The 280155-nt window shown below is 33.7% G+C and overlaps 17 protein-coding genes, 1 long non-coding RNA gene and 1 pseudogene across 32 annotated transcripts; 10 read left to right on the forward strand and 9 right to left on the reverse strand.

Annotated features, from left to right (window-relative positions):
• Positions 1-3507: 3507 nt before the first annotated feature.
• Positions 3508-6486, reverse strand: LOC148605710 (uncharacterized). Of its 2 annotated transcripts, none has more exons than XM_088550208.1 (2): positions 6385-6486; positions 3508-6031 (listed from the first exon to the last, which is right to left on the reverse strand). In XM_088550208.1, exon 2 carries the CDS (start codon positions 6026-6028, stop codon positions 3992-3994), a length of 2037 nt encoding a protein of 678 aa, XP_088406334.1. In that variant the 5' UTR covers positions 6029-6031; positions 6385-6486; the 3' UTR covers positions 3508-3991. The 2 variants fall into 2 exon arrangements, with proteins under 2 accessions (XP_088406334.1, XP_088406335.1); XM_088550209.1 differs by lacking the exon at positions 6385-6486 and adding an exon at positions 6311-6370.
• Positions 6487-10933: 4447 nt separating this feature from the next.
• LOC148605711 (uncharacterized) lies at positions 10934-15527 on the reverse strand. The gene is made up of 2 exons (XM_088549469.1): positions 15389-15527; positions 10934-14296 (listed from the first exon to the last, which is right to left on the reverse strand). Exon 2 carries the CDS (start codon positions 14291-14293, stop codon positions 12257-12259), a length of 2037 nt encoding a protein of 678 aa, XP_088405595.1. The 5' UTR covers positions 14294-14296; positions 15389-15527; the 3' UTR covers positions 10934-12256.
• A 4713-nt stretch (positions 15528-20240) lies between these two features.
• Positions 20241-32028, forward strand: LOC148605712 (nocturnin-like). 4 transcript variants are annotated; one of them, XM_088548108.1, is made up of 3 exons: positions 20241-20307; positions 25778-25954; positions 27273-32028. In XM_088548108.1, the coding sequence occupies exons 2-3, from the start codon at positions 25801-25803 to the stop codon at positions 28094-28096; spliced, it is 978 nt and encodes a 325-aa protein (XP_088404234.1). In that variant the 5' UTR covers positions 20241-20307; positions 25778-25800; the 3' UTR covers positions 28097-32028. The 4 variants fall into 4 exon arrangements, with proteins under 4 accessions (XP_088404234.1, XP_088404236.1, XP_088404235.1 ...); XM_088548110.1 differs by having other exon boundaries at positions 20247-20357; XM_088548109.1 differs by lacking the exon at positions 20241-20307 and adding an exon at positions 25003-25073.
• Positions 32029-33439: 1411 nt separating this feature from the next.
• Positions 33440-64377, reverse strand: LOC148605713 (chromosome-associated kinesin KIF4A-like). The gene is made up of 28 exons (XM_088548107.1): positions 64245-64377; positions 62671-62909; positions 62182-62366; positions 61657-61746; positions 61120-61286; positions 60396-60610; positions 59787-59962; positions 57248-57357; positions 56699-56759; positions 56043-56179; positions 55003-55114; positions 54283-54321; positions 53295-53486; positions 52426-52529; positions 51668-51812; positions 50625-50735; positions 48801-48884; positions 48055-48171; positions 46805-46951; positions 45900-46000; positions 45408-45457; positions 45114-45193; positions 43887-44057; positions 42643-42720; positions 41307-41516; positions 39852-40001; positions 38166-38360; positions 33440-37192 (listed from the first exon to the last, which is right to left on the reverse strand). The coding sequence occupies exons 2-28, from the start codon at positions 62900-62902 to the stop codon at positions 36959-36961; spliced, it is 3693 nt and encodes a 1230-aa protein (XP_088404233.1). The 5' UTR covers positions 62903-62909; positions 64245-64377; the 3' UTR covers positions 33440-36958.
• Positions 64378-68401: 4024 nt separating this feature from the next.
• LOC148605714 (magnesium transporter NIPA2-like) lies at positions 68402-91247 on the reverse strand. 5 transcript variants are annotated; one of them, XM_088551176.1, is made up of 7 exons: positions 91209-91247; positions 85814-85924; positions 76887-77070; positions 74540-74596; positions 72434-72524; positions 71720-71880; positions 68402-70714 (listed from the first exon to the last, which is right to left on the reverse strand). In XM_088551176.1, the coding sequence occupies exons 1-7, from the start codon at positions 91230-91232 to the stop codon at positions 70104-70106; spliced, it is 1239 nt and encodes a 412-aa protein (XP_088407302.1). In that variant the 5' UTR covers positions 91233-91247; the 3' UTR covers positions 68402-70103. The 5 variants fall into 5 exon arrangements, with proteins under 5 accessions (XP_088407302.1, XP_088407301.1, XP_088407300.1 ...); XM_088551175.1 differs by lacking the exon at positions 91209-91247 and adding an exon at positions 88430-88580; XM_088551174.1 differs by lacking the exon at positions 91209-91247 and adding an exon at positions 88065-88209.
• Positions 91248-93224: 1977 nt separating this feature from the next.
• On the reverse strand, positions 93225-108777 carry LOC148605715 (magnesium transporter NIPA2-like). 2 transcript variants are annotated; one of them, XM_088551179.1, is made up of 7 exons: positions 108638-108777; positions 102862-102920; positions 100984-101194; positions 100623-100679; positions 99419-99509; positions 98911-99071; positions 93225-97684 (listed from the first exon to the last, which is right to left on the reverse strand). In XM_088551179.1, the coding sequence occupies exons 2-7, from the start codon at positions 102892-102894 to the stop codon at positions 97026-97028; spliced, it is 1212 nt and encodes a 403-aa protein (XP_088407305.1). In that variant the 5' UTR covers positions 102895-102920; positions 108638-108777; the 3' UTR covers positions 93225-97025. The 2 variants fall into 2 exon arrangements, with proteins under 2 accessions (XP_088407305.1, XP_088407306.1); XM_088551180.1 differs by lacking the exon at positions 108638-108777 and adding an exon at positions 105058-105097.
• A 1358-nt stretch (positions 108778-110135) lies between these two features.
• Positions 110136-125337, forward strand: LOC148605716 (transcription initiation factor TFIID subunit 7-like). The gene is made up of 8 exons (XM_088549759.1): positions 110136-110294; positions 112016-112228; positions 113603-113699; positions 116319-116377; positions 117053-117236; positions 121087-121361; positions 121971-122030; positions 124249-125337. Exons 1-8 carry the CDS (start codon positions 110217-110219, stop codon positions 124276-124278), a joined length of 996 nt encoding a protein of 331 aa, XP_088405885.1. The 5' UTR covers positions 110136-110216; the 3' UTR covers positions 124279-125337.
• A 2846-nt stretch (positions 125338-128183) lies between these two features.
• On the forward strand, positions 128184-130603 carry LOC148605717 (iduronate 2-sulfatase pseudogene; annotated as a pseudogene).
• A 1928-nt stretch (positions 130604-132531) lies between these two features.
• On the forward strand, positions 132532-134223 carry LOC148605718 (iduronate 2-sulfatase-like). Its single transcript, XM_088549951.1, has one exon. The coding sequence runs from the start codon at positions 132603-132605 to the stop codon at positions 134172-134174; it is 1572 nt and encodes a 523-aa protein (XP_088406077.1). The 5' UTR covers positions 132532-132602; the 3' UTR covers positions 134175-134223.
• A 1845-nt stretch (positions 134224-136068) lies between these two features.
• LOC148605719 (iduronate 2-sulfatase-like) lies at positions 136069-138840 on the forward strand. The gene is made up of 2 exons (XM_088549596.1): positions 136069-136190; positions 136581-138840. Exon 2 carries the CDS (start codon positions 136634-136636, stop codon positions 138155-138157), a length of 1524 nt encoding a protein of 507 aa, XP_088405722.1. The 5' UTR covers positions 136069-136190; positions 136581-136633; the 3' UTR covers positions 138158-138840.
• Positions 138841-141373: 2533 nt separating this feature from the next.
• On the reverse strand, positions 141374-161534 carry LOC148605720 (heat shock 70 kDa protein 12B-like). 2 transcript variants are annotated; one of them, XM_088549075.1, is made up of 6 exons: positions 161353-161534; positions 150527-150609; positions 149499-149835; positions 148671-148907; positions 147654-147804; positions 141374-144249 (listed from the first exon to the last, which is right to left on the reverse strand). In XM_088549075.1, the coding sequence occupies exons 2-6, from the start codon at positions 150580-150582 to the stop codon at positions 143186-143188; spliced, it is 1845 nt and encodes a 614-aa protein (XP_088405201.1). In that variant the 5' UTR covers positions 150583-150609; positions 161353-161534; the 3' UTR covers positions 141374-143185. The 2 variants fall into 2 exon arrangements, with proteins under 2 accessions (XP_088405201.1, XP_088405202.1); XM_088549076.1 differs by lacking the exon at positions 161353-161534 and adding an exon at positions 156597-156710.
• Positions 161535-165149: 3615 nt separating this feature from the next.
• Positions 165150-183680, forward strand: LOC148605721 (uncharacterized). Its single transcript, XM_088547611.1, has 21 exons — positions 165150-165207; positions 165978-166109; positions 166939-167067; positions 167822-167875; positions 169481-169609; positions 170472-170559; positions 171047-171303; positions 171704-171748; positions 173010-173269; positions 173390-173393; positions 173481-173546; positions 174516-174650; positions 175211-175264; positions 176990-177118; positions 177471-177536; positions 178740-178865; positions 179820-180443; positions 180941-181075; positions 181327-181539; positions 182362-182521; positions 183546-183680. The coding sequence occupies exons 1-20, from the start codon at positions 165150-165152 to the stop codon at positions 182493-182495; spliced, it is 2838 nt and encodes a 945-aa protein (XP_088403737.1). The 3' UTR covers positions 182496-182521; positions 183546-183680.
• Positions 183681-184406: 726 nt separating this feature from the next.
• Positions 184407-192360, forward strand: LOC148605722 (heat shock 70 kDa protein 12A-like). Of its 2 annotated transcripts, none has more exons than XM_088548172.1 (5): positions 184407-184498; positions 187420-187780; positions 188364-188582; positions 188999-189134; positions 190011-192360. In XM_088548172.1, exons 2-5 carry the CDS (start codon positions 187460-187462, stop codon positions 191051-191053), a joined length of 1719 nt encoding a protein of 572 aa, XP_088404298.1. In that variant the 5' UTR covers positions 184407-184498; positions 187420-187459; the 3' UTR covers positions 191054-192360. The 2 variants fall into 2 exon arrangements, with proteins under 2 accessions (XP_088404298.1, XP_088404297.1); XM_088548171.1 differs by having other exon boundaries at positions 184409-184542.
• A 407-nt stretch (positions 192361-192767) lies between these two features.
• LOC148605723 (uncharacterized) lies at positions 192768-205779 on the reverse strand. Its single transcript, XM_088548173.1, has 6 exons — positions 205380-205779; positions 204057-204119; positions 202440-202469; positions 195339-195537; positions 193900-193988; positions 192768-193536 (listed from the first exon to the last, which is right to left on the reverse strand). Exons 1-5 carry the CDS (start codon positions 205637-205639, stop codon positions 193935-193937), a joined length of 606 nt encoding a protein of 201 aa, XP_088404299.1. The 5' UTR covers positions 205640-205779; the 3' UTR covers positions 192768-193536; positions 193900-193934.
• LOC148605724 (uncharacterized) lies at positions 199653-202028 on the forward strand. The gene is made up of 2 exons (XR_015915822.1): positions 199653-200634; positions 201748-202028. It is a non-coding gene; the product is annotated as an uncharacterized LOC148605724 (long non-coding RNA).
• Positions 205780-211408: 5629 nt separating the features above from the next.
• On the reverse strand, positions 211409-231008 carry LOC148605725 (uncharacterized). 2 transcript variants are annotated; one of them, XM_088549080.1, is made up of 12 exons: positions 230741-231001; positions 229182-229374; positions 226472-226536; positions 224712-224783; positions 224165-224233; positions 220947-220997; positions 219908-219958; positions 218777-218821; positions 217744-217942; positions 216606-216692; positions 215475-215549; positions 211409-214921 (listed from the first exon to the last, which is right to left on the reverse strand). In XM_088549080.1, the coding sequence occupies exons 1-12, from the start codon at positions 230836-230838 to the stop codon at positions 214610-214612; spliced, it is 1317 nt and encodes a 438-aa protein (XP_088405206.1). In that variant the 5' UTR covers positions 230839-231001; the 3' UTR covers positions 211409-214609. The 2 variants fall into 2 exon arrangements, with proteins under 2 accessions (XP_088405206.1, XP_088405209.1); XM_088549083.1 differs by lacking the exon at positions 219908-219958 and having other exon boundaries at positions 230741-231008.
• Positions 231009-234670: 3662 nt separating this feature from the next.
• LOC148605726 (heat shock 70 kDa protein 12A-like) lies at positions 234671-243239 on the forward strand. Of its 2 annotated transcripts, XM_088549078.1 has the most exons (6): positions 234761-234812; positions 234909-234996; positions 237146-237514; positions 237921-238142; positions 238685-238841; positions 241937-243239. In XM_088549078.1, the coding sequence occupies exons 3-6, from the start codon at positions 237146-237148 to the stop codon at positions 243007-243009; spliced, it is 1821 nt and encodes a 606-aa protein (XP_088405204.1). In that variant the 5' UTR covers positions 234761-234812; positions 234909-234996; the 3' UTR covers positions 243010-243239. The 2 variants fall into 2 exon arrangements, with proteins under 2 accessions (XP_088405203.1, XP_088405204.1); XM_088549077.1 differs by lacking the exon at positions 234909-234996 and having other exon boundaries at positions 234671-234812.
• A 727-nt stretch (positions 243240-243966) lies between these two features.
• LOC148605727 (uncharacterized) lies at positions 243967-253902 on the forward strand. 2 transcript variants are annotated; one of them, XM_088549074.1, is made up of 4 exons: positions 244067-244084; positions 246666-246905; positions 250478-250619; positions 251598-253902. In XM_088549074.1, exon 4 carries the CDS (start codon positions 251602-251604, stop codon positions 253555-253557), a length of 1956 nt encoding a protein of 651 aa, XP_088405200.1. In that variant the 5' UTR covers positions 244067-244084; positions 246666-246905; positions 250478-250619; positions 251598-251601; the 3' UTR covers positions 253558-253902. The 2 variants fall into 2 exon arrangements, with proteins under 2 accessions (XP_088405199.1, XP_088405200.1); XM_088549073.1 differs by lacking the exon at positions 246666-246905 and having other exon boundaries at positions 243967-244084.
• Positions 253903-255555: 1653 nt separating this feature from the next.
• LOC148605728 (heat shock 70 kDa protein 12A-like) lies at positions 255556-264953 on the reverse strand. Its single transcript, XM_088549079.1, has 5 exons — positions 264818-264953; positions 262304-262637; positions 261183-261404; positions 260373-260526; positions 255556-256733 (listed from the first exon to the last, which is right to left on the reverse strand). Exons 2-5 carry the CDS (start codon positions 262601-262603, stop codon positions 255679-255681), a joined length of 1731 nt encoding a protein of 576 aa, XP_088405205.1. The 5' UTR covers positions 262604-262637; positions 264818-264953; the 3' UTR covers positions 255556-255678.
• Between the last annotated feature and the right edge of the window lie 15202 nt (positions 264954-280155).

The following is a 280155-nucleotide window of genomic DNA, read 5'->3' on the forward strand; positions in this document are numbered from 1 at the left end:
GTCTATTGTGAATTGTTTGAAATATATACCCCGCTCTGAAAAGCTAAACTTTCAATAAATCCAAAATAAGACAAGATATCTCAAATCTGAACACAGTATGATAATATACAGAACATATGCAGCAAAATTACAAAATAATTTTGGCAATTGCAGAGCCCATTTTGAGCACAATGATTAATGAAATATGATGCAATAACAAACTCCAGAAACGGAGGTCGTAGAGACATGAAACTATCACCACACATCTTAAGAGTACTTGACCTTGAAAAAACTTACAAGGTCAAGGTCATACAATTATGTCAAGTTCACATACCGGACTTTGCAAAACATTTAAATTGTTATAACATTTGAATAGACGGTCTGACAGATGTAAACATGGTCTCAAAATGTAGGGCTTATCGAGAGAGTCATTTTACTTTTATACTTTTATCTCTTATCGTTTTCTTAATTTGAAGGCCTGTAGTTTGCAATGAGAAGGCTTTCTAGCACTCTATGATCTTTGACCGAGAATGCAAATGAAAGGTCACATAGGACAAAGATCATTGATGAAGGTCCTATTTCTCTCCAACTTCCGCTTCTCGAAGTGTAAATTTTTATTTTTAAAATTATGTATGATATTTCAAGGAATATAACTCATGTATGCTTTGATAACAAAATACATGTTCATGTTTATTTATTAGGTCTTCTGCTTATGTACATGAAACCGTTTTCAGATTGATTCTATCGATTATGGTTATCAAGATATGAATGATTAAAAGAAATTGTTTTAAGGGCACATAACTCTTTAAAATGATAATGAAATCCTTAACAGGGTCATTCCTAACAGAACATGATGACATCTACATATTCACCAAGTGTGATTATGAGATCCTAAAAATGAGTTCGGGGATCATGTTGAAAAAACGCCAATAAAGGGGAGATAACTTCTAGAATGGATGATGAAATTTTTCTCAGCTAGTGTCATCCTGTAAAAGGTGTATAGATGGTTTAATTTGATAATGATATCGTGAAAGATGAAACGGGGGTCATGTCAAAGTAAGTTTTGAAATGTCGGGGGAAAACATTAGAAAAAACAATAAAATACATTACTGTATTCGTGTATAGACAGTTTTCTAAATCATTTACTCAACATTTTGTGCTAGTATAAAAATGTTGAAAACAATACAAGGAATGAAGTCTCAGTGTTTCAGGAACAAATGTATTTTTGTGATACAGAGAATTTTGATAAATAAAATATGATAGGATTCGGGGTCAAATGATGAAACGCCTTGCGTCCTCAAATACGCCACAGCTCTTATCTACAAGATCACTAGGTTTGTCACGTGGGTCTTTCAATTTCCGAAAATGCCCAGAGACATTTAAATAAATAGCACTCTGAATGATCCACAGGGTGATAAAATTCGTGTCTACCGTTATGAGAACTTCGTGCTCTACTATTACAAAGGAAGTGTTGTACGTCGTGTTTCACGAATGCGGGCATATCAGAGTCGCCACAGTGGCGGATCCAGCCCCCCTCCCCCTTAGAAATAAAATTGTGTGTTAAATCATGATCATCGCCGGTGATCCTGTCAAGCAATGTTTTGCCACCCTATCCCCGTTACCTAAAACTTTGGATTCGCCTCTGCGCCAGCATTGTAAAGAAGAAACTATAGAAATATTATTTTTGAAAATCGATGAAACCCTGAAGTCAAGGTAATTCAGTCAAGCCCTTGTCACTTTTGTGTATTAATTTCGAGTCAACAGTTGTATTAGACCACAAGATATATGTAAAGATTTACCTTGAAAAATGACAAAAAAGTTTTTTAGGCCCTTAGGTTTAAATGCCTAACATTTAAACTAGCTCAAATATCTCTTGTCATGAAATGTCTAATGGTCAGTTTCTAATAAGGGTTTGTAAGTCTCGATGGAGTTTAATTTCCCTAACTGAAATTGCCGATGTACAATGTATTGAAATTCGAAGACCGATCTGCACTATAATTATTTACTTCCGGGATCTCGGAACGCTGCATTACGACAAAAAATCTTCTGTGTTATGCTTTTCTTAACATTTCATCATGTAGAATTTGTAATTTCAATTTGAATGCATTTGAATGAGTCACGAGACGAGATCCCACTGCTGACGTTTCGGTGTTTGTTTTTGTCGATAGAAGTATCATTAAAAATGTATTACTTCAATTTTAGGGTGGGGTTCTGCAGTATATTTCATTGTAGGGCAGAGTTATACTTCTATCTTGAACAGAGTTATACTTTTATCTTGAACAGAGTTATACTTCTATTTTAAATCACATTTTCTTCTATTTTTTGGGCAGAGTTATACTTCTATCTTGAACAGAATTATACTTCTATTTTAAATCACATTTTCTTCTATTTTTGGGCAGAGTTATACTTCTATTTTAAGGCGGAATTATACTTCTATTTTAAATCACATTTTCTTCTATTTTTGGGCAGTTATACTTCTATTTTAAGGCGGAATTATACTTCTCTCACGAAAGGTTGAGTTGGTTGTGATATTTATAATGACCAAACATTTTCCGACGCAGTCATATAGTTTTGCTTTTTACCTTTTGACCTTAACGACGCTATTCTAAGGAAACGCGAGTCACCTGATTGCAATTCTGGTTCCCGTTTGGCCAAATACAGATAACTTAGTGGAGTGCGAAAAAAAAAAATGAAACGAAAATTGAAATGTAGACAATGTTAAGTAAAAAGAACAACATTTTACTGCGTCGACTATTTTTTTTTTAAAGATAGTACTTGTTGATTTTGTTTTTGTTTTTGTTTTTACTTAATACAAACTATTTACTTTTTTATAGAAAGAAAAACAACATTCGTATAAAATTGTGAATTGGATAATCTTAAAGAACCTCCGTCACTGAAACTTCATTAACTGTCCCGGCTAGATTCTTGGGACTATCCAAAACGATCCTAAAACAATGCTCTAAAAAAAGATAAGAAATATGAGTTTAAACATAAAATGCAAAATTCTTTAAATCTACATCTTTTGCCATCATTAGGAAAAAGAGTTAAAAAACTTGTTAATGTGATATAAATTTCCAAGGATGCTAAACGTATTATTGATACTTAAATATAAGGTTTTTTTGTCAATTTGATATTTTAAAATCCTTTATATAACCGGGTATATATAATTGAAAGCGGAACAATTATGTGAATATTTGTTTTAAATTGATGCATTTGTAGTACAATATCTTTTTTTCTAAATGATTATTTTCTATAAGTATTTGCAATATCCTCAGAGTGGTGGAGCTCCACATTGAAGGATTTTCAAGAAATCCCACATGTAATGATTTCAAAAGACACTGAGATTGCCGCCATCTTGTTTCATGTTTTTATAAGGATAAGTACTACGGATTTGTATTTTTAACACAGAAAAAAGTATTTGACAACTTCCATATCTGAGATAGTAAGTGGAAACGCTCACAATTTGAAAAAAATATCTTTAAAGCAAAATAACAAAATACTAAAAAAAAAAAAAAACAAACAAACAAACAAAAAAAGATTTTTTTTAATATTACAATATATAACTATATATTTTGTTTACGTAAAGGAAAATAGATGTTAGTCTCATAAGTCAGTTTGTAGAACACGTTTTGTTGTCATGACAACATACAGCTTAAATTATATATCAATGTGACATTCTACGTCAAACTCATCGAGTTGGCCAACACCATCTAACACATAAACATTAAAGCATTGCCCTACACATAATACAGAATTACATGCTTTAAATTGTCCAAATGTAGTGAAAATATAATTTTAGATTTCTGAAATCCAATACATATCATTACCTTCCCGTCCCGAAAATCAAATAGTGTTTGTCTACCACAAAAAACAACTCTTTAGGTTGTTAACCTCCTCTCCCCCCCAAAAAAAAAAGTCATAATATCTATTAATAGAACCAAGGTGGTTCAATATGACTACATAATGAAGATTTACGTTAAAATTTACACCGAAATACGAGGTAACAATAAATTTATGGATTACTATAGGTTCCGACTTCATAAACACCAGTGTGGCCGTCCCAACATTTGTACTTCCCATCGCAGCGGAATATAACATATGGATTCTTTCGTTTCGGTTTATAAAACAGTTTTAACAAATGTGAATGTGAATGGTCTTCGGACGATAGGACATTTATAGGCCGTCCTTTTTCTAAAACTTCTCGATCTTCCGGAGTCAATATAACACGATGAACATGAGGACCGGAAATTCCGTGAGTGGCAGGTGACATCTGAAGAATAACTCCGGTCTTTTTTCTCGATGATTTTGTTTGCACATTAAGAGGTGGTTCCCTGAACATTTTCAGAAAATTTACCTGTTCCATAACAATGTCTTTTAAAGCATCAACTTCCTTTTGAACGGCATTTCCGTCGTTGTGTAAAGGCATGATTGGATAACGCAGACGCACTATTCCTACACCGGGTATTGTCGGTAAAAGAGTTCTAGGACCGGAAGCTGCTACTGTTCGGACGTTTCCCTCTCTATCTAGAACACCGATTGAACCTTTCCCCTTGTATACTCCGATGTTTCTACCTTCATATAAAATAGCTGGTGTGCGGTAAAAATATTTACTGTTCGTTCCATTATGTGCAGTTTCGGGAGTTATCCCCCCTGTTCTCTTGCCATTCGCTTTAACGGACCTAGCACTCAAATCTTTATCTGCGTCACCCCAGTAAACAATATCATATGGATTCCATTTAAAGAGTGGACTTAGATATTGAATTTCAAGAGGAATTGCAAATGACCATCGTTGACTAAACGAATTACAGACTTCAGAAATTCCTTCTCCTTCGCAATATTCCAAAGACTTGCCAACTACTGGCTTCTGAGTGGTCATAGCCATAAATAGATTTCCATCAGCATAGCCTCTTTTTCGCAAGGCCTTTTTAGAAGTACCCGGTTTGTCTTCTCCCATCCATCGATGATAATAAGCAGTGTTCAATTTCTTCTTTTTATTTTCTGGTAGAAGATCGTAAACGTTTTCATTGAACGAATCATCGGTAAGATTACCGCCATAATTATCGAGTCCCGGAATTTCTCCCATTAAATCATCGATCAATTCCCAATTTGTTACAAGTTTATCTATCCACTCCGGAACGTCCCGTGAATTTAATTGAAATCTCGCTTCTCGGGAGTTTTCGTATTGATCCATCGTCTGCAGATACATCATTCGGGCACTGAGATCATCCACAACCTTTATCCTATTGGTGGGTAAATCTCTTTTCAAGGGATGACAAAGTATTCGGTAAATCCACTGCGCATATTTTGGAGTTGTTCCATTAATTACATCCATAATAGTTGTTGGAAGCCATGCAAAGTTTTCAAAATAGCTTTTCTTCCCACCATATGAAGTATACATGATTTTATCCTGAAGTTCTTCAAAGCTTTTAGCGTCTAGAAAATGTCTATCACTAATAAAGGGTTCTAATATCGTGGTATAATCTTTATCGATCCAAGTACCTTCTAGATAGCACAAAATAGGCGGGAAATACTTCCTATAGTCTCTTACACTGTAATCTTGTTCATGGAAGGCTTTTATCCATTCTCTCATTTCAAATATTTGTTCCTCGACTGTCTCCTTTGATGTTACCTCTGGTGGAACATCTGGAAATGGAATTTCCTCGGACTCCAAAAAGTTTCTTGATTTTGTACTTGGCATGTGCAGTAGGAAATCATTGTGTCGAGTTCGGAATTCTACACCATTTAAGACTGCAACAAATTCGCCAATACCTACTGTTCTTATATGTTTTGAATGGTCATGGAGTCCCGCAATAGCAATCTTAGACCTTGTAGATGGCAGATGATACGTTTTCGATCCCTCGTTAAATATCCGACATTGTTTAATTCCGGAATCGCCGTCCGCTCTAATTTTCTCTTCAAGGTAAACCTGTTGTAACATAACCTGTCGTGCTAGATCTCCAACTGTTTTCTTCAGAGACTGTACATCTTCATCGGAGGATATAACATTTGCCGATAAAATCCATGTCAGAAATTGTACTGTAACATGCATTATCTGAAAAAAAAACATTGAATTCGGATAAAAAATTGTTCCGCACAATTTCTATTTATATTTCAGCAGCAACCGAAATCAGTTTTTGTTTTTAAATAATGCCTTTTTAAATAATGAGAAAAATATAAAATCATTTTAAATGTTTTTCCAATTGATGCATAAAAATTGTTCTCTTGCCAAAATTTTCAACATTTTTTTAAAAAGGTCCCAGGTAACCCTCAATAATGAAATGGTCAGTGCCTTACAAAACCCCGAAAAAAGAAAAAAGGTATGTTTCCTTACCTTAAACCGCAAACGCTCGCGGCTATATTTAACACATGAAAGAATGAAATAAGTACAAAATAGTGCACACTTACCGAATAAATGCAGATTTATGGCGAATATTTAATAACGTCCAAATTTATGCAAAGTAAAGCGGAGAATAACTGCTGCATTCGGCCATCCAATTAACATTTCTGAGTATATTTACGTTGATAAGTACTGTTGAACTTGAAGCAAACCCTTTTGATCTGTCAGTGATTAGTTTTCTGCACAGCTGATTCTAATATTGTGGCAAAAAGTGATTATTAATATCTGATGGTGAATTTTTGAAATGTGGTATATTTTACTCTTTTGATGATTTACCTTGATGCACCTTTAAAACTGATTTTTTTTTCAAATGTCATAGTCATTTTCTATTTATGAGCAACTCGGCTGGTATTTCTAGAAAAGCAAAGGATGCTTACCCTACCGGTGCACAGGGTCCATACTCCCAGATTTTAGTGGAGTCCAAGTTGCTCATTTACTTTTGTTACTTTGTATTATTATTTTGAATATTTTATGTTCTTAGTTGTGTATGTCTGTTTTGATGTCAGCTAGGTCTTTGTCCCTTGATTATATTCTTTGATTGTCGGTAGAATTTTGGTTCCCATGATTACTCTTACAACTATCAATTAAAGCAAGAAGGAATCGTTTCTATTATTACACACAGCAAAACATCTTAATCAGTGATGGATTTGGCTTTTTGGTTTTGAAAACTTTTTGTTTACCATTAATTTTAGGATTAAGATCTTCCTTATGTTCCTTTGTATATGATTCTAATGCTGCTGATCTGATGAGGTTACTCCTCGAAACACGTGTACAGCATATTGAAATTTGCAACACTTAAATGATTGGTATTTTTGTATTTGAATGAAAATTTTATCGTAGAAATTAATTTCGAATCAAAGATATCAAAGCGTCTTATATTTGATTGGTCTGTAATATTTTTCGCATTCCATTTTGGCATTCAGGAATATTTACACAACATCAAATAGAATGGCGGGGAAATTATTTTTATGACGTTAAGGATGATGTGCACGTAATATAACCATTGTGTGTGTGTGTGCAGAATATATGTATCTTGAGAACACAATATCTATTTAGTGCGCACAGAAATAATATTTTTCCCTATATGTCTCTTTCAGGGCTCCGTAAATTTTAATCGTTTTATGTATTTAATTTATTGAAATGTGTCAATCAATGGCTAACTTAATTGTCGTCATATTTGAAATCTATAAAATAAATAAAATATCTATGAAATTAAGAAATCTATTTGATAAATAAGATCTGAATCGTTTACCTGAGTGTTTAGGATACCGAAATAATGTGCTTTTATTTATATGTAGTGCTCTTCCCGAATCTAGTGAATAATTATTTGTCAGCGCTATATAAACATTTTGTGCGCACAATATCTATTTAATGTGTGCAAAATAATAGCATGTTCATATCAAGAACTAAAAGAGGCCCAACATCCAGACCACCTGGATTTGCCAATGCATTTTCAAAACCGAAATGCCATTTACTCAGTAAGTAACAACATAGAGAAAAAAAGCAATACACGGTCAAACAAGACTGTGATTGGTGAACATGCTTTTTGGTAGATTGTACAGGCGTTGATCCAGAAATTTTGAAAGGAAATTATTTATCTTCTTATCTACGAAATGATGTACAAAACTCATCAAATACAACAAAAGGGGATTCGAAACAAACCGGTTTCTTAAATACTACACGTAACAAACATTTGCTCAAAAGAGTGGGGGATGTTATCTTTCCTCATTTTTGTACGGAGCTGTACTAATGAACTCAGAGTGTTCTAATTATAGTAAATGATCAAGGTCATCAGTGCTTCTTCCTTCACGATTAGACACAGCTATTTCTTTATGAATAACATTGGAATCTCTGGAATAACACATAGAACATTGACATATAGATAATTAAATTTGTTTTCATGAATCACTTAAAAAATTAGCATGTAAGTTATAATTTCATATAATATATCACGATCTTACTTACCGTTTTTAAAACTTTTATTAACGGCTTTATTTTGTATTTAACTGCACTTACAGAGGCGTAGCTTGAACCAAATTAATGTGAAAGCCTTTCGTAGCACTTAAAAAGGGGGGTTTATTTAAGTTGGTTTCTGTTTCCAGCATGTTGACGCGCTGGCCTTGAAATACCTTGTAGCTGCGCCACTTACTTAGAAAGAGTTGTATTTCCGCAGTATAATTGCAAATGTGGCAATTGGTAAGGCTTTTCATAAACATTTTCATAAAGTGGAATACTTACCCCGTTACCCACATATTATTATGTTTGTTTAAATATCAAACAAGAGGTGATCTCATGCATGTCAAAAACCCACAAAATTCACGTCTATTTTAATCCATGATCTGGGAAGGTTCGCTGTTCACCCAACCCCCCCCCACCCCCCCCAACCCCCAATCTACTTCAAATCAATTTGTTGCCAAAGAAAATTCTCGGATTCTTTTTCAGTATAAGCCTAATAGTATATTTGTACCCCACTGGGACAAAAAAGCCAAGATTTTAGTGACTCAACTGTTCAAGCATCTAAGTCATCAGGGACAGCATGTGTAACTAAATACATATAGGTATCATCTTGTAGTGCAATGGTTCGGCTTTGCAATGGTACCAAGAAAATTGCGGTAACACTTATGTTTTGGAGTAAAATGGAAAAAAAAATGTATCCCTACCCCACCGAAAATTAAAATCGCTTGAATTAACTTGTTTTCAATGTCAAAACCCCTAGAGTATTTATGCTTCAGTAAAAAATGTCTCATTTTGGTATTTTCTGTTTAGTATTATCACAATTTATACTTCTGTTGTTTATTTCTTTTTTATGACTTTTGGAGATTTTCCTAGTCAGAATTTATCAAAAAATGCAAAAATGGGATTTTCCCGAGAAAACTGGTATCAGTATCAAACAGAATTCTCATTCAAACCATATCGACATTGTAAAACTTATCTTTTAGGCATTTATAATTAAAATAATGATGTACCCAACATATCTTTTCAATTCAGAGGCTTAGATTTTTTTGGAGGGATGGGGTTAGAATTACTATAATCATAAAAGGGAATTATCAGAAAATCGGAATTTCTTCTATATCACCCGTTATTGTCATTTTTTTTCTTCTTAAAAATACCGTAATTTTAACAAGCTTTTTTGTGGTACAGTACATTTATATAGTGCCTTAGCTTTCAAATGAGCCCAGATAGTAAATATAAGAAAGCTACAAGGATAGCTGTATAATATCGAAATCAAAATTTGAGATAATCTTGAACTTTGTAAACAAAAAACTAGAAACATAAACAAACGTGTAAAATAATTAACTAGAACTCATAGGTGTCACAGTAGTACGAGTTCGAGTTCCGTGGAGGGAACGACCAAACATTTGCTTTGTAAATTTGACAGGTCTAACATCGTTGGGAATTTTTCAGACTCTTCTATACTTACATTATCTTCCCTGTATCCAATGGAGCAATGTGACGAATAGAGTCGTCACATTCTGTAAAAATAATATTATGCACTTATTGACTGGGTTTGAAGGTAAGAGCAATTTTATTATCCCCGTGGTACTAACTATTGTCCAAGGCAACGCCGAGGACAATAGTTAGTACAGAGGGGTCAGTAAAACAGCTATTACTCTCACATCCTATTAATAAGTGTTTTATCAATAAACGTATTAAAACATTTTTTTTCATTGGTTATCATAATCACGTCATTCAAAGGATACTCAACATACCTAAAGCCTTGTTTCTATTTTTAAATATATTGACGATATGTTTCCATTTATATGTATATTGACGCTATTCTTTTAAATATAGATCCGGTTAAAAACCTTTCCGCTCCGTAATTACTCGATTAATCATGGCGGAAGCGCCGCAGATGAGGCAGACAAAACGAAAATACATAATCTATATATCTAATATATAAATTAATGAATTTCACTCAGTCAGTAGTTATATATGGACCTGTTGAGTTATATTGACCAAGGACTTCGTCCTTGGTTAATATAATCTGAATAATAACGCCAAAATATAGCATGTTTAAGAGTAATCAAGGGAACCAAGGTTATAGAGGTAATCAAAAGAGTGTAATCCAGGGACAAAGACCAGACATGGAAAACAGACATACACAACAAAGAACATAGAGTAACTAAAATCATACATACAAAGTAACAGAAGTAAATGAGGAAACCGAGGAAAAACTCATCGCTTGTTCGATCTTGAATCATCTCTATAACATTGGCAATGTCTCGGTCTTACGGCCTGCATAGTACTTTATTAAACATACAGATAACAGGGGGGGAGGATCAATGATTTTAGATTTTTAAAATTTCGCCGAGCGGAGGGAGGCGAAAAATGGTTAAATTTTTGAAATATTCTTCTAGATTGGTTGCAATGTAGATATCTTTTGTGGTAAAAATTAGCGAGAAATTAAAGTTTCAAGCTAAAACCGCCTAAATCTACCCCTGACAACCCATGCTTTGCAAATTTTAGGAGGCGCACGCCCGCCACGCCCCGCCTGAATCCGCCCTGTGATAAACCTGTTTGTCCTATAAACATACAAAGACGAACAAACATAGCAAATTAAGTACATGTCAACACTTTGAATTTATTCTCATTACATTTCTTTATACATGTCATGAATGGGCATTACAAAACGGAACACATTAGTGTAAGGGGCACAACTCTCAGTATTATCATATTTAATGCGTACCAAGCTTTCATTTGAAACAGAATGAAATCAGTCAAAGTTACTTTGATGTTTATATGACATTGATGTAAAATGCTGAATACAAACATTCCAATGATTTGTAAGAGTTGTGTCCCTTACCCTAGGTCTACCTCCTTAAATCTGCATTCTCAGTATTACCTTTCCCCATAGAACTTGTAAGTTTTGCCATCACGAGAAATGAAATAATACAAACCTCACTGACCTAAAGAAAAATCAATAAATCGACAAACATAAAATAACCAAAATACTAAAAGCAGCTACGTTTTCGGTAAACAAAGAAGCTCCGATGTGGTCTCAGTATTGCATTAATATTCCCATAGACTTCGACAGTGAATTGCATATTTTTAGGATTAAAAAAATATATGTAAATTGATTCAATAAAAATTTCACTTGTGTAGCATTTCTAAGGACATGTGAAAAAATTATAATTTCCCGCAAAAAAAAATAGTGAGTCCACGAAGATCGGACAGAAAAGTAGTCTTGAAGCATGAATAGCCATTTCTTTACTTTCACTTCCGTTTTGCACTCTTCAAACCAACCTTTTCAGTGGAACATTTTATGCTATAAAGTTAAATTTTCTTAACAAAAAGTTTCTTATCCTGTGCTCTATGTCAAATCTTTTGACAAAACATTGTAAAAAGGAAAAAAGAAACGTACTATATTTTATACCCTCCTTGACCTGGTACACCCGCTCAGGGATATGCAATGCAATACTGGTACCAGGTGTTCCTAGTGTAAAGCGTGGATCTACACAATAATTTTACATCTATTTTCACAGGGCCGGGTTCAGACATTATAAAAAGGGGGTTCCACAAAAAACGGGGATCAATACTTTTACTTTTCTCAGTTTTGCACACATTTTGCACAAAGTAATTGAAATTTTCAAAAAGGGGGCTTGAACCCCCGCCCCTCGATCCTACTTTTACATTACAATAATCCATTGATAGTAATAAAATAGAATATTTATGAATACAAACTACAAACTCGGTATATTTTAAATCATGTCTAGCTGCTAAAGTTTTATAAATGAAGTGGTTATGAAATTTTTAATTTACTCATATTGTTTTTTACCACTTTTAAACATTTTTTACCCAGCATGCATATCAATGCATCGACTTGTTTCTATTCTGAATTTATTTGTTCCTACAACTGATATCGGCAAAATGTGATCGAATTCATGGAACATTGTAGGTTCCGACTTCATAAACAGCGGAATGTCCGTCCCAACATTTGAGCTTCCCGTCACACCGGAACAAAATATATGGATTTTTTCGTGAAGGGTTGTAATAAAGTTTTAACAAATGAGAATGCGAATGGTCTTCGGATGTTAGTACATTAACAGGTCGATCCTTATATAAAACTTCCAAGTCGTCTGGCGACAAAAGAATTCGATGGATATGAGGTCCAGATACCCCCTTCATAGCAGGTGACATTTGAAGTATCCTTCCAGTTTTATTTTTTGGGATTTCAGTTTTTATATTAGGTGGTGGTTCCCTGAACATTTTCAAGAACTGTGCCTGTTCCATAACAATGTCTTTTAAAGCATCAACTTCTTTTTGAACGGCATTTCCGTCATTGTGTAAAGGCATTATTGGATAGCGCAGCCGCACTATTCCTACACCGGGAATTGTGGGTAGGAGAGTTCTGGGACCTGAAGATGCTACTGTTCTAACGTTGCCTTTTCTATCTAGAACACCGATCGAACCTTTCCCCTTGTAAACACCCACGTTTCTTCCCTCAAACAGAGTTGCTGGGGTCTGGTAAAAATATTTACTGTTGGTTCCGTTATGAGCAGTTTCGGGAGATATTCCTCCTGTTCTCTTGCCATTCGCTTTAACGTACCTAGCACTCAAATCTTTATCTGCGTCACCCCAGTATACAATATCATAAGGATTCCATTTAAAAAGTGGGCTTAGATATTGAATTTCAAGAGGAATAGCAAATGACCACCGCTGACTAAACGAATTGCAGACTTCTGACTTTCCTATTCCTTCGCAATATTCCAAAGATTTGCCAACTACTGGCTTCTGAGTGGTCATAGCCATAAATAGATTTCCATCGGCATAGCCTCTTTTTCGCAAGGCCTTTTTAGAAGTACCCGGTTTGTCTTCTCCCATCCACCGATGATAATAAGCAGTGTTCAATTTCTTCTTTTTATTTTCTGGTAGAAGATCGTAAACGTTTTCATTGAACGAATCATCGGTGAGATTACCGCCATAATTATCGAGTCCCGGAATTTCTCCCATTAAATCATCGATCAATTCCCAATTTGTTACAAGTTTTTCTATCCACTCCGGAACGTCCCGCGAATTTAATTGAAATCTCGCTTCTCGGGAGTTTTCGTATTGATCCATCGTCTGCAGATACATCATTCGGGCACTGAGATCATCCACAACCTTTATCCTATTGGTGGGTAAATCTCTTTTCAAGGGATGACAAAGTATTCGGTAAATCCACTGCGCATACTTTGGAGTTGTTCCATTAATTACATCCATAATAGTTGTTGGAAGCCATGCAAAGTTTTCAAAATAGCTTTTCTTCCCACCATATGAAGTATACATGATTTTATCCTGAAGTTCTTCAAAGCTTTTAGCGTCTAGAAAATGTCTATCACTGATGAACGGTTCTACTATTTTGGCATATTCTTTTTCGATCCAAGTACCTTCGAGATAGCACAAAATAGGCGGGAAATACTTCCTATAGTCTCTTACACTGTAATCTTGTTCATGAAAGGCTTTTATCCATTCTTTCATTTCAAATATTTGTTCCTCGACTGTCTCCTTTGATGTTACCTCTGGTGGAACATCTGGAAATGGAATTTCCTCGGTCTCCAAAAAGTTTCTTGATTTTGTACTTGGCATGTGCAGTGGGAAATCATTGTGTCGAGTTCGGAATTCTACACCATTTAAGACTGCAACAAATTCACCAATACCTACTGTTCTTATATGTTTTGAATGGTCATGGAGTCCCGCAATAGCAATCTTGGACCTTGTAGATGGCAAATGATACGTTTTCGATCCCTCGTTAAATATCCGACATTGTTTAATTCCGGAATCGCCGTCCGCTCTTATTTTCTCTTCAAGGTAAACCTGTTGTAACATAACCTGTCGTGCTAGATCTCCAACTGTTTTCTTCAGAGACTCTACATCTTCAGTAGCTAGAATAACTACTGCACACCAAAACAAAGTCAAAGTTTGCAGTCCTAGTTGCATTTCCTAAAACAAAATACTCAGTTATAAGAAGCGTTTTGAAAAATTGTCCCGGTATTGTTTTGTTTCACCAGAAAGGGAATTATGCGTATGTCAACAGATTAAACAAAACAATTTCGTTTTCCCCTATTAATCAGGTCATGCATTTTAACTGAAAATTTGAAACTACGGACAAACTGTTTTAAGCTAACTTATTTCTGCGCGAATCATTGTTCATATACTAAATTTCGCTACTATTATTTTTTTTGTGTCTAGCAGATTGTTAAACCTGGACATCGTTTTACAAATCCTATGTAAGACTTATGAGCACGTAAGTCTCATTGGTTTGTTAAGGATTTACGTGTACGTAAGACTTACGAGTCCATACGAACATGCTTACGGCGATTTATTTCAGCGATTTTTTCTTGCTCACGATAGAAAAAAAAGTTAATCCCTTCATTTTTTAAAAAAAATTCTTAGTAATGATAACATTAATCATACAATAATCGACAGTGCACCTCTTAGGCGCCACAATAAAAAAAATTGCGCACCCAGATTGTTTTATCTTAGAAACTTTTGATTGTGTCTTCCCTGTGTAAAGTCTTCGATTCAGATCGCTAGAACCTTGGTTCGCTTGATGACTCTCTCATCCACCCCTAAATTTGAACACTTAACATTCTTATTTATCAAATAAAAAAGTGTAAAGATATATGTTTCAGATATTCTGAAAAAAGAATGCATTAACAATGCCACCATTTACTCATTCGAAGTTTAATAAATCGAAAATTTCGAAGAGAATTAATAAGTGTGCGTAGCGGCAATGAGTAGAAACACAAGATTACCTTAAAGAGATGAAACAAAGTTAAATGATCCAGTGGGAGGTTTCTATGGATTTGACTCTCCTATTAGGAAAATATAATCAACTTTATGCCCATTGTTTTTTTGAAAAGAGCAATGATAAGTTGACTCCTTCACTTATTTCTAGACCGAAACCCCTGTTTTGAAAATTTCTGAATCCGCCCCTGTATCCAAAAAGTTCTTTTAACTCTATTTGGAAAGTTGACATTTATTTCCCTTTGTAAAATATTTATTGCCTATTGTAAATGAAAACAAACTTACTGCTTTCAATGTGGGATGCTGTACTACTCCGGTATTTATAAAATAAATTTTCGAAACATTAATTTAAAGAGCATACACCAATTTAGCACAAAAGGGTAATGAACGCATTACCCAGATGAAGTCAGTTTTATGTTGTGATTTCATTACGTTATAATATATGCAAAAACTATCCGGAAAACAATCGTGACTGCCACTTCATTCAAGTGTCTATGCCGATTACGTATCTCGTCTTGACCGACGTAAGCATCTGCATCCGCTTTAAATCAGGCAAAAAAGGCTCATGCCCTTGTTGAAAATACAACGCGTGAAATGGCTGAAGTCGTGCAATTCTCTCTGAAAAAATAAAATCAAAGATAAACATCAAGTTGATTAAAACACCATTCGCAACTCAATTTGACCTCAATACCACGGAAAAGGGACCCTGAATCCACTGAAATTTGGAAGTATTAACCGAGTACGAATTGGAATTACTCGGCAAGTTTCCGCTACACTGATAGGCTGAGTAGTTTTGATTTGACCAAGTGCACCAGTAGGGTATGCGTCCGCCGAAAAGAGAAAAGTATGACATTGTTAACCACAACTCAGTGGCAGATCAAAGGCCATGAATGGGGTTGGCACCCCTCTTATTTATTGGAAAATTTGTCATTTCCATGTGTACAATTGGCTAAAAAAAGTAAATAATGTCATAGCACCCCCATTTTCTGAGGAACCCGGCTGGCACGTACCTCTCCTTTCAAAAGACTTTTAAAAGTGTCTGGATCCGCTCCTGCAACTCATTCTCATATGCAGAGGACTTGTAAATGATTAATACGTATAGGTATCTCCCACCCTATATTTTATGGTAATATTCTAGGAAAGCTCAATACTCACCCATTACGTCAACAAAACTGTTGAATAAGCTAATTCGTAAGGGAATTAGTTATGATATAGTTGTCAATTCGTTGAAGATAGCATTGTTTGGTATTAACATTGATTCGCTCATGGGATTTAAAAGCAGTTTTGGCATGACACGAGTTGTGTCCTTATTGTATGACTTATGATGTACCGTACAGGGGCGGATTCATGTGAGGGCGTGGCGGGCCCCTAAAATTTGCAAAGCATGGGTTGTCATGGGTAGATTTTGGCGGTTTTAGGCTGAAACTTTATCACAAAAGATATCTACATTGCACCCACTCTGGAGAATATTTCAAAAATTTAACCTAAAAACATTTTAACTGTGCGCTCCCCTCATCTAAAATCCTGGGTCCGCCCCTGCCGTGGTTCTCAATACCGAATGGAAAGAATTAGGATCGATATTACATACGGTGAGGGCATAACCTTTTGTGGTTTCAAGGTACATGTATGTCAGTCAACAGTCCTTTGTTTGTAACTTTGTGTAACGTATAACCAGTTTCTTTATTTCTGTTTTAACAAGGGACTCAGACTCTTTTGAATAGATTTCAGGTGTTTTTAATTATGCAATATGTTTTTAACAGTGATTTTGTGAGGGTTGTTAATACGCCAAAGTACTTTAACACTGCCGCATTTTTGCGCCTGTCCCAAGTCAGGCATTTTTTTTATCTCTGTATGTATTGTTTCGTTTTCACTTTCAGTTTACTTTTATGTCGCTGTCTTCAGAATATGATGGCAACTATTTCGCTGTACCTGTGTATAATTTGGGTGAGCTGCAGCCTGCCTTGTAGTGTGAAGGTTTCCTCGCCATTCATTGAAGACCAGTGGGTGACCTTGGGCTGACATTTTTCTTCAGGAAAAGGATAGGGGTTGTTATCTCTTTGACATATTCACCATATCCATGATATAATAATTCTCGTTATATTTCTCGGTGGAGAAGTTAACTCCTTTACGATCAATCCATCCATGTGGTGTTTTGTGCACGACATAATTTTAATTTTGACCTTGATGACAAGGAGAAGTTTGAGTAAATTATGTTGTTTGAAAAATTGCAATATTGACATTTTGCTCCATGTTATCTATGACAAAAGCTTCCCCATATCAAGGAAAAATGGTAGCAGTGAACAACAATGGAGAATTTAAAGTTTTTGTTCATTTCTCCCTCTAGATTAGGCCCTGATTGTGCTAACGTTTAAAAAGTGAAACCATTAAAGAAGTAGGGTTTAGATTATACTAGCATGTTCGTTGTTAACTTTGCGAGAAGGGAAGTGGTAAAAAAAATCTATTCACGCTCAAAAGTTTCATTACACATCATTAAGATTTCTTAAACTTTACTTTATTTCATATAAATAAACCGTAATTATCGCCTTTGGCACATTATAAGGTAACATTTCGCGTGGAAGACAAGTGGTTTGCTTATAGGTGGATCTAGATATTTATAAAATTGACAGATCCTACCCAAAAGGTTATATAAAGGGATTCCTGGCTAACATATGCGTCCCATCATTTTTGCCCAATTTTGCACAACAATTAGATGCGAGGGTGGGGGAGGTAAGAGGCTTCCAACCTCCGGAAATATTCCTGGATCCGCCAGTGGATAGTTTGTTTTAAAACAGCAAATAAACATTCAAACGTTTTCAGTATTTGGCCTAGAGTGAAACGACTGCATTTTAAGTGTCACATGCAGATGTGATCCATCCAAGGTTATTATTTCTAAAAAAAAACTGATAAAACTTAATCGGATTCATCATTGCATAGCACGAACAATGACATTATCGTTAAATTTGTCAATGAATCATAAAAAATACAACAGATGAGTACTTTATAGGCGATAATTTTCAAAGCACGAATTGAGCAATTATGAAAATAATAGTACTTTTCCATGTATAAGGTTTAGTGTGGGACTAATTCATTGATGATATCAGTACATTAAGCCAACCTATAGCCGACTTTATTTGTGTCATTTTTTATTAAAGCGTAGACATGATTATACATGTCATCTGTTGGTTCTCTGACTTCCTCTCATTTGAAAACCTCGATATTTTTATAGGTATCTATCTGCACGGACCATTTTGATATTTTTTTAAATAGAACCATGGTGAAGTTTGTGTTTATGTGAGTATACATTTTCACCAATGGATGGGCGTATGACACGCATGGAATAGTTGATAAATATGACAAGGAGGCCTAACGGAGAGGACAAAAAGAACCCCAACTTCATGTAACCTGTCAGAAATAAGTTCAGTATTTTTTAAATGTTTGTAGTAGTAAACACATTAGTATATATTTTGCCACTTGGACAATAACCTAACATCTTTGTAAGGATCACTTAAAATTAAGTAGCATTCCAGCTAAGAATCATGCAAAATGTGATACATGGTTGGGAGGCTTACATATTTTTACTTTTTTATATTTTGTTTAAAATGCTTAAGTAAACAGAAATTAACACGTGGATTTTCATAGAACCTGTGTTCATAAGAGATGCAAATTATACGGAATGTATTGTAACATTCAAAATTAAGGGAGATAATTCTGTAAATGACACTAAAATACAGTAGAAACCAATGGGTTTTCACTGTACTTTTCTCATAAGAGCAGACATATTGTAATGAGTAATAAAACATTTCATCGTATAGACCTATTAATGCAACTTAATAACAAAAATACAAATCTGTAGTCCTTTTTGGGGTGTATCACCTGTTACAGAAATGGCATGATTCTTACAAAGATTAATACTTAAATTCTAAGTGTTTTTACTTTGTAATGTTAGTATATGTGTCTATAAAGGCGGTTTGGAAATCCTGGGACGGTCGGATATAGGTAATGGAATAGACATAAGATGGGTCAAGAGGATAAATCGTCACCTTCAATTTGTAAGTGATGTCAACGATATGGAAAACCCATACTAAAATGGAAACTGTGCTGTATTTCAGACTGGATTTCTTGTAGTACAATTGTTTATTAATTGTGAGATAAATCATACTTAATCTTTTAGTTCCTTCAATTTTAAGATATCTACTTTGTGTAATTTATTCTAAGATGAACACAACTTTGGTATAATCTTCTGTATATTAAAGGAATTTGCTGTCAGGCGCTGATACAGTCGTGTTGCCGTGTTGCCTGTTTAATAGTTGGAGCAAGTCCCTGTGAAAAAAAACTTTGCCTGTCAAGAAGGCATAGTTATTTGGACTCATAATCTGTAATCCCATACAAAAACAGTAGATGTGGTATGATTGCCAATGAGACACACATCCACCAAAAGTCTAGCGACGACCAATGAAACTTCTACAAATTACCACACGGTCTTCAATAATGGGAAGAATAGCAAGGTGTTACATGCTCAAAAACAAATGAAATAAACTGAACAATTCATATAAATACAAAAAAATCGACCTATTATATAGAAAAAAAACATAGAACGAATAGCAATAACATATTATCATGAAACAACGGCAACCACTGAACTTCAGGTTTCTGGCTTGGGAGAGATGCATAAAGTATATTGCGTTGTTAAACATGTTTGCGAGCCCAGTATTATCTAATTAATCTCAGATGAAAACTTTGGTAAAGTCATCTGCGTATTAAAGGCAGTTACTGTCAGGCGCTGATCCCTGGAGTCGTGCTACATATTTTATTGTTGGAGCACTGGGGCTTGCTCCCACTATCAAAAAAATGCAGCCTCACTAGTATATACCACAGGCGCTTGCTCCCACTATCAAATGTGCGGCCCCACTAGTGTATATCCATAGGTTAAATATTTAGTGGGGCTACATTTTTGATAGAGGAAGCAAGCCCCTGTAGTTGGAGCAAGTTTCTTAAAAACAGTTAGACTGCCAAGACAGCACAGTCATTTTGACTCATAATCTATAATCCCCGTTTTTTTTTATAACGTGACTTACCTTTATTCGCAAGTCCGGATAAAAATCATGTGTTCACCGTCTAGATTTTAGCAACTTAGTAATGCATTGTAAACATCCGGTCAAGTGTCAGGACGACAGTGCTTTACACAAAAAGGGAAAACTTGCTTTGTATGTCATAAAATTTTATGAATGCAACTTTTGAATAACCTTGGATCAAAGTAAATAAAAAAAACTATGCTAAGTAGATTCGATGAAGAAAAGCAAAAACTTCTCTATGAGAAGTAGATGGTCTTTGAGGAAGGCAAAGGCACTGAAGCATTATATTCCCATTTAGTAAATTAGACTTCATGCCATTAATCATTTTGCTGAGTTTGTTTAGGATTTTTTCATCAGAAATTTGTGGGAGACAGCATATTTGTAAAATTGCCTGAAAAATAGCTTTGGGTTTGGCTTAGATTGCAGGGTTTCACTATGTCGGGTTGGGGTCAGAATGATGTGCCATACAAAAAGTTGGAGATTCAGCGGTACCACGGAGTACCACCCTTTAACTGCTTGTAACGACTTTCAAGTTAAAATTGTGCATGTCATACCTACCTAGTCATTTCCGGAATCATTTTTCTGTATGCTGATACCAAATATGTTACAAAAATTTCATAGAGCACAGAGAGCAGGCGTTGCTTGTTATTTTTGGAATGGAACGGAGCAGAAACTAGCGTTATTTCATGTTGAAAATCAATTTTGCTGGTACTATCCTTCATGTTTTTCTGTACACCATGAAAATAGCGAAAATTAGTACACCACAAAAATGAATATGTTTACAGTATCTTAAAAATGTTAGGTTGAGCCAAATTCTGACACAGTTAAAATGTTTAGTATGATTAGGTCTATAGGAGAGGTCGCCAGTCTCATTAGTGATGTCATATTCACTAATTTGCATATCATTAAGTGTCAAATTGGTTGGCAAATAAACAACTAAATAAACAATTCACAATTTCAAGATTAGAATCCGAATTTTCAAAACTTTATAAATTTGTTATTAAATATCCAATTTTGGTTCTGTAAAATGTTTCATTTAGATTAAATAATTCATATTATGTATGTGGATTTTTATCTCTTTTACTTGAAAAATAAATTTGTAGTGATATTTATATGTAAACCTCTATTTTTGTATACAATTATAATTAAAATCTTATGTGTATATAGTCTGAATATTTATTTAAAAATTCCATGGATAAAAAGAAGTTTATTTGCAATGTTGGGAACCAAAAGAATTTTTCAATTATCTTTAAAAATGAAAAATTTATGATGATTTAAAGTTGATGCCCCATGCCACTCAAAGGATTTTTTGCCAACCAAATCCAAATCACAGGTAAGTGATGACATCATGAAGAACTCTCCTATATGTAGTAAAATTTTCATTTTAATCTGATAAGCCATGTTGGAGTTATTGCCCTTTTCTACACTTTTTGCTATTTTTAATGTTATTTCTTCTGTGACATTACTTGACCAGTTTGAACAAAATTTAGAATTCTGCATAGATCTGCTGTGGGAATTTTTGAAGAACATGGCTGCTTTTACTTTAAATAGAACAAAGGGGTCAATCAGAAGTTTTCCTCATACATCTCCTAAACTGTAAGTCAAAGCAAAATTCTTTCAATTGCCAAAATGATCCTTATTTTAGGTATCAGTCTTGTATTACATATTCCTGAGCGGGTGTATGTCAAAACATGGAGGCTAAAAAATATAGTGTGCTTTCTTTTTGCCTTATCTTGTTTTTGTTTCTCGGCAAATGACTATCATTTTTCATCAGAAGTGCAAGGTAAATATCAAGATATGACACAAATAACTTGTTTTTGAGGAAAAACAGTATTTTCATGAAAAATAATGGTTCAGAAAAGGGGTCTATTTTATGAACTCAAAATGAAAGTGAAAGTTAGAAAAAGTCTATTTTTACATGTAGTGGTCCTGGTGTACCAAAGTTTGTGCCTTTTTTTCTAAAATGGACCTAAAAATCATTTTTGACATTTCCTTAATGGAAAAACATGGTCTAAAGTTAGATTGAAACTCTTTGTCTATTTTTATTTAAAATCATGATAATTTAAGGTATACTATAGAAGGCTATGGGGCAACGAATACAAGACTGAGACCTTTAAGGCCTACAATTTTCAGACAACTTCTTGTTTAGAGGTATCGCCCTTGAAAGGTAAAATATGACATTTTTTTTTACAGTTTTCAATCAATATTGTGAAAACTGTGATAGAAAGAAACTTTCTACAAAAGTTTGCATTGTATTAAAGTTGTCTGACGACTCCTTGTCAGAGTTATTGCCTTTGAAAGGTGAAAAATTATGTTTTTAGCAGTTTTCAGTCAACATCATTATCTTGAAAAATATAATAGATAGAAAGAAAGTTTAAATAATTGAAATGCTCCTTATGATAAGTCCTATCAGTCTTCTTGAGTCAAAATTGTTGTACATCTCCTTGTTAGAGTTATTGCCCTTGAAAGACAAGCATTTAAACAGGTGAGGGATTCAGGCTCCTGGGAGCCTCTTGTTCATATATATATATATATATCATCTTGAAACAAAATGTTTCTTCCATGAAGACAATAATGCAACCAAAGTGTCATTACAAAACATGGACAGACAGATAGTTGTATACCATAACATGTATGTCAGAGACCATATGTTACTAGCAGTAGATTAACATTGGAAATAGGGTCTTGTAAGTCTCATTCTAGTTTCATTTTCCTTTCTAGAATTGCTGATCTAGAACATATTGAAATCAAAAGAATGGCCTGTATTTTATTGTTTACTTCTGGGATCTTGAAATGCTGTATTACAATGGAAAATCTTCTATTTTACGCTTTTTCTTAATACTTTTATTGTGTTGATATTGATATTTGTCAATTTTATTTGTATTTTTACACAAAAATATGTTTTGCTTTTATATACTGAACCCAACACTCTGAAAATGACAAATCTCAATAGATTTGAATTAGGGACTAGGACCCATTCTCGTGAAACCATGGACTCACATGACAAGACTTACAAACCGTATTGGCAAAATCTGAAGTAAATATATAAATAAAAAGCTTGGGTTCAAATTTATATTCAAGAGTGATAGGCCCTGGATTTTTGTTCATCCTTGAATATTTGTAAACATAAATATGCCAGGTCTAGGGCCTAGGTGAAAGATATCATGACGATAGTCCTGCATCAGAAATCGTGGGCACCAGACCTCAGACCAGTGCTAATTTGAACTCCTGAATGAAGTAATTATAATTGTGTAATCCAGACTTGAAAAAGCAGTAGAAAATTGGGTCTACAGTGCAGTCATATAAAAGTTAACATACATACAATTTTTATTTACAATATATATAGATTAGTTACTGACTTAGTTTTTAAAATAGCTACATGTAGTAGCTATACTTGTATCAATCATATGGTAATTTCATAATGGATTATCCAGGGGTTACCATGGTTACCCAGAATTGCTATTGAATAATAATTTCTTTGTAAGGATCTCAATTTTCACATGATTTGGTAGAGTGTACCAAACTATTACCATAAATTGCTGGCATTTGACTTATGAAATATTTGGATTGGGTTTTGAAATGTAATTTAGAAAAAGTAATCAAGGGAAACAAGATTCTAGCAGAAATCGAAAGAATGTAGTCCAGGGACAAAGACCAGACATGGAAAACAGACATACATAACAAAGAAAATAAAATAACCAAAATGATACATACAAAGCAAAAAAAGTAAATGAGCAACTTGAAACTCCACTAAAAACTGGGAGCATGGACCAGGTGCACAGGTAGAGTTAGCTTTTCTAGAAACACCTGCGGAGTTGCTAATATAAAATGTCAAATCCAGGGAGGATGAAAGAGGATAGAGCATTTACTGATAGCTATTTTTTTTTATAATCAGTCTAATTATCTCCCTTTTTGCTATTCAGTCCTCTTCAAAGTGCAACTTTAAAAAAAAACACTGATGATCATTAGGTACAGGCTCACCATAAATTCAGGCAAATAAAGATACAAACATTGAGATCATTTTTTTTCCATTTAGTTTTTTGTTTTTGTTTTTCTTTTCTGATCAACTTGAATGTTTTCTGAAAGTTACAAAACTAGAGTTAAAATAATAAAATATCTATAAGAGTTGTAACAAATATATAAACACAGCCAAATGTGTTACATATGATAATCTGGTAATCATGTGATGATTTACATATGTTAGTCATATGATTCTCATATGTTAATTTGAGCTTGAAATCATATGGTAATCATATGTTTTTTTTTTGAAAAACATGATTTTCATATGATATGATAATCATATGTTGCAAACCATATGATTCTTATGTGTGGCACATTTGGCTGTGTAGTTCATGCCAGTTTTTTCACAACAAATGACTATACAAGTAGTCATTTATTTTTTTTCACTTTCCAACCTTCTTTTTTACTCTTATTGGTTGTCAAATTACTAATGGGACATACTGGGTGCTTTTATACAATTTAAAAAGGTTGACTAAAGAAATGGACTTCCCATCATGATCTATTGATTCAAGTTGAAGCTGTGTTTAATAAAATATACTATAAAAATTATGTTCAGGAATTAGGTCTTATTTGCATGTACATGTAATTTTCATGACCACTGTCCTGCTCCTTTACAGAAAATATTACTCTGCAGATATTGTATTAAATATGTTTTTAGGATATAACTTATCATATTACTTTATTAAAAAGACAAGGACATTTTTTGATGATTTTCTGATGTGTGTCACTATTGTATGTCATAACATCTTTTAAAAATTATGAGTTAAAATGGCCTGAGTAGTCAGGAAGGATTTGAATGATTAATTTATTTCCTGTGTAAATGTACCAGTTTATGAATGTTTTAATTTGGATGTTATGTGTACATGTGATACATGTTAGTAAGTAGTAGATCCATTTGCAATATTTTTACAATTATAAGGTTTTTTTTGTAGATTCCACTAGAATTTTGGTTCTTTGTTCAATTCAGTTTTATTACACTGTACTAGTAAATTAACCCTTTTTGAGACTACAATTATTAACTTTTAAAAAAATAATAAGGAAATTTTTATTTTCGACATTTCTCTTTGTATATTTGTATCAGATTTTGTTGTGGGGTTTCAAGAATATCTCGAGTTACATGTACATATACATGTAGATATACATTATATAGGAATGCAGTGGCAGATCCAGAGGGGGTTCAGGGGTTTGGCACCTCCCTTTTTATTGGAAAGTGTAATTTTCATATGTAAAACTGACAAAAATGGCAAATAATGTCCTAGCACCCCCATTTTTTCTGAGGAACCTCACTTTCAAAGTGTTGGGATCTGCCCCTGGGATAACATATATGTATGAAATTGTATTTGATGACATTTTGATTTTCCTGGTATCATTAAATGCAGCCAGAAAAATTGTGAAAATTAAATGGATTGGAAAGATAACAAAACTTGGAAAAATACATCAAACATCAATGCTCAGGAAAGGATTGGCTGCTGACAAGATATGTTTTGAAGATACATGTAATACCATTAAATTTCTTCGTTTTTGCATCCAATACAATGTATATAAGTATTCAAACATAACTTGTTCTTTTTTAAAAAAATAGGTGCTGTTTAATCAAGTACTAAGATGGCTACTAGTGATTTATACCATGAAATAATGGGAAAAGTTGAGGAGAAAAAATTACCTCCAAAGTTGAAGAGGGAATTTATTAAATGTGATACAAATGACCAAAATGCAGGACCTGTTGTGAGAGTCATGCAGTGGAACATGTTGGCGCAAGGTAATAAATAATCTGTTGTTCTATACATAAAACAAACAGGGACAAAACCAAGGAAAGGTTGTGGTGGGGGGGGGTAAATAATTCAATAAGGGAAATTCAAGGTATGCTTAAGAGAGATAGTTGTTTGGTTTTTTTTTTTTTTACCAAAATGAAGTTTTTTTAAAGTGTTGTATGGAAACTCCAGATTTATGGAAAATTTATCATAAAAGCTGTATATCCCATATGAAACAGTATCAAATTAAAGTTTATCAAAGTTTTCTTTGAAGAAAGTTTTAAATGATATGTAGGGATAACAATGATTGATACTAATTAGAAAAACTTGTCTTTTAAGACCAACAAAATGACTGAAACTTACTGGCAAAATTTCCAGAGCCTTGGAAGAGACAAACTGCTTGATTTTATAGTCATAACAATTTTTTTTGGTGAAAAAAGCAATTTTGTTATACATTGCTCTCTCCATCTCATTTTTCTTCAGTTTGAGGTCACAGTTATCTATGAAGAAAGTATTTAGAATGTTTTAAAATTAGAACTGAAAAAGACTTTGTATAAATTGGGGAGGACTATACTGTAAACGTATGATGGTTCATGGGGTACCAACTTTCATGAGTTTTGTTGGGTTGGTAAACCACGAAATTTTGTTCCCCACGAAAAAGAAATTTCCTATCTGATTGTATGATAGAAATTGTCAAATTCATAAATTCAAAAATCTATGAACTGATCATTTTTCTTTAAACGACGAAAATTGGTACCCACAAATTAAAGTACATTTACAGTATATAAAATTTGAAGTACAAGGCAGGATTCATAATGAGAAAAAATGCCCTTGACAAATATTGGTGCATTAATAAAAGGCTTATATTTGGATCAAATCAATATTACAGTATAAGGTATTTTGGTAGAAATTTATATCTTTCTCCTCAAAACATGAAATGGTTTTTTTCTTACTTCTTTTCTTGGAGACCTATTTTTGTGTTTCAAGATATTGTAACGGGAGAGCATGATTTGACTCACAAAATTATACCTATGTCACCAAGGAAAGAACCTATGACAGCTTGGTAACAAGCCAACGGCAAACCAATTTAGCTAGAGAATTAATCTTGTAGTCAACTCAATTAACTGCCTGTTTAAATATCACTAATACAACGCACAACAACGTAGGTAGGCTGTCCTGCCACAACATTAATTCAATTTCGCTGCACTTTATTTTCACGACTTAGACTTTTCAAACATCTTTCTATAATTTAGGGACATTTTTGCAGTGATTTATTTTTGCAATCGATCTTGCATGCATTATCAGCAAATATGAATTTCTTTACAGCCCTGTGTTATGGGAGTGACAACTTCGTGCTGTGTCCGCTGGAGGCATTGGACTGGGAATATAGGCAGCTGAGAGTGTTAGAGGAACTTGTACAGTACAGTCCACATATCATTTGTCTACAAGAAGTTGACAAGTTCCAGTTTGTACAGGAAAACTTAGGTAGATTGGGCTACAAGGGAATGTTTTTTCCAAAACCTGACTCTCCATGTTTAGATTTTGAATATAACACAGGACCAGACGGCTGTGCAATGTTTTATCTGGAAGAAAAACTACAGTTACTTTCGCAAGACTCTGTTGTTCTTCAACAAAATGGACATCCAACTAACCAAGTTTCTATAATCTGTTCCTTTTCACACCGAGATGCTAACTACAGTTCTCCAAACTTCACAGTAGCCGTGACTCATTTGAAGGCAAAATCTGCCTATCATGAGCTAAGGTTAAGACAAGGGTCATATTTACTTAACTATCTGGAAAACAAGATTGGTTCAACTCCTATAATTGTATGTGGCGATTTCAATGCTGACCCAAAGGAACCCATTTATTCTGCTTTCAAGGCTTCACCACTCCAGCTTACTAGCTGCTACACTAATTTGTCAGAGAGTAAATTAGAGCCAAAGTATACAACTTGGAAAATTAGGGGAAGTCCAACTGGGAATGTAGAAAATTGCAAGACGATTGACTACATATGGCACTCAAAACATTTTAGAGTAAAAGCAGTTTTAGATATTCCAAAAGATGAAGATCTTGGAGAAAACAAGCTTCCTTCTTGGTCTTTTCCATCAGACCACTTATCATTGGTTTGTGATTTACAACTTTCATGTTAGAAACTAAGTGCAGAATCTGATTTAGGCACAGACCATTTTCGGCTTGAGGTGGCCTAGGATTTTAATTTGATTAAAAAGTATTTTTGTGCAAGCACGAAAATAATTAATAATTTTCAGCAGCAGCCGGCTTACAATTTTATTTGAAAATCTACATTGTTAAGTAATGGTGGGAATTTTGAATCATAATATTTTTTTCTGTCCTTGGCTGAGTAAAAAAGATTTTTTGCTGTAATTGGAATAACTAAATTTTTTTCTAAAAAATCCCATTCCTTCCATCCCCAGTATAAACATGGCCTGTGCCTTAGTTTCCCGACTAAAAAAATATAACAAAGGGCTGTAAAGTTCCATACAATTTGAATGATATTTAGGGACAACCATCTGGTTCTGAGAGGCTGGCAGTTTTTGTAAATAAATAGCTAGGCCTGGTAAATTCAGAAAGAAATCTGGCCTCTTTGTTCTACTGTACAGTAAAATATAGCTGAATAGCATTTGAAAATAAATTTTCTAATTTATAAATATTTGAAAATAATATTTTGTCCTAAACTACCAGCCCCCCCCCCCATCAAATGGTAGTCCCCTTACACTGTTGTAAGCATCTTTCTTACTGATGCATATTAGTAAGGCTAAATAACATGGAATGAAATAATCTTTAATCTTCTGAATGTTTCCTGGAAATTTTTTTTTTCAAATTCTCATACATTTTTATTGTTTAGAGCTTAACACCCATTGCTTTTGTACCCCAGCATTGCTAGAGATTGGTTAGCAAGCAATATTTTATTTTGTGATGGAACAGAATTCCAACGTGTTAAATGGTACGAGTACCGGTATAGTGTCTTCTGATATTCTTAGATGAAGGGCATGAGACATGGTTTTTCTTTTCGTTTATGGCAATGGCATGATATCTTTGTCTGATAGCAGAAGTAAAATCGCTTACAGAAATTCCTATAACCTTTTCGGAGATTATTGCCTCTTTTTTCACCAACACTCCTATTGCTTCTGTAGTTATGTTGTAGTGTGTGACAAAACATTAGTATATCATCTTACAATGCAATCTTTTTGTTTTTCATTTTTATGGGGGAAAAGAGGGGTGGCAGACCTGGAACTCAGGGTGAAAAAATCTGATTGTGCAGTTGGTTCTTTGGCCAAAGGCTTAAAATGAAGGAATAAATTTGTATACATAAGATTGATAAGCATCAAGAATATTTGATCCTGTGCCCCCTTTAAAAATCAAATGGCATTTCCCTAATCACATTTTTTTATTATTTTCAGTAAGGTCATATTTTATTCAAAATCAGGGGCTGTTGGCAAATTTTATTATTTTATTTCTTTTATCAATTTTAGTGAAAAATACTTCTAAATTGTGCAAGAAGTTGAAAATACAAATTTTTCGGGAAGGTTTGATTGGAGCATCCATCTTGCAGTAAACAATGTGAGAGATGATGTTTTATTGAAGTTTATTTTTCTGACACTACATTTCTTATTTTGCAAATGTGTACCATTTCAGGCCAATGTTGGTAGCATTATAAGAATTCTTTTCAATGGATAACTTCTTTCCCAAAACATATTGTTTAATTTAAAGATAAAGATGATGCAAAATGCTGAAAATTGATGTTAGTGAAAATTTGCTAGAACATAGAATTCAAAACGCCTAAAACACATTCCTTGTATTAAATATAGGGCTACAATGATAGAATTTATTTGTGCTGGATTTGGCTTCCTATTTCAATATTTTTTGGATTTGAGTACTTCTTGTATATAATTTATTTTGGAACCATGCGCATCCTACATATATAGTTCTAATTATGCTGCTGATGAGAGGTTAATCTTTGAATCCTTAGAAGTATAGAAAAATGTGTACAAATTTCAGCAGAAATTTTCTAGTATATATACAGTACTATTTCATAGTAAAATATAGCTGTAAACATGTGCTAACATTCACTAACATTTTTTAAAGTGTTTTGTAAATTGCATATAATAGGCATTAAGTGTAAGTATTTGTAAGAATCAGGCCAAATGGGAAAAATCAGAAACATGCATGTCAAAACCCCACCAATCTGACAATGTAAGATCAATTAAGGATACTTTCTCTATTTGAAAAGACCATTATTTGATCTCTGAATCACTGGCTTTGTGCAGAAATTTTTCAATAGAATCTTAGAAAAATTAGGTATCTGCCTTTGAAATGTTCATTTTCAGTGCATTTCAATGAAATTGTAACTCAAAAGTCCAGCATATGGAAAATCTTGGTTGTTTTTCTTGATTCTGATGGTGCAAATAGTCAAATTACACTATCAAAATGATGGGTTTTTCATACCATGTTTCACTTACTGCCTGATTCTTACAGGGACCGACACTTAAGGGTTTCTAGCAAAAATATTTTAGTACAAAAATATGCATGTATTGCCTAATGTCTACTCCTGTGTAATCTAGTCCTTAATTCACATTTCAGCATTAATTGGTAAAAGTGTATATCAATGTGATGATCTAACAAATAATGCCTGAGCACTTGTCACAACTTTTGACAGAGTCTACCCTCCTCAACTTTGAGGGTCGAGGAATAGTAGCGATTTAATTCGAAGTTGAATGTCTGTGGCCAGGTCATTATATACTTAGAAATGATTGTCCAGATTATATATATTTTGTTGTTGAATATTTTTGTTAATATTTAATTTTCATTTTTATACCTGAAGGTATTAGAGACCCAAGTGTAGTTGTACTACCAATAATATGCTGCCATTCCAATTTTTTTTATAACCTCTTCCCCAACTCCTATTACAATTATCTTGGCTCCCAATGAAAGGACTATTAAAATTTGGCTTTATATAGATGGGGTTTACATTGAAGGAAATTTTCAGTGCTCTCTGATTTTCAACTTCTGTTTCTGTGTAATGTTCCTATTTTCCCTTTATGGAATGACAGAGAAAATTTTATTTAAAAAAAAATGTTTTCAATTCAATAACTTGATATGCCACATTTATAATCATAGATGTACTATTATGTATCAAATGCCAACAAAGGTTTAATGACATAAAAAAAAACTCTAAAAGTCTTTTGGAGTTTCTATTCTTCTCCCCTAATTTTGTGTCTGCAAAAATGAAAAGGAAAACTAGTTACAATGTAATAGTAATTTATCAGCAAGCATAGAACTTTTCAATGATATTTATTCAAATGTGTTCATTTGCGAAAATATAAGTAGTTAAATTTCTCTTTGTTAGAGATAAACAAAACTTAGTTCTCAAACTTTTCAAAGGAGAAAGATCGGTAAGGACCCCTTTTGACCTCATAGTTTAAGCTTTTTAGAAAATTTGATTAAAATGGATTTCCAGATAGTAGTAGAACAGTAAAATGGTCACCAACACTGAATATAAGATGTTTCTGACAATATTTATGACGTTATTCTAGAAATAACAGTTTGCATTTTTGTAATTTTTACAAAAACCTTAAACTTAACATTTCTGCAATTTTTAAGATGTTTTTTGTGTGGAATGGAAGTGGTCACACATCTGTTGACTCAAGATATTTTTACACAAGTTGTAACTGACAATTATACACAAAATATATGAAGCATGAGAGTCAACACACGTGGCCATTGTTAAAAGAGTGAAAAACTGCACTAAATTTGGTGTTTTCCAGCTTTTTTTTAACCGATTTTTCCAATCTCCGCCAAGCTGGATAGGGAATATATGTTCAAATTATTACCATAAATCAATCAAATGAACTATGAAACACATTAAAGAGCTGGAGAAACAACATAAAATTTTCTTCATGTAGATTTTGTTCTTGTGGCCAAATTTTACCCTTACTGAACCAACTTCTTTAATTTTTGTGTATTTTTACTCAGGTTTTTAGTTGTATTATTATGTTTATAATTTCCTATTTAGTTTTTTTAACCAAAGCTGTAGCTATTTATTAAAATAAATCTAAGAACAGTATGCTGTTTTTCGAAACTGCCTTACCGGACTGCACAGTCAATTTGATAAACTCCATGAATAATATGAAGATTGAGGTTGAAGTATATACTATGATGTCCCAGAGATATGTCTGGCCTGTTGGACATGGATACTTTCATCAAAACTTAATTGATGGTGACATTGTTACTAATTTTATATAGCATGAACAATTTCAACCACTTGACACTATCCCATCAAAGTGGAGAGATTTCTTAGGTATAATTTATATTGCATACTGTGAAAGCACTACTGTTCCTGGGGTACCAATTTTTTTGGTTTTTGTGGGTAAGCTAAACCATGAAATTTGGTTCCCAAAGAAAAGGAGGACCTCATTGGTGTTTACTGAAAACCTTAAAACCACGAATTCAAGAATCTACGAACTTGTGTTTCTTTTCTTATCAATGAAAATTAGTATCCATGAATTGAAGTACTTTCACAGTATATGGAACTGTGATAAGTGATGTTTCAGTAACATGAAATTACAAAGTCAATAGACCATGACTGCAAGGACATACATAAAAAACAGATACAGAATTGTGAAATAAAATGCTAATGCAGCTGTACACCAAATATGTTAGACCTAGCACAGGTGGTTTATATTAAACTGACCAAATCAGAAAAGTTAACATAGACTCCAATACCTTAGTCTTGCCCTCTGTGACATTTATTGCAGGCTAGACAAAATGCAATGTCTAAAATTTACCTAATACATGTAGTCCTTTTTCCAGTTATTGGTTCATGGACATTTCATGCCAAAGGGAATAACAGTGCTTGCCTTTAGCCACCAGCCCGAAGCCTGGGGCTAGTAAACATTAATTCGGGCTAGTGAAATATGTACATTTCTTGTTTTGGGCTAGTTAAATCTTATCAGTCCTCTATTATTTGGGCTAGTTGTTGAGAATTTTGAAGGAAAGGACTGGAATAACTCGCACACTAGACAAACTGGTTTACTGTCTCATGTGGAAAAGGAAGACCAACTAAAATTATGAGATCTAACAAAAAGAAAACCTCTGCTTCAATTAGATTTTAAGTTAAACCGGTAAGTTAAATAATCTCCCCTTGAAGTGACCTGAGACAGAGTATATTCCCTTGTGCACATCAATAAATGATATATAACATATTAAAATCCATCAGAGGTGAAACAGTCAATTTTTTTATGTAAACTTTAATTTTGAGTTATCTCCCTTAGCATGAACTTGAACAAATGATGCCCAGTCATTCTAAAATGTTACTTCAAATCCATTTTATAGATTAAAGAGGAGTTTCCCTTGTCAAGAGGTTCTTATGTTTAGTTTTCCTTTTTTTTTTGGGTACATAAAAAGGCATCTACAGTGATTAACGGCAATCCTGTAGAATTTACCCTTACAGATGTAAAAAAATAAAAAGATATAGATGTGCTGTAAATTTGTTTTAATACCAGAAGATGGTTCATGATAAAAATTTGATTGAAACATATAGTAATAAATGGGTATCAAACAGCCCTTTATTGGAAAATGAATAATTTATTTAATTACCATGCAACTAAAATCCAGGGTTAAGCCCTTTTATTTGCCTTACTGTAATACACAGCCAAATGTGCCACATATGATAATCATATGGTGTTCGATTCATATGGTAATCATATGATATTAAACATATGATAGTCACATGATTATCATATGATAATATGGGCTTGAAATCATATGATAACCATGAGATTATCATATATTGAAAGAACATATGATGTAAACCATATGATTTTCATGTGTGGCACAATTGCCTTACTACATGCATTTGCAATAATGAACAGGTTTCATGTTTCTCAAGTTTGGATTTTTTTTTATACAAGAAAGTGGTTTTTCTCAGAAAGAAGCCCTTAACACTGGCCTATTCTCTAAACTTTCACTTGCACACAATAGTACATTCTCACATAATAATAACACAAAATAATGCAAAAAACTCAGATATTCATAATATTTAAACATTACAAAAAAATTTTTAAATATAGATTTCTTTACAACAGAAAGCGGGGTGATACCGACCATTCTCAGTTAATTTGCATTCATATTAGCACAGTAAAGATAAAAAAGTCAACAAGAAAATTTAAAAAAGCCCAAGTTTCCTTAGTAAATGATGCAGAACAACAATAATTTTAAAAGACACAATACATTACAGAAATACATGTATAAGAAGAAAAGACAGAAAAAATCAGAACAAATTAAAAACATCTACTCATGTTTACTAAAATTACATCAAATTGCAAAGTTGTAATCTATTAACATAATAGATATAATAAAGAAAATCATACACATGCACAATATGTTCATCTCAAACAACTCGTCATGCTGCGACTGGAAATGTCATTTTATGCTTTTTGGGTTATTTTTAGTTTAGGAAAGCACAGGAAGTTGCTGTTGCTCATGCCTGAAATGAAATCCCACAATAGTGCACACAAAAAAACATAATGCTTGATTCAAAATACTAAGTGACTAGGACATATAGTTACAAGGAAAATGATATGACAAGTGTGACTGAAAGATAGGTGGACAAGGGTAAAATTGTATACCCTTTCGGAGTGGGGTGGGATAAAATTGGGTGAAACTAAGCCTTACTGGAAGGGCTAGTTATGTGTTGTAATAAGTAAATTTGTCTTGGACTTTGTTATAAACCAACTTAACTTCTAAGCCAAGACAACATGACTAATGTCTGTTCCATTAAAAAGATATGAAGTACCTGGGGAAAACATTTTTTCAACAGCGAAGTCACCCATAGAAGTTCAATTGATGTTTTGTATTAAATTTTATATTTTAAGAGGCGACCTGAACATCCATCCATATACAAAGAATATAAGTGCCTTCAGCACCCCACCCCGTCCCCAATATGTTTTACTAGAACAATAAAAAAAATTTCAATACATGTACATTGTACTTCTTATTTCTAAATACAAAAATAATTCAAAATTTTCATTAATATCTTGACTGTTTAAAAAAATATGCTGACATGACACATGACGAAAAGACAGAGAAAGTTGTTTGGGTGGGCACTGATGCATAAGTTGTAAGTAATGACAAAATATTGGGTGGGCACTGATGCATAAGTTGTAAGTAATGACAAATATTACATTTACAATTTAATCCAAAATCAACTACTCTTAAAATCATATAATAGTACACAATAAAATTTAAATATTCAACATAAAATTCTTCTCACAGCCACATTTCCTATCAAAACCATTGACAAAAGGCTTAATCCACATATAAATAAAATACACTCAAAATATGAAATAGCCCTCTAGTAGAGCATCCAGTTAAAGAAGTCACAAAGGTACTTCATATTCAAGAGAGCTTAAATTGTTTGTTAGAAAATTTATGGGGGGAAATTTAAATGTACAAATACAGAATTTAAAACCTAAGAACCTGTAAAACAACTTATTTTTGTCAGCAAGAAAAAGACAACGAGAAATATATATCAATGCTTATATTTGTGATAGATTACATCATAGATGGTGTTAAAAGCAAAACTAGAAATACAATGAGCAAGGTCACAGAGAGAACATCATCCGCTTCATATGGACTTAAAGGTTTGTTGGGGTTTAACGTCCAAGCAGCAATATTTCAGCTCTATTCAGACGATAAATATAGAAGTGGAGATGCCAGGGATCGAACCCGGGGCCTTTCACAAGCAAAGTGCACGGACTTAAATGTAAAACACTTGTTGAATTATCTCCTTTTGGTATCATTCAACAGTAATTATATTTCTTCAAGCATATCTACCTCTGATTTCCAATTTTCCTATAAAATTTCATCAAAATCCTTTGACCAGTTTTGGAGATTTTGTGCTTAAACCCTTGATTTAAATTATCTCCCTTAGGAGTCCTTCAATAGTAATTATATTCCTTCAGGTACATCTACATATGATACACAACCTTCCTATTAAATTTCATTAAAATCCCTTGAGTGATTTGAATAGGAGGAGATGCCCTTACAAGAAATGTGGACTGAAGGATGGACAGACAGACAGACAGATGGGGTGATTCAAATATACCCCCTTCCAAACTTCGTTTGTGTGGGGGGTTATAATAAATAACTTCAAAATTAAATTGGCATCCAACATGTTAATTGTGAAAATTAATATTGCCGAAATTAAATTGAACACAATACATTGTCACCACAACCTCTATATCAAAGATCTGTCCCATAAAGAACATCACAACAAGGCATACTTACATATACAATATTAATAGTGTTTGGAGTTAAAACATAAATGTATCCATAAAGGCAGGAAATAATTTTCAAAAGAATTCAAAAAAAACAATTGAACAGGTTTTTTCCCCAACTTAAAGATACTTTTACCGGTAATTTTCTTTTATACATGTAAATGAAATTTTCTGAAAGACATTAATAGGTTGGTTTTTAATGGACAAAATCAAACTTACATTATTTCCTTATATTCATGATTCTAAGCGAAACCTGCACTTAAGAAATACATTTACATACACATTTTGTACCATGAAATTACTTTAAATGTGATTATTGATATTCGTAGTTTGTCAAACATTTATTCAGTTCAAGGATTTTTGAATTCCTGGATTTGATTGGTACAGCAATATCTTCAATGGATTTTCTACATTTTGTTTGGAATTTATCTTTGTAGATTAAGAAAACTGTGAATATGCAATAGCTCTCTACACCAAAAAAGATCACCATAACATATACAATTCTCTAAAAATGTGAAAAAATTGGTTTGTAACAGTAACTGGCCATCATAATGTGTCTATGGACAAATTAAATAGTATCCATTTTACAAAACAAACATATCATACAGATAATAAAATATTGAAAGCCTCTACAATTGCAATGAGAATAAAAAACACACAAAATAGCTCCTGTTTCTAACTCAAATATGTAAATAAACTAATATAAATATAATGTAACTATGACAACGGCTTGAAGAAGCTTCCACTGCTACTTAACAACTTCCTCTTCTTGAATGCTTTCTCCTCAGTTGACGAACTGATGTCCTCACTCTTAGCTTTCCGTGACCGTCGTTTAGGAACCGCTGGCTCCACGAAATCATTTGCACTATTGTTCTGCATTGAAATGTTCTCCTTCTCGTCCAAGTTGTATGTACTATTCAATGTTGTTGTAGAATCAATGGTTGACGATGCCTACAAATGATATAAAAAACTATGAGAAATGCTCAAAAACTTGATACACCACTCCCCCTTGTGATAATATGTATCCTTTGACCTAAAAAAATGTTTGGATCAAAATCTAAAATATAAGGAGCACAATGGGAATATGTAATAAAGATTCTGTGAAAGTTTCATTAAATTCCATTCAGAGGTGTACAAGGAGAAATGGGGCTCTCTCTGAGTAACACAGAGATGAGGTCAACAAAGTGGAAATTAGCATAATTGGAAGTAAATATACAGTGGAAAAAGAATCGTAACTGTAAAAATTCGGATTTGAAATAGCGGAATTCCACTAAAAAGCAGAAAAAAATCAAAAAAAGGAAGGACAACCACCCCTATCACTATACATCCCCACTTTGTTTATGGGGGAAATAATAAGAATACTGTTCCATGTCACCTGGGCAAAATATGAAATTTCCAAGATAATATCCCTAAAAAATTAGGCAGCCATTGTTGATTTTTTAAACACATTTCTATGTCAAGAAATTATAATCACAACCCTAAAAAAAATCTATTGAGCAGAACTCCTGAAAGCCTGACTGGCTTCACAAAGGCTGAAAAACATGCAGATTACCTCCCCTAATTTGACCCCCCAAAAAAATTACCAAGCAGCATCTACCCATGATTTGTGAAGTCAGACCTTTGTTTAAATCTCTTGATTTACAAGAAATGTTCTCATCATGCCAATTTGGAATTAAAACTGTACTCTTAGATTATAGAATTATTGATTAATTGAATGTGGTTTTACGTCCTGAGGCGGATATTTCATGCATTTCAGATCATGCTTTGTAATAGTCAAATTTTTTTAGCTCACAGAAACAACAGCCCTCAAGTAGGCATGTAAGCTGATTCAGATACATTTTTACTGAATTTTTCACTTTAAATACATGATGAAATATTATAACTTTTGAATGCGAGGGTTAAATAAATTTTATCATGGTCTTACCACTAACAAAGACATGCTGTCATCCTCGTCATTATTATTCGTGGTAGAACAAGGTTTTTCCATATTCTTACACTGATCAGAACATCTACACAGATCTGAACAGGCAACACCCTGTTTCCTACACCCGCAAATCTTCTTAAGACAATTTGTTTTACAATTACATTTGGTAATTGAGGCCCTATGAGAACCCTTTCTCTGAAACAGACAAAACAGTATAAAACAAGTACTGTAAATACAGAGACAGACTCTGTACAACTCCTACCCTGATTTCCTGATTTTTTTTTAAAAGTGTTGCTGTTGGAGAGATATGCGGTAGAAAACCTAAATTGCAAAAAAATTTCTGAATTCAAAGTAATACTGTGATTGAATAGCCTGATTCACTTCAAGACTGTAACAACAAAAAATCTTTATTTTTTTTTTTGCCTCCCTTAAATCTTTTGAACATTTACACATAATGTCTATATTTATGGCTGGTTTCTTCACAGTTTGTTAGGATTCAAAGCTTATGCTACTGGGCAATTTAGGCAATACAGTCGCCCTGGGGTCCCTTGCTTTGCCCTCAGACTACTCCAAAAGTGAAGTGAAGTTGCCCTCTCATTTTCTGACATCACCTAATATCAGTACTGTACTCCATTTTTTAGTGATATTTTGACCTTAGTTATCTCTCTCCAAATAACAAATTCAAAAAAATCTTGGAAATCTACCGTATATTAGGTTCCAAGCAAGTATTTCAATCAAGTTTTTGTAACAATAGAAAAAAAGAACAGACATGGTGAAACACGACAAATGCACCATTGTATAGCCTTAATAAAGTAGTCAATAATTACAGAAATCACCAATAGGTCCTCAATAAGTGAAAACACACCTTAAAGTAAGCTATGAAAGGCCGCTATAAATTTGGAAAGGGGAAGCGGTATAGATGTACAATTTTTTGTATATGTATAACACAGTCGATCATTCAGTCAGCAGGCTGATTTCATATATTTCAAAATATTTAGTTATGTACAAACATGTATGTATGTCCAAAAAAAAAAACCAAAATTTATCTCAAAAACATAGACCCTAATATTAATGTTGGTCATTAATTTGTCTTTATGTCATTATTTGACTTTTTAGTTTATTCTACAGGAGTGCCATCATTCTGTTACCATGGATTTTATCAATTTTGTTGTCAGGGTCTTCTCTCTGTTTTTCATTAATCCCTTGAGCCCTGGGGTTGCTGTCACTTTGACACATTCCCTGTTTTTACTTATTTCTCTTAGTCATGCTAAAATTGGTAAAATTTTTGAAAGACATTGTGGATTTCAAAGCTAACTGTTCAAGTAGCAGTCCTTTTAAAAATCAGACAGGAGTTGATCTCGTGTATGTCAAAACTCACTTCTGTTTTTTATTCAAGAAAAGTTAGTCTACATAACCTGTCTTAGTCTCTCATTCAGTTGTTGCACTTTTGAGATAAAAACTATATAGATATAGTTATTGTTCTTGATTCGGTTGATTTAAGTCAAAAGATGAATGTATATTTATCTTAAAAATACATATCAGAATACAGAAAAAGACTATTGTTATGTAAAAATATAGGATTGCAGATAAACAAAGAATTGTTTGGTGGGTTTTCCTTCACCATGAATCACCTCTACCATACATAGGCCGTGTCTGATTTTTATAAGGACTGGTACTTATGGATACCTTGGCTCTAACTATTGGCGTCATTTTCCAATCTTCGTCAGCACTATCATCAGGACATTCCTCTTCTGAATCAGAAAAATTTGCAAAATATTCTCCTTCACTCATAATACTACTTTCATGTTGGTCTGCAACCCTTTTTTTCTTCATATCCTATAAGACAACAAAAATATTGTTCAAGTTTGGCATTTTTTCACACGAAAAATATTTAAGAAGAGCTCAAGAAAAGAATCATGCAAAATGCGATTCATGGTAGGAAAGCCTACATATTCTTATTTTTGATTTTTGTTAACAGTGTTATAGTAAACAGAAATTAACATGCGGCTTTTCATATAACCCTTGTTCTTAGGAGATAAAAATTATACAGAATGTACTGTAGAATTCAAAATTAAGGGAGATAATTGTAAATAACACTAGAATACAACAGAAACTGTTGGATTTTCAATGTGGATTATCTCCTAAGAGCAAACAGATTGCAATAAATAATTATACATTTCATCTTGTAGACCTATAAAGCAACTTAATAACAAAAATTAAAATTGTCGCCTTTTTTGGAGTGTATCACATCATACAGAATTTGCATGATTATTATAAAGGCAACTACTTAATCTGACATTCACCTGAATTTAAAACAGAGTTAATACAAAATTCATGCTAATTCCATCTTGATTATATGAGTTTCACAAGAACTACTTTTGCCCGTGTTTTACAACAAGAAGCAAAACTGATCAAGTACATTGAATAGAATTTTATTCTGGCTATGAAAAAATATGTGGTTGCACGAGTTGCTGCACTATGCATACCCCAACTAGTCTAGCAACTTGATATCATAGAGCAACCAAAATGGCTTGAAAGTTATACCGAATCTATATGAAGTAACATGCCATATTTGAAATCAATACATCCAGACAAAATTCAGTAAGATGGACAAGGTCAAGGATCTGGATGGGCTCTACATGTCACAATTAGCGATTTTTTATTTGATCTGGCAACAAAAATAACTAGATGGTGATTTTCTTAGTGCCTCAGCCTTGTTTATTATAACTGACATGAAGCTGTCAGCTACGAAATTGTTTGGGTCAAAATAAACACAATTGCGTGATTGAAGGGGATGAAATCAAGCCTTTGTGTTCATTTTGACCCAAACAATTTTGTATCTGGTATTTTTGGCTTACAGCATAGTGCATCATAAATTGCACTGACAAGAAACGTGGACAAATAGATGGACAGACAGACAGACAGACGGGGTTATTCCTATATACCCCCCAAACTATTTTTGCCAGGTGTATAATGATGTACTTTGAAGACTTTTTTTTAGGTCTTTTTTCACTCAGCACTGTAAACTCCCATACACTAAATGTAAAAAAAAAACATGTAAAATAAAAAATTACCTACTTAACCTATTTTTTTCACAAGTGTAAAAGGCAACACATAAACTATATTTTTTTGCCGTATTACCTTAGGCTTATGTTTTGGTTTTGTCTCTGCCTTAAGTTTAGGAGTCAGGAATGGTGACGATACTTCATGGTCATCATCAATACTGGGCATTAGGGCAAAACTCTTTCCCTGGTACATTGCCTTTGTAAGGTGTTTCTTCAGTGATTCACATTCTTCATTTTTCTTTTCTAAATCTTCATGGAGTCGGCTAAGTTTCTCAATTTCTTCTTCCTGTGTATAGAAAGACCACTGGGATTTTAAAGATGTGTCAATTAATTTTATACACCTTAAAGATAAAAATTGTGACACACACCCGCAGACAATTGCACACCACAACTATCAAATTCACTTTGTGACTGAAAACAAAATGAATAAATGACCATATTCATCGTGAATATTTTTCCATGGAGTTTTGTTGTAAATAACAAGAATAACCCATTAGTCAATTTGTGGTTATTATTCAGAAAGGGGTATAACCCTAGAGTGGGACAAACTGGTTCCCTTGACCTCATTTTTATGACATGAGTCTCACTTTGTTTTTCGATTACCCAAAAAATTAAGAATTGAGATTTAAAAAAAAAAGTCATCCAGTCTGTTCATTTCAACTATTCACTTTAGCACTTGCGAAAAAGGTTTAATTAGTTTCGGCACATTAGTGCAGGGGAAAATAAACCTACTTCAATACAAAAGTGGTTTACCTTGGATAATTTTCCAACTTCAGAAATTGTTAATTTACTATAAACATGAAAAATTTATTGATTGATTGCAGTTTAACATCCTATTGCAAATATTTCATGCATCTTAGGACAAGAACGATTGATCAATCGAACAGATCCTGCTTTGCAGTAGGCCAACATGCTGTGTCCGATCTTTATTGTGCTGGCTCATAAAAGTAACAGATTGCAGGCCCCATGTCACCCCACTCAATCACATTATTATAACTCCGAGCAAATCAGTTGTCACTTTATCCCCTAATACTGTGTGGTTAGTGAAGAAGCAATCACTACCAACTTTAAAGTCTTTGTTGTGACTCAGCTGGGAACTGAACCCACGACCTACCACACTTAAGGCAAGCACATTACCCTGAGACTACCACACCGTTACACAAAGGGATGATTTTACCATGTCAACAAACAGAGCGGAAATTGCCAAAATTAGAAGTTAATAAACAATAACAGAAGAAACGTAACGGTAAAATCCGGATTTGAAATAGCGGTAATCCGCTACAAACGGAAGAAAATCATCCCTGTACACATGACAGAAAAATCAAGGATTAGATACACAGAGCTATAAGGCTACCATGTATTAGAATTATTACAACCACCAGCATACATGTTTGTTATCAAGAATCGAATACCTGGAATTTTATTCTCTGGTCAACATCAGCCTTTCCAGCTGTACCACAACCTTTCATCTGTCGTAGAAGAAACAATACCTGTAAATACACATTTTTAAACATATATTTCATTAGAATATATAAGTTCTGAGTATTTAACTTAATGCCTTGAACACCGACTATTCCAATCAGACAAAGCTCTTACACAACGAAATTAACTGTGTCTAACACATTTAAGGATGTCAGCTGGTCTCATTTTGGAATTTTTTTCAGATTTTCGGGATCATCTGCTTTTACTCAACTAAATTCCATTAAGTTTTTTGTCTGTTGACCCAATGTTTTCTTTTTCTCATATCAGTATATACATCATTATGATCCATGTGACATATTTCCTTATAATATTTTTAATAGTTTAAAGAAGGTTTAAAAATGCTAAGACAAAGTCAAGGAAAGCATAAAATCAATAAACTGGAACAAAATCTGAACTTGATCTGTTAACCGTCATAGTAAAGCATGTACCATATATCAAAGGATATATACAAGTATTATGAAAAATGTGAAAAAACTGATTTGCCAAACTGCAATACTGAAGTCGCCTTAAGGAGGTAGACCTAGGGTAAGGGACATAACTCATTGAAATCAGTGATATGTTTGTATCATATTCAATTTCACCTTTAGCCTCTAAAGCTTTCATTTGAAGCAGAATAAAATGAATCCAAGTTAATTAGATGCTTACATAAGATCGATGTAAATGCTGAATACAAACGTTCCAATAATTTTTAAGAGTTATGTCCCTTACCCTAGGTCTACCTCCTTAAGCAAAAGTCACTCGGAAGGCAGGGGTAAAATTAGGAAATACAAGCTGGTAGCCCAGACCATATTTTTCTTTAATATTTTCTATATTTTCAACTAAATTTTACCCAAAAGTTTGGTAGCCCAGCTAAAAATCTAGTAGTCATAAGCTACTAGGTGACTGCTAATTTTAATCCCTGTAGGGAACTAATGAACATTGAAATCTTACTGCAACCAGTCCCTTTGTTGATTTTTTTCAAAACTATTCCATCCACTTTGCATTGGAAAAACTGTCATAAACAATTCATCAGTTTAATATTGAACAGGAACACAATATCCATCACTAAGATTACCTATCAGGAAATAATTTTAATTAGAGATAATTTTTTTTCCATTATGAGGACAGACTGAGATACTTTCGATTTTCAAAGATTACTTTTAGGTCAACAATATTACTGATGCCTCATACAAACCTTATCCTCGTGCTGTTTTTGCATTTTAGTCACATGATCTTCATGATCATGTTTTATGTTTTCAATTTCTTTTTCTAATCTATTTATTTCTTCATTGATATCTTTATGATTAATTTTTGAGTCCTGAAGTTCTCCCTGAGCTTTACTTGTATCTGCTCTGGATGACACAGCCTGAAATAAGAGGGTACAGTGTATGTTAGAAGACAAGAAATCAACACTTGTAATGCAGTCGAACTTCACTCGCTGAAACTCGGATGGCTCGAACACCCAGGATTTCTCGAACACAATTCAAAGTACCAAAATTTCCCCCTATATAATCAATATAAATAACCTTGGATTTCTTGAACTTCGATTTCTTGAAAACTTGAACTGACTTGTTGGTCTGGTAATAAATCTTAGAGAATAACCCTCACTAACTCGGACTAGTCAACCATTTTGCTAGCGTGGGTAATAAAAGGTTTGAAAAACTGAAACCCTATCATTAATCAGTGTCATTTAAGTTAATTACAGGTAAAATTTAAGTCATCACTAATTAGGTAGCTTTGATCTTAACATAGTACTGATTGAAGTTCGTAAATGTTCTGAAGTTGGCATGATGAAAGCATCAAAGAAAATCAGATGAAAACAAGTTATTGACTAAGGATCTCAAACTATGAACGTTTTTAAAAGCAAACACGGCATTTTTAATGACCACAAGTCAACATAATCTTCCGAAAATGAATGAAAAAGATCCACGAACTAACAAAACTTGTAGGAAGTAAGTAACTTCTAATGATTAAGTCGAACCCGGACCGGCAAGAAAAAAAAATCCTAAATTCTACGAACTTCAATTTCTCATACTTCCGATATCTCGAACACTTTTCAGTGGTCCCCTGGAGTTCAAGCTACCAAGGTTTGACTGTACATTGTTTTTCCAGAATATTCTACAGTAGTAAGTTTTTAAAAATTTGATCTAACTTAAAAAGTTTTTAAGTTCTAATCTACAGCTTTATGTCCCAAATAAACACAGAATAAAGTCTAATAAAATCTAATTTGCAGATACCTCAAGTAACAGTGAAAAGGGGAGATAACCCTGTACAGACACAAATATTGACAAAATGTGATACAAAATTATAATGGCCTCCTTGTTGAATGATGGCATACAACATATCTTAATCAATCATTATTTTGATGTGATGTGAAAACAACTATATACAATTATTGTTGAGTTGGAATATAGACAATTACCTGTTCTAATAGCCACTTCAAGGCACACTTAGCCTCCACCATAGTATGGAGACTCTCCCAAATAGACTTTCCTTTACATTCTGGAATAAAAACGGTCCAGTGTAAATGTCAGTGGAAAAATAAATGTTTCAGGCACCTACACTTCTTTAAATAAAATCACTAAGCAAGTCTTTGGCTCTATTGGTAAACAACAAGGTTCATATTACAGTTAAATAAGAAAAAAATATTTCAGCTAATTTAAAACACAACCTAATAGCAAAAAAAAAAAATAAATATTACTTTCTCCCTACATACCTTGGTCTGCATCAACTATCTTCTGTTGTAAATCTGTTATCTGGGCATTCCTGAAAAATATTGTGATCCTAGTTAAGACTCACATGTATGTTTCCTGATTCTTAAAAGCACATGTAATCTTAGATGTTGCTCACTTTTCATATCATACTTTTGAGAAATAGTAAGTTTATGATGTTGGATTTAAATTTTTTATTATTATGATTTAAAGTCTATCTCTTTTTTTTTTACATTTTTTTAAAGAGGTAGACCTATGGTAAGGGACAGAACTCTTATAAATCATTGGAATGATTGCATTAAGCATTTTACATCATCCTCATCCAAGCAACAAAGTAACTTGGATAATTTCATTCTGTTTCAAATGAAAGCTTGAAAGGATTTGGTGAAATTGAATATGATACCAACATTTCCATGATTTTATGAGTTATGTCCCTTACCCTAGGTCTACCTCCTTAAATCACAATCATTTTTTAACTGTATTTCAGTTTATGTTACCTTTGATCTACTTGAAGCTGTAATTCAGCAATTTCTTTTTTCACATTCTCAATCTCAAAACTAGAAGAATCAAGTTTCCCTTCCTTTATCCAAGCTAATTTCTGAAAGAAAAGTCAACAATCACAACCTGAAGTACATCTATGTACAATTTTGACTTTTTAGACTTGAGCCATTGGCAAATCTTAATCAGAAAATGAAATTATAGCTTGAAATATCTGAATTTATTTGATAAAAAAAATTTTAAAAAATAATACAAAATTGATCATACAGAGAGAAAAAAAGTTTAACAAAAACACATGTATTCAATATTTACAATCACAACATGTGTTAAAGGCATAGCCTTATTTACCAGTTTCAATAAAGAAAATGGCAACAGATACAAAAAGAAAACAAAGGGTCATAATAAAGTTGGATACACACTTCACAAATAAATTCAATAGAAACAAATTACAATGTTGCATTTTTGAAACATGTTCATTGTACAGTAGATTAAGAAACTATTCTGTGAATTAATCATCACAATTTTGTCATTTTAGTTGTAAATGTCATCATAATTTTTACTTCAGTAGTGTCAGATAAATAAAAACCACTATTTGAGTTTTTATTTTTTATAGTTTTTTTTTTTTCTGAATAAAAACATCACATTAGTTTCTGAATTTACAAGCGTTGATCATGAATCACAATTCAAGTTTTTTTTTTTTCAACTACAATGTATAAAGCTTGTCTCTCCATGTTCAAAAAGTGAACAATTCACCAAAGTTTTATTAAAGTTGGTGAAAGCGTTTTTAAGTTATTGTCCAAAGTGTGGACGACAGACAACGATATACCATAATATGTCCCCTCTTAGATGGGTGTATAAAAGAACAACATGTCTCCCCATCAAAGTGGGGGTATAATATTCTTACCTTTGCAGGGGGAGCATCCTCATCTATCCTATCTTTCAAGTCTTTCAGTCTGATAACCATGTCCTTCCTATCATTAAGGAGTTGATCCAGGTGATATTTGGCCTCTCGTATACTCACTCTTACCTCTAACTCATGACTCAACCATGACTACAACACATTCATACAACAAGATTAATGAAACAGAACCAGGAAAACAATACACATTCATATAGGGTTTCTTAGTTGCTTATGTCAAATGAATATTCACAGTTTATATTTAGATTTTTTTTGGTAATGGCTTAAATAGGGTTTGTAAGTCTCGTCATGTGACTCTGTGTTTTCACGAGAAAGGGTCCAAATCTACCATTCAAATGCATAGAGATTAGTCATTTTCAAAGCAAAAGGTTCAGTATGTGAAAGAAAAACATATTTTCAAGTAAAAATACCAATAACAATGACAAATATCTATTTCTACATGATAAATGTGTTAAGAAAAAGAGGAATTTAAAGATTTTGCATTGTAATACAGCGTTTCAAGATCCCGGAAGTATACAATAAAATGCAGACTGGTCTTTGGATTTCAATACATTTTACATCAGCAATTCCGGTAAGGAAAATGAAACTAGAATGAGACTTGAACACCCTATTCCAATAGGATGAGAAAAGATTTTTGAGGGGATACGCCTTGTTGATTTTTGTACACGTATATTTAGTAAAACCTGTCTAAACCAAACTCAGTTCTGACTGAAGGATTTGAAGTTAGATGTTCAATTTTCACAGATTAAAATGCATTCCAAATGATACATGTATGAAGGTGTCCAGTTAATGTGAGATTTAATTAAGAATGTTTTGCAGGGGTCAAGATTAACATTTTTGATGCCAGTAGCCACGTGGGCTACTAAACTATAAAATTAATTAGCCCAGACTTTTTTAACCATTTTTACGAAATACTGGATGCGGAAATTAATAAGCAATTCTAAATAAGAAATCAACATCCGTTATGAATGATTTCTGTATCATTAGAACTGGTTACCGATAAAATTTAACTAGGGACGCTACATTTCTGATTGAATGGTAACCAATCGACAGCAACTTTTGTTTCCAATATTTTTTTTTGCAATTCGACAGCTGTGCTATTAAAAGAGAACAAATGGTTGCCCAGGCACATTTCTGGTGGCCATCGAAAATGGGTGACCGTTTATCTTTTCTCCTGTTTTTGTTCATTATAGATGTATTTTTACTTGTAACTGACAACAATATGTTATACATACCCTAACCCTATTACCAATACTAGTTGTATCATATTTCTCAAACTTCTGATTTCTCTCCTGTTGGACTTGTTTTTGTTTAGCTATAGCCTCCTTCAGTCTTCTATTGGCAGCTGCTGCCTAGAACAGAAAACAACAATGCATGTTTTTATAAGGCATACCTTAACATAACTGTTCAATTCATTTTTAGGTAGATAATGTGTATCATGCATTTCAAGTCATTGACATTTTGCACACATCATTTTATATGCCAAAAAATGCGCAAAAACACATCAAAGTAATATGTAGTTTTCACAAATATATCAAATTATGCCTCTACTAAAATTTCAACCAATTAACTAACTCAGAATATGAATTTGATGAAAAACTTGCAGACTATAATGCAATTATTTAACTAACAAAGGACAAACATCTAGATTGTAATACAAATTTCTCATGACTTGACTACGACCTAAACAACAACCTCTTCACCTTACCATTTATGACTCGGACACCGACCTCTTCACCTTTCCATTTATGACTTAGATCCTGACCTCTTAACCTTTCTGTTTCTGACTTAGATACTGACCTCTTCACCTTACAATTTATGACTTGGATACCAACCTCTTCGCCTATCATTTTATGACTTAGATACTGACCTCTTCACCTATCCTTTTATGACTTAGATACTGACCTCCTCACCTTTCATTCTATGACTTACATGTAGATACTGACATTTTCACCTTTCCATTTGTGACTTAAAAACTGACCTCTTCACCTTTCCGTTTCAGTATAGTCTGTTGTTTCTGATTTTCCCTTTGTAACTTTGCTATCTCACAGTCTCGTTTTCTTCCCTAGAAACAATTTATCATATAAATACAGTGTACAGTAGAGTTCTTTATATCAAATCTCAGGGGACTGTCTTACTTACTTCGTTAACTATATCAGAAACTTTTTTTTTTTTTTTACGTGGTATTTTCGCTTAAGATGTAAAAATATTGATGCATTCTTTCAAGCAGTAAATTAAATAATTGTTTTGTAATGTGTATTTATTATAAATGATGAATAAAATAGAAAACAATTGTTTTTGTTGCTGTTGTAGTTGTTCTTATAAACTTGCATACTTTCTCTCTTTTCAGTGTACTAATCTCGTGCACATAAATCGTCTAAGCAAGACACATAAGAACAGTCAAAGATGATAAAAACCCCCTTAGAAGTGGCATCCTGTTTGAGACCCCTGAACTAAGATAAGCATCACGTGGAAAAAGTATAACATAGTACCGAGATCAGTTGCCTTTCTATTTATACTGAAATTTCAATTTTGTGATGAATTTTATCATCAAACCTTTTAGAGTCTGCAGTACCTTACACAGCACATTCGACCTCTTGAAGCATGAAAATCTATCACTTTGATGAAACTACCAACTGACCTTATCATTAATTCATAAGTGCTAAAAGTTCACAATCTGGGATGTTTTTGGGCTAAATTTTTCAATGGCTTGGGTGCCATTATTTGATTGATATTTTAATGAGTAATAAAACAAAAATACAGGTAAGATTAGCTGATCTTCTGTGTGGTCATCAACCGTGAAATTGTTGATTACTCAGTTACCGCAAGTAGCAGACAATTGATGTCTAATGTTTACTAAACAATTAAATTGACCCTTCGTTTTATCCAGGAAAACTTCAGCAATAAATCTGTCACCGGGCCATAGAAAATACTTCGTTATATCCCTGATTTCGCTATAACGAATTCATTACATCAAAGACGAAATGCATTAGTTTCAAAACACTGGGACTGGGAAATATGTTCTAATTCATTATAAACCTGTACATTATAGAACACTACTGTAATTAGTTTTGAAGACTTGAAAGTATTAACTTAATGGATTTAGATTATATGCATGTTGCGTTTTACCAAATCCATTCTTTTTTTTCATCAAACGTTTGTTAGTTTTCCCAATTATGAAGTAAAGATATGGGAGACGACAAGGCAGTCCTAAGCACCCATGTTTTCCACCTGGCTTTTTTGCTTCAATATATTTAGTAGCCTATTGGCCTGTCCCATTTTTCATTTGAAAGGTCTCTGGGATAATGGAATTTTTTGTTTTTGTAAGTCCTGATCTTGATAACTCTGTGTAAAAATGGTCCATTCACCCAATTTTTAGTGGCATCTGGGTTGCTAGTAATCAGTAGTTTCTGTGTATGCTGTGTGCAATCTTTTACTTAAGTGTCATTCTCTGTAAGTATCAGACAGTGGTTGAAACATGGTATGGAAAAAACAACCATTCTGAAAGTCTGACTGTTTGCACCATCAGAATAAAGGAAAAAAAGACAAGATTTTCCATACCACTTTGGTAAATTGAGTTTCAATTTCATTGAAATGCACTTAAAATATACTTGAAGGGCAGATAATTCTGTCAAAAGCCTCATTTATCTAACATTCTATTGAAAAAATTTCTGACCAAAACCAGTGATGCATAGATCAAATAAAGGTCTTCTCAAAAAGAGAAAGCATCCTTTATATTATAAAATTTTGCATGTGCCACCCACTGCCTGGGTATAGACACCATATTTATGTAACCTTGATATACCTTCTGCTGCAGCTGCATAACTTCTTTCTCTTTCTTCATCTTCCAGCGTCTGAATTCATCAGCATCTTCCTTCATCTGTTTCATCAACTTTACACGCTGTTGTTTCATACCCTGAATGAATTAAAAAACAAGTACTATCTTTTAACAAAAAAGATAGACGACGCAGTAAAATTTTATAATTTTCTATATTTCATTCAGGAAATAACATATGGCACGCAATTCCGATACATTTTTTTCAAACACCACTAAGTTATCAGTATTAGGCCAATGGGGAAACAGAATTGCGATCAGGTGACTTACGTTTCCATGGAAGAGCGTCTTTAAGAGTAATCAAGGGAACCAAGGTTATAGCGGTAATCAAAAGAATGTAATCCAGGGACAAAGACCAAACATGGAAAGGGTATAAAGCGAAACTATACCGACTGTGTCAGAAAAATATAAGTTTTATTGAAATAAAAACAGATACATGTTTGCGTATCCCTTTGTATTATCATACATGTACAATTTTTGTCTTGAAATTGAAATTATCTTGTAAAATACATATTTTTTAACCTTTAAAGATAAAGAGTCATGGTCACAATCACTATATGAAACAGCAGACATAATTATGATAGCAAAGCAAAAGTACAGGAAATATTGCTGCTTAAATGTTTACACTATTTAACACTAATTAAGTCAAAACTTATCCCATTGTATGCAGCATTTATTGCAAATATTATTAAAGGTTCACATGTATTAAATGCATCTAGACCATTCCATTCTGCATGATTTATTGACATAACAAGTTTTACAGCCAATGTAAAAATAGAGCATTACCTGTATTTTATGGTATTGAATAACTATGCAAAATTTAAAAAAAATATTCATTGATCTGTTCTCAAGTTAACATCTATTAACCCTTGGAATGAACAGACGTGTTTGACAACCAATTTTTTGTAGGTTAACATAATACCTTGCCACTTCGTGTGGCATGTACATAATGAGTACTCAACATACTAAAATGAACACCAAGCCACTCCACCTGTATTAATGATTGCTCATACCTGGATATCAACATTGAGTTTGGTAACCTGCTTTTCAGACTGTTCTTTCATCTTCAGTAGTTTTGTCTGGTCATTTACTTTCCTCTTCAACTGTGACAATTGTTGTTCCAACTCCTTCAATCTCTGTCTCCTCTGTTCTGCAACTCTAAATTGAAAATTATGAATTCACATTTTGACTAAAGACTCGAGTAATATTTAATATTTCATACCTTCAATACATATAACACAAAAGGAGTATTTTAATATATATACTCATTTACATTGTAAACATGTTGAACAAGAAATTCCCCCATATGGCATACCTACAGAAAGAATGTGTCAAAATTTCAAGCCGCTCTAATGAGTTGTTGCTGAGAAAACTGTGACCGAAAAAAAATGTTACAGAAACATGGCAGAGAGAAACACAGACACACGGACAAAGGTAAAACAGATTACCCCCGCTCCTTCTAAGCAGGGGTATAATAATGAAAGAAATTAGTGAAATTTACATCACTGTTAGAAGTTATCGATAAAACCACATTACACAGTAAAACCTCAATAAACAAATGACCTCCCTAAATAAACAAATGACCTCAACCAAAATCTTAGAAAATCCTTTTACATGAATTTAGATAACAGATAAATGTACAAATCTTTCAGACGAACAAGGGTTCAGTTAAGAAAGATTCTCTGTAAAAAAAATTCATAGTATTAATCACTAAATTTTGTTTATGAGTTTTTATTAACATTTAACATTCACTTTCATACAATGTCCTTACTTGCTGGTAGCAGTGTTGGCTTTAGCACTCTCCAGAGCTTGGGCTAGCTCCTCTTTCTCTTTCTGCAGGTTTCCAATTTCAGAATTCATCTCATTTATGGCAATCTAAAATAAGGGAAAAACACTCTTGTAATATATTACTCAGAAATTATTTCTAATCTTTTTTTTTCAAGCCAGAAGTACATGTAAAAAAGTAAAAAATAGTGTTTAAAAAATGAAAGGTCTAACTATTAAAACATGATTTGAAGAGACTAGCAATCAAAGCAGAAATTGGCAAAATCAGAGGTAAATATGAAGTTAGAATGAGGAAACATAAGACCCAACATAATAATATGTTTGTTACATGTTGGGAATCTCCATAATTAATTAATTTTAAATCATAGGAGTCACTTGTCTGATGCGATTTTCGATTAAATTGGACTTGCTGCTGGAAGATTTAGGTCCTTCATGAACCTACAAATCCAAAATTCACTTGCCATTCCTTCACTTCTTTTGTTAAGAAAGGTGTTAATTTAGAGACTTGTGTAACTAGCTGTATGGCGAAAATATAATTATCTGACAGATTTCTCACTTTGTTACACTGTGAAAGTTCTTTTTATATGTGAGTTTAAATTTTCCTGGTTTAGGAAAAAAATTATCAGTCAAAGATTCTTAAATTCGTGGATTTGACAACTTCATCATACAAATGAATGGTTAATTTCCTTTTCATTGGAAACTAGATTTCATGGTTTATCAAACCCACATAAATTGGTATCCCATGAACAATAATACTTTCACAGTATATTTTGATATTTTGCCCCAAATTTAACGGCACAGCCAGCTTTTAACAGAAGTTGAAAAATCACTGCTTGTAAGAAATGTTGATCATACCTCATACTGTCCCTTCATCTCCTTCATCTGTGTATCATTCTGCGTCATCTGTCTTGCCAGTAATTCCTTCTTCTCTAGCAGTTTGTTAAGTTCCTGGAGCTCATTTGTCATCTTGGCTTGTCTGAAGGCGTACTCCTTAGACATGGCACGGCTGTCTGGGGTCTCCGGAAGGGTTCCTACTTCTTCTGAATCCTAAAAGTATTCCATTCATAAATTAGCCAGAATTTTTACCCTCAACATCTAAATTTTTGTTGCCTACTTTACCAACTTCTGCATTATAAGTGCATTTTCGATATCTTGAGGAAGCCCCCTATTTTGGGATTTATTAGTGGTAACAGGAAACTTTTAAAATCCTTGTAGGGATTACCACAGATTAAAATTCATGGGGGTGGGACAAATCAACCTATGTTCCATTTTCATAGTCTCTGAAATATCTTATCGAAGTTTGTCATCATTTTAAAGGTCTGTTAATCTGACTTTATAGTCTTAGCTTACATTTTGCTTAAATAAAAAAAAACAAACTGTAATTTTCTACTTAACATTTACATGTTCTTAGTTATAAATACGCTTTTTTTAAAAACATTTTTCTAAAATTTAAGGGTGGAGCTCAAAATTCAAAGGTAGGGCTAACAAATTTAAGGGTGGGGAGGCCCCATCACTGAATAGCCTGTGGTGAACCCTGCCAAGGTAGTAATACCAACATTTGCAGTTTAATAATGTCCATCAACATTTTGACAAAATACTGAACAAACGGACATGATTTAATGACAGCATCACAAAAGTAGAACTAGAACTAAACACATGAATACTGCCATTTTAACAAGCTAATTTCAATTTGACTTCAACTCTCATCAAAGAGCAATGAAAAGATAAGAACATGCCCCCTCCTTCATTGATTTTTCCTTAAATCGTCTGAGAACCATGAAATTAGCTTTGAATAGTCTGAGAATCAAAGATTTAATAACATAAAATTTTTTATCATAATAACCTCTTCTGGAATATCTTGGAGATTCTCTTCACTGTCAGCCTGTAAAAAGAATAAATACTGAAGCTGTGAATTTCCTGGCAGTTTTTACATTTCGTAGTATATTTTCGTAGTATGATCTCTGATGCAAAAATCAAACTGTCGTGAATATTTTCTTCAAAGAACAATATAATACAATTTGAGAAACAAAAGTGAATTTAAAACTGCATGAAAGAAGATTGATCACAGAAACTACAAAAAAAAAACCAGGAAATTTTCTGGTTAACAGTATGAAAAAACATGATTCAGAAAACCTGCCTAAAGTGTTTCCATTTCCCAACATAAACAAACATTTCTTAGCAGAATAAAATTTTCAGCAATGAAACCTCAAGATTTGCATAATATTCCTTTGATTTGTTTATTGAAAAAAAAAAAAAAATTCAAAATCCCAAAATGTCCAGGCCATATTTCAGAGTTAGAAATAGTAACCTGCCCGCCAGCCCACGACTGGCTATTTTTTGGCAGGGCTGGCTAAATTTAGCAAAAAATTCTATAGCCATATAGTAAATATATTGAAAAATTGTATCCAGGACTGGCTAGAATTTGAGTGATTTTCCTACCCTGCATATTTAATTTCTGTAATACATGTACTTGCAACATGACCTTTTCCTATTTGTACAAAAATATGATGGTTCAACAAGTCTTAATTTCTCCCTTTTATAATGTTTTCCAAGAGTAGTCTACCTTGTCATGATCATTCATTTTATCAGCCAGCATTCTCAGTCTGTCCATCTGTTCTTTTAGTTCTGGGTGGGAATTCACATCCAAACTGCTACTCAACACATTGAAGTCAACACTATAAAATAAGAGAGACATCAAATTATTAGTGAGGCAATGTTTTCAAAGTCATTTTTTTTTTCAACTTATAAATGACATGTTTAAAGTAACTAGAAAACAGAAAAAGAAAATTACTCAGCAAGAAGTTGATTCATGCATTTCTACAACTGAAACAATTGAACCTTTAAATTATGAGGCTAGGCTAAGAAGATTTGATACATGTACAAGTATATCATTAACATTTCAGATCACTGAGTACATGTGCTCATAGTTCTGTAGTATGACTACACTAATTCATAAGTTTCATAATGAGTGGCATTTGCATAATGTAAAATATTGCATTATCTAATTTTTACACCATAACAAATATGTCCGAGGCGTGTTTGTTATGATATTGAAATTAATCAAAATGAGTTGATATTTTGCAATACAGTGAAGGTACTAAAATTTGTGGATACCAATTTTCATGGTTTGACCTACCCACGAAAACCACGATACTTAATACCTTATGAACAATAGTACTTTCACAGTACTCTATGATGGACATCCCTATCACTATATAACTATAGTGGAGATGGGGGTATAATAACCCTTTTTTTGCACATACATGTACACAAACAGTAGAATGTCTGTTTGAACCCGCAAAGCCACATGCTGTATAAAGACTGGTAGAACAACCAAGACACAACCAGCAGTGGGTGAAACAGTTCATGGGTTATAATGTTTGACAGTCTAAAACTATTACTATCACTTCTCAGATAGAACAGGGAACACTGTCAATTGTTTGAACTTAGTCATAGTGTCGGTAAATCTCATCAAACCTTTTTACTCCATAAAATATTTTGTTTAGAATAATCCCCAAAATATTGTGTCTAAAATTAATTCAGAATAAGCCTCAAAAGATTGTGTCTAAAATTTATAACTATCAAAATATGCCTTCTGTATACCCTGTGTCTTTCTTTAAATCTTCCAGCCTTCCTTTAAGTCTTTCACATTTGAGGTCTAACTTGATAACTTTCTCACAAAGGTTTGCACTATTGTCCACCGCCCGCTGTAGTTCATTGGAGAGTTTCTCATTCTCCTCCTTATAAAAAAAAAAAAAAAAAAAAAGAACCATAAAGGCATTGCAAAAATTTGTCCTCTAAGAATACCATCATTAATTTTAATTTTTTTTTAACTGGATGTTAATAAAAAACAATTAACTATAATACAAAACGAGTGTTATATATACGAATAATATTTACAAGGTCTTAGATGATTTTAATATTAGAGAAACATGACCTAGTTTATGACCTACATGTAGGAAAATTTCCAAATGTCTATCCTGACCAAAATTAAAATCTATTCTCTACAACAAACAATGATATGGCCCAAACAAGAAAAGGAAAATACATGTAAGCTGACTACACTAACAAAAGCAATCTAAAATTACTAATACCTTCATTTTAATCTACAGGGAAAAACAAAATAGATCCTATTCTCTATGGATACATACATGTATCAAAAATGTTTGTAATACACTACTTCAGTTTATGGTAATGTCTTAATAATAATGCTCAGAATGACAGACAGAAAACCTACAATTAACATCCCTCAGAAATACCTCTAACTGTCTATTCTTCTCCGTAAGTTCTTTAACTGTATCCATTACAGAATCTTGGTCTCTAAATAAACAGAAAACATTTTCAATACATCAAAATACTGCAAAAAGATTTTCCAACTAAATGTCTCATGGAGTTTTAATGCATTTGATTATATAATGCATGTGTATATGTAATAGTCAATTAGTCAGTCAGCAGGTTGATTTTATTTTGACTAAAATTTTTTAGCAACATACAAATTTAGCAAAAGAAAAAGCAATCATCTAAATAAAAGAAAACTGACATCTAAAGAAATGCTTGCTTATTGTGTACATATATGTAATATTACATATCAAAAATAATTAAAAAATATTTTTTTTTTTTTAAAAATTGTTAGTGAATGAAGTGGATTCCCGTTACTAACTTTTCTTCACATCCCCATTGTATCTCTCTGAAAGAGACATTGCTTCTCCCTATTTTTATTAAGTAGCTTGAGCCCTGACCTGTTTATAAAGACCACCGGTCTTATGTGACCACGATGAAGGTCACATGACAAGTTTTATTATACTTACATGTAAGAAGTAGAAGTAGAAATTGAAGTGACAGAAGAAAATGTAGAAGCTGATGCTGTACATTGAACAGTTATCCCACCAGCTTGTAATCTGGATTCTAATTCAATCACCTGTAAAATACAGAAAGTACAAAGGTCAAAGTACAAATTTTATTTCTGAACTAAAAAAATGTGCCAATATAACACAGGTATGAAAAATAAAGAAATATTTATTTTCAGATGCTCATACAAATATAAGATAACCTACCTATGATCAGTATTCTAGGACTCCATTTTCAAGTCATCCATGGTGAGTGAAATTTTGGTGTGGGAATGTTTTCATTTTCCACATTCCCTTTTGCAAGTAAAAAACTGGAATTTTTGAAAGATTGGTATAATTCAGAAAGCCCACTTTAATTATGAGAAATTTAACCATCATTTAGAGTCTCCCCCCACTGAAACTTAAAAACAGGGTCTAGGACATAAGCCCCATCTTATAATAAGCTTAATGTTAATGTAAAAACATATATTTATTTTTTGTTTTTTTTTTTAACAAAAATAATTATCAAAAGACAAGTCAAAATTGACTTCTATTGAAATGAAAACAAATTAAATGGTTTCAATTAAATATTTCTTGATTGACTTCAATTTCAAACTTATTGAAAGTTGTTATCATAGTTAAATAAGCAATTATGAACATCATGAAAAGATCGAAGATCAAAATGGGTCTAGGACGTCCACATTAGGACGAAAGCCCCCCATCGTATAATACATTGAATGTTAATGTAAAAATATATATTTATTTTTGTTTTTTATATTTGTTTAGTTGTTTTATTTTTGTGTATTTATTTTTATTTTGTTGTGACTGTTCCTTTTATATTGGTATTGCATTTTATTTGTGTTTGTCTTTTTTGTGTAATTTTTAATTCTGTTTAGTGTATTTAGGAAGTTTTTGTTTGTATTAAAATGGTTCAATTTCTGTGTATTTTTTTCAAGGGATTACTTATATTATATTTGATGTTCTATTCCTTATTACTAGAATCATTTGAAATTTCATCAATGAAATAAGAAAAGGTGCCAGTAATACACTTTTTAAAAAGAAAACAAAATGGCTGTTTTTAGATGATTTTCTTTTTAAAGACAACTGTTATCATTTTGTTGATAAAAAAAAATTTCATCAAAGAAATAAGAAAAGCTGCCAGTAATACACTTTTTAAAAAGAAAACAAAATGACTGTTTTTAGATGTATTTCTTTTTAAAGAGTGCATATTTGAAAACTGTTATCATTTTATTGATAAAAAAATTGTCTTAAAAAGAAACAAAAAGTTAACAATTGAGAAATTAACTTTCAAATTTTACACTTTCAGTACTAATAGAAATATTATTCATAATTGTTAAAATAATTTCTCATGTGGGGGGGGGGGGGGCTTTTGTCCTGCTCCCAATCAAAATACAACATAACTAATCGATTATACCATTCATCCAAACATTAAAACTTAGACTAAAATCAAATTTCAAAACAAAATAAATACAATTCCAGTATTTATACATTTTTATATCAGTCCACTTAGTATAAGTTCCAAAGAATTTAAATTTCAAATTTTACACTTTCACTATTTTAGAAATATCATAATACCTCATGGAGGGCTTTTGTCCTGATCCCTATTTGTCTGCATATAAATATCTTAAATATACATGCATGTAAATTTACACTAATTAACTTGAAAAAAAAAAACAACAAAAAAAAACCTAGCAAGTGGGTTACAAATGTTCTGAAGTAATGTACTAATTATAGCATATACTGAAAAAAAAGAAAGAAAAATATCAAATATTCTCTAAAATAAAAGTTGAACATCTTCAATATCATATATGTATACAAGCACTGTGTAAAGTTGGAATGAAATTGGTTCAACACTTTTTCTATTATGGATTACACAAAATTGCCCCCCCCCCCTCTAGACTGATGGATAGAGTTCAATGGTTGTTCACATCACAACTCATACGTTATGCCAGAGCTTGCCAAAACTACGCAGACTTTTTGTATCACACTAGAACTCTAACAAATAGGCTTCTGGAACAGGGTTATGTTGCTACAAGATTGAAATCATTACTACAGAAGTTTCATGGTCGTCATCATGAACTCGTGGATCGTTATGGTGTATCCATCTGCACCATGAAAACTGATTTATTTAACGGATCATAGTTTTCCTTTCCTCGTTTGTCTACCCTGGACTTGACATTTTATGAGCAACTCCGTGGGTGTTTCTAGAAAAGCAGAGGACGCTTACCCTACCGGTGCACCTGGTCCATGCTCCCAGTTTTTAGTGGAGTCTGAGTTGCTCATTTGCTTTTGTTACATTGTATGTATGATTTTAGTTACTTTATGTTCTTTGTTGTGTATGTCTGTTTTCCATGTCTGGTCTTTGTCCCTGGATTACATTCTTTTGATTACCGCTATAACCTTGGTTCCCTTGATTATGCTTACTAGACCTGTTTCCATGGTTGGAATGTAGGTAAAGAGAAAGGGATCATGCCCAAAAATTATTCCTTTATTGCTTTACCATTTGTTTTAATCTGATAATCTCTGCAGCCTGAGGATCCCTGTTGACAATAGGTTTGTTCTTGATCTTCCTAGCTCGGTCTGCGTAGCGAAGAGTATTTAATGTTTCTTCCATATTTGTGTCCGCAGGACTTACACAAGCTATCATCAGAGTATAAGAATTTCCTCCCAATGAATCTACAAATAGATATATCATCAGTGTCTTACATTGAGAATAACTGAACACAAAATGACTGCATTTCTATTCCTAATAGATTCCTTTTCATTTAAATCAATTTAAAAATAAAAATACATGAAAAAGGTTTTTTATACATATTATTTTCTTAACTATTTAGTTCATTTTACTGAGAATGGAGCAGTCCAATTATTAAGTTCATTAAAAAAAACTTTGCAAAAGATTATAAAGAAGTGATTTATCAATGAATACTAATCAATTAAAATACTATTTCCTCCAATTTTTGTTGATAATAACTGAGATCTTTTCATTTTGACAAATGTGTTTTTTTTTCTACTCAAAGACTGCCTTCCAAGCAAATTAATGTAGTCAGTGAATCATGCAGTAAATGTTTATTGATATTCAACTTTTGTAGCATATTAACTGTATATCTACCCTGTAGAAGTCGAGTTAATTTTGAGTCACGGTAGGGGATGTACGACCTCTTGTCTTTCTCATCGCCTAAAGCACTAATGACGTTGCCTAAACATAACAATCCACGGTTAATGTTAACTCCCTCCTTGAATCTCTCTCCTTCTGCTTGGGTCTTTTTAGCACGTTCTGATCCTGCTAAATCTACAAGGTGAAACTTGGAGCTGCATGTATCATTCCTGAAATTATCCAAAAAGTTACTAATGAGACCCTATCATACATGTACTTAGTGTAGTCACAGAGGCAATATTTGTTAGGTAATATATCAAAAACTGGACACTTATAAAAATGCATTACAATTCAACAAGAGAAGATTTGACTTTTTTTCTCCATATAACCAATGGCACAATTGAATGCTATCTAAATTTTTAATTTGATGATCAAATGGAGAACAAGCCATGACCAATGTTCTTGATGATAGTGCTCCCATAACTCATCAATAAGGTTAGAGCATCAGCAACATCCTATATATATACATAGTCTAAATATGAATGGCTCAAAATCTTTTTAAGAGGAAATGATGTATGTAGTTTGGAAGTAATCGTTTGAATTTTTGATACAGACCCAACATACATATCAAAGGAAGTCTTTTACATTCTCATTGGTCGAGATATCACCCATAAATATACAAATAGCTCAATACTTCATAGGCAAAGCTAAAAATAATTTTAAAATCACACAAACATACTCATCATCTTTTTTCTTCATTTCTACATGCACTGTAAATATGGCATGACTTCTGCTTGAGGTGGTGTTCATGGCAGTGGCTCCTGTTGTGCGTCCTTGGCTTCCCATGGACAAACAATTTAATGTCTCCTCATATGATCCTACAGTCTTCTCCCTCAAACCTGGTAACTATTCATCAGTGTACACATTAAAATACCAATTGTTAACCAACGCTACATGTACTATGAAAACAATCATCAAATCAATTTAATCATGAAATAAAAGAAATTATTTCAGAATACAAATTTAGTTTGCTTATTTCATGTTTCAACTCAACCACTTCTAAAGCACAACTTAGTCTGCTTTTTACTTCTAACATGTGTTAAAGCAAAGCATTACTCCCACCAAATTTTGGGATAAAACTTTCCTGGTAATACACTAAATTACATATGGTGTCTTTGTTACCTTCAAAGTTTCATGAAATTAGGTTGAGTATTTTGATAATTTTGTCATCCCCATCCATAATACATTATCAAATCCCTTGAAGTATTTTAAATACCTTGATTTCTCCTGATGTATCCTCCCTGATTGCAAGTGGCTCCCTCTTAGATGCAGGGCACAGGAGGTCATTTATATCTTCATTATAAATCTGGAAAACATTAAGAATTTAAAACAAACATGGTCATAGCCTTTACCTTCCATGGGAGGTTATACTATTTTAAAAGAGGAACTTCATTGTAAAATTGAATATGTTGTTTCAATAGAATAATGAGATTGTTAGCTTTTTTCATAATATATTCAAATCTAAATTTAAGGAGGTAGACCTAGGGTAAGGGACATAACTCTTGAAATCAGTGATATGTTTGTATCATATTCAATTTCACCACAGCCTTTCAAGTTTTCCTTTGAAAAAGAATGAAATCAGTCCAAGTTACTTTGATGCTTCAATGAGATTGATGTAAAATGACAAATACAAACATTCTATGACTTGTAAGAGTTGTGTCCCTTACCCTAAGTCTACTAGCTTAATAGGAACTGTCAATATTTTCTATAAAAATCTTTTCAATATGACGTCTACATGTACCTCTAAATATGACACTTTCACACAAAAAGAATAATCGGGTCGTTCAGCCATGCCAATAAACAATTCCTGTACAACACGAGGTATAACTCCTTGGTTTGTATTGGAATCCAGGTCATAACATCCTCCCATGGTGTAAGTTTTGCCACTTCCTGTCTGTCCATAAGCAAGAACGGTTGCATTGTATCCTGAAAAAAAAGAGTAACAGCTAGTGATAGGAACCAGTAAGGTTTTAAGGATTTGTCACCAGGAATTTAACATGAACTGATAGGCAAAAAAAAAAAAAGATTTTTTTTGTAAAGCACTAGTAAATTTATGATGACTGAGGATTTTATATCAAAAATTTTTAAAAAGTTTATTATTCAAGGTGTCATACAAGGCAAACACACACACAAAATCGGAAAAGGGATAAAAAGGTATTGCAACTTATTGGTGGGACCATTAAACATTGTGCTTTTGAACTGAGTATATTTTCTATTTTATTTTATCTACCTTTGAATATATGTTGAACCAGCTGCTTTACTGCTAAGTCATAAACTTCTTCCTGGCAGTGGTCGGGACTAAACACATAATCATATGTAAATGCTCTGTTAGATCCGAGTAAAATCTGTGGTTCTCCAGGGGTAAAACGCACACATTTTTGACAACCCTCATTTGTCTCCTTGGTAATCAATGGACGACATCGTATCGCGACTCTAACAGGTATTACTCTATCTTCTGGCATGGTGGCCCTAGAAAATGATACACTACAGTTAAGGAGTTTCAATATTTAGCTATTTATATGAGAACTTGAAACACATCATGAATTTTTTACTCCAAGGACTTTTTTTGGAGGGGAAGGGGGATGGGCCAATATATTTTCCCCAGGAGTTAAAAATACATATTGCCCAAGACGAAGGCGGTAAGACCAAAAATTTGATCCTCACTTTCTTTTTATTTGCATTTAGTTCCGTTTTAGTTTTAAATGTGGCTATTGTTCACATATTTATTGTTCCTAAACAAACAATTGACAATTTCATGATTATAATCCCATGATAATTTTTTACTTGAAAAATAAATTTATAATGATATTAATGTAAACCTCTATTTTTTGCTTAAAATTGAAATTTTAATGCTCATGTAGTATAATAAGATTATCTATTTAAAATCTCCAAGGATAAAAAGAGTTTCATTTGCAATTGACTTTGGGAAAATAAGTTTTTTTTCAAGAAAATGTTACAATGATTTAAAGTTGATGCTTTATGCCATATCATGGATTTTTTGTCAACCAAAAACAAATCACAGGTAAGTGATGATATCACAAAGAACTTGCCATAATTATATTGCAGAAGACTTTTAAAATAGGGCACATACACAATGCAGCAAATCTCCCTCTTTGAAAATTTTAAGAGGGACACCTTTTAAGCTTCCAATGGTAAACACCTACTGGTCAGAGAGTAGATCTTGCCATTTTCAAGACAGATGCAATTCTTCCTGCCAATCTGCTCACCCAAATTTTATTCCTTATTGTCAATAATGAAAACTGTTGTATGATATTGTGACATGTATGATGTACATGTAACTCTTTTTTGTGAGTTAGTTATCTGCTAAGAAAACCTTTGGGCATGAACTTGTTAAACAGGAGAGGACGAAAAACCAGCAAGCAAGATTTATTTGTTGGGGAGAACTTCTCCTTGACCAGTATGCATGTATGAAATTTTCTGATCAAGACGGCAAGAGGCAAGTCTCAAGGAGTCAAGGCCAAGGTACAATTCCCCACACAGGAGGTTGTAACATTACCAAAATATGCTGTAAAATTTCACACATTATTTAATGATAAAATTTCAAGAAAAAAAAGGCTCTTTCAAACAGTAAAAACGTTTTCCGGAGCTTCATACTCAATCATAGCATTTAATGATAATATTTTAAGGTCAGGACTCAGGACTGTCATGACCATGGCCATGGGAATTTTCGACACCAAACGGCATGGAAGATCGTTTTAGCATGAATTTGTTGTTTAGTTGAATCAAAACGCACAGTATTGAGAAATCATTCTATTTTTCATATTTCATTTAATTTTTGTTTACCTTCCCGCTCGCCTTTGAATCCTAGGTGGCGCACTGTCAATGGAAATTCTAATAACAAAACTCGTAAACGGTGCCTACAAATCCGGAAAAATCGGTGAGTCGGTTTCACCCCAGCAGGCACAAAAAAAAAAACAACGTTGACTCCTTATATATTTACTTGTGGTTATATCTATCTTATCGATATAGTCTATCACTTTCCATAATCTCATTAACTATTGTAAATTCAACTATAGACAACATAAGAATGACCAATCCATTTTTCATGTTCCTTTAACTTGAAAAATAAATTTGTTTTTTTTAATGTGTAAAATTCGATTTTTTTCTAAATATTTATCTAAATGGTGCTTTCAGTAGATTTTTTTGTAGATTCACATTAAATAACATGAAAATAAATTTGTTGATAATTTTCAGATGTTTAAAGTCATTTTTTTTTTAAATTTAACCTCATATGTGGCATTATCACTGAAAAATGTATTTTAGAATAATCTTAGAAATGAAAAAGTGTTCATATTTAGTTGATACCATGTGCCACTGTTTATATTGTTGGCCCCCCCCCCCCCCCGCAAAAAAAAAAGAAAAAAAGATCATGTAAGTTAAACTGATGACATCATGAAGAACCCTCCTACATTGAATAATTAATATATCATTAATATATCATTCTATCATTCTAGGTTGATTCAAATGAAATCTTAACTCTTCAGTGCTTGTCATTTTGTCAAACCTATTTGGATGATGTTTAGACATACAAGTCAGTTGTATGATTTATAAAACATCTGTATTTGATTCCCAAGAAGTTGACTACTAATCAGCACTTTATTTCTTTACATGTGGAGTTGACGGACTTGTATAAATTTAAAATATTATATTTGGAAGATGACCTCATTTATATCACACTCTTTTTAATTGAGAAGTGGGTTTATTTAGAGCACACCATATGATTTTAAAGTTGACTGATAGGTGAAACATCAATTTTTTTGTTTGGCAATTGACATGATTTACATCAGTTGTTTGTTTTTGAAGTTGATTGATTTAAAATACATAAATTATTTGTTTTCAGAGTTGACTGATTTACAACACATCAGTTTTTTTAGAAGTAGACTGATGGTGACTGATTTATAAAACATCAGTTGTTAGTTTTAAAAGTTTATTGATTTATAAAACATCAGTTTGTTTGTTTTTGAAGGTGACTGATTTAACTGATTTACATCACACCAGTTGATTGATTTATAAGTTCATGGATTCAAAAGCATCATTTTTTGATAGTGAAGCTGTCTGATATACTGTAAATCACATTTACTCTTTTATTAGAATGTTGAAAGATTAAACCTCTCAAGTTGATTGATTAGGAAGTTTCTGATGTAAAACTCAGCCCTCAGCCATTGAAAGATTTGAAGAGACAAAAACTGGATTAATCTTTCATTTGTTTTCATCTCTTGCGAGTTTTTTTTACTTGTCTCAATTTCCCAATACACGACATATACAGTAGATTCCTGTCTGAAAAAAAATATGCAATTAACAGGAATAAGCAAAGAGAAATTGTCATTTCAAGGGAAAATACCTGATGTTTTCAATGTTTAAGTAGGGTATATTCTTTTCCTCATGTATAAAAAGATTTCTTCTTTAGTGTTTAGTCAAAAGAAAAAGAAAATGTAAAAAGAGGAATTTCTCATTTTTGGCCTTATGTAATGCAAATACGAGGATTTTGTCTATGGATAAGATGAAAAATGTTTTTGTTCTTTGAATTTTTATACAATTAAAAGGAATATGCGATAAACAAGTATGCAATTAAATAAAATCTACTGTATCTAGATTTTGTATGTAATTATTTTTATAATCTTTCAGTAAATTTGCCCTTGCCCTTCAAAGCAAACTCTTCTGCATAAGTGAATTCTAGAAACTATTTTTACCATGTCTTCATGTTTAGATTTTGATGGGTATTGTCTCATTGTAATTCATTTCATATTCTTTTTTTCCTATTATAAAAAAATGTACATGTTAGAGGAATTTGTTTTGCTGCACCATCTCCGAGTCATAGATTTACTTCAAACACAAAACAAGATTATTATAAAAATATTTTTAATTTTTCAAAATAACCATAAAACAATATATCAACCAATCAACATAGACACTTGAAACAAGGCAAATTGTTTACCCTCCCCCTACTTATTGCCATTAAAAAGATTTTTGGTAGCTTCATACCTATTAACCTTGGGACAGTTCTTTGAGGAATTCTCCCCCATTGTCAAAGTCTCATGTGAGAGATCTCCCCCATTGTCACAGTCTCATGTGAGAGATTCTCCTCATTGTCAAAGTCTCATGTGAGGAATTCTCCCCCACTGTCAAAGTCTCATGTGAGAGATTCTCCCCCATTGTCATTCTCATGTGAGAGATTCTCCTCATTGTCATAGTCTCATGTGAGAGATTCTCCTCATTATCACAGTCTCATGTGGGAGATTTTTTACTTAAAGCAAATTTTCTGTGTAAAAATTCAATCATCTTGTACTTTTTATAGAGAAAATATAGCAACTCTAACAAAAAAAAAACCACAAACCTAACATTTCTATCTGGGAGATTCTTTTCTTTGTTGATTTTGTGAAGATCTTCCCCCTAATGTGGGAGGGTTAACAGGTATGAACTTTCCTGGCAAAAACATGACTCACAACACAGAAGAAATTTCCATGACATTTTTTTGATTTGTGAGATCAATCTAAATTCACGCAATTATAAATTTGAGATAATCTGATTATTTCATAAGGCATATTATATTGTTATTCAAAGAAAATATTCGTGACAATTTAATTCTTGTGCAACCACAAAAAATCAAAATTAAAATATGCAAAATTTTAACAGTTTACAGTAAGAAGAAAATCTGATCAAAGTACTTAATTTTCCTGCCTCAAACATTTGTACACATCAACAATACCTGGCAATGACAAGTGATCCCAAATTGTAACAAAAGTGCTTTATCTAAAATGTAATAAAAATAAATCTTAAATGTTCCTTCAACTTCAATGTTCATCCCCCCCCAGATGGTTTAACAAAGTCCCATTGGAGGTCACATTAAGGGTCATCATGAATACATTACAAACTGACTAATCATGAGATAATCATTAAAATCCAGGACATTCCAAGTTTGAGGTAAAGTTGGAGTGACAATGAAACATGAATGAACACCTTTGACTCCACATCCAAATGAATTTTGTTAAATCTGAATTCTGATCAAAACTGACATTTAAGGGGAGTGACATTGAAGATTCATGCTATTTAATATTGGCTATATATGTATGTTTATACATGTGTGTATTTAAAAATTACAGAGCATTCAGGAAATATTGCATGCTCCTAGAGCTATCATTTTCAATATTTTATATTTGCTTGTAATCATGGTAACAGACAGCCCCCACATGGAGTTTATTTTAATAGCACTATCTGTTTTTTAGAGGTAGATAGGATTTTTTGAGAGGCAAATCAATTTTTGTAATTTAAAATTCAAAAATTTGAGATTAAATTTTTGCAGTATTTACATTAATTTCTGAATTAACAGTAAATAAAAAAAATCTGTTTATAGTCACATGGTGCGATCTGTACCATCTACACTAGACCTTGTGTGAGAAAACTATATTCTACTAACCCACAATTAAGGAGGTAGACCTAGGGGTAGGGCACACAACTCTTACAAATCATTGCATTCAGCATTTTACATCAATCTAAAGTAACTTAGACTGATTTCATTCTGTTTCAAATGAAAGCTTAATAGGCTTTCGTGAAATTGAATATGATACAAACATATCACTGATTTCAAGAATTATATTCCTTACCCTAGGTCTACCTCCTTTAACCTGACTTTTATTCAACTTCTTTGTCAAGTCAAAGATTTATCACTCAACACACAAAAATATCTTTAACTGCACTGCATAAGTATATTTTTGTAACACAACTGAAAAACAATCAAAAAGATTTCAGATGTAATAGTACAAACATGTAGTACTAAAAAATGACATGTTTTCAACATTTCATATGCAAAATATATTATATGTTGTACATACAAATACAAGAGTGAATAATAATTATACATTTTATTATATTATAATTAAATTTCAGAAGTAACATGCTTTCTGATTGGATAAAAAAGTTTGTCAATCATCTCATAGACCAAATTTTGTAATATGACCATGACTACATCAACAGTTTTTAATGATTTCTCATGGAATTTTCATACTCTAATTAAATTATAAGGAATGACTTGTATTTTTTTTGGTCTATTTGAAATAACCTCAATGCCATTGGTGCACACTTGAAAATAATCTGGTATGTAGGTTATTCAGTCTGCACCATATGACTGAGGTTAATTCTTTATAGATTGAAAAAATATGTAACCAGTAAAGTATTGATAAATGTTGAACAAGAAGTAAAGCATAATTAAGATTTTATCAGAAAACAGTTATTACAAAGAAAATAAATATAAGTTGTGCAAATATATGCAAAATGTGCAAACCACTGATAAGATTAGTTTGTATTCTATGATAAACGAAGCATTCTATGGTCACAGGTATATATTTTGGTAACAGTTTAAAAGAAACATTAAGCCGTCCTTAAAATTCTCTTGGTTTGTGGTATAATGTCACACAAAATAATCTACCTAACAGTACTTAAAAAAATTTCTTTGATTTTCATGAAATTTTTATTTCTATTTTTGAAACATTTCATTTAAAGTAAGATCCTTTTTGACCTTTCAAAAAAAAAAAACAACAAAAAAATCTTCCTTCACTTGCAGAGATGCCAGTAGTATTTTAAGTAGCAGGTAGACTGATAAAAATTTTGCAAGAGTTCATCCAATTTTGAAAATAGAGTAGCCGTCAAAAGTCGAGCAAATAGCTGTCCAATTTTGCTGGTTGATGGCTTCTATGGACATCTCTGATTTAAGGCAAACCCAGATTAGTCTCTAGTTGCTTGTGTGAAAATACAAGTGCCGTAAAAGGGAAGTCATAATCATGACAGAGAAGACATCTGACAATCCAGAACATCAATTTAAAATCAATTTTTTCCAGAAAAATTGTTCATTGTAAGTCACTGTAAACTATTTCATATTAAATGCTTTTCAATACATGATGGCAAATAGTTTGTGTGACTAGCTGGAATACTTTTTAAAGCTTAAAGTTGTACATGTATAAAGTATTTTTTAACATCCTTTATCAACAAGTGGTAATGAAGAATCTTCAAAAGCGATAGTACTTATACAAACACACTATTTTAATATATATTGATTGTTAAAAAAACTTCACAAGACACTTTGAAAACCCACTGTAGTACAAACTATAGAAAGACAAGCTCTGAAAAACATCACATCTGCAATTAAAATATAAACAAATGGAATAAAATCAACCAAGTGAAAGACTCATTGGACTCCACAACACAACAGATCTAAATGGTTTCACAGAAAACAGAATTACCTCCCTTTGACTACAAATTGATGTTAAGGTAATTTCACCTCTGACTGTCCTTTTTATGTTTTTTTTTTGCAACAACACAAAACTTTCTCAAATTAATGTGCTTTTTTGTAATTAAACACAAACATATTTTTTAGTATAACACTTATTTAAATAATAATCATAAAAAATATTTTACAGTCTTATTTCATTTTAAGAAAATATCAAATGGCCATTTGAAAGCTTTTCGTTATTAAACATAAAATACAATTTCAGATTAACAAACGATTGAAAATATGATTTCTGGCACAAAAATCATGTAAAAATGTTTACAAAAATGCTCCCTATTGGCAATGAGTAGCACCAAAATATCAATAAAACTTTTTTTCTTTACTATAACTGGAACACACATTGGCACAGAGTTTAGACAGAGTTAAGAATCAGGGTCGTCATGATATGTATGGGTATTGAGCTGTTTAGGTTCCAATAATCTTTCCTTATCGTTAAATTCTGATAGCGATATGCCTCCATTTATAGCCTCCAATTCATCTTTGTGAGACTTCGGTAAATTTTTCAATGAAATCTTCACATCCCTGAATGCATTGAGTTGAAATATCCCAGCACATATTGTCAAAAATCCACATATAAATCCAAATATATCCTTTGTTGACATATTAAAAAATTCCTTGTATAACACAAGAGAAGCCACAATGACACATGTCGTGAAGAAAACGTAATAAATAGGTGTCACTACAGCAGTGTTATATATATCTAAAGCTCGATTTAAAAAGTTCATTTGGACGAGAATACATATAACAACAACGGAGAGAAAGACATAGGTCAACCAGTTCGTAAACTGGTTCTGTCCATGGAGAGTCTGTTGTATGGCCACACCCACTCCTTTACATCCCATGACAGTGAAAGATCCAAGCGTAGAACAAATGGTGATGTAGACAAGTACAGTTTGTGATCCATACTTTGGTGCAAAAAATATCATGAAAATTATGGCAGTTCCTACCATTAAAATGGCATATATGATAAACACTGAAATGATAAAAGAAAATATTTAAACCATACATGAAAGATCTTAAAATACTTGAATAAAGTTATAATCTTATCTGTCCATTTAAATTCAGATGGACAGACATAGACTGCAGTATACAATCATACATTGGTCAAAGACAAAGGTATAAAAATAAGACATGTTTCAATAAAAAATATCAACTTTATTGGCACTTCTGTGCACGGAACAAAATCAAAATGGCATTTTTTCTTCAATGGCAAGAAATTCTAACTAGTTAATTGATACAAATCATGTCAATTTCACTTGATTAATCTATTTAGGGGAAGGCATAAGACAAGAAATCAATACAAAAGGCTCCCAGGTGCCTGTATTGCTCACATTGTTAGAGTTTGTCTTTCAAGAGCAATAAATTTAACAACGAGTTGTCCAACAATTTTAACTGAAGAAGACTTTGGTAGGACTTATCATAAGGATCATTTCAGCAATTGAGTTTGGCTAAACCTAACGGTTTTGGAGATATATGTGATTAACAGTGTCTGACCCCTATATTCTATTTTAAGTAATGGTGGCCATGTTTTTTCAACATTTCAAAAACGCCCACATCATTTCTATGCAGGATACCCCAAGCAACATTCATGCCAAGTTTGGTTCCAATTGGTCAAATAGTGTCAGAGGAGAAAATGTTTGACAGAAATAACATTAAAAATAGCAAAAAATGTCGAAAAAGGGCAATAACTCCAACATGGCTTAACAGATTAAATGAAACTTTGACCTCAGGCAGATCTCATCATGCTGAACACTTTTACCCAATGTCAGAATTTGGTTAAACCTAACGATTTTGGAGATATATGCAAAAAACTATTGTCAGAGGAGAAGAGTTTTGAAAAATTAGTAACGACAACGACAGACAATGAAGGACGCCAAGTGATGGCAATAGCTAACATGACCTTCAGTCAGGTGAGCTCAAACTGGATGACTGTTTCATCATTTGCTTTTATGAACTCAATGGATGCCCAGTAACTTACTTGGTTCTTGGATTTTTTCTTTGAGAATGTCCATACTGGACACTTCCTGTTCCTGTGGTGAGTGTAAAACCATGACTGTGGACCCGATCACACATAAAGCACAACCCATTTTACCAAGAATGTTGAGTTTTTCCCTCAAAAAGATTGAGGACAGAACTGAGCTGTAACAGAATAATATTTGAAAGTCAAACTGAGCTAAGCAAGCTGTAATATACATGTATTATATACTTCAGTTTTGGTAAAGCTCTCTTATTTTCTGTTTGATTTACTTAATTAAAAATGACAATGCTTGCTTAAGTAAACAATCTACAAAACTTATAAAAAACAGTCAATTTTTTTTGCTTCTTGTTCTTATTTATTTCCATTTTGGTTGGTCAACTGTAAAACAAATACATGTAATATTCTTAGTGTTTTGACTTCCAGTTTTTGCACTGAATAGAAAAAAAAACCTTTCGAAGTATAATGTGACACATAAGATTTTTCTATGAAAAAACTATTAATTTTTGCTAATTCTCGTTGAAGATTCAAATCTAAATTGAATTTTTATGACTGTAGAAATACAATTATATACTGCTTGCAAAGACAGAATTTGTGTTTCTAATTCTTAAATAGGTATGGACTATTTTTAAGCCAAAGCCCTTGATTATCTGCAATAACATACAAAATATTTAGAATATCCAAAGAATTAAAGATAAGACTGCTTCAATATCCTACCTGACAATCACACTGAGGGCACCAAGGGGAGTAACTAAGGTGGCAGGTGCAAAAGCATAGGCAGCAAAGTTAGCAAATTCTCCCAAGATCACTAAATAGAAAAAAATACTAAATTTGCAAATTCTCGAAAGATCACTTAATAGAAAAAAATACTAAAAAAAATGCTGAAGTTAGCAAATTCTTCCAGGATAACTAAAATGATAAATAAATACTCAAGTAAGCAAATTCTCAACAGATACACTTGTAACTTTACTAAAATGATAAATACTCAAGTTAGCAAATTCTCTAAAGACGACTAAAAATTATACAAGTACACAAATTCTCCAAAGACCACCAGCACTTAATAATGAATAAACACTAACATGAAAGATCCCTGAAAGAATTGATTCAGATTGGGGGAGGCTGGCAGCTGGCAATAATCAGGGCAGAATGTTTTTCTTCAAGAAGCTTTTGAAAATCTATTTTCAAAATTTGATATTCAAATATTATAAGGCTAGATTATTCATTTTCATTATTCTGTACAGTAGAATATGGGGGCCAGAATTCTTTTTTTTTTTTATTTTCAAGGTAATAGAGGCCAGAATATATATTTCAAAACTTTTCCAGGCCAAGATATTTTTTTTTCAAAAACTACTGTGACATATAAAATCAAATGGTTGTCCCATAACTATCTAAAATTGTACAAGAAAAAATGTGAATTATGTTATCTATGAACAATTTTGAAACATAAATTGAATTTGGAAAATAATTCATGAGTGTAAATTTAAGCTCAAACTTTCAGCAAACAAATTCACCAATATACTGAAACTTATGGGGCTAAATAAGATCTGAAATATTTCACATAAAGTCTTTTAGGAAGGTTAACTGAGTCATAAAAAAAAATTATTGACTCATTTGATCAGATTGGCTGACTATGGTAACTTTAAGCATAATGCATCACACAATGCAGCTAGATACAAATGCATTCATTGTCAAACTTTGATAGGTATACCTAGATACAAATGTGTAGTTCTTGGTAGAGATTCCTCATACTTCTTAAGAAATAATTCCAAATCATCTTCCAAATAAACAGACGAAGATGCTTACAAAATGTATCCTAATTTTGAGGATTTGATACATCGCATCTACCCCAAAGACCTTGAGATAAAGGATACTACAGACACTATGAAGTCAGCCTCATATCTTGACCTACACTTAGAAATCGACGGTAAAGGAAACTATTGACCAAACATTATGACAAACGTGATGACTTTTCATTCAGAATTGTCAACTCTCCTTTCATCTGTGGCAACATCCCTTCAGCACCTGCATATGGAATGTTCATATCACAACTCATACATTATGCCAGAGCTTGCCGGAACTACGCAGACTTTTTATATCACACTAGAACTCTAACAAATAGGCTTCTGGAACAGGGTTATGTTGCTACAAGATTGAAGTCATCACTACAGAAATTTAATGGTCGTCATCATGAACTCATGGATTGTTATGGTGTATCCATATGTGCCATGAAAACTGATTTATTCAACGGGTCATAGTTTTCCTTTCCTCCTTTGTCTACCCTGGACTTGACCTTTTACGAGCAATTCGGCGGGTGTTTCTAGAAAATCAGAGAACGCTTACCCTAACCATGCACCTGGTCCATGCTCCCAGTTTTTAGTGGAGTCCAATTTGCTAGGTATGATTTTAGTTACTCTATGTTCTTTGTTGTGTATGTATGTTTTCCATGTCTGGTCTTTGTCCCTGGATTGCATTCTTTTGATTATTTGATTACCACTATAACCTTGGTTCCCTTGATTACTCTTTGAACAGTAGGGGTGAGTATTGGAGCATAAAAGTTAGTAAAGTCAAGACCATTTCAGGTATCCTAACACAATGAGTGTAGGGCTGTTTGAGAAGACAATGAACAAGGTACTATAGAGTCAATACTAATCTAGACATAGAGTCTGCCAGCATATCAAAGTCTGTGGTCCGTTGTTACCTGATATACATTACTCTATAGCACCACTTTAATTGTGTCTTCCCAAACAGCCCCACATTTGTTGTTTGGATACAACTGTGAAGAGGAAATCTGAAAGATCCCCCTTTTCCCATATCAAAACTTACTTAATATCATTCCAGCCCACCACAACCACTCCTTGAGATAGCCATAGCCTCCCTGATCTGAAAAAAAAAAAGAAACAAAACTTTATATACCAGTAATGCTAGGTGTGTAATATTGCATGTATTTTCAACATTAGATTTTAAATGGTTTTTTTTGGTTTTTTATGAGTCGGACCATTTTCTGACTGTCAAACTGTTAATCCAAAAGTTTACCAGGCAAAATTGTTAAGAGAAAAAAAGTTGTCATAGCAATTTTAGTACAAGTCTACATAAGAGACAGGCAGGCAGTGATACACCTAAAAATGTTTGCACGAACTTTTATTGCAGAAATGCACTCAACATATCCAGAAAAAACATTCTAATCAGAAACAATGTTCAGAGAAAGCAAGGTGAAGGAAGATGATTTTTTACTAGTGGTATGAGAAATTTTGATGCAACATTCTTAATGCAATGTGGATTTTTCCTTAATAACCCTGAAAATTTCAGTGTAGATTCCACATTTGACAGAACTTAAGGAGGTAAACCTAGGGTAAGGGACATAACCCTTGAAATTCGTGATATGTTTGTATCATATTCAATTTCACCAAAGCCTATCAAGCTTTCATTTGAGATAGAATGAAATCAGTCCAAGTTACTTTGATGCTTACATGAGATTGATGTAAAATACTAAATACAAACGTTCCAATGATTTGTAAGAGTTGTGTCCCTTACCCAAGGCCTACCTAGCTGATGTAATACATGCTATAATACAGAAAACCTGACTGCTAACCATAGCGGTGCACTGTGTTGGGAAAGATTCCACGTTCCTCACACGTTAAAGAACCCTGCTGTGAATATTCCCTAAGGAGTAGGAACCTTTGCGCTCTGCCACATGAGGCTAAATTGCCTGACCCAACCTATACCTCCCTTTTACTAGTGGCAATCAAAATTTGGCTATCCTATTATCCTTGTGGCCCATCCCTTTTTCCATTTCATCACCATTTCATGTTCATTTTATCATCTATTTCATGTTCATCACCTGAATATAGCTGAAATATTGCTGCTTGGGCATTAAACCCCAATAATCAATCAATCTAATTCTTTTATAAATTCAAAACAACTGAACAGAAACAAAGCAACAATACTGTATTTCATGTATTTCTCAACAGTTTAAATCATTAAACCAACTTTAAACATTGATTACTCTTTTTAACAGATATATGACTGATAAACTCAAGTATTTTTCTCAGTAAAGGTACTGATAAAATTTGACGGGTTTTGTCTAATGTTAACAGTGCAAAAAGATAACATCAAGTCACACAAGAGATGGTTTTCAAATTATAAAACTATAGTGATTTAACTACATTTGTGGTATTTAATCAGTTCTGAAGTTGTCCAAATATACAAATATGTATGTGAAATACACAGCTTGAAAATAATCTTGCACTTCCAAACACATTACAGCTGAAGTACTATGATTTATGTACTTGCAAGGCTTTCATTATCTTGTCAGGCTTAATAGAGAAAATAAACCGTCTACACCTTCAAAATGTATCAAAGGGGGAATGGGGCCCATTGTGATTTTGAACTGTCTACATTTTGACAGTAGCCGGTTCTTAATTAAACCTCTGTATTTGTGTGCATGAATGTATAATATGGCTATGAAACTAGTGATATTTTTTTATCTAGTCTTCAAAATTACCTTTCATCAATATTTTTCTTTTTTTGTGCACATTTTAAAACTTAAACTCCAAAGAGGAAGGGCTAAACAGTTCTATCCCTTTACCCTCAAAAATAATGTTTTCATAATTTTTTTTCTGAATAAGTACAAATAAGAATTCCTTGTTATTGGCAATGAGTATTCACGTACTAGTGCTAATTGAATTCAAGCTAATATGACTCTTCTTCTTCCGAAGACAACAAGTCTACCAATAATTCGGAGAAGTAGGGGTATGTCAGAACAGATGATCACATACTAGTATACATGTATATGTATATACAGTCCTTGAACCGATCCGTGCAACGATTTGACAGATTGATGACTGTTGACTGACTGATCGCTGACAGATCGATGATCTGATCGCAGTTTTGTTATGTAAAATGACATAAGATCTGTTTTAAATAAAAGAAATGTAAAATAATAGTATAAATTGATGTTTTAATCAGTTACATTATGTAAATATGTGTAAAATTGACAAAGAAAACAACAAAAACCGTAAAATACATTGACTGCTCTGTGGTCATGTGATGCGATCACCAGTTAAATGGATCAGTTTGAAAGATCAATGACTGACCGGAAACTCATTGGTGATTGATGACCAATCACAATTCTTATTGCACGGATTGGTACATGTATATATCTAGTTCTTACCTGCTCTTGTTCCTTGGTTTGCTAGTTTCCTTAGTCCTAACTTTTTAAAGATGAAACTAGTCCCTATAAATATGGTGGAGCTGAAGGCTAGCCCAAACCCTATCCAGAAACTGGTGATATCTTCTGGTGTCAGGCTGTCTGTATTCAATGGATCAGTGTGGTTTGGTGCCCCCATTTTGTCCACCTGTAATCAAACACGGCTGATTAACTGTAGTTCAACTTCCAATTATTAACTTTCATATCATAGTTATAGATTCAAAATGAATTCATACTTAGTTAACTTTGGTCCTGTTTTTTTTTCACAGTTACAGATACAATACAACTGTTTACATGTTATTTTCCTTATGAACAAAGCTTAGACATTTAAAATCTTTTGAAATCAATGAACACAGTATATGCATTGATAAATACTTCCTAAAAAGTGTAGTAATACCAAACCACTTGCATATTGACAATTGCCACGTTTCACAAGAGAAACACATTACATAATAAAAATTCATAAATTTATCTATCAAATGGAAATATAAATTTTGAGAATACATGTATGACCCAGGTACATGTAGTATTTAATTGTTTGCATGTTTGCCATTATTTAATTATTAAGTAGCAGTCTTTCTAAAAATCAGACAGAAGGTGATTCATGCAAGTAAAAAACCCAAAATTCAGTTTTATTTCTTGTTCATAAACAGTAACTGATCTTGTAACTAGTCTTAGTTTTTCATTTGGTTGTTGTGCTTTTGAGATAAAAATTATATAGATTGTACATGACATTTGCACTTTGCAAGAGTTATCACTCTTGATTTGGCTTCATTTGGTTGCTTTTAGTGGGAGATAAATGTATGATTTTCTCAAAAGTGCAAATCTGAATACAAAAAAGGTTGTTGTTATGTGAAAGTATAGCATATGTAGACTAAAAAAGCATCGTTTGTTAGGTGGGTTTTTCTTGACGATGAATCACTTTACCATTGGTAGTGCCTGAATTTTATGTAGACTGGTACTTAAAATGGTAGTATGATTATCTATAGCATTACTGGATTTGATATTCTAACAACCAGTCTGACAAAGCTTGAACTCTTTGTAAAAATAGTACTTGTTTTAAACATGCATGCATACATGAATATCTAAGTAATACATGTATTTAAGACCTTAGTTAGAAAATTTGATCTTCAATAATTTATAATTTTTCCTGAGGAGTTAAAAAAAATTGATCTGTAATAATTCATTCTTTTCCTGAGGAAGTGATCTCCCTTTTAGGTAGCTTAAGTAGATAAAATGTAGAAAAATAAAAAAAAACCAAAAAACTTTGAAGTTTCATACTGTATTAAACAATCACACTATAACAGTTCATCTACATAATAAGACGTTCAGAAACTTATTTTCGTTTTAATCCACTTTATCAATTCTATAACATGCATAATGTAGATTAAGTTCATACATCAATGAAAAAGTAGTCCCTTAAAACATCAGCACTATGAATAGGCAAGAAAAAATAATTGGCTTGTTTCCTGCTACCAGCAAGAAAAAAAGGGTAGGTACATAGAAAAATTATTTAATTTTTCAAGGAGTAATCAAGGGAACAAAGACTCTAGTGGAAATCAAAAGAATGTAACCCAGGGACAAAGACCAGACATAGAAAACAGACAAACACAACAAAGAACATAGAACAACTATACATACAAAGTAACAAAAGTAAATGAGTCAAATACATTTTATATTGACTCAATAGGAATTCAATCTAGACTTTAAAAGTGCTTGAGCCAAAATGGTAATAAAATGTTTAGGGTAGGCACAAAAAATTAGTAGGTAAAGTAGCAGGAAACAGACGTATTATTTCTTTTGGCCTCACTTCATTCAATTTTTCTTACCTTCCAAATAATAAACAATGAATCTTTCTGTGTTAAATTTTTCCAGTAAATACAACTGATTAGAAAGTACTTCAATGATCCATTTAAATCTTTGAAAATTGTGTCAAAATTATATTCCTTAACAATAAGATTTACAGTTTGGCCCTGTGGTGAAAGAACAGACAAATTAGGTTGAGTAAATCTCCAATGACTGGAAGACAATTTGTACAGACAAGTGAAATACATGATTAGATCAGAAACAAGTTTCCTTTTGTACCAAATGAGTGTGTGTGACATACATACAAATTATTTTATTTGAAAACTTAAACATGAACCAAATCAGCCTCGAGTAAAGGTATTAATGCTTAGTCAGACTTGCTAATATCCAGACCCATGCAATGAACTAGAAATATTGTATCCCATCTCAGTATAGAATACTCCCACTTCCATTCAATAAGGCATGAAGAGTCAATTCTGAAATTGCTTTATATTCCCTAACTAGAATTACACAATAATATTATTCCTCTAACACATCCATATTACAAAGTTTCATCAAATCCAATGAGTGACCTGAAGGAGCTAACCATAAAGTGTGTTAAGGACTGATTCCATATGATGGAGTGATAAACAGACAAGACAGTTTTATACTCCTCAACCCACCCCATAATCCAGCACCATAAAAATCGTGCATGGTTTTTAAAACAATGTATATATGAAACAATATCACTAGGACAGTGAAAGAGCTATGAATATAAATTCAAAAACAAATTGTAACCAGCTAATATATTCAAATAAATATTCATGACACCCTTCATTTTGGATGAATTTGACAAACCTAGGTTTAGCTTCCTTTTACATACATTTAATACATAAATGTATAGTACCTGTATGAAAGTATGTATAATTTCCATTGCAGTGAAAAGATTGACACTTGAATGTAGATCGAATGTTACAAACTTTGGCTCCATATAATTTTCAATATGGTCTATTAAATTCAAAGTAGTAGATTTTCAAAGAATAAACTTCATTCTTAGAATTCAATAATGGTAATAAATATCTGAAAAGGTAATTAATCATCCCATTCACAAAACAAAGACTAGCCAATAAATTGACAAAAAGGCTTGAAAATAACATTCAATAGTACTTCATCAAATTACTGAAATAGTAATAAAAAAAAAAGATGTTGGCCAAAAACTGGAGGAAGTAGAGCACTATGATGGTCACTCTTTATTCTACATGGGACAAAGTGGTTTAAACTGAAAGTTGCTGAAATAAAGACAACATACCTTCAAATCAACAGTAAAATTAATTCAATGTCCAATTATTAGCCTGGTTTTGATTATTCATATAAATTCTCAATAATTCACAGAAATTCGTAATAATTCCCATTACAAAAGATATCCTGGTTTAGAAATAGACCTGAAACTACACATATGGTCCATTCAGGTGTAACATCTCACGAAATAACCTAAATAATAAACTATTCACGTATAAAGTCGATCATATGTTATATTATCTATCTAAATTTGGCGGAAAATCAAAAGACCGAATTTAAACATCAATTTCTTTTTTTTCCAGCCACGTAGTAATGTGATGTGATATAAGATTGTCTTGACACACATTTCCTGTCTTTGTTATTGTTGACAGTAGTCTTGAACTTTAACCTTTAAATATGACAAAGTAGTATCTGACTGTCAAAACACTTAACCAAAGCTTAACAGGAAAGAAAATAAAATCCTAATCCTATTTTAGTATTTTCTAGTCAATCAATGGATGAATGGGTGACAATCAATGAAACTTAATGGCTGTGAACATATTTAATAACAATTCACAACTTTTTTGTAACAGTAAAATAGACAAGAGTTTTCTTATGATCCTTTTAAATAGGCTTAAGAGTGATAACTATTAAGTACAAGCATTTATATAAATTCACTGTTTTTAATGTGTGTAGACTAGGTTACACAGGCAAGATTTTCCCTAAGAAGTGACTGGAGGCCAAATTGCATGGTTCTAGCACACTTTTGGCCTGTTCAGTTTTTTTCTTTACAACTGTATGCAACATTATTAAGTTTTGACCTGTTCATAGCTGTTTTTGGCTGGTTCCAGCAAACATTAGGGAAAATCCTGCACCGGGTATGATATAAAAGGTTGTTCTAATGCCTGGGACAAGTAAAAGTTCAATAATGGTACCTCCCAAAGGGCAACTAAATTTCTCTAAATTTAAATTTCAACATGGATTATAAGCAGAGGACAACCTAACTTACTTTGGGCAAGCAAAATTTTCTTCAACCTGCCCCATGTGGCAAGGCTCTCAAAAAGTTAATTTAAGTTTCAATAGTCTATTGACCACTGTTTAACTGTCTGTTAACTTGTATAGATTTCAACCAAATTAAAATTAGACTATTTAGTATTAAAAGGAGAAGGGGCACTAAAGGTTCTTCTTGCCCTAAGATACAAATAAAAATTAATCATCAAGTGTTGACAGTGTTAATTGTGAATTTGGAGACTTGAATTCATAACAACTAAGAAATAAAAAGGCTTTGCCGAGCCTAGCATGATAAGACTGCAGCCAGCTGAACTATGTTTATTTCAAGTGTGGACACAATATTAGTTTTTGAGACACTAAAAACAGGGACTATTTGACTTTCAGTTCATTATGGACACACCAACTCATTTGGACACAATATCGTGCAATATTCAGAAATTCAATCCAAGTATAAAGGTCAGCTTCAGGACGCTTTCACTTTGTACCACATTATCTCAACAACAGTAAATCATAGGGTTAATCTGGTTAGCATACTTCTTAATGGTCTTATATTAAGGCTGGAATTTTTACATGAAATCCAATTTTAAAAAAAAATCAAAATTACACATACCACAAAAAATGAAAAAAAACATTTATGAGGGAATAGCCCCCTTTGGCCTTAATGTCTCAAAAACCATAAGAGATATCTGAAATCTGATTAAAAAATGCAGGCAGGGATTTTCATAAGGAATCTTAAATAACACGTTTTTTCAAAATCACACCAAAAATAAAATCACAGACTGAAGTCTTCAAATACAAAAAATACCAGTTTTATATATTATAAATTTAAATATACTGTACATGTGTTACAAGGAGTAACCTCTCATCAGCAGCATTAAAATCAAATATGTAGGAAGATCATAATCAAAATATTAGTTGTATACAAGAAGTACTCATAACCAAATCTATCATCATCATCCAAAGTTGCTAATTGTCAAATATTCTCTGTCACTGATTTTGGCTTACTTTCAACATCCAAAATGGCACGAATGTGATATGATCTAAAATCGAGTGACTTCCGCTAAAACCTCGGATCCCTTGATATGATTGCGTACTCTTTCATAACTGTGATGAATCTAATGTTTTCAATCACTCAGAACCAGATTAAACAACTGGCCATGGCTATATATAGATATCTGGGTCCTGATAATATATATTACCTATATATAGTCAGCTGTAACGAACACCTGTGTTTGAATCGGAAACTGGGTAAAAATACATAAATTCAATGCTAACCGATCATTCTATCTTTTAATGTAAACTTTCTGTTCTCATACAAGCAAAAAAAAAAAAACATGCACGGACATGAGTATGATATGTTTTAAAAGAGGTACATTGTAGTGATCTTTGGGATGCTTATGATATTGACCAGGAGACCAGATTAGGAACCAGATTAAGCAACTGGCAATGAATATTCATTAATATCAGGGCTATGCTAATGTATAATGACCTGTACAGTCTTGTAATGAGGTCCTGTGCCTGAATCGGAAACTGAGTAATGTTCAGTGCTAACTGATCATTTCGTGTATATTTCCCGTTCTCATACATGCAAGAAACACACGTAGAACACACGTATGATACTTAAGAGGTACATTTTTATCTCGTATGAAACTATGACACTATGGCAGTAAACACGGAGAAGATCTGCAGCATTACGTCACATGGTGTATGATTATAAATTTATGCAAATCTGAATACTGAAATTACTAGTGCAAAAAGTCACTAACAATATTGGCAACTTAAAAAGAAGATTTTTTTTTGTTCTGACCCCCTTTGACCCCTTATAATTCCAAAACTGTAGAAGATATCTGAAATCTGATTGAAAAATGCAGGCAAAGATTTGCGTGAGGTATATAATAAAAATATTCAAAATCAGACCAGAAATAAACAAGCCATTGTCAAAAAATCAGAAAAAATACTCGTTTATTTATAATAACAATGCATATTTCTGGTTCTCTTTTAAGCCCTAATTTCTTAAAAGTTCAAGTCTTTACCCCAAAAATCAATCCAAGTCTGACCAATCAGGCATAGAATATTGTGGAACAATTTCATAGACATTCCTATGTTTTTATTTGAGTTACATAGTTTAATTCCATGAAATGCTTGTTTCAGGCCCCCTTTTGGACCCTAATTCTAGAGGTTAATGGGACATAACCCTCAAATCAATACCAACCTTCTTTTTCATGTTTTGAACCTTGATACAAAATTTCATAAAGATCAACCAACTAATACTCAAGTTATCGCATGAAAACCGAGTGTCTATGGATGACGACACAGTCGACAACAGCGCAATAGGCATACCAAGATACTGATTAAATTTTCTGCAGGTCTAACAAGTATCTTCTACATCAGAACACAGAAAGCTACATACATAGAAGTTCCATAAAACATTTCAATCTTACAAGTAACTTGTTAATGTTTACCCAAAACTAACTTTAAACAATAGTCTGTAAATATTCCTTTTGAAGTCCTTTAACCCAAACACAACCATTACCGGTATAAATTAATTGTTTACTGAATACACATGCATGTAATGATGTATACATGTATATTAAGACCAAAAGAACACAGGTGCTAGTTTTCCCAAAGAACCATATTGATTGAGCAATGTACAAATATAGTAGGATCTGATTTATCAGAAACCACTTTGAACTGAAAGGTTACAGCAATAGTTTTGTTACATAGATCAGCTGTTTGGATTCTGTGACAGCAGGTTAAAATACAGGTTGGGAATGACCATCTGTTTCTGAGTGTGGCCTGGCTGTTTTGTAAATAAGTACATGTATCTTGGCCTGTAAAAATTTTGTAAAAAATATTCTGTCCTCCACTACCTAGTAAAGTAATCAAAGTTATTTTCCAGCCTCCAGATTCTAGTGTAGTACAGTATAACATTTGAAAACATGAATTTTCTGATTCGCAAATTTTTAAAGAAAAATATTATGACTTATGTCCCAAAGCTGCCAGCCCCACCTAGAAACAAATGGTTGTCCCTTGGTAATGTATATTAGGCAAGCATACAGCTGGTTAATGTAAAATTCTAGTTCGTCTACAGTATTGAACCAGACGGTGATTAGTGATCGGCCATTGTAGAAACCAGTCAGATCTGATATGGGCGACAGAGAGTAAATTTTATTTCAGTAATTATTTGGTTAAACTCACTGCTATGTAAGAGAGACCAGATTTTTTTCTGCATCAAAAGTGGATGACTCAGAACATCTGATCAAAGTTCCGTAACTTATCAACTAAATCATGAACAGATCAGAGAGTTAAATCCCTTTATTTTGAAGGTTTTAGTTATTGCTATATACATAATTTCATTTTTACCATATCAGTTAATTACAAACAAGATTCAGTTTAAAGAAAGCATGAGTTTTTTTGTTTTTTTGTTGTTTTTTTTAAATCTCAAATGGATCAAATTTACTTGGAAACCCACTACCTGGGTCTTCCATGGACACCCAATTAATACTGTTAAGCGTGAAATTTTCACAAGGTTCTAATTTTATTTTTTGTAATCATGATGTTTGGGGAATCACAAAAATAAAAGCTTGCCAAATTCAACTCCAGATGTTTTACACATAATTTTCATTCAATAAAACTTGAAGATGAGAAAACTACCCACTATACAGGATGTTGGATCAAGACAGGTTCCAATAGGCAAAAGCGGTAAGAAAGCTATGTTGAAATTCCATGTGCTGGCATGGGTTTATCTATGATCACATAGTCTCCAGTAAATGGAGGCAATCCCAATGAGAATACCATCCCCTGACCCACTTTTTGTCCAATTGTTGCCAGTAAAATTCCAAAAGTCATCGCCAACCTAAATGCCATCCTGAATTTAGCTAGCTTGGCTCAAAATATTTTTGAAAATAAATCGTGAACATACATGTAAATCTTTTATTTGACAATAAGGTTGACACAGGATATGGACTTGTGGAACTCTTCAAAATTAAGTCAAGAAAAGTACATGACCTTTACCTTTTCCATATTTGGCTGAACTTATAAAACCAAGTCTAAATTCGAGATATTATCAATTTCAATTTTTCCCAATTATAATAAAATATCAATTAAAAATTCCCATAATTGTCCTAGAGACTAGACTTCTTTTACCCAGAAGGTCTAAATAAATCCTTGCTGATACATGGACATAAGACCACTTCCTAGAAAAAAAAACATGTCAAAATGTACAGGAAGTACCATGTATGATTTTCTAAATAAAACAAAGTGTTACTATCCCCAAGATTCTCCCCCTCTGCAAATACATGTATTAACATCTGCCTCTCAAATATAAAAATGTTTTTTTTTTTTTTTTCAGGGATTACTTACATGATGTTATTCTTTTCTTTCCCATGGCTTTAATCAATATTGACTTCACTAGTATAAAATTCATTCACAATGATAATAAAGACAGTTAAACACAATCAAACTGTGTTTGAGTTGAAGCAACTCATAGCCATATGTCCCCAGCTACCAACAAAAAAAGTTGAAGCCCAAAAGTCCCATAACTTCTGTAAAATTTGTTGAATCATAATGGCAAAGCAATATGATCAACTACAAATTGAGACTAACAGTCTTACAAAAATACTTTCAGTGGTTTCTGAGAAGTTGCATCCACAAGTGTGACCGGAAGGAAGGATGAACATTTGCACGGACATACACTGATATTTCTATGTCCCAGTCCGTGTAGGGCGGGGGACAACTAAATGTCTATAAATTTTAGCCAAGTCAGATAGAATAATCAAGATACAAGTTCATTTATAAGTCTGAAGCTAGGAACTTACTGGTGTAGAGCCTGTCACATCTGTGGAGGATGAATTCATAGTGATCCACCAGAGGCCAATACAGAGAACGGAGGCAAGGGCTATGATCCCGTACAATACATTGCTGTATTTCTGAAAAAAAAAAACAAACAAAAAAATTGAATTAATTAAATGCATTTTTCCAACAAAGAAGCCAAAAACTTTTCCAGCTAATTGCCAAAATACCAGTTAAAACATTTACTCTCAGGCATTTCAGAAATTTTTCCACTTGCTAAATTAAGCAAGTCCTGAAAGTTTACACTTGCTAAACTGAAGTTTTTTGGGTTATTTCTGGACTTTACCTATATTACATATATAGAATTCCGCTAGCAAATTTTAGTAATGGAAATAATTCCTACTAGCAAAATTGAATTTCGTCTGGCATTAGCAAGTATTCATCACTGACCTTATATAACTAACAATCACTTTTTCACAGTTAAGCAGTAGTCCAAGGCCTAAGGCTTGTCAAAATGGAGGTGGACCTATAGAATTAATTACTACAGGCCAACAGACACTATATAAAAATTTCTGAAAAATGTATTCCGGGCCTGTGAAGTGGAAAGTTAGTTGTGAAGACCGAACAACATTGGAATGATATTCTACCAGCCTAAGAAGCAACTTTTCAGACTCATCACAGACTTAGATACTAATCATAATACCACAGTATTGCCACATTTTTTGCAGTCGTATAAAGAGAACTAATTCAACCTAGTTCTAGACAACAAATGGATCTAAACACTAAAAAATTAAAAACATGTGTTATATGCCCCAACTTTTAGTCAGTTAGTCTTATTTTTTTTTATTTCTGCAGTGAAATCTATATAAAACTAATGGTCATATACATGCACCTTTGAATAATGCCCATTGTGCTTTCCTTCACATGAGTTGGTTTATAATTACATGTACCTTATGTTCTGGCTACATGTACAATTAAGTGACTAGAACTGCAGACCACCTTGCCAGTGTTCTTGAGACAAATCATACTGGACTTTTGGAATACATACATTGATTGTACATTGTACATGTCCATCATGTTCTGGGCAAACTCAAGTTAATAGCTGGAAAATGCAGGCTACATATGCACATATTAGGAAGACAAAATCTTTAGGTCATTTGCTTCGGCTTCAGTGAATAAGCTCAGCTTTTCATCTACTGACCTTAAAATCAATACATGTACATTTTGCACACGTTAATATCATATAAGTGTCTTCCTATGTGCCATTGTAAATAAAACTTCCGTACATATCTACATGTAATATCTATTTTGTACTATATAATGGTAGACGTCTTTATTTTCATAAAAGCTCCATATGTACTGTAGAAAGGATCATTTAAATAATATATTTCTGGGCAAAATCAAGTTATTATTTGGAAAACGCAGTCTTCACACAGTCCTTTCCTTCAAAATTCTAAATGACTACCCCAAATAATAGAAGATTTAGCCCAAAACAAATAAAGTACACATCATTTCACTAGTCCGAATCAATTTGTACTAGCTCCAGGCTCCGGGCTAGTGGCTTAAGGTGAGAACTGCACACATGCACATAATGGAAAGGCAAATTCTTAAGGTCCTTGATTTTGCAAAAGGTGGGTAACAATCATATACAAACACACATCAAATGCAAAACAGGCAAAGATCGGTCCACCAACTAAAATACATGTAACAATTATAGAAATAATAATTACATGAATATGTTGACATTTTGCTTTTGTAAATCCCCCTTGCTTTGCCCCTGCTGTTTTCGTTCCCAATTGGTTTATTTCTTCCCAAATCTAACAAGATGGGACACTTTTGAAAAAGACTAAAATTTTTCTGAAGATAGTACATACATGTGTGTTAAATGTATAACTGGAAATAGAATATTAAAATCTATGCAAAATTGCAGAAGTACTTTAAATTTTAAATTTGTTTACAAAAATCACTCATTTTCACAACAACACTAACATGCTCCAAGCCTTTCATCAGGCTTGCAATACATACACTTTTATTAATTTCTTTTCTGTTTAGGGGGGTGGCTTAATATTGTAACTTTTAACCCTTATCATTTTATGTTCATTTGAATGTGATGTGCTATCAAAAATAAAACCTAATAAACTGTGAAAAACATTTACAGATGCATACAAGTTATTAAAACAAGAAAAGAAACAAACCAAATGAAAGAAACATTCATTATTTGACCAGTGAAACTGAACAATTTTGATAATTAAAATAAAAATATCAGAATCAACTTACTTTGCAAGGCAAGGACAAAAGTTGTTGACAATTGTAATCAAACAATTTGTTAACACAATTACACATAACATAGGTCACCTTATCCAGTTATGTACCTGTCCACTTATCAAAATGCTATTAATAGATACAATAACATTGGTCACGTGAAAGTAGATAAAAATTACTCATTCACTTATGTGAATTGATCAGAAAACTGATGATACTCTGTTAAGTATTAATTTTAGTTTCGTGAACGTTTCATCTCATTCAAACAAGATGTGTATTTTGGATCTTCATGCATGTCTTGTACTTTAAAATTATTGACTCGTCAGAAAAATCCACGTGTACATATATGATGGGACTCCCTGTTATATGCCTTATCTTACCATGATGGAGCATTCTGCTGCGTTCATAGCATGGACTTTATAGGATCAAGGGTGAAAAGAGAGCATAGAGAAAAAACTGCAATTTTCAAAACAAAAATAACAAAAATCAATCACATATTGGAAAGTAAAACACGAAATCGGTTTCGGTTCTGAAATGAATTAGAGTTACCTTTCTTAGACCAGGCCACAGCGCCACAAAACTTGGGAATCAAAGTTCTAGTGATAATCAAAAGAATGTAATCCAGGAACAAAGACCAGACATGGAAAAAAGACATACACAACAAAAAACATAAAGTAACTAAAATAATACCTACAAAGAGTTACAAAAGCAAATGAGCAACTCGGACTCCACTAAAAACTGAGAGCATGGACCAGGTGCACCGGTAGGGTAAGCGTCCTCTGCTTTTTCTAGAAATACCAGCCGAGTTGCTCATAAAAGTCAAGTCCGGGGTGGACGAAAGAGGAAAGGAAACTATGACACGTTGAGCGAATCAGTTTTCATGGCGCAGATGGATACACCATGACGATCCACGAGTTCATGATGACGACAATAAAACTTCTGTAGTGATGACTTCAATCTTATAGCAACATAAACCTGTTCTAGAAACCTATTTGTTAGAAGTCTAGCGCGATACAAAACGTCTGCGTAGTTTCGTCAAGCTCTGGTATAACGTATGAGTTGTGATATGAACACTCCATACTGAGTATTGGGAATAGAAGTATACAGTGTTGAAAAATCATAGGTTTTAATGCCATTATATTCTGAAAATAGTCTTGAACTGATGGTCTCCACAATATCTTTCGAATTTTTCAGGATCCACATTGAATTAATACCACTACGGGAGTAACAAGTTTTGTGGTAGCTGTGAGTATAGTTAAAAGTTTGAAAGAGGTTTGGTGGTACATTTTGCAGATCCAGCCATGTAACGTTGTTTGTATGGATTCTTGTGGAATCCAGTACATAGACGGTAAATCACAATCATCGTCTTTGGTAGAATGACCAAAAGAGGATAGCACAGATTTATGGTTTAATACAATCTCTTCTTTGCGTGGTAGCAGTATAGGTCTTATCACTACAATTATTTTCTACGTCTACCTCTGATAATAAACATTGGCTTAAAACGTTTTGCAGACAAAAAAAATGTTGTTTTGGACTTTGTCTGCTGGAACGACAACATATTTGGTATGTATAGTAGACAATATTTTTGCTACATCGGGGAAAATATACTTAAGTCTGAGAAAATTCTTAACTGTTTGTGAAATCATAAATTTCAAAGACTTTGATTGATGTTACCATGGAAGTTAAGAATATTTTCAGACTTAAGTATTTATTATCTTTTGTGGCATCTGGGCCAGTACACAAAAATGTATTCGACCGGTAATATAACAATAACGACAAAAAAGTCCAAATAAGAATACCGTCTCGGTAAGTTTGCTTAAAATATACTTTGTTTAGCTGTTGTCCGAATTTGCATGGGGGCAGTTTTTTGTTTGATTTTCACCTGCAGGCACATAATATATAGGGTTTTTTTCTTCAATAGGCCAGTCTGATGGATGCAACCCAACCTAATTATTTTGTTATTTTTTGTTTGTTTTTATATCTTGATTATGCTAACTTTTTTGCTTTATCATAAAACACAGGAAGGATACTCCAAATGCTCATTTTCATAGATATATATATTCTGAACAGGGATTACCGGGAAGCGTCCTTTTTGCGATAATTACATACTCTTTAGGGGGCATCATTTGCACCATAAACCTTTTTTTTCTAATTACTTGAATTCGGCTAGAATTGGAAACTCATTTCTCTACCTGTATGTTCGTTTGCTGTTTCAGTTCATTTTTGACATTACATTAAAGGGGGGTGTTGAGGCTGAATATAAAACTAGTCTAACCCCACCGCAGATATCATGCACCAGTCTCCACAGTCAGGAGATGTCGGTCATTAATGTGTCTTCGTGTTGTTGTATTACTCTTTAGTTTGATTTGCCATCGTTCAGTTACCATGGATTTAATTACTTTGTTGTCGGGACCTAAATATGGAGTAGATTTGGTACTTTATTTATGCCAAGAAAATCCAAGTCGACCAACTGAGCAAATATGTCAAATATGATTAAGTAGCTGTCTTTATAAGAATCATGCAAAATCTGAAAAATGTGCTGCACCCCCCAAAAAAGGCTTCATATTTTTATTTTTGTTATTGAGTGGTTTTACAGGTCTATATGATGACATGTATAATTATTCATTCCAATTTGTCTGTTCTTAGAAGATAATCCACATTGAAAATCCAACAGTTTCTATTGTATTTTAGTGCCATTTACAGAGTTATCTCCCTTAATTTTGAATTCTACAGTGCATTCTATAGAGTTTTTATCTCCTAAGAATACAAATTATATGAAAAACTGTAAATGTTAATTTCTGTTTACTGTGGCCATTCAAACAAAATGTCAAAAATAAAAATATGTAGGCTTTTCACCCATGAATCACATTTTGCATGATTCTTAGCTGGAGTGCTACTTAATTATCTATCGTACCTACAAGTAAGTATATTATACAACAAACTTATCTTGCTTGTTTAAACATGTATGTGTGTATGCTATTTTTTATGCAAATGTCAGTTACAATTGTTTATAAATGTTCATACTCCTTGAGGACCAATAATTGAATTATAAAAAAATCTTCATAATAATTTGATAATTTATGCAATGAGATGCACTTTTAGAAAATTTCTTTTTTTCACAAATTTTCTAGATTTTCAATGAAGTTTCAAATGACTTACCAATCTATAGTCCACTCGGTCCATACTCCCAGTTTATAGAAATCTATCTTATTTATGCATGGTGTTTGCATTCAGGTGGTATTGTTGTGTTGTAACTTGGTGTTCTCTCACAACAGTTTAATTCCCTTCTTATGCAGTCAGCTGAAACTGTGGTCACGTTTTATTCTGATTTCAAAAGTCAAAGTGTGTTTCTTGTAATTTAGTTTTTTTTTCTGTTGTTACGTACAATTTAAAAGAAATGTTTAAAAATTGTTATGAGTTCTCAGTGAATACACACTATAGATTGACATGCACATTTGTAGCTACATATATATATATATATATATATATATATATATATATATATATATATATATATATATATATATATATATATATATATATATATATACAAACTACAACAAGTAACAGGAAATTATGATAATTCATCTTTAATCCACCTTACCTCACTGTGACTGAGAGTTGTAGCGGATATTGACTTAACACTGCTCAAGGCGGATCCAGGGATTTTGAAAGGGCGGTTTCGGCAAATAAGGGTTTCAGGCTACTATTTGCCAATTTTTGCCACAGTTTAGCACAAAATTATCAGTACTCCCCCTCCCCCGAAACCTCTTTTAAGTGATACCATTTTACAATGATGTGGTAGGAATAACTGTTCATTGAAATTTAGTTTGCAATGTTATAAATCATCTTTTTTTTCGGTCCAGCTCAAAGAAAATATTTTTTTAATAAAGTCAAGCACTTACAAATACTGTTATTAACTAGTGATGTTATGATAATCGGTAAAAGTCTCAAATCGGTTGGTTTACTTTCTAGATGTTATAAATCGGTTGAGATTTTCTGTAACCGATCACCTGTTCACATTTTATCTTTTGCCCAGCGGGCATTCCACGTGGATATTGAACTTTGATATGGTGAGGTTGTAGTAACGTTGAAGTAGTGTCTAATTTCAACGTCAATTTGTCCACGGTTAATAAAAAAGTTGTATATAATAAAAAAAAGTTCCATTTTCCAAATTATGTATGTATGATAAGTTACCATTGTTAAGTGGTGTTACTTTGATGCTGAACACTAATGCTAAAATGAAATACAACTCACTTCTTTCACAATTTTGAAATTTATTTACTATTGTTTACATTTAATCGACACGTGTTTTCGAATAATGTTCCAATTTCTAGATAAAACTGCATCTTCTGCGCCTGCCCCATGTTAGGAACCTTTACTTTAATTATCTTTAGTTTCTTTTTTGTTTAAGACATTATCGATGTAGTTCCAATTTGTCTGAACAGGTATATGTATGGTTTCAGGGTATATGTATCATTTCAGGGGACAGTCGAGGGCACACTTCGTTGGTGTGAAAATTCTCATCGGTCATTGAAGGACCAAAGACTACCTTTGGATTTTTTCACAGTTTGATAGAGTGTTGACCTGTAGTGTTTTATTATATTGGTCATTAATGTGTCCTTGTGTCTTTATTTGACTTTAGTTTATTTTGAAGAAGTGGCATCGTTTTGTTACCGTGGATTTTATATCTTTGGTTGTTGGAGCCTTTTAGAGCTTACTTGAAGGTGTGCTTACACTTATGGAAGACCTCTTGGTGATCTCTGTATTTACTATTTTTATAAAGGTTATACGGTGGTGCATTTGTTGTGTTTCACCATACCTATTACTTTTTCTATTGTTTTCATTTTCTTCTCGATTTGTTGAACTGCCTATTAGCACAAAACAATTTTGTGGGCTTGATTTTTGAGTAGTTTTCTTCGCTACAATATTTAGCTACTGTTTTCTGATAAATAATCTTTAGATCGTCTTAGTACCTGATTCGATAATTCTGCAATTAGGAAAAAAGAATGTGCTTTCGTCTAACATAATTATATGTACAATGCATTGTATTTCCATTGTCTAAGGAGAACTACGTGTTGATTCAAGAATGTCAAAAGGGTGTGACGGACAGACAGACGGACCAGCGGAAGAATAACTCGCCTCGCAACTTCGGGATAATATAAAAAGTAACAATTTTATAAGAAACATATTTATTCTAGTATCACAGATAAACCAGGGTCGATGATCAGAATGAATTTCAAAGTAAATTGTAGCACTTGGTTTTCAGTGATCAAGTGATATGAATAAAAAATTGACACAATACTACAGGATTTTCTATGTATGGTATGATTACAAACAAAAATAAGCATCAAATATATTTTTTCAAGTGTCATTTTACTCGATAAAAACCATATTGCAATGATGTTACATGAACTGAAAATTATTGCGATAATTTTTATTGCGAATATTGCAAAAAGAAATCAACCCAAAAACAACTTTAATTTTTTAACTGCGGTTTGAAAAGAACGACAAGGAGCGTGAGTATTCGCAATCACAAAACTGCAAATTCGCAAAAATTAATAGGCACACGATTGTGTCCTTTCCTACGAATATTTGAAATTCAAATATCAGAAAAAAAATGTTTTCTAGTCTTCTCTAACTGATGGTTTTACCCAAATTGAATTTCACATAAATCAAAATATTATTTTTAATATCGATGGTTTTAGAGACACAAAAATGGAAGTGGTATCGAACATAAAAAAAAAAAATGTAAACGTGCTAAAAAATAAAATTCAAAACAATAGGCATGCAATGACTTATGATAACTACTGTAAGACTGGTGATCTAAAACGGGGTGTTCAAGATGAACAAATTCGTTAAACTGAGAACAAAGGGACTTAAAATAAAATGTGTATTGTAAATTTGTGTAAAAAACAGTTTACAAAGAATAGAACGACTGCAGAATTAAAACATTATATAAATACATCAATGGAAAATATACATAATGAAAATACACGTATGAAAGGACATTAAATAAGTCTACACCCTATTGTAAACTATACTATAGACTAGTCCAAAAGATAAAATCAAAGTTTTGATAGATTATATTTAGTAAGTAGTTCATTATCCCTGATATGTAATGTTCGTTGTTCATGAGAGCTAAAAAATGTAGAACTTGTCAGAGTTTGATTGTACTGAAAAGGTTTCCAGCGAAAAAAAAAAAAGAAAAACAACACGGTCATAAATCCTTTTTTTTTTCGATCGAAAATGCATATCATAATATAGCATATATTTACACAATGCTTGGCCCGTACAAACTTTTCATAAAAGTTGTATCTTTTAACCTTTAACGCCAAGCTCTTGTCCATAAACATCTCTTTACAATTGAAAGGAATCAAAATTAGAAAGTAAGATAAAAAATGCTTCTTTTAAAATAGTATTTGTTTGGTTGTAAATGAAAGTTAAAATGTATATGATCCAGATCGATAATACTACACAAAACTGTCAATATGTCTCGTAGACATAGAAAATGTCGATAAATATTTTAAAAGGAATTGATTCTTTTGGAAAAACGTTTATAGAACATGGTACATATTCAACAACGAACAAAGACAACAACATACGAACGAAATCTATATGCTTCCTGGTGAACAAAGTGTACATAAATGGCTAAAAGGGTACATTCAATGAATGAAATACTTAACAATAAATATGATTGGTTATATGAAAAATATACACGAATTTATAATATATTATGCATCTAGGATTTTTGTCTATATTTACCCCTGAACTAAACGAGTATACAATCTTGGTTTTACAATCAATTTAGCGTAAAGTACAGTTAAACCCATCTTAACCGAATCCCCGTGGGAATGATTACTTTGATCGGTTTAGGCGGCTTTTCGGTTTGCACAGGTTCAAAATAAATTGGAACTAATATGAATGGTTACTGACTTATCCGGCATTCGATTTAAACAGTTTACTGGTTTATTCGTGGTTCGGTTTAGACAGGTTGCACTGTATAACATATTTTCCAAGCTCCACGCAGCGGCAGACGTTCGAATTCATTTCCTCTCTTACAATCGCAACTTCTCGGCCAATTTCGGGACCGTTGATTCCGTGCATAACAGGGATTGGCCAAGGATGTACCGATTGCCTCTCTTAGTAACCGCTGCAGAATGGCCTTTCGAAATTCTCGGGTGTTATTAAAATCATACCTCGTTTGACAATCGGATAACGTCGCACAAAATCATTCACTTTTTCCCCGACTTGACAAGATTCTTGCATTTTTCTGAGAGGGCTGGCTGCAGCGTCTAGGGTGAATTTCGAACACTAGACGCTGTTCGGAGCTTGTAGATTTTCATGATAAATGTCCAAACTAGGATATTTGGTGAATAATTTTAATTGCAACTTGCGATAGTCAAATGGTAGAAAAAATAAAACTCATACTTTGATTTTTTCCAGCAGAGATTAAATCCGAAAATGAGCAACACGCATTTTCATGGATAATATCAATGAAGTCCGCTTCTCTTATTTCCAGAAAGGGACACCAATGCTGTTCTATAATTATAAATAAGTTTTCCAGAAAGCAACGGAAATTTTTAAACGCAATTATAGAGCTACTTATGTTATTAAGATTGTCATTCTAATATTTTCCTGAATAATATGCCCTGAATTACTAGTACTTCCGGAAGTGAATCTGACATACTATTCCCATTTATTAAATAGTTAAAAAAGCCTATTAGCAATAGGGTTTCCGAAAGCACTAAAAGGCTTCTGAAATCTCTGGTTCAACTAACACATTTAAATGTTAGTTCCAGCGTAATATATTTCCTTATTTCACTACAGATTGTAGACTCACTACACACATTACACGAGTAAAATTTAATATTGTTTATATGATTTGTTTTATTTTATAGAACATTTTAATCAGAAATAAGCGATAATTACGCGGGAAAAAAAAATACCCTATTGTGTACCCACATCCTCAGTGGCAAGTGGATTAAACAAAGACCTCCCGCGGTTTGTTGTAAATATACTCAATCAAAAAGAAGAACAATTTAAAAATACCTTATAACATGTGTAAAATAGGACGCCGACACGTGATACACTAACTAAATTTGAATACTTTGTACAGAATTGTATGAACGCAGTTTCTCGCGTGTACCATTCGTCCCATATATATGAAATGTCATATAAACGCCTACTATTAAGTACCTGTGAACAAATTATGAGGAAGAAGTCATGGGAAACCACATACTAAACTTGTGTGTTAAGACTTTCTTCTTGCGACGATAAAATCTGGAATTCTCGAATACATTTACTGTCATAAAAGTGGCGTGATAGATGCCGAACTAATGTATTAGTATATAGATTCAAGTGAGAATGTTCGGGCGACCGCACGAAGCAATGTTACCAGCCATGTCCGTCGGTCCGACGTAGTTTGGCTGGGACTGTTGATACAATAGCTATTAAAACTGGCAGAGACGGATCAAAGGAAAGTTCTGGGGTTGGACCCCATTTTAAGGTAGAGAGACTTGTTAATGTTGTGAACAAGGGCAAAATTCAGCAAACTCTATTTTTTTTTTACATATCTAGATCCGCCCTGCCTCATGTGAAGAAGTCTTTCCAGCATGAAAAACTGCTGATTGTAATTACAGAAAATACTCTAGTGAAACTATCCTTTAAATATTGAAACCTATATAGCAAATATAGGTGTTAATTTTTTAATACTGAAATTGATATTTTGTTAATTTGTTGACTGCACACTGAAATGTCTATAAAACCATTCCATACAACGATCCAGAGAAAACTTTATAGTTACAAAAAATATATCTCCACCATACAGACTGAAAATCTGTCTCTCACATACACACACAGACATTAATGACACTTTACCACAACTTACTATAGGTACAAATGGATTTCATTGGATGAAAATGTAAAAGTTAATGGTTCCATGAGACTCACGTGATGAGACTATGAAAACTATAGTTAAGAGATAACTCTCTCGTCTCTAGAGCTAATTTCTAGTTCTATATTGTCCATAGTTGCCAAACTTTGACTGTTAGGTAGTCTTTTGTATTCGATATCCTCTTCCTCGTTAATGACGTCACCATTTAGCGAAATATTAGCATTTTCGTCACGCTCCGTCTCTTTCTTGTGAGCTTTAGGTAAATTCTTCAAAGATATGTCCATATTTTTAAATGAATTGAGTAAAAATATGCCAGCTATAATAACTAAAAATCCTATGAAAAATGTCACAATATCCTTCCAATGCATGTAGAAAAAGTCTTTGTATAAAACGGATGATAACGAAACTGCAGTTGTCGTAAATAGTACGTAATATATAGGGGTGACCACTGCTGTATTGTAAATATCTAGAGCTCGGTTCAAAAAGTTCAACTCTATCAAAATACAGACAAGGAGGACGGCTATATTGACATATGTGAACCAGTTTGTAAATTGTTGATCCCCATCTGCAGTTTGTGTGAGGGCGACACCGATTCCCTTGCATGCCATGACTGTGAAGGCGCCAAAGCAAGAACAAATTGTGACGTAGATCATCACCGTTTTGCTTCCATATTTTGGCGCCAGAAATATAATGAAGCAGACGCCGATGATAAGATATGCCAAACAAATAACAATAAAACCTGAAAAAGATAATAATAGAATGTAAATTTGACGAAATTTTAGCTATGATATAAAGTTTCATTTATTTTAAATTTTGATTTAAAATTGTAAGCAGCATGGTGGACAATTGCAGGACACTATAGTATGGACAACTGCAGGACACTAGTATGTCAAGCAGTTGAGTCGTGCTAAAATCATGTTTTTGAAAAACAAAGAAGTATTATAATAGTCTGTACAACGATATCGAAAAAGATGTTACAAAAATGTAAGTACTGAAAAAAATTGCAAGGGTAAGTAAAACATTACTTTCTCCAATGTCCTTCAAACTTTACCATACTAAAATCTTTAGATACTATATAGCAGACGCCAATGATTATATGAAATGTTACAACTTCAACAGAGTTCTAACCAATATCCTTTGAATTGTGAGTTGTTAACGACATACTAACTGTGGTTATGACAAATGGGCCATGCAGGAATGATACAAGTTGCATATTACATGCAAAATAAAGTTCTGAATATAAGTATATGAAGTATTCTAATATGACGCCTTCATATCATCAAACAGTATACGTCGGTACAACCCCACCTTCAGCACATGCGCACTCTTTCTTTTCTTTCACTGTCGCTTCGAGACAAAACACTAATTCAAAAACGTTTACGCGATGATTTAACGGCTGAGAGGTTATCTAATTGAAATCAATTATATAAATACCCACATTTAACACATACGATGACATAAATATACAAATTTATGACAGAAATGGGCATCATCGGCGTTTTTCTGGCGGCTGTTCTCATTCCCTCCTACTGAAATTTGCGGCAATATAAACACGCATTGTTTTTGTGACAGGACCAATAAGGCTGTAAATAAATGTTTTTAATTCCCAATTTCGATAATTTATACAATAATTCTATAGATGGTTTACTTGAATATGTGGTTATTTCTTAATTAATCAAACCTCCATACGGGGGAGGTTAAACGGAACAGCCGTTATGTTGGCTACGCCTTGGGAAATTTTTATCACATAAAATTACCGTATTTGTCATATTAGAAAAGACTTAACTCGTGGAGGGGGTTGATTTGTACTCATTTAACATGGGTTTGGCATTTATATACTAATTTAACACCTCGCTGTCGCTCGGTGTTAAATAATCGATTGTAAATGCCTTACTCATGATAAAATGGGTGCGAATCTACCCTCTCCACAAATTATTTCTTAAATAAAATGAGAAAGATCGGTACCTGGCTCCTGAACTTTGTCTAAAAGTTCATCCATTGTTTTGATTTCCGTCTCCTGTGGAGAGTGCATGACCATGATGGTTGATCCGATCACACACAGAAAACAACTGACTTTACCAATCAGATTCAATCTCTCTTTCAAGAATATAGAGGACATCACAGCTCTGAATAAAAAAAATAGATAATAAAATGAAAGGTTAAATACTTTAACTTCGTTTGCATTATTGTTGAGATTGCGTTCTCAATATTATATCTACACGAAGAAATGATGTGTTGTTTGAATTTGCTTCTAGAAAAATGCCTCACTGATTAATAAACCTTTAATCTACAGAATTTCCTCTCAAGACAGCATTTGTCCATGTGCGTAAAATGTGAACCATGTAATTGAATTCTCTTTGTATTTTCCTTGGTATTGATAGCCGGTATTTGTTGAACACGCAATTTTAAAATGTTAAAGAAATATACGACTATGTTTTACGTTATAATAATGCTAAATAGATTGTATACTTACGCGACAATTACACTGAATGCTCCTAAAGGAGTTACTAGTGAGGCTGGGGCAAAGAGGTAAGCGGCGAAATTCAAAACCTCTCCAAAAATCACTGAAACCGAAATAAAACAAATATAAGGTCTCATGGATCTTCGTTCCCTTGAATTCGCAGAGTCCATGACGGAACAGTAATTTAAGTAGCATGGAAATACTTCCTTAATTTATTTAAGAGGACGTTCATGTAAATACTAGGCAGTAGGTGGCACATGACAAATTTTGTTTTAAAATACTTTTTCATACATTTCATGTCGCAAATGCATCCATTGACAAAGTTGAAAGTTGCTTTTTGAATAACTTCAATGGTTAAAGAGAAATAAATTACACAAAAGACATTGAAATTAAATGAAAGAGGGAAATACTGCTTTCATTTGTGCATAATTTGGTTACTTCCTTAGGGAACTTTAAAATCATTTCCTAAGCCATCTATTCTCGATTAAAAAAATCTTCATACTATTTGATATGCAAATAATATAAACATTACATTGGAACAAAAACTTCTGTGGGATATTACTTACTATGTGCCACCATTATCATAGGATCTGCCTGATTCTTACATGGGCTGCCTCTTAATATGAAGCTTACACAAGTCATATATATAACTATCCTTGTGATAAATATCTTTTAAGGGGGTAGACCTAGGGTAAGGGACATAACTAATGAAGTCAGTGGTATGTTTGTATCATATTCAATTTCACCATAGTCTGTCAAGCTTTCATTTGAAACCGAATGAAATCAGTCCAGGTTACTTTGATGCTTACATGATATTGATGTAACATGCTGAATACAAACGTTCCAATGATTTTTATGAGTTGTGTCCCATACCCTAGGTCTACCTCCTTAAGTAACACTGCTACATATATATCAAAGTCAATTCAGGCAAGGTATATGGTAAATGGTTATAAGGGATATATCAAGAACATCATACATTTAATTATATACTATGAAATTATCTCCGTTGAAGATTTTAAAGGAAAAAGGGATTTGAAAAGAATGCATTTGTGCCATTTGAAAAAAAAAACCAGCTGTAGACGCAAATTCGTATTTTTCTCTTTCTCTCTTGAGCACTGTACCTTGCCCATAACTTATTTGTTTTTGTGAGACTCTTGAAAATATTCACTGATATTAACAGTCGACTTATAATATTTGTAATGTAAATGTAACTTACTTATGATCATGCCAAGCCACCATAGCCATTCTTTAAGATATCCATAGCCTCCAGAATCTGAAAGTCAACGAAACAAACGTCGAAAAACGATTTGAAACCAACTTGGTATTCAAGTTGTACAAGTAAGCAATGACTACACGGACATTCCATACAAAAACGTTTTATCATATCATCTTTAAACAATAAATTATTGCCACTTACGGTGGTATTGGCGTTTTAAAGTTAAATATGCAGTTCAAAACACAAAATCCATACTAAAATAAGTATCGATAGTTTAATCGCTAAAAAATCATTGAATTCAGAAACGCCCTTAATATCGCAACTTTATATTTCAATTCTTTAAAAGAATAAAAAGACATACCTGCCCGAGTCCCTTGTTTCTTGGCAATTTTGATCAGACCTCTTTTCTTAAAGATGAAACTGCTTCCTGTAAATGCGTTGGATATGACAGCCAATGAAAATCCTATCCAGAATTTACCGATGTCTTCTGGTGAAACTACGTGTTCTGTTGTGTCTGAGATGTTTGTTGCTGTTGTTGTTGATAGTGGATGGAGTGTTGTGTTAATTCCACCCTAAAAGAGTTTAAAAAGAAAACTTAAAATATGTCGACAGAACGTCGGTTAAATGAAAGTGGAGATTGGCGTAGATTAAGTGACTGAATTCTCCTGTCTAACATACTGTTCAAGTCCATACAAAATTTAAAATCATTCCAAAAAAACGATTTTAAGTCAAGGCTGACGAAAATAATGGAATATTGGAGCGTACATGTATATACGGACAACAGTCAAATTCAATGTCTAAGTCAGGAACAAAGTTAAGAGGAGTGCGCCAAAATGTCGTATATGTAGTATATGACATGTGTACAAGTCTTGAAATTTTCGATATTGAAGAAAAATGTTCTGAGACGACGTGCTAATACACACTGTTGTCTAAATATTAAGTAGTACGCGCAAACATCTGTATGGGCCAACATCGGGTGTGCTAGAAGAGAGATCGGGTGTGCTAGAAGAGAGATCGGGTGATCGGGTGTGCTAGAAGAGAGATCGGGTGTGCTAGAAGAGAGATTATCTTTTTGGGAAGTCGTACCACAAACATAAACATACACATACTAGTAAAAGAGATAAGTTGTAAGCACTTAACGCTTACCCTACCGGTGCACCTGGTCCATGCGCCCAGTTTTTAGTGGAGTTCGAGTCGCTCATTTACTTTTGTTACTTTGTATGTATTATTTTAGTTACTTTATGTTCGTTGTTGTGTTTGTCTGTTTTCCATGTCTGGTCCCTTTGTCCCTGGATTATACTCATTTGATTTCGGCTAGAATCTTGGTTCCCTTGATTACTCTTTCACTAGTCGCCAAAACAAAGATGTGATAACAGGATAATCCAGCAATGATCGAAGTTTGCTTAAAATATTTCTGATTTGGGATAATACTAATTATACTAACAATGAAATTCCAGCCTCCTACTCGGGAGGTGTATAGCAGTAAGTAGCTGTGGAGTACAAATTCGTGCTTCCATATAGTTTATAGACTCAGATCACAGATGAAAGCTCAAGTGTTTTGACATTCCAATAAATAGCCTTTATGCAGAGATGAATATAATTCTGAACTAAAATACCTTTAAACCCAATGAATCAATGTAACTAAGATTCCATGGTGACTCATCATTGTTTTTTTTTTAATTTTAAATATAATTACAGCACAGAAGTACATTAGACCCTTTGAACAATCATTACAATGTTTCCTTTTACCCACCGTAAAATTAGAAGTTATAAAGCTACTCTAACAAATAAATCAATGACCCAATCAATTATACAGGTGAAAGGTCAATTGGGTATACATTATTAATTTTAAATAAGAATGTTAATTTGTGTACAAAATGGCAATTTCAGTTGAAACGGGTTTTAATCTTATCATATGTTATACGGATAATGATTGATTGATTGTTGTTGTTTAAAGCCGTTTCGGCGACCAGGGCGGTATCACGGCAAGAACATTTAATCAAGGATATACGGATAAAACCCCTAACCTCTTTTCCAGCATAATTTCCAGGGACGTATCCAGAAATTAGAAAAAGTGGGTTCCATGCTAACATTTGCTTATTTTGGGCTAAATTAGACACTTAACGATACTTTCCAACAAAACCGGCAGTAGGTCCAACTCCGGATACCTAGATCCATCACTGATTTTGATATTGAAAGATACTCAATTTTGAATATACTCAAACATAGTTTACTGTACCTGAGGTGAATCCGATGTTGAAAAATTTGACATGTTCGTTGCTCACTTTTACTTTCAGTCTGTAAATAAAAGAGCACATTCATTAGATAAAATTTAAACTGAGTTCTGAGACTAGACACATACCGCTTATTGGATACGGTAAATAACATTATAAATACGTCATACCAACAAAATACAAACATACTATAATTGGACGGACGAGATTCTGATTATTGACCTACGATCCAAAATCACAAACTGGTCATGATTTAAATTCTATCAAATTTTATAGATTGATCATGATTATCAGAGGTTAAAAAAAACGCTGGTCCAGGGCGGTACCTCCACTTCTGACGCAGGACCATTTAAACGTTATTTTCCTTGTTCCTGGGCCTACCATATATTTATATTCAATCTAACTGAGGATTTTTCACTCTTCTGCTGGACATTTCATTGATTTATGATACAAAAAAAATCATTTTATTATTAGGAAATTTGAACCCCTGGTTATTATTACTGTTCTACATTTTATCATAATTATTATTATAATTTTTATTATTACTATTTTTATCAAAAATAATAACATAACAAATAGAAGCACGCTTCCAAGATACCTCGCGTACTTAGTACAGTCATGTATGCGTCACTTTCGTTACAGCCGCGCCCCAGTCCCGAGAATTTAAAAAAGTTAAAATAAAGTGTTACGAATTTTATTATAAAGCAAGGAAGAGTGCATTGCTGGCTGAAGTTAATGAGTGTTCCCATCTAGTGTTTTTTTTACTTCCAAGTGAGGTAGAAATATTCCAGAACTATTTGTTGAATAAAATTTGAAATGAGAAATTAAAGTATTACTCTTAATACAAATGTTTGCATTTGGCATTTGCAAAACATGTTTAATCTCGTGCATCTGCTGATTGGAAAAAACAACCCTTGCCAAAATAGGTTTAAAATCGATGAACATTAGTTTGTAGTGCCATTAAACTGCCATAATTTACCATGCAGATAAACTATCCCAGAACATCGATCTGCTTTAAATCGCAGATGTGACCCTTCTAAATTAAATGTGCACATTTGCATGTACACGTTCTTTGCAAATGTGCACTTGCAAGTTTGTTTCTACAATGATGAACAATTCGCTTTATTATATGTATATATACATGTATACTTTTATCAGGCTCATCGCGATATGGACTATGAGAAATATAATCCATTTAGATTCCATGCAAACGAATATATTATTATTAATGGAGTTATATATATACATACGCCATAACAAACAAAACAAATTATTTAAACAGAAATTTCATTACAGATCGGGATTTGGCGAAGAACAAAAGAAAACCTAGACTTATGTGCCTTGACACAAGTAACGAAAGACCATAGTGCCAAAACATTTAAATCGACACAAGACCTATTCATGAATTCCGTTTCAAAATTCGTGACGTAACAACCCATTTCTGAAATAATGGAACCAGTTAAATATTAGGTTTCTCATATGACTTCAGTATACAAGAAAATTCTTTTCATATGTAAGTTACGAGAACATCCAGTCAACTTGGTGCAAATAAGGCTACAAAATATTATTTTTTTTTGGTTTACCCAATTATTTGATTTTGGCGGTAAAATGGATTGCTTAAATGATTTATAAACTTTGATGTGCTCTGATTTAGTTCATATTCAATTACTAATTCAAATCTAAAGGCGAAAGACAGAAAAAAGTAAAAAAAAAGGCAGAGATAATGCTGCAACGGAGGGTGAACAAAGAAACCTCAATCAGGAGTAACTCTAATTTCTCTAAAACTGAGAGCATGGACCACGTGGGTCGGTAGGGTGAGCGATCCCTACAATATTCAAAACAGTCCATATAACGTTGTTAAATGACAGTTCATTTTTTTTTTTCAGAAAAAAGACCAATACACTGTAACACTATATAACGAGAATGGAAATGGTAACTAGGTCCAAGACAAAGAAACGGTGAATATGTCAGAGAAACAATTCCACCGGGATGAAAATGTCAGCTCAAGGTCACCAACGGATTATCAATGAAAGACGAGGAAACCCTCACACCACCCATAAATACACTATGTTTTTGAAGCGCTCCCAGTAATATGTCAGCTGTAAGACACAATACTCAGCTGTTACACAACATCTTGTACCGAATAAACACAATCAAATATAGTTAAAATTTAAAAAAAAAATGAACACAAAAAATCCTACCTTACTTAGAAGACACTCATTTTGAAACCGCAAATTTCCGATGATATCAGATATCTGAACATGCAAGTACTTTAATGTAGTGTTTAATTAAATCATAAACTACACATTTTTGTGTTTATATGTATATACAGATTCATAATTTTATACTCTGTACACAAAACATTGACTTAGAAATGTAAAATGTACTCGTTGTTCTGGGGATTAAAATGGATTTATCTAAATCGGGTTTACTTTTGTTGGTTTAATCATTAAAACGGAAAATCGATAAATGCTTGATTTTTTGTGGTCTCCAGGCAAGTTATTCCATTTCCATATCTCGTGAAAACTTGGTTTCAATATGGGAAAATAGTGAAGAATAAACTGGAAAGGTTATTCGATGGCAGCTGGGCGGTTCACGTCCCTGAAACCACACGCGACCAGTGGCGGATCCAGAGAATTAGCAATGGCGGGGGGAAGGGGGGCGCAAATAATCCTAGATAAACACATTTTAATGTTTTAATGCATTTACACGCAATACACTATTTTCATAAATTTTACAAATTGATAAAGGGGCCGGGCCCCCGCCATCCCCTGGATCCGCAGAGGGGTTGATAAAGTACAAGATTAAGGAGATAGACCTAGGGTAAGGAACACAGCTCTTTAAAATCATTGACACGTTTGTATCAGCATTTTACATCAATCTCATGTAAGCATCAAAGTAACTTGGATTGATTTCAATCTGTTTCAAATGAAAGCTTAATAGGCTTTTGTGAAATTGAATATGATACAAACATATCACTGATTTCAAGAGTTATGTTCCTTGCCCTAGGTCTATAATTCGTGGCATTCTACAGAAATTCTACAATTAACTTTAAGAAGAATTAAAACATCCACAGTCATCAGTCCAAACGACATATTTTCAATTTGACAGAATTGTTAAAATTCTTACAAAACCGACAGAACAACACCATATTCATATTTGTATGACAAAATTGGCCGTGTTCGTTCGATCGAGGGCCATAACAAATACCTAGCACATTCTTGGCGAACATGTAGTCAATGAAATCGTTTAGGGAATGGATGAAGCAAGGGATACATATTGAAGAGGTGCACAAAAAGAACGGGATTGGTAGAGGGTGTAACTTTAGAAAATCATGATTTTATGCCAAAACTATTTCCTTTGTTGTTGAAGGGTATATACGTCGGGTCTGCTCCTTCGAATCCGCGTCTTCTCGTGACTGAGTGATTTTTCGTTTATCATCGAAACAAAATTTCATATTGATGTACCAAAGAAACATTCGTTGCCAAAAAGAAACATGACAGATTGCTATTGATTATCAATCAAATCACGTTTAGCAGAAGACCTGTCCATACATAGTCATATACGAAATGTTTGGTTTGCACTTAAAAGGTCAAATATGAAAAAAGACACGACTGAGTGAGTCTGAATAGTTCTTTTAACTATGTTTGCCATCTCAGTGTACACATCTCACAGACTTCAATGGAAATGTGTTTTCTTTAAGTCTAAAATTGGAATTTAAAAAGATAAGTAAGGCCATAAACATCTAAAAACTTTATATATTTCCCAATCCTCAGTGCTTTCAAAACTTAAATGTCAAAAGATAGATTTGATACGATCAACGGATTTTAAAATATCGACACTCCAACAAACAATTCACAAACCAAACATATATAAAACAATAGTGTACGTACATGTGCCATACAAAACACAAAACTCTACACAGCTGATTAGGGAAAGGTCATAGTCAACATAGTCTGGTTAGAATTGCAAATGTTCAAAAATATATCCCCTTTTTAAATGCTGCCAATAAATGGCATCATATTTGACACTGTTGCTGACAGAGAAATTGATTTGAAGGCTACTTTCATTAGACTTTTCCAGGAAGATTATCAATATTAATACGGTCTATTTATTGACAAGGCGGATTATCGATCGCATCACCATTTCTGAATTAACAAGATCAATGATCATTCGAAGTATTTCTTCCATGAGGGTCAAGGAACGCCACTAGACACTTCGTTATCAACGCGACAGAGACCAAGTCTATCGAAGCAAATGGGAAAAAAAACACAGACAAAAAACAACAACGATGGCAAAACACAAAATGAAAACCGGATTTCTTTAGAGCAACTCGAACGACCCAGGATCAATGTACTAAAAACTTCAAGCATTGACAACGTGTAGCAGGATATATTAATTCAAGCATGATGCATCTGCTTTTCTTTGAAGCAAACACATGCATACTTAGGTATGACATTGAAGGTTGTCCTATTGCCCGGGAAAAATAAAACTATAAACTTTTTCATCCATTTCATATCGCAAATGTATCCCATCTCAAAGCTGAATGTTAGTTTTTGATTAATTGCAATGGTTTAAGAGAAATAAATTACATAGAAGTTATTGAAATTCATTGAAAAAAAGGGAGATAACTCTTTCATTATGTGCTTATATATGGTTGCTTTCTTGGAGAATTTTAAAATCCTTTTCTGAGCTATCAATTGTCGATTTATAAAACAAATCTTTGTGCTATTTGATATACACATTCAGCTTTGATATACTTGTTATATCGGAACAAAAATTCAGTGGGATAAAATTTTCCGTGTGCCGCCCATATCATAGGAAATGCCTCGTTTCTACATGGACTGTTACACTCTATGTGACAGAGACGGTGAATTTAAAGTCGTCATCTTCGTCCACTGAGTATAATTATATACAAAGACGTAATTTCATTCCATATGACAATATATTTGCAATTAAGGTTTAAAGTACATATACATTTTCAGAAATTTAGTATAAAATATTAGACAATAATATAATACTTGTATATATAGACAGTGTACATGTACATGAAATATTTTGATCGTATATGCATGACATATTATATCTATTCAAGTCATCTGATACCAATTAGATTTTTATTTGATAATGTTTCAAGTATCTTTTTTTTCGAGCTATTCTCGATCAATATATTTTTATATTTCATTTTCGGTTTTACATGCGTCTTACATTAATCTCCCATTTAAAAATATCCATTTATATATTGAGATAAAGGGTTTATAGTTATAGATAATTATAAGTGTAAAATTTTCAAGGTGTTAATTCTTAAAAAAGTTATACGGATAAATAATGTGAGTTACAATGTATTACATAATTAAAATTAGAGTGTTTAAAATTAACAAAGAAATTACGTAACAATAATACAATCTAACTACATTCTATCCATAATAAAAGACCCATTATCACAAAAAATGCGACAGATTCCGTAAATTTCATTTTACCTGTACTGGTAAATATAAATAGATAAATATTACAAATAGGACATCAAACGAAGTATATTTAATGTAATAAATATAGCCATTAGCTGTAAATCGGAAAATTTAAACATGCTGATAAATTAATATACATAATTTATACAAGCACAGATCGACATTCCTTCCATACATATCTCCGAATTTGAGTGCCGGTTATATTTAAATACCTCATGGTTTGAAATTTAAAACTTCAAAAGAGAAACCCTAAATTGTTAAATTGTGTGTAAATCTCGAATCTACTTTTTAGTGAAATTTATACTAAACTTACCTTAAAAATAAACGTTATTTTCAGATTTTTTAACTCCAGAATTACATTCTCGTTCAATACTTTAACAATTAAAAACAAAACAGAACTGGACAACGATCCCGTATTGATTATTGTCCTTAGTATCTATATGACGTCACCACGATCAATTTTACAGGTAGAAACAACAATCAGCCAGGTGTGACACACCACGCCACCTATTGGTGATTCATGACCGATGAGTTACCAGTTATTTTTAAAAACCCAATCCCCGTGGAGAATGAAGGTGGTCAGATATGAGAGGTCAACGTATTAACGGGTTGACCTCTAGATCAAATCATATATTCGGGATGAAATTTTTAAAAATTGTGTAGTATGTTTAATTAAAAGTAATTAAAAATTAACAATAAACCATGCAGAGATTTTTTAGAAAAAGGGGAGTACTAGGCGGCTATTTCAACGGGGATTCGGTTTAATTTGTTCATTGCTCACTTTTGCCCAAAATTTTCCATGCATTGAAAAAAATCTCCGGTCAATAACAATTTATGTATTCCGGAAAACAATTTTATTTCCTATCAGGTGGTATAAACAGTTACTATATTTTACAAAATTATTTGAAAACAACACAATCTTGACCAATGTGTGCATAGTCACAGTATGATGTCGGCATTCTTTTTCCCCCGTTTTCTCATTTTTTTTTTACAAATGTTAAAAACAATGATATATTCTGTAAGACGTCTGTAAGGCAACTTCCGGTCAATATCCAGATTGTGGTATTCATCAATACCTCTGGAAAATGAAACTTGTATCATTTGATAGGATATTAAATTGTCTTATAGAATATATTAATGAATATTGACCGGCGTTTATGAATTTTTACGAATTTAACATCGAATACAAAATTATGTTCACTGTCCGAGCGAATTTAAAATATTTCCGGTCAATTTTTTTGCACTAAAATGATATGTTTTCTAATAATTTTGACAAATCAAAGTAGAAAGATATTATTAATTTCTTTCAGAATCTGTTTAGATTTTGATTCTAGGTATAGTGCTTTTTACGATATTACATTTGATAACCTCAAATACCATTCCGTTTTGGATCCCTCCAAAATTTCGATAAAATTAAGATTTCCTTATAAAGCAGGGAGGGGTGAAGGTCGTTCTTTTAAAATAGTGCGTTTTTTTGTGTTACCACAGTCGCTTCTATATGGTAAAAAAAATCATTATACATGTATTTCTTCAACCTAAAGTAAAAAGGTCGACCATCAGAGTTATATGTTCACGGCAAGGTCAGAACCCTAAAGTCAACCGAAGTTCTGTGGATTCCAAATCTCCCTTCATGTTGGAAAGCTTTTAATTTTGTAATTTTTGGTGTAATACAAAAATATGAGCTTGCAAGCCTCCTACTTTGTGGATCCGCCACAGAAAACTTAAAGTAAAACTGACAGAAGAAGACGCTGCCCGCTGTCTAATTACATATTTTCGGATTTTATTCATGTGTATTCCGGAACGGATCGACGTTTTAGGGTGGCCTGCACACTTCCGTTAATTTTCCTAAAAAATTGAGAATTCTTTTATTCCCCTGGTTCTTCATAGTGAAAATGAATACAAAGAAGAGAGAAGGAGGAGGAGAGCCCATACATGACCTGGAGCAACAATTTATCCTCCGCCTTCCAGCTGTAATATCCTTACACAATGTTTAACCAGTTTGGGCACAAACATGAAAAATTATGATGCCTGTTTTTAAATGTTTTCATGTTCTTAATTCACAAAATCAGTGCTAGTCATGATCATGTACTCTTTTCTAACATTAAAACAATGAAACTTCAATATTCAGCTCATCTAATAAACTCTAAAGAAAGAAATTCATTTTTATGCAAGTTTTTTCTTGTATTGCATATAATTCAATTAATCTTCAAAACAAATTTGAAAAATAAACTAACTAATAGCCTTTTAGATTTTTAGATAGTCACTAAAAGCAGACCCATGTTGCAACAAGATTGACAAAGTCTCATAAGCCATACAGATACTTCTGATGGTACATGTATGCTAGCATTTTGTATTTGATCATTCAGGCCAAACATTCGAGAAGTAATGCATTTATGCTGTTATTTTAATCTTGCACAAAGGAACCAAAATATTTCCTTTTTTTCTGCTCATCCAATATAAACTTATTTGTTTTTGAAGTAAAATCACACTACAATGTAAAATCATAAAATTCTAAATGATTTGCACAACAGTCCAATCTTTGTTTCAGGAAGTACATTTGAATGTTTAGGGTACAAAAAAGAGCTACAATGCACTAAGAACAAGGAGAAATACAATGTATACTTTTCCTATAACAAGTTTGAGTAGTTGTGTGTCATTTTCCATGTAATATTTTGATATGTAGAGTAGATGTCTTTAGAGGCAGGGGTTGGGAAGGCAAGGGTTCATGTGCCATTTGCTTTTCTGGCTGGAAATGACTACTTCATCAAGAAGAAATCTGTATAGTTTCTTAACAAATGGACCCTTCAGATTGAAGATATCTTTGAAAAATCCTGAAAATGGCCCCTTAACAAAATTTCCTTCCCAACCACTGGGAGGCATCATGAACTCTTATAAGTTAGAATGCAACCTATATTGATTGAAACTTCCTATACATGTACATGTATTTGGTTCTCATTCCACTGATTAGAGGTTACTCCCTGAAAAAAAAACATGTATAGCATACCAACATTTTTAATATTTGTAAATGAAATTGGAATTTTTGTATTATCAAGCACTTTAAAGGCTTAAGAGAGAGACAACTTCAATAAAATATATTAAAACATATTGAGTGATTAATTACATGTATTTCTAGGGAAAAAAAATGCATGTACATACATGTATAGAAAGACTGGGAAAAGCTACATTGTATCATTGGATACAGCCCTTAACAAAACATTTTACTTGTCTTTTTTGGCAATTTATGTCAAATTATGCACTAAAAAGATATATTTTTTGCATATTTTTATGAACCGAATGGATTTTTCTGGTCTTGATTACTCTTTCCGATAATACACAAAGAATGTAGTGAGTTTTGAAGACAAAAACAATGTTGTTTTGGGGCTTAGTCAGTTTGATGGACAACATGTTTATCATGTTTTGACATGAGTAAGTGAATGGATCTTGTGACAATACCAATTGATAGGCCAATTTCTGAAAAAAGAACAATGAGTTTATTAGATATTTATGATTTAAATGACACAGAGAGTGACGGACGAAAAAAAAATTAAATAAAAGCCAAATTATGCACTAAAAAGATATATTTTTATATTATTTTTATGATCCGAACAGCTTTTTCTGGTCTTGGGCCAGCGGTTTAGTGCTTATTTTATGGTCTGTCCTATTTACATTTAGATTTATTTTATTTTTCTAGGGACCTGCATTAGCACTTAGAAGAGAGGTACAGTCAGGAGCTATGACATTAAAAGACAGACTGAGTATTGAATTAAACCAGGACCAGAAACACGGAGCTGTTAGATATGGAACAGATATTTTTCATGCCAAGTTAATGGATCTACCATGTGTCATAGAATCATATAAGACTATAGACAACAAAACTGCTTATAAAACAGCTGATATTTCTCAGGTAAGGCAAAGAAAAAATACCTGTTTAACAAAGGTAATCCTACTTACCCTAGCACATTTAACTGGTACTTCTTGCACATTTAATTGGAATTTCTTATGAAATGCCATTAAACTATAACTTTTTAGTGAAGCACTATTAAAGTCAAGAAGTCCTCCCATAAGTGTCTATACAAAAATGATTTTACCTAACTACATACCCTACATGTATCTTTTCTTCAAATGTAACCTTAAGCAGGCATATTTTGTTCTTGCCCAAACTTTACTTTTAACCTTACAGGTAGTTGAGATATTATGAGTATAGGTCTAACGGCCCACAAACCTGTAAAATTTTGTTAGATTGTATATTCAGTCAGAATACAAATACAATGTAACATTATTAATTTAGTCTTGAGGTTGATTTCTTTGACTGGTGTGACAGTGAATCTTTATTTTAATGCATATTTGGTGATTTTTTAAAATTTTGTACCGGGACAATATAAAATACTCTTTTATCGATAATCACTTCAGGAATACTGTATTCATTAATGTAAGAATTGTTATTTTATTGATATACTTAAGGAGGTAGACCTAGGGTAAGAGACACAACTCTTACAAATCATTGGAACGTTTGTATTCAAATTCTCACATCAATCTCATGTAAGCATCAAAGTAACATGGACTGATTTCATGCTGATTCAAAGGAAAGCTTGAAAGTCTTTATTGAAATTGAATATGATACAAACAGCACTGGTTTCAAGAGTAATGTCCCTTACCCTAGGTCTACCTCCTTAAATTTCTAAATGATCATTAAACCCTCAGCAACAAAAGTTTGTGTGGTATGTAGGAATCACCCTGTGTCCATCCGTCTGTCTATATTTTTTGTAAGCGCTAAAAGGATTTTGATGTGATTTTTTAGGAAGGTTGGTTTGTAGATGTGCATGAAATAATATAATTACTGTCAGAGGACTTCAAAGGGAGATAAACCAAATTTAGGGATTTACATGTTAAAATCTTGTAAGTGCAACTCTCCCTAAACCGCGTAAGGGATTTTGATGAGATTTCATAGGTAGGTTGGATTTCATATTTAGATGTGCATGAAGGAATATAATTACTGTTGGATGATGCCAAAAGGAGATGATCCAAATCAAGGGTTTAACATGTAAGTCCATTTGAAGTGGCGTATTCTCTTGGTGAGCTTGCTCTCAGTATTTCTAGATATAACAAATACATGTGTATCAAATTTATATCTTTAAAAGAAATACATGTAGTCTAGTCTAAATTAGCTACAACAGTATTATAATGCAGGATGAATATTTCACCAACAAAAACATAACCCTTGCTGGATCACTGTCAGCATATCTATACTGTAATAATCATAATTGTATAATTAATTTAGCTGCTGCTGTGTAAAAATGACGATGATCCGCAGTCCGATGAAAATGACAGCCCTAAGAAGAAGGACAAGGATAAGAAATACCAATATATACATGGAAGTAAGTACTGTAATACTATATATATACATGGAAGTAAGTACTGTAATACTATATATATACATGGAAGTAAGTACAGTAAATACAATATATACATGGAAGTAAGTACAGTAAATACAATATATACATGGAAGTAAGTACAGTAAATACTATGTATACATGGAAGTAAGTACTGTAAATACAATATATACATGGAAGTAAGTACTGTAAATAAAATGTATACATGGAAGTAAGTACAGTAAATACTATATACATGGAAGTAAGTACAGTAAATACTATATACACATGGAAGTAAGTACAGTAAATACAATATATACATGGAAGTAAGTACAGTAAATACAAATATATACATAGAAGTAAGTACAGTAAATACAATATATACATAGAAGTAAGTACTGTAAATAAAATGTATACATGGAAGTAAGTACAGTAAATAAAATATATACATAGAAGTAAGTACTGTAAATAAAATGTATACATGGAAGTAAGTACAGTAAATACAATATATACATGGAAGTAAGTACAGTAAATACAAATATATACATAGAAGTAAGTACAGTAAATACAATATATACATAGAAGTAAGTACTGTAAATAAAATGTATACATGGAAGTAAGTACAGTAAATAAAATATATACATAGAAGTAAGTACTGTAAATAAAATGTATACATGGAAGTAAGTACAGTAAATACAATATATACATGGAAGTAAGTACAGTAAATACAAATATATACATAGAAGTAAGTACAGTAAATACAATATATACATAGAAGTAAGTACTGTAAATAAAATGTATACATGGAAGTAAGTACAGTAAATACAATATATACATAGAAGTAAGTACTGTAAATAAAATGTATACATGGAAGTAAGTACAGTAAATACTATATACATGGAAGTAAGTACAGTAAATACTATATACACATGGAAGTAAGTACAGTAAATACTAATATACACATGGAAGTAAGTACAGTAAATAAAATGCATACATGGAAGTAAGTACAGTAAATACTATATATATGTGGAAGTAAGTACAGTAAATACAAATATATACATAGAAGTAAGTACAGTAAATACAATATATACATGGAAGTAAGTACTGTAAATAAAATGTATACATGGAAGTAAGTATAGTAAATACAATATATACATGGAAGTAAGTACAGTAAATACAATACATACATGGAAGTAAGTACTGTAAATAAAATGTATACATGGAAGTAAGTACAGTAAAACCTGTCAAACCTCTTTTGGAATGAAGGTTGTGTTCAAGATAGACAGGTGTATGCAGTGTTCTAGGATTCCTATTTCCCATTACCCGGGGCAAGTGAAATTTGGGTCAGGGAAAGTTAGGTACTTAGTTACACTTTCCCGTGGCAAGTTGAAAACGTCATATGCTGTAATGATTTGTTTTGTTATGAAAGCAGTTGTTGACTGTGGAAAAGTTGATTTAATACAGATTTTTCCCGAGGAAACCTCAATTTCTGAAAAATCCTAGAAAACTGTGTATGATTAACATAAGATCAAAATGTATTAAATCTCGTCCTGGCGCCACAACCTAAAAAAAATACTTGAGTATGAGAACATTTTAACTTCCATGGTAACTCCAGTCAGAGTCTTCAGAAATCATGACATCACAAACAGTTGGAAATGGTCTAAGACTTAAGTACATTTTCAAGTTTCGTGGTGAATGGGCCTGACATAAAGGAACTGCTATTGCTTGATTTATGGTGGATTCTGAAGGTTTGAACCCTCTTCTTTTGTTGGAAATTTTTTTGCAAATTTTGGACATATACAAGCAAATGGTAACCTAGAACCCCAGGCTACCAGGCCTCTTTTTTAGATTTCTTGATCCTCCCCTGGTACCACCTATAGACTTATCCTTCTCCAACAACTTAAAAGGTTGGAATTCTGTTTGGGATGGCATCGAGTCAGAAAATAGCTTGCCTGACTGTTCTAGCTTTGCTGGAGTACAGAAAATCCCTGCTTATTCTTTTTATCCCCTTCTCATTAGAGAGGACTATACTGCAATCAACTTGTTATTCTGTCTGTTGTACTTTCTGTAACAGATTTCTCTGCTTCTATTTGATGAAATGGTTAAGATAATAGCATGATGATTTGTGCCATGTCTCTCCTTTCCAAGTTTGACACATATGGTTGAGTTGGGGTATTCTTAGCAGGACATGGCATACAACATCTTATTTTTGTACAAGACTCAGTATTTAGTATAGGCTAAAAACCACTAATTCCACTTCCCATAGGCTTCTATGCTAATTTCACAATATTCAATGGCTTCTCTGGACTTTACCTTAACTTTAACCTGCAGAGGACTATATATCAGCATTATTCTACATATGTCAGCTCACAATCCTCAGAATGGCATGTGGGGTTAGCAGACTTGCAGTGCAGTACTGGTCACCGGAAGTGAAGGGTCTATAAATAGCATGGGAAATCCCAGTGTTTTCACAAGATAGGGGTATATTAAGAAATCATTATGGAGATTAGGGGTAATTTCTGCGTAGGACTATTTTTGCGTACGTTCTAAATGCTCATTGGTTGAATTTGTGGTCTGTAACCTATATGATTTATTCTATTAGATGTTACCTATGCTTTATTTCAGTTACACCCCCTCTGAAGAATGTGAAGAAAAGAAGATTTAGAAAGACTCTGAAAAAGAAAGTTAGTGTCCTGAAGATTTTCTCTGATGTGATAAATTGTATTGACTTAATTATTATCAACCAGATTTATCTTACAGAGATAATTTATAATTTTTCACTTATCACTCCTGGCAGGTTACTTTTGAATGGTATCTACTGACTGATAACTTGTAGCTGATAACTCATGACTGATACTTCCTATAAACTGAAAACACATGACTAATAACTCATTGATGATAACTCTTGACTGAAAAAACAAAGAAAACAAAGTCCCAATACAATATAAAACCATAAATCCTCTCAGAAAAAAGGAGCATAAATCTTATAAAACAATTTGAAGTAATACATGTCATGCAATAAAGTGAGGATCAAAATTATTTTGTGACTGAAGTATTTCAAGATTGAAAATGAAAGCGATAAAATTAAGTATGATGAGTTGACTACCGTAAGACCATATTTTATAGTCCCACTCAATGAGTTGGTGGTGTATTGGAATCACCTTGCCATTTTTTGTTCTTAGAAATTATCTCAACTCTCAATGCATGGATTGATTTCAGATTTGGTTTTATATTTATGTCCATGTAGTTGGGACATACATTGTGAGCAATTTTTGTTGCTGTCCAATATCAGCTCCCTGTACAGGTGGGGTATACCTATCACAACTAAATGTGCAACTTCTTGTTTTTTTGCATTACAGTACATGGAACAGCCAGATATTGAAAAGGAAGTAAAAAGGTTGTTCCGTCAAGATGCCGAGGCCATCGATGTAAAATTTGAACTGATCACCGAGGAAGATAAACCATCAACCAGTCACACGGTGAAGTCCAGTACAGACAAACCCCCAATACATAGATCTGATACTACAACTAGCTTAGATTATGGTAGGTTTAAAGTGGGAGGATACTAGGTTATGATAAGTTTAAAGTGGCAGGATAGTTCCTCATTCAAAAAAATTGAATTAAATTTGACATGCTGCTTCATATACTTAGGGCATACATTGTACACATTGTTAGGTGCTGTCCAATTTCAACTTATTGTTTTGTGAGAATTTGCCATTTTTCACTATATGAAATGATAGAAAATTTTGGTCACACAAATCTTGGCTCCCAATAAATGATTTGATTTCAAATTTGGCTTCATACATCGTAAGTGATTTTGGTTGCTCTCCAATATTAACTTCCTGTACACAGGCAAATGTACCACACATGAGAATCATATGGTTTGCAACATATGATTATTATGTAAATCGAGCACCATATGATAATCATATGATTCGGTTTACATATGATAATCGCATAATTATCATATGATAATTATATGTTTTTCACAAACATATGATTGTCATATGTTTTCAAGCCAAAATTAACATATGAGAATCATATGATAGTCATACGACTAATATATGTTAAATGTCGTATGATTGTCATATGAATATCATGTGGCACATTTGGCTGTGGACATGTGGTGGTATACCTAGCATGACAATGAGTGCAACTACATGTTTTCAACAATTTTTACAAATTTTAGACCTATTCAGTATTGTATAAATACTGATAATCGCACATGTGAGTTTAATCATTGCTTTTTGGAAATTAAGAGAAAGGAACAGTTGGCATTTTATTGTAACTCAGTTATTTCTAAAGCTTGTGGAGGAAAATAACAATTATTTTAATTAATTATTTTAGTTAGTAAAGTCTGATAAACCATTAGTTACAGTGTAAGAAGCTACATGCATCATGCAGGGGTTCAAATAAGTGTGGGTTGGAGGTTGTGGACCCTTACTTTTCAATCAAGGACTTCAAAACTTTATATTTAGCTGTGGTTGGGAAGATCCATTTTCAGGATTTTTTAAAGATACTTACAATCTGAAGGGGCCATTTGTTAAGAGACCATATAGTTTTCTTTTAGATGAAGGGGCCATTTCCAGCCAGAAAGGGCAAATGGCCTCTTGGAATTGTATTGGTCCTTTGAAAATTATTAAGGAAAATATATTACATTGTACATGTACATGTATTAACACATGGTATAATTCTAAAAGTCTGTAGCAACTACAGTCTACTGTAAACCAGTGATATTATTGGCATTATTCTTAACTACTCCATTCTTTATTAGGAAATATGTATCATTTTTATTAAAATTCAAAAATAACGGTACAAAACCATTAAATCTTATTTGAAATTTTGCATAGAATTATACTGTGTGTTAAGTACCAGTCTTTGTAAGAATCATGCAAAATCTGAAAAATGTGATACACCCCAAAAAAAGCTACATATTTTTATTTTTGTAATTAAGTTGTCTTATGGGTCTATTGTGAAATGTGTAATTATTTATTCTAATCAGCCTGCTCTTAAGAGATAATCAACATTGAAAAACCAATAGATTCTATTGTATTTGAGTGTCATTTACAGAGTTATCTCCCTTAATTTTGAAATCTACAGTGCATTCTATGTAATTTTTATCTCCTATGAACATGGGCTGTATGAAAAACCGCATGTTACTATTTACTATGACATTTTAAACAAAATATCAAAAATAAAAAGATGTAGGCTTTCCAACCATGAATACATTTTGCATGATTCTTATGTGGAGTGCTACTTAATACATGTACAATGTAATAGATTTTCCTTAATCATTTTCAAAGGACCAATACATACAATTCCATAACAATATGGAAATCTGTCTGATTTCAATTATAAGTTCACCTTTTAAGGAGGTAGACCTAGGGTAAGTGACATAACTCTTACAAATCATTAGGTCTCTAACCACTTCCGTATCAAATGGCCATCCCCCTATGTAGTACCAAAAACACACTGAACCTGGACTTATGCATTGTAAGTGCATTATTTGTGTGTATTACGATTAAAAGTAGTCAAAATAAAGCTGAGAATGTGTACTTTATAATCATATTTTTAATTAACTACAAAGTATATGAATATTGTTTACATGTGCGAGTAATTTGCCTCCATGCTGTCAGTTAGCATAAAATGTAAAAATGTGGATTTCCAGTATAATTTATTCAGGTAAATTTTGTGAAGTTTTTCTACAATCATTGTACCATCAGCGTAATGATTTTCGAAGCCTTATTTTCCAAGCTTCGCAATGGTATGCAACTTTAAGATGTCATTTATCCTGGGAATTCACAGTGAAACTTTGAAAATTACTTTTTTAACATGTAAAGTAATGGAAACGTTAGATGTGGTTAAAGAGACCATAAGCTAAATTATGGCATATTTCAGAGAAATGCATAATTTGAGGAAAATTGCCTTTCCTGGTCATTATATCCATTTTCCCATAAAATCAGTATAGTGATACTGGTAATCTGGCTATATTTTAAGAGGTGAATTGTGCAAGGTATTTTAAAAAACAACATAGCAACAAGATTTTTATCAGTAAAAGTAACTCATAACTTGACGTCATCCTTGAAATACCTAAGGTCACTGCATAGGATATTCAAAGTTCATGTACTCAAATGGTCATACAGCACTGACGTAGAATCACACAGTGATGACATAGGTATGATATAAATTGTTGAAATCTGTCCTTTTTTCATAATGATAAATGATATTTACTATTACAACTTCTTGAATTATCATAGGTATCAATTTGATGTGACAAGTTAGTTAAAATTGTCATTTTTTAGTAATGAAGGGAAAATATCACTGAGGTGTGTGATATAAAAATGACCATTTCTTTGTAGTCCTATGTCTGACTTTGATAGTTTTGGTCTAATTAGACTCACAATACCACAAGCTTTCATCAAATGTAAAAAAAGAAAAACATAAAAACTCATAAAATGCTTTTAAAGTCTCACTAACCACTTCTGGGTCAAATGGCCACCCCATATGTAGTACCAAAAACACACTGAACCTAGACATATGCATTGTAAGTGCATTATTTGTGTGTATTATGATTAAAAGTAGTCAAAATAAAGCTGAGAATGTGTACTTTATAATCATATATGTAATGAATTACAAAAGTATATGAATATTGTTTACATGTGTGAGTAATTTGCCTCCATGCTGTCAGCAGAAAAGGTAAAAATTTTTCAATATTATTTATTCATGTAAATTTTGTGAAGTTTTTCTACAATTATTGTACCATGAGCATAATGATTTTGGAAGCCTTATTTTCCAAGCTTCGCAATGGTATGCAACTTTAAGATGTCATTTATCCTGGGAATTCACAGTGAAACTTTAAAAATTACTTTTTTAACATGTAACACAATGGAAACGTTAGAAGTGGTTAGTGAGACCTTAGTGTGAAGCATTTTACATCAGTCTCTTCTAAGCATTAAAATAACATGGATTGATTTCAATTCATTTCAAATGAAAGCTTGATAGGCTTTGGTGAAATTGAATATGATGCAAACATATCCCTGATGTCAAGAGTTATGTCCCTTACCCCAGGTCTACCTCCTTAAATCAGTATTAAAATTAACCCTACCTTCCAGGAACATGATCTCATCCAAAGAATTAAAAAATTGCCACAAATGAGAATGATATGATTATCATATAAATTGAGCATAATATGATTAAAATATGTTCCAGTTCATTAGATTACCACATAACAATAATATTTTTTTTTCACAAACATAAAGATATTGATATGATTATCATATGGGACACGTGTGTTCTAATAGATAACGGAAATTGTAATTTGTATGTTTTCAGATTATCATATGTAGCTCTCAGTTCTAACAGATAATAGTAATTGTTATTGGTATGTTTTCAGCTATATTTGGTGAGTTGAGTAGCTCTGATGAAGATGAAAAAGATGTGAATGTTATGGATAGTGGGGAAGATGATATGTCAAGAAATTTCTACATGCCTCGTCAATCCTCATATGCTAGTCTGGATGCAGCAGAAAGTCAGGATGCTACAAATGATGCTGAGTCCGCTGAACTAGCTGGTAAGCTGACAGAACTGAAGAGACAAGTGGAGGAAATAAGGAAAAGACGACAATCACAAGAAGATAGAGTTGCTACCCTTGAAAATCCAATGTTGAAGGTGAGAAGATAGTTCATAGGTCAATGTGTTTTGAAGAAATTCATATAATTCCTTTAAATGATAAAAAAAAAATTAAAATAACTCCTGAGAGATATTGAGAACATTACAAGAAACAGGCTCTCAATTATTAGTTCTTTATTAAGATACCCCCTTCCCCCATTTTGATAGGGGGTATATTGTAATAAGGCTGTCCGTTCATACTTCCTTCTTTTCACTACACAGAGTGATACCATTTCATATCCATATCCTAAACTACTTAATGGAATGTAATGAAACTTTCACAGAATCTTTATTACATACTTGCATTGTGCACCTTCTTTTATAAATTTTGATCCAAATCAATCAGAAAATCAAAAGGTGCATATTATCAAATGGGGGAGTGGAGATATCAGGACAGGACTGTTGTTACCTAAAATAAAGCATATGTAGAATGAAAGTCTATCATTGCTAATTGGGTTTTTCACTATAGGCAGGGTCTGAATTTTATTTGGATTGGTACGTAAAACCTCGTCAAGTCTTGTATTAAAAAGGAATGTTTATTAGAATGCAGAAAAATTCAAAAAACTTTTTATATTTAATCTAATCATTAACATTTTTCGATTTTTTCAGCAAACAATGCAGGAGATGCTGAATAAAACCATTAAAGAAGAAGATGAAAAAGGAAAAGAGGTTTGTAAAATGTAAACTCAATCTACATGAGGAATTATCAATGTTTCCATTTGGTCATGGTTGGGTCAATTTAAGGCCATGCCAAGAAAATATTGGTTTACTTTTTATTTACTTAGATGTAAGTAGATAGGTAGGTGATTTTTTTAGTTCTGAATAACGCCAAAAAGTGGAGTCAATGTGATAGAAACAGAATTAAAAAAAATGTCATGGAAAGGGTAAAAAAAAAACAAAATTGAGTAGGTGGGTTTTTAATGAATGAGTTGTTAAACAGCAAACCAACAATTTTTTAAGTGTCAGTGCTAGGACTTAAATTATGCTTATACATGTATCAAGATATTCTACTTGCATGTGCATATGTCAGTATTTATTAGGGGTGTAGCAATTCCACTCTGCCACAATCTGATACATATCACGATTCTTGGCTGACAATCAAATTCATATTGTGATTTTTGCAGACATGTCTTTTGAAAATCACAAAAGCAAACAATGTTTCATAGCTGGATCTGCAAAATGTACCACCAAACCTCTTTCAAAATTTTTATACTCACAACTGTCAAAGAGGGTCTGCAGTCCTACCACAACACTTGTTACTCCCGTGGTGGTATTAATTCAATGTGGATCCTGAAAAATTCGAAAGATCTTTTGGAGACAAATAGTTCAAGACTATTATCTGAATATAATAGCATTAAAACCTATGATTTTTCAACACTGTATACTTCTATTCCCCATACTCAGTTAAAATCTCAATTTAAAAACATTATACATCATTGTTTTTCCAAAAAAGATGGTATACCTAGATACAAATATATGGTCCTTGGTAGAGATTCCTCATACTTTGTAAGAAATAATTCCAAATCATCTTCCAAATATTCAGAGGAAGATGTCTACAAAATGCTGGAATTTTTAATCGACAACATATTTGTCCAGTGTGGTGGACGTGTTTTTCAACAAACGGTCCGCATTCCAATGGGAACAAATTGTGCTCCTTTACTTGCTGACCTATTCCTTCACTCTTATGAGGCTGACTTTATAGCTGATCTGATCAGAAAGAAAGAGTATCGTTTGGCTAGATCCTTCAATCTTAGTTTCCACTATATAGATGACGTATTATCTTTAAACAATCCTAATTTTGGGGATTTGATACATCGCATTTACCCAAAAGAACTTGAAATAAAGGATACTACAGACACTGTGAGGTCAGCCTCATATCTTGACCTACACTTAGAAATTGATGGTAAAGGAAAACTATTGACCAAACTTGACGACAAACGTGATGACTTTTCATTCAGAATTGTCAACTTTCCTTTCATCTGTGGCAACATCCCTTCACCTGCATATGGAGTGTTCATATCACAACTCATACATTATGCCAGAGCTTGCCGAAACTACGCACACTTTTTGTTTCGCACTAGAACTCTAACAAATAGGCTTCTGGAACAGGGTTATGTTGCTACAATATTGAAGTCATCACTACAGAAGTTTTATGGTCGTCATCATGAACTCGTGGATCGTTATGGTGTATCCATCTACACCATGAAAACTGATTTGTTCAACGGGTCATAGTTTTCCTTTCCTCGTTTGTCTACCCCAGACTTGACCTTTTCTGAGCAACTTGGCGGGTGTTTCTAGAAAAGCAGAGGACACTTACCCTACCGATGCACCTGGTCCATGCTCCCAGTTCTTAGTGGAGTCGGTATGATTTTAGTTACTTTATGTTCTTTGTTGTGTATGTCTGTTTTCCATGTCTGGTCTTTGTCCCTGGATTACATTCTTTTGATTACCGCTATAACCTTGGTTCCCTTGATTACTCTTTTACATTTCAACAAATTACGAAAATAAGGAAACACATAACCACATCCACAGATATTGACTAGCCTTTATCCATTATATTTTAAGCAAATAAGTGTTTAAAACAGCAGGTTATTCAGTTTGTGATTGAGAAAGTTTTTAGCAGTCATATCTTCAATGTGATTTCTGATAAGCTAAATATGGAATGGATCAGTATCATAAAAAGGGCCCCGGTATCGATTTCCAGATCATAATTAAAAAGAAAAAAAATATGTTAAAAGAGCTAGGCACAAAATGAATGGCCAGTGGGGGTCTTTGTTGTAAAAAAATCACAATTTATTTTAAAAAATCTGATTTTCCATGTACACTTTGCACAACCTGAAAATGTCCTTGATTCGCTACTTAAAATTTATTTATTTTAACATTTCAGATGGAAATTTTATCATCCATGTTAGGATAGAAACTATGATGGTTGAACTGAAAGCAAGGTAGAAAAAATCCTGTTACAAAAACACGGATAGCCACATAGTTGTCATGTCCATTGACGACAATCGTGGCAATACAATGTAGAATACTTTCAGCCCATGGTTATTCATTTGGCAAATGCCCATGTTGAACCAAGCTGTATGAGGTCGCAATAGTTACGTACTCATGGCTGTTACTGGTGAAAAACAATCCCAAGTCTATTACTAATATTTGATGTAAACATGGTGTGTTATAGGAGAGAAGAGGTTGACTAGAAATTAGAAGATAAATCTAATGCATTTGCCAATATGGAGGCATCGATTTTAAAATTGAGTTTACTGGTAACACATAGGAGCCAATTGTTATAGTTTGCCTCTACTTGAATTCATAAACATGCACTGTCACTTGGAAAGGAGTCCAATCTTTTATTTGAATAAAATTATCTTATATAGAAATCAGGCCATTCCGAAATGAGACCAGTGTCCTTATTAAACCTGAAGTAGGCAAATAATGCATTTGGTCTTTTCGATTTCAACTTGTCTTTCATATCTGTATTTGAGTCAGTAATGACCACTTTCATAACATCGGTAGTAGAATTATTCATTTAAAACTGAAATCCTCACTCCAGTATCATAAACAGATAGTTCTACCGGGCCTTATATTACAACCTGTCAAGATTCAAATAAGACCATGGCCACAGAACCATCCAAAGATCAAATATAAGATACATCACAAAAAGTAAACAACCCGATCGAATGCCAGGAATAACTACGTTGTACATTTGGTTCCATCATCTTGAGGTACGATGTCTGTTTTCAGTCTGTGCAGCTGACTTCACCAAACAACGCAACAGTCATACTGAATTTTTACTGGTGTATTTATTGTTCTGTGGATCGTACGTAGATACTTATATACTGATAAAGCCTTGGTTATCATGGTTAACGACACGCGCACGCTAAAACACAAATGTGAAATAGTCGGTGATATCTTGTATTTTCAATTTTTCATGTTAATTATTCGATTGCCATTTGTTATAAATACATTTAAGACTTGATTTTGTTAATGATTTTATAAATAAATATTATTAATAGTGCATTATTATTTATATCAGTGGCCGTTCATGTCAAAATAGGGATATTTCTATCGGCTTACTTTTAACAAGTACCGGCTTACCTTTCAAAAGTATCGGCTTACTTGTCAAAAGTAAACCGATACAAAAACTTCATGCATAGTGAAAAAAGTATCGGCTTACTTTTCAAAAATAACGGCTTACATTTTGTTTTAGATATTAACCAATCCAATGTTCCGTTTCATCTGAGCATTTTCTCACCTAAACCACGCGATAGCTTGAACGCCAGGGATCTGCCTATAAACTATGTCTGTCTCAACAGGAGGTCATTAATGATGCTTAGTGAAGACTTTAAAATTAGTAGCGTTTCCTTTTATTAAATAAACAATCTCTCTATATATTGTACATAAAATCACTTGCCCACTTTGGGCATGTGACAGTTAAAAATTCAGCTATAAATAATTAAAAAGATCAAATTAAAGAAGCAATAGCAAACAATAAACAATTAATTGTATAATTATGAATCAAGTAAGGCTGACATGTAATAATTAACTCATTTTATTAGTAGCAATAAGGGCTATAATAATTGGTGCCTACATGTATGATGTATTGCATTAATTCAATTAACCATAATGGTATAAAATGTTGTCTCCTTTATTTAATCTATTATCCTGTTTGTATCCTTATCCAAAAGTCACCGCAAATTTCTTCTTTCTCTGAAAACCAAATGATCTATGTGAGGCTTTCGTTCAAATTCAAGTAGCAGAGATGACGACGATAGGAGTTTAAAGACCTGTATATACCCCAGTGACTCTGTATGGTCGACCCTTTATCCCGCTTTAATATTGTAATTTATAGTTTAAATATATTATATAATTTAGAAGATTGAAATTGATAACCCAACAAAATAAAGAAAGAAAAAAATATGTATACTAATTTAACTATAACGAACTAAGTGATAATACAAAATATACAAAAATCATAAAAAAGTTAAAGAAAAATAAATGTTTAACGTACGAGGAAAAGAAGAAATCTTTCCCTTTCCGATCTAGGTCCAACGTCCGCCATGAGGTTTGTTTAATCTTAACTCTCGCATAGAAGAAAGCGCGCGTTTAATTATGGGTTCACACCTTTGATACGATCGATTTGATTAGCTACACATCTCTGTAAACTCTGTCAAAAGTATCGGCATACTTTTGAAAAGTATGCCGTTACTTTTTTTCACTATGCATGAAGTTTTTGTATCGGCTTACTTTTGAAAAGTATGCCGATACTTTTGATAAGTATGCCGATACTTTTGATAAGTATGCCGATACTTTTAACAAGTAAGCCGATACTTTTGAAAAGTAAGCCGGTACTTGTTAAAAGTAAGCCGATAGAAATATGTAAGCCGATAGAAATATCCCTATTTTGACATGAACGGCCACTGATATATTTAGATAGCAGTGATTTACCGAATGTTCCCAGTGTAAAAAAATCGATTATTCACACTGTAAAAAAAATCAGTAATTTCACTCTCGCTCTTTCTCCCGCCAAAACTTCACATCACTAATATTAACCCACCGTTCACAAAATATAAAATTCATATTGAAAATATCAATGAATAATGTAGGTAATCTATATAATAAAAAGGATAATCAATTGGTTATCGTGAGTAACGAAAATATGATCACTCGTGCCAAGAACGCATTAAGATTTAATCGTGCGCGGAACAAGTTCCGCACACTCCTTAAATCTAGCCATTCTTCGGCACTCGTGATCATATTTTGGTTATTCACTCTTTCCAATTAATTGTCCTATCATTATTGTCAAATTGAATCTTCATCAACACCTCTGTAAATATACGACATTCCTTTTGTGAAACTATTGCGTGAATTTGTGCGGTAAGTACATACTTACCTTCTTAAACATGAAAAAAAAAAATCCTTTGGATAGTGTATATTATATAGCATGTTGCAGCGTTGTCATGGTCACCAAAGGCTGTGTCGTGTTGGTTCAAAAAGATAAGTTATAGTTAATGAATCTGGAGTCGTATCATGCGAAACATTTCATCACTGTGAAGTTTAGAAGCATTAAATTACATCATATCTAACCATATCAGCAGCATAGCACTAGGAGCCAAGTTTCAATTCAATTTTAACAATATATATATTTAACTCCATAACAAGGGACTTTGAAAATAAACCTCCCGTAAATGTCTATCTTCTGGTGGAGATGGTCAGTGGCGGATCCAGGCGGTGGTCCCACGTCACACCGATCCACCCCTTGTCGAATATCATTTTTTTTTCAAGGTGTATTTTTTTTCAAAGTACAATGGTAATTAATCAATTAGCCTTTCATAGTAATAATTGTCAAGTTGATTGGATTGCAATATAATGAGGTGTCAAAATGGTAGTGTAGTGATCAATATGGATAACCTGGTATTTAACTGTCAAAACAACATGTAGACAATTACTTTTAGGGCATCAAGGTTCCAGAAGTATTTCGTGATAGTATTTCAGCCAAAAAAAAGTCGCTATTTTCGATTTTAGCCGAAGTCAGGAACGCTCATCTGTCCAAAGCGTTACTTTTAAAAAATATTTAACCTTAGTAATGAACAAAGTAAATTTTCCTTGCATGCATACATGTTATAGTAGTCTGAAATGTAGTACTAGTGCTACTATCGAGGGGGTTCAGGAGGTTGGCATTTTCATGTGATTCAATCGACCAAAAAAAAAAAATGCAAATAATGTCCTAGCACTCCTTTTTTTGAGGAACCTCGGCTGGCACCCCTCCTTTTAAAAATGTCTGGACCCGGCCCTATCATGCTATTATTGTAGGTGCTACTAAATTTGCTTTTTATATAACACAGCCTAGATTACATTTGTAATAATTTCCAGTTCACTCATATATCCATTCGTGTCATGTTAGGAAATACGCGTTGTACATATATTTTGACCCGAACTTAATTACCCCATTACGTGTTCAGATAAAATGGTCTCTCTAATAACTAAATAGATTTTATATAAATGTTCTTATCATCGTTAAAATCACCTTCTGTTGAATTGAACATCTGGCAATACGAACATTATATTTTCTTGTACCATTACCATTTAGTGGTGCATTGTGTAGGTCAGAACAATGACGAAAGCATTGATGGTTATTTTATCGTTTGCCTTTCACGTTTGTCAGTGCAGAAAGAACGTTTTATTTTTAATAGTCGATGACCTTCGACCTCAGCTCGGAGCTTACAATGGGAGTTATTTCCCATCATCACCGCATGCACCGATGATAACACCGAACATAGATTCACTGGCATCAAAAAGTTTTCTCAAGCGGGCTTATGTCCAACAAGCAATTTGTTCACCTAGCAGGACCTCGTTTTTAACCGGAAGACGACCAGACACTTCGCATGTTTATGACCTTGAATCGTATTTCCGGACCGTTGGTGGTGATTTCACAACGATTCCGCAATACTTCAAAATGAATGGATATGAAACTGCGGGAATGGGAAAAATATTTCACCCGGGAAAAGCGTCTCATAATAATGACGCCGTTTCATGGACGCTTCCATACTACGCTAGTGGCCAACATAACTGGGAAGATAGCACAAATAAACTACATAGTTGGAAGGCTATCCCTAACGCTTGGTTAAAGGATAAGCCTCTAGTTGATCAACAAAAAGCCGACCAGGCCATTGCTACTCTACAGAAACTTGCACCAGCTGCAAAGACGCCAATTAAGTCATTTTTCTTGGCCGTTGGATTCTACAAACCTCATCTGCCACTGCTGTTCCCGCAATCCTTCATTCATAATTACCCATGGACATCCATGAAAGTACCTGACAACCAATACGCACCATTACATATACCTTCTACGGCTTGGTTTACTTCAGGAGAATTACGTCGGTTCAAAGATGTCGAAGCATTTAACTTTTCCGGTGATTTAAACGCAACATTACCTCATGCAGAAGTTATCAAACTTAGACGTGCATATTACGCACGTATTTCATACGTCGACTCTCTAATAGGAAAAGTACTTAGTGAACTTAAAAGACTCGGTTTAGAAAATGATACCATTGTTTCATTTATAGGTGACCATGGCTTCAAACTCGGCGAGCACGGATCATGGGGAAAACATACTAACTTTGATCTTGATACGCATGCTCCAATGATGATCCATATTCCTGGTTTGACCGACAACGGTGTTGTCAGTGAACAGCTTACGGAATTCGTAGATATCTTCCCTACGATAACAGAAGCAGCTGGTATTCAAAAGGTCCCACAATGTCCTGAGAATTCTTCGAATGTTGTTACATGCCATGAAGGTACAAGCCTAATGCCACTAATTTCACGCCCAGATACGCCACTCAATACCCTAGACATCATTAGCATCAACAAGTAATGGGATATAGTGTAACAACCAAACGATATAGATATACCGAGTGGGTAAAATTCCTGAGGAAACCAGTATATAAACCTGATTGGAACACGCTTATTGGTACCGAACTTTACGATCAATGGTTGACCCGGAAGAAAGTATAAACAAGGCTAACTACCGGTCAATGATTAATATCAAGACACAACTGCAGAACTTATTGCACTCCGGTTGGAGAAATGCTGCTGTTGGTCAGCAAAGTCATGTGCCAAATATTTTTGGATAAAAACTTTGTTACCTTTCATAGGACCATTATTAAAGGATCGTTTATGAAAAAAAAAAAACAAAAACAAAAACAAATACAAAACAGTTTTATTATTTAGCTTATTAGTTTGTCAAAATGGATGGAAATGAATTACATTTTACTGATGTTTAAAATGTATTTCCAAATTCAGTAAGCATGCTCAGTAGGTTAGAATAACGTGAGTGAAGATTTAAGATCGAATTGTCTTTAACGAGTTTGATAAATTCAAGTCTTTTTCATGAGTGGAGCGGAGCGAAACTAGTGAATAACCAAGACTTTTTTTACGAGTGAAAGATAACGCTATCTTTGATCTTCAAAGAGTGTAAGTACCTGTTTCTTCCGTGAAAACTTTTACTGCTTCTTCTAGGGAGCGGCGCCATTATTGAAAACATAGCATACGGTGACGTCGAATTTGATCTTGCCCTTGTTTTGAAGTTGTTTATGACGCTACTACTTCTAAGACGTTTCATTGTTTAAGGGCTATGTCCAGAAGAAACAAAATATTACTTGCACCATTGGGAAACATGATCGTTTGGATCTTGTTGTTGTCGTAAACATACTAAAATCTATTTCTTTTCTGATGAAAACATCCGTAAGTATGACATCAAGGATAACTTATAACATCTTGGTAAAAAAAAACTTAACCAAACCCGTACAACTCAGAAATGTTCAAATATATACATGTATTAAAGTCACTCAGGCTAGGTCGTTCTTTTAAAAAATGAACAAATAAAAAGCCCCCAATTATTTTGAAGACAATAAGAATTATACCAGAAATTTTTGATACGATGTGATAGAAGTCGTTATTTAACAGATATAGGTTATTCCTGCAAGGTAAAAACAAAAGAAAATCAATTAATCACATTTTTACCTGATTTTGAGTTTTAAAGTAGCCGTCTTAAGAATCATGCAAAATCTGAAAAAATGTGATACACCACAAAAAGGCTACATATTTTTATTTTTGTAATTAAGTTGTTTTATGGGTCTATATTATGAAATGTGTAATTGTTCGTTCAAATCTGCCTGCTCTTAGGAGATAATCAACATTGAAAATCCGATAGATTCTATTGTATTGGAGTGTCATTTACAGAGTTATCTCCCTTACTTTCGAATTCTACAGTGCATTCTATACAATTTGTCTCCTATGAGCACGGGTTATATATGAAAAACAAATGTCAATTTTTGTTTACTAAAGCATTTTAAACAAAATATCAAAAATAAAAATATGTTGGCTTTCCGACCATGTATCACATTTTGCATGATTCATAGCTGGAGAGCTACTTAACTTATACAGATTTGTAAATTGCATTGAAATAATAATGTCTGCTTACAGTTATGTAGATGTCGCCCTAGTGTGGGTCAAGTTTGACACGAGTTGTGGAGATGCATTATTGTTGTTAGATTATCACTTGATTATACTCACTTGCAATATGACGGGTTCCGCTGGCGGAGCAGGACATGCATAGCCTTCCGAAGCACCTGATATCAATCCCGATTTTTTTGTTGGAGCTTTTGTGTATAACGTATTGTCTTCTTATCTGACAGGAAAAACAGACACGCACAACAAAGTACATAAAATATCGAAAATAATACGTGTAAAGAAACAAAAGTAAACGAGCAACTCAGTCTCCACTAAAAACTGGAGCATGGACAAGGTGCAGCGATAGGGTAAGCGTCCTCTTTTTTCTAGAAACACCCACCGAGTTGCTCACAAAAAGGCACGTCCATGGTAAACGAAAGAAGGAAGGAAAATATGACACGTTGAAAATAAATCAGACTGAGTTTTCATGGCGCAGATGGATACACCACAAGGATCCACGAGTTCATGATTACGACCATAAAAATTCTGAAGTGATGACTCAATCTTGTGTCAACATAACCATGTTCCAGAGTCCTAATTGTAAGAAGTCTAGCGCGGTACAAAAAAGTCTGCGTAGTTACGGCACGCTCCACCATAACGAATGAGGTGTGATGACAACCCTATACGCAGATGCTGAAGGGATGTTGCCACTTATGGAAGGAAAGTTGACAGTACGGAATGAAAAGTCATTGCGTTTGTCGTACATTTTGGTCAATATATTACCTTTTCCATCGACCTCTAAGCGTACATCAAGACATGAGTCAGACTTCACAGTGTCTGTAGTATCCTTATCTTCACCACACTGGATAATATGTTCTCGATAAAAAACCTAGCATTTTGAAAACATCTTCATCAGTATTTTTGGAAGATGATTCGGAATAGTTTTTTATTTAATATATGAAGAATCTCTATCAAGTACTATGTATCTGTATTGAAGTGTACTGTCTTTTCTGGAATAGCAACGATGTATAACAAGTTCATTATGTGAACCCCTGAACTTACATAGATTGACGTTCGGTATGTTCAACATATAGGTGAAACCTCTATACTTACATTCTAACACTTACATCGGGTTCACATTTTCATATACATGATCTTAAAAGTAGTTCAAGACTGATATAATTTCGATTTTTGCTTCACGCACTTATATATCCTTATCAACTTATTGTGTCACTTTAAGGAAAAGTGTCAGTGTCAGGAAATATGGTATAGATTTATCAGAGTTCGTTTATGTTTAAAACTTTTGGAATTTATAAGACAATGAGACCGATGTTGATTTTTATTTTACTCTTTTCCTTTCAAGTGTGTTGGTGTAGAAAGAATGTTTTGTTTATAATTGCGGATGACCTCCGACCTCAGCTTGGAGCCTACAATGGGAGTTATTTCCCATCATCACCGCATGCACCGATGATAACACCGAACATAGATTCACTAGCTTCGAAAAGTCTTCTTCTCAAGCGGGCTTATGTCCAACAGGCACTCTGCTCACCTAGCAGGGCCTCGTTTTTAACCGGAAGACGACCAGACACTACGCATGTGTATGACCTTGAATCATACTTTCGTACCGTTGGTGGTGATTTCACAACAATTCCACAATACTTTAAAATGAAAGGATACGAAACGGCGGGAATTGGTAAGATATTCCACCCGGGAAAAGCATCCAATAATAACGATCATATCTCATGGACACTTCCGTATTACACTGGGGATCACAACTGGGAAAACCACACCGAAAAACTTTACAGTTGGAAGGGTATTCCTAATGCTTGGTTAAAGGATAAGCCTTTAATTGATCAACAAATGGCTGACCAGGCTATTGCTACTTTGCAAAAACTTGCACCAGCTGCAAAGACGTCAAGTAAACCATTTTTCTTGGCTCTCGGTTTCTACAAACCTCATCTGCCACTGGTGTACCCGCAATCCTTCATTCATAACTATCCATGGACAGCCATTCAAACTCCGGACAATCAATACGCGCCATTACACATGCCCCCAACTGCTTGGTTCAAATCAGCAGAATTACGACAGTTCACTGATATCAAATCGTTCAATTTTTCTGGAGAAATGAACGTAACATTACCTCACGCAGAGGTTATCAAACTCAGACGTGCGTATTATACCTGCATTACGTACATTGATTCTTTAATTGGAAACGTGCTAAATGAACTGAGAAGGCTCGGTCTAGAAAATGATACAATTATTTCTTTTGTTGGTGATCATGGCTTCAAATTAGGTGAGCATGGTTTATGGGGAAAACATACAAACTTTGACCTTGACACGCATGCACCAATGATGATCCGTATACCTGGCAAGACAGACAACGGAATCGTCAGTGAACAGCTTACTGAGTTCGTCGATCTTTTTCCTACTATTGTAGAGGCGGCTGGTGTACAAAAGGTTCCACAATGCCCCGAAGTATCTACAAAAGTCTCCACGTGTCATGAAGGTACAAGTCTGTTGCCTCTTGTTTCACACCCAAATTCACCACTTAAGGTAGCGTCCTTCTCGCAATATCCACGACAACGTCAGCATCAGCCAGTGATGGGATACACCGTTACAACACAACGATATAGGTACACTGAATGGGTCAAATTCCAAGGCAAACCCGTATATAAACCTGACTGGAGCACTTTGTTTAATTCAGAACTTTACGATCATTTAATTGATCCCGAAGAAAATATAAATAGAGCCAGCTACCGGTCATTGTCAAATATTAAGGCTCAACTTCGTAATTTGTTGCATTCCGGTTGGCGAAACGCTGCTGCTAGTCATCAAACACATGTTTCAAATATTTTTGGATAGAATATGTCCGTCTGAAAATGCCCTAGAATAAAATTGAATTCCAGCATTGCTTATTTTCTCTGTTAATTAAGTTGACAAGATGCACGGTTCTAAACCGTAGGTGACGGGCCACGTTTACTTAAACCTGTTCTTAGCTGTTAAAGGAGATTTGTATGGATGGTGTCTGAGACGTTTTGATGTGTTAGCATCGTACAAACTATATTCTTTGTCATGTTTTTGTTTGTTTATTTGTTGATTGTTTTTGTTTGTTTGTTTGTTTGTTGTTTGTTTGTTTGTGTGTGTGTGTTTCTTTGTTTGTTTTTTTTTTTTTAAAGTTTTATAGCTTAAGTGGTATACCAATCCATCTAAAGAAAAAAAAAACGTTTCTAATATGGTGCGTGACCTCCATTTGTCAAATACGGGTATCAACAAAATTACCGAACACTTATCCGATCCATAATCAAGTCAAGCCCAAAATCAATCTGACAAAATAGATATTACATCGGCGGATTAGCTAGTACCGCAATTGTCCTAACTTGGCACAGGGATTTACACGAAGGCATCATTCTGAATTCACCGGACTTTACCTTCAACGAACAGCCCGACCGATGTCTTGCGCGCCCTTCAGGAGTTCAATTGGGGTTCTTGCTGTTCATTCTCTATATGTATTTTTAATGAAACTTTGCGTTGTACGGTTTATTCTATGTGCGTTATCTTTTTAGCCTTTTTTAGTCTTTTTAACGTCTTGTACTCGTTTGCACTTTCGGTTTTGCTACTTTTTGTGGAATCTGAATAATTGTAATGAGTCATTTGTAGTAAGAAGATCATTCGTATTGGCGATATAATGTGTCTTGATGAAAACAGTGAACCACGGAAAGCAGATCAAGGACAAATGAATAGACCCACTCCGATTGTGCTAATTTTCTTGACAAGCACAATTGGTTCTTTCGTGAGGTATGAGCAACTTGCCCATAAACGTGGTTTAAAACCGTTATAGTTTAATTGGAAAGTAGAATTTACCGAATGGAAGTGCCAATTGAGCCTGCTCTGAAAAGTAGCACGAAAAGGAATATTGTATAAAATAGTTATTTATATAAAGACATATGGTCAATATGATTACATGAAAATGGTACCAAAGACAAAGTTGTTATCCTTGGTTGAAATGTTACGTTTTGTCCCTTAGGTATTTGCAGTTTTCATTCAAACTTTTGATTTATTACTAATTTACCCCAAAAAGTAATCAAAACCTCAAATATTTTGACAGATTTTTACACAAATGTGCAAATTTTAAACAGTTTTACGGTGTTTACCCTACCGATGCATCTGATTCATGGTTTTAGTCGGTCCTATTATTCATAAGCTTCTGTATGTTGTTTCTATTTAGTTGATTTATAACCTTGCTGTCTTCTGGGTCTAGTCGTTGTCCCCATATCATAAATAGCCTACTCCAGTTCCCAATAATGATGTCTTTATTATTTACTTTATGAATCTTGGGAACTATCGAGCTAGACCTTTGACTTAGAAATTTGAGCAGTTGTCCACGAGAAGCTTCTACAACGGGCTAAATTGAAAGCGTATTTAAAAGTTGTCAATATAAGACACACATAACATAAACCTAGAGCACAGGTTATAACTCTAACTAAGTCACGCCCACCATTGAAAATATATAAGAAACAAATCTGAAACTTTGCAGTATGATTCAACAGATGACATTTATATTTCTAGTTTTTTTTTTATTTTGTGAAATAAGTTTGAGACGTTGCAAATGTGGTGTCCATTTCGTTGAAGTCTGATTGAAAAAAAATTATGTAGGAATCAACGTTTTAAAATAAGAACATTTTTTTTAAAGATACCAAAATCTTTTAACGAATTGTAACATGTTAACATTTTTATCAAGATAACGCAAACAAATAATATTTTATTGTAGTGTCACCACCATTTACATTACATATTACTCATAAAAAAAGGACATTGATATCGTATAAGATGCCAGCCGACAACGGCTTGTGAGACTACGAATAAAACAAACCACAGAAAGTAAGATAAAAATATTATATACTTTAACGCTTAAACCATTATACTAAATGAATGTATGTTTTCGTCCATAAAACTTTTTATGAACACAACTGGCTAAAATTGGAACCATTTCTATATTTGACAATAGAAATTCAAGTTTGTTAGCATATTTAAATCAGTGATTAGTGGAATGGTTTGTTGTGTATTTGGGATCTTTTGTAAATGGTATAATGTTTGTCACAGGTGTGCAGCATATCGAAATTTGCAGTATATATGATTGATATTTTGTATTCACTAAAAGAACAGGAAGTAAAGAGAACCTAGAAGTAGACATGTATGGTTCAATAACTGAGTACACACTTCGAACATGTGATGTAATATATCTATCTTTTTCATTCACATCTGTTTTAGGAGGAGAGATATCTATCAAGTACAACTGATAAACAAGACAGACTTCTGGTACGATGGAGAAAATGTGGTTCGTTTTCTTGATTTTGTACATCATCAAATGTGAAGGTAGTAAGAATGTACTTTTCTTGGTCTCTGATGATATGCGACCGCAAATTGGGGCGTACAATGGTCCGGACTTCCCATCTCCTATTCACCCGCCTATGTTCACTCCTAATTTGGATGCTTTAGCGGCTAGAAGTCTACTTTTAAAGAGAGCATACGTACAGCAAGCTTTATGTTCACCGAGCAGAACATCACTCTTGACCGGTCGCCGACCCGATACTACACATGTTTACGATTTGACTCACTACTTCCGAAAAGTTGGCGGGAATTACACAACCATTCCCGAATACTTTAAAATGAATGGATACGAAACTGTTGGTATGGGAAAAATATTTCACCCAGGAATGCAGGCATCGGGAGGTGATGATCCAATATCTTGGACAATGCCTTATTTTCATGGCGTTGCAAATTGGGAAAGCCTTGAGCATAGTTGGTTAGCTGTTCCTGATGAAAAGCTAGAAAATAAGCCTCTGAGAGACAAACAAATCGCGGATCATGCTAGATTCACTTTACAAAAATTGGCACCAGCGGCTTTATCCGGAGAAAAGCCATTTTTCATTGCTGTAGGATTCCATAAACCACATTTGCCATTTGTATTTCCGGAATCGATTTTACAACATTATCCAGTAGATAAAATGCGCCTACCAGACAATCCATATGCTCCTGTTGATATGCCATCAGTTGCCTGGTCAAATTATTACACTCATTTAGGTCGATATAAGGATTTAAGACAATTTAACACAACAGGGTATATCAATACAACATTGCCAGCTAATGTGGTTTTACAGCTTCGCAGGGCTTATTATAGTGCTTTAAGTTGGACAGATTCATTGGTTGGTGAGGTGATCGGCGAACTAAAGAATCTCGGACTAGAGAATGACACTATTATCTCCTTCTGGGGAGATCACGGATGGCAACTTGGTGAACACGGTGAATGGTGTAAGCAGACAAATTTTGAACTTGCCACACATGCGCCAATGATGATCAATATTCCCGGCATGACAAATCATGGTATCGTTGCTGGCGAACTGGTAGAATTCGTTGACCTCTTCCCAACTTTGGTAGAAGCAGCCGGTTTGAAACAGTTACCGCTTTGCCCTGAGGACTCCACAAATGTGTCATTGTGTCGCGAAGGTATGAGTCTATTTCCACTGATTACTCGTCAAAAAGGATCGTGGAAGAATGCAACTTTTTCTCAATACCCAAGAATGGTCAATGGCACAAGTGTAATGGGATATACAATGAGAACTGATCAGTATCGATATACTGAATGGGTGAAATTTAACGGACCTCCGATGTACGGACCTAAATGGAGCCAAAACTTTGGCACTGAACTGTATGATCATGCGAAGGACCCAGAGGAAAATGTAAACAGGGCTCGAGATTCGGGCTATTCTGTTATTGCCGCACGATTAAGTTACCTACTACATGCTGGATGGAGAACAGCATTGCCTTCTATTGAAAAGAAGTTGTGACTAGACGGCTCCGGCGATTTGTTACATGATTTTAAAGGAGTTTTTTCTACTTTATTTGCAGGCATAAAAAAAATGTCTTCCCGAATTATGTACAAGTTAGGGTTTTGGATAATATTGTAAATTGTAATCGTACTTTATGCTGAATTACTATTAGACGTTTCCTGTTTATCTATTTTGCAGCATCAACATGATTTTCTTTGCATGCGGAATCATATCAGTTTCTCATATTATTTTATCAAGCTTGGTGTTCACTCGCGATATTGGTACTTCTGAATTAGTGGTCTTACATTATTTTAAATAGTGTAATAGTCATTTTTCTTATTCCTGATTTTGACTCCGTTTTTTTTTTAAATTTTAAGCAAATTGAAGTAACTTTCAAACCCGACTAACTAGTTTACTGTTCCATTGGAACAATAGCTAACAGTAGACTTCAAATTCAGATATTTGATTTGTTGGAGCTTCAGTAAGTACTCGAATACTTTTAATAGCTGTCTTTGTAAGAATCATGCAAAATCTGAAAAATGTGATACACCCCAAAAAAGACTACACATTTTTATTTTTGTAATTAAGTTTTTTATAAGTCGATCTATACTACGAAATGAGGAAATATTCGTTCAAACCTGCCTGCTCTTAGGAGATAATCAACATTGAAAATCAAACAGATTATATTGTATTTGGTGTCATTTACAGAGTTATCTCCCTTAATTTTGAAATCTACACTGCATTCTATATAACTTGTATCTCCTAAGAACACAGGTTATATGAAAAAAACTGAATGTTAATTTCTATATACTATGGCAATTCAAACAAAATATCATAAATAAATTATGTAGGCTTTTTATCCATGAATTACATTTTGCATGAGTCTGCTGGAGTGCTACTTAAATACACTATTTAAAACTAATACGGTACTTACCGGTAGGGTAAGCGTCCTCTGCTTTTCTTGAAACATCCGCCGAGTTGCTCATAAAAAGTCCGGGGTAGTGGAAAATGTAAGGGACAATTATGACACGTTGAACAGGTAAGTTTTCACGGTTGAGATGGATACACCATAATGATCCACGAGTTCATGATGACGACCATACATTAAAAACAGTTAACATTCCACAAAAAAAAACAAGACCTTTAAACCGTCCAGACAAGTGGTATGATAAAATAGTGTTCGCATCGAGTGCGAAAGATTACTGATTCTATTGATTATCTATACAAACTATAGGAACCAAAATATCTGGCAAATATTCATTAGACTACCATCATTGTAGTCCTAAACATTTAAGAAAAATCAACAGCGCTCCTGGCATCGAAACTGATTCAGACTCGCACAAAAGAATGAGCACTTATCAAATCATATTAAAAGGTTAAAAAGTTGTACAAAGCCATACATCATTAAACTTTACATAGGATCAAGCCCATTTTCGATTTTATCATAATTTTCTTTAGTCGTTTTTTTTTATCGGAGCAGAGTTGTCTTTCTTCTTATTTATTATGCATTTCTCAGTTATAAAAAATCAAACGTCAGTACTTACGATTGATATGCGCAATAAAAAAGGAACGATAAGAGTTTCTGACACAAAACAAGACGGTTAATTTTTGTTTTCGTAAAACTACCGAAAACCGAAAATCTTGGTAACATCACGGCCGATTTGACGATTTAAGAATTGTGATCTGGAGTTAAAATGTCATCGGATTTGAACAAATCACATTTCACGGAGAAGTCGTTTTGTGATATATTGATCAAGTTATATAACACATTTTAAGAATTGGTAGGTGTAAACAAAACCGTAGACCCAATTTTTATTTCAAATATGAACAATTTGTTATATATGTGACGCTGAATTTTTATAATCAAGGCGTAATAAAATGAAGAATGAACATTCAAGAATAAAATGGACGAAAGGGACAAAAAACCGGTATTGACCGCTATTAACTGATAATTCAATAATTCTTTATGACAAGAGCTATGATGATTTTTGTATATTTCTGAGAAATGTGACATGTATTTCGTAATAAAAAGACAAGGTCATCCACGGTTGAGATAACACTCGTCACGTTTGTGAGGTCGCAATAAAATTTCTGCAAGCAATGCGTTCTGATTTGCGTTTTTATAACATCGTCAAATTGAAAAGTGAGGAAAAAAACACCGCCAGAAAATACAAAACTATGAAATCCCAGACACCCAAGAATAAGATTTGGAGTTCTCAAAAGAAGCTCTGTCGAGTTATGGAACAACGAAATCTTACCCTTGGAAGTATTTATCTCCAGGTTGCCCTGCCTTGCATTCTCGGTGGTGTTAAATGTGTTAAAATTTTCTCGCCGAGGTTAAAAGAATATTCCTTATTTTAACCATTAGGGTTTTCGAGATAAACTTTGCAACGTTTGTGACTTCACAATAAAAGAGAAATTTCGGGAAGCAGTGCTTAGAATCTTACCTTTGAATGTCCGAGATTTCTCTCTCTTGCATATTCTTTACTACCAGTGGGCAGTTCATCTTCTTGGATTGAATTTTGAATGTATTATATTTGTCATTTACACCATGTAGATTTTCCCATCTCCCTACCGATTTTCCTCTTATATATAGAAAAATTCCCATTCTCCATAAAACACCGTTACATTGTATTTCTCAATTACCAAACTTATGTATTTCTAATTTATGCTCTTCAACATTTATAATTTTGTTTTCATTTAGACTCAATATCATTTAAAAAAATATACTTTTATGTTTCCACATTTTCCCCCATTCAACATTCCAATACCCCTTTACAAAATCTCTATTCTTCACTCCGAATTTCCCACGGAATGGGGAGTTTACCCTGTACTGTAGAACGTTAAAGAACCCGTTTAGTGTATCATATTAGTAAGCAGTGTAAAATTATATTAGGTCTGTCATAAAAAGCATGAAATATCACTTAATGAAGATGATCATGATGATCCTGATGATTTGGTGTTTTACGGACCTCGCACGACCGCCCCTCAAGGGGATTATGATAGTCGATGTTCTTTTCTGTAGAAAACCAATATTTGTAAGTAGGTTGGATCCCTTACCACAAAAATAGAGCATGTCGTACTAGCGATAAAGGTCAAGTTTCAACGTTCTGACCCCACATTGGTCTAGGACCGATTTCCTTCTCAAACGGCATTGGAAGTACGCCAATAAATATTTTAATAAATCTCAGAAACCATTCAATCAACATAGACCAAGGCTTTGGAAATGGAAGAATAAATATATATATTTTATTAGTAGAGAAAAAATGTAACAAATAGAAACAATTGTAAAATATCTTACACCAGTAACATAAACAATATCACAAATAGCAGGAATAATGTTTTGGTTATACAAATACATGTAAAAAGGGAAAAAAACACGTATGAAGTATATGTTGCTCTAGAAAACAATCCGAAAATATACAGACATGCAAGTGGCTGGTCATTTGAGCATTTTTCTTCTAAAATGCTTTACATATAAACCACTAATTGAACTTACATAAGATACATCATACCTAAAACTTTGAGAAAACTTTCTGCATACGCCTCCGGTGTGTCTTAACTACAACGACACACAGTACACAAAATCTACATGACTGAACTGATTTGTACTAAATGATCGAACGATCCGTTTGTTTTGTTTTGTTTTTTTTGTCCAAATATTAGATGAAATGATGTTCTTCTAGTTAATTATGAGAATATTTAATTGATGAGACAACGGTTTCTTCTCATAATCAAATTTTAAAGTAGGTATACAATTTCATGACTGTATTGTTCCATTCGGGTATTATTGGGACTTATTTTCAACAATCGTTCAATAGTTCAGTCACAATACATTTATATGTTGTAAACAAACACCGTTAATATAATGACCATGTGCATTTCAAGACTCCACCTTCGGGTCTTCTCGTTACCTCGGAAATAACCTTCTCAGCGAACGTATAAGCGCTCTCTGACTTACTACATAATACTTCCACAGCCTGGTATATCAGGATGTGAGGATTGCTTATTACAAACCTTAATAACTGTTTATGGTGTACTTTGCTAATTTGCATAATAGGAGTTTAAGTACTAAGGATGGGGAAGGTGTAAAAGCTTTGAAATAGCGAAATATATACCGTCTGAAAAGGAGATTGCGAAAAACATTCAAGCAAGGTAGACGCCATTGGTTGATATTTTACATTAGATTGTCCCGGACATCATTTACCACTCAAGACAAAAAGTAGCACAGATAAAAGCAATTTGAAATGCAACGATTTTGACAGTAACTAAACAGTATATAAGTGTGACATAAGTTTGACAATGATGGGACATTGAGGAAAGAGGGCAAACAAATCATGTTGGAATATAGTGAGTGAATTACTTTTTTTACAGAAGTTTTTCTTTTTAAACAATGAAAGGCATATGCTCGTTTTATCTGTCCTGCAAATGAGTTGATAAAACATAAATCTCGGATATTTCAGCCCGATGGTGGGTCCGGAACTATATGTGAGGGGAAGGTTCCGATCTAAAAGTTTTTTTTTTAAAAGGGGGATTCCAGTAATTTGCTGAGTTTTTTTTTGCCCAACAAAAAATGGGAGTTCTACAAACTTTTCCCAGCTTCCACCACAACGTCCCTGAAGTATTTTAAATGGACAGGAATGTTTTTGTTTCCTTGACATCTATTCAACCATATAAATGCAGTACAGCACATCTTCAGCCTTGACCATCATAAATATTGGGTAAAACCGTCTCCTTGATAACAGGATGATGTTGTATATATATATTTCAATTAAAAGTAAAAACACAAAATATTCCAAATATCCTTTTGTACAATGAACCAAAAAGTATAGGTCCCAACAATGATATATTTTTGAATGAATGAAAATGAAGCACGTTGTGTATGTACACAGTTTTTTCGTAGGAAAATAAATATTTTCCATTTTCTGTCAAAACTATACCAAGCAAGATCAGGAATAATCATTATCTAAATGTTATCTTAGAGATTAACATTACACTCCCCCTTCGAGTTCAACCAAATTAACAGATGAAAATTTCCTCGCTAAATCATTCAACAGGAGAATCTAAAAATACATCTCGAACAGTTCGGCCACTCCCCTCGTCCGTCACTTCAACAACTAGCTCTGTGTAAGTTAATGCCATTTTTACAGTGATAGGAGCGTCATGTTTCCGACTAGAGACGAGTGTTATCCGTATTTTGCCGAGAAAATGACATGTATTATCGGAAATGTACAAAGGGGAAGCTACCGTAGATAAATAGACTGGAACACTTAGATACCTCTGGTCTTCTCTGTTAATGTAAATTTGCCCTGTTCTGATGAATTCTCCAATTCTGATTTCTTCCCCTAGTTCTATGTATCTATGGAACAGATCTGCACACAGATGAATGCCGTCAGCGGAGAACTTCTTGTCGTCATTATGTTCATGCACATTATACGGCATTGAAATTGCCACTCCGTAAGAAAATTTTGCCTTCATGTATAAAATAGGTGTCGACTCAAAACCGTACAAGACAGCCCCTTTCATCACTGCCAATTCTGGATCAGTAGGCATCAGGATGGTTATATCTGGAAACTTTTTTCGAATAAGGTTCTGTATTAGAGTCGAGTTGGCGAATCCACCGACTAACACAAGTGTTTTCATGTCTTTCATTGCTCCTGAATACAATATTTTCACTAAATGAGAGGATATTTGCTCAGAAACAATGCTGTAAAAGCTCTCCATAATTTCAACGTCAATATGCAAATTGTCACCAACAAGTTTCACCAACTCCCCGTATTCCGAATTTTCAACTTTTAACTGCAGTTGCTGCTTGTAGTTTACCTCGTAAATTTTCCGTATCATGGGTGGAAGTTTGACGACGACATTTTGACCATTTGCCGGCATAAATGTTCTTTTTTTAATCTCAAAATCCTTTTGAAGTTGTAGAAGTTCATGTTTGCATGTTTGGAAGAATTTGTCCATGACGTCGAACCCTAAAAGTTTCATGAGGAATTCAACGAAGGCACCATCAACGCGTATTCCTCCGAATACTGCACCACATGTCCTTTGTTTTTGTTTAAGATCGTTGTCTGTATTTAGTTCCATCACAGTTGAGTCGACTGTTCCTCCTGCAGTAAAGAAATTAGTAATCGTCATTGATATTTTATCATTTTCTTCTAGGGATTTTTTATTAATCTTCCGAAAGGAATGATCAAGAAAAGATGTTCGGTCGTACCCTCTAAAAGTTTAATATATTCAAATATTATTGAGGATTTAAACAGCTTTTTGGTACAAACTCAAGCTGAAGACCTATTTGTGAGTGCATGAAGTTCTAATATGACTTAATTTACTGAAGAACATCAAATTTATTTAATCGGGTGTTTCTAGAAAAGCAGAGGACGCTTACCCTACCGGTGCACCTGGTCCATGCTCCCAGTTTTTAGTGGAGTCCGAGTTGCTCATTTACTTTTGTTACTTTGTATGTATGATTTTAGTTACTTTATGTTCTTTGTTGTGTATGTCTGTTTTCCATGTCTGGTCTTTGTCCCTGGATTACATTCTTTTGATTACCGCTATAACCTTGGTTCCCTTGATTACTATTTCACTATCTATGACAGATATTACAACATTGATATTACATGAATCGGAATGACTTTTGCACGAAAGCCGAAGTATAAATCGAATGAAATATATCCAAGACATTGTCGTGTCGAGATCAAATATGCAAAAAGTAGATGGTAGTTTATGTCTTTTCCAAATTCATAAGGTTTTGAGGATTTCATTTCTCTTTTAAAATCACGGTGAAATTGTAGTTTCTAGTCGATTTTTCTATACGATCATTTAAATCTGTTAAACAGGGATCAAAAACGAAAACAAAATGAAATTATTATCGTATTGAATGTTATGCGGGAGAATATGCCCAAAAAGGGAGAGGCTTCATTAATAATTTTGTTAGTTAATTATATGATTTATATGGGTAATGAATATTAAATACAATAAGTATGTAACTTTTTAAGGACATTTCATGCATATCCTATCATGTTTTGTGAACGACAAACTCTATGACTATTCATTCCGTATTGTCAACTTTCCTTTCAAATGTGGCAACATCCCTTCAGCACTTACGGTTGGAGATTTCATTTCGCAACTTATACGTCATGACACCAGAGCTTGTCGAAACTAGGCAGTCTTTTTTTACCGCGCTTGACTTCATTATGAACTCGTGAACCGTTACAGTGTTTCAACATGTCATAGTTCTCCTTTCCTCTTTCGCCTACCCTTTACTTGACTTTTTATGAGCAACTCGACGGATGTTTCTAGACAAGCACAGGACCCTTACCCTACTGGTGCACCAGGTCCATGCTCCCGAATTCTTAATGGAGTCCGAGTAAACTTGAATCCCTTTGATTATTCTTTAAATAAAAGTCAAATGGAGTGTTGTTAGATTGTGACAATACTACATCATAATCTTCGTGTTTTGAATAATGCCTTAAACATACTGAATGCTATTTTCTGATTGGCTGGTCTGAAACGTTATTTGAATAAAAGGTAGAATGGAGTGTCGTTAGATCGCAACAACACTACTGCGATTCTTCTGTCTGTTCAAGTGACCTTACCGCAATCATAGGGCTTTTACCTTTAAATATTGCCTTTAAAATTTTTGAAAACGAAATTTTATTACATGATTAGAAGCAACGTCTGAACAGAAAGAAAAATAAAGTGTTTATGGATCTTACACGTAGTGACTGAATGGAACAATAGTTTTGTCTCATTTCAATAAAGTTGGATGGGTTTTGTTTATGTTTTACTTTGGTGTGAAAATAGCAAAGTAGATATTTCAAAAAAATAGTTCTGCAAATTATTTTAACATATGGTAACTAAAACATAGTCATTTTTGTCTAAACTTGGGGATAGTCAATGAGCATGCGTCATATACATTTCCGCAGTAACAGTAACAGGCTTGATGTAAATAATTTCTCTGGAAGTATATATTAGGCTTGTATCAAGAATTTCTCGCAGCGAATTGTAAGATTGGGAAAACAAACAAACAAAAATAAATAAATACATTCAGATCAGATAATTACCGGAAACAGAAAAAATGTGATGAACCAGGGAAGATTTTAACAATATACTGCAGTGAAACGCTGAAAAAAAATCCGAAAACATGCCTAATACAGACACTCTATCTCAGTTTAAATGTATTTTGAAGCTTAGAAAACTACACAAATGCCGTAACTGAAAGTCCAAATGGGTTTTACACAAGTTTCACTGTAGTAGACTTTTAAATCCTAGATGTTTATCAAATCTTTTTGAATGCTTGCTCGGATCGTTCGGTACAGACAAATAAAGAAATTCTTAATGAACCTTGATCGATTGTATTTAGTTATCAAAGCGTCAATATTACTCAGACTGGCATGATTATATAAATTCCAATTAGCAAAGGTTTAATAATTCCTATCCTAAAGGTGGAAAATTCCATAAAGAATCGATTTTTATACCGCTTTAAACTATTTATCTAAGAAACAGTAAAATGGTTTTACAAATGATGATTTTACCATCTGTTTTTATCCAGTTTCTATTCGTTACAGAATTAATGAGGGAAAGGTAACCTGGTCGCAGATGTTCTTTTCCATTTATCACTTCTGAATAGGGCTTGTAAGTTTCGTCAAGTGACCCTATGCATTCACGAGGATTGGTACTTAACTCCCAGCAACTGGTTGTGTACACGTTTTTTACACTTTGTCAACGAAAACCCCTTATGCGGAAATATAACGGTACAAATATCAAGATAAACAATTTTATCACAAAATAAGTTAAGTAATATCAAAAACAAGAAATGTATAATAACTTTGTACCATACTAATGTACCCGGTAGTAGCTACGTGTATATAAATTAGTCTTCGGTATTAAATGAATTCCCGGCCATAAATATATCAAGAATGAGATTTCAAAGTCCTGTCGTAAATGCAATACATAGCACTATCGAACTTGATCTCTTATCTATTTGTTTATAGTACGATCACCTCTGTAAAATTGTAAATATGTAAATTTAAACAGACCTGGGTTGCATTGAGCGATTCTTTAACTTTCAGAGAGCAATCTTACGTGCCCGTCACAAAACGACGGACAAGCAAACGGACGAACGGACCGGAATGGAATCGAGAGTCTCTATATATCTGATACGTTTAGTCAAATTATTTTTATTAAATATATTCATTATTTAAATACATTGACAGTTTTATCCGAAATTTTAGGTTTATGAAGAATTATAATTTATTTATCAAATGATTCTTATAAAAATAGTACGTCTGGGTCAAGACTCCAATTTCAAATTACTAAACGACATATGTTATCCTTTTAGTCCTGGATAAGCCTATTACATCAAATGAAAACGTCCAGGTGCTGATCAGTATTCTCCATTTACAGTTCTGTAAATCTACGTGATTTACACATCCATATCACGTGCGTTTAAACTGATATTGGGAAACCAAATAAACCACAGTGTTATAATGTTGTTTATACATATACTAACCACCTAAATCTAACAACAGATAGTGCATCCCTGTGCGTTGCAAACATATGATCTCGCCGTTTCTCGTGTTAATTCTGTGCAGTGGCGTGACTTGACAATAAAATGTCGCTGCCACAGGTTCTGGAACCAACACTATGTCAGATATCCCTGCCTACAAAAAAATAACAAAACATTAATATTTGTTGCTAGACGGATCATTTACGCATAAAATAAGTATAATAATCAACAAAGGCTAATTGAATTTGATATAAATTAAAAAGCTCACCGCGTTGCGCCTATTATTTCTTGATTAAATGGGTAGTCCTCATAAAGCATTTGTAAGTTAAGGTAGATCATACCTAATACACGATGCATAATTTTCTGTCATCTTACAAAATCATACAGATATAAATATTTTCTATTCACTAATAGTGTTTGAAATATTGTTAAGATAATAAACTAAAATTAGTTCAATCATCTTTTACATATAATTAGGATCGTAAAATTAAATACTTTATTCGAAAAAAGTCTTTTTCAAGGAGAAAACTGGCGGCAAAATAATCTTTGTGAAATGTATAGGGAATTTTAGATTTTTTTTATATTGCCCCAATTTTTGTTTGGAAATATGAAGGAATGTCAGTTAAATGTGCTTCCTTCTATAGTTATCAAGAAATTTTATTAAACAGTTTTTTTAGAAGTATTCAAAATATTATAAATTCCCGAAGAATCCGTGTAAAATGAAGCAAAATATTGGCTTTAATAAGGCCTCATTATCTCAAATACCAGTTCGGTGACTTAGATTTTTTACATTAAAATTCCATTCAGAATTTAGAAATATAAGGTATGATCTACCATATAAAGAGAATACGAAAAAGCCACTCCCACAAATGCCGCAACATGTACAGAACATTCTGGGAAATACTAAACAAAATCCCTATATTTCGGTCAAAGGAAAACGCTGAGAAATATTTTTAAAACGATATAAACTTTACACTTACTGTTTCGGATTTTGTAAAATCAAGATCTTAAATAACTTACCTGTTTCGCAGCCACTTTAAGAAAGTGCTGACCATTATCTGTCCACGTTGCAGGGTGCGTCAAAACCCATCGGATGTAAAATTTTTCAACAATCCAGTCAGAATTAGAAATTTTCAAAATTCCCGCGAGGGCGTCAATCAAATGTGACCTCAGGTATTTAAGTACTCCAGAAAATACTGCAGCCGCTCTCAAGGGTTTTCCAGTGTCATCCTTAATGTTTGTCGCTGTGCTTAGGGTCTGAAATAAATTCGCATGTTACATTGTCACGGAAAAGATACATGCATGTATCGTATTGTTAAATTTATCATAATATTATATGACAGAGTCTTCAATACACCGACCGTCTTTCCTAAGGTGAAAGAAGTTACGATTTTATGTTGGATAAAAAATTATTTTCGCGCAGGCTTAAAATATTTGTTTATATTTCAGCAGCAAACGAAATCAATGCGTATTTGAAAATCTGCCGTAATAGAGAAAATATAAAATCATTATTTTTATTTTTCGAATGATTGAATAAAAAAAAATTCCAAAAATCTGGAACATTTATATTTTTGATTTAAAAAATCCTAGGCTCCTCCGCTTCCGCTGATAAAATAATCTGTGCCTAAAAAATAAATTTGAAAGACAAAATGACCATCTTTCTGAGGGTGGTTTTGATAAATCATTGGGGCATTACATAAGTCTGAAATTCTAGGGAAAACATTTCATTCAAGATGTTATCGTTATCATTAACTGCTACAGACCTACAGAGTGAAGTTTCTGCATCTATATCATGAGTTAGAAGAAAATTTATTAAATCCCAGAAAAAAAAAAAACTTAGATAGTCACCTCATCCTCTAAGACTGGTATTTTGAACCGCCGGAAGTAGAACCATGATGTGTGTACTTTGTCTAAAGCTAGTTGTCCATATTTATACTCCGCTTCGTATCCAAAGGAATGCAGTCGCTTCTCAGGTGTAAACAAAACACAGCTTGGGGCTTTTAGTGTTATCAGTTTCGCGTTTCCTGAAATCCATTCTTTGTTTATATGTATACTATGGCGATCTTCCTCTAAGTCTTTTGTAATGGCAAACGCATATCCGGAGTACGTTGATCCAATATCAATTGATGCTATGATATCCGGAACTCCAGTATTATCAGGGTCCGAAGGTGGTGAGTGTTTCGCCCTATAAAATGAAACAAAAAAACTTAATAAAACTTAAATGACACATTAAAGTTTGTTTGTTTGTTCGGGTTTAACGTCCGAGCAGCAATATTTCAGCTATATTCAGACAAAACACATTAAAGTAAAATATGGTGCAGCTGCTTTTATAGACATTTCTACACAACAGTTATCAAGATAATAACATATTTTTTTATGTTATAGGTCAATTACATTAGCGGATCCAGGGGGCGGTCAGTTTTCCTGAATTCGAACCACTCAAAGTTTTGTTAGTTCTGTGGAAAATCTAGGCACACGTCTTTTTATCAAATGATAGTCTGAAAACTTCCATTTACAAAATGTTGTATCAGAAACCCCATATCCTCTTCAATAAATTATGGATCAATCCCTGAATGAAACCAATAACTAAAATCTAAGAATAAACAGACGCAATCACTTTGAATCTTCTAATACTGATTATTCTCTTTCTTTTTACGATTGTGACGATGATAATGACGGATTGGAACATTAAACAACCCGGAGTAAGTGCAAGAGTAATCAAGGGAACCAAGGTTATAGCGGTAATCAAAAGAATGTAAACCATGGACAAAGGCCAAACATGGAAAACAGACACACGCAACAAAGAACATAAAGTAACTAACATTATAAATGCAAAGTAACAAAAGCAAAGTTGACAAACTAGCTAAATGACTTACCGGACTGTGTCGTGTAGAGATATTCGAGAGACTCTTTCTGATCTCATTTCTCGCATGCTGGTTTAATTGTAACCATCCGGCACCTATATATTAAAAAAAAACGCTTTACTAAGGATAACTTTTTGGCATCCCACCTATCATCATCCTGCCAATTGAAAAGCTATAAACAAAGTATACTTTTGATGTCCTTCAATAAAAGAGAGTCAAAACATATGTGGTGCATGCAAGACTCTAACAGTTCGTGAAACTAAAACTCGAACTAAATTCGTTAAATAATGGTCCGGTTTAAAAAAAAAATGTCTGTATCTGGGTCCGGAAAAACGCGTACTTACAAAAGAGGACTTGATGATCGATAAACTATGTAAAAAAATCTTCTCATTTAATGAACATTTTATCGACAAATCACTTCATATGTAAATTGAAAACTTACATACTATCTTTTTCAGTAGCAAAAAAAATTTTGAAATGAAATACTTATTATTCATCATTGTTTTTAAAAGCTGAAGTGATCGATGTAGTTCCGAAAACAATAGACCCATTCGGAAATATTGGCAGTCTTTGAAAGCACTTGGGCAATATCAATCGATATCAGCAGTCCTGGTACCATGTTGACTTTTTCCAATAATTTACCCGGCTAGCGAATTAAAGGATTTGCAATGCTAACATGAAACATTAACATCCATTTAAAAACTTACGACCTCAACAGATTATTTACAATGATATCAGCTATAATAAACATTTCTTAAGGTCTTTGACAGAGGTGCGGCTTACAATCAGTTCGTTTAAAGTAGTGACTTGCAATGCAACGCAAAAATCTTCTTGAAATTAAGAAAAATAAAACCATGCAGAGGCAAAAAGGCGATTTCTGGTATAGAGTGTATTTTGTCTTTTGTATAGCTTTTACACTGTCACAAATCAGTAGAGGACCGGGGCTGTAAATTATGTCCATTTAGTGCAAATTAGGACAAATATGCACAATAATAGTCCGGTACGCCCCTGTTCAAACTTTTAAGAGGCTTTTCGGACACATAGTTCTAAAACCCAGTACTCGTGCCACGTGCATTTTTCACGTCCTATATAATAAAGAGTAATCAAGGGAATCAAGGTTATAGCAGTTATAGCCAAATTGTTTATCAAAAACATGTCTTCAACGTGCAACTTCAAACCTCCATTTTCTTGGTTTTACTCTTTGTTACAAATCGTTTGTTTTGTGATAATACAAAAATGTTAATATGAATTAGCATAAATAAGAGCCGAACAATTATTCAATTCTTATGAAATCTGTATAAAACAAACCCAGAATAAACCGAAAACCTGTCAATACCAGGTAATTCCTTATAATCCTTCGTGCCAGTTTAACTGTATTATACGGAATACTTGTCAAACTCGAACAAATTCTGCAGTCAATAAGGGAGTTCGGTTTAGACAGGTTTGAATGTATATATCTGCCTAAACTGACCATTTCCGGTTATATCTTACAAGGATTAGACAATTTAAGAATCATCACATTTTTTTTTCTGAAGTTGAGTTTTAAAAATATATTAAAATATTCCACGATAAATATAGAGTGTTTAACAGATAAATTCGTTAGCCTGTGAAAAGTTCAAGTAGGTCAATTTTATATTTTATTTGATGACAGTGGAATTGGGTCATATAATTTTAAGAGTTTGTTTATTTCAAATTTTGACAGCTTTCGGAAATATTCGCAATATATCAAGAGCGTTTAATAACCATATTTACCAATATATTGACATTTCTGTGGCATTTGTCTTGTTTAACGATATAAATTTCAAATTTAACATTTATAACCGCAAGTTCACGCCTAAGAGTTTACTGAAAAGTAGCATTCCCAAAATTCATGGCTCTTTGCAATTACATTGAATCACGCGAGTTTTACATTTTTGAATGGAATTTGTGTCATTCAATTATTTTATGGGTAACAAATTCTACAACAATACGTAACAAATATCTACTTCAAAAGAGGGCTTTATGATCGAATAACTAGGTACAAATATTTTCAATTAATGAACATTTTATTGACAAATCACTTCAAATGTAAATTGAAAACTTACCATCTTTTTCAGAACCAAACAGAATTTTGAAGTGTAATATTATTCATCATTATTTTTTATAGCTGAAGTGATCGACATAGTTTCGAAAACAATAGACCCATTCGGAAATATTGACACTCATAGAAAGCACTTGGGTAATATCAATCGATATCAGCAGTCAGTTATCTTTTTGACTTGTTTCCAATAATTTCTCCGGTTGGCGAATTAAAGAATTTATATCGCGCTAGAACTCTTAACAAATAGGCTACTGGAACAGGGTTATGTTGCTACAGCATTGAAGTCATCACTACAGAAGTTTTATGGTCGTTATCATGAACTCGTGGATCGTTATGGTGTATCCATCAGCACCATGAAAACTGATTTATTCAATGGGTCATAGATTCCGTCCCTCGTTTGTCTACCCGGGACTTGACTTTTTTATGAGAAACTCGGCGGGTGTTTCTAGAAAAGCAGAGGATGCTTACCCTACCGGTGCACCTAGTTCATACTCCCAGTTTTTAGTCAGAGTTGCTCATTTACTTTTGAGCACTTTGTATGTATGATTTTAGTTACTCTATGTTCTTTGTTGTGTATGTCTGTTTTCCATGTCTGGTCTTTGTCCCTGGATTACATTCTTTTGATTACCCTATAACCTTAGTTCCCTTGATTACTCTTTGCAATGCTAACATGAAACCTTAACATGTATTTAAAAACATACGTCCTCAACAGATTATTTACAATTATATATGTTATGACAAACATCACTTAAGATCATTTGACAGAGGAGCGGCTTACAATCAGTTCGCTCTAAGTAGTGACCTGCAATGCAACGCAAAAATCCTCTTGAAATAGAAAAAAAAAGATAAAGCAAATGTCATTCACAAAGGGGTAAAGAAAGGCAATTATTTGCGTAGAGTGTATGATGCCTTTTACATAGCTTTAGCACCATTGGGGCTACAAATTGTGTTCATTTAGCGCAAATTAGGATAAAAATGCGCAAATAATAGTTTGGAACGACCTTGTTGAAAATCCCTAGATGCATCCCTGATATATCAGTTCTAAACCCAAATATACATGCCTTGAGCATTTTTCGCACTCTATATAGTAGAGTCTCCTGATGAGTTAGCAGAGGATATGTTGTAATTCAGGGAGAGGTCAAAGGTCGGCGGAGATTAAATAAAAGTTACGATACAGCAAGAATCAAAATATTCGGCGTATTTTACATTTGTGAAGTTTTGAATTTGGTTCATGTGCGATATCTGTTCTCCGTACTGTGTAACAACAGACAACACTGAACACTTACAAACTGTAATGGATTTTTCGAGGGAAAAATATTTCAATATATTCATCTTGTAAATGGTATGGCAGTTTTGTTGCCATGAAACAAAGCTCTTACTTCAGCGTTTAGTGTTTGTCATGAGATTTTTAAAAATCTTTATTTGGTTACATAATATGCAAGAGACTCGAAATTATTTATCAAAACATGTCATTAATCAACGTGAAATTAATTTCAGAGCTACATATATTTTTTTGTTTTTTCTCTGGTAGAAATTGTTGATTTTGTCATAAATCAGCAAAGTTAATAAGAAAAAAAAGCATAATTAAGAGCCAAACGATTATCAAATCTAAACCAGACAATTTTTTATTCTTTGCGTCAGTTAAAATGTAATTTGATACTGACTATATCAAACACTCGTCTAATCCGAACAAATTCATCAGTCCATACGGGAGTTCGGTTTACTATAGACAGGTTTCACCTTATTGTCATAATCAGCCTATAGTAATAATTACGATTTTGCTAGTTTTTTATATGCTTGATATTCAAATTACGTCAGATATGAATATTTGTTTGAACCGAATCTCGCAGGGATAAGACATAACCTAAAACAATCAAGACATTTCTTCCATGTATAAAGCCAAATTAATGCTCTGTTGACCTCGCCTGACAAAAGAATCTTGCATCTGTAAGTATTGTTTCGTTTTGACTTTCAGTTTATTTTCATGTTCTTGGAAAATATGGGACCAACTATTTCGCTGTATCTCTTTATGGTGTTATTTGGGGGCCTGTTGCAGTCTGTCCTGTGGCTTGAGGGTTTTCTTGTAATTCAATGAAGATCCATGTGTAGCCTTGATCTGTCATTTTCATCCCAATGGGGTTGTTTTCTCTTTGACATGATCACCACATCCATTCTCGTTATATTCTGTTGTATACATTTATAAACTCTAAACTATCAACGAATTTATATTTCAAACAACCAAAATTTAATTAAGAACCAACTAATTCCTCAGTTGTTTTGTAGAATTTGTCCATTAATTTCCGAATAAAAGTTTTGGTATTGGCTAAGGTCCAGAAATACAAATTACATGTAAAAGATCTTACGTTGAATTAAATATTAAAAATTTCCAAGATAAATATCGAACGTTTATGAGATAAATTCGTAAACCCGAGTACAAATCACGCAGATCTATTTTATATTATATTTGATGATCACGGAGTAATATGATTTTAAAGAGTTCGATTATTTTAGATTTTGACAGCTTCAGGAAATATTCGCAATATTTCGAGGTTGTTTAGTAACCGTATTTACCAATATATTGACATTTCCGAGGCGATTTCCTTATCTAACGATATTACCTGGTGACGACCATAAAACTTCTGTAGTGATTACTTCATTCTTGTAGCAACATAATCCTGTTCCAGAAGCCAAATGTAGAACTTACGTAGTTCAATTTTGATATAGGCAAAATTCTGGAAAATACGCAAAAAGATATCTTCTTCAAAGGAAAACTTGATGGTCGATTAACTAGGTAATAATTTTTTTCTTTTAATGAACATTTTATTTACAAATCACTTCATATGTGAGTTGAAAACTTACATATTATCTTTTTCAGTGTCAGGCCAAAATTGAAAATGAAATATTCATTATTCATCATTACGTTTTCAAAGCTAAATTGATCGATAGTTCCGAAAACAATAGACCCATTCGGAAATGTTTGTAGTCATTGAAAACACTCGGGCAATATCAATCGATATCAGCGGTACCATGTTGACTTTTTCCAATATTTTCCCCGCAAGCAAATTAAATGATTTACAATGCTAACATGAAACATTAACATCCATTTAAAAACGTACGTCCTCAACAGATTATTTACAATTATATATGCTATGACAAACATTTCCAAAGGTCATTTGACAAAGGTGCGGATTACAATCAGTTCGCTTAAAGTCATGACTTTCAATGCTACACAGAATGATTCTTGAAATAGAAAAAAGATAAATCATGTAGGGGCAAAGAAAAGCCATCGCTTGTGCTTGGTGTATAATGCCTTTTTGCCTTTTTAAATGTTTAAAACCTCTGCCACACATCAGTAGAGGATCGGGGGCTGAAAAGTTTGTTAATTACACGGCTACATTTTGTTGTTGTTGTCTTTTTCTCCCTGTAAGTAACTGTTGATTGTATTCCACTCTGTCAATTTATATGAATTAGCATAAAAAAGCGCTCGACAATTATTTAATTAATGTAAAACCTGAATAAACCCCAAACCTGCCTAAACCAGACAATTTTTAATCGTTCGTGTCAGTTTAAATGTATTTTGAACCGGAATTTACCGAACACTTGTCTCAAGCGAACAAATTGTGTAGTCAAAAAGGGGGTTCTTTTTAGACAGTTTTCATTCTTTTGTAATGTTCAGCTGATACATCAGTGTTCAAGGGTTTTTCAAAGATTTAGGTTTTAATGGGAAAACTTAAAATGAAGATTCACGTACCTTCTTATTAAATTTGCTTTCCAAACTTAAATTCTATAGAAAATTCAGCTTTTCTACTTGCCAATGGGAAAGTAGAGCATAATAAACAACTTTCTGACACCAAAATTGTACTTGCCTCGGGTGATTGGAATCATAGAACACTGTTCATGTATCAATAATTTCGATTTCGCTTGTTTTTGTATGCTTGATTTCCAAATAACTTCGGATATGAATACTTCTTCCGGTTACATCTCGCAGGGATTAGACATTACCTAAAAATGCATGGTATTTATTCCGTCATCCATTTGCTGTCAGGTAAAATGCTCTGTGGACTTCTTTTGTGAACTATCACAACTCTTTACTTATCAAATAATTTTAACAATTTCAACACCTTTAAAATTCAATTAAGAACCAATCAACCATTCAGTTGTCTTCTTGAATTGGTCCGTTAGTTTCCAATTAAAAGTTTCTGTATTGGCTAAATTCCAGAAGAATATATTACATGCTAGTGATCTCACGTATGATTAAAATATATTAAAGATTTCCAATATAAATATCGAATAGAGTTCTGATCAGATAAATTCGTAAGTCCGTGTAAAGTTCAAGCAGGTCAATTTTACATTATATTAGAAGATCATGGAATTGGGTTATATGTTTTTAAGAGTTTGATTATTTCAAATTTTGACAGCTTCCGGAAATACTCGCAATATTCCGGTAGTGTTTTATAACCACATATACCAAAATATTGACATTGCCGGTGGCAATTTCCTCATATAACGATATCACTTGGAAATTTAACATTTTGCATCTCAAGTGCATTGAAAGCTTCATGGTTTTCCACAATCACGTGGACATCACATGATTTTCACATTGCTAATGGAACTTGTATGAATGGGCAACAAACTCTGGAATAATTTACTCTTGTTCATTTGCGGTTCATGAAGCGTAAACGGTCCAAAAGTAGTCAACATCACATAAATTGGTCAAAATTAAATACAGTCAAAGATTATCGTGACCTGTTAAATGAATACTATACGTTTTAAATAATTAAAAATCTCATGAATAATTATTGCTGTGTAGGTAATCACCTGTAGTTACAAAACTATTGTAATAAAACAAAGTAGAATGTCAACCCATTTATCGACCAGCTTCGACCAAGTACATGAAAACTCAGTTCACTTTCTTGAACGATATCTAATGGTATTAAAAGTTTTTCTCTATTTTAAAAATATAGCGATGTAGACAATTAAGACTGCTCAATGCGTACGACACCATGTACCATAAAAGGGCATAGTATTGCATGGCCCGAGCTGTCAATCTTTTGAACCGTTCATGTGGGTGATTTTTGTACGTAAAACAAATATGCAAAAATTCGATTATTAAGTATTTTTCAGAGAAAATATACTAATCATAATCAAAAACCTTCCACACATTTTACAAATCTAACTTATTCATTAATGTTGTGGGAGTTCCACTCCCAAATGTAGCAAGGTAAACAGGCATGACATAACTATTTCTGTAAAATCATAGATTTTCCCACTCAGACTCTAAAACTAGAATTTTATTATAGAATAGAATAGAGAATAAAATAGAATTTGAATAATTATTCCAATCAAAGGACCCTTCCCAGAGCATATATGACATTTACATACAATTATAATTATCAGACAAATACAATTATTATAAAAAAGTGTATTTATACTGACATTGTCTATGATACTGGTAAGTGGTAAGCTTCAATACAATATAAATGATTATAATAAAAAGATGAATTATTTAAATCTTTTTTTTATATTCTAAGGTGACTTCTGAATATTTATAATTTCTAATATGTTCATAATGAGGACTTACTGTAACAAAATTAATCCAACCCAATTCTTATTTAATATACAGTACAGAAATTTTATATTAAGTGTATTTGTATATACGCTTTTGAATATTTGTCTGTCTCCTTAATTAATGAGCACTTAGTCCAATTTTACAAATAGATTGTCTTAAATTAAATTATTTGAAATCTAAATATTTCAAAACCAAAAGTGTTTTAAGAGAGCAACAAGTTAAAAGTTTACCACCTTCAGTTTTTGAAGATATTCTAGTATTTTATAGATTTTTGTGAAAGTTATCCTTTACCACTTTAATAAAAGAAACAAATCTATATTTCAGACTACATGTACTTTGTTGTCTTTTTAGGATCCATGCTAAACTAAAGTACCATGAATTCACTTTGCTCTGATGAAGTTTTTTTTGCAACATACAAATGTATCATACATTTGATGTGTTTTCATATTTGTTTTGGAGTGTATTTTATGGAGGTAGAGCTCGGGTAAGGGAAATTACTCTTGAAATCAGTGATATGTTTGTATCATATTCAATTGTACCAAAGCCCATCAAGCTTTTATTTGAAATGAAACAGAATGAAATCAGTCCATGTTACTTTGATGCTTACATGGGATTGATCTTAAATGCTGAATACAAACGTTCCAATAATTTGTAATAGTTGTGTCCCTTACCCTAAGACTACCTCCTTAAACGTGAAAAAAGTAAAATCTAATATCTTACAGACATTTGACAATTAATATCGAATCTGTTGTTGATAATTTTGCTACAGAAAACAATTTTATGTTGCATTTTTTTTTAAATGATTGACTTGGATGGTATACAAGTAGGAAGATGATTTTGATCTTGTACCGAAATATACAGCCATACAATATAATCATTTGTAATCAAAACGCCAAACGAATATGATTGTGTCAGAAATGTATACCATAACAAAGTACGGAATTTAATAATACCACATACCATTTGTAATAATACAATGACGTGATAAAATTATGACATGTTTTTAAATTAAACAAAAATATTAAAATAACTATAAACAAAACAAAACGAAATTCAGCAAAAAACAAAAACAATATAGCGACTACATCATTTTTTTTCTTTCGCATCACTGTCAAAAATAATGAATTTTACTATAATAGGTGAGAGTAATTGATATTTTTTTTTACTGAGGAGCAGGCTGTATTTTTTTCAATTTAAGTAGAAATATTTAAAAGCTGTTAAATATATACTTGTAACAGCTGCCTGACATGTATTTATGAGGAAAGAATGGGTAAAGATGGATAACGACCGCATTACTTTTTTTTTGTTTTTCACAGACTGACACAAAGCAATTTTCGCATCACTGCAAAAGAAAGTGAATTTTACTAAAACAGGTGAGAGTTGATGATGAACGTTTTATTGAGGAGCAGCCGTATTTTTTTATTTAAGTAAAAAAGTTAAAGGCTTGTTTAAAGAAAATTTTGGGCAATCACATCTTATAAGCAAGTCTATAATATGGCTTGAAAGGCTCATAACAAAACCCTGTCAATTCACAGGAATGAGTCCATTCCAATTTTAGAGGTTAAAGGGAAACCCAGGGAAACAAGATTTGAGCAGAAATCAAACGAATATATTTAAACGATAAAGACTAAATAAGGAAAACAGACACACACACAAAGAACATGAAATAACAAAAATAACAGGTACATAAAATTTCGCCAAATTTTGCATGGAAGAGTAATGTTCTTTTTGAGATAATTTTAGGCAAAGAAATATTCAATGCAAAAATGAAAGTGTTGGTAAATGGTCAAATTTCTAAAAGTGTTCAGTAATCAAATTATATTATTAATGTTAGAACTTATTAACATAATATTCTTTTCCGATTAATATTTCCTAAAAAAATGTACATACTTTCAGCAATTCTGAAAAAGTCTAGCGAAATGTCAGATGTCCATATTTTCCGGGTTTGTTGAGAAAATTTCATGCTCCAACGCGATTTTACAATCATTTGGCAATTTCTTCTATGAAATATTGATACTTTATAATTATACATACACATATTTAATTTTTTATGATTTAAATCGTTTAAAACGGAGAAAATTCGAACAAAATAAATGTCTAGCGATTTGTCGAAATTGACTTTTTAAACGTTTGGAACGTTTTTCGTCGATCGGGAAATGGGGAAATAAAAAATAAAACGGAAATAATTTCCGCTTTAGATAAAAAGATACAAACACTCGTCTCTGCAATTAAAGGTAAAGAACATGCAACTGACCAAAAAAAAAAAAAAAAGAAGAAAAATCGATATCAAAGGGAGATAAAAAAACTAAAAGTGTCTGCATTTTGTGTTATTAATAAACGAAAGAATAAACCAAAAAAGAATATATTAAATTCTTATAATTTATAGGAATTCGATCGGAGTGGAATGACTGACACGCAAAAAAAAAGAGTTGACAGAACTTTAAAAAGGTATAGAAAAGCAGAATGCTAATAGATAAAATAAATGCAGAAAAGGGAGTCATAAAAAATGTTTGTTTTGGAAAACGCAAATGAGCAAATTAAATGAAAATCAATGATTGGCTATCTAACGGGTGTTGATGAAAGCTCGATTTTCTGATGAATAGAAAGCTCTTTCAATCGAAATACTAAGTTGTGAAAGGTCCAAATTCTGCCATTGGTACATATAAAATAAAATCATACATATTGATCAAAATGCACATTTTAACTTATCGCAGAAGAAAATTGCTATGTTCTCTCTCAGGACAGACAGAGTGTGCAAATATGTTGCGGTTGCATTCCACGCTGCGGTACACATGCATCTGTAAATTTAATTTACCGGTAGTACTGATAATCAAATTAATAAAATCTTCTCGATTTTCTAAGAAATTTTCAAAATGTTTTAATTGCTACCAATCAGAAACTATAGTATATTTTGCTTTACTGTACACGTGTTTCAACAAGCAAGCAAGAAACGAAAAGTGTCGACAAACGTCGAATTCTGATGTTACCAATTATGTCGCAATAGCTATTATAGGAGAGATGCAAAATCGTCCATATCACATTTTATTATATAATTTAGATACATGTAAGTAATTGTGTTTGCTTTGAAGATATTTTTACGAAAACTAAGTAATTTAAAACATGTTTAATATTCTTTTCTTCGTGAAATATACAAACAAAAAATTTAAAATTGAAAAAAAAGTTTCTAACCTTTCCCGTTTATCCCACCATTTAATCTACCTATCCTTTATACGCCGGATAAACAACTGTGGCTCTTACTAATTCACTAGTTCCTGAAAATGAACCAATTAAGTCGTGAATAATTTAACAGAAGCATCACAACAGTTTCCAATTCAAAATAGACCCATTAGATACAGAAAACGGTGTTTCAATAACAGGATCGATGTCGTGCCTGCAACACTCTTGTTGCTAAGTAACGGTAAACAAACGGAAACACTACACTTCATCACCTGAATCGATTCCATCATTAGCTCAGTTTCAACATGGATCAATGGTCTCATAAATGTTTTGTTAGATGTCAAAGTAGTCTTTAAAATGAAACGTCCCTTTAGGAATACAATGTCAGTTCCTTGATATTTTATCTAAATTTTACATACCACACAGTTCCGCATTGTTTCTATTACAATATATTTGTTTATATTATTGCGGGTATATATATATATTTCACATTTGATGATGAATTACAAAATTGTATGAATTACATTTTAATTTTAATTTTAATTATGTGTCGAGCCACCAAGGCAATTACTATGTTTTTTTACATGCAGGGTTCACTTACATGAAACTTTTGTGTTAAGTTGAAATGACGTCTCTTGACGAAATGAATATTTATTTAATTTTTTCAATCGGCCTTCTTCGGCCCCGTGCAGGTCAGGGTGTTAAAAGAAGAGGCCTGCAGCAGCGCTAAGCTTGTCGTAAAAGGCGTCTAAATAGTGCTCAGAAACCTAGCCGGGGCTAGTCGCTCTGCCCACAGAGCCACTGGGATGTGTGCCCCAGGTGGTGGATTCGGGTACCCCTGGCGTGTTACATGCTAGTGTTGTCAGGCTATAATACGGAAAACCTGACCGCAAACCATAGTGGTGCACCGTGTTTGGAAAGATGCCACGTTCCTCGCACGTTTAAGAACCCTACTGTGGTAGTCGATAGGAGTAGGAACCTTTGCGCTCCGCCACAGGAGGCTAAATTGCCCAACCCTACCCATTCCCCTTTTATCTTGTGGCAATGAAAATTTGTCGACCCCATATCCTTGTGTCCCATCCCATTTTTCATTTCATCATCATTTCATGTTCATTTTATCATCCCTTTCATGTTCATTGCTTGAATATAGCTGAAATATTGCTGCTCGGGCATTAAACCCCAATAAACAAACAAATCAATCGGCCTTCTTGGCTATTTGTTGAATAAAAGTTGTGACAAAGTACTTCGGATTTGGTAATTGTAAAATATTGTCTATGCCTTCATATTCAGCAGACCAATTTGTCTTAATTTCGGGATGGTCTTTGTACATGCCCAATATATACCCAACCCTTTTCTTGCGGAAGTATATGTTACGCATGATCATCGATTACCCGCAGTTCAGACTAAATGGTCTATCCACACGTACCGTCGACACATGGAGACCTTCATATTTTTTATACCGTGATTAAAAAACACTAAAACATCACAATCATCCACTGCATGTTATATATAATTTTACTTATGAAAACTTTCCTCATTTAATCCAGAAACATGATACACATACACAATGTACTTGTAAAATGAACTCTCAGTTTTTATATTCCGAAAATGTAGTAGGTATTTTGTTTATTTTTCAACTTTTATAAAGTGAACCGTGTTTATACCGAATATCTAAATTTGAAAGTTTTATTCGGTTAGCAAGAATAGTTTAAGGAGGTAGACCTAGTTTAAGGGACACAACTCTTACAAATCATTGGCATGTTTGTATTCAGCATTCTACATCAATCTCATGTAAGCATCAAAGTAACTTGGATTTCATTCTGTTTCAAATGAAAGCTTGATATGCTCTGGTGAAATTGAATATGATGCAAACATATCACTGATTTCAAGAGTTATGTCCCTTATCCTAGGTTTACAACCTTAAAACATTTCGAAACTTCAGAAGATTTCTGATTTAGTCTGGAATCCATTTTATTCGGGTCTGGTTTTGACAAATTTTAGACCGGTAATGGTAAATACAATTTACTTTTGTAAACAACACCGTTATTACTGAGGTCTAGTTTTATTATTTTTTTAACACCTAGAGTGGTTATTCTTATCCTCCATTTATCTGGCGGTAGGGCTGGAATCTTCATTTTCTTGAAAATTTTGTTGATATTGTCAATATTTGGATAAGAATATATGTATATAATAATGCGAAAATAATTGTCTGGCAATCCCTTTTATAATTTTTTGGATCGGAACACCCCTTTAAGGATTTTTGTTTACTAGTTTATACATTTCTGGAGCCGCCTCTTTATTTGGGTTAGGAATAAGGTAAATGGACAAGCGATTTTCAAATTTGTTTTGAGAAAAAATTCAACACCGATGATGCTACAATTTGTGCGGTCAAATCTAGACACCAAATTTCCGGTATATAACGAGAATGGATGTAGTGAATATGTTAAAGAGACAACCCCACCGGGATGAAAAAAAAAATGTTATGAAATAGCTTTATCACAGTATGCGATGTTTTTCGAAGGTGTTACAGTCACATTGACTACAGAAGTAAAAAAAAATCTTAGTTTTTCTCAACATCACGAACGACTATATGTATACATGGGGAAGACACCAGCATATACAAGATCAGTATAATTATTCGAGTACCATTTGTTTGTGTTTTCATCGCCTACACTCGAACAAATCAAAAGGGATTGGGCTTCTCCGGGTCACGACGTGACTAATTTTAATTGTCTTAAATTTTAATCACCAGACCTCTTACCTAATTTAGAAAAAGTTTCAAAAATGAGTAATATTTCCTAATTCGACATATTTGTCGAAAAATTCACTACCCTAAAGGCATTTGAAAGTGATAGAAATCTACATTTGTGTAGAAATTTCTGTTTCTGATTGTATCGCTGTTTATTTTTATTGTTGATCTACGTATTGTTCCTCTCCCGGCAATCCTCATCTTTTTCCACCTTTCCATAGTTTCGTATATTGTTGATAGAGGAAGGTATCCATTGATTTTCTTGGAGTTTGATACGTTCTTTTTTAAATGCATTGAAAGGTAAGTTATTATAGTCTCTTTTCCCAAACCTTTTTTTACACGCTGTGCAAGTATTCGAGATATTTGAAGCGTTTCCGTATTTTTTACCAACAACAAGAAACTTGCTTAGATAATACGAGAACTTGCATATCGCTGCAACATAGTAGTTTTTCATATACTTTAAGTTAGATGAATATTGAAGGAAATATCATTTTAGCGGTCAATTTCGAAAACAATGCTTGGGTCGCATATCATGGCCTTGAAGCATATAATCACCAATTATATTACAAAGCTACCAAATTTCAACCATCAGCGCCACCCTAACTTTTAAAAGATACTAAATCCCTAGAATTCTTTACTGTTATCGAAGTCTTGGGTTCAAACAGAGCGATAATCCACTATAGCTCTTCGCCGAAGCACCTTGTAATTGGAAATGACAGGACGTGATTTCGGAATACACGTGTCAGAATAGATTAGTTTTATTGTAAAGGGACAACCGTTTGATATTGAGGGGCATGTACATTTGGAAGAATTTTCGGATCAAAATATTTATTTTTTCACTACGTTAACGGTTAAAATATTGATTTTAAAGGTACATCGAATAAAAATTTGATTTTGATAAAATCTTTTTTTCTCGTTCTAATGTAAAACAACTTGTATCATTAAACAGATAGATAATTTTAAATCTACAAATCCCATTTAAAAAAAAATTGCAATACTTTATTGTAGACATAAAAACTGCCAACTTTTTTTTAGTAAATTTTGATTACAGGAAGAATAAATGCTGCCTTTATTTTTATTTGGACTGTTATTTAATTTTACGGCGAGGGGACAAGAAGGTATGTAAGATATTGACAATAAAGTATAGTACATTAAAACCTAGTTCTGGTCAAATATAAAATTTATTTTCTAATGAAGGGATATTTCCGGTTTCTCTTAAGTTTAACTTGTTTTAAGAATCAGGCAAAACGGGAAAAATCAGAAACATGCATGTCAAAAACCCACCGATTTGACAATATAGTTTCACTCAAGGATTCTCAATTAAAAAAGACCATTATTTTATCACTGCATCATTGGATTTGAACACACAAAAATTCAGTAGAATGTTAGAAAAAAATTATGTTTTTGACAGAGTTATCTTTCCTTGAAATATTGTTCATTTTCAGTGCATTTCAATGAAACTATAACTAAATTTACCAAATCTGGTCTTTGTTCCTTTCTGATAGTGCAAATAGTCAAATTAAACTTTCAAAATAGTGTTTTTATTTTCATACCATATTTCACGCAATGCCTAATGTTTACAGAGACTGACACTTAATTCATAATTTACTTTAGAAAAAAGAGTTAACTGTATATTGGATGAACATGGGGGGTGGGGGTTATATCATTTGCCAGAACCCTTGTATCCGCCATTGGTTTGTATGTTATTTGGGTGCATTTTTTCACTTGAGAACGCGAACTCTGCGATTGATTGTTTTGCGGCTCAAGAAAGCAAAGAATGATTGAAAAATTGGCGACAAAAAGGGTCTAAGAAGTTGAAAATGTGGAATATGCATTTTTAAAAGGACAGTGTCACCATACTATTAAACTTCTTTTTGTATGATTTCAGTATGTGACGTTGAAGAGTCACCTCTAGGGAATACATATTTTCGAAAGATCACACCCTGGGGACAAGTCATTGACTTGCCATGTCCGTCGGGCACTGTTTTTCACCTAGCGACATGTCGCTGTGAGAAAAAACGTAAGTAGCTAGAAATATAATAATACTTGTACAACTAAAACCTATGTTTTCCCAGAGCACAGTTAACTTGTACAACTATAACCTATGTTTTCCCAGAGCACAGAAAACTTGTACAACTAAAACCTATGTTTTCCCAGAGCACAGTTAACTTGTACAACTAAAACCTATGTTTTTCCAGAGCACAGAAAACTTGTACAACTAAAACCTATGTTTTCCTAGAGCACAGTTAACTTACAAACGTTTTGCCGCTTCACTTACACTGGATTTTATTTTATCAAAATATTGCAAGCGGATCAAAGATGCCTTTTGTGTTCATTCAAACATGCAACCTTGATGAATTGTCGCAATTTGCATTACTTAAATGCGCATTAAGTGTTATTTCAAAACTGTGCATAAGAACATTTGTATCGTATATTTCAGTGATATCAAAGGCATTTTTAACGTAAAGTACGTGTAGAACCTTTCTCATAAATAAGTTTAACAAGAAGGCAGTATCATCCCCCAATTATTTTTTTATGAATTAAATCGAATGTTTTGTATGTGGTTCAGACCCGAAAGCAATGACTTTCCAGTACTGTATGCTCTAATCCATGGTGTTTGGTATTTGGTTCTGAACCAAAAGCAATGCCATCATGCTCTATTTCAAGGAATCTGAACCGAAAGCAATATCATTCCAATATTTCACGCACTATTTCATTGTGTTCGGTAGTTGGTTCTGAACCGATAGCAATATTATTTCAGTATTTCATGCTCTGTTTCATGGTGCTTAATGGTGCTTGGTTCTGAACCGATAGCAATTTTATTTCAATATTTCATGCTTTTATTTCAGGATGTTTGGTACTTGGTTCTGATCCGTCAGTCTACAAGGAGTTTGTAGACGCTGTTGGAGACTGGGTGACGGGACAGTGTCCCGGAGGAATGGTTTATAGAGATGATTATTGCATGTGCACTTTACCGAGTATTAAAATTTCCTCCTCAATTATTATTTTTTTACTGTTAATCAAATTCAAAGGTATTCATATTCATGTAATATTAATGTGGATATGTAATCCTCCGAAATTTTGGCACGTTGTACTTGATACCTTAAAAGCTACTTCTGTCTGTTAGTGATTTGTTTACATTTGCATAATATACGGGACTGCTTCATCCTATATGATTGGGGAAAAACAAAACAGTTTTATGAAAATACATGTACGCCTTGTAGAATACCACATTGAAAGGTCAGACATCTAAATCACATTCATTTGTTTGATGGATGTCTTTTTCGTTTTTTTTTTTCTGCTTGTGGTATTTTTACTTTGAGTCCCGACTTTTAATCAAATTATTTAAAAGCACAGACTATAAAATGCAAATGAAACAATATTTCAGTATTTATCAACTTTCTGGGTGTTTTATTTGCAAAATAAATTTTATTAACACCAACAACGCTTAATTTGAAACAATCCAATTAAAAGTATTCCAATTTTTTTTTATTCTGTATTCTTAATAAAAGCTTTCCGACAGGCATTCGGAAATTGTCATCGCCCAGAACATAATAATTAAACTCTCATTTTGATTCAGTATGTCATTGAACTGTATACTTCAATCATTCATCAGAAATTTCAATTTCTCGACTTTAAATTGAAATATTTAAAACTAACGATTTTCTAGACAATTGATAAACCCCATTTGTAAAAGTATGACGCAAATGTTTTATTTTTTTTCCATTGCAGGAGATTTCAGCACCAGGCGTCCTGTTACAGCATTAGTAACTGTGTTACCACAAGGCAAGTCAATATTATAAAAAAAGACATTTGAATATATTAATAAATAAATCCTGAAAATGTTCTGCAAATATTAAATTGTTTGGAATACTATTAATGCATTCAGATAGACAAGTAAACGTATTTTGAGAGATAATATTGCCACATACATGTAAGTTACGGAGCAGAAACTATTATAAGAAGAAACGTTATGGCAGCAGTACATCTTTTAGAATATACGACTTTCTGTAAAAGTTTTTCATCAGGTCAACTGGGGTCAACAGCCGTAAGATCGGAGACATTGCCATGGGAACCGAAAGAACCAAAAACTTCAATTGATCACTATAAAGAATTGAATTTGAACTAATACAGCATAATGGAGACAGTTCAGATAATCATGTTTTAAGTTAGAAGACGTATTTCCGCTATATTTGTTGGTCTTGTTTTCTTCGTATTAATTCCGTTAACCAAGATTCTTGTGGAAATCAAACAAATGTAATTTAGGGACAAAATCCAGACATGGAATACAGACACACACATTAAAGAACATGAAATAATAATAATAAAAAAAAATAAGTACAAAGCAACAAAAGTTAATGCGCAACTCGGACTTCACAGAAAAATGGAGCATGGAACAGGTGCACCGGTACGGTAAACGTCCTCGCTTTTCTATAAAAATGCGCTGAGTCAAGTCCGGGGCAGACAAAAGAAGAAAGGAAAACTATGACATGCGGAAAAAATCAGTTCTCATGATACAGAAGGATACAGTGCAACACCGTATAAATGTAATCCATTGTCAACCAGATTTAACGCAAATTGGGAAAGTGAAACTCGTCTTCACTTTGGTTACGACAAGTTTCAGGATGTAAAACTATTCCAAGACCTAACGACAATATTTATTCAGGTCGTAGAGCAACGTGGAAGATAAAAAGGGAATTGTGAAGAGTTTTCTTTATAAACCATCTTTCAAAATATTGAGCAATCGATCTACGTGCATTAAGTTCGTACCAGCACTTTATACAATTGGTATAAATATCAAACACTCTCAACTCCTCCTGCTCAGCTAAAATAAACTTTACTGTGTAAATGAACTAAGAGTGTTTTTGACTTATAACATAACAATAACCTTAAAAATAAACTTTTGGACTACATTGCAGACAACTACTCTGGTTTGATCTTGCTCGGAGACAGCAAACAAACGATCGAAAAATTGACAGGTGCTAACTACAATATTGTTTACCAATGTTTTCTAACGACGAAAAATTTACAATCGACAATATAATTGTGTAACCCTTTCATTTTAAGTTCGCGTAACAACGTTTTTAATTTGTTCTTAATTACAACTTTTTTCCTCCACCAGCATATCATCTAATGTTTTGAAAGAGTAATCAAGGGAACCAAGTTTATAGCGGTAATCAAAAGAATGCAATCCAGGAACAAAGACCAGACATGGAAAGCAGACATACACAAAGAAGAACATAAAGTAACTAAAATCATACATACAAAGTAACAAAAGCAAATGAGCAATTCGGATTCCATTAAAAACTGGGAGCATGGACCAGGTGCACCGGTAGGGTAAGCTTCCTCTGCTTTTCTAGTGCTTTCTAATTCAGTTTTGTTTGTTTCTAGACTGTCCTTATAGACCGGCAAGTTTGACCGCATATCAAGAATACTTCCCTTCAATAGAGGACTGGGTTACCAACTATTGCCCACATGGGACTGTTTACATACCTAAATACTGTAAATGTGTAACTCAAGGTGAGTCTCAAGCAGAATCAAAAAGGGAGACAGACTGGCAAACAGACAGACAAACACACACACACACACATTATGATAAATTTTGAAGGAATCATTTCAGCCTTTCTTAAAATTGAAAAATAATATGGAAAGCGGTAAACTCAGCCTCTTCATGCTGGTTTAAGATGCACCGTTTACTTAATTAAAAAAAGCTATTAATCTGTTTTGGTACATGAACAATGGGGGGGGGGGTCTGTAATAAGAATGAATACGGTGCTGAGGCGGATCCAGGGGGAGGGTGCAGGGGTTGGCACCTGTCTTTTTTATTGGAAAATTTGTCATTTTCACGTGTAAAATTGACAAAAGATTGCAAATTATGTTCGAACACTCTCTTCTGTTGTGGAACTCCGGTTGGCACGCCGTTTTCAAAATGTCTGGATCCGCCACAGAAATGTACGCCTTTAGATTGTTAATTACTATGATTGTTGTATCATTTGAGGGAACAAATGTTCGTTGCTTATCAAAGTTTTTATTATTTTCTGGAATTTTAGACATGTGATGTCAGAAACGTCTATAATTTAGTAATCGAAACTTGACATGATAGTTTATTTGCTCTAAAACGGTTAATGTGCAAATGATTAAAAATTTACCCTATTTAACTCACCTGAACCCCTCTTTCCAAATGCAATTAAACAACTTTGAAAACTACAAGTAACACAAATGGCAGAAAGAAATCAAGAGTTTTACTAGAGAAGGCATTTAAATGTCGACTGTGTGAGAGTACACACCTATCAAGCAAATGAACAATATTTTTATTTGTAGGGCAAATTTCGATACCTTAGGGATTTTGTTTTAATTTAGAGTTATAATTTTTTTTTTGCAGCGACAAACACAAATGAACCGGAAACAAGTACTGTCCCCATGACAACAAGACCACCTATAAAGCCTCCCACAAGTAAGCATAGGTTCTCGTATAAAGTGAGGAATTTTTTCCCTTCAACGAAAATAACAGCTTTAAAATAGAACGAAATATTTATTCATAGATATGTCTTATTAATAAGTTGATATTTAGTTTTAAAAAATATATTTCATCAGCGGCACTCAGCTAATTTCGAAGCGAATACCGAGGAAGCAACATTTTTACTTTCTGTTCACCTATCCTTTACTCCAAATTTAATTGGACGCGGCAGGAATTCGGAACCACTCGGCCATGTCCGTGACAGACAATATGACCTTTGATGCGGAATAAGGTATGAACAAGTCTCGTCACATGACTCCGTGGTTTCGTGAGAATGTGTCACCGTTTACCATTCAAATGCATGGATAGAGATTTGTCATTAGCACAACACTGCGTTCAGTATTTAAAGTAAAACATTTTTTCATGTAAAATTTTCGTTAAGATCTAGTTCTACATGTTAAAAAAAAGCATAAAATAGAAAATTTTGCATAGTAATGCAGCGTTTCAAGATCCTGGATTTTAACAATAAAATGCAACATAGAAAATTTCGGAAGGGAAGATGAAACTAGGACGAGAACAAACCCTATAGGAATGTGTGCAACTTGTGAGACTATGATTTTGTTTTCAGATTGCAAATACGTCAAAGATGGCGTATCATCATACAAAGAGTATATAGACAGCTTAGGAGATTGGTTGACATATTACTGTTCTTCTGGGGAAATTTTCAGCACCACGTGGTGCACATGTCTCATAGAAGGTAATTATGTTTTGATTAGTTTATTTTTTATTTAGAAAGTACTTTTTTGTACCACGTGATTTTTCCTGTCTGAAAGAAAGATACTTTTGATTGGTTTATTGCTTAGATTTTTTTTTTTTAAAAATTGGGTGATCCAATATCCGCGCAGAGGGTGACTGTATTCAGTGAGGAAGCGGTACTGTAGTTGATCATGGAACTTAGCTGTAGTTTCATAGTAAGCAAGGAAAACAGTTGCTGCATCTGAATGCGAAATACGATTTGCTAAAGCTAATTCATTGTACATAAGAGAATGGGATGTTAACAAGGGTGCATATAAACCCTGCCGATATTTTGATTTCTTGATTCTATTATTAAGCTTTTTTCATACTGTACGCATATTAATGATATCATGATATTTCAGGACAAACTCCTGATTACGTAGACATGTTACCACCAATTGTCAAAGGTAAGTATATAACTAAAGGTACCATGGAAGCCGTTAATAATTAAAACAATACATATATATGTGTCTCATTTATGCTTCAAATGATTCCCTATACTAGTTTTACTTTAGAATCACCTTACAGTAATGACAACGAATACCGAATGTCAAAACGTACTTGTATTTATTTGTTAAGATATGTTATGGGCCTAGCATCCGAAAAAAAAATAATTGTTTTTAATGAAAGACAATTTGTAATCATGGAAAGTGCCTTCCTGTTAAAAAAAAAGAATTTATTTTCTTGAATAAAAAGAACAGTTCAAGTTATAAATGATATTTCAAGACATTTTTTCAGTAAAAGGACATGCATTGAATATTTTCGAACGTTACTGTTATCTAAGGAAAACATGTTCTTGTTCCAAAAGCTTTTGAGAAAGACGTTGGTAGAAAACTTGACGTTATTGACCAACATCGGGGGTCCGGTTTTCAGTATAGACCTTATTGTTTTAAATCGATGACCAAATGGCACATATACTGCCTCCCGGAAATGTATAGTGTGCATGCTCCACGGATGCACATCGACTATCCGAATTTTTTCTCAAAAGGGTCTATAACAAACGACCTGAGTCGCCCTAATCTGTCATACATGTATATATAAGCTCTCAAGCTTACACTGTCCTTAACCTTCAACGAGCAGCACGACGGGTGTCTTGCAGGAAGCAGGAATGGTGTGCCCTTTTTCGGAGCACCTGAGTTCATTCTCAGTTTTAGTGCAGTTCTTATTTAAGTTCTTAAGAATGGTGTGCGACTTTTTTCTGTTCAATGTACCTTTGGTACTGTTTTGTCTACGGATCACTCCAATATTGATAAACAAAACAAAACAAAACAAAACAATGATGAAGAAAACAACAATAAAACAAAACACTGTATTTATCGCGAAAATGTTTTGGCCGGGGATAAATATATCTTAAAAAAAAACCCTTCTTGTTTTCGAATGGCTTCAGTGACGAACTTGTAATTCTTGTTGGGTCCTCGTTTATCTGCCATGCTTTATTTGCCGTTTAACTTAAACAGTAATCATGATAACTTGACTTTATTTTCAACCATATGTTATTTTATGATATTCAATCAGTGGATGTTCTTAACACATTTGTATAATGCATATTACCACCATCCTTTTAAGTCGAGGTTCAGAGTACCTTTAGTTAGGTTCCTTCAACTAAGGTAGACTCAGTACCCTGACTTGGCATAATGACGTATTAACATGTGTTTTATTTAATTGCAGACTGCGCTTACCAACCTGCGGGTCTATCGGCCTATATAGAATATGTACCAGAGATAAATGCCTGGGTTACTAATGAATGTGCGTCCAAACAGGTTTACAGCCAAGCCCACTGTTCCTGTCTGAATAAAGGTAAGGCTTTGATTCAATTATGGCGTGTTACAAAGCTTTTTAAACCATGCACAGCCTTGGTAAACATTTCGTGCATTAACAGGCTGTGTCTTTTCAGGAATATGAAGAAACTAGTCCTATTAGAGTCGAAATAAATCACGGGAACTCCATTTTATCATTGTTTTACCACGGACTGGCCATTTATGTCGTTATTTATCACCTCGGTGATCTATTTCTTAACTACTCTTAGGAGTAATATACATGTACAAGAGAAGGGTAATATGCTCCAACTAACATAATGTGTGTTTTAAGGCTAACTACAAGATATTTTTCTGTTCCATTAATTGTGATTCTTTGTTATAGATTTAGTCCATGTCACTACCATCAAACCAAAGCCAACAAGCCCTCCAGTAACAGTCACCAATCCAAGTAAGCCACATGGGTGCATGCCAAAATACAAAACAAAATAAAACAACAAACAAACAAACAAAAAACGAAAATAAAAAAAACGAAAATAAAGCGTAATAATCATATTGATACAATTGTTGTCTATGTAGAGTATAATTATCATGATAAATTGACCACCCAAGTTATTATATTGCCTGAAACGTTGACATTGTATCGAGCCGTAGGCGAGGGCACGATCAACTTTGAAGGCATTTATCACCTCCCAGAGGCCGTCATGCCTTCTGAACGAGCAACAATTGTGTTTATTCAATTGAAAATCTGAAGAGGGCATTACCATGTAATGATTCCTGGACATTTCTGTGTGACAATGTCGTTTCGATATGGTATCGACATTAAAAAATACCACATGACTATGTAAAACCAAATAAAAAAGCATTTTGTTATTTTTATATGAAATGGTAATAACTGTGTAATATACCTATGTAGTAACTGAATCCTGGTGAGGATCACAATAACTTTCTTTTTTCATTTATTTTCTGTAAATTTCAATTTTCAAATGTTAAATTGTTATCATAAAATAACGTGTATCACTTTTGACATTACTCTGATAAGGACCGTCTCGGTCGACAAGCAAAATAGTCTTTTTTTTTTATTTTTCGCTCGGTTTCTAGGTTTTAAATGTATCACCATGTTATTCTGATAAGGACCGTGCCTGTCGACAAGCAAAATAGTTTTTTTTCTTTATTTTTATTTTGGTTTTAGTTTTTTTTTATTTTTAGTTTGGCTTTAGGTTTTAAATGTATCACCACAATTTATGTTTACCAAACACTTTCTGTAGTTTAACCAAATGGAAAACCCAAAATTCCTTTCTTAATATTTCAAGGAAATTGAAAACTTAAGAATTTTTTTTTCTCAAAATAATAAGACAGAATAGAAAATTTCATCACAGCCCACTCCCCTTTAAAAAAGGTCATGTATTCTACTTTCTAGATTGTGATTTGAAACCTATTGGACAAGACGCTTATCAAAAGTTCGAGGAATCAGTTCAAGACTGGGTCACTATCAGCTGCCATGCTGGAATGGTTTTTAATGTCCTGCTGTGCCATTGTGTGCAGGAAGGTGTTGGTAATATATAAGTCTAAAGTTCTTTTTCCTTAAGATTTCCAATTTATTTTTTTATCATTAAAGCAACGACTTCGGCTAGTCATTTGAAGGGAAACATGATGCCCAATAAGTCACATGTAAATTTATTCTTTAAGGCAACAACTTTAAAGGGTTTCACTGAGATCCCAATCAATTCACCCATTATTATATTTTAAAACGAGTGTCCGTCCTTCCTTCCGTCCGTACTACCCCTCTCTTCCTTACTTTTCTAACGTAGCGGGGGTACCCATCTATTATCCGTTACTCCCCATACACCACTAAATGAAACTTAATGGAACTTTCACAGAATCTTTACTACATATTCCTATTTTGTACCTCTTATTTAAGATGTTGATCCAAATCAAGTTAGAGGTAAAGAGGTGCATTTTATCTATTGGGTGTGTGTGTGTGTGGGGGGGGAGGGAGTGATGGAGAATCAAGTTAGTGAGCATTGCGCTTAAAAGAATACACAATAGCAAGAGATTCAAACAAAGTCTGGGAGAAAATGTCATTGTGATCTTATAGTTTTGTTTTATTTACAGTCGTTACTGCACTTCCTGAGTCTACTACGGTACATGATGTCGTCACTAATCCTAGTAAGTACATTATAACAGTATGTTGCATATAGAAAGAGATGTCAATTACAACTTAACTGGTTGTTTGTGAATGGACGTATGTGTGCTTACTACATTGTATTAATTCGGTGGGTTATTCCATTGGTGTACATGCATTATTATAGTGTCAACTTGTTTACAGTATGTATTTCTCAATTTGAACGAACCTCGAACAAAAAAACAAACAAACAAACCACCCGCACAAACAAACAAACAACAACAAACTAGTGATCCATGTTAGCCCTACAAATCAAAAAGCTAACATAATGAGGTAGACCCAGGGTAAGGGATACAACTCATGAAATCAGTGTTTGTATCACATTCAATCTCACTAAAGTCTTTCAAGCTTTCATTTGATATAGAATGAAATCAGTCCAAGTTACTTTGATGCTAACTTGAAATTGATGAAAAATGCTGCATATCGTTCCAAAGATTTGTAAAGAGTTGTGTCCCTTACCCAAGGTTTACCTCCATAAGCCAACATTTTGTTTTGATATTCTTTGAATCCATTGTAAGACAATGAATTTATTCAAGTAAAAATAAATTCATTCATGTTTTAAGTACTTCTCCATCTAAAAATCAGGCAAAATGTATATGAAGAAATAATACGCAGAGATTTTATTGCATTATCCAAGTATTTATACCTCATTATGGCAAGCCAAAGTGGACAAAAATGAGTTACAAAAATGAATTTGTAATATTAGAAAATGAATTTGTAATATTAGAAAATAAGTGTTTTCTAATATTAAAAAATGATTTTTTAATATTACAAATTCATTTTCTAATATTACAAATTAGATTTCTAACATCACAAAACACTTTTTAATATTAAAAATTCAATTGAATTTCTAATATTAAAAAATGATTTTTTAATATAAGAAATTGATTTTCGAATATTAGAAAATGGGACTGATTTTCTAATATTACAAATTCATTTTCTAGTATTACAAATTCAATTTGTAATATTACGAAATGTGTAATATTTTATAATATTACTAAATCAGGAATTTGTAATATTACAAAATGAATCTTTAATATTACAAAATGAATTTCTAATATTAAAAAATCTTTTCTAGTATTAAAAAAATGATTTTGTAATATTAAAAATTCAATTTCTAATATTACAAAATATTGATTTTTGTTCACTTGACTTGCCATACCTCATACCTCAAGAAATTACTGTCCAAGTGTTTGTAAAGTTTGCTGTTTTAAGATATTGATAGGTCAGATTTAGTTGAAATGCACTATGGAAAAAGGGTGGGAAATTTTCCCCAACTGTTTCCTTATATAAGCAGTAAAAAACACCAAAAAAAATATCAACGTAGCCAATGCTTCAGGATAAATTTAAATAGCTTTCCAGTTGTTTTCTTTCTAGATGTATTTGAGCAAAGAAAAAGTCCAAATTGAGAAAAATATTGTGCCATTCATTGTCTGAGTCTCACACAGAATGGTGCTTAAATACTTTAGTTGCGTTAAATTTCATGCATACGTCTGATCTGTGTAATGAATTCCTCAAACATTTTAATTCAAAAGTGGCACTGAACGTAGTATAAAAAATGCCCCATAAGTGACCCGTAGCGCAGAAAATGTTAAGAAAAAAGAACACAGAAAAAACAATGATCAGCAAGAAACAACACCTCTAGGTATTCAAAACGACTACACAAGTTTTGTTTAAACATGTACAAAACCATTCTATAACAATTTCAGATTGTCCATATATACCTGTTGGTCAAAGGTCATATAAAGAATATGTCCCGGACCTCGGAGTATGGGTTTCCAACGATTGTCCTTCTGAGATGGTTTTCGATGTCAATATGTGTTCGTGTCATCCCGATGGTAGGTCACAAATTTGTTTATTATGCTTCCCATTTCCCCATTTCCTCCACAGAACTTTCTTTTTTCTTTCGGCCATTCTTCTTGTCGTAATTCAATACATATCACTTTTGCTGGTTCTCGCACCATTAGATTAAAAATATCTTCAATTTAAAGTCCATAGAGTTCGCTTTTTGCTTCGGATTTTTTTTTCACGCAGTTATTTCTTGTGTACGAAAATAATACTAATAATTCTCCCTTTTGTGGTCATAAACCTAATTGGAGGACATATAAATGTTCCCATTATGAGGCTGCACTAATGAATATTATTTTGTGAGTTAAATGAATTAATAATCCTAAAAATCATTATTTTCAGGTTCTGCTGAGATCATCGTTGTACCAATAACAACGGTTCCTCCATTAACGATCCCCACGGTTAAAGGTAAGTTAGGTAAATAACAACGGTTCCTCCTTTAACGATCCCCGCAGTCCAGGTAAGTTGTAAAAAACAATGGTTCCACCTTGAACGATCCCCATGGTTCCAGGTAAGTTGTGAGTAATAACTGTCCCAAATAACAATCCCCACGGTAAATTCTATGTAGGTTGTCAATAACAACGGTCCATTTATTTACAGTCCCAACTGTACCAGGTGGGCTGTCAGTAACAACGGTCCCAACTGTACCAAATAGGTCCTTCCGTTGCTTATTCCAACTGTTTCAGGTAGGTTTTCAATAACAATGATCCCTTCTTTGACCACCCCGAGTGCTCAAGGTACGTTTTTTAATCTCAGTAGACGAATCAATAGTACCAGGTAGGTCCCGCCTGCACAATGACCAAAACGTTGCCAATAAACATTTGCAGACAATTTCAATTGTTCTTAGTAATTTGTCAGCAACAACAATCCCTCCATACGGTCACAACTATTATTCCATTTAAATTGACCATGGAATATTCAAAATATGCATGTAGGTTACAGACCACCAATTCAACCAATGAGCATTTGGAACGTACGCAAAAATAGTCCTACGCAGAAATTACCCCTGTTCCTCATAGTGCTGTGAAAAAAGTTCTCATCTTATTTAAAAAATTTAAACAGTTTCTGAAAGGAAAAACATTTCTGTACATTTTATAGGTGCATTTTGCTTCTTGTGATGTGAAGCCTAATCTCCATAATGATTTTTAAATATACCCCTATCTTGTGAAAACACTGGGATTTCCCATGCTATTTATAGACCCTTCACTTCCGGTGACCAGTACTGCACTGCAAGTCTGTTAACCCCACATGCCATTCTGAGGATTGTGAGCTGACATACGTAGAATCATGCTGATATATAGTCCTCTGCAGGTTAAAGTTAAGGTAAAGTCCAGAGAAGCCATTGAATATTGTGAAATTAGCATAGAAGCCTATGGAAAGTGGAATTAGTGGTTTTTAGCCTTGTATGTATAATGCAACCAATCAGTTTCGGAATTTACCTATTGCAACTACTCAATCACACTTATTTTTCTCATAAAAAAGGTAATTTCATAGTTTTACAGCAAATTGAGGGCTTACTTGTTTAATCGTCTGGAATTGAAATATATCCTGTATATACAAGTGAGTAAATAATAAATTACATCCAATTTTTTTTTGTTTTACTATTTTCAGACTGTCCTCATACCAAATCGCCTGATGGGTATAATGAGTACATAGCAGAACTGAATATTTGGATAAACAACGTTTGTCCTGTTAATCATGAGTTTGTCAAGCTGTATTGTACATGTTTATCAAGAAGCAAGTATTTGTTATATCTGGCCCAAAAGTGTTAAAAATTTCATTTCAATACTTATGGTTTCTAGAAGTGCTTCCGGTAAATATATCAGAAGTGATGTTTGACTTCCGGAATCAACAACAAAAATTTAATGTTTCGCTGGACACAAGACTTATACAGAAGCTTTAAACAAAATGTTACACGAATGTAAAACGGAAAATTTTACTTTTGAAATTTAGAAACAACCGTTATCAGTATGGCCCCGTGCAGGCCCGGGTGTCAAAAGAATAGGCCTGCAGCAATGCAAAGCTTGACGTGAAAGGCGACTAACTAGTGCTCAGAAACCTAGCCGGGGCTAGGCGCTCTGCCTACAGAGCCACTGGGATATGTGCCCCAGGTGGTGGAATGGGGTACCCCTGACGTGTTTCGTGCTGGGGTTGTCAGGCTATAATACGGAAAACCTGACCGCAAACCATAGTGGTGCACCGTGTTTGGAAAGATGCCACGTTTCTCGCACGTTAAAGAACCCTGCTGTGGTATTCGATAGGAGTAGGAACCTTAGCGCTCCGCCACAGGAGGCTAAATTACCGACCTTACCCATCCCTCCCCTTTTTCTAGTGGCAATCAAAATTTGTCGATCCTATTATCCTTGTGTCCCATCCCATTTTTCATTTCATCATCATTTCATGTACATTTTATCACCCATTTCATGTTCATTGTCTGAATATAGTTGAAATATTGCTGCTAGGACGTTAAACCCTAATTTTCAATCAATCAGTTATCAGTATGTTTTCTCGTTACGATGTTTGTATTCCTCCTATATATCTAGTATATGATCAATAATTCACACAATTGTCTAGAAACAGGTCTAATAAAGCAAACCAAAAACTACAAAACTATGACATATATTTGTGAAAAAAATTAATGTAGTTTATACAACAGTATCGTAATTATAATGATATTTTCAACAACTGTAGGCGACATAGCGAAAATACCAAAAGCAACAACATCAACTATATCATCAACAACAACTACAGCAACTTTAACCACCAGTGACCCACCAACAACGCCCTCAATGGGGTCAACATCTGTTAAATTGACTATACATCCTGTTCAAACAACAAAATATACGACGTCGACAATGAGGCCTACAACATCAATGTCGACAACAACAATGGCACCGACAACATCTACCAAGAAGCTTCACCCGATGATACCTCAAAATTCCAAAGAAACAACATCGATACCATCAACGACGACGACAACACGAACCACCACTAAACTTACACGAACTTCAAACAACCCTCAAGAGACCTTGACGCCCGCAGCAACAACTTCGAATCTTCCAACAACTATTTCTAAGAAACCGATTACAACAACAGGTACCACATCGAAATTGACGAGGACAACGACAAAACTTGAACCGACGAGTACGACACTGAGGTTGTTTTCCACGACGACACCATCAACTTCAGTTAAAACGACGTATTCCATGTCAACATCAAAATCGAGTCAAAAACCAACGATAACGCATTTACTGGAAACTACCCGACGAGCTCCTATTACGACAACTGGCACAACGATGATTTTGACAACTCTATGTAAGGTTTCAAAAACATTTTATTATTGTAGTAAATTGCATCCCGGACTTCCAAATGTATCCATCGTAAGTTTTTATTATGCCAAAACGTCGACATCCAAATATATTTAATATGATAAAATTTTTCCGACATAACAAATATTTAGCAAAACAATACTTGGGAAATTTTGAAATTAACAGATATATTTGGACTGACAGAGAATGATTAAAACACATAATATTTAGGTGAGGCCAAAGAGTTCACATTTGATCTTAGGGGAAAATTCATAGCGACACGACATGGCGTTTGCAGATCCATGGGGTCCGCCGCTTGGAATCCCTCTTTTTGTTTATTTAAAAAAATCTTTATTCAATTTAAACCAACAAAAAATCAGTTAACCAATATTAGCTCGGACCCCCGCACAAATGATCTGTAATCCCCGTCTGCACAAATACAAAGATAATACCATTTTGTTACTAAATCATTTATGATCGCTAGAACTTACTCCATTATTTCAGCCTGTGAAAAGAGAAAGTCTGCTCTGGGAGAGAGATATTATGAGAAAACAGTTCCAGTTTGGGGAGAACTGGTATTCATGTGCTCTACAGGGAAAATATTTTACATGCCAAAGTGTGACTGTGTTTCGGTATCAGGTTTGTTCATCGGAGTTTTACTTTTTCGAGAAAATTGATTTGCAAAAACTTCACAAAATTATTTTACGATTTTTACATAATAACTGAGTTCTCCCTTGTCAATTAAAAAAAAATGTAGTGATATATTTACGATCACATGTGAATTATAACACCTCTGGAGGAAAAAAGTGTTTGTATCTAAAGTCATGTGCAACTGTTTGAAATTCATCAACGTCTTAAATTTGTTAACTTTGTAAACACTCTTGTAATAGATATTCCTACGACAACCGAACAATCTACCACGACAAAAACAACGCCAACCCAAGAAAGGACGTCGGAAACTTCAACATCAACATCAACATCAAAATCAACCACAACGTCGACAACAAAGAAAACACAACCAACATTAACAACGACAACTGCTTCAACTTCGACGACATCGATCCCTACGACATCAACAACAGTACAAAAGACGACAGCAACTGGTAAGGCAACTTGTAAGTCCTGTTTTTTTTCTCTATCAACAAACATCAATGTTAAAGCACGTGGAACACATGTACCCTCTGTGGTGTATATTGTCTCTCCGTAATGAAAATTTAGAAAAAGAATGAAAAACGAAAGCGTACTTTAAGTAATGGCTATAAGTAATATTTTGGGCATATTTATTAAAATCTAAAATTTTTTTGAATAATCGAACGAAATATTGAAGGACGTGCTCATGGACAGAGGCGTGTCAAACAATGTATAGCCAATTAAATATGAACGGCTGAGAGTAAGCAGGGAAGAACAGTTGAGACAACGCAAACCCCCTATTGTGACTCAAATTCTCTGACAATTCTTGTTTTTCGTTTTTGCTAGGTTGTTTTTCGTATCAAAGAACAAACTTCTTCTCCATATTAGACGTTTCTATAATTCATTGTAGCTTCCGAAACAATTTTGCCTCAGAACCAATCCAAAAACATTATAATATTTTGATCTGATGTTGGATACTTTCATTTAAATGTCAATGTATGAATTTCTCGCAATCCACCATCTAAATCTGTTATATTTATAGTGTACAGGGATTACTTGGAAGGTGCATTTGAATAATATTTTTGCAAAAAATTAAATAAAAATTAATTACCAATATTAAAACTAGTTTTTTTATGAATCACAGTCATGGTATTTTGTACAGTCAGCGTGATTCCTACATGAATTTGTACTTAGATACTGAGTATGCTTTAGGACATCGTCGAACTTAATTATGCTCTATAACAAATCACTACAATATGTACAATGTATTGTAAACTATTGTTTCCTCTGTTTAGTGTGTCCATTAAAGCCATCACTACAAGGATCAGAATATTTTGAAATCGACCTAGGTACGTTGGGCTCTATTGAACTGAAGTGTCCCGCCTTACAAAAGTTTGATCCTGAACTTTGTGGGTGTTATCCAGATTGAGAGTGATATAATAATTTACAGGAAAGGTAATATTATAGTTTGTACTGCTACAGTAAAACCCGTAAAAACCGACGCCTATAAATAATCCGGATATCTGTGTAAACCATACATCGTATGGAGTCCCTTCATATCATATTCAATACCTTTGAATTCATTTCCTCTTTCGTCTACCCCGGACTTGACTTTTTTTAGCAACTCGGCAGGGGTTTCTAGAAAAACAGAGGACGCTTACCCTACCGGTGCACCTGGTATTACAAATAGTATTACAAATTCATTTTTTAGTATTATAAATTCATTTTTTAGTATTACAAATTTGATTTCTAATATCACAAAACCCTTTTTTAATATTAAAAATTCAATTGAATATCTAATATTAAAAATGATTTTTTAATATAAGAAATTGATTTTCTAATATTAGAAAATGGATTTGTTGTATTCAATTACGATTTTTTAATATTACAAAATCATTTTGTAATATCAAAAATGTGGCTAATTTTGCAATATCGCAAAGCGATTTCTACAAATTCATTTTCTAATATTACAGATTCAATTTGTAATATTACTAAATGTGTGATACTTCATAATGTTACTAAATCAGAAATTTGTAATATTAGAAAATGAATTTTTAATATTACAAAATCAATTTCTAATATTAAAAAAATATTTTCTAATATTAAAAAAATGATTTTATAATATTAAAAAAATATTTTCTAATATTACAAAATATTGATTTTTGTCCAGTTTGGCTTGCCATAAGAGTCCGAGTTGCTCATTTACATTTGTTACTTTGTATGTATTGGTGGTGGTGGTGGTGGCGGCGGTGTTATAGTGATAGGAACAGTCGTACTTCATTCCTTCCTTTACGCATAGGGTTACCAATCTCTGGGCTCTGAAATACAATGAAACTTTCACAGAATCTTTATTACATTTGTGCGCCTTCTATTTTATATTTGAATCAAATCAATTTAGTGGTCAAAAGGTATTTGTTATCATGTAAGGGAATGAGAGTTTCTAGTTAGCACTGCTTCCAGTTTTTGTATTTTTTTTCAGAATACGACCAAATGGTATATAGTTTATATACTAGTAACAACCGATCAGAAGCAGCACTTTGAGACAGAAGAGGGAAATCCAGATATCTAGAAATCCATATATTTTACACGTTACACTTGCATAATAAAATTTTAAACCGTCTCTTCGATTTTTTTGGGTCTCTTTCATCGAGGAAGTGATATATAACACAAAAGATCTGAACTGTTTGTGACATTAACATTTTCAAACATTTTGATCATGGAAGTTAAAAATAGTGAGAATATAAATCACTTTTTTAATTAAAGTGAATGGATGTGGGGTGAGGTGGTCACACAACACATATGCTGCTAGATCCTAATATCAAATTTGTACACGTAACCCGACTTTCATTAGGCAGCAACCATTTGATTTCCTGTGGGGAGGGGAACTGGGGCTATTTTTTTTTAAAAGGCAAACCTTTTTTCCCAACAAGTCGATTTTTTTTTCTTCAAATATTTACGATACACCTAGATGACAAATTCTTTTTTTTTTCTGAAAAAGTAATTTGGAAAAATACATAATAAAATTCATGGAAACCAGACCATGCATTAAGAGTGCTTAATTTCTTTAAAATTCCTAAAAGGGCGATAATAATTAAATAAACAGACGCTTGCATTTGTGTAATTCGAATTATTCGTGATTCTCTACTGATCGAACTGTCCATAACTGGAGAATCACCTAAGTTAGGGCCACCAGGAGGCCCCAAAAATCTATGATAACCACATTTTAAATGCATTAATTTACACACAAAATACGCTATTTTCATTTTTGCAGATAGATCGGGGGAAAGGCAGGTGGAGGATTTACTGATGACATCATTGACATCAGTGTTGTGGCCTGAACTATCCCACGTGACATATGATAAAAATAAACTAGACCAGAACGAAAGAGGAAGCTAAATATTGACCTGGAAATCTAAGACCTCATATACCTAAGTACACGCATTTCTTTGAAAGCTATTCTTGCCCTTGTATACTGAGTAAGTACGACCAGATGCATATACGCATGGTTCTATGGGACACCAACAGTCGTCTTGCAAGAGCCTGTTGGCTGTTGCACCAACTTGGTTTCGTGATATTTTACTTTCGTTTTCGGATTCATAGTTTTGTTATTACTGCACATAAATTTTGCTGACATCGCAGTTAACATTAGAAGCAAATCGCTACTTCTTTTTAGATTTTGGGATGTTCAGATTTGGTCGAAAGCCTGACCCAAAAGTAGGGCCGTCAATGCTCGGAATGTTTGGTTTATAAAATCAATGCATGCTTATGGAACACCCCCTTTAATTGGCCTTAATGGGAATTTCAGAACTCTTGATAATTGTAAACTAGATTGTAACTTTGATTTGCTCCATTATATGCCTCAAAGACAAATATTATCCGTGTTGCGCCATAATAGATCCCCACCCTTTGCGGATCGAATTAAAAAGATTCTTTGTACAAAAATGCACTCATTCAACTTTCATGTACGCATTGGTTATAAATAATAAGAGTAGTATTTTAATCAATATTGTGTGTCCAAATTAATCTAGTATAATATAGTATATCATTTTTTTTCTTTTTTTTTTGGGGGGGGGAGGGGGGCTAAAAATGATTATTTCTGCACCTGCATCCTGAAACGGAAGACACCTGCATCCTGAAACTAAGGATCAGGGTTACCCCTACCCTCCATAAGATAAATATTGCTCAATTGAAACCTCGTGTATAATCCAAAGCAGCGGATTTGTAACGGGTTGAGACTTAAAGACTCGAAAACTCGCTCTAATTAAGTTTCGCTTACAGCGTAAGCGAAACACGCGGTTTAACGAGTAAGGAATCCGTAACTAACACGACGACTGGTGTAGAAGTGTTCAGAGGTAAGAGTTAGACCAGAGGCAATTTCCCCTTAATGTATCAACCTAAAGTGTCGTAATAAGTAAATTTCGTAACTGGTCAATAGTGCAGAACTGATTCCCCTATGTACTGGGGGATGGAGGTTGGGATGAATTCCGGGGTTGCATTTCATCTTGTTGGAAAATTGTGTTTCCTTTGTGCTAAATTGGGGCAAAAATGAGCAATCTCATTAACAAGTTTTCGGGATCAGAACATTTCCGGATCCGCTGTTTGAGCACAGTCATACCTTTTTGAGGTTAAAGTTTAAAACTCGTAAGGGAAAAAGAACAAAAAAAAAAAAAAAAAAAAAAGAAGCAAAATTTAAAAAGGGGCATTTTCCTATGAACGCAGACAGAAGAAAAAAAAAATCATTGGAACAGTGGTATTCTACAGACGGGTAAATAAAAGTGATTAGTTCCTATTCAGACTTTCCAAAACGCGGCAATCAAGACATTGTAATGTACACATACACATTGTAAACAGAGATGAAAGGTTTGTGTACATAATCATGTACTAGATAACTTGTCCATCAACCATTGGTAACAATAATAATTCATATGCTCGTTATCTTTCGAAAATATGCAAGTATAAAGTGTGCTGTGTTTATTTTTACCTGGATATTTTAACTGTAATTCCAGTCCCTTTATGTATCTAGACAAAAATGTATTTAGAATGTGGGATCAGATTTAAAATCTGCCTGATATCCCTGGGGCTAAATTAGCTCCGTATATAGTACCACTCCCTGTCTATGACAGCCTTTTTCATACATGCAAGGTGGGGTGTTTTTCTGTTAGACATATTCACCTTACCAATTCTTACAAATAATACATAATGTACGCGAAATGCTAGCGAGATCACAGCTAGAAAAATAACGAATTGTTATATAATAGTGTTCATATAAGGACACCATAACCCGGATGAATGGGGCAAACGACGCCACTATAGCAGTCGTCCTTGTTTTAGATGCAACTTGTTTTTATGTAACCTCGCTAGCTTCCGCCAACATCATTTATTATTTTAATGTTGTTGTGATATGTATGTATGAGTTTCTTAGGGACCGGTCATTATTTAACACCAGGGGTGGGCCAGCAAATTGAAAAATGATCCCGGAAAAAAATAACTGACCCCCCTTTTCCAAACACAGAAAAATTTTCAACCCCCCTATCTCATGTACCAAAAAAAGTCAACCCCCCCTGCATTTTTTAAAATGAAATTTCAATGTATTATAGCCAGGGAAGTTCTGCTCTTGAAGTCTTTGTTTCCTCATCCTTGATGTTTATGCTCTTCAGTTTAGCAGAGCAATTGTTCGGCTGATATTATGAAACAGTAGTTCAGTTATATTTCACACAACAACTGACGTTGCCCAATGAAGTCGCATATAGGGGATTAATTAAAATGTCTGGTTTGGAAATGAGTACAATTAAATTTATTGAAGATAGGCTTGGATGTAAAATTTGGAACTATCTTATATTTCCAAGAGATTTAGAAACCTTAGTTCTAATTTTACATTTACCGCTTATAGAAAAGAATTATTTTGTTAATAATTACTGTAAGTACTGCTACCCAGTGGTGTATTCAGAAATTTCGAAAGGGGGTTCCAGAAAAAGGGGGGCCCTGCATGACTATTACTAATATTTTCTCAGGCTATTAGTAGTATTTTCTCAGGTTATTACTATTATTTTCTCAGGCTGTTACTAGTATGTTCTCAGGCTTTTAATAGTATTTTCTCATTTTGCTCAAATTTGCGACGAAATTAACAAAAAAAGGAGGTCCAATCCGCGGAACCTTTCCCATTGATTCACCATCATGATCTAAATTCAAATTGAGTGTTATACAACGAGAGTGTCTGGTCATACAAATACATTTTGAAACAAAAATCCGTACATAGTATATAGTTGCAGTTATTGTAAAAGTTAACAAGTCTAAAGCATGCGGACTCTCAAATTAATACTTACATGTAATCAGATTTACTTTATTTGTTGCAGGTTTTAGTAAACGGGCGCGTGAAATGTAATATTTGAGATAATGTCACGGGAAGTGACGCACGGGAAGTTGATGGTATGCGCCATTGATTTTGGAACAACGTTCTCCGGATATGCCTTTCAGTTAACATCGGACTTTATCAAAGATCCAACAACCAACATTAAAACCAACCAAGTATGGAACGCAGGTGGTGCGGCTTTAATGTCGATGAAGACTCCTACTTGTCTTTTGCTCGACAAGAACAAAGATTTTGTTGCGTTCGGTTATGACGCCGAAAACCAGTACTCAGAGTTAGCACTCGAAAATGAGCACAAGGATTACCTGTTCTTTCGACGATTTAAGATGTTATTGCATCGAAACCCAGTAAGAACGAAGTTTTAACTTTTGCGCTATAAATGAAATTTTCCTTTAAAAAATTACCCAAATATCGTGTGAAAAAGTAAAGCGTGTGGATGTTTTATGCTACCAATATATAAATTTCAAAGACCCATTAATGCGTACAAATATCTATGCAGATTTTGGAGAGTTTAGGGAGCAACAATTTCATTGGGGGGGATAGGATGACAATTTTCTATCCTACCTGTTTTATCATAGAGAATATAGTGTACAATTTCATGTACCTTTTCCTTCTGTTCTTCTGCGTAAAGTCCCTTATTGTTTATTTTCTTGTTCATGAATATAAACAATAAAATATTAGGATAAATAGAGATCCTGCCCCTTTATGTTTTTTTTCCTTTTTGCCTGTTTTGCATATTTATATTTATAACAAGAGAATTTAGATCTTGCATTCATCCTACCCCCCAAAAAATCAAATGATAGGTACCTTATAACAAAATGTCATACAAATAATAAGCATATTGGTTCAACTGAAAACTTATCTTTACATGAAATTTCTATAAAGATTTTAGTCAAAATTACATTGTTTGCAATATTGATCAATTTGTAGGGACTAAGCAGAGATACAAAACTAACTGCAGCCAATGGCGAAAAATTACCTGCAAAAACAATATTTGGTCATGGTATTGCATACTTAAAGAAACACGCCCTTGGAAACTTTGAAAGAGCTGGAACAACCGTCGATGAAAACGAGGTTCAGTGGGTCATCACAGTTCCAGCCATCTGGACAGACGCCGCAAAGCAATTTATGAGAGAGGCAGCACAAAGGGTAATTTCAGTAAATGAATTTATATTATACTAATGAAGTGATGTACATGTAATTAGTATCTTGCATTTGGTCCTTTTAGTTAACTTTTAGTTAAATTGGTGATCAATATAAATATGTACCGTTTTTGTTGAGTCAATGCACAAGTTGAGTTTATACTCGCCATACTAAAACAACAAAGAATTGTTAACAGTTGTCTCGATATATACATGAATGCATGAGTCTTGTATACTTTTCGACCTTATACTGTCTGTGTTTTTTTTTATACTATCAACCAGTATGAAGTAGTTTTGATTAATGTAGTGCTTTGTGTGTGTGTGTGTGTGTGTGTTTTTGTTTTTTTGTTGTTTTTTTTGTGGGAAGCGTCCCGTACTTTTGGGCTATATTGTAGCTTGCATGCCGCTTTATTTTGATTTTAGGCTGAAATATTCAACGATCAGCTTTTGATTGCTCTAGAACCGGAAGCAGCCTCGGTTTTGTGTCGTTATACCTTAGACGCCTTCGGACAAGAAGTGTTTCAACCAGGATCCAAGTACATGGTCATTGATTTAGGCGGTATGTTTACACAGGCTTCATCATATCTCGAAATCACCATTTGCTAAAACAGTCGCCAAAATATGTTTACAGGACGTCGACTCCTTTCCTGTATTCGCCTTTACCGATGCTACACTTTTCCACACACGCTGTTAATTAAAAAAAAGTAAAAAAAAAAAACTCCATCAGTCAAGTTTATTTTGAAATTAGTTTTTGAAATGTTTAAAATACTGAGTGTGTACTGTTTTGGACCTATCCGTCCGTCCGTACGTCATTTCTCTTCCTGATATCGCAACCTCCCTCGAACTACTGAACAGGATCGAAGGACACAATATGATATGTACAATTACCAGGAAATTGCCACATCTAACATTTCATGGGAGTTATGCCCCTTTGAACTTTATAGCTAGAAGTACACTTCTGAATTATGTTATCACTGTAACTCAAACTACTGAACAGAAATTCTCGAAACGTGGTTTGTAGTAGGGGCACTACATGTCCAGCAAATCTTGATCCCTCATACGCCCCTTTAACTTAATTACTGAAGCATCTTGTCATCAAAACTCTTCTCGAACTACTGTACAGAATTGTATTTAATTTATGCTTTGTTAGCAGTAAGGACATATAGTTGTGCATGTAACCAAGAAATCTAGATTCACAAAATTTTCAAGGAGTTATCCTTTTACGAAATTATTTCCCCAAATTCACAACAAAAGTATCATTTCAGTAAAAGTGTCATTGCCCTTCAGTCAAAGGCGTGAAAATTTGTTTAATTTTCATCAATTTATGAAAACCTCCAACCTTAAACCGGCTCCTCCTTTTATATTGGGGTTTACGCTTTATGAGCGTGCTCACTAAGTTCTTTTATTTAAAAAAAGACGCGATTTGTAATTACAGGAGGAACTGCAGATATAACTATACACCAGGTTACCGACAACGGTACTCTGAAAGAACTCCATAGTGCTAGTGGTGGTGCATGGGGAGGAACTAAAGTCGACGAAGCGTTTGAACAGCTGCTAATTGATATTGTTGAAGAAGATGTTTACGCTGCCTTTATGAAAACGCATGCTTCGGACCATTTCGATATGGGTCGAGAGTTCGAAGTGAAAAAACGCACGGTACAATCAGACATGCGTTCTGCATACATCAAACTTCCGTCGTCTTTGACTGAAACGTACACAGTTATGAAGAAGAAAACCTTCAGAGAGGCCATCGAAAATTCGATGTACAAAGGACGCGTTTCACAAGCAGCCGATAAATTAAAAATGGATCCTGATTTATTAAAGGGTCTTTTTCGTGATCCTTTAGAACACTTAGTTGAGCACGTCCGAGAAATATTAAACCAGCCAGTCGCTGCAGGCACTAACACTTTTCTACTTGTTGGAGGTTTTTCCGAATCACCTATAGTACAAGAAACGATAAAGTCCCGTTTTCCAAAACACAAAATGATTGTTCCACAAGATGCAGGCCTTGCAACTCTGAAAGGGGCCGTTCTGTTTGGGCACAACCCAAAGCTTATTTCCGTTCGAGTAAGCCGTTTAACGTATGGTATAGCTATCAGTCGTGTCTTTGCAAACGGCGATCCGGAAGAACTTCGCCATGTTTCAAGTAATACCGTATTATGTCGTGATGTTTTTCACAAATTTGTTGAGAAAGGTCAACCCATTAATGAAGGGGACGAACATTCCATGCCGTTTACTGCCAGAGGGGCGAGTAATAGGGTTCGAGTTTACACCTCTAGTTGTAAGAATCCGAAGTACGTTAGAGATGAATGTAAACTTCTCGGAGAGATGATGATCAATCTAAATCCGGATACCAACGCAGGAAATAACATTAGTGTATCGATAGCGTTCGGTGGTACTGAGTTAGTTTTAGAGGCTCGCGAGAAGAATACTGGTGAGATTTTCAGGACAAGATTTGACTTCTTAAGTGATAAATAGACAAAATTAAGGATTTACGAATACACTATAGTTGTATGGGTGAAGGATACAATGTGCTGTTATTCGAACCTTGATTGACACATTCAATCCCAAGACAATGCATTTTAGCATAAGGTACCATTGCAATTACGTCATTGAAAATCAATTTTGACAGTTGTATTCTGTATTTAAAAGGACACAGTCACAAGCCAAATCAGAAAAAAAACATTGAGCAAAGGTGTTTTGGTCATACCTCAATCCCCCTCCCTTACCCAGAAAAAAACACAGGAAACCCTAAGAATGATTTAAGGCATTTAGACGAAAAATCAAACTAGAAGGTGCACATTATATAATGAAGAGTCATGGAAATTCCATGTTTTGCATCAGAAAACCTCAAAAGGCATTAAGATGAAAAAAGAGGTACATAATGGCATTATGTAGTAAGAAACTGTGAAAGCTTCATCAAATTTCATTTAGTGGTTCCAGGGGAGATTCAGATAAAAAGATACTCCCACCGGTCTACCAATGAAGAAGTCCTTTTTGCATCAAGAAACCCCAAAAGGCAATCAGGTAAAAAAAAAGAGGTACATAATCGCATCATGTTATGAAGCATCTGTGAATGTTCATTAAATTTCATTTAGTGGTTTCAGAGGAAATGCGCATTAGAACTGGGAACGGACGAACGGATGGACACCATGATCACTATATACCCCCCCGCATTTCAAGAGGGGGTATAAAAACGATAAATACTTCTGCTGATGTACTTTTGAAAATTTTTTTGCGCTTGGAATCGTTTGTTCGCTTTGTAGGTGGTTAAGATGTTATTAAGTACGTTGTAGCACTCCCCATAAGAATCATGCAAAAACATGACTCCTGGTTTGAAAGGAGGAAATATACATTTTTATTTTTGACATTTTGTTTCAAATGTTATGTAAACATACATTAACATGTGGCTTTTCATTTAAACCTTGTTCTAAGGAGATAGAATGTGCTGAAGAATTCAAAATTAAGGGAGATGATCTCTGTAAATGACACTAAAATAACTGTTGGATTTTTAATGTGGATTATCTCCTAAGAGCATGACAGATTGGAATGAATAATAACAATTATTACATTTCATTATTAAGACCTATAAAGCAACTTTATAACAAAAATTAAAATATGTAGCCTTTTTTAGGGTGTATCACATATTACAGAATTCGCATGATTCTTACAAAGACTACTACTTAACAAGTGGTAAAGGTAAAACAGTCAATAACGCCAAGAAAACAGGACCAAGGTATTTTTTGAAATGTGTCTATCATACAAACAGTCAAAAATAACATTTTTTTTTAAAAAATAAACATCTTTAAATTATAATAGAATGACTAGCAAAACATAGTATTATATAAATTACCATGATACGGGCTGTTACGTAGCACTCCAGTTAAGAATCATGCAAAATATGATTCATAGTTGGTAGGCCTTCATATTTTTATTTTTGATATTTTGTATAAAATGTAAACAGAAATTCACGTGTGGTTTTTCATATAACCTGTGCTCTTATGAAATAAATATTCTATAGAATGTACTGTAGAATTCAAAATGTCTCTGTAAATGACACTAAAATGCAATATAATCTATTGGATTTTAAATGCGGATTATCTCCATAGAGCAGACAAATTGGAATGTATGATAATACATTTCATCATATAGACCCTCAAAACAACTTAACAAAAAAATATATAGTCTTTTATTAGGTGCAACGAAAAGTAAATCTCTGTCTTGAAGTATTACCATTAGATCAGGTACAGGGGGGGGGGGGGGTTGTGAATATTTGTAAATGGGGTTCCATACTATCATTTACTAACTTTTGTCAGAATTAATCACGAAGTTATTTCTCAAAAGGAGGGCCCTGATAAAATGGGATTTCACACTATCATTTACTCACTTTTGTAAGAATTACTCACGATGTTATTTTTTTCTCATTTTATTTAATCAAGAGCTATGACCCCCGGGACCCGCCCCTTCGCCTGAAACTGCACTGAATAGTATAATGTAGTAGTTTCAGATCTTGGACCCTTCAAATCGTACATTTGTATATTTCCTATTGTAAAGCATTACAAGTTCCATTTTAAATATAGAAGTGCATAGTACTGTACCAAACTACTAATAGTAATTTGTTTGGTTATTAAACTTGTTTCTGGAATGTTTTAAAAGTGGGATTTTTGTTTACCAGAAGTGCCCTTTGCCACATCCTTGCACAGCAACGGTCCATTTTTATGTAAAAACATTACAGGCCACACCACAAACTGTACTTTAGTCCCGTCCTCAGTGAACGGTTTGATAAGCTGGTGATCAAATGACTGCTCCGTGTAGTTCCATTCTAGATGAATAGGGGGTGAGCGGCAGACCATCATCCAACATATCTCTACACATTACTGGATGTACTGATTTTTGTTCGATAGACAGGCCAAAACATTGCGCTCAACCCGGTGTTTGTGATCTTGTTTATCTAATACTGCCTGAAATGGATAAAAATGTCCGTGTACAGTGTCCTTTACTACAGTCGAACCTCACTCGCTAGTACTTGGATGGCTCGAACACCAGGAATTTCTCGAACACAATTCAAAGTACCAAAATTATCTCCCATATAATCAATATGAATGATCTTAGATTTATCGAACACTCGAACTGACTAGTCGATCTGTTTGGTAATGAATGAATCTACTTGGTTAACAAGTGTCAACTAAGATATCAGTTTTCTTCACATTAACTGCTTTAAACTTCAGAGCCGTTTGAACCAAGAAATATCCTTTCATTAAAAGTATAACAGAAAGTCCATGATAACTACACACAGCTCTAAAATCGTTCTGAAAAGTAAATACTTAGTGTTCTATGTAGCTGTATCTGTTTTCAAATCCTATAAAGCTCTTCCTTTGTGTCTCAGACTGTAGCATTCTTCTTGGTAACTATCCTGAAAAAGCATAATTTATGTCTCTATAATAGTCAAGAAGCGAGTGATACATGGTTAGAAAGCACTACCTTTGACAGCATAAATTCACTGATATAAGAATGAAGTTGATCTCAGCTGGGCTTTATTTTTCTGGTAAAATAAGATAGAACTATCAATTCAGCGTTTTCTTGATACAGATTTTTTCAGCCTTTGCTGATTCTTACAAAGACTGGTATTTCATTTGTAATTATATACTGATTTGTAAGTGAATGAATATTTTCAACTGATGAAATCATGGATTTATAAACAGTAACTGACATATTACATGTGTCAATGGTAAAGAAATGGAATATTTTCGAAAATATATTACGAATCTAACACCGCACTGAGAGTTTAAGGCATAAAAATTCAAATACAACCAACCTCTCTAACGATGCTGTGAAATACTGATTTTTTTTAATACACAAGGGTGTCTGCGATTTCGTAGTCTTGCAATTACTTCCGTTGTATGTTTCTTTTTCAAACAGAATGTTGCGTTAAGTAGGTAGACCTTAGCATCGGTATGTTTGTGTAAAAATTTTACATCAATCTCATGTAAGCATCAAAGGAACTTGGATTTATTGCATTCTGTTTCAAATTAATACTTGATAAGCTTTGGTGAAATTGAATATGATACAAACTTATCAATGGTGTTTCTAGAAAATCAGAGGACACTTACCCTACCGGTGCACCTTGTCCATGCCCCAGGTTTTAGTGGAGTCCGAGTTGCTCATTTGCTTTAGTAGCTTTGTGTGTATGATTTTAGTTACTTTGTGTTCTTTGTTGTGTATGTCTGTTTTTCATGTCTGGTCTTTGTCCTTAGATTGCATTCTTTTGATTACCGCTATAACTTTGGTTCCCTTTATTACTCTTTCAAGAGTTATTTCTCTTACCTTTGGTATACCTCCTTAAGAACGCAAATTAATAACGCTCTGCTTGACGCAATTCCTTTTTTTTTATTAACAGACGTAAAAAAAAACTCCATTGTTACTTCACAAATGTCGCTTAAATCTTACATGGCCATAAATAAGAATATCATTGTCTCGTCAGTAATAAATATATGAACCAGATTCGATGATCTGATGTTATGATCATTTGGAGCATCACCAATAGACGAAAACCCAATGCTTTTCTATTATGCAGTCCATGAATTCGTTTTTGATGTTAAACCAAAGATGGGCAATATAATTACATTAAGCGATTAAATCAGAAATGGTCCGACTACTGTCAAGGCTATTGCAATGCCGTCACAATTTTAGAGTTTAGCAGAAACATAAATGGCGATTTTTGAAAACTTTTTTTTATTGTTATGAAAAGTAAGCTCAAACATACAGTAACGATCGTCAACAGAATCTTGGAAGCCAAAACTTCATCTCTGATTAGGTTTTCGACATGTTCTATAGCATCTGTCCATTCATTGTCGTAAAGATTGGAGAATCTCTCTACCAAACTCATAGGTCGATATGGATCACTAAGATCTTTAATAGGTGGATTGTCAGTTTTCAACTGTTCCCCCAACATTTCAAGTAATCTGAAAGAAATGTACAATACAATCACTTACTGTATGTTACACTAAAAGGTATGATTTCTACGGTATGAAACGAGAAAGAATAGCTGTCAAAAAGTATAAATTGTGTAATGAAGAGAAATCATGCAAGTGTCGTAATCCGAATTCGAACTTATGATGGGCGGAAAATTAATTTTTCATGGTGGAGCCACAAAAAAGTCTAACTATAAGCAACGGAGCAGCAACATGTGCTATACACCTTCAGTTACTTTCATGACGCGAATAATTTTGAAATGTGGAATATTATTTATTGTAGACAAATTAAATGTCGAGGTGGAAAAAAAGAAGATTAACACTTATGTATGTCCAATTTAACTTTTGATTTGATCTGAGACTTGATGATTTCATAAACAAACGAAGCCAATTTAGCCATAAAAATCAAATTCGAATGATTATCAATCTGCTAAGACGAAATATCAGTGAAGATATCTGGTTTTATCTACAAGATAGAAACTTCATATCGGACAAAAACTAGTGATGATGACCATAAAACTTCTTGAGGGATGATATTTACAAAACAGAACGTACACCTCACATAGCACTTTACTCGAAAATATGAACTGTACAGAAAACAGTTACGTTAATAATGGGTCAGCTGTGAAATAAATACTCCATATGATGTAGATTATGGTAAATTATCAATCAAAAAGAGGAAGTTTACAATCAATAACTTGGAATAAAGGTTTACATGTCCTGTAACATCTATGTATAGGTTAATATCAAGGTATGAAGTAGTATAATGTGTATCAGTAGCCTCCTTAATTTCTTTTTCTTTTTCGTGTATCAGATGTATGTTATTCTTGGAAATGGGAGTATTCAGTTGTGATGCATCATCAATAAAACGGAGTAAATACGAATATAGAGACAGATTGGCCCAGATTGGGAAGCTTTTCCCCATAGGTATTTCAATGGTCTGCTTGAACATTTTATCCAAAAAGTTCTTAACCCCGCCTAGAAAATATGCTTAAAGCGTTATTAAAGAGTATCAAAGGAACCAAGATGCTAGCGGAAATCAAAAGAATGTATTCCAGTGCAAAAGGTCGGACTGGGAAAACAGACACAAACAGTAAATAACATAATGTAACCAAAATAATACTTGCAAATTAAAAATTAGATCAGCAACTCGGACTCCTATAAAAACTGGGAGCATGGACCAGATGTAACGGTAAGGTAAGTGTTCTCTACTTTTCTACAATTACCCACAGTACACAAATGACAGAATATCGTAATTTTGGCAAACTTCAAGCAATTCTTTTTGTCCTTTTCATGCAAGAATTGTCAATTTCTCAGTAAATCTTTCAACATCTGATGAATAGTTTTCAGTTGCATTTTAGACCAATTAGAGCCTTATCGTTCCTTCTCTTTTTTATGGTGAAACATTTGCATGATATACACTTTGAAGTTTCGAATTCATTTGAAAATTGTCACGCCCCCCTCCCCCCCCCCAAAGTTGCAAAACATTTCAATGACATTCAGTTGAAGGGTGAAATTATATAAAATGGGAAGTTAAAACAGTCTACCGGAAATACCTTACAAGGACCAAATCTAATAGCAGTATCCAAACGCTATTTCTTGATTTGGATATTAGAAAAGTGGTAAGATTGAACGCATATTTTTATGACTAGACCAGACGCTAGACCGGACCTTTTATTTCAAACAACATTTATTTCTCTCATCATTCCTCTTTTAAATTCCTTTTGTGTAGTTTTATTTCAAATAAAAAAATGAATCTAAAATGGTATGACTTAGAGGTCAACCTGTACATTTAGACATGATAGTCGGTAGAACAAAATGACAGTAAGGCTATTTTGCCCTTCTGTTAAAGCGTTTCCGTTTCGCACGCTTGGTCTATTATATTGAGTAATTTTATTTACATTCTATGTCGTCCTAAACCATGTGATTCCGAAGTATCTTGAATATCTTCTCCATCATCACAGTGAAAACACTAAAATGAAAATCTTTTCTATGAAATCTATTAAAACATTTATATTCACCTTAAGATGTACGGCGATTAAAGAGAAACAACATTAGTGAGATGTGCGCTGAGACGAGAATCTTTGTAATGAAGCCCAACAGTACAGAGACTGTCCTCATGAAATATCTATTTAGCACGTTTGTTATCGCTCCAGTCATCCCCATCATCTACTTTGCCGCAAGATGATTTTTATATTACAAGATAAGTTTATTAAGAAAACTGAAATGATTCATGATCAGTTTAACAGCAGTTCCACCAGTTAAGTAATCATCGAATTAACCTCTAAAGTTCACTTTATGTGAGTTTACATCTAGGCAGTACCATGAATATGCCTCATATCTTGACACCAAACTACCTGGCGACTTTATCGATGATATCAAGATTTCCATCAATATACTGAATGAACAGTATATTAATATTCCTTGTGATAACGTTTCGTTGCTAGATGATGATGATGATAATACAGAGGAACTGGATGTATCAGCATTAGACGGCTACAACTTCAACATAGGTATCGTCAAGGATCATCACATGCACATGCTAATGAATTATCGAGATTGCCTGAAGTATTTGGTTAACGGCCCCTGGAAGATTCCGAGAATGTGAATGAAAGCATCCCGTCAAGCAAGCAACATTTATTCCTTTTTTTTAGTCGCTATGTTTATCTTTATCACCTGAAGTAGCAGAAGAATAACTAGACCATACAGACATTGATTATTGTAGTGGGATGAAATGTCACATTGTCCATACTACACCCGTTCTCGTTATAAAATTTGAATAATTGCATATTTTTGGATTCTTGTCAGGTTGACATCAACGGGCTTTTACGGTCCGCTTATTAGCAACGTCGAAATATCACCATTTCAAACTGCACACCACAAACAAATGAAACATGAAGAGCGATAACGAACGATTTCACTGTAAGAGTTATGTTCTTCTAACATGGTACATGTGTATGACCCGTGATGTTGAAGAGTGAAGCAAAACTGCAGACGTTGCAGGTTGGAAAGCACCAGTTTGAGACGAAGCTCTTGTAAATGTATAATATCTTTCCTTAAAGCGGTTCAAGAGAGGCCTTAAAAACCTGTTGGTGGTTTCCTGATTGACAATAGCTGTACGAAAGTAGGTACTAAACTGCATAGACAGCAGCAGATGCCTTGCACTTTCACCTTATTTTACAATACGGATTCTAAAAGATATACATTTGGATTAGGGTTCCAACTTCCAGAGCAATATCTTTAAGGAGTTATGAAAATGCAGGAAGACACAAATGCTTGACTACCCGATATAATCATATGGGGTACTGACCAACTAGAAACCTTAATCTGAACGATTATACAGGTGTACAGGACGTAAATACAAATCAGAAAGCAAATTCCAAGAGTCAGTTACATGTACCATAGTCAATGCTCACAAATGCACAAACAAATTACAGTAATAAACATTAAGCCATTTCTGTTATTCTGGTGGTATTTTTTTATTACTGAATAAGCCCATTTTTAAAGGAAAATGATTGACCAAACTTGACGACAAACGCGATGACGTTTCATTCCGTATTGCCAACTTTTCTTTCATATGTGGCAACATACCTTCAGCACCTGTGTATGAAGTTATCATATCACAACTCGTACGTTATGCTAGAGCTTGTCGTAATTACGCAGACTTTTTGTTTTGCGTTAGACTTTTGACAGCTAGGTTTCTGGAACAGGGATATGTTGCTACAAGATTTAACTAAATATTATTTGCAAATAATAATAATTTTGTGGTGAAGTTGCAGTTTTGCTGAAATTGTCAAAGAAGGAACAAATCTTTCTTATGATCCTTAACGACTAAGCTACAACATTTGATATATTTTACCAACTTGTTTACGGTTATTCTGTCGAATGATGCTTTGTCGGGCTGTTAATACATCGTCGGGAAAATGCTCCAATTGTTTGGTAATTTCTTACATATTGGTATGCACATTTAAAAGACCACCATAAAAACGATAAGCAGGATATTCAGAACCAACAATAACATGCGTGTGTCTACAAAACCCACTTCAGAAATTTGTACAAAAATATATATATATAAGCATAAAAACATTTTCATTTTATCTCATATTCTTATACCTTTGTCTTGTAATATGTAAAATTCTGTTCGACAATTAACATCGGTGAGAGGTCGTAGCATATTCTTCTGTTTCATACCTCTTAATATTCATAACACATGTTCTATAAAAAGCGCTAAAAATTATCATTGTTATAATCGAAAGGTAGAAACTGTATTTTATTTATATGCTATGCAGTTTCATGCTGGGCATTTATTATTTTCATTTTTTTTACAACATGTAAAATAGAGGTATTTTTGGTGAAAATGGAACAATTCTTAAGCGAATTATTCAACCATAATGCAAGATATATAAATATTCCCATTCAGAGGTACAGAAGTTATTAATTTTGAATCAATTAAACAACAGGACGTATGAAACTCACTGAATACTATTTTCTTAGAACTCACATGTATGGGACGAGTTAGTCTTGGTACAATGTAGTCCAGTGCACTGCAAGACGTTTCCTTCCCCTGTACATGTATCCCACATAAACAAATGCCTTTTTTTTAGTTTACAAGACTAATTCATAAGTTCCTCCTGACATGAATTGAAATGAGTTCTTATATTCTGAATTACAGAAAATGATTGTATTGCAAATTGTTCTTCGGGATGTAGGTCGTTCCTAAATATACAAAGGACCGATCATTATATAAATGCCTTTCAGTCAAGGAGAAAGTCTTGTTCATATATTTTCGATATTCGGTAACAGTATATCACATGTAGGTTCTTTCATGCATGTACATACAAATGAACATCATACTGTAACTGTTTTTGGCCTCACTGGATTACGATGAGTTTATGAAGGAACATCGAAGACAGTTTCATATTCACATTTAGTTATAGTGATAGAAGAGGAGCAGTAAATCACTGCAGTAGTTTACATGTCATACAAACAAGTATATTTGACCATTCATCATTGAACATATAAGCTGGGACAAGGACACAACTAATCGAAGGAAAATGGAAGGATTAAAGGCATATTATTGATTATTAGGTAAGGTACTTTTAGTTTTGTTTTACAAATACAAATATTTAATTGTACCAACACATCATTGACAACAAATGGTCATGACACATATATAGACAATGGTTGAAACAAGCATACTCAATATACTCAATTTGTGTTTAAGTTTAAAAATAATAAAATAAATAAAATGAAAAAGGGGTAAAATATATATGGTTAAGAACGCTAATTTTTCATTCAATTTTGAAAATTTTCCCTATACGAATCTGTTGAAAGGCGAATTAACAGATTTTACAAAGAGTTTAGCATTTACAGGTTATTGGGGTCCATAGTGGGGTCACATCACAGAAATCTTTATTTTTTTAATTCTTTTTTTTTGGTCAGATTTTGTTACTTGTTTATTACATGTAGATTCTTCATAAAATCCCTGCCAAAATATTTCGATCAATGAAACCACACACATGGACACATGTACATATATACAAATGTATGTGGTTGCTACGAACAAAACTTAATTTGTTTAGGGTTTGACCTCTATAGACAAGTTTAGCAGCAATGGAGTATTTTATTTTTTGTATATATTGTTATATTTAATTTGAACAGATCGAAAGGTCTGCAAAAGGAGAAAAAACCCTTACCCAAATTTTTTCCTCAAGAAAAATGTGGATAAAAATAAGCAGTAGATGTACAAACGTATATTCACTGCAATGCTAAATAACAGATATGCTTTATTGTTTAATTTAATTTCTCTTTATATTTATTTATATATATACAAAATATAACATTTTTTTAAGTTGTATTATATAAGAGGGATGAGCAACACGGGGGTCTACACGAATCAGCCTACATGTAGGTCAATAATTTCTGATATATATGTATACGAATTCCAGTCTCTGCAATTTACAATGTACATGCTTGTGATACTTGACATATAAGTACATGTACATGTGCATGCAATTTTAATCAAACAACTAAATGCTGAGTACATGTAATGAGATATTAAACTATCTAATGTTGTTGTGTATGTTTTATTCATTGGTTTTATAGTACTCCTTTTAAATTGATTGATACTAGTTCAAAATGTGCATGTAGAGTAAATCTATTCTATGAAAACATACAAAGCCCTTGTTCTTTCTGTTTCAGGTAGGTAAAGAAGCTTAAATACATTTTTTCCAAGTGATTCATTGTTGCATGATTAGCAAGAGACTGATACAGGCCCTGCCATTTGTCATGATTGATGCAATACAAATATTGTAGAAGATGATGGAGGAAATACATTGTTACCACAAACCTCTGACCTGATTGAGCACCAAGTAGACAATCATTCAAGATTTTAACTTTAATATGTACATTTAAAATGACTATCTGGTATTTAGGAAATATTGTTGTGCCTTATAGATATTTTACAATAAATTTAAAAAACACCTGCAAGTGTTTAAGGTAATCAACTCTGGAAAGCTGTATTCTTTTGATTACCTACCCACATGCCAAATACCAAAATGCTACAGCTATTTTTATATGTCGAAAGATAAATGAATGATCATATATACAGCCGGGACACAATTTGTTACTTTAGAAACAGCCATATTGAACATAAAACTTTACCTGAAGATCAAAATTCAAGGTCAATTGACACAAATCCTGAGGTTGTTTTTTACCATGCCAAATATCAAAAGTCTATCTTGAAAGAAAAACAAGTTAAAGAGAAAAGCGTGGATATGGTTTAGAAGAGGCAGATTGACGCACAGACAAATTGAGGATTGTAGGGCATCTACCATATTTTGATACTACTTTAGATTTTTGTAGGCTTATATTATCATGCTTTACCTTCTTACCTTCTCCACAAATTTTCTTTACCCTTAAAGCTAAAAAAAAAAAACAAAACACTAACGAAATAGAAACATGCACAAACACAGGAGGTAGAAAACTGCCGTTTTCTCATTTTCACGCTTCCACCAATTCTTGACTATTTTAAAGTATCCTTTTATTGTCATATTTGAAATGCCCAGCATGTAGTGCTGTCTAGTTGCTATATAAGAGTGCATCTTATTGGGTATAAACAAGTCAGCTTGTTAAAAGTGTTCATTTATGAAGTACAGGGCATTGAAATGTGGTAAAAATTATCTAAATGATGTCATGTGGCTAAAATTCAAGGTCAAATATTTTTTAAGGTCATCATTAGAACCTATATATGTGTTATGTTAAATAGAGTTGAATACACTTAGCTGAAAAACACTGCTTTAGAAAAGGGCAATTATAGGCTTAATACCTAACTTAAGATCTTCTTTTGCATATCTTAACCATGAAAAATACCATTTTTCAAGGGAATTTCCTTGAAAGAAAATGGCGGCCATATCTCCGCCATCTTCAATAGTTCGAAAAAAAATATTTTGCAATTAGAAGTTTCTCATGGCGTCCTACCAGATGCACTAAAGTTTATATGTAATTGGCAATATCACTTTCGGACGGGTTTGCATGGTTTTCTCATGGACACCTCTTCAAAAAACGTATGTTGCTATTTGTTTTCTATGTATCACGAGTAGAGAATTATGCAAAGGAATGACTTGTGCACTGCACTTGTGTCCCTCGAGTTTTCGGCACACGCAGTAATATTTGAATACTTTGTTTTTAGGATAACCAATCTGTTTTGTAGATTTTCTACGCAGACTGTTTGTATCGTGCTAGAACTCTTAACAAATAGGCTTCTAGAACATGGTAATGTTGCTACAAGATTGAAGTCATCACTACAGAAGTTTTATGGTCGTCATTATGAACTCGTGGATCGTTATGGTGTATCTATCTGCACCATGAAAACCGATTTATTCAACAGGTCATAGTTTTCCTTTCCTCGTTTGTCTACCCCGGACTCGACTTTTAATGAGCAACTCGGCGGGTGTTTCTAGAAATGCAGAGGACGCTTACCCTACCGATGCACCTGGTCCATGCTCCCAGTTTTTAGTGGAGTCCGAGTTGCTCATTTGCTTTTGTTACTTTGTATGATTTTAGTTACTCTATGTTCTTTGTTGTGTATGTTTGTTTTTCATGTCTGGTCTTTGTCCCTGGATTACATTCTTTTGAATACCGCTAAAACCTTGGTTCCCTTGATTACACTTTCTTAATTGCTATTTTCAAATACGGTTTAATGTTCGTTTTCGACGGCATCCTATTTGTACTAATAATCCTAATTATGAGAAATGTCAAATACTGTTCACGTCAGAGATCAATGTTGGGGTAAAAGTGCTGTGCGTTTCATTAGTACTGTTCCAGTATCTAATTGCAGTAGGTTCATTTAAATCTAGTTTTGTTCTTCAGATGAATTAAACGGATGGATAGTCATTTCTCAAGTAAATATATATACTTAGTTTATAGGTTTATACAGAAAAAGTGTATCAGTTAGTTGTAACGAAATTTGAAAGTTCGATAGGTACACTTTTTCTAATTCAAATTTTTACCTTGGATATGTTTCCTGGAGAGCTTTCCGCTTAGCTTCAAATTTGGCGATGCGCAATCTCAACCTAAAGATAAAATTGTACTGATGACAGTCATAAACAATGCTTTCCGAGTAATAAAGTAGAAATTGATTCTAAATAATAATTGAATTTAGCCATTTATATATCTGATATTGACTCTATGTAACTATCATCGAAAATGGCAAAACGTCAAACAAAGGTGTTATAAAAGCAATACCTTTTGAACAAAAACATAACATCTTAATGTGCTCTGCTTAAAATGTGTGTACAGTCAAGAGGTCGAATTGGATGACTAAGATCTGTAATAACAAGTATTATTTATTTTGCATGTTTTGTAATACATGTAACATGTACATGTACATATCTGCAGATTTAAATGTTAAATTAAAAGGTCAGTAGTTAATCTACTTATATTGATCATTTAAAATTAAATACAGAATGTATCAATTTCACAGAAAACAAATTTTATAGTCGTTCTTTTATAGAGTTATTATTTTTATATCATTAATGCTAACTTCATCGTCAAGTCAAGGCGCTAAGACCTTTCAAAAAGAGCAAATAGATGAAAAAAAAAAACACATCAGGTTCTGTACTAAACTGTGCCGTGTTGCTCCTTTCCACTCCACTGCTTTTTCCTGCTCGCTAAACGTATAAAAATAATTTCAGAGAAGTTGAATGAATGTACATACTATCGATGTCTCTGTTTTAATGATAGTTTAAAGCTATAAACAGGCGCTTCAGAGACGTTTGTCATATATGAAAGAAAGAATACTTAAGGGAACCAACGTTATAGCGGTAATCAAAAGAATGTAATCCAAGAACAAGAACCAGACATGGAAACAGACATAAACAACAAAAAACATTAAGTAACTAAAATCATACATACAAAGTAACAAAAGCAAATGAGCAACTCGGACTCCAATACAAAGAAAGGAAGACGAGAAGTCATTGCGTTTGTCGTCTTGTTTGGTAATACGTTCTCTCTTTTCATCTATCTAAATAGTTCATATTTTTTATGACAAACTAGAAATCAGCTATGTGAAAATTACACATCCCAACATGAGCACTCGCGGTTTCAAATGAGGCGTATGTTAACTGACTACTTCATTCACATCTCTATAAAGATTTAGATGTCCTATCCTTTGATTGTACTTATACTGAAAGTGGTAACATATTGATTAAATTTTAACAAAAACGTCACATACAAATTGAAGCCTTAAGGGTAATAAGAATATTTTTGGCGAATATTGGTCGATGAATCTAAAACGTTTCTATGTGATTTTAATATATATTTTTGCAACAAACCTCGTATCAATTGATCCAAACATCCTGGAAATGGCGGCGTCTTCTGCTTGTGTAGATATGTATTTCAGCGTTGGTATTCTAGGTAACAACAAATCCTCTATCGCTGAGATTTCTGATTTTAACTGATTCAGTTGCTCGATCATTTTTCCTTCGTGAATACCTTGTTGAAGGGTTCGGAGCTGCTGATTGTAATTTTGTACTTTTCCAATAGTTCTTTGAAAGTCTTCCTGCACCGTGTTTAGTATTTTCAACTGCACCATTTCGTATTCCTTGACATTTGTTATGAAGGCATCAGCTTCTCACTCAATAAGACCTTGAAAATGATTTTTATCATCAATGATAGTATCAATAGCAAGTTTAATTTCACGATTGAACTAATTAATATAATTTTTAAGTTTGTTTTCGTGCACTGCAGATATGTCATTTTTATTTCTCTTTTTTCGTTTACCTCCTTTAGCAGCTGTTCAGTAAATTCAAACAAATCTGCCATTTCATGTCCGTTATGGAGTTTTACAGCACAAAGTCTGCACACTTTAGCATCACACTGCGTGCATAGAAAAATGAATTGTTCTTTGTGTCGTTCACAGTGAAGTGATGCTACTTTATTGATATATTCACCAGTCACAAATATGTGATTTTTTGCCATTTTTAGTCTCAAGTGACAAACTTTGCAGTTCCATGAAAAAAGCGACATAAGAATTCTGAAAGTTAAGAACCCTAAAGAAATAAGTAAATAGAGTATTCAAGGGAATCAAGATTCTAGTGGAAATCAAAATAATGTAATCCAGGTAATAAAACCAGACATGGAAAACAGACAAGCGCAACAAAGAAATTAAAATAACCAAAATAATAAGGGTAAACTCGGACTCCACCAAAAACTGGGAGTATGGACAAGGTGCACCTGCAGGGTAAGCTTCCTCCATATTTAGCTCATCTGGCCGAAGGCCATGTGAGCTTTTGCCATCGCTTGGCGTCCGTCGTCTCGTCGTCCGTCGTCGTCGTTAAGATTTTTTCAAAACTCCTCTCCTCAGAAACTGCTTGACTAATTGCAACCAAACTTAGTTTGAATGTTCCTTTGGATATCCTGCATAGCATTAATGTGGAGATATTTGATCCATCGAAAAACATGGCCTCCGTTACTAAAAATAGAACATAGGGGTCAGGTAGTAGAGTTTCGCATATATCACCAAACCCTTTAGGTTTAGCTAAATTCTGACATCGGGTAAAAGTGTAAAGCATGCTGAGATCTATCTTGGGTTAAATGTTCATGTTCATCCATTAAGCCCTTTTTCGACGTTTTTTGCTATTTTTAATGTTATTTCTTTCAAAAATCTTCTCCTGTGACACTAGTTTACCAATTAAAACCAAACTTGGAATGAATGGTTTTTGGGGTATCTTTCATAGAACTGATGTGGGGATTTTTGATCCGTCGAAAAACATGGCCGCTGTTACTAAAAATAGAACACAGGGGTCAGGTAGTAGGTTTTCCCATATATCTCCAAAACCGTAAGTTTTAACTTAATTCTGACTGGTTACGAGTATGTAGCATGATGCGATCTATCAGCGGTCAAATTTTCATTTTAATCCATTAAGGCATGTTGGAGTTACTGTAATTTTTCAACACCTGCCGAGTTACTCATTGAGGTAAGTAAAGTCCGGGGTAGGCGAAAGAGAAAAGCAAAACTAAGACATGTTAAACAAATCAGTTTTCGTGGTGCAGATGGGTGTACTCGATCCACGAGTTCATGATGACGACCATAAAACTTCTGAAGTGATGACTTTTTGATATAAAAAGTCTGCGTAGCTTGGTCAATAGTTTTCCTTTACCCTCGATCTCCAAGTGTAGGTCAAGATAGGCTGACGCCACATGGTCTGTTTTATCTATTCTCACAAGTTCTGCGGTAGATGCGATGTATCAAATCACGAAACTAGGATTGTTTAACGGTAATACGTCATCTTTATAGCGGGAACTGAGATTTGAAGATCTAGCTAAACGATGATTTTTCAATCAGTCAAAGATCAATTGTTCTTAATTGAAGCCCACAAACAGAAACTGAAACATGTAACGCTCTAACTTACACCATATTTAGTACAAGTATAATGCGGGATATACGAGCGTCAGAAACATTCCGATCGCGCTGAAATGCTGAGCTACATATAAGTAATACAAATGAAACGTTCCAATTAGAACTATTAAGTTAGGAGAAGTTGAATGTCTAATGAAATGTTAGTGATCTGATTAGACTTTTCACAAAAATTAAGCTCAATAATTCAAAACGGTACTACCTTACAGATGCCTTGATATTTATCTAGGTTACAATAAAATATTAATAGAAACGAAATTGTTAATGTTATTCCCGAAAGATGTTCTCTGTAAACCCTTGTCTTTTTTTACGGAAAACGATAAACTAAATAATCTAAAACTGAATTGAAAACACTCAATAGTTAGATCGAACTTTCAAATATATATACAAAATGTGTTATTAGATCAATATAGTGAGTTGTAACTTATAAAGAAATGAAACGTTATGGATAAAAACGCATTTTCAGCGCCTCAACAAATACAAATTGAAAAGATACAGAAATCTTATCTTATCTGGCTTTAACTAATCATGCAATCAGCTTGAGAGGAACATCAGCCCGCAGAAGGAAGTACAATAACTTATGTTTAGTAAGAAGTAAAGTCAAACATCAGCCCAAGAAGGAAGTACAATAACTAATATTAAGTAGCAAGTACAGTCAAACTTGTCATCTGTGACTCCCAAAGGAGAACAATATCATGGACATATACTGGTCTTTACACATACTGGTTTATCATATATATAATTCACTACATGTTTTAATATGACAGGTTATTCCTAAATACAGATGCCTTGGTCACTACGACAGGTTTAACTGTAGATTTTAACTACTTCGTTGTCTATCAAATATTTGCATTAAGTAACGATAAAATAGATCCTTGAAGGGTGAGATAAGAAACGTGAAGAAAACGTTTTGTTTACTTTGATTTTTGAGAGTCGAGAAAATATTACCCGTCCTTCCCCTTCATTGAATTGATTACAAATTTGGGTTGGGTGTTAATACTCTTTTTAGGTAGAAAATATCTATGACACAACGCATCTTTTTGGTCAACCAGCAACTTTGTATAGAAAGATTTATTCTTTCAACAAAGAATGTGATGTAAATACTTCATCCTTAATTCTTTGACATTAAACAATCTTTCAAGACGAGAAAACTGACCGAAAATATTGTATCATTATGAAACTTGGACCTTTGCCACATATTATAATTGTGTTTGTGCCAATAAAGAATTTGTACAGAATTTGTAATGGGATTTGTTTTCTCAAAATAATAAGATTAAATGTTTGGTAGCCTATTATCTTTTATTTAAATACGAAAGAATATTTGATATCCATCCTTTTGCGCGTTTTGAAGACTGCATGTAGTCAGGTGTTTTAATGTATAGCAAGATTCCCTGCATTGTCTATAATAAAGCTTGTGAAAATCTCAATTAGGCCCAATTATCTTGAAATCTTAAAAATTAAAATTTTACAATCACCATTGACTATGAGAACATGAGACAAAAAAAAATAGGTATGATTTTCCTTAACATTTCAAATGAAATGAATACGATTTCTGCTGGAAAATTGATTTAACAAATTATAAATAAAGGTAATATTTCAAAGTGTTTTTTAAACTGTTTTATTGATTGATTAATTATGGTTTAACGTCCTATGGCAGTTATTTCATTTATTTTGGGATGAGAACGATTTACCTATTGAACAAATTTTGCTTTGTACAAGTCCGACACGCAGCGACCCTGAGCCGGAGCAGGGAGAATCCGAGGTTGCCAAATCAATTATCCATAGTTTCAAAGTAAAGTCACTAATCACAAGTCTTAATTGTTTATCATCAACAAAGGTGTTTATATTTTATTTTTAAAATTATGAAAGTTCTCATGGAAACTATCAGTGATATAGATAGATTATAATCGGAATGATATAGCAACAAGACCTCTGATTTTTTTGCAACTATACAACTATTTCCCATGCTTAGTGCAATTCCAACTCAAAAGCTTATATATCGTTGTTAATCTTAAACAAGAGGCTCCCAGGAGCCTGAATCGCTCATCTGGTAAAATTTGTCTTTCAATGGCGATAAATTTAACAAGAAGTTGTCTAACAATTTTGACTCAAGAAGGCTTTGTTAGGACTTATCATAAGGATTATTTCAACAATTGAAAGTTTCTTTCTATCTATAGAGTTTTCAATATATTGGCTGAAAACTGTAAAAAAAAGAAGTAATTTTTCATCTTTCAATGGCAATAACTCTTACAAGCAGTTGTCTGACAACTTTGATCTCTGGAGACTGTTGTAGGCCTTATATTAAGGAACATTTCAGGAATTGAAAGAATTTGGCCAAACCAGACGGTGTTGGAAATAAAATGTGCAAGTCACTACCGTTTGACACATATGTTTTATATTTGGAAGCGACAACCATGTCTTTTGACAGATTAAAAATCCCTACATCAGCTTTATGCAGGATACTCCAAGGCACATTCATACCAAGTTTGGTTTCAATTGTTCAATCATTGTCAGAGTAGTAGATTTTTAAAAAGCAAAAAACATTAAAAATAGAAAAAATGTCGAAAAAGGGCAATAACTCCAACATAGCTGAACATATTAAAAGGAAAAGTTGACCACAGATAGATCTCATCATGACAACACTTTTATACGTTCCAGAGTTTTGCTAAACCTAATGGGTTTGTAGATACATGCGAAAAACAACTGTCCGTCCCTATGTTCTGAGTTTAGTAACAGCAGCCATTTTTTTGACGTATCGAAAATCTAAACACAGATTTTGTGCAACATACCCTAAGGAACATGTGTATAGTTTCGTATATAAAGTTTCGTATAATTCCGCTCAGTAGTCTTAGAGATGAGTTTTGAAAAAACAAAAATTGTTAACGGACGACGACGACGTAGACGGATGGCTTCGGCTAGGTGAGCTAAAAAGTTGGAACATCTACATACAAATAGGAAGTACTTGGCAGAATTTTTTCATACTTGTTATATTCGATTTCAAATCATATTATCCGAAGACGGCATTGTCCATTTTTTTTTCAATCAATAGCATATTTTTCAAGGTAGGTGGACGTGGTTTTCAAAAATCGGTTGGCATTCTTATTCCGCTGATCGTATTAAAAAAAAGAGCTCACTAAATTAGACAGGGTACACTTTGTGTACGAAACAGTGCAACTCAATGCGTCTGTTTTAATTAGTGAAAACCGTATGCCATAACTTGCATGGAGCTGCATGCCACACAATTATATGAGCATGTGAAAATTGCAAGGAAATTAAGTTAAGACCAAGTTTGTGAAATTATGAATATAATTTCAGCTTTTCAGTGCTCATAACACTGTTTGACATAACTTCGTCCAAGAAAGTCCCTGCAATGATTTTGTTTTTGCATTTTATTCCTTTGTCCATTATAACTGTCATGCTACTAAATTATGAAGTTGTGAAATTGTCGATTATTTCTGGTTTGAAAAGTATCAGTCATCTTTCAATGTATGGACATGGACTTAAGCGACATAATTGATATAACTTTGGGGATCTCTTCAAGGATAGGCCTGCCTTTTATAGTGTTTGTAAATTATTTTTAATATCATATTTATTTATATAAAAAGCTCACTTTATGATTTGTTGTATCTAGAAGTTCTAGAAGTAATTAAACAAGTATGAGCTTTTGAATTTATCTCTCCACTCGGGATAATAAAATTCGAGCTTTAATGAGCATGTTAATGTCAAATTTGAGCACAAACTCATTACTAAAGGAGAGAGTAAAGTAAAGCTAAACCTCTTGCAGATATTTTCAGAGGTCAGCACTTTGTAGCTTAATTTAAACTCAGATGTTCTATTTACTTATCTCTTTATTTCAGGACTGATGTTCCACGATTTATTGTTTTTTTAAGAGGAACTACTGATATTTTTGTTGAAATTAGTCGGGCACCTGAACAAAGAAAAAGATTGTAAAATTGCATAATTTTAATTAAAGGATTAGCAAAACGTAGTACTATACAAATTACCATCAGGCAAGCTGTTAAAACGAAACTCTAATTTATTCGCATGAATAAATAGTTTCACATAATATGAAAACATTATATTTCATGTGTACACATGTATATCTATACAATGTTTATCACTAAAAATGACATCACAACCACAGAATGAAATAAACATAAAACATTAGAGTTAAAATATTGCAACTAAATATACATTTCTGTCTTAAACGATTTGATTAAATCTGGTAAAGTGGCGGAGGTAGATCCACAGATTTAAAGAAGGGGGTTCCAGACTATCATTCAATGTACATTTTTAATGTAGGTGTATATACGTTTGCTCTCCCCTTCCTGGTTCCCCTAACTTCACAGTTATATTTAATGTAGGTGTATATACGTTTGTTCTCCCCTTCCTGGTTCCCTAACTTCACAGTTATATTAAGATAGACATGCACAAGTAACATGACCTATGCATGATATCATGGAATTTTTTAGGCTGAGGCAGTTGGACCCCAAACAAATTTCAGTGAATTTCACTTGATAGAATGTAGCTTTCCAAACTTCATATTTATTGGACTTCAATAGTCGTTTTACTACTATTATGTGCATCATTCATAGCATGTGTTACGTAAATCACGTAGTATTTTTGTTATAACACACGAACGATGCCTTCGAAGGCAAGCAACAGGGGTCACAATGTGCATCGTATTTACCGTATAATTTACCAGAAAATTGGACTGCTGATAAGCTTAAAACAGAACTTTCAAACTTGGAAGAAGTGTTCCTGGAAACGCACGCCGACCCCACTTGGTTTCATTGTATAAATCATATGGTCATACACGGGAGGTAACCGTAACAACTGAAGAGCCAGATATTGGAACGGCTGAAACTATACCTGTGAGGCCGTAAGATGGAATAGCTGAGATAATCATGGCCGAAACGGACCTTCTGGTAGTGCATGAAAAGAATCATAATATAAACAATGAACTTCCCTGTGTAATTCGAGAATTGTCAGCCAACGTCAACGCATTAAAGAAGGACATGAACGAATGACATTCAAACGTTAAAAGGCACCAGACACGTGTTAGCAGCTGCAGGAAGCCCAGACCGGGGGGGGGCAGAGCTGAGGACAAACATGACTATACAGCTCTGGTGTTCCCGAAGAACTCCAAGAAGACACAACACTTAGCAGAGTATATTTAAATCTTAACTGTACTGACAATTCAAATCTTACCAACACACACACAGTACACAAATCATAATCTATTCCTCAAAACTAAGTTCGGCTTTGAAAAGGAATCCTTGCCTTTTGTGGACACAGTATCACCTCTGTTACGCGAAAGTGTATTAGAAGGTAAGGATGTTTATTTGGCAACATTGCTCATACGTCATTTTAGTAACTCTGAAGAAAGACAATGAACGTCCTACCCCAGGCTAAATGAACAATTGTCAATAGCAGAATTTGTTAACGCTTTCGGGATATACAATACAAGAGCATTAATGTGTGAGGTTTGCTCACATAGACATGCTGAACCTGATCTTTTTGAAAGAGACTTTATAGAAATGGCAAGCCGGTATATTGGTGATGGCTTTTATGAGTTCCAGAAACCTTTTAGTGCTAGTGCTGCAGTACACCTCAATATCAAGGATTGCCAGTAGATTGGTCTGTCAGGAATAACATTATTCTGCAAAATATTTGTCAATATGAAGCCAATCACTTGTTTAAATTGTCAGAGTATAAACCATTCAGTGGCCTTTTGCACTAACAATGTTAGGAATTCTAATGTTTCTAGGATTGCACAGCAAATTTATAGAGATTCCAACAAATTTCTGAATGACAATAGGGATACCGATGCTTAGAGGAGACTTAGGATTACTTGTGGTTGTTTAGAACTTTGCAATAACTTAAATGCAGAGAAAGGATGTATTCGATCAAGATGTTACCATTTACATGTATGTGCTATATGTAAGAAAGCAGAACAAGGGAAATCTGCCGGGTTCACCCAGATATCTTGTCCACAGCTTCCAAACGTCAGTAGGTGTGCCTGCCGGGCTCCCCCAGGTACTAAGATAAGGTTGTAGGTGTGTCTGCTGGGCTCCCCCCAGACACTAAGATTTAAGATGTAGGCGTGCCTGCCGGGCTCCCCCCAGGTACTTAGATAGGTTGTAGTCGTGCCTGCTGGGCTCCCCCAGGTACTAAGATAAGGTTGTAGGTGTGTCTGCTGAGCTCCCCCCAGGTACTAAGATTAGACAAAATTTATAAATACAGTATCTGCCGGGCTCCCCCCAGATACAATGTACTTTTGTTTCTTTCATTTTTGAGTTCACCTTTTTTCATTTTCAGTATTTCCATTTTTTACATCTTTCATGTATCTGCTGGGCTCCCCCAGATACTAATTTCTAAAATAAGTTTGTTGTCTGCGAGTAGCCCCCAGATTGTCAAATTATCTTTTATGTCTTTTATTATTGAATATTGTGTTTATGTAAATATTTTGTCCTGATGTTTTACTTGGTTTAAATGTAGTTTTTTAATAGATTTATTGCGTTTACAAAGTTGTTGATTTTGACTATATACACTCACCAACTTGTTAATTTGTAACATACGAATGTACATTAAGTCAAGATGTACATATACATGTATTTACTACAGGTAGTTTTTAAATTCCATAAAACTTACACAGAGGTGTTGTCAGCTAAAAGGATGGAAAAGATGCGACAGAAGTCTGATAGTGTTGAACTTGCATAAATGGGCATCTTAGGAAGTGTTCCTCTGCCACGTATGAATTTGGTTTCTCAGTATGATAAAATGCATACAGATGTACAGAATAATTGAATGCGTTTTTATGGTTAAGAGTGCATTTGGGAAGGTGTGTATCTTCGTCTTCAGAGTATATAAACATTTAATTTTGGTCTAAATTTGCACAAAATAAAAAAAATCATCTTTTAAGAAAATTGGACAGGGAATCGACACCCGGAACCCCCGGTCAGACCCCAATCTTGATCCGCCACTAAATGGTTTAAATAGTTTGAACTGTTGGGCACTTCGAATGGTACATTTCTCTGTGTCATACTGTAAGCAATTATAAGTTCCATGAAACACAAAAATGCATACATTGTAATACTTAACTCCTAAAGTCAGATTGGTCATTAGATATGTTTCAGGAATGTTTTAGAAATGGGTTTGTTGTTTACCAGTAGTACCCTGTGCCACACCCTTACACAGCAACGGTCCATTTTTATGTAAAAACATTACAGGCCATACTACAAACTCTACTTTAGTTCCGTCCTCAGTGAACGGTTTGATAAGCTGGTGATCAAATTCCTGCCCCGTGTAGTTCCATTCTAGATGAACAGGCGGTGAGTGGCAGACCATCATCCAACATATCTCTACACATTTCAGCATGTACTGCTTTTTGTTCGATAAACAGGTCAAAACATTACGCTCAACCCGGTGTTCGTGATCTTGTTTATCTAACACTGCCTGAAATGGATAAAAATGTCAATGTACAGTATCCTTTACTATTTCAAAGCTTGTGGCCTCTACAACAGTATTAGTCTTGATAACCGCCTCCTTTCCTAAATAACTACATTATGAGCTTTACATGCTTTTTCATAATTTATTCAGCGGAGTTATCGCTGACCCAACACTTCTTCTTAATTTTATACCTTATGTACTGTGCACTCTGCAACCTTACACTTCGTCTCTGTGAAGTCAGGATGCGACAAAGTTCATTAGGCATGGCACCCTCTTATTATAAATCTGCAAATCCTTTTCCGTAATTCACGTTCTGTACTAGTTTAGAGGGGTTAAGTACTGAGTTACAGAGCTCTAAAAAGTGAATACATACATTTTGCGAGCGTTACGCGGTTACTCAGTAATTTGGGCTGTGGTAAATTAAAATTAAATGAAAAATGTATAATTTCTAAAAAAATATTCAATAGAAAATAAGTGGTGTGACGATATATTCGCAATAGGCTTGTTAATAGAAATCAATAGATACATAAAGCCAAATGATCGAATGACTAGTAAGTACCTGACGAAGCTTATTGAGTTCTTTCTCATGCAATTTCTTAAGTTGTGGACCTAATTCATCAGGAACATTTTTAATCTGCAACAAGAAAGATTAGGATAATAAAAAAAACTTATAGCAGCAGTTGAAAACCCCACAATTTAAATTCATGAAACCAATATGTCTTGGACATTTCATATTTCACTGGAAGAACTGTAAGAGGCGAGGTCCGTTTTTTATCCGATTGTAAATTATTATTTCAACTGGACTAAAGTTAATACCATTACTAAGAATCTTCGTTTTTTACTTTGTCCGTTTTTTTTCATAGAGTTAATTAAAGTGCTTGATTGGCAGTGATCAACTTATCGCCGACTGGAAAACTGTACTTCTTCGTTCCGCGGATCATTATACTTCCGGCAAACAATATGTATCAAGAAGAATTCCTACTTTGCCCTAATGTTTTTTTTTGTTTGTTGGGGTTTAACGTCCGAGCAGCAATGTTGCAGCTATATTCAGACGATGAACATGAAATTGATGATAAAATGAACATGAAATGATGATGAAATGAAAAAGGGATGGGACACCAGGACAATGGGGTCGACAAATTTTGATTGCCACTGGAAATAGGGAGAGGTGGGTAGGGTCTGGCAATTTAGCCTCCTGTGGCGGAGCCCTATGGTTCCTACTCCGGGAGAATACCACAGTAGGGTTCTTTAACGTGCGAGGAACGTGGCATCTTTCTTAACATGGTGCACCACTATGGTTTGCGGTCAGGTTTTCCGTATTATAGCCTGACAACCCCAGCATGTAACACACCAGTGGTACCCCATTCCACCACCTGGGGCACACATCCCAGTTGCTCTGTGGGCAGAGCGCCCTAGCCCCCGGCTAAGGTTCTGAGCACTATTTAGTCGCCTTTTACGACAAGCTTAGCGCTGCTGCAGGCCTATTCTTTTAACACCCGGACCTGCACGGCTTTGCCCTAATTGTTATTCTTTTTAGTGAAGCGAAATTAACGGAATTGTTCCAATTGAACCTACTTAGTCGCCAAAGAGTAAAGAAATCAGTTTTCATCACACTTTCTGCTTTAAACTTGAGCGCTGTTTTAACCAAGGAACTACACACAGCTCTTAAATCGTTCTAAAAAGTACATACTTCGTGTTTTATGCAGCTGTATCTGTTTTCAAATCCTATAAAGGCTCTTCCTTTGTGCCTCAGATTGTAGCATTCTTTGTAACTATCCTAGAAAATGCAGAATTTATGTGTCTGTAATAAACAAGAAGCGGTTGAAACATGGTTTAAAACCCCACCACTCTGACAGCATAATTTCACTATGTTTTTATGATGAAATAATTTATAATTAATTGTCAGATCTGCTGGTTCTTCATAATTTTTTTTTCAGATTTTGCCTGCTTCTTACAAATACTGACACTGAATTTGTGTAGTGTTGTTGATATATTAATGTAAGTGATGTATATTTTCAACAGATGGAATCATGGTAGCTGACAGCATATTAACGGTGATATAATTTAACGTTGTCGTCTGAATATAGCTGAAATATTGCTGCTCGAAAGTTAAACCCCAACAATCAATCAATCAATCAAAAATTCAAAAAAATGAGAGATATTAAGAATCTGACAACGCATTGAAACTGAAAGGCAGAGAAATCCAGAGACAACCAAGAGTAAGATATCAAATTATCTAACGAGGCTTTGCCCAGTTAGAGAAGATTGACATATTTAAATATCCGAGGGTGTCTGAGATTTCCTTGTCTTGCAATTTCTAGCGGTACATGATTATATAGAAACACACATCTCTAGAAAATGCAAGAATATGAAATCTCAAATACCCTCGGGTAGGATTTCAATGTTCTTTAACTCAACGGAGTCGCGATAGAGAACGTGACTGTCTAGGATTTCTCGGTCTTGCATTCTCAGCGGTGTTAGGTTCTGAATGACTCTTCAGTGAGAAAACGAAAAAAAAAGGAACACCCTTTTCTCCTCAGTGAGAAATATATGAGAAAGGAAATGAAGATAACCAGATTCGATTATCATAAGGAATGATCAGTTGGAGCAACGTTGTGTGCTTCATAATCAATAGACAAAAGCCCTTTTTCACTAAAATTTAAACCAACGACCGGCCAATATAATTACAATAACAAAGCGATTAAATCAGAAATTGTCAACTTTCAAGACTGCATTGCAATGCCGTCACAGTTTTAGAGTTCAGCAGATATATAAATGGTGATTTTTGGAAACTTTTTCATGGTCGTGAAATGTAAGTCTAAACATACAGTAACGACCGTCAAGAGAATCTTCGAAGCCAACCATTCATCTTTGGTTATGCTTTCAACATCTTCTATAGCATCTGTCCATTCATTGTCGTAGAGGTTGGAAAATTTCTCTACCAAATTCAATGGTCGACTTGGGTCACTAAGATCTGTAATGGCTGGATTATTAGTTTTCAACTGTTTCCCCATCATTTCACTTAATCTAAAAAATATACAATTACTAACTTTATGACACAGTAAAGGGTTTAAGGTAGCTTGTAAGGACAAGACATAGAAAAAATGTGTCAAAGATAAATATTGATAGAATATCAGAAGCCAATTTTTCATAAATTATGTATTCCGGAAAACATTAGTATTTTGAACAAGTACTTTCGACGTAAATAGTAATTATTCTTATTGATTTTTTTACTTAAAATTTGAATTATTTCATTTCATTAAAAATAATAAGACATGAGACGCGATTTCTACTATCTTGATACACTTTTTCGGACTTTCCGAAGTCGTCAGTATTTGGCCAGTCGGGAGACATAATTACAATCAGGTGTCTTACGTTTCAAAAGAGGAGTCTTTTAGGTCAAAGGGTAAAAATCGAAACTATAACGACTGCGTCGGAAAAAAGTTTCAAGGGAAAATACCGAAATTTTGAAAAAGGATAGGATCCAGAAAAAGTGGCTTCATGGCAATGCTAATTTTTTGCCAAATTAACAAAATTGTCCAGTCAAAAGAGGGTCCCAACTCTCGTAACCATTCTAGTAATTGGATCCGTCACTGCGTTTACATCATATTAATAGAGTGCGATTTTCTGCTGAAGTTACTAAGTTTCAACGTAATGACTCAAGTGTACATCAAAATCTTTTGGGGGAAAGTCCGAAGAAAATTTTTCAATAAATTTTCTAAGAAAGCATTTTATTTATAATAATTAAAGTCTCAATAGTATTTTATTCAGAACATTTTAACAATATTGGAAAAAAGCATGGTTGAAACAGTTCAAGATATAATTATTAAAAAAATGATTATTAAAAGCCATTTGATATACCTGTTTTGAGCTTCTTCTCTAGCTGCAACTTCTTTTTGAAGATCGCTGAAAATAAAAAGAATGGATTTCGAAACAATATCAAAAAAGGCCGTATATAGTTTTACCGCGTTAAACACTTCTTTAACGCGGTGACTGATATAACTGTCAACCTTGAAATTCGCTTTATATACATTTTAAGGTGTCAAATTGAAGTTGAAACATACGAATTCGTCATATTTATTTAAATTTCAAGCTTAAATATAATTTAATTTCAGTCTTACAGGAAGTAAATAAAATCGTCGATTGTGCATTTGAGCACCCACGTGACTAGACTGGTTTCTTCTTGCAACTGTATCAAAGTAATACAGTCCGACGACAAGGCGTCTATGTGATACTCTTCTAAGGATCATGGACGAAAATTACCAATAATTATAGTTTTCATAATGAGTTAAAGTTGACATTCGCAAAATATCAACTCAAGTTATTTAATTTCAGCATCATGAATAAAGAGCTGCGTTTTAAGCGCATGATATGCCCGTTGCCCTTTTAATTTGTCCTTATGCTTCTAATAAATTGATATGATCAACTCCGAAATACTGTGAGACCTGTCAAATACCTTCCCCATTACCCATCCACCACCCCAAAAAAAGTAAATAAAAGATGCACAAACAATTTGACAACATCATAATAAATGGTCCGTTTTTAACAACTTTTCTACTAATAAATTCCCTTGGCCGTTTCCGCCTTTTTTTCAAAGAGTAAAACTTCATAAGACGGAAACGTAAAATTTGACATTTATACAAATCGGAAGGGAGCTTACTTCAATTTATATGAACAATTCACCAAAGTTTCACAAAAGTTCTTGAAAGTGTTTTGGAGTTATTGTGCGACAACTTGAAAACCTCCTTTTATAAGTACATGTATAAAAAATCATAACACGGAAACGATACGTCTGAAATTATTTATGAAAATCGAAAAGGAGCTTGCGTCAATAGATATGAACAATTCACCAAAGTTTCATGAAAGTTTGTGAAATTGTTTTTGAGTTATTGTCCGAAGTGTTGACAACGGACAGACGTACGGATAACGGTATACCATAATACGTCCCGTCTTAGATGGGCGTATAAAAAAACGAGACTCGGTAGTACTTACCTCCTGCATTGTTTTAAGTCGTCTTTACAACTTTTAAAATCTGCTGATAGCCTGAATCACAACGACCATAAACTATTAGTAATAAAATATGCCAAAAGTGAACTAAATTAGTTCTTGGGGTGCAAGACTAAATAATTACAATCAGCTATTTACATTTCGTATTTTGTAGTTTCCATTTAAACAATGTATTTTTGACATACCCATATTTTGTGACATTTCACCTTGACGTTTTGATTACAGGTGATATTGCACGGCTGACGTCAGCTCTTCACATTCACGATAACAGTGTTTTATGTAGCAAAATTGTCATAGTGAATATCAATTGGTCAAATATATCTAGGTATTGTCCTTAATTATAAATAGAACATACAAAAACAAATACATACAAAAGGTGGTTATACTTGACTCGACCAAATTCAATGTATAATCCTTATACCAACAAAAAATCGTGATGAAGAGAGACTCAGTGGAAAATTCTTAAAGTGTCTACAGGGGAATGTAATTAAACAATTACATTGTATGTCAGCTTGGTGCATGCAATATCATGTTAATGGAACACTTAAAAGAGATATCGACCTCGGCCATGCGCCTCTGTAAATAGCTCTTTTAAATGTTCCATAAAACTTGATATCGCATGCACTGCGCTGCCACAATTGCATATTATTGTCGGTAATATATTTCCTGAAAGAAAGAACATACAATACCATTTTTCAATGTTTTTTTTTTGCTTTGTTTTCAATGTTGAATAGGCATTTTCACTGACAATATTTTTCAATGGAAAGATAATTCAAACATTTATGTAAAGTGGCTAAAGCTTGAATTTCTTCAAGAGTATTAAGTTATAAATAGATTAAACGAACAAACGCAACAACTGAGGCGTCACTTCTCGTGCCGAAATAACACTGGTCTATAAATACTGTACAGCGCCACCTTTGACGATTCATGTTAATTTCTAAAAAAAAATGCTGGTTTGTCCCTGGAATATATTTTATCACTATGAAGCTGTTGCCATTGTTTCAAATCAAATACAAAAACTTACTTTGCACAAGTATCCTCTCGGACTTTCAGCTCAGCCTCCATTCTGTCGATGCTAAAACATTATTAAAGATACAATTACATCCATACAGACTGTGGGTACTTCATATCTTCTGCGGAGGTACAAAACGTATGTTAGTGAACACCAGGAGAAAAATAAGAATTATAGGAGACATTTCAACAGTTGATGTCACTCGAGTCTGAAATCAAATACTTTAACATGGCATATCGATATATTGGTTTCTGCTTGTGAAAATAACGAGTTAGTTGCTGAGAAAACTGTAACGAAAAGGTCACAAACGGACGAACAGACACCATGATCACTATAAATACGGTACCCCCAGCTTCAAAGCGGGGTATTTTAAAAGTGGATCAAAGTGACATAAAAGAAATGACCACTATAACTCCCAATCTCTGTTTGGTTGGATCGTCTGAATATAGCTGAAATATTGCTGCTCGGACGTTAAACCCCAATAAACAAACAAACTGTTTGGTTGGTTACAAATGCACACATGTTAAAACACTGTGTATTGTCTGGCTGTGAAAGATATTAGCCGGCTCGCATAATGAGGTAGGAAATAAATCAGACAACATTATTGAGATACATGTATTGCGAGTGCCGGTCTATATACGCTAAACTAGGCTATACTTCTTATTTACAAGGACCCAGTTGTTTAAAATGTTATCCAAAGTCCAAAAAGTCTCCACTAGATCAGTGGTGCAGTACAATCTATGATGATTATCCAATAGATAAATATCTACCCTGGAGTTATCCCCCCTGACATCTCCAATGGGAAATTTTAGTCCAGAATATAAATCTTGTGAACAACTGATGTTTGTCACTACAGATGCTTTTCGGCTTGAAACAACGCCAGTTAAAAGATTGCAGGATATATCAGCGACAAGTAGTGTTCTTCAAATTAGATGAGAAGCTGATGCCAGAAATCAGACCGTGATTATTCAACACCTTCTTCAAAGAAGAGGTAAGTTAAAGCTGAAAAAAGAAAATAAAACAGTTTTGTAACCAACAAAATAACAAAGAAGCAAGAGGATAGAAGTACTGAATCACTTGTAAGCAGTCTATCATAAAAAACATCCTCGACCCTCCCCCACAAAAAAAGAAACAAAACAAAAACAAAACAAAACAAAACAAAACAAAAACCAACAATCTGGAAGAAAAAACAAGTGGGTTACAAAAAAGTCGGTGCTGGCTTAATGAGTAATTTCACACAAGGCCATTTACCGGACCGATCTCTTTCCAATCCTAAAATATCTATGTATTTACACCATTCATTAACACCGTCTCTTTACGCAAATTAGTACCGTCAGTCCACCGGGAACGGCATGAGTGATGCTTATACCTTGTGAAAACTCACATTCAGGATAAGCTAGCGTATTAATTCGTATTGTGGATACAGAAGTCGGTTAGTACAGTATTATGGTGTTAGTTTCTCACCTTTCTAAAAAAGTTTCAGCCATTGTTGGGATTTTCTATTCATATTACATACTTGTTACATATTTGTCGTAAAGCGTCGTCCTTAACAACACCTTTTATGACATCATCAAAGTATTTGCAGATAGTTCATGATGCTGATGATCAGGCAATACATGGGCATCGGTTGCAACAAAAATTATCGGCATCGAAACGTACCTTAGGTCTATCAATTTATTATTATTATCATTATTATTATTCTAGAAATCACGTTTTAAATTTAAATGTGAGATAGGCAGCTTAAATGATTTCCTAGCAGTCTGTTATGTTACAAGGGTCGGCAGATATACGTCTCTAAGAATTTAAAGTAAACCAATAAAACCTGAAAGTACATGTATGCTACAAACCGTTACCTGAATGTATCTAAACATTTGTTAACTTCTTTAAGTACCATTAAGTGTATGTGGCACATCATTTTTATCAATTTGGTCTTTTTGGCTTCAAATATGACTTGTCTAGAAAACAAACGGATAGCTTTTTAAATTTATCCTGAAGCATCTGTGACATGTTAAATATTTTTGACTGCTTATAAAATGAAAAAAATTGCAAATTTTCCCACCTATCAATATCTTAAAAAGGCAAACTTCTCATACACTTTGATGGTTATCTTTTAAAGTCATGAGGTAGTAACACTTTGATAATGCAATAAAATCTCTCCGTTTTTCTCTTCATGTGCCACAGCTTATAAAATTTTGCCTGATTCTTATTAAGAGAAGTACTTAAGTTTTTGTTCCTCGAAAAAAAAAGATAGAACCGTTAGATTGTTAAGGAATATATGAATCACGGAGGTCGAACTATAATTAATGTGGGAGAATGTCCAGTTATGCACACTTACATAAAACAAACTAGACTACCAACAGAATGCAAACAAAATTTGAGGGCTTATCTCATTTGTTGTTTATAAATCTTTAGTTTTTCTGCTATTCTGTGCACCTTTTTGATGCTATCCACATTGTTTATCCTGGGAATTCCCCTCGTTTGAACCCGATCGGAACTCCTCAGCCTTTTTCGAAACACAAAAGAAGCTCTTTTTTCGGAATTAGTCTGATTCTAAATTTATAGCTGAATCAGTTGAGTTGCCATTTTTACTGGTCTATTTATTTATAGGGATATTTAACAAAAATGTTTAGCGCCACCTGGTGGAACTACTTTGATCAGCAGCTCACTATACATGTGTTATTTCCCGCAAATAATATAAGACTTTCTTATAGGTGTCTTAATGTCTTTCTGCACTGAGTCTGTTTTTGGTGCATGCAGCGAAAATGTCCCGAATATATCCGATTGGTTTGAACCTTCGGTATAATATCAATTTCTGGTAGACAATTCAAAAGTACCAGTTCACATGAAATTCAGACACTACCAATGGTAAAGTGATTCATGGTGTAGAAAAACCCATCACACAATGCTTTTTCAGTCTATATATGATACACATTCACATAATGATAAACATTTCTGCATTCAGATCTGCACTTTTTAGAAAATTTATCTCTCACTAAAATCAATCAAATGAAATGTAATCAAGAACGATAACTCTTGCATAGTGCAAATTTCATGTACAATTTATGTAATTCTTATCTCAAAAGTGCAACAACCAAATGAAAAACTAAAACTGGTTATGTGATCGGTAACTGTTTCTAAACAAAAAATTAAACTGAATTCGGTGGGTTTTTGGCATGCATGAATCACCTTCAGTCTGATTTGTATAAAGACTGGTACTTAAAGATAATTACTCTGCTCTGGTAGGTCTTTTATTTTCGTTCACACTTTGTGACCGCTTAAAGTTGTCTCTTCCACCAAATCTGAAACGATTAATAATTCATCCTAGTATCATCTAAACAATTCTGCACTAAATCTAATTCTATGATAAATTTCCTTGCGTGGTGATATTGGTCATTTTCTGTCTTAAATTGGGAAAAAAACATTAAAATTTGTTTTATCGGGGTGTAGTAATTAAAAACCAGAACTCGTAATTATCCTTAATTAAGTTCCGATTTAAGGAGGTAGACCTAGGGACACAACTCTTACAAATCATTGGAACGTTTGTATTCAGCTTTTTACACCAATCTCATGTAAGCATCAAAGTAACTTGGACTGATTTCATTCTGTTTCAAATGAAAGCTTGATAGACTTTGGTGAATTGGAATATGTTGCAAACATATCACTGATTTCAAGAGGTATGTCCCTTACCACGGGTCTACCTCCTTAATATGGATTATTGAATCTTTTTTCCATTTCTTAGTTTAAATATCATTTCCAAAAAACCTTGGTTACATATACCTCGGATTATAAGGTTCATTGTTTTGGCTATGAACAGTCACCTCTGTAGAATGTTGCCCAGATGCTGGCATTCTGCAAAAGAAAGCCAACATATTAACTGAGTTAGGAAGTTTATAATGGGTTATCATTCTGTAGTCCCACCCGTACACGGGGGATATCACCTCCTTCGTAGATGTGTATATATCTGCTGCTGGAACCACATTCTTTTTCATCTCATATTAAATGACTAGTTCATAAAAAAATTCTACATAATTAAATATATCAATGGGTGGTAATTCTGGGAGAAAACCAATGGCAACAATGGGTCGTAATTCGTAGTGTGTAAGAAGTTTATTGTGTCTCTAATTGATCTGATGTTTATATTTGAAATGTGTCAAACCCGCTATAAAAAGCTGTAAGTATATATATATAAATATAAGAGTATATTGATTCTCCATTTGAAATATAATGAATGGGTATGAGTTAATATATGTTTGAGTATGATTTTCAAGTTTTAAAAATATATGAATGCGGTATTTTTGAAATGTCAGCTGCACCGTCGTGTCAAAAGTAAACCCCATTGCATCCGTATCTGCAAGTTTCACGGTTTTTTTACGTTCCTGACCCTTCCTGAAATCCGAAATGACACAAAAGCATTGCGGCCTTTGGACAAGCATCATCTGCAAATTACATCCTAATTTATGGAGGGAGATGATGTATGATTAAATATTATTGTATAACTGAGCTTCTGATGCCTCTAGTTTAGTTCGTAGTTCAGACAAATTAAAACTAAACAAAAACAAGAAAGAAAAAGAGATAGAAAAAACACATACATGTACTGTACTGTACAGGAAAAACAATTGTTTTTTGAGTATTAAGACCGAAAAACGAGCATTGATGGAACATTAAGTTGTACTCAGCCACGTAATAGAGTAAATTGCATAATGCTAAAAACTCAAATACTACATTTTTAATTTTTGAAGATTTAACGGAACCTGTAGTTGATGGCACTTAACAACTACGCAAAGTTTCCGAACAATACATGGATCCGTTTTCAAGTTATCATCTGGAAACCGTCAGACGTATTAACGGACGGAAATTTCTTTTCGGAGTGTGGGTGTGTGTGTGAGTGTGTGTGAGGGGGTATCACATCAGTGTATTAAAATCATGTAGTTATCTCCTGAACAGAGAAGATATTTACATTTCTCGTTATTTTAAAACTTTAAAATTATGAGTTAGCAGGGAGATACTTATACACTAGGAAGCAGAATGGTTTGTGGAAAGTCCAGGTCGAAAATTAGCAATAGTGGGCATTCATTTCAAGGACTTGATCTGACTTCTGATACCGTGCTATGACAACCCTACATGACCCATTCTTGTGGTCTAACAGTGTATGGATTCAATTTCCTCTGTGCAGTTATGCAGTTATATTTTTAACCTACAGTATACACGAATACACGAATATATATATACACATGTACATTCTTAATAAAATAAAGCATGATAATTTTTAGATGACATATTGAACATTTAAATATGAGCGACAGTACAGTTTTTTTGTATGTTGTAAAATACATGATTACCTACCAAGCTCCACCCAGCAGCAGTCGTTCGTTTCCTCTGTTACTGAGTAAATTTCGAACGTCAACTTTATCACCTATATGTCAAAGCACTGTCGGCAGGTGAGCATGCCTGGTAAAAATTCCGAAAACGATTGGTTTTATCAGGTCTGATAATAGTCATATAATGTGTATAGCAAAGACTCTAGTTTTAATTAGTACCTCGTGTTCCGTTCGAAACCATACGCTTCGTCTTGTAGGTCTTCTCCATCGTCACAGTGGAAACACTAAAATGGAAATAAAAGCAAATTGATATAACATTCGGAAATTTCTTCCTTCTGTAACTGTTTCTGTTTAAGCCGTGGCTTGTACAAAGAAAGAAACATGTTCACGAATACATGTTCATATGTAACATTCATTACTTAGGTCTATAGAAGAGGGGCCTGATGGGTTATTTTCGTTCTTCGTGATCGGCGCATTTTCGCTATCGTCATCCGTTTTTCTACAGATTTATTTTTCGTGATTCGTGATGAAAGCATTGTTCGTGAATCGTTTTCATTGGAGTTTTATGTTCGTTCTTCATGATTGAGACATATATTTCGTTCTCGTAATTATTTTTTTTCATTACGGAAATTGAGTTGTCTTTCTTGGCTTAAAAACTTGAAGTGGCCGATTTAATTTAGAACCTGGGAGAATTCAACATGTAAACAAGTAATGAGCCAGTAATGTATTTGATTGTAGCTTAATTGAACCAATCTACAAGACAAACAACCAGCTTCTAAATTTCTATTATCGAGATTGATTGGGGATACTCTTATTATATTTTCGTGATCCGTGATCATGGAAATTTATTTTTTGACAAAAAATCAACTCGTGAATTGTGATGAGACACCCCATCAGGCCCCTGATAGAATGTAGAGATCCCACTTTACAACTAAACATCATCCGCTACTAACTTGACTCATCTCATAAATATATACACAAAGTATCTGCCCTCACTTATCTACACGTAAATACTCCCGGGGAGTGAATTAAGTGAGCGTTATACAACCGTGTTACGGCGGAATTATTTGGTTATTAATAAGCTAGTAACCTTGGATCGATTATTCCGCTTTGCAGCTTTGCTATTATCTTTACCTTCCCCGTATTGCATTTTGTGATAATGTACATCCAAAAAACGAATCGGAACTCCTAAGCCTTTCCAGTTACACAGAAGAAAAACCTCGGAGGCACTAGGCGAAAGAATCTATTCGGAATTTGACCAATCCGATTCTAAAACTATAGTTTTACAGGTTGAAATTACTTTTTTCTTAGCTCTTCGCTTCGCGCCAAAATTCTTGGCAGAGTCATTGTTCTTTATTTCTAGTGACATCTAACCAAATTTTATAGTGCCACCTGGTGGATAGAACTATGACTTCAATTCCGCCAGTTTTTTTTTCAAGAAGAAATTCTCCTTTCTGCATTTTAGCCTCCTGTGGCGGAGCCCTATGGTTCCTACTCCGGGAGAATATCACAGTAGGGTTCTTTAACCTGCGAGAAACGTGGCATCTTTCCAAACACGTTGCACCACTATGTTTTGCGGTCAGGTTTTCCGTATTATAGCCTGACAACCCCAGCATGTAACACGCCAGGGGTACCCCATTCCACCACCTGGGGCACACAATCCAAATGCTCTGTGGGCAGAGCGCCCTAGCCCCCGGCTAGGGTTCTGAGCACTATTTAGTCACCTTTTATGACAAGCTTAGGCCTATTCTATTGACACCCGGACCTGCACGGGGCTGTATAACGTAAGTGGGAAAGGAAAACAATCCACAAATAATTTTGTTAAAATGTTGATATACATCGTGTAATAACCCTTAGCAGTTAGCGTCTTATTTAGTCCTTTCCTACCTAAGTTATACAAAAGGACTAAATAAGAAGCTAATGGCTAAGGTTTATTACACGATGTATATCAACATTTTAACAAAATTATTTGTGGATTGTTTTCATCGCAAATCGCGAAGTGGTATTGAAAAAGAGTTAAATTTCAAAAAGCACTGTAATAAGCCAGTCAAATTTTTAAAAAAAATCCTTAAAATTTACTCGAATCATTGACTGTGGATCAATCGACCTAAATGATGTACAAAATTAGTTTATACAAAACAGCCTGTACTTCTTGAAGAGGAAGCAACCAAAAAGGGAGCTTTTCACAAATTTTGAAAATTCAAATCATATAACCAATTTATGGTTTATTTACTTATTCATGTAAATCTGTCTCAAATTCGTTTGTTCTCACATTTTGATGAAAAAAGGAACAAACAAACAAATTACACCTTGAATATTCCAGTATATAAATATATAAACAAATAGATTAAATACCGTAACATGTATTTTTCTATAATGGACCAGGTATATATACAAAGTCTGTAATATGGCCTAAAGAGGACTGTAATGGTCCGAGGCAACACCGACAACTATTTCAATCTTCTAAGGGCCATTATAACTGATCGAAGACATATGATAAGTCTGTTATAAAGAGAAATGCATTTCTTCATCAGTTTTAAAAAATGTTGCTTTTCTTATAAGTCAACATGTACATTTTCTAAATTCTCAGTTCAAAATTAAAATGGCAATATATTTTTCAGTTTATTTCTGTATCATTTTAAAAGGAAATTGTTAACTGAAATTGACATCACTACATTGGCACCTACTTTTCATTAACATTATGATGACATGGCCCTTTTTTAGACCGGTCTGAAAAACTATATTCCATTAACCCTATAATGGACTGGCAAGAAAATAATACACAGTATGTTGTAATATAAACCAGGCAAACGTATCCATTATGTAATCAACTGGTAACTAAATGTGTGTATAAAGACCGTGCCAAAGAATTTTTAAGGAATGCAATTGAGTGGAAAACAGTTTCAAAGGAAACGTAACATCATTTTACCCTTTTCACTGCTTCAAATCTGGATTGCAGTTGGTTAAAGTCATCTCGAAAATCGATGTCACTAGGAGACTGCCCCTTCTTTTTCAATTTACCAACTTTTTTATTGACTAATTTTGCTGCTTCGATGAGAGCTGTTATTTCTCTTTTTATATCTTCTTTATGAACTTTAAGTGTTACAGATGGCACTTCAACACTGAAAAAAATCATTAATTAATAAAAAGCTGTTGCTTACACTCAGTACTGCATAGTCGACATCTACACACAAGTCAATAAATAGTCAGTTATATTTAAGCGTCATAGGTCTCTAAAAACCCTGACGGAAGCTTATTTGAAAATGACCGTGCCATCGCTATATACTTGGAGGGTCCAGAAATTCTGAAAGGGGCGAAAACCTGCTCAATTAAGAGGATGGGCGCTTCACGGATTTCAAGTTTGTTTTATACAAAATTATTAACGACACTTTTCAAAAATAAACCTCCTCCATAGTTGTCATGTAACATATAATGTTCATATATACCAAGAAGTGTTTCTGTGATTATCCCAATTTTCGATAGAAGTTCTCTATAGAACAACGATACATTGTTATTGTAACCTTCAAATTTTGTAGCCGTTAACAGAAATTCGCACCCATGAAAACGCTGTGTCTTAAACGTGTCTTTACAACCCTTTTCAACTCTATAAGCCTAGGGATTTCTCATTCATTCGTATTAAACACCTGTTAGTGTAGAAATATACCGGAAAAAAATGAACCGTAACTGAAGAGGGTGGTTACCTGATTAGAATATACCCATCTGTCATACTAGCAATGCCTGAACCAAGTCAGGACCATACTTTACGGTTTTATCCTGATATTGCCATGTGTTATATGCACTCTCCTTATTACATTTCCTTTTGAATAGATTTCACCAGTTCGACAACTCTGTTAATACTGTTAATTTCTAAATTGTCACATTCAGAGGCCGAAAATGGGAATTTCGATCAAGAAATATATAAAAAGGGGTAGCAGTTAGGTTGTCATTTTTTTTCATTCAAGCCCGAATGTTTCCGTCAATAAAAGAGGGACTATGGACGTTACAAGCACCTGATCCAAAAATGAGTAGCAAAATGTATTAGCAATAGGCGGATAAACGAGACACCACGTCGAATGTTAAAAAATAAAACAAAACAATAACCTTTGACCTCGAAGGATGCATCTTATTCCCTTTGTAGATACCTTCATAAATGAGTGGCACTACTCGAGCATTTTATTTATACATGCACCGGAGGGTAGGGTCAATGTAGTTATATTGTTCGGGAGGGATGGAATACCTTTTCTGTTAAATTGGAAGGTAGATTTACAATGAGACCCCAGTTTTGTACCTCCTTGTGAACCAAACTCGCTATAGATCCGTACAGAAGTTTTAATATGATATTAACGAAAATATAAAGAATAGCATAAATCAATAGCAAGTGAGATTGAATACATGTATGATGTTCGACATGTTCTGTCAGATCAAACAGTTCCCTCGTCGTAATTGATACTTCCCCTATTAGGTTAACATACCTACTTGAGAACTTACCTCGTATGGTTTTGTTGACATGGTTGTTCCCTGTCCTTGTGTTTCTTTTTCTTTCCCTTCCCGAAAGACTGTCTGATTCGCTGGCCTATGCTTGCCATTTCAATTTGCAGAAAAAGGAGCCATGCAGGAAGTAAATTGGAAAAGAAAATAGGATAAGATCGATATCTGCAGTTAGTAGGACTAGTTTATTTTTAGAGATCCTTCAAAAATTTAATTGTTTACATTGTTTATAAATAATTCTCGAATTATAATTTGAGAACATTAAATGCAAATATCTTATGAAGTAGGAGAGCTACAGACACAGGATTAGTAACAAAAAGGTGAAGGTTGTCGGGTACCAGATTTTTTTTTCTGTATAGGGTAATAAATTACGGTCTAGATTTACATTGCACGATGCGCAAAGATAAATGTAAAAAAAGGTTATTGTACAATATAAAATATGTTTAAAACTGTTTAATCGGATTTATCCGTTTCCGTCCCTTACATAAATTTATTGATCTACAATTAAAGACTTTAATATGAAGAATCCCGACATTGACTTGTAAGAAAATGACACAACAAAAGTTACTTTCTGCAGACGTATATTCAGTGGGGGTGGATTCGCCTAGTTCGTACACCCCTCCTCTAATATTTCGAATTTATTAGCATGAAATCTTGATTTTTTACTAATTATACTGCAACGTTCCCCAATCGCCGTACATACATATATATATAGCATGCATGCAGCTTGACGTCGAAATTCACTCTAGGCCCAATACTTATTAATTCAGACAGCTCTCTGTCGGAAATTGCAATAATCTTGTGATGTACAACATAACTGTACTTGCTGATTATACCGACTTTGTTTAATGCTAGTTTTGTTGAACTCGCCCCCTACACCCTCCCCAATGAATCATCAAAATATATCGTTGTTTAACAAATGTAAGCAATAAGCACATTAATTTTTTTCGGCACATACAATACTCTGTACATGTTACAGAATTTACTGAGTTTTTACCATTGCGTAGTATAAACAGAAAGTAACTTAAGTGTCAGTCTCTGTAAGAATCAGGCAGTGGGTGAAACGTGGTTAGAAAAAAAAACACTATTATGACTATTTTGACTATTTTCACTACTATGACACTATTATAATGTAATTTGACTATTTCCACCATCAGAATCAAGGAAAGAAGATAATATTTTCCACATCATGTTGGTGCAGAATTGAGTTATAATTTCATTGAAATGTACTGTATATGAAGATTTCAAGGGCAGATAACTCTGTCAAAAACCTAATTTTTCTAACATTCTATCAATAAAATTTTGAGCAAAGCCAGTGATTCAGAGATCAAATATAAATGGTCTTTTCAAATAGATAAAGTATCCTGGAGTGAAACTAAATCAGATTGGTGGTTTTTTTACATGCATGTTTCTGATTTTTTCCTTTTTGCATGATTCTTACAAACATTTACACTTTAAAATTAACTCCATAGGGGAGGATACTGGAGTAGCAAACTAAATAGGTACTGAAATAACTTATGAATGCAATGAAAATATTAGGCGTATGGAAAATTTTTCAAGCCAATACACCATGAACAATAATAACGTAAATGTGATGAAAAACATTTTATAACGAGTCATGGTCATCGCAACTATAATACATACTATATCGATAGATGATATACATGTACTTCATTCTATACTAAAACTTCTTGGACTTCATGACAATCGTACTAAACTTTATATACACTGTTCAACATATATACATCATAAACCTCTAAGTTTACTGCACTCTCTTATCTTAACAAGACTTGACACTCCAAATTCTGAGCCTACGTCACCATTAGTAAGACCTGTGGCATTTTTTTTAGGTATTTATCATCACATGCAGACTATATAGAACGGTCTGTGTTAACCATTAATTTAATTAATATCCTCCGCCATAAAATCGTCACGAACAAAAATTGGATCGTATTTCAAAAACAAATAAATACCAATTTTTTCATACTCCCACACTTCACCAATTACATCCAAATTTTTGTATCAAATTTGCTGGACCTCAGAGTTGAGCAATTCAAGCTAAACCACCTGATTGTTCTTGTTACAGTTATTTTATTCAAATATGATCCTTCCAGTCACGTTATTATTTTCAACAGACTGTCGGCGTACAAATGGGAACAAATTGTGTTCAGCTACTCGCTGACCTATTCCTTCAATTTCACGAGGCTGACTTTTTCAAAAGATGGATCATTGTTTAGAGAGAACCTTCGATGTCAATTTCGGCCATATAGATGACGTTTTACTTTGAACGATCCCAGATTCGGATATTTTATACATAGTCGATCGCACCTATCCCAATTGACCTGAGATAATGGGCACTACAGACAATAATTAGTCAATCTCATGCCGTGATCTACTAGAGATCTACGGAAAGGGAAAACTCATGACCAAACTATTCGTATCAACAACTTTTCTTTCATCTGTGGTAACATCCATTTAGTATGGAGTTTTTTTTTCATATCACAATTCATATCAATCTACTCTGCAGACCTATATATGATTCCTGATTTCCTACATATCACTCCGCTGGCTTACAGTTTTAAAATAGCAAATACACCCCTGTACAGGAGATTGAACTAATATGTCATGCCAGATCTTGCCGAAACTACATTTTTTTTACCGCAATTAAGCTTCTTGAGAAGGGTTATATATATATATATATATATATATATATATATGTTTCTAAAAGATTAAAATGTTGTCACTGCAAAGGTTGTTATACATTCATACATTATAAGAATGCGTTCGTTATGCGATACACACACATATATATAGAAAGGTCTGAAAAAATTCCAACGATGTTAGAACTGTCAAATTTGCGATGCAAATTTTTGGTCGTTCCCTCCGCCGAGTTTCATGTAAAACAAATCTTAATAACCTTTTGCATAACTTACAAAAGGAATATATAGCTTTCAATTTAATTTGTTTTGCACACTTCGCTTGACTATTTATTTTTTATTTTTACTGAATGTATCTCCTTTATACATTTTTCGGTAGAGTACCTGTAGTTTTATACCCCCATCATTTTCAGGTGGGTCGTTCAATTTTTTCTCACCTCCCCAAAGATACTCATGAAGTGAAAGAGTGTAATATTAGATTTTTTAAGTTCATATGATTCAGTCACTGTTACTAGCTTCTATCATACATGTACTAAAAGGAAGAACTGAAAAACTGCTATATTTCAGAAAGATTCCTGCAAAATTGAACAAAAAAACCCCCCAAAAAACAAACAAACAAACAAATAAAAAACAAAAACAATAACAACGACAAAAAAAAAAAACAAACAAACAAATCAAAACAAAACAAACGATTCATGAAAACAAACTGCTGAACGTAGAAGCATTCATATTTACTATAATATAAGGAGTAAGTAAAAACATAATAAAAGATAACTCATTTTTTATTTGTATAGTAAACTAAAGTTATGTTTTTGTTTTTGTTTTTTTTTTTAACTTTTAGTATTTCATTGACAACTAGCACTATACAGTAGTTACCTGTAGATCACAGCGTACACCCCGTATAAGACAAATATCTTCTGCCGACAAGTTTTGGTTACTGGGTTCCATTGTACCACTTTAATATTATCTAATACTATATATAGACGAATTTTAAATGAATATTTTTGTAAAAATATTAGGAATTTTTTTATTTTCGTAAGAATGTTGGGGCATTCATATTATTGATAATGCGTGTGGTCTGTGCTGGCCATAAACAAATTCGGGTATACCCCTTTATAACTACACCACCAGGTATACATGTACGTGGTTTTTAAAAACTATACAAAACCGCGTTTTAAACTTTATCAGAACCAAGGAAAGACAACTGTGTTGTGTCTATTGGTTGTAATAGCTCCGAGACATGAACTAGCATTTTTATTTTGTTTTTCAAATTAGGAACTGCTGGAGTGCAGCTAAATCACCAAAGAATTTAGCAATCCATCTTGATGGTAGTTCAAGATTGCCACATCCTGTTTGTGTAGTAATTTAGTGCTGTCCTCCCATCGAAGCACCTGATCGAAACAGACAACAGGAAGGTAAATAAACAAAACAATACATGTATATACATCTCCATTAATAAATTTATCTGATTTTGAAAAATTTCCTTATAATCTGAATTTATATAATTACAGATAAATTGACGTTTATTAAGCCAGCTTGCAAGATATTGTAGAGAGGGAGGGTGTCTGACAAAAAAAGGAGGCTAATTGAAATAAAAGGGTATAATTCGGTTTATACGTATAGATTTATTATTATTAATCATTTTAATACAGACCAATCTTTTTTTTTCTTCTAAAACGCTAGTCGTCTCATAGCTGTGAAATATACATGTAGACATTGACGTCACTGAATCTTTTGAAATTATAACATCGATTTCATATACCTTGAATTTTAAATTTGTATGAGAATGGTGGTATATGCGCTTGGGTGCACCAATATTTATTAATCTCGACGTATCCGATCAACTTACCATATTTTTGAACCTCTCTTTTAATGTTGGCATACTGTAGTTTGTGAAGTAAGCCAGTTATTTGTGTATTTGTTTTCTGTATGAATATATCAGGTTTGTCGGCGGGTGATTATAGAAAACAGAGGACGCTTACCCTACCGGTGCACCTGGTCCATACTGCCAGCTTTTAGTGGAGTCCGAGTTGCTCATTTACTTTTGTTACTTTGTATGTATTATTTGTTTTTTTTATATCCTTTGTTGTGTTTGGCTGTTTTCCATGTCTGGTCTCTGTCCCTGGATTACATTATTTTGATTTCTGTTAGAATCTTAGTTCCCTTTATTACCCTTCCATACTTTTGTTGGGACATACTTTTCATTATATCTTCTATTATACTACATGCATGGAATCATTGTCTTTATGATATGATAGTTTTTCATTTTGGTTGATATATCTCATGCTCAACATGATGTGGTAAGACATCACATTAATCTGCAATGCAAAAAAGGGTAGCTCTTACAGCAGAGTGCTGAAAGTTCAAGCATTCATGAAAAGTCATTTCATCCGAACAGTTGTAATTTTGTTAAAAAAGGAGTTCTAACACCTACACCTTCACCAAGTACAAAGTACATTGTATTTGTAAATTTGAGCGATGTGGATAGTAAAACAAAAACAAGGACAGACGGACCGACGGACAGGGTGAAACCTATGTACCCCCAAACTTCGTTTACGGAGGGTATAATTATTCTTATGTACAATCTCTTGATTTCTAGATGAAAAGACCAGTCGACCCAAATTAGACCTTTGCGGGTATTGCGTTGTAACATGTCACGTTTGAATTCGTTTGTTTTAGGAAATGTAAAAGATGTACGTATAGCAGTGTGCAACTGGACCATATTTTGCGAATCAAATATGCAATGATTATGTATAGCGAATGTTACTGTATAACTGTAAAATCGCGAAACATCAGCAAGTTTTAATTAGATCTGGGATCCTTGGAATTTAACAAGCTTGTTGGTCCACTGACGAACGGACTATGTCATTGCCACCTTCCTGACCAACTCTACGGAAGTATTAATCATCGTGTATTAATATAGTTACACTGCAAAATATTGCGTTATACATGTAAGGATAATGGATATGGTGAACATGTCAAAGAGACAACAATCACTACGGGATAACAAATCTAAGCTCAAGGTCACCCACGGGTTTTCAATAAACACGTGGAAAAAACTCACACCACTGGGCATTACTCAACCTTACTAAGATGCTCGATAGGTCTTTTTTTTCATCTGATGTATATGCAACAAAATAAGAATATAATTTAGCCTCCAAAGACAGCATAGTTAGTAGGACTAACATTGCATCAAAACAAAACAAAAGTACAATCAGGTATAAAAGAAAGAGTGAATCTTAAGTTCCCCTGACGGGGTGATACAATGCAGTCAATGATTATTTCGGAAATTCCCATTTTACAATAAACCGAGTCTGACCCTAATATAAAATATGCTGTAAATTTTCGTCGAATAAAAACATATTTTCCATGCTCTGAAGAATATACTTTTATAGCAAAAAAGGGGGTGGTGGGTTGGATGGCTTGCTATAGGCTATAGCGTATTTATTTACGTACCAATGCAGGTGTAATCTTAATTACATGTAGTACATGTATTACCGGACTGATGATGTGGTCCGAACACTGGTTTTAGTTGCACATATCAGAATAAGACACAGCTGAAACACAAAAAGATAAAGTATACATGTATTTCTGATATAAAAATGTACATAATAAGAATGGGATATATATAACCACAGCCTTTGATTTAATGTCACTATTTTAAAGCAGTCAAATAACATCATTTTACATTCAATTTAATCATGTTAATCAATGCAATAATTGTGCATGTCTGTATATTGATTTTCAGATGGCTTACTGTCAAGAATATAATCCGAATGACTACAACAACGATAGTGATTTTTCTTCTAGTTACAAATCTCAGAAAATTCTTGTAGCAGCTATCGACTTTGGAACGACATTTTCCGGTTATGCTTTCTCCTTTAAGTCATGGTTCGAAACAGACCCTACAAAAATCGTGACTAACTCCTCATGGGTTGCTGGGCAGAAAAATCTTATTTCACTGAAGACCCCGACTTGTGTCCTCCTAAAACCTGATAAAACATTTCACTCTTTCGGATACGAAGCTGAGGAGAAGTATGCAGAGCTAGCTTTGGCAGAGACTCATGATGCATGGTATTTCTTCAAAAGATTCAAAATGAAACTGTATAAAAATGCGGTAAGATAATTTGTCACGGTTAAGATGATTCAGAATATCAAACATTAAGGTGCTACAAATAGATGTTCAATATCAAACCCTTATTTTAACATTGATACATTTAACATACTTGTAAATTGTGTGCTAGAAAAAGACAAACTTAAAGTTTAACATTTACAAAATGAACAGAAAATGTTCCCTGATTTAGCCATGCAATCAAGGCAGAATTCATCAATGTTCACTCACATACATTTTTTACATGTACACGAAGAAAAATCAAATCAGCTAATCATCTACAGGAGTCATGGAAACTGCTTGCTGTACGATAAAAGGACGACGGTAAAACAGATGAAACAAAAACAAAACATATAATTATGTAGGTCTTAAACAGATTTTCGTTCATTTGCAAATTATCTATGTTTCTCAGACCCTGAACCGCAGCACAGAAATAAAAGATGACACCGGAAATAAAAGTCTTCCAGCACAGACAGTTTTCAGCCATGGAATCCGATATCTTAAAAACCATCTGATTAAACACTTAGAAACCAGTCACACGGGGCTGAATGAGGGAGACATTCATTGGTGTCTAACTGTCCCAGCTATATGGGACGATAGCGCCAAACAATTCATGAGAGAAGCAGCCGCCCAAGTTAGCATACTAATTACTTTATTTGGTACATGTAGATACACGTTCATGTATATTATACTTTTTCATTACTCACACTATACTCCACATTACTTATGACCAATACCCGAGTCATGCTGATTTCTTCCCATAAGGTTGTGAAATAGTTCAGTGCTGATTTCAAACTGAAATATGTATTTATCTAATCCAAATTTTACATTTTAACCAACGAATTGAACTGACATGATTTTTAAAACAATACCATGGAAGCAAATATATTCCTAGAACCCCATTTCACAGAACTCATCTACGTTGCACTTGGTTACCTTGTCAGATAGTGTAAATTAAAATGGAGTACTTGTTTGGTCGTAACATATTGTCCACTTGTCTTCTCTCAATGACAGGATAGAAACAACTCAAAAATGTATATATATAATAACTCTTTTTTTCTGACAGAGGAGAAATGGGTCTAAACTTTCTTAGTATGATTTGGATAATTTTTTGTTTTTGTTTCCTTTTTAAAACAATTCTCGAAATATCTCTGTACGCTCGTTCTAAATTTTTAGGCAGGAATTAAAGGCGACCATCTAATGATAGCCCTGGAACCAGAAGCAGCTGCAATGTTTTGTAGAATACTTCCGGTCGAGAAATTCGTTTCCGGTAGAGAGGGCAATTTAGGAGTCTTCAAACCTGGGTCAAAATATATGGTGGCGGATTTAGGGGGTAAAGATTAACTAATATTTAGTAGCGATCAAACGATTAAGGCTAACAATTAATACATGTTGCATCGAGATATAATTATTTCATATTTATGAATTTTCTATTTTAACTGATGTTACTCCCCTTTGATCATTGTCTTGTTAATACATCTTAATAGTATAATTAATTGGAAAGAGTGAATAACAAAAATATGACGACGAGTGCCGAAGAACGCCTAGATTCAACGAGTGTGCGGACCTTGTTCCGCGCACGATTTTAATCTGAAGGGTGCACTATACAGTTACATCTAGGCGCACTGTTTCAAATTTTGTAAAACTTAAAATTAAAAGTTGAAATTTGGTGGATATATTAATGTAGATAAGCATTTATACATAGACAGATGTAATATATGTTATGGTAAATTGGTGTAATTTAAATGAAAAATGGTATCCGGAACGTTTTAGTCCCCTGTCGTATTAGGTTCTCTCCTCAGCATCAGATGGCTGATTTTCAAAATACCTTATTTTGCACGAACTTTTTGCACTAAAATTGTGAGAGAATGAATCGAAAAGGGTCTTATTATTTTTAATTTTTTTCCACCTACTCCATGCATGCTTTCATCCTGTGGTAGTGTCTAAGTGCCTGATATTTTATAAAACATAGAATTTGGCTGTTAATTTTGGAAAGGCACTCCTAATTTGTACTAAAACTCAGTAATATTTTTTGTCAGTATGTTACCATGGCTACTGGATTATATAAGAATAATCACTAAATTACTTATAAATGACTTGAACGTCCACACACCAAGGATTTAAAAAATATGCACTTTTTTTATGACAAAACACTAGAAATGTCTGTTTGGACTGCCTCAAAACAGCTTTATTTCAACAAAATGTGACCAGATTTTCAGAAATGACCTAACTGTATTGTACTACCTAATGCGTTCTTGGCACGGCTGATCATATTTTGGTTATTTTATGAACGGCGGATTGATATTCGTGTTGTGACGTTATGGCGGGAGAAAGTGTGAGAGTAAGTTCCCGAATTTATTTCACAGTGTGAATAATATCGAAAATTCTTACACTGGGAACATTCGATAAATCACTGCTATCTATATAGTAAATATAAGCATTTCACTACCAACAACGGAATCTGTTACATAAGAATAATTTTGCCTATCTGTCTGTCTGATTTGTATCTTGTGCATGTAAATTCTCTAACCGTTCGATGTGTTTTGAAGAAACTCTGTGAAGGTTAAGCATCATGGTTTTTATGAAACTTTATCTGACGATTTGGATCGTGTATATTTTATTATGATAATGTACCGGCATTAATGCACATTTTTTAGTTTTTTTTATGTGTCATCTGTTTTGTTCAGTGTGTATCGTCTATGTTTTCTTTTTATCACGTTTATACCATGTTCTTTTTATACTCCGACATATTTAAATTGCCCGGATATGACACTTCAGTATTTGTTTTTGTTGATATTTATGGGAGTTTAATGTACATATTGCTACAAGGAAAAGGGGATTCACTCATTTAGCTCTTTGAAAGATCTTGCTCTAACTATATTCAAACATAATTTCATTTCCAATAAATAGCTGTTGCATTACAAAGGAATAGGGAGTCAATCCAACATAATAACTTGAGTGTATTTCTCCTTAATTATAACAAGCATTTGGAACATGGTACTTTAAGTACCATTCTGTGATAGAATCAGGCAATGGATTTCTCAATTTGGTCCTTTTGCTTCAAATTTATTCCATACATCTAGAAAACGATCGAAAACCTGTCTAAATTTTCCCCGAAGCATTTATGATGTAAATGCTTTTGACAGGTTACATGTATATAGGGAAAATGCGGGGGAAATTGCCGGCCTTTTTCAACAAAATTTGATCTATCAATATCTTGAGATGGCAAACCAGACAAACAATACGATGGTTTATTATGAATTACAAAAGTACTTGGGTTATGCAATAAATAAAGCAGAAACTGCTATAGTGAATATGTCATGCGAAGAGACAACAACCCCGCCGGGATAAAAATGTCAGTCCAAGGGCACCCATTGGTCTTCAAAGAACGACGAGGAAATCCTCACAACACAGGGCAAGCTGCAGCTACAGTTGCGATCACTTCTAACCTCTCTTAAACTCTGTCAAGAATCTGTCAGGATTTCTTTTCTACGACAGCAGATAGAACAGAAATCCTGACAGACCCTGACAAGGTGTGTCGCGGGTCAGAACAGTTTCTGACAGCTTAGAACTGTTCTATGACAGTGAATCCTGACAGGATCGAAGAGAGATTAGAAGTGATTGCAACTGTTGCTGGTTCATAAACAACATTTACACAGGTACAGCGAAATAGTTGCCCCTATATACTCAAAGCAACATGAAAGTAAACTGAAGATGAATACGTATGATACGTACATGTAACACAAAGATTAATGTCTTCGCTTCCTTTCAAAATTTTTATGCTGTCCTTCATGTATCTGTCGGTCTATTTAGTTTAAACTTATTTTAAAGCAAGTAGTATTTTCGACATAGCAACAACATTAATATTTGTGTGACGTCTATTTATCTCCAATTATACCTTTCGATTGTTTTTCCTTTTCGTAGTTTACTGAATCAATGGGTGTTTCTAGAAAAGCAGATTTCGCTAACCCTGTTCTGTCAGGGAAACAATTTTAGTTTCAACAAATCATTTCCCAGACATATCGATTTTGAGTTTTTTAAGCTAATTTAAAACCCTTTTTTGGCAATTCTACCCTTGGCTAGAACGATACTATTCTTGACATGTCTATCTCAGAATGGTTTCTGATATTATTGCATGATAGTCCTTGATCGCAACATTGCTCTTAGTGTACGCCTTGGACTTTACCAACAAGTGTAAAGTTCAGACAAGTCCACTTCTCTACCTGAAGCATTCGGCAAGCCTCGAGTTAGTCTAATACTCTTCCTCCCGAGGAGGGTACGGTCTAGGCCGAAGTTTTAACGAGTGTACCTAAAGTTTATACGGACTCGGCCGATGTTGCGACCAGTACAAACTTAGTTCATGTATATTAAGAAAATAACACTAAAATCAGTGGGTAATCATCATTGTATTTGATTTACTATTTGCAGGTGGAACTGTCGACATAACGGTCCAAGAGGTTCTTGAAAACAACAATCTAAGAGAACTCCACAAGGCTAGTGGTGGCGCCTGGGGCGGGACGAAAGTGGACGAAAATTTCATGAAAATGATCACCAGTATTGTTGGTGGTAAGGTGTATGAATCATTTAAGTGTGACTCAAAAGCAGACGAATTAGACCTTCTTCGAGAATTCGAAATAAAAAAGCGAGCAGTGAAGCCAGAATCCTCTGGAAAAATTGCACTGCGTATTCCTTATTCCTTATCAGAGGCTTTTGAAGAGGTAAATCATGAAAGTTTGAAGAACAGTATAAGCAGAACATCATATGCAAAAAAGCTGAACTGGGTTGGTGATAAACTAAAAGTTAGTGCAGACATGATTCAAGAATTGTTTACCATGGTTTCAGACAGCATCGTCGATCATTTAAACGAAATTTTACAGAACCCCGTTTGTCGACATGTCGATACTATACTTATGGTTGGAGGATTTTCAGAGTGTACAATGATACAGGAAGCAATAAAAAATAACTTCAAAGACAAACATATAATTATACCAGAAGACGCTGGATTGGTTGTCGTAAAAGGCGCCGTTCTTTTCGGTCACAATCCAATGACAATTGTTTCGCGTAAATCTAAATATACATACGGCGTGAAGATATCACGTGATTTTGCAGCTGGAGATCCAGTTGAAAAGAAGTTTACGGTTCAGGTCAGGGGTCAAACACGTGAAAAGTGCTCAGACGTCTTTGATAAACACATAGAAATAGGGGAAACAGTTAAGGTCGGAGAATCTTTGAATCCACAGTCCTATTGGCCTCTAAATGCCGACGTAAAGGAAGTAGTAGTTCCTATTTATACTTCTACAGAAAAGAATCCGAGATATTCGACGGATAGTTCGTGTAATAATCTAGGAAAGATAAAAGTTCCCCTTCAGGGAGTTTCAACAAAGGACAAAGAAGTGATCGTACGGATGACATTTGGTGGTACCGAGTTGACTGTTGAGGCAATGGAAAAAGGCGGGAAGCCGCTTAAGGCTAAATTTGACTTTTTAGACCACAAGGGTTAGAGTTTTAATTGTAATGACTAACTAGAATTTTGTTAATAAAAAAAGAACTTATTTATACATATTCAATACATTTTTTATGGTTTTCATGTAAATTTCTGTAGTTTATTTTCAAAGTAAATTATTATCCGCATTTATAAAAAAAACACGCATAATGCTATATTGATGTAAAACTGGAATTCAGCATGAAATTTTACATGTACTTCATTGCAACATAAAATTATGTTTTTCAATTGTTAAGTTTTCAATCAAGTAACCAGGTGAAGTAATTCAGGCGATCCTTTCCTTATTATTTGCTATCAACAAAATTTCTAACCAAAAAGGTGGTATAATACCCTGAAATTTCCCCTGGTTCCACTGGATCTACCACTGCAATATAGGGAACCTTACGGGCTATACATAACGCATGTTTAGCAATTTTTTTTATGAATATTATCAAAGCATTTATCACACCTACACAGTACTCGTACAAATAATGATATCGCTGATATGAAGTTGGGCACTGGTCACATTGCAAAAAAGCTCGTCCCCAATCTTATATTATCTTTATCATTGAATTATGATAAGACATGAAAACATTTACACTTGTATAAAGACCTAGAGGAAGGGAAACTCTTGAAATCAGTGACATGTATGTATTCATATTATATTTCAACAAAACCTTCAAGCTTTCATTTGAAATAGAATTAAATCAGTCCAAGTTACTTTGATGCTTACTTGAGATTGGTGTATGATTCTGAAAACAAACGTTTCAACATGTAACAACCAATAAAACTATATTGTTGTCAATGATACGAACAGCATCTGGAATTAAAATAAAATTCTGGATCACATGCCCATGGGAAACAGTTTTCCAATAAATTTTCATTTTTCAAAAAAGATCTATCCTCGGGGAAAATTCCACCACTCAGAAAATCAAAATTATGGCTACAGCTTTAGCCTGATACACGTGTGAGCCTAAACTGTGTGAGTGCGAGCTATCTATATATTGTTAGGTCCCCGAAGATCGATAAGATAACAACAGCCACTGTGAGTTTGTCAACAATTTCACGACAGGTGTATTAAGTTAGATAAACAGGTAGGAGGTCTTTACAGTCATTTTCTTTTTTCTTCAAATCAGCAAAATTTTATTTTCCCTTTAATATTCTTTGAGAGGTATGTTCGTGAAAAGTTTTCCGAGTAAGAACCAAGGAATGATTCAACGTGTTGTATGTACACATTTTGGCCTGTATTTTGGGAGGTCCGACTAGAATAGAAACTTTGTTCCTAAAAATACATGTACATGTACATGTACTTACGGAAATGGATTTTTTTTTAAATTTGGTTGATCCTAACTATATCGATCATATCTACGATAGTACTTTATTTTATCGTGTTAGTTTTTAAGCTCGAATTTGTTTTTGTCTACATAGATTTTTATTAGTTTCACCTTTACTTTTGCTTAATTTGTTTAAAAAGTACTTTTTTAAATTCCTATCCTGTAAACAAACACACATATCATTGATATTTCGTGGCCCCTTTTATCTGATAATTGGCCCAGGCAAATGATGGGATTTATTTGTAGAAACATTAGATCATTTCAAGTTCGTACCATTAATTATCGTTCATCACCGTAATTAAGCTACAATCAATGCCAGTCCGTGTAAATCACTTCCAATTTTATGGAGCTTATATATGTACATTAAAACATATTTATAATAATTTAAAATCTATAATATTCCGCACGCACGGTCGATTTTCATGTGAAATTACTACCACAAAATTCCTCTATGCAGCTATCTTTTATAACTATCGTTAATTGGAGACAATACACAACAGATATTATTAAATTCATAATACTAGAAGGGCAGAGATACGAGTGGCGTTTACATACACCAGTCAAGTATCAGTCTATATAAGAGTCAGGTAATGGGTTAAACATTCATTTATTCTATATTTATGTAATAACCCACTACCGTGACAGAGTAGTTTGGCCATATATAAATTTATTTCAATTAGTATCAAGAAAAAATAAAGAAAAGACTTTCCACTTTATTCAAGTAATATTAGTCATGAAATGATCTATAATGGACATTTCCATCTTCGCTAAACAAGGGTTAAGGTACTGTTCCCATCCCTTTGGGAACAGGGCCGTACGTAACCCTTGACTAGTAAAGACGGAACATTTCAGGAGCAGGTAGATTTTTGACATGCATGTTTAATTTTTTTTTTCACATTTTGCATGATCCTTACAAAGACTTGTTCGTTAATATATTTTGTTCTGGTAAGATCGGATTTAAGGGATGCGTTTTTCAAAGACGGACGCCAGACCAACGAGACTTCTCATCATATTTAAGGAGGTATACCTAGGGTAAGGGATATAATTCTTGAAATCAGTGATATATTTGTATCTTATTCAAGTTCACCAAAGCCTATCAATCTTTCATTTGAAACAGAATGAAATAGTCTAAGTTACTTTAATGCTGCCCCGTGCAGGTCAGGGTGTCAAAAGAATAGGCCTGCAGCAGCGCTAAGCTTGTCGTAAAAGGCGACTAAATAGTGCTCAGAACCCTGACCGGGGGCTAGGGCGCTCTGCCCACATAGCATTTGGGTTGTGTGCCCCAGGTGGTGGAATGTGGTATCCCTGGTGTGTTACATGCTGGGGTTGTCAGGCTATAATACGTAAAACCTGACCGCAAACCATAGTGGTGCATCGTGTTGCGAAAGATGCCACGTTCCTCGCACGTTAAAGAACCCTGCTGTGGTATTCTCCCGGAGTAGGAACCATAGGGCTCCGCCACAGTAGGCTAAATTGCCCGACCCTACCCACCTCTTCCTATTTCCAGTGGCAATCAAAATTTGTTGACCCTATTATCCTTGTGTCCCATCCCATTTTTCATTTCATCACCATTTCATGTTCATTTCATCATCCATTTCATGTCCATCGTCGGAATATAGCTGAAATATTGCTGCTCGGACGTTAAACCCCAACAAACAAACAAACAAAATTTGATGCTTACATGAGATTGATGTAAAATGCTGAATAAATAATCGTTCCAATGATTTTTAAGAGGTATGTCCCTTACCATAGGTCTACCTCCTTAAGGGGGAAATGCTGATATGTTTAGTGTCAAAATATAGACATCCATAGGGTTAGTAGACAAGCTACACACCATCATTATGTCCTCTTTCGTTTGGAAATATCCTGCCCGTTTTTTGTTAATCCAACATAATGACGGATTCGATATAATTACGTTAAGCCAACACGATTTATTTTTTAAGCAAATTTCCATTAAAACCGGTTTAATAACAGTATAAGTAAATAATTATTTTCGAGATTCAGCACATTTCGGTATTTTACTTTAAAACCTTTTACTTAACAAGCTCATTTCAAATGATAAAATACCTTTCCTCCATAATAAATTTGCAAATTCTTATGTTTCTAGTAAGTGTTGCTATTCTAATGCAAACTTTAATTATCAAGTTAACACAAATGCCAATATTGTAGTCACATAAAACTTGTTGAGATGTATTTTCCCACAGATTGATAAAACTAAAGTTTCAACAATTACACCTTTATCAGCTTAAATTTGAAAACTACGTCTTTATATATAAGATATGCAAATATCTATCTAAAATTATACCTTAATCAATTAAATTTCTTTCTCTTTTCTGTTTAGATGACCCTTTCAGAACCTTTCAGTTAGAATAGCTAGCACCAAAACCGTGAAATCTGATAACTCGGTGACCAGAAAGGTTATATAAAAATCATAGAATTGAGAGTTACCAGATCCTATAAATAGAGTGACTGCATGGAACAGTTGGGAGAACTAGTAATACCATTCGCAAATAAATTTTTAAAGGCGAATAGGAATTGTCCTACTAATATATGTTAGTCGGTTCGTCTGTCCACATACATTGTAAGCACAACTTCTCTTACACGTAAATCGCTCGACGCATTGTAATGAAATTTTACAGGATGGTCAGACATCAAGCACACAACTTCTGCTGAATCTCTTATCGTATTTTTTTATGAAATTTTGTATGAAATTCAGAAATGGAGCATCACACGTACAAGTGCGGGACGGGACGGTAATATTGTCCGATATCTGATAAGGGGTATAATTCAACGTAAAATGTTTCATTCATGCTCAGACTTTCGCTCCGGCCAAACGTGATGGGAACCCGATGAAATATGAATACAAACATTTCAAAATGAATTTTAATGAACTCTTAGAGTTATTATCCCGTTAGCAAATTAAACATTATCAATGCCGTAAATGTAGACCGGAATCTTTAGCTTGTCAATTAAATTGCTAAAATGAGTTTGTCGAGTGACATACTTAATCGGCTGTTCACCCTTAATCTTGAGATTTAATACGAGGTAAGATGTTTTTCATCTGTCATGATAGCGTTTCCTGTATATGACACTGCCATTAAGATGAATAATTCGTTTAATGTTTCTGAACAGCAAAAACTGCTCACCCTACCAGTGCACGTGAACCATACATCATTTTCTTTTTGTGGAAACAATATGCAATGAGCATGGGAAAAAACGATTAAATGATATTATATTTTCTAAAGATAATTTTCAAAGTTCTCTTAGTCTCATAGTGTACACGTTCTATCACAAAACAGATAAATTGGGAAGGGTTACATGTACGATACTTAAGATATACCTGACATTTTATGGACTCAATTTATTGATATTGTACGCGGAAGAGATACCTATTAATAAATTCATTTCATCTTTAGATTTGAAACAAGTTGGGAAAATGCTAGCCAAAATTTATTTTTTTTATCATTAGGTATTTTTTCATGATGACGCTTCCAGTATTGGGTCTAGACCATGCCCTAGGGTGTGTGTGTGGGGGGGGGGAGGGGGGGTTTGCAGTAGGTGCAATCGAACCCCCTTTTTAGTTTTGTTTAAATTTATCGTGAATTTGAACTCCTTTTTCCGAAACCTATTTCCAAACTCTATATTAACTCCTCGATCGTTTTATTGGGACAGAAATTTCAGAAAACATAATCTTTATCTATTTATCCATTGGACCCGTAGAAGACTGGGTCAAATATTAATTATCCCCAATGCACAAATAAGCCAACGTCACTTTTGAATGAATAATCAAGGGAACCAAGGTTATAGCGGTAATCAAAAGAATGTAATCCAGGGACAAAGACCAGACATGGAAAACAGACATACACAACAAAGAACATTAAGTAAATAAAATCAAACATACAAAGTAACAAAAGCAAATGAGCAACTCGGACTCCACTAAAATCAGGGAGCATGGACCATGTGCACCGGTAGGGTAAGCGTCCTCTGCTTTTCTAGAAACACCCGCCGAGTTGCTCATAAAAAGTCAAGTCCGGGGTAGACAAACGAGGAAAGGAAAACAATGACCCGTTGAATAAATCAGTTTTCACGGTGCAGATGGATACACCATAAGGATCCACGAGTTCATGATGACCATTTAACTTCTGTAGTGATGACTTCAATCTTGTAACAACATTACCCTGTTCCAGAAGCCTATTTGTTAGAGTTCTAGCGCGATACAAAAAGTCTGCGTAGTTTCGGCAAGCTCTGGCATAACGTATGAGTTGTGATATGAACACTCCATACACAGGTGCTGAAGGGATGTTGCCGCAGATGAAAGGAAAGTTGACAATTCTGAATGAAAAGTCATCACATTTGTCGTAAAGTTTGGTCAATAGTTTTCCTTTACGATCGATTTCTAAGTGTAGGTCAAGATATGAGGTTGACTTCACAGTGTCTGTAGTATCCTTTATCTCAAGTTCTTTGGGGTAGATGCGATGTATAAAATCCTCGAAATTAGGATTGTTTAAAGATAATACGTCATCTATATAGCGGAAACTGAGATTAAAGGACCTAGCCGAACAGAATTCTTTCTTTTGTATCAGATCAGCTATAAAGTCAGCCTCATAAGAGTGAAGGAATAGGTCAGCAAGTAAAGGAGCACAATTTGTTCCCATTGGAATGCCGACTGTTTGTTGAAAAACACGTCCACCACTCTGGACAAACATGTTGTCGATTAAAAATTCAAGCATTTCGTAAACATCTTCCTCTGTATATTTGGAAGATGATTTGGAATTATTTCTTACAAAGTATGATGAATCTCTACCAAGAACTATATATTTGTATCTAGGTGTATCGTCAAAAAAACAACAATGTATTAATAAAGTTTTTAAATTGGGATTTTAACTGAGTATGAGGAATAGAAGTATACAGTGTTGAAAAATCATGGGTGTTTATGCTATTGTATTCTGATAACAATTCTTCGATTAAAGTCATTGAGTCAGTTGTAATGTAACGAGGAAAGGAGAAACAAATGTATTGTGCGATTTTCCCCTGAAGTTAAGTCGTTAAAGACCTCACGACTTTTAAGCACTCTTACAGAGAATCAATGCCTTCTTGTTCTCGTTTTATCCATTTTCTTGCATAGTCCTCGACCGCATTCAATAAATTAATTATCCTTTTGCCTCAGAATGCAAGCAAATCTACATTTGTGTGACATTAGATGCGTAGTGTGGTTATTGTATGTTATTCGCCATTAAAAAAAATCCCTTTATAATTGGTTGTCCATATTATATTTTAAGTCAATCTAAATGACTGCATAGCAAAGTTACATCCGTGAACCAGTGAATATGGCCTTCTTTTTTAATCAGCTATGGGATATGTTAGCGACAGACGGACAGACCAGCAATACTTTATCCATTATAAAAAGAAGTATCAAACCATTGACATATGAGTTATCCAGTTATTTCTCCTTTCTTTTTTGTTAATTTTAAAATTTAGAGTTGAAAATTTACTATGGATGCATCACAAATTCTACGTTCATTTATTTTTAAAATGATGACTGAAACTGAATTAAGTACCATTCTCTGTAAGAATCAGGCAATGGGTGGTAAAATAATTTTTCTTCATTTGGATATTTTTGCATCCATAAAACAACCAAAAAAGCCATTTAAATTTATCCTGAAGCAGAGTGTCGTAGGTATTTTTTACTAGTTAAATAAATTAAATATGAATTTTCCCGCCATTTTCCTTAATAGTGCATTTCAACTATATCTGACCTATCAATATCTTTAAAGGGCAAACGTTATTAAAAGTATTATTTACTTACATTAGCTCTTGAAAATACTATTTCAAAAATGTGCCAAAATGAAATGTACTTGTTAAAATACCATGTGGCCATTTGCAAGAATTTTTGCGCCCATTTGAAATGTCAATGCGCCAAAATGCAATGCACCGGTTACAAACACTTTGGTGATTACTTCTGGAGGCTATGAGGTATAAATAATTAGACAATGCAATAAATCTCTGCCTTTTTTTTTCGTTATGTGTCATTTTTTTTGCACATTTTGCCTGATTCTTCGACAGAGAAGTACTTAAATGTATATGATTTGATTTTGTTAAAAAAATATCTATTTTTAAATTTTGTTCTTCTAATTTTTGTTGTTCTTTTTCTAGAAGCATTAAAAAATTATCAATTGATGCGACGAACCCATTGAGATGCCGCAGCAGTATCTGGATGATTAATAACTGCTTTCGGGGGAAACTTATTATAATATTAATCATAAACTGAAAGCAAAGACAAATTAAAGAAAAAAAGGTAAGGCGGACCTAAATGGAATATTGTTTCAAACATGGAGATCAGAAAAAACGGTAAAAAATTCACTGGCAGTCACTGTCTTTGTATTCTGATTGGAATGGGAGCATAAATATAAAAAATACTAGATAAAACAAAACAAAAAAAAAAACAAAAAAGCAAAAACAAAACAAACAAAACCAAGACAAAAAAAACCCAACAAAACAAAGCAAAACAAAACAAAAATAAACAAACAAAACAAAACAAAATACAAAAACAAACACACAATATCACGCCATAGTAACTAAAACTAAAATGATGGCCTGATTTCACCCACAACAAGTATTTGTTGTTTTCAGATACTGTTATTACAATAGTCTCCACACAGATAAAACAGCGCAATATTGTTTTTGGTGATTGAAATATTCAATGTACATGTAATTTCATGGATAATAATCTACGACACAAGATCAAGTGAAAAATTGGATCGTAAATAATGACGTCATAAACTAAAATTGCCCTGTGACGTCATAATTTACGATAAATTTTACACTTACGACTTTTTGTGAAACCGACGCAAGGATATCTTGTTAAACTTGAAAATAATACGTTGTGCTCATGTAGACATTCGTTTGAAGATTTTGGATACTGTTTCTTAGAATGCAAATTGCAGGATGATTACAGTCATATCAAAAACTCGTGAATCTCTACTTGCTTGTAACGAAACTCTTTCGTGTGATCAAAGCTCTCATATATTCTTTGCATGTGTTAAACCTATTAAAACGTTTTGGATTAGTGGTGATAAATGGACAGACTAAATAAACTCGCTCCAGTCCATTGTATATTGTAATATTCTATTTGTGTACTTGTAATAATCTCATTGTTTCGAGAGAAGATTTTTATTCTGTTGAGAACAAATTTGTTACAATTTGTATCCCTTTGCTTTTCATCTAGCACAATGAAGGTAAACCTTGTTGTAACCCTTTTATGTATTTTTTTCAGGGAAATGATAGTGCGACCCAAGGTGGTGGGAATTCTTATTATCGTACCGTTGATCTTAATTTTTTGGAATTTGTTCTCAATTCCAACTACGGATGTTGATTATTTAGCTTTTTCATCGACATCAGAAGATGCTTACCTAGTATATACAACCGCCTGTAAAATTCCCAAAGTTGACCCATTTGCACCAAGTGTGGCCCATCTTTTGCCCCCAGATCAGGAGTTAATGTGCAATGCAGATCAAGATATTGTTTATCAGCAAGATAATAAGCTGATTATCAACAGAAAGGCTGTGAATTCCTCTGTACGTCTTAAAAAACTCTCGGACTGTACATACGAATCAATATGGCGGCCCATAGACAAACCTACGTCACACAACTACTTTCGTTACAATAATGCAAGCAAACCTTTTGAATCTAGTACAACTTTAGACTCAAAGGATGAGTTTGTAAGAGTGAAGTGTTTTGACAATAGAAAGAAATACATTTATACCAACTTCTTCACAAGCGTGCAGAAAAAAGATTTTGTAGAGAAAAGATGCAAAAAACTTCAACAAAAATATTCTAAACATCGCGATGAACAACTCAGTGTCATGATGCTAGGTGTTGAATCGATTTCGCAGATTAATATGGTTCGTTACATGAAGAAAACACGGAAGTATCTTTTTCAAAACATGTCTGTAGTTGAATTATTGGGATACAACAAAATAGCCGACAATACATTTCCAAATATTGTTCCCATGACAACGGGTAAACATCTTGAAGAACTTCCATGGAATGAGACAGTAAAAGATATTCCACTCGATAGATACGATTTCATGTGGAATAAATTCTCGAGAGAGGGTTATCGAACCTTTTATGCAGAAGACGCACCGAAGATCGCCATATTCGACTATCATAAAGCTGGGTTCGAGCGTCCAGCAGCAGATTATTATAACCGCCATCTTAGTCAAGCAATGGAGCAGGATGAAAAAACGGCGATATTTTGGAATAATGACCATAATTGCATCCATGGGCGGCCAGAAACATCGTTTACTCTGAAATATTTGAAACAATTCATGACAGTTTTTAAAGATGATCCGTATTTTGCCTTTACTTTTATTTCACGCTTAACACATGATCGCTTAGAACGGGCTGCAATGGCAGACCGTTTGTACGAAGAATTCTTGCAATCAATCAATCAAAATTCAATATTGAATAAAACTGTTATTTTCTTCTTCAGTGACCATGGGCTGAGATTTGGCAGAGTTCGGGAGACATTTATAGGAAAATTAGAAGAAAGGTTGCCTTTTATGTTTTTGATTTTCCCTGACTGGTTTCTGAGGAAGTACCCGAAAATCAAAGATAATTTGAACAGAAATGCTAAAAAACTTACGACTCCATTCGATATTTATGCCACACTGTTGGATATTTTACATTTCAAAGGAGAAAGAAAACCACAAGTTAAAATAAAAAGATCAATAAGTTTGATGGATGATATTCCAGAATCGCGATCGTGTGACGATGTTGATATGTTACCACACTGGTGTTCATGCGCAGACCATAAAATACTTCCGGTAGGAGATGAAACTGTGGTTGCGTCAGCAGAACAAATGATTAAACAACTGAACGAACAATTAGAAAGGTTTCCTGATTGTGAACTCTTAAAAATAGGCGAAATTAAATTTGCATCAAAACTAATTCTTCCTACAAAAGTTTTGACTTTCAAGAGCAGTGATTGGGATGTTATAAACCGTACTGTTGTTTTCGGGAACCGAATTGACGCGTATGTGGACTATCAGCTGATGTTATCGACCGAACCGGGTGGGGCTTTGTTTGAAGGCACAGTGAGGTATAACGAAGAACAAAGGGAGTATACATTAATGGGAGAGGTCAGTAGGATCAATTTGTACGGAACACAATCCCATTGCGTGGATAATTCCCAATTGAAGAAAATTTGTTATTGTAAAGTTCAACAACTATGATACGATACATTTACGTACCGACACCTTAAGTGTTCTCGTTTGTTCTTCCCAGAAAGTCCAAAAGAAATAGTTGTGGGTCGTGGTTGGTGGATTCTACCTGGGCAAACAGTCATAGATCTGTTATGAATTTCTAACGGTGACCTCTTGGTGAAGAGTAAGAATGACCTTCGATTCATAACTTGAAGAAAATTACAGATTCGGTAAAGTGAAAGAACAAACACTGTGGTTATTTCAAGTAACAAAATTTTTTTAATGAAAGCCACGTACACTGAATGCCATTTTTGTTGTTATGTTCTTGTCTTGTGTGTGTGTGCTTCCATTCTATTAAATGATAGTCATGCAGAACTATATCTATACGCTATGGGCACGGATCTAGTGATTTTGGAAAGAATATTCTTACTGACTATCTTTGCTCAATTTTACCCTAATTTACGCCTTTCCCATAAAGGTTGGGCAAATATGTCTGTCAGTAAATATAAGATATAAATAATACATCATATAATTAGAAAAACAAAAATCACATTTAAGAGAAAACTTACATTTTCAGTAGAGGAATGAGGTCAAATTCGTCCGAAAATAACGGGTGAGTAACTCCGATTGTATAATGCGCCACCAGTCACAGGGAAAACAACAAGCAAAGCGATTTTCGAAACTCGGAAGGTGAAGGACAAATATAAACACAGAAAGAGATGACGGGGACAGAACAAAATGTAAACAATGAAACTATATTTAAATGCGCAACCACGTACAATGTATACTGTTTAGAAAAAGTTGTGAGTACCATATTCAATGAAAAAAATAAGTGTCGTCTGCTTTCTATAACACCTACTTTAACCGCGTAGATCATAAGTTAAATTGAGTGTCAGTCTCTGTAAGAATTTGGCTGCGTTTGAAACATGGTATGAAAAAAAAACAGTTTGAAAGTTTAAGTTGACTATCACTATTTTAACCATCAGAATCAAGAAAAAAGACAAGATTGTCCATATCATTTTGGTAACGAGTTATAAATTCACTGAAATACATTGAAATTAAAAATATCAAGGGCTAATGCATGTGTAACTGTCAAATACCTCATTTTTCTAGCATTCTATTGACAAATTTCTGAGCAAATCCAGTGATGCAGAGATCAAATAATAGTCTTTGCAAATAGGGAAAGCATCATTGAATGAAATTATATTGTCAGTTCAGTGTGGTTTTGACGTGCATGTTTTTGATCTTTCTCAATTTGTCCGATTCTTACAAAAAGTTAAACTTAACAGAGAAGAGCTGCTTAAAGAAATAGTAATAGGTGGACACACAGGAAACTATCAATCGGCAATTTCAAGATGGCGGTTTTATAACATATCAAACAAATTAACGTTCTTTATTTTTTGTCCGATTCAAGTACGTATGACAATTCTAGAATCGCGAAACGATTGAAATTGCAATGCATATATACATGCAAAACACACAATTTCATTTCCTCTGTATATGTATTAATTCTAATTGCTTATGATTCTAAATAAAATGATGTTGCCCTAATGAAATACATTGGACAATCAAACCAATAGCAAGTTGCTTTAATTTGTCTACGCCGCCTGCATGAAACACAACCAACACTTTAAAATTAAATGTTTAGGATGAGACCCTCTCCGACATCCAAGAGGGACGCATCGGTAATGTACCAACAGTGCGGTTTTAGGAAATAAAATCCTACAATCTGCAATAACATTACATGTAGTTGATACTTAAAAATTGAGATGTAGTGAGGGGTCCGAGCTTTGTTCCCTAGTCTTAAGATTCCAAGGTTTTAAGTTTGCTCTTCAGAATGGACGTTTCAACAACTTTATTTAAAATCGAAAGGTCCTCATTAGATTTATAACTGATGTAAGGTACTGAAGGTCCATGACTTATGCCAATAGAATTTAGATAGTCCTTGGTCTGAAAAAGAGGGTTCTGAACGTCGGACCTACAATAATTTGAACCCCTGAAACGAAGTGGCACAAATAACCCACAACATTAAAATAAATCCAGTACATTCTATAAAAAGTAAAACATTCTAAATCATACTGTAAGTAATCACAATAATTTTTTTACAATGTCATGCAGTTAAATTTTCAATTTTAATGTGGCCATAATTTTCTATAGTAAGTCAAATTGGACTTCCGAAATCCTCCCGGTTCGGAGGTCACGTGCTCGACATAATATTTCAGTGTCACCAAATATAAGTGTCTCTTCTACTTCAATTGTTTGTCCTGGGGAATGTGGTGGGAGCTGGATTGTAAGTACACCGAGACGCTGACAGCTCGGGTCGGTGATGTAACGCGGATTATCGTCGGATGATATGTATACGGTGCACTCAAGTGTGCTCTCTTCCGGTTTCAACGCTTGGAAAATTTGGGACACCTCGTGTCCACTCTGGATTCGCTCTCCCTTTGTGATATATTTAAAAAACACATCTTTACATCTGACTTGGCCATTGATGTTGACTTTTTTGGTCTCGGGATGCATATCAGGATCCCAGTCAGGCCAACTCTGGATTCCGTACGTGTATCTAGCGATACGTTGGCTGACGACTTTGGGTTGATGTCCAAATAGGACAGCCCCTTTTAACACCGCTAGACCGGCTTCTTCTGGAATGATTAGCTTCCTTGGTTTGCCTATTGCTTTTCTGATTGCTTCTTGTACCAATTCGCATTCTGAAAACCCACCAACCATCAAAATAGTATTCATATCTGACAATTTCTTATCATTCAACAACTTTTCGACCAGTTTAATAATTTCTGTAATTGTGTTTTTGAAAAGATCCCGGAATGCTTCGGGAGAAATATGCAGTTTTTGTTTTGCATAGTTAACTCTGTCTTTGTAACGTGATTTTTCAAGGGCATTTTCAAACTTCTTATGTTTGTCTTTTACCAACTCTGTCAAGGAAACTGGGAGAGTTATTACAATCTTGTTAGTTTGGTCAGTCTTTATAGACCGTTTCTTGGTTTCAAATTCTCGAAACAGGTCAATGTAATCTTCAAGTTCTTCTTCTTTGAGTTCTTTCAAAACTCCAGATCCGCATATGTCTTCAAGAAATTTGTAGAATGCTTCATCGATAGATTTACCACCCCATGGTCCACCACTAGGTGGCACTACTTCCTCTATCGTGGCATCCGGTTTACGTTGGTGAACAGTAATGTCAACCGTCCCACCTGTAATAATAAAATTGTATGTGCTGTAAGTCAAGTTTCCATGATTAATCACGTGTGCAGGGCACAGGCACTTGTTTCGAAATGTTAGACCTTATACATGTTCATGTATACTATTTGTCTGAATTTCCGCTGACTCTGTAACCCTACTCAATGATACCCCAACTCGACATATCAATATCCAAATAAATAAAATGCTCGCAGGCGCAGCTTAATATTACTGTAGTGGTCGAACAGTTGGACAAATATGGACACGTCAATCAAGCTTAATACAGTTCAGAATTTGGATTGAGATTTTTAAAAAAATGTTTGACACAATACTATTCCGACAGAGAATAAAACTATTCCAAGTTTAAACATTTCCTTAATTTGACCTGATATCCATAATTTAAATAAATAAACTTTCCAAAACATACCCGTTGTTTCATTTATGTAAGACCACATGCGACAAAGCTTTGATATTATGAGCATATCAATGAACACCTACCTAATACAATTTAATATATAAATGTATTGTACTACACATTTTCTTTATGTGTATATTTTTAGGTTATGACATAAAATAGTCATATAGTCACCTTCATTTTTTAACAATTTCACAAGAGGTGGGCCAATGCCCACTCCATTTGACCCACCTACATTTAAAATCATCAAACGAGTAAGACCTAAACATATTTAGAACAATTTATGTGCTGTGCAATCCTAACCTAAGTTTTTTACCTCATGTTATGGACAAATATTATAATATAATTAGCACATACTATTGACACAATTTTTAATACATGGTTCAATTCCAACAAGTATGGACACACCACTCAAGCTTATGAGATACAGCTGTGAACAAGGATTGAGATTGAATGTTTAACACAGGATATTAGAATATGACCAGAAATGATGTGGTCCCATTTGACCTCTTATTCCTTAACTGTACAAGTCACAAATTACAAAATCATTCCTTATCTTCCTCTAATTGTACGGCACCTTGAGGTATAATTTGGAGACCTCAACTTTTTGCCTGGACATCAGGAAAATGATTGTTCCAAAACAGTCAAAACCTCAAAATTAATCTCAGCCTTCCTTTGGTGCTGTGACACCTTACGGTACAGTTTCAAAGAGATCCAATAAAAAAAAAAATTATTAACACTGCAAGAAAATGTTTGGTTTCTGTGCCTTTTAATACCCCTAATTCTTTGTGACCCCTAACCTCAACTTTGTTTTTGTAAGATGACACATTGTGCTTAAATCTAAAAGAGATCCATTCAAACTAAGTCTTACTTAAGTTATTGTCCGAACACCAAGAAACTGCTAGTTTCTCCCCCCCCTTATGACCACTAATTCCTATACAGTTCATGTACCAACCCCAAAATCAATCCCAGGCTTCCTTCTGTGGTATGGCACATCGTGGTATAATTTCCTAATGATCTATATAATTGCAATCTGGTTATTAAACGACATTGGAATTGTTTACGGATGACGACAGCATGATACCAATATACGAAAGCAATTAGTTTGCGGTCGTATAAAAAGAAGAGGACTGCAGGGTCAAGAGGAAATTCGGACAACTTGACTAAGTATACTATAATTATAATTTCACAATGTCTTTTTGTTTTTTTTTCTGTCTAGGATCAGTGCACCACTAGTCACACCTAAAACAATTGTTTTCGTATTATTTAACGTGTTGCAGAAGAAAATGTAGGTGCAACTCAAATCCCAATGAAGACGTGTAGTTTGTCTAGTAATATGCATACGTCATTTAAAATGCCACTTGATATTGTGTCATGAAATATTTCTGGATTTTAAGCATGCTTTAGAGTGCGACTGAGGGTTTGGGATTTAATAACAACGATTATGCATAGATACAAGTAATTGAAAATCTATTTCTTTAACATGCTATTTCCTATCATTTATAAATGGATTTTTTTTTCTGAGACAAGTTTAAATTTACAGTATTACGCATTGAAGCTCAGCCTTGTGTATCTTAAAATTTCGACGAGGCGAGGCGCCCATGATTTGGAAATTTCCAGCTCGTGCTTAATAAAAATAAAATATTTGGTTATCGTAGAAAACTGTTACATAATAATGAAAAATATGAAGAAAAAAAATAATAATAAACACATAGCAACAGGAAAAAAAACGAAAAAGAAAAAAAAACAAAAACAAAACAAAAACACATTTAATTTAAAACTATGGCATGAACATCAGTCATAAACTATTGCAGAAAAGAGTTCATTTTCACAACGTGATCCGCTTCTCTCAATCAGAACAACTCAGCCTGTCTCGTTACACGGAAGAAAATCTTTATTTTGTAGTGGAAAGGAAAATTTTCGAATAGAAATTATCGTTTCTAATAAACACAAATCGTACACGTATAAAATATGTATTAAGCTCTGTGAAAAAAAATCGATTTGTATATAGCTGCTTTAGTAAATGTGAGTCCAATATAATTAAACAAGAGAGTAAGACTTCAAACATTCTTACCGAAAGCTTATTCAAAGTATATATACATGTAGTAAACGAAAAACGAATAAAATGTTATTATGATAATGTTATTATATTACCATACAAAAATAAAAGATCCACCAGACATGTAAGGGTTCACATTATCGATGCCTTGATCGTATGATATAATGGATATACTATATCCAAAAACTAATGCCTGTGACCCATAAATACACTTACAACCCTTATTAAATTAGACCCAACCTGATATCACGTGACATGAAAAACAGATCCATTCTAGCCATATACAAAATGTATCCGTATGTACATCTATCCCCCCTACCTCTGGGTCCCGGTCATTTACATGTCAATTTCAATAAACAAATCAATGATTCAATTGTGTTAAAATAAAGATAATTTAGAATTTTATAATGTGGGCAATACTCGCACAAGTAGCAAAGGCTCTAGTTAGTGTAGATCTAAAAATCAGACAGATGGTGATTCATGCATGTCAAAAACCCATCGAATTCGGTTTTATTTTTTGTTCAGAAACAGTTACTAATCACACAACCAGTCTTAGTTTTCCTTTTGGCTGTTGCACTTTTGAGATAAAAATTACACAGATTGTACATGAAATAGTCACTTTGAAAGAGTTATTGTTCTTGATTTGATATCATTTGGTTGATTTTAGTGGGAGATGAATGTATGATTTTCTTAGAAGTGCAGATCTGAAAGCAGAAATTATTATTGTTTTGTGAAAGTATAACATATGTAGACTAAAAATGCATCATTTGTTTGGTGGGTTTTTCTACACCATGAATCACTTTACCATTGGCAGTGTCCGAATTTAATGTGGACTGGTACTTAATTACATGTATTACTAAAATAGGGTAAGAATGTTCACAAAAGGAAATGTACAACCTCTTTCTAAAATTGGACTCTGGCCAAAAAATACTTTATACCGGTCAACAACTTACCATTATAGATTACACTACCTATAAAGATCGTCAAAATTTATTAAGCATTTCAGAAGTTGAGACTTGAGCCTATACTTTGAAAAATCATGCTAAAGTGGAAATATCTCTACTTGAAGAACCCAACAATTATGATCTTTCTGCATGCTACATGTTATCCTCAACAAATATTTATATAGACAGGCAAACAGAAAGACGACCGAACAAGAATGAAAGTTTATGTGCTTACCTCCAAGATCAATTACCATATATTTCATACCAGCCTTTACAGTTTCATTAAAATCATTCTTCCCTTCCATTCGATCAGTTTTTAATTTCTGACAAAAGATGGAGGCAGCTTCTGGTTCCAAGGCAATTGCAAGTTTTTCCTTTTTAATTCCTGCCTATAAAAGCACAATAATTAATTATATACATTAATTTATACTTTGATATGGAACGATAGACAAGATCATATGTATCTTTAGCAACGAACAGTATCAAATAAATTCTTCTTAATTGTTTTAAACATTATGAAAACAAACATAGGATAGATTGACTTGAAAGACTCTGGAGATGTATTTCTCACAGAAAAAATATTAAATTTTAATACGAAGTAGAATTAAGTTGGGCTAGGACATGTATTACAAGAAGAGCCGAACAGAAGCGTTACTGTATCCCTGGTTTCGCCATTCTGTCGGCGACAGGATGATAAAAAAGTGCACTCCACAGCTTAGATGCTGATCACAATACCCCTCGGCCATTGTGTTTATGTAAGACATGTCTAATGAACCAGTTTGAAGTGGTTGCATGGAAGGTGGGATGGCGTCAGTGTTTTAAATATGCATGTTCATGTACATGTAGATCGATATATTAGCCAAACTGGCAACATATTGTATGTTTCGGCAGTCGAGGAATCCTTGTTACATGTACATGTAATATAGACATGGATTTCGAATAATAATAATGATTGAAAGTATCTATAAATGTCAAATACTATTGCCGTGTCAGGCAAATTCGTGATTCTGTTGTGTTGTACATGTACATGTAACTATAAACGAACCTTTTCTGCTGCCTCGCGCATGAACTGTTTAGCGGGATCATCCCAAATGGCAGGAACGGTTAACACAAAATAGAGATCGTCATCCTGCAAAGCATTCTTAAGCCTCTCTTGGATCTTTTTCAGGAGTTGACTCTTAAGAAATTTTATAGCTATGCTGAAAACTTTTATCGCTTCCATTGATTTTCCAGTGACATCTTTGATTTCTGTTGATCGTGTGACTCTCTGGAATATGTAAGAAAAGTATGCAATGGTGTTTTGCATAAGGATATTAATTTAAAAAATAAAGGGAAAAAAACAAAACAAAAACAAGGAGGCATATATATTCAGTTTATCTTTTTGTACAATTGTAACTAGAACTGTAATTTGTCATTCCATTAACGTCTATTTAAATAAGAATGCTTCGACGGGCGGTACACATGCTTGATATGATACAGATTTTGAACTCTATGTAAACACTTTAGGAAAGTATGGACTTGAGACAGATCTGAATTCTGATTGTGATTAAATGTATTCTATGGAACATTATACAGAGATCCATACATTGATAAGTTATTGTGTGCAAACGAGATAAAAATACTTCTTCTTGGTGAAACAAATCATGCATATGATACACGATTTGTAGGTGACCTTGCCCTTGATGACATTGAAAAACAAATGAAATTAATGCTATGTTATAAATGCTTCTTGTTGAGGGATGCAAAATTGCTGCTATTGTGGAACTTTGTCTATGGCATTTGCAAATCTAACCCAATCTTCTTCAACCTTTCACCAAGCCAACTGTTGTAGTATATATTTTTAGCTTCTGCAGTGTCATTTGTATAATATGTTCTGAACTTGATCCTTCCATGCACATCTTACAGTTGAATATTTTCCAGTGCATAAATACAATAGCAGTATCTTACTTAAGGATTATTTTCATATTAATATTATAAATGAACCATTAATCATTAAATAATTAACTATTGTAAAAGTATAGAAAACACAGTCTTAAAACGCTTGTAAATTGCCACTTTCACTACGTGTAACGTCAAGTATCACCAGTACTATGCGTAATATTGAACAAATAAATCCAGGCTTTGACTCGGTCAATAGTATAACTTTGTCGAAGTGTCCGTACACACCTTATCATGAAGCATCATTTTAAACTGATGGAAATAGTAAAAGTCTTCCTGCTGTCCCTCTGCTAGAACTTCTGAAAACTGATTTTCTGCCTCATATCCAAACGACTGCAACTCCTTTTCTTTATTTAGCAATAATGCCGTTGGCGCTTTTAATGACAAGAGTTTGCTCCCTTGCCAGGAGCTAGTGCTGAACTTGGGTGGGTCACTTTGAAAGTCTTGTTTTGATGCAAATGCGTAACCAGAATAAGTTGTTCCAAAGTCTATACCCACTACAAATATACTATTGCCTAAATGTGCCATTGTCGCTTTAATAAACCATTCCAAACACTAGGGTCTGTAAAAGAAAAGCCATTAAAAGAGTACATTATGAACATATTTGATCAGCCAGTCCGTCTGTAAGTCTGTATGAGCAGCTTCTTACAAAAGTTCTTGAAACTGTAATAAGTGTATATGTAGAGGAAAGTTATGTGCAAAAATCAAAGTGCATTCGTACCTGTGAGTGTAATACTTGCAAACATGTGAAACCTTAGCCGTTTTTATTCAAAGCTTGAAAAAAGTCAGCAACACATTTCTAGTTTCATTTTTTTCCACCAATTTGCTTTTTAATAATAATAAAAAAAACAAAAAAAACTTGTATGTGTAACATTGCAAGACCCTACACTTACAGTACTTCTTCAATTTTCAATTTTGTTCATTTATATTCTTTGTTATGGTATTTCAATCCATTTGGGCAATTTGGCTATAGACAGATAATCCTGGTCACTGTCTCCAGAAGTAAAGGATCACATAACATTAAAATTTTGTAACATACACTTGGTGTGTTTATGTTAAATGTGCCTTAAATTCCTTGCTCCAACTTTTTAAGAAGTGGTCTTTGTAAGTAAGAATCAAGCAAAATCTGTAAAATGTAATACATCCCAAAAAATCTGCATATTTTTATTTTTGTAATTAAGTTGTTTTATGGGTATATATTATGAAATGTGTAATTATTCATTCAAATCTGCCTGCTCCTAGAAGATAATCAACAATGAAAATCAAAAAGATTCTATTGTATTTGAGTGTCATTTACAGAGTTATCTCCCTTAATTTTGTAACCTACAGTGCATTCTATATATTTTTTAATACGTTAGAAAACGGATCATATGAAAAACCGAGAGTTGATTTTTGTTTACTATGGCATTTTAAACAAAATATTAAAAATAAACAAAATATGAAGGCGTTTTAGCAATGAATGTCATTTTGCATGATTCTTAGCTGGAGAGCTACTTAAACACACTTTAGGACTTAGCAACCAGACACCACTTTATTATTCTTAAAAATGGTAGATAAATTTGTGGCAGTATTATAATTAATCATAAGTTTGTGTTTTTAAAAGATAAACAAAGAAGCTATACAGCGGTCTGCTTTAGTAAGACTAGTATATAAAGACCCACACAATAAAAACAGACGAACATGTAATAGCATATTCAGTGGCAGATCAGGGGGTGGTGGATACCGGGTACGGATCCCCTATTGTTAGAAAATTTGCTACTTCTTGGCACAGACCACACTTTGTTTAAATTTCGTGCACAATTTAGATATTAGCCTGGAATCTCCCCCATATACTGAATACTTAGCTCCTGCTATGATAATTGAACAGAACAAAATAGAAGATGTTTCTTTCCAGAATCATTCAGAGACTAGGGCTTTTCCCTTCTAAAACAAAGACTATTATAATGTCGTAGCATCAAGTCCAGATAATATATACTTTGCCACGTATTTTTATTTTCTAGCGTGGGGATGAGACAATATAAAAAAAGCTTTCTGAAGACAGTTCAATTTTATAGTCTACTAAAAAGATCCATCTAGGCTTTCTAGACGAGTTTCAATAGAAGAATAATATATTTGAAAATATTAATAAAATATAAGGTGTCAAACAAACCATTGATGCATTTTTTATACGAGCATAGAGTCATTTCCTGTTTTTCTTTAATCTCTCAATGTTATTGTGTATAATCTGACAATGCCAGTAATGCAGTGGCTAATCAAGGAGGGGGTGCAGGGGCTGCCCCCCTTTCTATTGAAAAAAATTGTCATTTTCCTGAGTAAAATTGAAAAAAAATGCAAATAATTTCCTAACGCACCCCGCTTTTTTTAGATATCCCGGCTGACAACCCTCCTTTTCAAAGTATCTGGATCTGCCGCTGTAATGTACAGGATGTATTGTGTATATCCCAAGCATTTTTAATCGTTTGAAGGATAAATTACTGAAATTAATAAATTAGAATGAATTATTATGGACGTATATGTATATCTTAAAATGTAAATGAGTATTAACTAATCTCAAGCGAAAACTAATTTTAAAGATTCTATGTTTATTGATATCCACGTAGTGTCTATCGAACACCATACATTGTTTCGTTGTGTATATTCATTCATACATAGCGAATCTAAAAACGAAACAACAAAATTGTGAAATCACTTCATGTAGTCTATTTATGCGATGTTAAAGATGAACTAAAGACTAAGACATACCTCTCCTAGGCTTCCAACGGACAAATAGCTTATGGCTTCGATGAATTGGGCATCAAACCAACGCCATTAAGGAGTACGACCAGTTCGGGAAGTAAAATACTATCGGTGAAGGACGGTTTAAATTTAGACCAATTTTCTATTAAGGATAAAAAGTTACGGGATTATAACTTACAAGAAAAAATATGAAAATTAACAGCTGTCAAATAATATAAGAAGATGTTCGTTGTTCAAATAGAGCACTTAGTTACATTTGTACATGTAATATGTAAGCACTTCGGTTATATATGCTATCTATGGTTAATATCAACTAAAGTGGGTTAAACTATCAAGACACGAAGCGCTGATGTACACGTAATTCATGCCGTATACGTAAAACATACATATCAATATAGTTTAACCGATCTTAAAATTACATTTGCAATTAGAACATAAAACTTCAAAATATTTATCTGTCTAACTCTACCGTGTAACATTTCAAATTTCTTAAAGGGACTCAACCGTCAGTGAAATTTTCAAGTCTGTCTAAGGCGGGTATGAATAATCTCCCTTCAAATACAAACATTTGCACTGTTACCAACTGAGTATTATTACATGCATATAAACTGTTCTACGCTTCCTTAAAAAAATGATTGTACATGCAGTTGGAAAATTTGTTTCATTGAGCTTGACCAATGACAAGTTTTCGTATTTTATTTAGCGGAATTATAGCGAGCATAGCGCAAGCTGCGGCAAAACCGCAGCGAAAGCGAAGAGCTCTACGGTAACATACACGTGTAAGTCAGCGGGGTGCAGAATGATGAGAACATATCGTCCTGATCCATATCCTGGTTCCCTGGTATTTGCTCAAGAATACAAGCAAGGGGATTGGACGTTATCACAACATTATGGAGGTCCTGTCCTATACAAATAATGATTTCAAAGAATGCATAATGGCGGCAATTAAATATAACTAAAAATACCAATAATAGAAAATAGGAAGAGGTAATGTAAATTAACATGAACGATATTAAACCAAAACAGGGAAATGGAATAAAGGGGGAGGGTCTGGCAAAAGGCGGGTGGGAGAAACGTGAGTCTTTCACATATACATGCATGTAGTATAATTATTCAAACCTTTTAGTTCGTTGGATAAAACGATGAACATAAGCAAAAGTATCTGGTTTTTTTTTCATCGTATGTAAGACTTTCGTCACCAACCAACAGAAATTCTATTGTTACGTTAAAACCGCCTAAATGTGCCAGCAGGGAATTTCTATGATCATTATACAAATTGCATTCCATAAAATAGTGGATGCAATCTTCTAAAGAATGTCCACAATTACAAGAAGGGGATGGTACTACATTTATACGAAACAATACGGCTGATTGATTGACTGATAATTGGGGTTTAACACCCGAGCAGCAATAGTTCAGCTATATTCAGGCGATGACAAGAATTGGAGGATAAAATGAACATGAAACGATGAAATTAAACATGGGATGGGACACAAGGATAATGGGGTCGACAAATTTAGATTGCCACTGGAAAAAGGGAGGGATAGGTAGGGTTGGGCAATTGAACCTTCTGTGGCGGAGGGCAAATGTTCCTTCTCCTATCGAATACCACAGCAGGGTTCTTTAAGTAGCACTCCACCTAAAAATCATGCAAAATGTGACTCATGTTTGGAAAGCCTACATATTTTTATTTTTATATTTTATTTAAAATGTGATAGTAAACAGAAATTAACATGTGGTTTTTCATATAACCTGTGCTCTTAGGAAATAAAAACCATATAGAATGCGCTGTAAAATTCAAAATTAAGGGAGATAACTCTGTACATGACACTAAAATACAATAGAAACTGTTGGATTTTCAATGTGGATTATCTCATAAGACCAGACTGGTTGGGATGAATTCTTATACATTTCATCATATAAACCTACAAAGCAACTTAATAACAAAAAATAAAAATATGTAGCCTTTTTTGAGATGTATCACATTTTACAGAATTTGCATGATTTTAACAAACACTACTATATACTCGGCGTCACATGAATAACATACTGTTAAAATTTGAATAAAAATATTTTCTACGACTTAATTGACACCTACCGTCGTTTAAATTGTCTTAAATGACTTGCTCATTCGTTTAGCCAAACGGCTTCTCCCTAAACATTGAATCGTTAAATTCCGTTCAGATTTTAATTCTCGGTGCCAATATTTACATTGTAAAAAGTCGGCCATGTTTACAGTGATCAGGTTGCTAGGAGATGTTGTTTACGTTTAAATGGTTTGTCTAAAAACCGAAGAACCCAGAATGCATTTCGGCGTTATTTCGGATATCTCGGATTTATTTTACGCGAACAACGTACAATACCGAGAAGTTGATCAAGCAGACGATTGCCACCGGAGTTCGACGGGAACTTACGAACTTCTTTTGTAACAAATCGTCCCGTAGAAACCAACATGGCGGATATTAGTATGGGATTTTCCCGTAAGGATTTGTTACGCATGATTTAAGCTAATAAGCGACTTGTTTAGGGAGAAGCCGTTTGGCTAAACGAATTAGCAAGTCATTTAAGACAATTTAAACGACGGTAGGTGTCAATAAAGTCGTAGAAATTATTTTTATTCAAATTTTAACATTTAACAATTTTATGTGACGCCGAGTATACTTAACGTGCAAGGAACCTTACATTTTTCCCCAACACGGTGCACCACTATGGTTTGCGGTCAGGTTTTCCGTAAATAATACGGCCAAGAGGGCTAAGACGGTGTCCATGCAAAAACTGTTTTTTTTTTATCCATTTCATATTAAAAATTCATCTCAAAGTCTAATATATTGTTTATGATTATTTGACTCAAGTTTCAAATGAATAAGAATAGTCAACGTTCTTTTATTTCAAATGAATATAAATTGTTAACGTTCTTTGCTGCTTTTGTCATTTGCAGGAAACCTAATACTGAAAACAAATGCTGTGTTCGCTTAAAGGTGATATACCTACTCCATATTATTTTTGTCTTTTCACGTTTCCCTGCTGACATTTCGTTTACCTTAAGTCTAGAAACCACTAATTCCACTTCCCATAGTCTTCTATGCTACTTTCACAATATTCGATGGCTTCTCTGGACTTTATCTTAAGTTTAACCTGCAGAGGACTATATATCAGCATGATTCTACACATGTCAGCTCACAATCCTCAGAATGGCATGTGGGGTTAGCAGACTTGCAGTGCAGTACTGGTCACCGGAAGTGGAGGGTCTATAAATAGCATGGGAAATCCCAGTGTTTTCACAAGATAGGGGTATATTTAGAAATCATTATGGAGATTAGGCTTCACATCACAAGAAGTAAAATGCACCTATAAAATGTACAGAAATGTTTTTCGTTTTTCCTTTCAGAAACTGTTTAATTTCTTAACATGTAATGAGAACTTTTTTCACAGTACTATGAGGAACAGGGGTAATTTCTGCGTAGGACTATTTTTGCGTACGTTCCAAATGCTTATTGGTTGAATTGGTGGTCTGTAACCTAAAGCCGGTCAACTTCCGGAACGCTGGGCGTGCGCTTTCAGAGGCGGGTCCACACTTTGAAAAGGAGGGGTGCCAGCCGGGGTTCCTCAGAAAGGGCGGGGGTGCTAGGACATAATTTGCCATTTTTTGTCAAATTTTCAAATACAATAATGTTTTGATGCCAACCGCCTGCACTCACTCTGGATCCACCACTAGCTTTCCCGTTTACCGGGTGGGGAATGTTTGATTAGAAAGAAAACCACGGAGGTGTGACGGTGTACGCCCCATTCCTATATCCGCTTCTGAAGTTGAAGCCAACAATAATAATTCATTTTCCTTTTTTCTATTTCTATTACGTCATCAGCGGACGTATTTCAATTATTCCAGAAATTGGCGCGTGAATACATCACTTTTCAATAATTAAGATGGGCACTTCGGAAAATTTTACATTAACTTAGTTCAGTAACTTGAGTAATAGAAATATTCACACTCAATTAAGTACGTAAGGGGTTAAAAGTCGGGACGCTTATGGTGGAAAACTTTGCCAATTTCATACATGATGGATTATGTCTGTAAATTTTTGGATCGACTTTTTAATGAATTTCTTGACGCGCCTTATTGTGCTAACAGTACTAGTTTTTAGCATATAAATAGAGTAGAATAGGTACATGTACAACCATTGAAAAAAAAATTCGGGAACATCACTTCGATCGTACATATAAGAGTGATGTAGGAAGAAACATGAATATAATTTAATTATGTCTAATCTCCATTCTTGTAACTTATCTGGGAAGACGTTGGCGAAAATTAAAATCAGGGAAAGCATAAGGATTATAATCTTTGTATTAAAGGCTTTCATTTTCTACCCAATTTTGATTGTTTGATGTTGTTAAAAAAATGTTTGATGTTATTCAGAAAAAAATTGTCACATATGCAGCTGATTTATAAACGGCGGCGAAATAAGGCATTGTGAAAAAAAATTACGTCGTTCCCTAAATGTGATAATTTATGTTGTTCCCTGAGATAATATGTCTTTCTCACAAGATGGTTATATTATCCCCTCTAGAAACTATTCCTTCCAACTAAAAACTTATCATGTTCCCTCAAGATATTATGTCGCTCACACAAGTTATTATGTTGTTCACTAAAGATAGTATGTCGTTCCCTTAACATAATGTCGTTCACTCAAGTTATTACCATGAAGGAACGAAGGACTGTGTTAAAGATGTTATACTCTAAATTAATTTTAGAGACAACCACGATGTTTTACGCTACGTATACGTCGTGCTAGGAATTCCACCGCCCATCATCTTTTTTTGCATATCATTTTTACAAGTCTTACGGCAAACAAGAAGTACGTGTGAATAAGCGAGCCATCTGTAAAAGAGAGACACGATACAAATTATCATGCAAAAGCTATATACCAGCTGAGAAATTTTTTACAAAATAGAGTAGCGGACTGACGGACAAGGTGATTGCAATATAGCACCACTTAAAGTTTGAAGGAATAATCAAGGTAACCAGGGTTTTAACAGTAATCAAAAGAATGTAATCCAGGGACAAAGACCAGGCATGGAAAACAGACATATACAACAAAGAACATTAACATGATTAAGTAACTAAAATCATACATGCAAAGTAAAAAAGCAAGTAAGCAACTCCACAAAAATCTGGGAGCATAGACCAGGTGCACCGGTTGGGTAAGCGTCCTCTGCTTTTCTAGAAACACCCGCCGAGTGATGATTTCAAACTTTTAGCAACATAACCCTGTTCCAGAAGCCTATTTGTTAGAATTCTAGCGCGATACAAAACGTCTGCGTAGTTTCGGCAAGCTCTGGCATAACGTATGAGTTGTGATATGAACAATCCATAAGCAGGTGCTGAAGTGATATTGCCACAGATGAAAAGAAAGTTGACAATTCTGAATGAAAAGTCATCACATTGTCGTAGATTTGGTCAATAGTTTTTCTTTACAAGAAGGGTGAGGGTATAATAGATTTAGGCTATTGAGATATTTGCCAGGAAAACTGTTCATCCTATATTTAGTTAATATAGCCAGGCTTCCTTAGACTTCGGCATGATGTCATTTGCAATTCATCTCTTTGCTTAAAATATGGGAAAACGACATTAAAATATACATTGATAGGAAATCGGAGGGTTGAAAGTACGTCACGCATTACATTAAAAAGGAGTATGACACTGAAATGTGCAATACCAACACATGTGGTAATGCGGACCGACTATTATATAGCAAGCCTCCGTGTCTAAATACACTCGCTATTAAAGTTAAAGCTGCATTTATTTAGCTGTCATTTTCGTAAATTTTTGTTTCTGTTGAAATATGCCTTTACTTTGAATTATTTATACTAAATTGTACTTTTCCTGCATAATTTCATTCGATATTTACAAATAAAATGTGTTAAATACATGAAATAGGTGTCTATATATTTATTGTCTTGCTGGACAAAAAAACCGACCTAGATAAACTCGTTTGCATGCGACTTCTGGTAACCTTAATCCACGCATGTGCAGTAAGGGTGGTTTTTAAAAAAACAAATCTGATTGCAAAGCGAAAGTGTTCAATCAATGGCAAGAAAGACCGTCGGACTCAAGCTGTAAAAGAAAAAAAGTTCAAATGTAATGTATGGATCCTTTTGAAATTTACGTATTGGGATATAAAGTGGCACAAATATGGTCAGTAACTGTCATCATTTTTTTCGAAAACTGATCAAGAAGTAGATGAATTGAAATGTAAACAAGACACGTGTTTACCTGTGTATCCATTTTTCAAGGTTAAAGTATTTTGAACCCATCAATTTTCTTTGGTTGCTAAAAGCGTTGTTTTCACAATATTCTGTAGGTGTTATTGATATTTATTGCTTCAATTGCATTACTACAAACTTATTTCATAATATCAACAAAACTCAGTAGAATCAAAACTAAACATATTTGGCAGCTAATGTAGCTTTCATATTTTAATTTTAACCTATGCACTTAGTAGTAAAGTTCTTACTTCACTTTTCAAAGTTATTATTCTCATGGTCCTGTTTTTAGAACTTCAATTTTAGTAGGTTACAATCAAACACACCTTTTTGTAAACTAAGTAACTTGTAATGGTTTTTGATCTTTTTTGATGTTTTTTTTGTCTTTTTGTTTTATTAAGTATTTCTTTTTCTCAGTATTGTAGCTTTTTACCACTTTGATATACTTCTCTTGATGTTACTATGGACATGTTCAATAAAGATTTAATTGTGAAATTGTTAGTAAACTATTAGGTCAGAACCTAACGATTTAGTAAAAAGATGATGTTTACTCAGCGACATTGGTGACTACAAAAACCACAAGAACCTTGTCTAGGAAAGGACAAATCAAGTTTGATGAACAATTAAGTACCATTCTGTGTAAGAATCAGGCAATGGGTGGCACATCGTATTTCTCAATTTGCTCTGTTTTGCCACATATATATTCAATTTATCTAGAAAACAACTGAAAAGCTATTTAAATTTATCCTGAAGCATATGTGACGTAGATATTTTTTGACTGCTTATATAAGGAAAAAGTGCGCTTTAATAGAGCATTTCAACTAAATTTGACCGATCAATAGCTTAAAAAGGCAAATTTTACAAACACTTCGATGGTTAGTTTAAACATATTTATTCAAATATAAGCACAAGCAAATACAGTATACACATGTACATACAAACTCATGGTAGGATTCGGAAAGAGGCTAGATAGCTTATACAAAGTTCCGTGTCCTTAAGAGTAAACTTGCATGAATATTCTTATAAAAAAGATGCATGTGGAATTATTTTCATATTTGGCTAGTAAAAAACAAACGAATAGAAAAACAAAAATGGAATTAAAAAATTAGTGTAGAGATGCAGTACATTGAAGTCATGCATTTATAAATTTTTTACTTTTGATAATAAACTTCTGAACTTTAAGAAAAACTTCTACATTTTGTTCAGCATTTAGAATATATGAGCCATAACATACATTTACAGTAATAGGTACATCAAGTGCCATAGAAAATATGATTTTATTTCGTAATAAAGTATATTTGGGACAAAAGAGCAAAAATGGGAAGTTGATTCGTCATGACCACAGGTGCAATTAGGGGAATTAACAAGGTTACGACTGAACAGATGTTCGTTGAGTGAAGCACTGTTCATTCGCAGTCTGGCATGTAATATTTGCCCTAGTCGTGTACCATTAAAGTAAAAATTCAGATATTTTATCAAATGTTCCTTAATCTTATTTCTAAAAATGTTAGTGGATCTAGAACTCCTGGTATTCTGAGGACGTTTGTTCCACAGTTTAACTGTTGATGGCAGAAGTATTCACTTTGATGGTTATTTCTGGAGGTTATCGGGTATAAATACTTGGTTAATGCAATAAAATCTCTGTGTTTTTCCTTCATGTGCCACACCTTATACACATTTTGCCTGATTCTTAGACGGAGAAGTACTTAAGTGCCTACCAGGACTCAGTAGACACACTGTGGTCTGGTCTGTTGTTGAAAACACACTAGTATTGTGCTCCAAGTGTGAGACTTAACCAGATTTCAGGACATTCGAGAGTGACATTAAATCCAAGTATCGAACATCGCAGATGAATACAAAGGTTTTCTGAAAATAGCAAACAGAGAGCAAGCTTCCAACATTCTTGGGGAATAAAATGACTTTCTGTAAAGATGTGCAGAGACTGTAAGTAAAGTAAAATCAGACATAACCCAGCGCAAGCTAGAGTTGGTAGAAGTTCTGTTGCAAGTATGTCGACATAATAAAGTTTTAAATGTTAGTGCTAAATAAGTAATGCTGAAGCTGAAAAAAAAACTACAGTATGTTAAACATGAGAGTCAACTCATGAAACAAAAAGCCAAACTCGTCGCTAAATATGGTAAAACAAGAAGCTATTGTTACTGCCGCAGAAGGAGAAGTTAAATATTCAGAAAATGAAGGATTAGATTGTGATCTACCTACCCTGCAAAGTAGTAAATCTAAAAATGTTTCAAACTACATTAACTCTTCGCCTACCTATGTAAGTTCATATGTACCACCTTCTGACCTGATACTAGAAAATGCTTCACAAATCAATGCTGAACAATTTACTCCAACAAATACTCAGTTCAACATAGCTACTAACATTTATCAGTCAACTGTTATTACTCAGTTTCTAACTCCGTAAACACCAAACAAACAACCTAAAACTTTCCAAGCACAACTATTGCCATGTCTGACATTTTAAAGTCATTTTGAGAAAAGATTATCTCCTATCCAAAATTCACAAATTTTGATAATAAACCTGAATCCTAAAATGTATGGAGAGCATCTTTTTAAAGCATAATTCGTAAAAAAATGGTTTCCTCTTTGAAAGAGATTTACTTTCTGATCAAATGGTCAGGTCATCAATTATCACAATTTGCAAATCAATTTGAGTAGCCAATGTTAATTATCCTTCTAAATATGTAGCTAGAATTTGGGAACGTCTTCGGGAGAGATATGGTCGTCCAGAAATGATTGAACATGCACTCGAAAACGAAACGTCTTTGTTTTTAAATTTCTTAATTTCTTAATTAGAGACAGTTGCTTAATATACTCACTGAGGTTGAGTCAGCTTTGATCAACCCCCGTTGTTATCTCAGAAAATCGCTTCTGCTCCTCAGCGTTACAAGCCTGAGCCTTCTGTAGTAGCCCAAAAGCAAGACATATCCCAAACAAAGCATTGAGCGTTGCCTAATTTACAAATCTGGAAATACTTTGCATGATTGTCGTGAGTTCAAGAAACGCTCTTTTCAAGATCGTCAAAAATTGGAACTGGATAGGAAAATGTGTTTCCGATGCTATGAGTCAGATGATCATATATCTAAGGACTGTAAAGTTACTGTTAATTGTGGAATATTTTGTAACAACCGACATGCAAGAGCTGTGCATGCAGAAAGAGACAAAACTGTATAAAAAATGACAACCAGAACAGCTCTGAAACTAGCACACAATAGCGGGGAGAGTACAACCGAAACCGTTACGTCCAGGTGCACCAAGTTATATGGCGATTAACTTGTGGGTCCGTCATGTGGTAAAATTGTACTTGTGGATGTGTATCCAGGTACTTCTTCTCTGAACAAACTCAGGTTATTTATACTAAATTGTACTTTTCCTGTATAATTTCATTCGATATCTACAAATAGAATGTGTTAGATACATGAAATATGCTACCATTGAAGACCAATAAAACCTTGGCAACACCCGAGTTATAAAAAAAACTACAAGTTGTTTGGGAACTTTCTCAGTTTACAATGTCTTTTTGTTAAGGTAGTTCAACTTTGGTTGGAAGGCATGTGAAAGGTGTATTTGTGGAGTCAGTAGATGGTACATCTGATTTTGCATTACCAATTTCACGTGCTCAATGTTTGATCTGTCGCATATTGTGACCAGTCAATAACTAGTACGCGTAGCCAAAATTACACTCTTGTGGTGTTGTGTTTTCCTAATGATATGTTATGTACAACTTATTCTGCTGGGTTTGCCCTGTTAAGTTTGCAAGAAATCTTCCACAAATTTCTGTATTTGTCTTCTAATTTGGATATTTCCTTTTTGATTCAAGTGACATTTATAAGAATCGCACCAAATCTGGGTATGATACGTTTCAATTCCGGATTGTAATAGTCAATGTGCATACTTCCAAACTTTCGACATGTAATACTAAGACTAGTAGATTTGAGAGATGATTTTTTAATGGTGGCTATAACAAATCTTAGTTAATAAAACATTAAGATATATAAAAAGAGATGATTGGACCAGTGATTTAGCTTAGAAGAAATTATAAGTGCCAAAACAATGAAAAGGAGTACATATAACACACGGAATTGTTTGCTTCTTATATATAAGAATGCACAGTGAAAGATTGCAATTGCATCAATTGTATAGATCCGATAAAACTTTTTTGCTTCGACTCACAACATTTTCTTTATTTCCACAAAAACTAGGAATTCATAAATAATGTGTCCAGTCTTATGCAGGGATTCAGTTGATTTGGATAATCTGACTCCAAAAGTCGCTACATTATGGTACTATGTTGGTGGACTAAGAAAAAAATTGATGTTATTCTTATGATTCAGTTTATCCGTTTCTCTAGGGAACCCGCACTTCCGCTATAATACATTTGTTTGTAACCCGTGAAGAACAGGGATTTCATATAATTATATTAAATCAGGGCTAAAATGATATCATGTCCTGAATTTTTTATTAGCATGTATAACTGCATAAAATACCATAATACCGAATCTTATCTCATTATTAAACCTATAAACAAGGAAATAAGTGAGTCTTGGTAATTCAAAAATTCTCTGCTGCTTATGCATGCAGTAACCGACCGTGATATACTGTATCTCAGCGAACGAACGCTTTATACAGCTATCAATAACCATACTAATGACTTATCAGACCTATTTCAGGCTGAAATCGTAATATTGTTGTTTTACTTGATACTACATGTAGCAAATGCCATTTTGTTTTATCATTCAACTCAAAGGGAACATAAAATTAACACGCAGAGCCAAACTAACTATGAGTTAGATTGATAACATTTAAATATTCATTTTTATCATGTTAACTCACACCCATGCAACACGTATTCATATCTATATTGCTTATGTTTTGATGTCTTCACAAACATCCAAGCCTCCCCGAAGTCCCTTTCTTTGTTTCAGTTCGTTTGAAGCGAAAAACTTATCAAAAAGTATACGAAAAACAACCTGCAAGGTTACCAAAAACTATTCTATTATGAAATATGCCAGGTTAGTACACGAAGGGGTAGAACAAATCGCTACTATCCTGCCAATAGGCCGATGCAATAAAATTGAAATATCCTTTATTTTCCGCGAAAATATTTTCATAACCTGACATGCAGGCTTCAAATCAAAAGCTTTCCCAGTATCCAGTCACAAAATGTACTTTCATAACAGGTCTGTGTAAAGGATACGAGTTTACCTGCCAGAAAGTTCAATAATTTTACTCAATTTTATTTTAATTTGTTCAGAACTTTTTATTTCGACACCTTGGTACTATTAGCAAAAGTTATGTTTTTATTTTCAAGAAAGTATGCCAATTCGATGGCTAATAAGCTTTTCAAATGGAGAAAAAAACTTGCTGCTGACACAAATAAATAAACTGGTAAAAAAAAGTGTCTTGGTCGTGCAGTTTTATTTTGCATTTCATGACCTTTCAAAAACCTGGTACCACTGTACGATAAAACAAAATCAATTTGAATACAATAATGCACTTTTTGCGTTATATGCAATAAAATCAACTTTGGCAAATAACGAAGTGTTGTTTCTGCTTTTTTCTGGAGTTGCACGCATTATTGGTATTGTCTTTTTTCATGATACATGCTTTCGGTTTCTCAACTAAACTGACAGTTTTCGTTGTAGCCAGTGAAACAAGAAATTATGGACATTTTCATTGGTGTCCATTTGAATTTTTCCTTGTTTATCACAAATTTTGTCAAGAATTTGTCATATAAATCTCACAGGTACTAAAAAGTTTTGTTTAGTATTATATGAATATCTTATACAAATATAAAATGAACCAAATGGGAACTTCTATTTGAATTAATGGAGCAATGGCACTTTCAAAGGTACGATTTAAATAGAAAATTCGATATTTTACTGCAAAAGTTAGATATTAGAAAAATGATGTCAGAATGTGCTTTTTAAATATTTACTTTTACATTCCGATACCTGAAAAGTCAAGGTCGGCCTTTCATTTCGGACTGCTAAAATTTGAAAGTTTATGCCATGTTGACCAAAAACTTCTGCGAACAAAATGATTACATTTTCCTTTAAACTCAAAATGATAATAAGATAAGACACTCAGTTGAAAACAAACGATTTCTGTAGCTCATGGAATTAAATTTGCAAAAAGACCGTTGTGGTCGATGGTTAGCGCCTATTCCATTTAAAACTGACAAACCTCCTATGTCCAATAACAAGCAACAAGCATGGAAACGAGCACCAATTCTTGATACTAGCCTCCGCAAAACAAAGAAAAGCAAAAACACTTCATGTCAAAAGTGCCAAATAGTCAAGCGGTAGAAATCCTACTGAAATACCAGGTGAAACCTGATATTTACCGCTATTTGGCATGTACCATCCCGGTCAAATACGTTTTCTAGGGAACATCACTTACTTATCTAAATGTCTGGAATAGATCTCACAAACAGTTTGATTGGAACTCTCATGAGATTTAGGAAGAACTCTGTAGCGATTACAGAAGATATTGAACAGATGTTTTATCAGTTCTGAGTGATGGAAAAACATCGTTACTTTTTAAGGCTTTTTTGATGCAAAGAGAACGACATCAGGCAACCCCTGACTGAATATCGCATGAAAGTCCACGTCTTTGGGACTACACCACATCTGTCACTTGCAACATATGGTGTCTGAAAATTAAAGTGATCACAAACTCAGATAATACTGTCCGTTACTTTGTTTGTCATGACTTTTTTGTTGATGACGGCCTTGCATCAATAGCTAATTTAAAAGATGTCATTAGGTGTTTGCATAGGACACAAAAGACTTTAGCGAAAATGATAAGATTTGTCTTACTAAGATGATCTCCACGACATTGAAGTTATGAAATCATTCCCATCGGAAGATCTTGGTAAGGACTCAAAGGTACTCGGTTTATGTTCCAATTCACCACTACCTCAACATAATCTTGGACTATCAGGGCGTGTGTTCGTTTTTAATATGAATGACATTAATAAACATATTACTGGAAGAAATGTTTTCTCCGGAATTAGTAATATAAGTTAACTATGAATCAATTCTTAGTATTATGAATCCACGAGAAAGTGTCGTTCCAATTCAAAATTTTAAAAAGGCGACACATGATATATAGCAATTCCTTATTATTGTGTGTTTTTATTTTATGTTTAACACTTCTTTTCAGAAACTTGAAGTTTCTGATTTTTTCACATTTTCTTTCGAGTTTTTTGTGCTTAAAATGCACTATGAGTAGTGGGAATAACTTATGTCAGATCAATAATTTGTGAACATTCTTTTAAAAAAATGAGTTGTAATGCCTTTGAAAAACAAAAGTTTCTTGTACTTCTTCTTCGTTTGACTTGTAACTCTAGATACTATTCTATTCTAGCAGAACAAAACCACAGATTTAAGGAATTATAGCTATTTTTATTTATCTGATTGATGTTATTTATCATTTTAATCCTTAAATTGTGTACATATTTTACTCAAACAGATCAAACTGATATTTGAATATTCATGAGCCGGCTTCCCATACATATTTGTTAGATTTTTAATAGACGAGACTTAATTTATGAGGAATGGTTCAAATTTAGTCCAGGTTATACAAAATAGGCAGGAATTGACAAGTTTTTTTTTACATTTTTTACTGATTGCGTCTTAAACTATAAAGTGCCTCATACCACCTTTATCTTATTACCTACTAAAGAGTAATCAGGGTAACCAAGTTTATAGCGGTAATGAAAAAAAATGTAATCCGGGGACAAAGACCAGACAGGGAAAAGAGACATACACAACAAAGAACATGAAGTAACTAAAATCATACATACAAAGTAACAAAAGCAAATAATCAACTCGGACGCCATTAAAAACATTCAGAAATTAGCTACACTGTTATTACATGTAGTTACAAAATCACAAATACTTTCGAAAGTCATCAGTTATACTTCGGTCGATATAAATTTGTTGTTGCGACAAATCTGTCCAGTTATTGCTATATGATCCGAAGTATCATAATTCATTTCCTAAATACTGCATTTTTTTCACTTTCGTACAGTATCGACGATTTGACAGATGTATACGGTATGTTTATAATGATTTATGTCTCCTTTATATTTATGTAACGAATATTGGCAACATAGTATATATGTTTTTTTATGGTCAGTAATTGTCACTATTTTTGACAGTATGTTTATCCTCATATATAAAAGAGATGGTGCATGGGAATGTGTGTACATGTGTGCATGAAAAAAAAAGTGGAATTGATAATAGTAAAGGATATAAATTAAAAGGGGTAGCTTACGAACTGTGTTTTCTCAACAACGTCCTTACTGAACCTTACCTGTTATGTTTTGAAACTAATGCACATATTAGAGTGAAACTATTATCAGAATAAATAAGTTATGGTTTCTAGTTTTCTTTGTATAGTATCAGCAGTTAAAATGATTGTTGTTGGGAAAACGAAATATTACAATATTATTTAAATACATTTTTTTAAATCATTGTTTTATTCTTCACGGAAAGTCTATTTAGTTTAATTCCGACAATGACCTCCACCAGGTTATTTTGTGAAGCTCTTTCGTTAATAACTATTCGAGTCAGTTCGCAAAGTTAAACTATTCTATTCTGCCTTTCTACCAGCATGCGTACAAAAATAGAGTTAATATTAATAAAAATAATTTTACTTTGACATTGTTGATAATACCCCGCTATGCTGTTTTATCGTTCATATCTAAATCAACGGAATTATGTGACTTTTTTAATGTACACTGTGGGTCTGCCCCAAATAATCAATTCCTTACTGCATGCATTACTGCTTCAATAAATCACTTCCAACAGAACAACTATGTTGTGCCATTCATGTTGCAAAGCATATACATATATAGGGCGTCGCTGTAACATGGCTTCAAATTGGTTTTCTAAGAGTAATCAAGGAAATAAAGGTTGTAGCGGTAATCAAAAGAATGTAATCCAGGGACAAAGACCAGACATGGGAAACAGACATACACAACAAAGAACATAAAGTAACTAAAATCATACATACAAAGTAACAAAAGCAAATGAGCAACTCGGACTCCACTA

The sequence above is a fragment of the Perna viridis genome, chromosome 10 (assembly GCF_037379345.1).
Source record: "Perna viridis isolate PV_CMFRI_1.1 ecotype Kerala chromosome 10, ASM3737934v1, whole genome shotgun sequence".
NCBI classification, from domain to species: domain Eukaryota; kingdom Metazoa; phylum Mollusca; class Bivalvia; order Mytilida; family Mytilidae; genus Perna; species Perna viridis.

Coding starts and splice junctions, on each gene's coding strand:
- LOC148605710 (XM_088550208.1), bottom strand. CDS start 6,028: ATGCATGTTACAGTACAATTTCTGACATGGATTTTATCGGCAAATGTT.
- LOC148605711 (XM_088549469.1), bottom strand. CDS start 14,293: ATGCAACTAGGACTGCAAACTTTGACTTTGTTTTGGTGTGCAGTAGTT.
- LOC148605712 (XM_088548108.1), top strand. CDS start 25,801: ATGGCTACTAGTGATTTATACCATGAAATAATGGGAAAAGTTGAGGAG. Junction 25,955..27,272: donor GTGGAACATGTTGGCGCAAG/GTAATAAATAAT, acceptor ATTTCTTTACAG/CCCTGTGTTATGGGAGTGAC.
- LOC148605713 (XM_088548107.1), bottom strand. CDS start 62,902: ATGCCAGAAGATAGAGTAATACCTGTTAGAGTCGCGATACGATGTCGT. Junction 54,322..55,002: donor AAATGAATGATCATGACAAG/GTAGACTACTCT, acceptor TTCTTTTTACAG/GCTGACAGTGAAGAGAATCT. Junction 41,517..42,642: donor ACCAGAGAATAAAATTCCAG/GTATTCGATTCT, acceptor TTCTATACACAG/GAAGAAGAAATTGAGAAACT.
- LOC148605714 (XM_088551174.1), bottom strand. CDS start 88,130: ATGTGTAATTGTGTTAACAAATTGTTTGATTACAATTGTCAACAACTT. Junction 74,597..76,886: donor AAACCAAGGAACAAGAGCAG/GTAAGAACTAGA, acceptor TTTTTTTTTCAG/ATCAGGGAGGCTATGGCTAT. Junction 70,715..71,719: donor AGAAAAAATCCAAGAACCAA/GTAAGTTACTGG, acceptor TTATCATTTCAG/TGTTTATCATATATGCCATT.
- LOC148605715 (XM_088551179.1), bottom strand. CDS start 102,894: ATGTCAAATTTTTCAACATCGGATTCACCTCAG. Junction 101,195..102,861: donor CAACATCGGATTCACCTCAG/GTACAGTAAACT, acceptor AAACTCTTTTAG/GGTGGAATTAACACAACACT. Junction 99,510..100,622: donor GTGGCTTGGCATGATCATAA/GTAAGTTACATT, acceptor TTTCGGTTTCAG/TGATTTTTGGAGAGGTTTTG.
- LOC148605716 (XM_088549759.1), top strand. CDS start 110,217: ATGAATACAAAGAAGAGAGAAGGAGGAGGAGAGCCCATACATGACCTG. Junction 113,700..116,318: donor ATACCAATATATACATGGAA/GTAAGTACTGTA, acceptor GCTTTATTTCAG/TTACACCCCCTCTGAAGAAT. Junction 116,378..117,052: donor GAAAGACTCTGAAAAAGAAA/GTTAGTGTCCTG, acceptor TTTGCATTACAG/TACATGGAACAGCCAGATAT.
- LOC148605718 (XM_088549951.1), top strand. CDS start 132,603: ATGTTTAAAACTTTTGGAATTTATAAGACAATGAGACCGATGTTGATT.
- LOC148605719 (XM_088549596.1), top strand. CDS start 136,634: ATGGAGAAAATGTGGTTCGTTTTCTTGATTTTGTACATCATCAAATGT.
- LOC148605720 (XM_088549075.1), bottom strand. CDS start 150,582: ATGCGAGAAATGAGATCAGAAAGAGTCTCTCGAATATCTCTACACGAC. Junction 148,908..149,498: donor TACCAGTCTTAGAGGATGAG/GTGACTATCTAA, acceptor AATTTATTTCAG/ACCCTAAGCACAGCGACAAA. Junction 144,250..147,653: donor TCTGTTGTTAGATTTAGGTG/GTTAGTATATGT, acceptor TCTTTACTGCAG/GAGGAACAGTCGACTCAACT.
- LOC148605721 (XM_088547611.1), top strand. CDS start 165,150: ATGCTGCCTTTATTTTTATTTGGACTGTTATTTAATTTTACGGCGAGG. Junction 167,068..167,821: donor TTGCATGTGCACTTTACCGA/GTATTAAAATTT, acceptor TTTCCATTGCAG/GAGATTTCAGCACCAGGCGT. Junction 173,547..174,515: donor AGTAACAGTCACCAATCCAA/GTAAGCCACATG, acceptor TCTACTTTCTAG/ATTGTGATTTGAAACCTATT.
- LOC148605722 (XM_088548172.1), top strand. CDS start 187,460: ATGTCACGGGAAGTGACGCACGGGAAGTTGATGGTATGCGCCATTGAT. Junction 188,583..188,998: donor TGAGAGAGGCAGCACAAAGG/GTAATTTCAGTA, acceptor TTTTGATTTTAG/GCTGAAATATTCAACGATCA. Junction 189,135..190,010: donor CATGGTCATTGATTTAGGCG/GTATGTTTACAC, acceptor TTGTAATTACAG/GAGGAACTGCAGATATAACT.
- LOC148605723 (XM_088548173.1), bottom strand. CDS start 205,639: ATGGTGCAGTTGAAAATACTAAACACGGTGCAGGAAGACTTTCAAAGA. Junction 195,538..202,439: donor AAAGAAAATTTGTGGAGAAG/GTAAGAAGGTAA, acceptor CATTTCTTTCAG/ATTACTTGAAATGTTGGGGG. Junction 193,989..195,338: donor TTCTGTTGACGATCGTTACT/GTATGTTTGAGC, acceptor ATGCTTTTTCAG/GATAGTTACCAAGAAGAATG.
- LOC148605725 (XM_088549080.1), bottom strand. CDS start 230,838: ATGGCAAGCATAGGCCAGCGAATCAGACAGTCTTTCGGGAAGGGAAAG. Junction 224,784..226,471: donor GGTTTCGAACGGAACACGAG/GTACTAATTAAA, acceptor TTTCTTTTGCAG/AATGCCAGCATCTGGGCAAC. Junction 219,959..220,946: donor CGAGAGGATACTTGTGCAAA/GTAAGTTTTTGT, acceptor GTTGTGATTCAG/GCTATCAGCAGATTTTAAAA.
- LOC148605726 (XM_088549077.1), top strand. CDS start 237,146: ATGGCTTACTGTCAAGAATATAATCCGAATGACTACAACAACGATAGT. Junction 237,515..237,920: donor TGAAACTGTATAAAAATGCG/GTAAGATAATTT, acceptor TATGTTTCTCAG/ACCCTGAACCGCAGCACAGA. Junction 238,143..238,684: donor TGAGAGAAGCAGCCGCCCAA/GTTAGCATACTA, acceptor CTAAATTTTTAG/GCAGGAATTAAAGGCGACCA.
- LOC148605727 (XM_088549073.1), top strand. CDS start 251,602: ATGATAGTGCGACCCAAGGTGGTGGGAATTCTTATTATCGTACCGTTG.
- LOC148605728 (XM_088549079.1), bottom strand. CDS start 262,603: ATGGCACATTTAGGCAATAGTATATTTGTAGTGGGTATAGACTTTGGA. Junction 261,405..262,303: donor AAATGATGCTTCATGATAAG/GTGTGTACGGAC, acceptor TACATATTCCAG/AGAGTCACACGATCAACAGA. Junction 256,734..260,372: donor TATGGTAATTGATCTTGGAG/GTAAGCACATAA, acceptor TTATTATTACAG/GTGGGACGGTTGACATTACT.